We start from the raw sequence: 268,350 nt of genomic DNA, 5'->3' as shown, positions 1-268,350 counted from the left end.
AGGCCGCCGGAGAGTGCTAGGAGCATGTGTGGCGGCGTCGCCATCTTTGTTAGGGGCAGGAGCTGCCCACGAGCTTTCAGAAGTGCAGTGAAAGTTGCTCTCGCCGAGTGCAGTGGCCGCGCCGGTAATCCCAACACTTTGGGAGGTCGAGGCAGGAGGATCGCTTGAGCCGGGGAGGTCATGGCTGCAGTGAACTATGATTGCGCCACTGCATTCCAGCTTGGGCGACGGAGCGAGCCCGTCTCAAAAAAAAGGAAAAAAAAAAAAAAAAAAAAAAGAGAAAGCAAGCTACTCTTCTCATTTCATCCGCAGACGGTGATTTAATTGGTGCCAGGGGTTGGGGTGGAGCGATCCTTCTGCTGTTTTTCTGTCGATAACAGGATCGTCTAGTAGAACTTTATGTGATGGATTTTTTTTTTTTTTTTTTTTTTTTTTTTTTTTGAGACGGAGTCTCGCTCTGTCACCCAGGCTGGAGTGCTGTGGCCGGATCTCAGCTCACTGCAAGCTCCGCCTCCCGGGTTTACGCCATTCTCCTGCCTCAGCCTCCCGAGTAGCTGGGACTACAGGCGCCGCCACCTCGCCCGGCTAGTTTTTTGTAGTTTTTTTAGTAGAGACGGGGTTTCACCATGTTAGTCAGGATGGTCTCGATCTCCTGACCTCGTGATCCGCCCGTCTCGGCCTCCGAAAGTGCTGGGATTACAGGGTTGAGCCACCGCGCCCGGCCTGTGATGGAAATTTTCTGTATCTGCGCTGGTGGATACGGTAGTGACTGGGCACTCGAAACGTGACTTTTGTGACTGAGGACCTAATTTTTTTTTTTTTTTTTTTTTTTTTTTTTTTGAGATGGAGTCGTGCCCTGTTACCCAGGATGGAGTGCAGTGGCGCGATATGAGCTCACTGTAACCTCTGCCTCCTGGATTCAAGCGATTCTCCTGCCTCAGCTTCCTGAGTAGCTGGGATTACAGGCACGCGCCACCACGCCAGGCTAATTTTTGTGTTTTTAGTAGAGATGGGGTTTTGCTATGTTGGCCAGGCTGGTCTCGAACTCATGGCTTCAGGTGATCCACCCACCTCGGCCTCGGAAAGTGCTGGGATTACAGGCATGAGCCACCGCACCCAGCCGAGGACCTAAAATTTTAAATTTGACTGTGTTATATCTAAATAGACACATGGGACTAAAGGCTACTGTGTTGAACAGCGCAAGTCTATAGCTGAATAATGACAGTATTTTATGTATTTTTAGAGACTCCCTAGGGTCTCTCTCTGTCGCCCAGGTTAGAGTGCAGTGGCTCAATCATAGCTAACTGCAACCTCGACCTCCCCAGCCTCAGGTAGTCCTCCCACTTCAGCCTCCCAAGTAGCTGGGACTACATGCGTGTGTCACCATGCCCAGCTGATTTATTTTATTTTTAGTAGAGACAAGGTCTCCCATATTACCCAGACTGGTCTCGAACAAAGTTCTGGGAACACGTGTGAGAGGTCACCCAGCCTCACTCTATTCATATTTAAGTGCTCAGTAGCCACAGGTGGGGTTAGTGGCTTGTGTATTGTCTATCAATTAGTGCAGCTATAGAACATTTTAATAAAAAAAAAAAAAAAAAAAAAAAAGGCCGGGCTTGCTGGCTTATGCCTGTAATCCCAGCACTTTGGGAGGCCTAGGCGGGCGGATCACGAGGTCAGGAGATCTAGACCATCCTGACTAACACAGTGAAACCCCGTCTCTACTAAAAATACAAAAAAATTAGCCGGGCGTGGTGGCGGGCTCCTGTAGTCCCAGCTACACAGGAGGCTGAGGCAGGAGAATGGCGTGAACCTGCGGGGTGGAGCTTGTAGTGAGCCAAGATCGCACCACTGCACTCCAGCCTGGGCGACTGAGTGAGACTGTCAAAAAAAAAAAAATCGAGGCCAGGCGTGGTGGCTTTGGGAGGCCGAAGTGGGCGGATCACGAGGTCAGGAGTTCGAGACCAGTCTGGCCAACATGGTGAAACCCTGTCTCTACTAAAAATATAAAAATTAGCCAGGCATGGTGGCATGAACCTGTAGTCCCAGCTACTCGGGAGGCTGAGGTAGGAGAATCATTTGAATCCGGGAGGCAGAGGTTGCAGTGAGCTGAGATCGTGCCACTGCCGTCCAGCCTGGGTGACAGAGTGAGACTCCATCTCCTCCCCCCAAAAAAATACCAAGTTCTGCTGGACAGTGCTGTTATAGACAGAGGTTTTCTCTCTCTCTCTTTTTTTTTTTTTTTGAGACGGAGTCTCGCTCTGCCGCCCAGGCTGGCATGCAGTGGCCAGATCTCAGCTCACTGCAAGCTCTGCCTCCCGGGTTCACGCCATTGCCTCAGCCTCCCGAGTAGCTGGTGCTCTTTTATTTTTATTTTATTTTTGAGATGGAGTCTCGCTCTGTTGCCCAGGCTGGAGTGCAGTGGCACAATCTCGACTCACTGCAACTTCCGCCTCCTGGGTTCAAGTGATTCTCCTGCTTCGGCCTCCAGAATAGTTGGGATTACAGGCGTGTGCCACCATGCCTAATATTTTGTATTTTTAATAGAGATGGGATTTCACCATGTTGGGCAGGCTTGTCTGCAACTCCTGACCTCAAGTGATCCTCCTGCCTTGGCCTCCCAAAATGCTGGGATTACAGGCGTGAGCCACCGCTCCTGGCCAAGAGTTCTTTATAGCAGGATACAAGACCTTCAAATAGAGATGACTTATAAATATTTTCTCCCAGTCTGTGACTTGTCTTTCCTGATGGTGTCTTCTCGAAATCTTGAAAATTTTTAGCTGGGTGCGGTGGCTCACGCCTATAATCCCAGCACTTTGGGACTCTGAGGTGGGTGGATCACGAGGTCAAGAGATGGAGACCATCCTGGCCCAAATGGTGAAACCCCCATCTCTACTAAAAATACAAGAATTAGCTGGGTGTGTTGGTACGTGCCTGCGGTCTCAGCTACTAGAGAGGCTGAGGCAGGAGGATCACTTGTATTCAGAAGGCAGAGGTTGCAGCAAGCCAAGATCATGTGTGACTCCATCTCAAAAAAAAAAAATCTTTAAAAAAGTTTTTTAAAGCCCACTTTCCCATTTGCTAATGGATCATGCTTTTGGAGGGTAACTGTACTATTTCACATGGAGTTTGTGAAGTTTAAGATTATGCTTTAAAGCTGGGGGCGGTGGCTCATGCCTGTAATCCCAGCACTTTGGGAGGCCGAGGCGGGCGGATCACAAGGTCAGCTGATCGAGACCATCCTGGTGAACACGGTGAAAGTGAGAGACACGGTGAAACTGTCTCTAGCCGGGCGTGGTGGCGGGCGCCTGTAGTCCCAGCTTCTAGGGAGGCTGAGGCAGGAGAATGGCGTTAACCCGGGAGGTGGCGGAGCTTGCAGTGAGCGGAGATCGCGCCACTGCACTCCAGCCTGGGCGACAGAGCGAGACTCGTCTCAAAAAAAAAAAGAAAGAAAAAGATTATGTTTTAAGTCTGATTATTCCTGGAGTAGGCTTCGCTGGTGAACGGGAACCCATGTGGGGACTCTGGCAGGGGTAGGCACCACCCATGTTCACTGATTCTCAGGGAAAACACAAGCCACTGTGGTTCCACAGACTTTTCTGGAAAGGTTAATAAGCTCATGATGGAATGGTGTGGCAAGTTAGAGTCTGTCAACACAATGCATAGCACTGTCCACTCATCTCTCTCTGGGGTAATGTCGTACACGTAGTATACAACTACCTAAGGGTTATCCGAGTCTTGGCATCGAATTGCCAAGGACAGCATGAATCCAGATTCTTTTGCTTCACAGCATGTTTACCTTTAGTGTTGAGGCTGAGTGTGGTGAAGCCCTGGGTATGATGTATTACGTGACATGACTGCTGGACATCAGTAAAATGGGAATGGGGCTCACCCCAGCAAGCTTTGACCTGGGACATTTTATTAAATTGCTACCAAGTACTAAATGCTCCCTATCAATGCCCTTTCCAGGTTTCAGAGCGGCAGACCTAATGGGTTTCGTGCATAAAGCCTAGCATTATGTTATTCCGATGCTTATCATTTGCAAAATGCTTCTTTCTACAGACTGCTGGGACTACAGCAGCCTGGCAGTGGGGGATGGGTCCATACTTTGCAGCTGAATTAGAATGAGAGTTTTACATTAACTGGAAAGCGCCAGGTACTGCCAACCACAATTATTTGGTTTGTAAATGGTGTATATAAAGGATAATTCAATTTAGGGCAAGTTACAATTATTTTTCTGTGTATTAGCACAGCCTGTTCTACTCTCTTCAACTCACCCCATTTGCCAGGAGCCTACCTCCACAGCAGACACAGTGCAAAGATGCCAGATTTCTTTAAAAGCAATTTATTTCTCATTACAAAATACAGGTGAGGAGCACAGGCGATGCCTGTAACCCCTTGGTTGCGCATCTTCCCGGTCTATTTCTGCTTCTAGAAATATCCTGTGCACAACAGCAAGCTCATGCTGTTCCCAAGTGCTTGCACATTCTAACAGCTGCAGAGTATATGACCAGGAGGAAAGTCCAACAGATGCCCCACTCACAAGGTAGGGCCCTCCAGCCCATCTTCTGGCTCCCTTTTGCTAACAGTAACTGGTTGCTCTTCCTATTGATCATAGATAAATGGCAGCTGCACAATTCTCTGCTTTCAAGCAACCTCGGGAGGCAGTGACTAAGACCCTTTCCTTGCTCCCAGCTTCCTATGTCCCCGGCCGCCTGTGGCACCTGGACTACTGCTGCCCCTGGGTCCCGCACATTCCAGGGCGACGATGTAGGAAGGGCAGGCCACGCATGAGGAGTTAACAGTCTTTATTGGGCTCAGACCAGGAGTCCGTGGGTCTTGAGGACCTGTGTGTATTTGTCAATCTTCTTCTCCACGTTCTTCTCAGCCTGTTTCCGTAGCCTCTGCCAAGAGTAAGTGCAGGTGGTGGTGGTCAGGAGGGGTTCGATTACCCTCATTACACGGACTCCATCCCACCCCAACCCTGGCTAGCCCTTTGCCAGTTAAGAGTCCTCTGTGGGCAAGACAGCACCTGTCAGGCCCATCCAAGAGTGAGATGTCCCCTCAGCACCAGCCCCTGTCCTCACCATGAGCTGTTTCTTCTTCCGGTAGTGGATCTTGGCTTTCTCTTTCCTCTTCTCCTCCAGGGTGGCTGTCACTGCCTGGTACTTCCAGCCAACCTCGTGAGCCAGGCGCCCCAGATAGGCAAACTGGGGGTTGAAGATACGAAGTTGTAAGGACATCTAAGCTCCCACACCCTGAGGAGCCAGAGCTGGTGAGAGCTGGGAGGTGACTGACAGCTGGGAATATAACGCAGCTGTTCCTGCAGGCCTGTTAGAAAAGCACCCACCCGACCCTCCTGGCATCAGCTAAGCCGTTGGCATTGTCGCCATTCCCGCAGGGACATCCGCAGACCATCGTGAGATAAGGACATCATCTGCCAGGCTCCGGGCCCCAGGGTTCCTCAGCAGGCCTAAAATCCCCAAGCTAGATGGTGCAGCATAAGCTGGGACTCACCTTTCTTGTAGGCTTCAGACGCACGACCTTGAGGGCAGCAGGAACCACCATCCGCTTTTTCTGTTAAAGAAAGAGAGGGGCTTAGAGCCCTGGAGGGACAGAGTGGGAAGGAGGTTGGCTGGGCAGGCGTCTCAGCCAGTGCTGCTTTCATGAGGATCAAACAATGTAGGTAATTGTGGAACATCACGGACGCCACGGGCAAGGCTGCTGCCTTGTGGGGGGAGTTGGCACAGCTCACCTTGTCGTAGGGCGGTGGGATGCCGTCAAACACCTTGAGGCGGTCCAGGGCAGCCTGGCCTCGCTTGGTCTTGTGAGGCAGCATGCCTGTTGGGTGACGGATAGCAGGCCCGGTCAGAGGGGCTCATAAGGACGCCCACCCTCCCCACGGAGGTGGGCCCACGGGTGGCCTCAGATGGTAGTGCATGTGGAGTCATCTCATGGTCGAGAAACTCGAATGTGAGTGGGAGAAGTTCTCATCACCGGCCGCCTGCCTGTCACCACCTGCAGTCCCCACGCCCCGCTCACCTCGCACAGTCCGCCAGAAGATGCGGCTGGGGGCCCGGAAGTGGTAGGGGCCTCGGGAAGGGTTGGTGTTCATCCGCTTGCGGAGGAAAGCCAGGTACTTCACTAGGGAGAGGGGAGACTGTGAGGCCCGCCCGGTCTACCAGCACCCCCAAAACCCCACTTCCAAGGGCCTTCTTAGGAACCCCAAGTAGTCTCTCCCAACACGCCTGGAATTGCTTTCAGAGTCTCAACACCCCATTGGGAGACCCTCTCCAGTGCTCCTCCCAGGCCGTAACTTACACTTGTTTCTGTAGAAATTGCCAGAAATGTTGATGCCTTCGCAGCGTACGACCACCACCTTCCGGCCTAGGAGGGAGGGAAAGGGTTAGGAAGGGCTGAGCCACCTGAGGGTTCTCCCACCGCCTGTGCAGCTACCCTCCAGACACAGCGCAGTACTTGCCAGAGCTAAGTTCACGTTTAAATGAAAAGCTAGCCTAATAGAAATCCACTTCTTGAGCCTGGAGTCCCCAACCCTGGGGAAGAGTGGCTGGCAGGTCTCAGAGCGGTGCATGGGGTTGATCTCATGGCCGTGAGACTCAAACGAAAGATGGTGAATGTTGCTCATCACCGACCGCCAGCGGGGGCCCATGACGGGGACCGCGAGCGGCGACTTACCCAGCAGTACCTGTTTAGCCACGATGGCCGCCAGGCGGCCCAGGAGATGGCCTCGACCATCAAGCACCAGGACCTGTGGGAGACAAGGGCAAGAGGGCTCAGAGACAAGGACAACCTTTCTGTGATTGTCCTCACAAGCGAGCATTCCCTTCTTTTGCCCTGCCAACAAGGTGCCTTGCACCCAGCCATCTGAGCTGGGAACTATGCACTAGAGCCCCACTCTACAGATGAGGGAACGGGCTGAGAAAGCAAGGCTGCCTCAGGATCAGTGAGTGAGCAGTGTAAGGGGCCCGAGCCCCCTCATATCTCACTTCTTCTATGAGTATGATTTTATACTCAGATTGTATTTTGCAAAGCAACAGGATTTGAATGAAGACCAGCAAGGCTCTACCCACTGACTATCCAGTTACAAGACCTCGAAGCTAATAAACTGTAGGATTTGTTTTTGAGACAGGGTCTCGCTGTTGCACAGGCTGTCCACCTCTCAGGAGCAAGCCATCCTCCCACCTCGGCCTCATGAGTAGCTGGGACTACAGGCACACACCACCACACGCAGCAAATTTTTGTACTTTTGTTGAGTCAGGGTTTTGTTATGTTGCCTAGGCTGCTCTTGTACTCCTGGCTCAAGTGATCGGCCTGCCTCAGCCTTCCAAAATGCTGGGATTACAGGCCTGAGCCACCGTGGCCAATCAATTGTAGGATAACACAATCTAAATATCTTCTAAGGTATAGGCTCTTCCTACCATGAATTTAGTTTGGAAGAAAACCGAATTTCAGGTGGGATGAGATTAGGTAGTCAAAAGTCCATGCTAGCTCTGCTATAGAGTCACTCTGCTTTCCGGGGTAAACTGCTCAGACACCGAACCTCAGCTTCCTCCAGAGCAGAAATCCTGGCCAGGCGCGGGGGGTCAAGCCTGTAATCCCAGCATTTTGAGAGGCCTAGGCAGGCAGATCACTTCAGGTCAGGAGTTCGAGACCATCCTGGTGAATAGGGTGACACCCTGTCTCTACTAAAAACACAAAAATAAGCTGAGTGTCGTGACGGGCCCCTGCACTCCCAGCTACTCGGGAAGCTGAGGCAGGAGAATTACTTGAACCCAGGAAGTAGAGGTTGCAATGATCCAAGATCGCCCCATTCCACTCCAGCCTGGGCGTCACAGCGAGACCCCGTCTCAAAAAATAACTAAAAAAGTAGAAATCCTCATTGTTTTAACGCAAAAGCATGAAACACACACTTGTTATTACACATGCTTTGTAAGCGTTGGTACAAAGAATCTAAATCCAAACAGACTTCCTGAAGTCGTGACCTTGGCCAAAAATCACCAATCACCAAGCTTTAATTTCCTCCTCTGTAAAAGGAGGACACCCTATCTACCTCGAGAATATCGTTTAGCGAACTTCGCAAAACACTGCAAACTGTGCTGGGCACAAAGACACATGGTTGGTGAACACAACTTGCCTAGATTGGCCTGGCTCTGAAATGTCCGCCCCCGCCCCAACCACGAAGAAACCTTTACAGGGCCAACCCCTTCTTTATACTTAAGTAGCCACACCAGGAGCCAGGGAAAGGGCGCCCAGGTGTCTGCAGGCCCAAAAGATGTTCCGACCTTGTGGAACCATTCATCACAGCTCTCGAGTTCCAGTAATACGCCTCACGACACTCGCCAATCCCCAAAACCAGGGAAAACGAGTTCATTCCTGAGTACCCGGCAGCCAACAGCTCTCTCGACACCCCGCAGAAAGGCACTGGGAAGTAAAACAACCGGAGCTGCAGGGGACCCCGATTAACACCTCCATGTGAGATCAAAGCAGCCCGCGCACTGGGCGGGATGAAAATACCTTCCATTTTGGCCAAAACTCATTGCCCCGACACGGCCTGGTCACACTTCCGCGCGTTCCTCATCGCTGAGGGCACACAAAGATCCAATTCGGCCAAGACTCGACCCCAGGGCCCCCAGCCACTACCCGAGTTCAAGGTAAGCGAAGTCTAGTAGTAAAATACCTGTTCTGTGCTGGAAGCTCCGTCACCCTCGCCTCGAAAAGGAAATGCCGCATTGTAGCCAACCCTAGGCCTAAAGAGAGCCGCGGCATTTCCTAAAGATGCCCCTTATCCCAAAAGACTTCCATTTTGCTTAATTGTGGACGTTAAGCTCCACGAAACATGTAGGACAGAGAGGGTGCGACCCCATTCCGGCCTGTATCCCACCCGGCCCCGTGCCGCCCCGGCCCGCGCGGAGCCCCCACCTGCACCTCTGCCATCTTCGGCAGCCGCCCGGGAAAGGAAGCTGTTTTGTCGCAGGGTTTCTTATCCCTTGAAACAGGGGCGGCAGAAGTGACGCAACGCGGACTGCGCGAACAGCTTTCTGTGTTTTCATTGGTCAAAGCTTTCTGCGCGTGCGCAGAGATTCCCTACGGGAAGGCGGGTCCTCTTCCGAATGTCCAATCCGGACATTCTTCCGGTTGGACCCCCGCAGTCAGCGCTGTTCCCTGCGAGAGATCATGTGGGGCGTGGAGGCGGTGCTGCTGGAGCGCGGCCGTCCAGCCTCGGCGGCCATGTTTTTGAGAGGCTGTTCATCTCGTTCAGATGCCCTGTCCGCCATGTTTGTGAGGGGAAGCGGCATTACCCCTTCAAGCGACTGAAGCCTGCAGGGCTTCTGGTGGCCCGCAGGGGGAGTCTAGACCCGTCAGGCCCTCCCTTCCGCGCTCAGTTCAGGCTTACTTTATTTTCTGAGACAAGATGTCGCTCTGTCTCCCAGGCCGGAGTGCAGTGGGGCGATCCTGGCTCACCGCAGCCTCGACTTCCCGGGCTCAAGGGATCCTCCTGGCCTCAGCCTCTCGAGTAACTTGGACTACAGGAGCACGCCACCATGCCAGGCTAATTAATATATATATGTATATATATATTTATTTTTGTTGTTGTTGTTGTGGCCCGGGCATGGGGGGAGTCTTGACATGTTGGCCAAGCTGATCTCGAACTCCTGGGCTCAAGCGATCCTCCCGTTTCAGCCTCCTAAAGTGCTGGGATTACCGGCGTGAGCCCCGGCGTCCTGCCCATTCTAGGCTTGGAGATTTGGATTCTTGTGTCTGGTCGACTTCACTCTGACCTGGACAAACCCCTGGCCTTATCCGGGCCTCAGTTTCTCCATCTGTAAAACAGGTGGAGGTGGTCTTCTCCAGGGGCTCTAAGAGTGGATGAAGGAATGGCTTCTAGATGCTTGGCTGCATCAATCCGCTGAGCGTTCCTCAGAGGACCTTCTCACTTTCTGGACTGTCGGCCTTTGCTTCAGTTGGGTCCCTTGCCCAGGATGCCCTCCCCAACCCCTCCAAATCTAGCTTGTCACCATCGCAATGCCCTGTGTCTCTGGAAAGCCTCTTTGATCTTCCAGCCTGGGTGAGTTGCCCTCTGCGGGCTCTCACACTGCCTCTGTGCTATCTCTATAGGAGCCTATGGCATCCTGCACCCAGGCTCGCTGAGTCTCTTGTCTTCTCATCGATAGCCTAGGAGACCTGGGGCGACTGGGCTGATTCTGACTCAAATCCGGGCTCTGGCATTGCCCTGTGCTGGCCCAGGGCTCCAGGGGACCTCAGAAAACACGAATTGAGGCCGGGCGCGGTGGCTCAAGACTGTAATCCCAGCACTTTGGGAGGCCGAGACGGGCGGATCACGAGGTCAGGAGATGGAGACCATGCTGGCTAACACGGTGAAACCCCGTCTCTACTAAAAAATACAAAAAAAAAAAAAACAAAAAAACAAAAAACTAGCCGGGCAAGGTGGCGGGCGCCTGTAGTCCCAGCTACTCAGAGGCTGAGGCAGGAGAATGGCATAAGCCCGGGAGGCGGAGCTTGCAGTGAGCTGAGAACTGGCCACTGCACTCCAGCCCGGGCGACAGAGCGAGACTCCGTCTCAAAAAAAAAAAAAAAAAAAAGAAAAGAAAACACGAATTGAATGAAACATTGCATTGCAACTGAAAAACCAAGATTCTGAAATCAAAACGACCCCATTCACACCCATCCACAGACAGACCTGGCCAGAGCTGGTAGAAAAGGATGATTTATATACAATTTCATGGGGACAAGGGCTTTGTACAGAGTTGGGTTAAGTGGGGCCGGTGCTGGGTTCTGGCGTTGCCTCCATCCTGGGGACAGAATGAGAGGGGTATTGGGCCCAAGGAAGGGACCGGCCTCTAGCCCACTTCCTCTGTGTGCCGGCTATGCATCCTCTGGCTGGTGACTCCCCTCTGTGTGCCTCAGTGTCCTCCCCTGTAAAATGGGATGATAGACGTGTCTGTCTCACTGGGTTGTTTAGGATCCGCTGACAGAGGAGAGGGAAAGAAACTTAGCTCAGGGCGGGGCACAAATTCATTCCCAAAACACCACCATTCCCAGCAAGCGCTTACTGTGTGCTAGGGCATTGCTGTCCAAGAGAACGTGGCCATGACAGAAATGTTCTCGGATGGGCGCGGTGGCTCACGCCTGTAATCCCAGCACTTTGGGAGGCCAAGGCAGGCAGATCAAGAGGTCAAGAGATCAAGATCATCCTGGCTAACACGGTGAAACCCCAAACCCTGTCTCTACTAAAAAAAATTAGCCAGGCGTGGTGGCAGGCGCCTGTCGTCCCAGCTACTTGGGAAGCTGAGTCAGGAGAATCACTTGAACCTGGGAGGCGGAGGTTGCAGTGAACCGAGATCGTGCCACCGTACTCCAGCCTGGGTGACAGAGACTCCGTCTCAAAAAAAGAAGAAATGTTCTCTATTTTTGCCTGGGCACGGTGGCTCACACATATAATCCCAGCACTTTGAGAGGCTGAGGTGGGTGGATCACCTGAGGTTGGGAGTTTGAGACTAGCCTGACCAACATGGAGAAACCTCATCTCTACTAAAAATACAAAATTAGGGCCAGGCGTAGTGGCTCACACCTGTAATCCCAGCACTTGGGGAGGTTGAGGCGGGTGGATCACCCGAGGTCGGGAGTTTGAGACCAGCCTGACCAACATGGAGAAACCCCATTTCTACTAAAACTACAAAATTAGCTGAGGCAGGAGAATCGCTTGAACCCGGGAGGTGAAGGTTGCAGTTAGTCGAGATCGCGCCATTGCACTCCAGCCTGGGCAACAAAAGTGAAACTCCCATCTCAAAAAAAAAAAAGAAAGAAAGAAAAAGAAATGTTCTCTATTTTTGCTCTTTAATATGGGAATAACCAGCCACATGTGAATACTGAACACTTGAGATGGGGCTGGTACACTACTCAGGAGGTTGAGGCAGGAGGATCACTTGAGTCCAGGAGTTCGAGGCTGGACTTAAACTTCTTTTGAGACAGTCTTGCTCCGTCACCCAGGCTGGAGTGCAGTGGCACGATCTCAGCTCACTGCAGCCTCTGCCTCCCAGGTTCAAGCGATTCTTCCTGTCTCAGCCTCCTAAGTTAGCTGGGATTACTGGTGGTGCTACCACACCCAGCTAATTTTTATATTTTTAGTAGAGATGGGGTTTCACCATGTTGCCCAAGCTGGTCTTGAACTCTTTAGGCTCAAGTGATCTGCCAAGGAGTTACAGGTGTGAGCCACCATGCTGGGTGAGACACAATCAAATTAATATCAGGTACTAGTCGGGCAGGGCGGCTCACGCCTGTAATCCCAGCACTTTGGGAGGCTGAGGCGGGCAGATCACGGTCAGGAGTTGGAGACCCAGCCTGGCCAATATGGTGAAACCCCGTCTCTACTAAAAATACAAAAACCAGCGGGGCATGGTGGTGGGCGCCTGTAATCCCAGCTACTCAGGAGGCTGAGGCAGAAGAATCGCTTGAACCCAGGAGGCAGAGGTTGCAGTGAGCTGAGATCGTGCCATTGTACTCCAGCCTGGGCAATAGAGTGAGACTCCATCTCAAAAAAAAAAAAAAAAAGAAAAGAAAAGAAAGAAAGAAAGAAATCCCATCTCTACTAAAAATACAAAAAATTAGCTGGGTGTGGTGGCAGTCACCTGTAATCCCAGCTACTCGGGAGGCTGAGGCAGGAGAATAGCTTGAACCCAGGAGGTGGAGGTTGCCATGAGCCAAGATAGCACCACTGCACTCCAGCCTGGGTAACGAGCAAAAGTTTGTCTCAAAAAAAAAAAATTATAATAAAAAATAAATTTAAGACAGGAAACAGATTGGACAGGCACCAGGTTGGGAGGAAAACTGCTCAATGTATTACCTTTTCTTAAAAAAAAAAAAAAAAGCGTGGGCGTGGTGGCTCACGCCTATAATCCCAGCACTTGGGGAGGCTGAGGCGGGCAGATCACGAGGTCAAGAGATTGAGACCATCGTGGCAAACATGGTGAAACCCCACTACTAAAAATACAAAAATTAGCTGGGCGTGGTGGCACGTGCCTGTAGTCCCAGCTGCTCCAGAGGCTGAGGCAGGAGAATCACTTGAACCCGGGAGGTGGAGGTTGTAGTGAGCTGAGATCATGCCACTGCACTCCAGCCTAGGTGACAGGGTGATTTAGATACTGGTCCTTGATCTGTTAACAGTTATTGGAAAACTTACGTATGTTTCTTTTTTTTCTTTCTTTCTCTCTGTCTTTTTTTGTGACAGGGTCTCTCCCTCTATTGCCCAGGCTGGAGTGCACTCATTTTTTTTTTTTTTTTTGGTGGATAGATATGGGTCTTAGCAATCATGGCGATTCCCAGAGACAGCAACTGAGATTCTAAACTCTTCTGTGTGTTTTTTTTTTTTTTTTTTTTGAGACGGAGTCTCGCTCTGTCGCCCAGGCTGGAGTGCAGTGGCCGGATCTCAGCTCACTACAAGCTCCGCCTCCCGGGTTCACGCCATTCTCCTGCCTCAGCCTCCCCAGTACCTGGGACTACAGGCGCCGCCACCTCGCCCGGCTAATTGTTTGTATTTTTAGTAGAGACGGGGTTTCACCGTGTTAGCCAGGATGGTCTCGATCTCCTGACCTCGTGATCCTCCCGTCTCGGCCTCCCAAAGTGCTGGGATTACAGGCTTGAGCCACCACGCCCGGCCTGTTTTTTGTTTTGTTTTTTGTTTTTTGTTTTTTTGTTTTTTTTTGAGACGGAGTCTCACTCTGTCCACCAGGCTGGAGTGCAGTGGCGTGATCTCGGCTCACTGCAAGCTCCGCCTCCTGGGTTCACGCCATTCTCCTGCCTCAGCCTCCCTAGTAGCTGGGACTATAGGCGCCCGCCACCGCGCCTGGCTAATTTTTTGTATTTTTAGTAGAGACGGGGTTTCATCGTGGTCTCGATCTCCTCACCTTCTGATCCGCCCGCCTCGGCCTCCCAAAGTGCTGGGATTACAGGCGTGAGCCACCGCGCCCGGCCTGTTTTTTGTTTTTGAGACAGGGTCTTGCTCTATCACTCAGACTGGGGTGCAGTGGCACAATCATGCTTACTGCAGCGTCGACCTCCTGGGCTCAAGCGATCCTCCTACCTTGCCTCCTGAGTAGCTGGGACTACAGGCATGTGCCACCACAGCCAGCTATTTTTAAAAATTTTTTTGTAGAGATGGGGTTTCGCCATGTTGCCCAGGCTGGTTTAATGTATGTTTTGAACAACTTGACTATGTGAATCTACTTTTGGCAACTGTAAATTTCATGAAATTTAAATATAGATGAAGTGTTTCTGATAAAAAGTTATTGTCTGAGCCTGGCACGGTGGCTCACACTTGTAATCCCAGCACTTTGAGGCGGGCGGAACGCAAGGTCAGGAGATGGAGACCGTCCTGGACAACGTGGTGAAACCCTGTCTCTACTAAAAGTACAAAAATTAGCCGGGTGTGGTGGCATGTGCCTGTAATCCCAGGTAATTGGGAGGCTGAGGCAGGAGAATCGCCTGAACCAGGGAGTCGGAGGTTGCAGTGAGCTGAGATCGCACCACTGCACTCCAGCCTGAGTGACAGAGCGAGAATCCATCTCAAAAGAAAAAAAAAAAAGTATACATTGGATGCTGAAGGCTTAGTATGACAAAAGAATGTAAAATATTCAAAATGATGAATGATTCAAAATGATTAATGTCTAATCAATCATTGAAAAATATTGATTACATGTTGAAATGACAATATTTTGGATATACTGCATAAAATAAAGTTACTTGCTTCTTTTTCCTTTCTTTAAAAAACTGTTGGCCGGGCGCAGTGGCTCAAGCCTGTAATCCCAGCACTTTGGGAGGCCGAGACGGGCGGATCACGAGGTCAGGAGATCGAGACTATCCTGGCTAACACGGTGAAACCCCGTCTCTACTAAAAATACAAAAAACTAGCCGGGCGAGGTGGCGGGCGCCTGTAGTCCCAGCTACTCAGGAGGCTGAGGCAGGAGAATGGCGTGAACCCGGGAGGCGGAGCTTGCAGTGAGCTGAGATCCGGCCACTGCACTCCAGCCCGGGCGACAGAGCGAGACTCTGTCTCAAAAAAAAAAAAAAAAAAAAAAAAACAAACTGTGAGGCTGGACGCGGTGGCTCACGCCTGTAATCCCAGCACTTTGGGAGGCTGAGGCAGGTGGATCACGATGTCAGGAGTTCGAGACCAGCCTGGCCAACATGGTGAAGCCCTGTCTCTATTAAAAATACAGAAAAGTAGCCAGGTGTGATGGCGGGTGCCTGTAATCCCAGCTACTCGGGAGGCTGAAGCAGGAGAATCACTTGAACCCAGGAGGTGGAGGTTGCAGTGAATTGAGATTGCACCACTGCACTCCAGCCTGGCGACAGAGTGAGACTCCGTCTCAGAAAAACAATATATATATATGGCTACTAGGAAAGTGAAAATCACACAGGTGGCTCACATGCCGTTTCCACTGCGTTGCTCTAAAAGCCTTGCCTGTGTCACTTCATTTAACCTCATGACAACCCTATGGTGGAAGGACAATTATTGGAGCCTTTTGTACAGATCAGGAAACTGAGGCAGCAGAGTGAAGGGCACAGATGCTGGATCAAGATAACCTGGAGGCCGAGTGTGGTGGCTCATGCCTGTAATCCCAGAACTTTGGGAGGCTGAGGCGGGTGGATCAGCTGAGATCAGGCGTTTGAGACCAGCCTGGCCAACATGGTGAAACCCCGTCTCTACTACAAACACAAAAATTAGCCAGGCGTGGTTGTGGGTACCTGTAATCCCAGCTACTCCAGAGGTTGAGGCAGGAGAATCGCTTGAACCCGGGAGGCGGGGGCTGCAGTGAGCTGAGATCGCGCCACTGCACTCTAGCCTGGGCGACAGAGTGAGAGTCTGTCTCAAAAAAATAAAAAAGAAAAAAAGAAAGGAAGAAAACCCCACATGAGGCCTGCATTACCAAGGCAGTATATGTGTGAGCAATTACTACAAAATGTTAGATTTGAAATGTTAGGGGACCCGCTGAGGCCTCCCCTCCTTCTTCCCTCCTGGCCCACCTGCCTGCACCCTCCACACCTGTTCCCAGCTCCTTTCCTCCCTCTCACACCTCCCATGGCTCCTTGCTGCCCCACATTGGCCCAAGTTACTGGAACACCCTGAGCTTTCTCCTACCAACGGGCTTCACAAAGGCAGTTCCCTCTTTCTGGAATGCCATCTCCTTCCTGCCCCCAGGAGGCCTGCAAACTCCTGCATCCACAGATCCCCCCAGGGCCCCTTGCTCCTGCAGGTCCCCAGTGAGCTCCATGTCTTTCCCTAATCTCACTCCTCCCCCAGGTTCTCCCCTGTCCACCCCATCGCTGGACCAGGGCTATCTGTGCCAACTCAAGCCTGTCAGGCCCCAAGTCTGTCCCTCCTGATCTCTGACCCCTGACTCTCTGCCCATCCACTCCACTCCATCCCATGGTCCCAGCCCTGGCTCAGTCATGGTCGTTGCCCTGGGTCCTCCCACAGCCTCCAGCTTGGTCTCCAGTCTGTGTCCGTGGCCCCATAGGGCTTCGCATCTCTTCTCTTCTCTTCACTTCTTGAAATGGAGTCTAGTTCTGTCACCCAGGCTGGAGTCCAGTGGAGCAATTTCAGCTCACTGAAACCTCCGCCTCCTGGGTTCAAGCAATTCTCCTGCCTCAGCCTCCCTAGTAGCTGGGATTACAGGCGCACACCACTACGCTCAGCTAATTTTTGTATTTTTAGTAGAGACTGGGTTTTGCCATGTTGGCCAGGCCGGTCTTGAACTCCTGACCTCAAGTGATCCACCTGCCTCAGCCTCCCAAAGTGCTGGGATTACAGGCATGAGCCACCATGCCTGGTCCCAGAGGGGTCTTTCTGTACCCAGAGCTGCCCCTGCCCCTCTGCTACTCACCACCCTTCCATGGCCTCCTAGTGCCCCTCCCCACCTGCAGACACAAAGTCCAGGCCCCATAGCCCGTGAAGGACTCACCAGGATGAGGCCCCAGCCAGGTCAGTGCTCCACAAGCAGCAGGTCCTGGGGACTGGGGACAGGGGGCACCTGTGGGCCCCAAAGTGTCAGCCACAAGTGGACCACCCTGTCGGCCCCCTCACCCCCTCTGCCCACCCTGCTCACCTGCTCCCCAGAGCGGGGTGTCCTCCGCCGCGTCCTCTGCCAGTGCAGGCACCAGGCAGCGGCCAGCAGCAGGAGGCCCACGGGCAGCAGCAGCAGGAGGAGGAGCAGAGGGGGCTGCGGGGCTGTCAGGGCTGTGGCCTCCAGGGCCCCAGGACTCCGTGGGGGTGGCAGGGTTGAGAAGTCTGGGGAGAAAGAGGAGGCTGGGTGACCAAGGAGAAGGGCTGGGGTAAGGAAGGTAAGAGAGGCCTGGCTGCCACTGACTGTGTGACCTTGGATGGGCTGCTTGGCCTCTCTGTGCCTCAGTTTGCTCATCTGTAAAACTACGATAATCATTGTACCTACCTCATCAGATTGTCACAAATTAGATGAGCGAATAGGCTAAGCGCAGTGGCTCATGCCTGTAATCGCAGCACTTTGGGAGGCCAAGGTGGGCAGATCTCTTGAGGTCAGGGGTTCGAAACCAGCCTGGCCAACATGTTGAAAACCCATCTCTACTAAAAACACAAAAATTAGCCAGGCATGGTATGCGCACCTATAATCCCAGGTACTCGGAAGGCTGAGGCAGAAGATTCGCTTGAACCCTGGAGATAGAGGTTGCAGTGAGCCGAGATTGCGCCACTGCACACCAGCCTGGGCTACAGAGCAAGACGGCTCAGAGAAAAAAAAAAAAAAAAGGTAAACTGAGGAATAAACTTGCCCTTGTCACAACCAATATGAGCAGGGTGGGGTCTGGGATGCACTATGCAGAGAGGAGCAGTGGCCGTGAGGACAGGAGGGGAAGGAGTGGGAGTGGCTGGAAGCCTTTACCAGGCTGACACTGCAGCTCCAGGCACCGGGAGAAGTTCTGGCGAGTGATCCAGGGCTTCAGAGCCACCAGCTGCTCGGAGGTCTCCTGCAGGAGGCGGGAGATGTTGGTCTGGACGAAGCGAAGACAGCTGGGGGGGGGCTGGGAGCAGGGGAGGGAGACGTCACCACCGCGTCATTCCCCTCACCACCCCTCCGCAGGCCAAAGGCCCTTCCCTGCTGGCGATGCCCAGCAACAGGGCAGGGCCCAGTGAGCTCTGGCTCTCAGAGAGAGTTTATTTATTTTATTTTATTCATTTTTTATTTTTTTGAGATAGAGTCTCGCTGTGTTGCCCAGGTTGGAGTGGTGAAATGCAACCTCTGCCTCCCGGGTTCAAGCGATTATCCTGCCTCAACCTCCCCAGTGCTTGGGACTATAGGTGCCCACCACCATGTCCGGCTACTTTTTGTATTTTTAGTAGAGACCGGGTTTTTCCATGTTAGCCAGGCTGGTCTCGAACTCCTGACCTCAGGTGATCTGCCCACCTTGGGCTCCCAAAGTGCTGGCATTATAGGTGTGAGCCACCGCGCCTGGCCATATTTATTTATTTATATTTTTTAGTAGAAATGGGATTTTTCTATGTTCGTCAGGCTGGTCTTGAACTCCTGACCTCAGGTGATCCACCCGCCTTGGCCTCCCAAAGTTATTTTAGTTTATTATTTTATTTTTTGTTTTGAGATGGAGTCTCGCTCTGTCACCCAGGCTGATGTGCAGTGGCACGATCTTGGCTCACTGCAACCTCCGCCTCCCGGGTTCAAGGAATTCTTCTGCCTCAGCCTGCCAAGTAGCTGGGACTATAGGCGCACACCACCATGCCAGACTAATTTTTGTATTTTTAGTAGAGACGGGGTTCCACCATGTTGGCCAGGCTGGGCTCAAACTCCTGACCTCATGATCTGCCTGCCTCGGGCTCCCAAAGTGCTGGGATTACAGGTGTGAGCCATCATGCCTGGTCTTTTATTTTATTTTTAATTTTTTTGGAGACTTGCTCTGTCGCCCAGGCTGGAGTGCAGTGGTGTGATCTTGGCTCACTGCAACCTCCACTTCCCAGGTTCAAGGAATTCTTCTGCCTCAGCCTCCCAAGTAGCTGGGATTACAGGCGCACGCCACCACGCCTGGCTAACTTTTGTATTTTTAGTAGAGATGAGGTTTCACCACATTGACCAGGCTGGTCTCAAACTCCTGACCTCGTGATCTGCCCACCTTGGGCTCCCAAAGTGCTGGGATTACAGGTGTGAGGCACTGCGCCCGGCCTTTTATTTTATTTTTAATTTTTTTTGGAGACGGAGTCTTGCTCTGTCGCCCAGGCTGGAGTGCAGTGGTGTGATCTCGGCTCGCTGCAACCTCCGCCTCCTGGGTTCAAGCAATTCTCCTGCCTCAATCTCCCGAGTAGCTGGGACTACAGGTGCCTGCCACCATGCCCAGCTAATTTTTTTTTTTTTTTTTTTTTGTATTTTAGTAGAGACGGAGTTTCATCGTGTTGCCCAGGCTGGTCTCAAACTCCTGAGCTCAGGCAATCCGCCCGTCTCAGCCTCCCAAAGTGCTGGGATTACAGCTGTGAGCCACTGCACCCGGCCTATTTTATGTTTTGAGACAGGGTCTTGCTCTGTCACCCAAGCTGGAGTGCAGTGGCCCAGTCATAGCTCACCAAAGCTTTGAAATCCAGGGCTCAAGTGATCCTCCCACTTCGGCCTTCTGAGTAGCTGGGACCACAGGTGGGCACCACCATGCCTGGCTAATTTACTTTTATTTTTGTGCAGAGATGAGGTTTCACTGTGTTACCTGGGCTGGTCTTGAACACCTGGGCTCAAGCAGCCCTCCTACCTTGGCCTCTGAAAGTGCTGGGATTCCAGGTGTGAGCCACTGCACCCAGCCCTCAGATAGAGGTTTTTGTTTGCTTGTTTCGTTTTTGAGACAGTCTCACTCAGTCTCCCAGGCTGGAGTGCAGTGGCATGATCTCGGCTCACTGCAGCCTTTGGCTCCCGGGTTCAAGCGATTCCCAAGCCACCATGACCGGCTAACTTTTGTATTTTTAGTACAGCTGGGGTTTCATCATGTTGGCCAGGCTAGTCTCAAACTCCTGACCTAAAGTGATCCGCCCACCTCCGCCTCCTAAAGCTCTGGGATTACAGGAGTGAGCCACCGCGCGCGGCCTCCTCACTTTGGGGACCTCTTCTCCCCCTGTTTTTTTCAGGGGAAGAACCCCTCAGTGGCACCCTTCATCATGGCCTAGGAAACCGGGGCCCCAGAATGGGACCAGATTGCTCCCCATCACCGGTGCCTGGGGACGCGTTGTTCTGCAGGAACAGAGCTCCGCCGGGTAGAGCTTCTTGCTCTACCTTCCTTGGGTGGCTGTGGTCCAAATAAATCGCCAATAAGGCCTAGCGGACCTTTACTTCTAATGCATAGGAAGGCATCTCCCTCCCCTCACTTGTCCCCTAAGTTGAGGGCTGACCTGAAAGGCACATTTGGTGACAAAGTGTATCTCCGTGTTCACGCGCTCCAGCAAGCCTTGCATCTTGGACCCAGCCACAGTCTTGAGCCGCTCCATCCAGCGCTGTGCCAGGACCAGCCGCCAGAGGGCCCCGCAGAGCGCCTCCTAGTGGGGAGAACCCCCGGGTCTGAGGGAGGAGGGGCTAGGCCGGGGCTGCTGGGTCTGAGGGAGGAGGGGCTGGGCCGGAGGGAGGAGGGGCTGGGCCGGGGCTCCTGGGTCTGAGGGAGGAGGGGCTGGGGACTCTGATTCTTGGGTTTGGGGAGGGGAAGGCCAGGTTATCCACTCGCCTCGGTGGGGCATCTTGAGTCTGTGGTCCCCACCTCCATCCCAGGTCCCTCCCAACATGACTCACGTCCTGCAGGTTGGAGGCCACGGTAACCGGGTAATCTTGAAGCAGGTAGTCAGACTGCGGGAGAAAACAGGGTCAGGCCTGGCTGAAAACAGCGGGAAACAGAACTAGGGAGACCCAGAGGAGGCAGCAGAGATCCGGAGAGAGAGGGAAAAGACCCAGAGAGGGGGAACCCAGAAGAAGTCACAGAACTTTGACTTCACAGAGGGACGATACCCCTAAGCACAGTGGCTCACGCCTGTAATTCCAGCACTTTGGGAGGCCAAGGTGGGAGGATCGCTTGAGCCCAGGAGTTCAAGACCACCCTGGGCAACACAGGGAGAGAGAGACCCCGTCTCTACTTAAAAAAAAAAAAAAAAAAAGGGAGGGGGATCACGTGAGGGGGTCCGGGGTAGCGCCTCTCACCAGCTCGCGGATTTTGACAGCGAAGTCGGAGGAGATGGGGCTGTGTTGGAAGGAGCAGTCCTGGGTCTCACTGAGTCCCGAACTCAGCAGCAGCAGCAGGAGATAGGTCTGCAGGGGAGGGGGCGCTAGGGGAGCCCTCCGCTGTTCCACACACAGCCCCCTCCTCCGGGCTTCCCACCTGCACTGTTCTGTCTTCCCCGCCCCTCCTTCCCCGGGTGTCCTTCCGCCTCTTCCACACTTTCTGGAGACGTGACCCCATCTCTGCTCGTCTTTCCCCGTTTCTCTCTGCCTCTGGTCCAACGCCGTCCAGTTTGCATCCTCCTCTGCACCACCCCTCTCTCTCCCCATCTCCCCCACTCTGCCCGTCTCTCTCCAACCACCTCATCCTCACGTCTGCTTTCCTTGCCCGGGTTCCTCCAGTCCTGTTCCTCCCTCTGCCTTCTACACCCCTGTTGCCTGCTTCTCTCTTGATCTTGGTCCATGTCCTCTTCATTCGTTCTTGGCTCTGTCCACCTCCCCTCTCCTCTGTCCATCTCCCCTCTTCTCTGTCCATCTGCCTCCTCCTCTGTCCATCTCCCCCTCCTCTGTCCCTCTCCCTCCTCCTGTCCACCTCCCCCTCCTTTTCATCTCCCTCTCCTCTGTCCATCTCCCCTCTCCTCTGTCCATACCCCCTCTTGTCCATCTCCTCTCCTGTCCATCTTCCCCTCCTGTCCATCTTCCCTCTCCTCTGTCCATACCCCCTCCTGTCCATCTCCCCTCTCCTCTGTCCATACGCCCTCCTGTCCATCTCCCCTCTCCTCTGTCCATACCCCCTCCTGTCCATCTCCCCTCTCCTCTGTCCATACCCCCTCCTGTCCATCTCCCCTCTCCTCTGTCCATACCCCCTCCTGTCCATCTCCCCTCTCCTCTGCCCATATTCCATCCTGTCCATCTCCTCCTGTCCATCTCCCCCTCCTCTGTCCATCTCCCCATCCTCTGTCCATCTCCCCCTCCTGTCCAGCTCCCTCTCCTATTTCCCCCTCCTCTGTCCATCTCCCGTTCCTGTCTATCTCCTCCTCCTCTGTTCATCTCCCCCTCCTCTCCATCTCCCTCTCCTGTCCATCTCCCCCTCCTCTGTCCATCTCCCCCTCCTCTCCATCTCCCTCTCCTGTCCATCTCCCCCTCCTCTGTCCATCACCCCTCCTCTATCCATCTCCTCTCCTATCCCTCCCCTCACATCTGTCCATCTCCCCTCGTATTTCCCCCTCCTCTGTCCATCTATCTTCCCCTCCATCTCCCCCCACATCTGCCCCATCCTGACATTGTGCCTCCCCTCTCCCCTGACCTTGTCCCTGGGGTTTACGCACTGTTGGGCTCCAGGCTGGCGCCAGCACTGTCATCTCGGCCGGGGGCCCCTCATGCCTCCTGTGGCCGGGTCTTGGAAGGGACAGAAGAACAAATCTCGGACCCCCATGCCCCAGCCCCTGTCCCGCCCGCCCCTTTGCCTCCCCGCCCCTCCTGCATCCCTTTGATGTGGCTGAGTTTCCGCCCCTTCCTCCCCCAGGCTTCCTGCGTCGGCCCCAGTTACGGCCCCAGTTACGGTGAAAACTCTTCATCTCCACTTCCAAGAACCCCGATGTCTGGTCCCCAGAACCCTCCCCAGGTTAGGGACCCGGGAACCCAGCCCCCCACCCTCTGCTCCCCCTGTCCCAGGAGTGGGGACCCTGGCTCCACCCCTTGGGGACCTAGAGTCCAAGTCTCCTCACACACCAGGCTTGCCCCAGCTGGGTGTGGAAGGGGCCAAGCCGGGTGACAGCCAGAGACCGAAAGTGAAAGGAAAATTTTGGGGGGAGACAGTCAAGGGGTGGAATCTGAGCCCAGGCGGAGCGTGCTCCCTGGTGGTGAGAGGCAGCCGCTTACGCCGCAGATGGTGGGTTCCCTGGACGCCCCGCGGCGGGGGCTGCAGTGGGGTTGACTCCCTGAGTGGCACGCCCAGTGCATGGTGAGCTGGGGCTGGAACCCGGATCTGTCTCTGGGAACTAGGAGTTGCTGTGTCTTACCGTCCTCTGGGCCCCAACTTTGCCCCGCCAAGGCTTGGCACACAGGACTCAGGATGCATCTTGTCACATTGGGCCTGGCAGGTGTCGCCCTAGCCCTAGCTTTATCATTGTGGGAGCTTAGCCAGCCCGTTGACCTCTCTAAGCCTCGGTTTCTCCAACTCCAAACTGAGGGGTGAGGTGTAAATGAGACAAAATAGAAGCTCTCTTCCACATCTGTGGACCTCTGAATCTCTGAAGTTTTTTTTTTTTTTTTTTGAGATGGGGTCTCACTCTGTTGCCCAGGCTGGAGTGCAGTGGCACAATCTCATCTCACTGCTACGTCCACCTCCCGGGTTCAAGCAATTCTTATGCCTCAGCCTCCTGAGTAGCTGGAATTACAGGTGCGCGCCATCACGCCCAGCTAATTTTTGTATTTTTAGTAGAGACGAGGTTTCACCATATTGGCCAGGCTGATCTTGAACTCCTGACCTCAGGTGATCTGCCTGCCTCGGCCTCCCAATGTGCTGGGATTACAGGTGTGACCCACCACACCTGGCCTGAATCTTTTGCTTACCCATCCGATCCGTGGCAGACTGTCCTCAAACATCTGCTGGCCCCTCTTCCCTGCAGGAGGATTTGAGGCCCCATCCTGGGGAACTCGGACATGGCCACACTCACTTTGGCCAATCACATGAGGGTTGAGGTGACAGGTGTCACTTCTAAATGGAAGTCTAAGGGTCTGGGGAATGGATGGTGGAGGATGCGTGGAGAGAGTGCCTCTATCAGCCAAGTTTCCTGTGCCACTCAGAGGAGTACAGGGATCCTGCCAGCTCTGGATGAGCACAGGGAGTGTAAGCAACAAACTAAAGTTGTGGTTGTGGCCCACGCAGATTCGGGGGTTGTGTGTTACTGCAGCAAAGCCTCGCCTATCGTGGCCTTCACCATCCATTTCCCTTCCCTGATCCCTCTGCCTGCCTCACTTCCTGTTCAGCCTGGGTTAGCTGCCTTGTCGCACCGAATGGTCAGACATTCCATCTGGCTAGAGAGGCAGAGATACAAGCCCCAACAGCTCATGTGGCCCATGGACAAAGAACCTGCTCTAGGTCCTTCCTGACCAAGTCCTGGGGCCCCTCAATGTGTGTCCTGCCCTGCTGCCCTACCGCCTCCAGGGAATCTCTGTGGCCTTCCCGAAGACTCCTCTCTCTCTCTTCCTTTTTTTTTCCTTCTTTTGAGACCGAGTCTCGCTGTGTTGTCCAGGCTGGAGTGCAGTGGCATGATCTTGGCTCACTGCAAGCTCCGCCTTTGCCACCTGGGTTCAAGAGATTCTCCTGTCTCCACCTCCCAAATAGCTGGGATTTCAGGTGCTGCCACCATGCCTGGCTAATTTTATAATTTTAGTAGAGATGGGATTTCTTTTTTTTTTTTTTTTTTTTTTTTTTTGAGACGGAGTCTCGCTCTGTCACCCAGGCTGGAGTGCTGTGGCCGGATCTCAGCTCACTGCAAGCTCCGGCTCCCGGTTTCACGCCATTCTCCTGCCTCAGCCTCCCGAGTAGCTGGGACTACAGGCGCCGCCACGTCGCCCGGCTAGTTTTTTGTAGTTTTTAGTAGAGACGGGGTTTCACCGTGTTAGCCAGGATGGTCTCAATCTCCTGACCTCGTGATCCGCCCGTCTCGGCCTCCCAAAGTGCTGGGATTACAGGCTTGAGCCACCGCGCTCGGCCAGAGATGGGATTTCACCATGTTGCCCAGGCTGGTCTCGAACTTCTGACCTCAAGTGATCCACCTGCCTCGGCCTCCCAAAGTGCTGGGATTACAGGTGTGAACTGCCACGCCCAGTTCGGAAAACCCCTTTTTTTTTTTTTTTTTTGAGATGGAGTCTGGCTCTGTTGCCCAGACTAGAGTGAAGTGGTGTGATCTCAGCTCACTGCAACTTCTGCCTCCTGGTTCGAGTGATTCTCCTGCCTCAGTCTCCTGAGTAACTGGGATTACAGGTGTCCGCCACCACACCCAGCTAATTTTTGTATTTTTTATACAGACAGGGTTTCACTATGTTGGCCAGGCTGCTCTCAAACTCCTGACCTCAGGTGATCCACCCACTTCGGCCTCCCAAAGTGTTGGGATTTCAGGCTTGAGTCACCAAGCCTGGCCTCTGAAAACTCCCCTTTTATCTTAAACTAGTAAGAGTGGGTTTCTTACATCAAAAAGAGTTCTACTTCAGGTGTGGTGGCTGACGCCTGTAGTCCCACACTTTGAAAGACTGAGGTGAGAGGATCGCTTGAGGCCAGGAATTCAAGACCAGCCTGGGCAACATAGGTAGACCCTGCCTATTTAAAAAAAAAAAAAAAATTAGCCAGGCATGGTGGTGCGTGTCTGTGGTCTGAGCTACTCAGGAGGCTGAGGTGGGAGGATTGAGCCCAAGTCAAGCTGTGACTGCCCCACTGTACTACAGCCTGAAAAACAGAGCAAGACGCTTTATTTAAAAAATCAACAGGCATGTGCGGTGGCTTAAGCCTGTAATCCTAGCACTTTGGGAGACTGAGACAGGCGGACCGCTTGAGGTCAGGAGTTTGAAAACAGCCTGGCCAACATGGTGAAACCCTGTTTCTACTAAAAATACAAAAAATTAGCTGGGTGTGGTGGGCAAGCCTGTAACTCTAGCTACTCTGGAGGATGAAGCAGGAGAATCGCTTGAACCCGGGAGGTGGAGGTTGCAGTGAGCCAAGATGGTGCCGCTGCACTCCAGCCTAGGTGACAGAGAGAGACTCTTGTCTCAAAAACAAAACACAAACCAAAAAAACCCACCCATAACCAGAATCCTAAGGCAGTGGTGTGCTGAAGCGGCTCATATTGGCTCAAGGGAGCTGACCTGTTAACAATTTAGGATCTCGGCTGGGCGCGGTGGCTCACGCTTGTAATCCCAGCACTTTGGGAGGCCGAGGCGGGCGGATCACAAGGTCAGATCAAGACCATCCTGGCTAACACGGTGAAACCCCATCTCTACTAAAAATACAAAAAACTAGCCGGGTGTGGTGGCAGACGCCTGTAGTCCCAGCTACTCGGGAGGCTGAGGCAGGCGAATGGCGTGAACCCGGGAGGCGGAGCTTGCAGTGAGCTGAGATGGCGCCATTGCACTCCGGCCTGGGCAACAGAGTGAGACTCCGTCTCAAAAAAAAAAAAAAAAAAAAAAAAAAAAAAAAAAAACCCAACAACAACAAAAAAATTCAGGATCTCTCAGCCAGTTGTTTAATCACCTGTACCTTGAAATCCGGCACAGTGGGAGCATTTATACCATGGAAATTGACAAAAGTCATATAGGAGGACTTTAATTTTATTCCAGAGAGCTCCTTTACTGCGTATGGATTCTGGGGACATGAAAAGGCAGAGAAAACCAGAGAGCAAGAGCTGCCAGATGGAGAAGACAAGAAGATATGAGAGTCCTAAGGCCCCGTCAGGGGTCCTCGGGGGTCCCCTTTCTCTGTTTCACAAACACAGCATTGTGCTGGAGCCAGCTCCTGAGCTGCTCAACCTCAGAACTAAAATGGCCTTGAGCCAGGTGTGGTGGCGCATGTCTGTTGCCCCAGCTACATGTGAGACTGAGGCATGAGGATCCCTTGAGCCCCAGAGGTTGAGGCTGCAGTGGACTGAGATTGTGCCACTGCACTCCAGCCTGGGTGACAGAGCCAGAACTTGTCTCAAAAAAAAAAAAAAAAAAAAAAGGGAGGCTGAGACAGGTGGATCACAAGGTCAGGAGATCGAGACCATCCTGGTTAACCCGGTGAAACCCCGTCTCTACTAAAAAATACAAAAAACTAGCTGGGCGAGGTGGCGGGAGCCTGTAGTCCCAGCTACTTGGGAGGCTGAGGCAGGAGAATGGCGTGAACCCGAAAGGCTGAGCTTGCAGTGAGCTGAGATCCGGCCACTGCACTCCAGTTTGGGCGACAGAGCGAGACTCCGTCTCAAAAAAAAAAAAAAAGCCTCGTATCTGCCAGAAGTTGTTACACCCTTTCTTCTTACAGAAGCATAGCTAGGGTTTGTCAGAGACTTTATTGGAAGACTTTATGCTTCTCACAGAAGCATAGCTAGGGTTTGTCAGAGACTTTATTTATTCCCCACAGAAGGGGAAAGTCCCAGGTGTTTGCGGGGGTGCATTTCCCCTTGGTCTGAGGTGTCCAAAATGCAGCAGGTGGCGCTCAGGCATTAGTCCCCCATAGGCAGCCACAGGGCCTTGGTCCGCGCTGATCGCAGCCCTAGCTCCGGGCCTGCCCCCTCGGTCTCCTGGTCCCAGGCCCGCAGGCAGCCCCTGTTCGCCCACACCGGTTTGAGGTTTCCTGCTGAGGCCCACTCCACAAACTGGGAACCCTGAGATGAGGAGAGAGGGGGGTCAGCACATCTGCGGGCTTGTTGCTAAGCACCTGCTTCCTCCGTGATGAGGACTGTTACTGATCAGGGGCTTCAGGCTGGACCTATGCTCTGTAGCTACAATGCTCGGTTCCTTCCAAGCAAAACTTCCAGATGGTAGGGAAAGGCATTTGATCCAGGGGTTAGGGAATTTCCTCTCCCTTAACAGCCCAAGTTGAGAGGAATGAGGCCCAAGGCTCTTGTCAACAAGTTCACATCTGTTACCAACAGGTGATTTAAGAGAGTGGACAGTGGGGCGCGGTGACTCACTCCTGTAATCCCACCACTTGGGGTGGCTGAGGCAGGCAGATCACACGAAGTCAGGAGTTTGAGACCAGCCTGGCCAATATGGGGAAACCCCATCTCTACTAAAAAAAAAAAAAAAAACCCAGCAATTAGCCAGGCATAGTGGCGAGTGCCTGTAGTCTCAGCTACTTGGGAGGCGGGAGAATCACTTGAACCCGGGAGGCAGAGGTTGCAGTGAGCCGAGATCGTGCCACTGTATTCCAGCCCGGGCGACAGAGTGAGACTCTGTCTCAAAAAATAAATAAATAGCAGTGGCTCACGCCTGTAATCCCAGCACTTTGGGAGGCTGAGGCGGGCGGATCACGAGGTCAGGAGATCAAGACCATCCTGACTAATACGGTGAAACCCCTTCTCTACTAAAAATACAAAAATAAATTAGCCAGGCGTGGTGGCGGCGCCTGTAATCCCAGCTACTCGGGAGGCTGAAGCAGGAGAATGGTGTGAACCTGGGAGGCAGAGCTTGCAGTGAGCCGAGATCACCCCACTGCACTCCAGCCTGGATGACAGAGCGAGACTCCGTCTCAAAAAAACAAAATAAAATAAAAATAAATAAATAAATAAATAAATAAATAAATAAATAAATAAATAAATAAAAAAGCAGACTCAACCAGTCTGCTCCAGATCACTTGAACCCAGGAGTTTAAGATCAGCCTGGCCAACACAGAGAAACCCCTGTCTCTGCAAAAGAAAAAAATTAGCTGGGCTTAGCTGGGCATGGTGGTGCATGCCTGTGGTCCCAGCTACTCAGGAAGCTGAGGTGGGACAGTGACTTGAGCCTGGGAGGTTGAAGCTGAAGTGAGGTATGATTGCATCTGGGTGACAGGGTGAGGCTCTGTCTTAAAAAAAAAAAAAAAAACACTGTAGACTGTGGGCCTCCAAATCTAGGGTGTGGTCCTTAGCAACGGGCTGTCCACTGAGATGAGGTCTTCGGGCTGGGCAGCTCTCAGGCCTTTGTTGCTAAGGACAGCCTCTTCGTTAGTAACTGGAGTACTAAGGGCGGGGCCTCAGAACCTTGTTGTCAAGGAGTTTCTCCCCTTAGCAACAGGAGTTCTAGGAGGGCGGGGCTGTTTCCGGAAAAGGAGGAGCCTGTTTGAAGTTTCAGATGTTGAAAATGGCAAAACAGAACAAAGAGCACCTGGGCGGATCCGAAATACCACATGGCCTGGACGTCCTGGTGCAAGGCCAGGCAGCGGGTCAGATGGTCCCGGTCTCCTGTCACCACGTTGGCCAGGCCTGCTGGGAACAGGGTGGCCATGTCCTAGGGGACGCAGAGAGTGGGTGGGTTGGGAGGGCCGTGGGGGCAGGGCAAGGAGTGGGCATCCAGGGGGTGGCCATGGGAAGGAATGGGACAGGGGTGGGGGGTCGGGCTTGGACGAGAAAGCCCCAGGTCTGGGCTGAAGAATGGGCACTGGGTCGCCAAGGAGTGAAGGTTTGGATGCTGAGGCTGGGGGCAGCATGCGTACCACGGAGGGTGCGGTAAGAGCCAAGCTCCTGCCGAGTTTGGGCGTTTTTCTGCTGCCCTGAGGCTACCGGGAGAAGAGGCAGGAAAGCAAGGGGCTATACCTGGCAGACCTCCAGGGCCAGCAGGGGACAGGCCGCGCTGGGCACCATGACCACAGTGTTGCCGTAGGCCAGGGCAGGAGCGAGCAGGGACACGAAGGCAAGCAGGGGCCACTCGTCCGGACACACCACAGCCAGCACACCCAGCGGCTCCCGCAGGCGCAGCACAGGGCCTCTCAGCCCCGCTACCTGCAGGGACAGGCGGGTCACGCATGGGGCAGGGGAGCCCCGCCCACAGTGAATGAGAGACCGAGTTGCTCCGCGTCCTTCCCAACACCTGGTGTTGGCCCAAACCGCACCCTTGTGGAAGCCCCCGCCATTTCGCAGACGCAGGTCAAAGTGAATCATTCCACAGGGGTTCCGGCGGTGAGAAACATCCTGCACAACCAACCTACCTTCCTTCCTTCCTTCCTTTCCTTTCCTTTCCTTCCTTTCCTTTCCTTCCTTCCCTTCCTTCCTTCTTTCATTTCCTTCCTTCCTCCCTCCCTCCCTCCTTCCCTCCTGTTTTTTTTTGAGACAGAGTCTTGCTCTGTTGCCCAGGCTGGAGTGCAGTGGCACGATCTCAGCTCATTGCAACCTCCGCCTCCCAGGTTCAAGCGATTCTTCTGCCTCAGCCTCCCGAGTAGCTGGGATTATAGGCGCCTGCTACCATGCCCAGCTAATTTTGTATTTTTAGCAGAGATGGGTCTTTACCATATTGGCCAGACTGGTCTCGAACACCTGATCTCAAGTGATCCAGCCTGCCTCGGCCTCCCAAAGTACTCGGATCACAGGCGTGAGCCACTGCGCCTGGCCCACTCTGTTTTTTCTCCTCTTTTCCTTTTTTTTTTTCCTTGAGACAGGGTCTTACTGGGTAGCCCAGGCTGGAGTGCAGTGGCATGATCACAGCTCACCGTTGCCTTGACCTCCCAGGCTAAAGCAATTGTCCCACCTCAGCCCCCTGAGTAGCTGAGAATACAGGTGCGTACCACCAGGCCCAGCTAATTTGTTGTTTTTTGTAGACATGAGACATGTGTTGTCCAGGCTGGTCATGAACTCATGGGCTCAAGTGATCCGCCTACCTCAGCCTCCCAAAGCGCTGGGATTATTTTCTTTTGTTAAGAAGAAATACGGTGCTAGGGGTAGGAGGCAAGGGGAGGGAACGTAAGAGGACTAGTCAGTAGGTGCAGCAAACCACCACGGCACGCGTATCCCTATGTAACAAGGCTGCACGTTCTGCACACGTATCCCAGAACTAAAGTAAAATAAAAATAAAAAAGAAGGCCGGGCGCAGTGGCTCACACCTGTAATCCCAGCACTTTGGGAGGCCGAGGTGGGCGGATCACGAGGTCAAGAGATCGAGACCATCCTGTCTAACACGGTGAAATCCCATCTCTACTAAAAGTACAAAAAAAAAAAAAAAAAAATTAGCTGGGCATGGTGACAGGTGCCTGTAGTCCCAGCTACTCGGAAGTCTGGGGCAGGAGAATGGCATGAACCTGGGAGGCGGAGCTTGCAGTGAGCCAAGATCGCGCCACTGCACTCCAGCCTCGGCGACAGAGCGAGACTCCGTCTCAAGAAAAGAAAGAAAGAAATATGGTTTGGCCCATGATAGAGTTTGGATGTCTCACCCAAATCTCATGTTGAAATGTAATCCCCGGCCAGGTGTGGTGGCTCATGCCTGTAATCCCAGCAATTTGGGAGGTCAAGGCAGGCAGATCACCTGAGGTCAGGAGTTCGAGACCAGTCTGACCAACAGGGAGAAACCCTGTCTCTACTAAAAATACAAAATTAGCTGGGCGCGGTGGCGCATGCCTGTAATCCCAGCTACTCGGGAGGCTTAGGCAGGAGAATTGCTTGAATCCGGGAGGCGGACCCGTGAACTCAGATCGCACCATTGCACTCCAGCCTGGGCAACAAGAGCGAAACTCCGTCTCGGAAAAAAAAGAAAAAAAAAGAAATGTAATCCCCAATGTTGAAAGCGGGGCCTGGTGGCAAGTGATGGTATCATGGAGGTGGATTCCTCATGAATGGTTTAGCACTATCCCACTTGCTACTGTCCGCGAAATAGTGAGTTCTCCTGAGATCCAGTTATTTAAAAGTATAGCACTGGAGGCTGGGCGTGGTGGCTCATGCCTGTAATCCCAGCACTTTGGGAGGCCGAGGTGGGCGGATTACCCGAGATCGGGAGTTCGAGATCAGCCTCAACATGGAGAAACCCCGTCTCTATTAAAAATACAAAATTAGCAGGGTGTGGTGGCACATGCCTGTAATCCCAGCTACTTGGGAGGCTGAGGCAGGAGAATTGCTTGAACCTGGGAAGCAGAGGTTGCAGTGAGCCAAGATTGCACTGTTGCACTCCAGCCTGGGCAACAAGAGCGAAACTCTGTCTAAAAATAAAAATAAAAAAAAAAGCGTACCACTGGCTGGGTGCAGTGGCTCACGCCTATAATCCCAGCACTTTGGGACGTCAAGATAGGCAGATCACTTGAAGCTAGGAGTTCGAGATCAGCCTGGGCAACATGGCGAGTCTCTTGTCTCTATAAAAATACAAAACTACCCAGTCATGTGTGCTGGTGTGTGCCTGTGATCCCAGATACTCAGGAGGGTGAAGTGGGAGGCTTGCTTGGACCTCGGAGGTTGAGGCTGCAGTGAGCCATGATTGTGGCACTGCATTCCAGCCGGTTGACAGAGGGAGACTGGTGCCAACAGGCCCAGCTAATTTTTCTATTTTTTGTGGAGACATGGTTTCATTGTGTTGCCCAGGCTTGTTTCAAACTCCTGGCCTCAAGCAATCCACCCACTTTTGCCTCCCAAATTGCTGGGATTACAGGCGTGAGCCACCATCCCTGGCCAGGTGTTTTTTTTTTTTTTTTTTTTTTTTGTGACACAGGATCTCGCTCTGTCGCCCAGGCTGGAGTGCAGTGGCGGGATCTTGGCTCACTGCAACCACCGCCTCCTGGGTTCAAGCAATTCTCTTGACTCAGCCTCCCGAGTAGCTGGGACTACAGGCGCCCACCACCGTACCCAGCTAATTTTTTGTATTTTTAGTCGAGACCGGGTTTCACTATGTTAGCCGGGAGGGTCTCGATTTCCTGACCTGGTGATCCACCCACCTCGGTCTCCCAAAGTGCTGGGATTACAGGTGTGAGCCACTGCACCCCCAGGTGTTTCTTTTTGCTTTTCTTTTTTTTTTTGAGACGGAGTCTTGCTCTATCTCCCAGGCTGGAGTGCAGTGGCATGACTTGGCTTACTGCGAGCTCCGTCTCCCGGGTTCACGCCATTCTCCTGCCTCAGCCTCCCGAGTAGCTGGGACTATAGGCGCCCGCCATCACACCCAGCTAATTTTTGTGTTTTTAGTAGAGACAGGGTTTCACTATGTTGGTCAGGCTATTCTTGAACTCCTGACCTCTTGATCCGCCCACCTTGGCCTCCCAAAGTGCTGGAATTATAGGTGTGAGCCACTGCGCCCCCAGGTGTTTCTTTATAGCAATGCAAAAACCGCCTAACAGCCCACTAAATTGATTTTATGGTCCAGGAATGGGTCGCTATCCATCATCTGGCGAACGCCGCTCTACGAGGCAGGTTGTGTGTCCACTCACTGTACAGATGAGGAAACTGAGGCAGGGAGGGGTGAAGCCATTTGCTGATGATCCTGCCGTGGAAGGCAGTGGGGCTGGGCCTGGATCCCAAGCCTGGCTCATCTCACAGCCTCTGGTCTGAGCCCCACCCCACCTGCCCAGCTCGCCCACGTGCCCACAGATCCTTCACCTGCAGGGTGTGGCCTTGGGCCTGCGCCCGGGCCCCCCATGCCCGAAGTCGCCTTGCACTCAGCTCCACCTCCGCCTCCGCAGCCTTGAGCTCCACTCCCTGCCTCTCCAGCCTCGAGGCCAGGGTAGATTTCCGGCGCTCCAGTGCAGCCGCCAGGGCCCATAGCAGGGCCGCCCGGGCCCCTGGGAACTGCCCCGCCCAGCTGTGGGCAGACAGTGCACAGTGGGGGTCAGCATCCTGGTCTTGGCTTTCCCGACAGCCCACCTCTGTCCACAGCCCCTACCCTGGGGGCCCAGCCTCCCAGTCCACCAACTGCTGGGGGCCCAGGTTCCCCTCTCTACCACGCCATGACCCCTGGGCTTTCCCGTGTGACCCCTCTTACCCAGGGAAAGCCTGGTGAGCGGCCTCCACGGCACCTCGGATGTCCTTGGCTCCACCCTCAGCCACGTAGCCATGGAGGTTGCCAGACGAATCCTGGATAGGCCTGGAGCTTCGGGCCCCAGGAGCCTGGAAACGGCCCCCAACGAAGAGCCCATAGGGGGGTGCTGGGCTGGAGTAGGGTGGGACATGAGGAGGAGTCCTGAGCCCTCAGTCTGCTCAGACCTTATGCTCTACCCCACTGGGAAGACCGCCTCGGCTCCCGTGAGCCTCTGGGGTACCCCAAACCCCTGTTCCCATGAGCCTCTGGGGGACCCTGAATTCCAGCTCCCACGATTCACTGGGGGACCCTAAACTCCTGCTCCCATGAGCCTCTGGGGAACCCCAAATTCCTGCTTGCATGAGCCTCTGGGGGACTCAAAGTTTCTGCTCCTATGAGCCTCTCGGGGACCCCAAACCCCTGTTCCCACGAGCTTCTGGGCACCCTAAACTCCTGCTCCCATGAACCTCTGGCAGACCCTAAACTGCTCCCGTGAGCCTGTGGGGCACCTCAAATTCCTGTTCCATGAGCCTCTGGGGGACCCTAAGCTCCTGCTCCCATGAACCTCTGTGCTCCCATGAGCCTCTGGTAGACCCTAAACTCCCGCTCCCTTGAGTCTTTGGAGGTACCTTAAACTCCTGCTCCCATGAGCCTCTGGGGGACCCCAAACTTCTGCTCCCATAAGCCTCTGGGAGATTCCAGGCTTCTGCTCCCATGAGCCTCTGGGGACCCTAAAATCTGGCTCCCTTGAGCCTCTGGGGACCCCAAAATCCTGTTCCCATGAACCTCTGGGGGACCCTAAACTGCTCCCATGAGCCTCTGGGTGACCCTAAGCTCCTACTCTTTCTGCTCCCATTAGCCTGTGGGGGGCCCCAAGCTTCTGCTCCAGTGAACCTCTTGGGGACCCCAAGCTCCTAGACTCATGAGTTTCTGGGAGAGCACAGACATTCATGGGGCAGAGCTGAGTCTCAGCAGGCCTGGGGTGGGGAAAGTGTGAGGCCACAATGTGGTACTCAGCAGGACCATGAGACAGCTTGGACGGACCTCGCACCAGCCCTCCAGTCCATGGGGAAATGGGCATCAATTCCCCTCTCCCTGTTCACACCCCCAGACCACTGGCCTCTAACGACTCACCTGGGCCCTATTTCAGGCCCAGCCGGCAGGGTTGAGGGAACAGCAAGGCCAAAGGTGTCATAGTTCAGGTTCTTGGAGAGGCAGGACAGCCGGGCAGGGGTCCCTGAGGGCCGCAGATACTCATACAGCCCCTGTGAGAGAGACAGTGTCAAGAGGATGCAAGGGGCACGTGAGGCTGGATGCAAGTGTCAAGGGCACAGCAGGGAGTGGGGCTGGTGACTGGTGACGGGGAGGGGATGTGCTCACGTCTGGGCCCCCATGCCAGGAACACCCACTCTCCTTACAGCCGCCTGTGGGCACTGAAGGGTCTCTGAGGCCGTGGGCATTGATCCAGACGGTGCCCACCTGGAGCCTGTGGGGAAGATGGAGACGTCCGACAGAGGAAAACAGACAGTGGCTGGCTGGGAGAGGGGTGAGTTAAAGGCACAGGGAGCGACCCAGGGAGAAGGGAGATGAAGACAAGAAGAATGAGGAGAGGAGTGAGTGCCTGGGCCATGCAGACTGACCCGTAGCCCAGCTCCAGCGCCTGCCCCAGCCTCTCGCTCCACACGCTGGCACTGCCCCCGCGGGGCGTCCCGTTGGCCAATGCCAGTGCCTCCTTGGCTGTGCGGAAGGGGGAGGCCACAACCACAGGCCACGGCACCTGCAAGGGGTGATGGGGCGGCTCAGGCCTCTGGGGCCCACCCACCAGGGAAGGAGCCCAGAGCAGGTAGCAGCCCCCTGCCTGGGTCACACGGTCACCCCAGGGGCTTCCGCAGGCACGGAGCTGCTGCCCTTGGCTGGCAGTGGGTAGGAGTTCTACAGACCTAAGGGGCTCACCTCTGCCTGGGCACATGGGGAGGCTGGGGGCAGGTTGGAGACCAAGGTTGGAGGATAGAATGGGTGTTCTGAAGGCACATCGCCAGCCTGGAACACCTAGGGAGAGAAATGATCTAGAAGTCGACCTCCAGTCCCTTCCTGCTGAGACCCAGGAGTCCAGGCCCCCAGCCCTTCCTCCCTCAGACCCAGTAGTCCAGGCCCAGCCCCTCTTTCCTTAGACCCAGTTGTCCACGCCCTGCTCCCTCCTCCCTCAGACTCAGGAGCTGGGTCTCCAGGTCCCTCCTCCTCTGACACCCTCAGTCTGTGCCCCTTGCCTCACCTGTGCACCCTGGCTCTGTGCCTCACGCACAAAGCGCTGGACCAGGTCACATGCAGCAGCCCCCCGGGCCCCCATGTCCACGGCCCCATCCAGCCCTCGGCCACTCCGAAGCCGCCCCATCCGCTCCTGCAGTCTTCTCATGGCTTCGTCCCACACAGACTCCTGGATAAGGAGCCTGAGGCCACCCTGTGAGGAAAAAGGGCGTCAGGAGATCACGCCACTGCACTCTAGCAAGTTGGTGATCTGAAGAGTGAAGACAGAGGCTGGAAAACTAGGGACATGGACACTCAGATAAATCAATAGTCCTGAAGAACAGAGAGACCGGGTGCAGTGGCTCACGCCTGCAATCCCAGCACTTTGGGAGGCCGAGGCGGCTGGATCAACAGAGGTCAGGAGTTTGAGACCAGCCTGGCCAACATGGTGAAACCTCGTCTCCACTAAAAATACAAAAATTAGCCAGGTGTGGTAGTGGGCGCCTGTAATTCCAGCTACTCGGGAGGCTGAGGCAGGAGAATCACTGGAACCCAGGAGGTAGAGGTTGCAGTGAGCCGAGATCGCACCATTGTACTCCAGCCTGGGCGACAAGAGCAAAACTCCGTCTCTCAATAAATAAATAAATAGATAAATAAAATAAAATGAACACATATAGAAAAACAAAACAAAACATAACAAAAAACCCAACAAATAAAATGAACAGAGACTCAGGACCCCAAGGCCTGGAGACAGACACCTACAGCCTCCAGGGTGTGAGGGGACAGGAGTGCACGGGTCTCACCGGGCCGCGGTCGGACCAGGCGGCGTCCACAACACCCTCCACGGCCGAGTCTACGTCCGCTGTGTCTGTCAGCAGCAGCAGCGACTCCGTCCCCAGCGCTAGGCCCAGCTCCGCACACTCACCCGCCAGGGTCCGTCGAAGGGCACGGCCTTCCTAGGGACCCCCCACCAATTCAGCCACGGGAGGAGCTTTGCAGCCCCCAGACACGTTCCACCACAACCCCTGTCCTGAAGGTACCTCCAGGGCTCCGCAGAAGGCCACCTTCTGGATTCCAGGCTGGGAGGCCAGGACAGGCACCAGGGAGGCAGGGCCACTGATGACATTCAGGATTCCTGGGAACGGGCCCAGCTCCCCCGACAGCTGGGCCAGGAGGAGGGGCGTCGGGGAGGCCGGGGGCACGAGGGCCACCACAGTGCAGCCTGGAGAAGCGGAGCAGCTCAAAAATTCAGGAGTCCAAGTTCCAGCCCCTGCTCCCTCAGACTCAGGAGTCCAGACCCCGGCCCCTCCTCCTTCAGACCCAGGAGTCCAGGTCCCAGCCCTTCCTCTGACAGACCCAGGAGTCCAGACCTCAGTCCCTCCTCCCTCAGACCCAGGAGTCCAGGCCCCCAGCCCCTCCTCCCTCAGACCCAGGCCCCCAGCCCCTCCTCCCTCAGACCCAGGAGTCCAGGCCCCCAGCCCCTCCTCCCTCAGACCCAGAAGTCCAGACCTCAGTCCCTCCTCCCTCAGACCCAGGAGTCCAGGTCCCCAGCCCTTCCTCCTTCAGACCCAGGAGTCCAGGTCCCCAGCCCCTCCTCCTTCAGACCCAGGAGTCCAGGTCCCAGCCCTTCCTCTGACAGACCCAGGAGTCCAGACCTCAGTCCCTCCTCCTTCAGACCCAGGAGTCCAGGCCCCCAGCCCCTCCTCCCTCAGACCCAGGAGTCCAGGCTCAGCCCCTCCTCTCTCAGACCCAGGAGTCCAGACCTCAGTCCCTCCTCCCTCAGACCCAGGAGTCCAGATCCCCAGCCCTTCCTCCTTCAGACCCAGGAGTCCAGGTCCCCAGCCCCTCCTCCTTCAGACCCAGGAGTCCAGGTCCCAGCCCTTCCTCTGACAGACCCAGGAGTCCAGACCTCAGTCCCTCCTCCTTCAGACCCAGGAGTCCAGGCCCCCAGCCCCTCCTCCCTCAGACCCAGGAGTCCAGGCTCAGCCCCTCCTCTCTCAGACCCAGGAGTCCAGGCCCCCAGCCCCTCTTCCCTCAGACCCAGGAGTCCAGGCCCCCAGCCCCTCTTCCCTCAGACCCAGGAGTCCAGACCCCCAGCCCCTCTTCCCTCAGACCCAGGAGTCCAGACCCCAGCCCCTCCTCCCTCCGATCTGGTAGTCCAATCCCCCAGCCCCTTTTTCCTCAGACCCAGGAGTCCAGGCCCCTGGCCCCTCCTCCCTCAGACCCAGGAGTCCAGACCCCGAACCCCTCCTCCCTCAGACCCAGGAGTCCAGACCCGTAGCCCCTCCTGCCAGACTCAGGAGTCCAGGCCCCAGCCCCCTTGTCTCTCAGACTCAAGTTTGGGCCCGACAATCCCCTCCTTTCTCAGACCCAAGAGTCAGGATCCCCCAGGCCATCATTTACCCACAGCCAGGGCAGGGCAAATCCTCCACATCATCTCAAGGAAGGAGAATGTGGGTGGCAGGATGAGGCCAATTACTCCTGCAAGAAGAAAATGAGGCGAGAGGCAAAAACAAAACAAAACAAAACAAAACAAAAAAAACCAGTCAGGCGTGGTGGTGCATGGTTGTAGTCCCAGTTACTTGGGAGGCTGAGGTGGGAGGATTTTGACCCCAGGAGGTCAAGGCTCACAATTATAGTGAGCTATAAGTGCACCACTGTACTCCAGCCAGGGTGACAGAGAAAGACCCTGTCTGAAAAAGAAAAAGAATGAGGAGACTGGACGCGGTGGCTCATGCCTGTAATCCCAGGCACTTTGGGACGCCGAGGTGCGTGAATCATCTGAGATCAGGAGTTGGAGAGCAGCCTGACCGACATGGTGAGACCCCCTTCTCTATTAAAACACAAAAATTAGCTGGGTGTGGTGGTGGGTGCCTGTAATCCCAGCTACTCAACAGGCTGAGGCAGGAGAATCACTTGAACCCGGGAGGCGGAGGTTACAGTGAGCCGAGATTGCGCCACTGTACTCCGGCCTGGGTGACAAGAGCGAAACTCTGTCTAAAAGAAAAGGAATGAGGGGATTGGAGCTGGCACTGCTAGGTCATGTGAGAGGAGAGGGCTAGGGACTCCAGGGTCTCACCCATGGGCTCCCAGCCTGCCAGTGCCTCCTCCTGGGTGGATGCCTGGATTGCATGGTAGTGGAGAAGCTGCTGAGCCAGCTGGACGTCCCCGTCTCGAACCTCTCGAACAGCCCGCCCAGTCACCAGGGATTCCAGGGTCCACAGCAGCCGCTGGTGCTTCTGGATCACCTTGGCCAGCCTGTGGAGAAAGCAAGAGGGTGCTCATTTTCCAACAGGCCTCAGCCTCACAGAGTCCTGGGCTGCTCCTATATACCTGGACTACAATTCCCATGAGCCCGAGGCATCCCCACCATTTACCTGGGGCAAAGGGCAGTGAAGATCTATGGGAATTGTAGCCGTGGAAACACAAACCCTGAGGATGCTGTGTAAAGGTCTTGGCCGTTGGAAATCCCTGAAGCTTCTGGGAAATTGAGTCTTAGCTTCTAACCCCAATTGCATTTTGGGAAATGGAATCTTTGCCTCTAGCTGCCCCCAAAGCAGCTAGGAAATGGATTTAGGGGCTTCACCAGCCCCAGTGAACTGCTGAGAAATGGAGCCCCAATGAGCTTCAAGAATGTCCTGTGAAATACAGGCTTTGCGGCTTCTAGTCCCAGTGAATAGTGGACAACGGATGCATGTTTCGGCCACTACTGCCCACAGCACATACTGGGAATCTGAGCCTTAGCTGCAGATTAATTCAGTGGGATCTTGGGAAATAGCCTTTATTCCCATGGTCTCGAGTGGATGCTGGGGGTCCCCGCCTCCCAGGGTCCACACCTCAGCTGCATCACCTGGCCAGGTGCTGGCCCCGGACGATACCAGGGTGGGCACTCCAGCTCTTAAATGCCGTCCTGGCTGCCTCCACGGCTGTGGCCACATCCTCGGCCTGTGCCTGCAGGCAACTGGCCAAGTTCTCTCCTGGGGAGAAAAGTGGAGGGACTCAGATGGGAGGAGAGATGGCGGGGAGCCCATGTCAGGTCTGGAGGGGGCTGAGATTTTCGAAGCCTGGATCAGCCCAAGGGTGTAAAGCTTGTCCCCATTCTCTGCTGGGTCACGGCTATGATCACCTCCAGTGCAAGGAAGGGATTTTTATTTTTATTTATTTATTTTTTTTTTTGAGACGGAGTCTGGCTCTGTCACCCAGGCTGGAGTGCTGTGGCCGGATCTCAGCTCACTGCAAGCTCCGCCTCCCGGGTTCACGCCATTCTCCTGCCTCAGCCTCCCAAGTAGCTGGGACTACAGGCGCCGCCACGTCGCCCGGCTAGTTTTTTGTAGTTTTTAGTAGAGACGGGGTTTCACCGTGTTAGCCAGGATGGTCTCGATCTCCCGACCTCGTGATCCGCCCGTCTCGGCCTCCCAAAGTGCTGGGATTACAGGCTTGAGCCACCGTGCCCGGCCTAGGAAGGGATTTTCCCAGACAGCAGTTTCACAAAGCCTCCACAGAGAGCCGGAACCATAATTAGGGTGACTGGTTGCAGAAGGAACCAGACATCGCAGTCCCTCTCTCACCACCAGCTACTTCCTGCCCTCAGGGCCCTAGCAAGGGGAATGGGTGTTGGTGGGTAGGGCTAGAGGGCACAGATACCTCTCTTCCACTAATGACTGGGGGACATCTCGTACCTGTGATGGGATCCTGGCAAGGCACTGAATTCCTGTGTTCAGGCTTTAACCACTTTCCATTCACATAGTGGCCCAAGCACCGGTCCTGGGTGTCCAGCCAGGCCTGAGGGAGGTAGAGACAGTTTGGAAAGGGGTTCGGGAGGAGCTGGGGCAGTTCAACCCCTACCCAGAATCCTCTAGGAGGGGACATCTGTCTCCCTCTGCTCCATCAGCTAATTCTTTTCCTCCTATTGCTTTAAAAAAAAAAAAGTTTGTGGTAAAATAGAGCATTTCAAAGTATACACTTCAGCAGTTTAGAGGCATTCTGTGCATTTACAGTGTTGTGTAACCATCACCACCCTCTAGTTCTAGAACATTTTTCCCTTTTTTTTTTTTGAGACGGAGTCTCGCTCTGTCGCCCAGGCTGGAGTGCAGTGGCGTGATCTCGGCTCACTGCAAGCTCCAGCTCCCGGGTTCACGTCATTCTCCTGCCTCAGTCTCCCGAGTAGCTGGGACTACAGGCGCCCACCACCACGCCCAGCTAGGTTTTTTGTGTTTTTTAGTAGAGACGGGGTTTCACCGTGTTAGCCAGGATGGTCTCGATCTCCTGACTTCGTGATCTGCCCGCCTCGGCCTCCCAAAGTGCTGGGATTACAGGCGTGAGCCACTGCGCCCGGCCCCCCCATTTTTTTTTTTTTTTTTTTTTTTTTTGAGACGGAGTCTTGCTCTGTCGCCCAGGCTGGAGTGCAGTGGCCGGCTCTCAGCTCACTGCAAGCTCTGCCTCCCGGGTTCACGCCATTCTCCTGTCTCAGCCTCCCGAGTAGCTGGGACTACAGGCGCCCGCCTTGTCGCCCGGCTAGTTTTTTGTATTTTTTAGTAGAGACGGGGTTTCACCGTATTAGCCAGGATGGTCTCGATCTCCTGACCTCATGATCCGCCCGTCTCGGCCTCCCAAAGTGCTGGGATTACAGGCTTGAGCCACTGCGCCCGGCCTCATTTTTTTTTTTTTTTTTTTTTTGAGACGGAGTCTCGCTCTGTCACCCAGGCTGGAGTGCAGTGGCGCGATCTCGGCTCACTGCAAGCTCTGCCTCCCGGGTTCAAGCCATTCTCCTGCCTCAGCCTCCTGAGTAGCTGGGACTACAGGCAGCCGCCATCACACCCGGCTAATTTCGCTTTTTATATTTTTAGTAGAGATGGGGTTTCACCATGTTGGCCAGGCTGGTCTTGAACTCCTGCCCCAAGTGATCTGCCCACCTTGGCCTTCCAAAGTGCTGGGATTACAGACGTGTTAACATCTTTAATTCATTCAATTAGGGTCTCAACTGAGTCCTTGGGCTAGTGCCACAAGAGTGGCGCCTATTTGGAGTCTACTTTGGGAGGCTGAGGTGGGCTGAGCCTAGGAGTTCAAGACCAGCCTGGGCAACATGGTGAAAGCTCATCTCTTCAAAAAATACAAAAAGTTAGCCGGGTGTGGTGGTGAGTGCCTGTAGTCCCAGCTACCTGGGAGGCTGAAGTGGGAGGATCACTTGAGCCCAGGAGGTGCAGGCTGCAATAAGCTAAGATCACACCGCTGCACTGCAGCCTGAGTAACAGAGCAAGGCTCTGTCTCAAAAAAAAAAAAAAAATTTTTTTTTTTTACCACATCTCACTCACCACATCTCCTCCATATTTCTTTCTTTTCTTTTTTTTTTCCTTTGAGACGGAGTCTCACTCTGTCGCCCAGGCTGGAGTGCAGTGGCGCAGTGTCTGCTCATTGCAAGCTCCGCCTCCCAAGTTCACGCCATTCTCCTACCTCAGTCTCCCAAGTAGCTGGGACTACAGGCACCTGCCACCACGCCCGGCTAGTTTTTTTTTTTTTTTTGTATTTTTAGTAGAGATGGGGTTTCACCATGTTAGCCAGGATGGTCTCGATCTCCTGACCTTGTGATCCACCCGCCTCGGCTTCCCAAAGTGCTGGGATTACAGGCGTGAGCCACTGCGCCCGGCCTTCTCCTCCATATTTCTTTCTCATCCTGGTCAGATCTTCTCTGCTGCTAAATCCAAAACACACTGCTCACTTTCTCCTCCTACAGATTCTCCTAGCATCTCTGATGTCACATATTCCTGATTTTTCTCGTACTGGCCCTTCTCCTTTTCTATTTTTTTTTTTTGAGACAGAGTCTCACTCTTGTCGCCCAAGCTGGAGTGCAATGGTGCGATCTTGGCTCACTGCAACTTCTGCCTCCTGGGTTCAAGTGATTTTCCTGCCTCAGCCTCCTGAGTAGCTGGGATTACAGGCAGCCGCCACCATGCCCAGCTAATTTTTATATTTTTAGTAGAGATGTATTTTCACCATGTTGGCCAGGCTGCTCTCAAACTCCTGGCCTCAGGTGATCCACTCGCCTCAGCCTCCCAAAGTGCTGGGATGACAATCATGAGCCACCATGCTTGACTTCTGTTTTCTCTTTAAAGCAAAAAAAGTTACTTAGAAGTTCCAAACTCAAACGCCCACAGGGAAAAGAGACATCTGTAAGATAGTCAGGGATATTTGATCATGAACTGGCCATTAGATGACATTAAAGGATGATTGTTGGCTGGGCATGGTAGCTGACATCTGTAATCCCTGCACTTTCCCACACTGAGATGGGAGGATTGCTTGAGCCGAGGAGTTTGAGACTAGTCTGGACAGACACAGCAAGACCCCATCTCTACAAATAAAAATAAAAAATTTGCCAGTCATAGTAGTACACACCTGTAGTCTCAGCTACTCAGGAGGCTGGAGTGGGAGGATTGCTTGAACCCAGGAGTTCCAGGCTGCAGTGAGCTGTGATTGCGCTACTGAACGCTAGCCTGGGCAACAGGGTAAGACCCTGTCTCAAACAAACAAACAAAAAACAAAAAGAATGAGTTAATGTTGTTAAGTGTGGTAACAGACCATGGTAGTTTTGTAACAAAATGAACCCTTATCTGTTAGAAGAAAGGATTCAAATATTTATAGGAAAATACTGTGACATCTGGGATTTGTTTAAATTACTCCAAAGAAAATACAGAAGAAAACAGCGCTGATAAATGTTGATGATGGTCAAAGCAGAGTGATGGGTAAATAGGAGTTCAAAATAAATGCTAATTATTCGGTGGAAGTTTGAAAATTTTCCCCCAAAAGAAAAACAAAATTCCAAAAGAATGTCCAGAGGGTTCCAGGAGGCCTGAGAAGAGGGCCTGGATGAGAAGAGGAGCTTACGATTCATTGAAAGGACAGGAGCTATTGGTTCCAGATGATTTTTGTCAGGGAAGTTGAGCCAAAGTTTGACACATTTTGGAATTTTATTTTCAAGAGGACCTCCCGGATGTTTACATGGAATCAATTATCCAGCATTTCACATTTTCAAAAATAAAGTTCAGGCCAAAGAAAACATGTTTGTTGGTTGAGTCTGGCCCAGAGAACATGGGTCTGAAATGCAAGGGCTCAAGTCCAAGTCTCAGCTTCACTTTTTATGTTTTATTTTTATATTAAAAAAGATGAGGCCTAACCATGTTGCCTCACCATGTTGCCCAGGCTGGTCTCGAACTCTTAGGCTCAAGAGATCCTCCTGCCTCAGTCTCCCAAACTGCTGGGATTACAGGTGTAAGCCACTTGCCTGGCCTCAACTTCTTATTTTTTTGGGGGGACACGGTCTCATTCTGTCACCCAGGCTGGAGTTCAGTGGTATGATTACTGCACCTCCCAGGCTCAGGTGATCCTCCCACCTCAGCCTCCCGAGTAGCTGGGACTACAGGTGTGCGCCACCACCGCTGGCTAATTTTTTGTTTTCTGTTTCTTTTTTTTTTGAGACAGAGTCTTGCTCTGTTGCACAGGCTGGAGTGCAGTGGTGCGGTCTCGGCTCATTGCAACCTCCGCCTCCCAGGTTCAAGCGATTCTTCTGCCTCAGCCTCCAGAGTAGCTGGGATTACAGGTGCCTGCTACCATGCCTGGCTGATTTTGTATTTTTAGTAGAGATGGGGTTTTACCATGTTGGCCAGGCTGGTCTCGAACTCCTGACCTCAAGTGATCCGCCCACCTGGGCCTCCCAAAGTGTTGGGATTACAGGTGTGAGCCACCACGTCTGGCTGCCTTTTTTAACATACCCACCAGGCAAAATTCCAACGGAAGGACTATCTCTGTCATATCCTGCTGAGCAAAGTTCCCAGGAACAACCTATCACATCCCAGCAGAAAAAGGGCCAAACTGCCTGATCATAGGAATACCTTGTCAATATCCTGCCAGGCAGCAAGCCATACTGCCCAGACCCCTCCCGCCCATACCTAGAAGTACCCTAGCCTGTAAGCAGCGGTGGGCTCCAGCATTAAGCTGGTACCCCCATCTCCGCAGGTTTTTGCAATATACCTGTGTTGCCGTAGGCCTCCTGGGTCCCTGTCTTTCTTTCACCCTCGCCTTCCCTTTAAAAAACCTAACACTTGGTATGGCTAGTTTTTTACATTTTAGCCATTTAGGTGCATAGTGATAGCTCATTGTGGGTTTAATTTACATTTCTCTCTCTCTCTCTCTTTTTTTTTTTTGAGACAGAGTCCTCACTCTGTTGCCCGGGCTGGAGTGCAGTGGCGCGATCTCGGCTCACTGCAACCTCTGCCTCCCAGGTTTAGGCAATTCTGCCTCAGCCTCCCGAGTAGCTGGGACTACAGGTATCTGCCACCATGCCCAGCTAATTTTTTTGTATTTTTAGTACAGAAGGGGTTTCACCGACTTGGCCAGGCTGGTCTCGAACTTCTGACCTCATGATCCGCCCGCCTTAGCCTCCCAAAGCTCTGGGATTACAGGTGTGAGCTACCGCGCCCGGCCATTTTTTGTTTGTTTGTTTTTGGAGACAGAGTCTTGCTCTGTTGCCCAGGATGGAGTGCAGTAGTGCGATCTGTGCTCACTGCAACCTTCGCCTCCCAGATTCAAGCAATTCTCCCACCTCAGCTTCCCGAGTAGCTAGGATTACAGGCAAACACCACCACGCTGAGGTAATTTTTGTATTTTAGTAGAGCCGGGGTTTTACCATGTTGGCCAGGCTGGTCTCGAATTCCTGACCTCAGGTGATCCGCCCGCCTCAGACTCCCAAAGTGCTGGGATGACAAGTCTGAGCCACCACGCCTGGCCCAATGTTTTGTATTTTAGTAGAGACCAGGTTTCACTATGTTGCCCAGGCTGGTCTCGAATTCCTGAGCTCAAGCAATCTGCCTGTCTCGGCCTCCCCAAGTGCTAGGCTGTGCCAGGGTTCTGATCCAGTCCCTTCCACCTGGGCCATTGCTCTGGCCTCCTGCCCTCCCCCTCAAAGAAGCCTAAGCTTCTCCCACCTGGGTACTGGGGGACCCTAGGGGATCATGAGAGCCCCGTGAGGGAATTCTGAGAGTGCCTGGGGAAATGACAGAAAGTTCGAGGCGTCCTACTTATTTGCAGGAACCCCACGAAGGTTCTGGGGGCCTCCAAGGGATCATAGGAATCCTAGGGAGGTTCTGAGGACCCCCAGGGGATCATGGGACCCTCATGAGGACTTCAGGGGTTCCTGAACAATCATGGGAACTCTATGGGACATTCCGAGAGCTAGAGAGATCGTAGGAGCCCCGTGAGGGTTTTGTGAGGGGCCGTAAGTAATTACAGGAAGTCCTGATGTGGCTGCGTGCAGTGGCTCACGCCTGTAACCCCAGCACTTTGGGAAGACGAGGTGGGTGGATCACTTGAGGCCAGGAGTTCGAGACCAAACTGGCCAACATGCTGAAACCTTGTCTCTACAAAAAGTACAAATATTAGCTGGGAGTGGTGGCACACGTCTATGGTCCCAGTTACTTGGGAGGCTGAAGTGAGAGGACAGCTTGAGCCCAGGGGGTTGAGGCTGCAGTGAGGTGCGATCACGCCACTGCACTTCAGTTTGGGCGACAGAGTGAGACCCTGGCTCAAAAACAAAAACAAACAAACAAAAAACCCAAACCGGAAGTCCTGATGTATTCTAGGCTCCTGAGAGTTCCCGTGAGGGCACATGAACCCCACGAGTATTGAGGGGCCCTATGGGATCACGGGGTCGCCATGGAAGTTCTGAAGGTCTCCGGGTAATCAAGGGGATCAACGGAGTCCCTCAGGAGGTCTGGGGTGCTCCGGGGGCCCATGAAAGCCATAGGATGTTTTAAAGAGTCGTGGAAAGACAATGGAGGTTGTGGATCGCCGGAGCCCCACAGGAATCTTAAGGGGTCTGGTGGTGCGCGTCAGGTTCTGAGGGGACCCTGAGGAATCACGAGAGCGTCTAGAGGAGTTCGGGAAAACCGCGGAAGCACCACGAGAAGTTCAGGATCAAGGGGCAAGAGGACAGCTAGGGAAGATGGGAACAGACTAAAAGGCCGAAGCCGCCACCGCCAAGGCTCAAGGGAACGTCCTACAGGGCGCGATCCTATTGGGCGGCGGGAATCAAGGGGACTGAGAGAGGCGGAGTTGCTGAGCTGCCGCAGTGGATGACGGGACTCCGCGCGAAAAACCGGGAGCCCAGGCCTGGGTAACGCAGCGGGCAGCGCCAGCCGGGCAGGCTCTCACCAGTGCGCATGCGTGGCTCTCCGGCACCGGTCCGTACTCCAGCGAGGTGAAGATCTCGCGGGCGCGGGGCCCTGCACGCGTCGCAGCCATCGCCTACCCGGAACGCTTTCCGCGAAGACTGGGGCGCTCTGTGTTAAGGGGAACCTTGAGGTCCGAAGGGCCACACCTACCGTTCCAGCCCAAAGGGGCAGGACTAATGGGAATGGGGTGGGGCTACGAGATACAGAGAGCAGCCTCGCCCACACTTTTTGCCTTAGGCCTCGTTGGACCAGCCTACGGGGAAGCGTATTTAGGAGCATGCGCACTGCTTAAAACGGGGAGAAAGGCTAGCCAGGGATGTGGGTACTTTGCGATTAGTTAGGAGGGCTCCGTTAGAAGGATCGGCGTGGCCGGGCACGATGGCTCACGGCTGTAATCCCAGCACTTTGGGAGGCCGAGGCGGGTGGAACACCTGAGGTCAGGATTTCGAGACCAGCCTTACCAATGTGGTGAAACCCCCGTCTCTACTAAAAACGTGAGCCGAGCTGTGGTGGCACGCACCTGTAATCTCAGCTACTCAAGAGGCTGAGCCAGGAGAATCACTTGAACCCGGGAGGCGTACATTGCAGTGAACCGAGATGGCGCCACTGCACTATGGCCTGGGTGACAAAGGGAGACCCTGTCTCAAAATAAAAAAAAAAAAAAAAGTAAAAAAAAAAAAAAGGGGCCGGGCGCGGTGGCTCAAGCCTGTAATCTCAGCACTTTGGGAGGCCGAGACGGGTGGATGGCGAGGTCAGGAGATCGAGACCAACCTAGCTAACACGGCGAAACCCCGTCTCTACTAAAAAATACAAGAAACTAGCCGGGCGAGTTGGCGGGTGCCTGTAGTCCCAGCTACTCGGGAGGCTGAGGCAGGAGAATGGCGTAAACCCAGGAGGCGGAGCTTGCAGTGAGCTGAGATCCGGCCACTGCACTCCAGCCTGGGCGACAGAGCGAGACTCCGTCTCAAAAAAAAAAAAAAAAAAAGCGTCGTCGTATTGATGCATCTTCCCAGTGCCTTGTTTTATAGTAGCAGGAAGTGCAGGTTTTATTTGTTTTACCTTTTATTTTCTTGAGATAGGGTCTCCCTTTGTCGCCCAGGCTGGAGTGCAGTGATCACAGCTGACTGTCGCCTCGACTTTTCCGGTTTAAACGTTTCCCCTGCATCAGCCTGCACAGTAGCTGGGACTACAGGCGCATGCCATCAAGTCTGGCTATTTTTTTTCCTTTTTTTTTTTTTTTTTTTTGTAGAGACAGGATTTTGCTATGTTGCTCCGACTGGTCTCGAACTCCTGGACTAAAGCGATCCTCCTGCCTCAGCCTCCCAGCCTGAAAGTGCAGCTTTTAGTTCTAATTATATTTACTAGGGGTCGGAGCTAGATCTGGCAGGAAGTGATAATTCAAAGATAAAAAGGGTACGTTTTAGGATGGACATTGAGATTAAGGTTTTGAAAATGCAACCTTCACTGCAAAGTAATGAGGCCAGTTTTGGTTGTGGAAAGAGTGGAATTGTGGCGCTTTTTTTTTGTTTTTAAACAGATGGGATGTGGGACGTTATCTCATTGTATTGCCAAAGCTGGTCTCGAACTCCTGGTCTCAAGTGATTCTCTTGCCCTGGCCTCCCAAAGTGCTGGGACTACAGGCATGAGCCACAGCGCCTGGCCGGAAGTGTGGCTTTCACAGATACAGGAAGTGTGGCATTTAGGGATTCGCCTTGGTGTTTATTTTTGATTGATGCGAAGGGCGTGGCCTGTCGATAACGCGATACCAGCTTGTGAGTGAGCATGGGGTACTCGGAAGTGTAGCGTACTCCTGTCTTGTGTTTACGGATAGACCGGAAGTGTGGCTTCGTTTACAATTCGGCAAGTAGGACGGAGAGCGCATCCAGAGATACAGATTCCCAACGGATTTGACGACGGTGTTCGGTCTTGAATGGAATTGTAGTCTTAGGCCACTCTTAGCTTTCTGAACAGGATAATAGGTATCTGGAGTCGATTGAGGGCCAGAGCAAGCACTGGGGTCGGATCCTGAGCAAAGTTCCCCACGTTGAGGGTCTTGAGGACGCCTAGATCTCTTTTCCAGGGCCATGGCGAACCCGAAGCTGCTGGGACTCGAGCTAAGCGAGGCGGAGACGATGGGTGCTGATTCGGCGCGATTTGAGGAGCTGCTGCTGCAGGTGCACAGTGACCGGAGCCCTGGATCCTTGAGTATTCGGGGATTTTGGCGGGGTGCTCAAAGATGGGACTACAGTTGCCAGAATGCACTAGGGTGGGAACCGGGCCTCGGGGAATTCAGGTTGATGGGCTTCAAGTTTGCTAGGTGGGGTTGCGGTTGTTCCTCTAGTTCCCAAAGGAGAAAGGGGACCTAAACGGTTCAATTTCTCGCGTTATCCACAGCTCTCATAGATAAGAATTGCTCCATTTGAGTAACAAATGAGGGGTCTGATGGCACAGACTCCAAGCCTGGAGGTAGTTTTACTTTATACAGGCCTCGAAGGAGCTCCAGCAAGCCCAGACAACCAGACCAGAATCGACACAAATCCAGCCTCAGCCTGGTGAGAAAGGACACCGGAGAGAGAGGGACAGGAGACCCAGGGAGGCCAGGGGCAGGGGACAGAGAGGAGGAAGGAAAGAGACATGAAAATAAAGGCCTGGGATGGGGGTGAGGTGAGCAGACACCCACAGAGATCACCCTAGGACAGAAAGGAGTTGGAGGACAGAGTAGGAGTAGGTAGGGGGCCAGAGAATCAGAGATAGGAAGAGGCCGGGTGCGGTGGCATGCACCTATATTCCCAGCTACTTGGGAGCCTAACACAGGAGAATTGCTGAAACCCAGGAGGCAGAGGTTGCAGTGAGTGGAGATCGCACCACTGTACTCCAGCCTGGGTGACAGAGCGAGACTCTGTCTCAAAAACAAAACAAAACAAACAACAAAAACAAAGATAGGAAGAGAGGCTGGGCACAGCGACTCACAACTGTGATCCCAGCACTTTGGGAGGCTGAGGCGGGAGGATCACCTGAGGTCAGGAATTTGAGATCAGCCTGGCCAATATGGTAAAACTCCATCTCTACTAAAAATACGAAAACTAGCCGGGCGTGGTGGTGGGCGCCTATAATCCTAGCTACTTGGGAGGCTGAGGCATGAGAATTGCTTGAACCTGGGAGGTGGAGGTTGCAGTGAGCCGAGATCACGCTACTGCACTCCAGCCTGGGTGACAGAGTGAGACTCAGTTTCAAAAAAAAAAGGAGGGGGGGTGGGGAGTGGAACAGACCCAGAGAAAGGGGGACTGGGCAAAAGAAAAAGAGCCTGGAGAGAAAGGATGGGTACTGGGACTTGTGCAGAAAAGGATTGTCATGACTAACCCACTCCCACCAGGTTTCTGCATAAAGACCAACTCCTCAGAAGGGAAGGTTTTCATCAACATCTGCCACTCCCTCTCCATCCCTCCTCCCGCCGACGTGACCGAGGAGGAGCTGCTTCAGATGCTAGAGGAGGACCAAGCTGGGTTTCGCATCCCCATGAGTCTGGGAGAGCCTCATGCAGAACTGGATGCAAGTCAGTGCCCTCAGAGGGACCAGGAATCTGGCCTGCTAGGCCCCTTCTTCCCTAGAACCCAAGAATCCTGGGCCCAGGACCCTCCTCCCTCAGCTCCTGGAGATCTGGCTCTCCAATCTGATGATTTTCCCTATGGTAGATCTCTAGTGCCCTGGGCATCCCAAACCCGGGCGGTCCTGGTTCTGCCACCTGGCCAGGCTGGCACTTTTCCATGCCCCACTCTGGGGCCAGGAGGCCTGGGCAGAGTCCTCCTCGTGCATTAGTGGATCTCCTGGCTTTAGTCCTGAGCCCACTCTTACTTTTTTCTTTTTTTTTTTTTGAGATGGAGTTTTGCTCTTGTTGCCCAGGTTCAGACGATTCTCCTGCCTCAGCCTCCCAACTAGCTGGGATTACAGGCGTGCGCCACCATGCCCAGCTAATTTTTGTATTTTTAACAGAGTGGGGGTTTTGCTATGTTGGCCAGGCTGGTCTCAGACCCCTGACCTCAGGTAATCCGCCACCTCAGCCCCCCAAAGTGCTGGGATTACAGGTGTGAGCCACTGCACCTAGCCGGCGGCTCTCTCTTTCATTCCGTTTTCTCCTCTGCCCGTCTCCCCTGTCTCCATCTCTGTCTTGCCTCACCTCTGCCCCTGTTTCTGCTTCTATGTCCTTTTTTCCATATGTCTCTTGAAGCTTTCTGGGACCAAGCTCTAGGCAGTGCCCTGGGGAATAAGGACCTATCAAATTCACATTCCACATTCCAGAAACACCCTGTCATGGGCAGGGCTCAAGGAGGTGGATGCAGTGTCAAAAGGGTGCTTTGGAGGGGGGCACCCAGCACAGCCTTGCGATTGCTTGCCACCCACATGAAGGGGTCAGGGAAGGCTTCCTGGAGGAGGAGGTGTGGGATAAGATTTGAAGGAACAGGAAGAGTTCAGCAGTCAAAGACAGAAGAAAGTTCTAGGTAGAGCGGCCTGGAAATGGGAGAGAATGATTAGATTGGATCAGCCAGTAATGGAGAGTAACTGAAAGAAATTCAGTGGGCCGAGGTTGCTAGAAGAATGAGGTTTTCTCCAGAGGTGGGAGGGGCAGACCACACAGGGACTCTTAACGCCAAGCTTGCGGGGCGCAGACCTTCACTTGGGAGCACTGAGGAGCCAGAGGAGAGCTGTGAGCAGGGGAGGGGTAGGGTCAGCTTAAGTGACATTACACTGATGGACAGGAGATACGAGGCCGGGGAGGAGGCTGGACGGACAGTCCGGAGCGGACAGTGAGTGCTCAGCTGTCACTTCCTGATGTCTCTGTCTCTGCTTCTTGCAGCCGCTGTCCCTGAATGTTTCTTCCCTGTCTGGGTCTGGGCTGTGGGCTTCCTGCAGAGGGCTGGGGGGCCCTCACCTCCTTTTTCTCCCCGCAGGAGGCCAGGGCTGTACTGCCTACGACGTAGCTGTCAACAGCAACTTCTACCAGAGGATGCAGGTTGGGGGCGGGGCTGCGGGTGAGGCCTGGGCAGGGGTCTCCCCCTCTACCCCCCCCCACCGCCTGTCTTTTTCGTCTGTCTGTCACCCCAGAACAGCGATTTCTTGCGGGAGCTCGTGATCACCATCGCCAGGGAGGGCCTTGAGGACAAATATAACTTGCAGCTAAATCCGGGTGAGGGGCAAGGCCTGGGCCATCGGAAAAGAGTGGAGCCAGGAGCGGTTTGGGGGACACCCCTGGGAGAGGAGGGGCTGGCTTGGGCAGGGTGTCCTGGAGTCTGTGCTACTGGGAGGGGGTGGAGTCTGGATGCCCTGAAGGGGCGGGGCCAGGAACATCTCCAGGGCTGGGTTTTATTGGGGCTTATTATGGGAGGGGGCGTGACTAAGGTGGGCGGGCTTCCTGGAGCCAAGCCTGGGAGTGTGGTCAGATCCCAAGAGTCCCGGTGAGCCGGTGGAGCTGATCCCAGGAGGCTCTTGGCTGTGCAAGGCCTCCTGAGAGAGCAAAGGGAACCCTGACCTGTACAATGTTTGACGGCGCTCCTGACCCTCAGAATGGCGCATGATGAAGAACCGGCCATTCATGGGCTCCATCTCGCAGCAGAATATCCGCTCACAGCAGCGTCCTCGGATCCAGGAGCTGGGGGACCTGTACACGCCCGCCCCTGGGAGAGCTGAGTCAGGGTGCGCTTTCGGTAGATCCCCGGTCTGATGTTTCCTCAACGCTCTTGGGAATCCCTCCCTCCATCCTCCCACACTGGGTGATGCCCTGGGGCCCTGGGCACTGAGAGAGGGAAGAGAGAGAACTCCTGACTGGGAAGGCGTTCTGAGGCACTAGGGCTGGTTGGAGGGAGAAAGGGAACGCCAGGCAAAGACCCGGCAGCTGTGCTCAGCCCTGGGACCTTGTTCCTCCTCAGCCCTGAAAAGCCTCACCTGAATCTGTGGCTGGAAGCCCCCGACCTCCTCTTGGCCGAAATTGACCTCCCCAAACTGGTGAGTTTTGCCCGCTGGGCCAGAGGAGTGGAATGAGGTCTGGAAAGGTCAGGGACTGTCTCTGAGCGAGAGTGACAAGGGGCTGTTACTGGACTTGTCAGCTGCATACTCTCTCCCAGGAGGCCCACAGGCCACCTTTGGGTGCTGTCCTGAGTGTGTCCGAGGGATTGTAAGTGCTCGGTTGTTGAGACTTATAATTGATGTCTTCTGCCTCTTCCCTGGGAGATTAGACCCTTCAAATATAGTTTCCCAGCGTGTGAGGCTCCCATGCCTGGTCCAGGTGACCATCCTGTTGCTGAGGAGGGTGACCTGATTCCACCACCTCTCCAGGATGGAGCCCTGGGGCTGTCGCTGGAGATCGGGGAGAACCGCCTGGTGGTGGGGGGCCCCCAGCAGCTGTATCATCTCGACGCTTATATCCCACTGCAGATCAACTCTGATGAGAGCAAGGCAGCCTTCCACCGGAAGAGAAAGGTGCCTGGGGGAGGGGTTCGGGGAAGCCGGGACGTTGGGGAGCCTGGACTCTGGCTCCGAGGGAGGGGGACCGGAGGCTGGACTTCTGGGTCCTGGATCCTCATTCTCTTTGCTCTGTCTCCTCAGCAATTAATGGTAGCCATGCCGCTTCTGCTGGCGCCTTCCTGATCAGGCTGTTTCCCTGTGCTTCCGAGATGTGAAGAAACTGCTGGCTTCCCTAAAGCTGAAATAAAAGATTTTTGTCTTTGTTCTGTCTCTGACTGGGGATATGTGGGTGTTGGGAGGGAAGAGGGACATTGGGCTGTGCCCCTCCAGTCCCACAGAGGTCACTGCCCCAGCTCAGGCCTCATCCTTCCCCCTGGATCCTCTCTGAAGCCTCCTGGCCTCCAGTCTCCCCTTGTTAGTCCTCCCCAGGCCCCAGAGCTGGCCCTGCAGTTTCCCTGTTCACAGCCCTCCTGTAGCTCCCCAGCTGCCCTGGGAGAAGGTCCAAGCCCCTCAGCCAAGCACTCAAGGCTCTGTGTGATCTGAGCCTCGAGTCATGGCTTACTTTTTTGCTTAAGAGGCGGGGTCGCTGGGTGCGGTGGCTCATGCCTGTAATCCTAGCACTTTGGGAGGCCGAGGCGTGTGGATCACCTGAGGTCAGGAGTTTGAGACTATCCTGGCCAACATGGTGAAACTCCGTCGCTACTAAAAATACAAAAATCAGCCAGGCATGGTGGTGGAAGCTTGTAATCCCAGCTACTTGGGAGGCTGAGGCAGGAGAATTACTTGAACACGAGAGGCAGAGGTTGCAGTGAGCTGAGATCATGCCATTGCACTCCAGCCTGGGCTACAAGAGCGAAACACTGTCTCAAAAAGAAAAAAAAAGAGAGAGGTAGGGTCTTACTCTGTCATGGAGTGCAGTGGTGCAATCATATAGCTCACTGCAGCCTGGAACTCCTGGGTTCAAGTGATCCTCCCACGTCAGCCTCTGAGTAGCTAGGATGGCAGGCATGCACCACTGTGCCCAGCTAATTTTATTTTTTGCATTTTTTTTTCTTTTAGAGATGGGGTCTTGCTATGTTGCCCAGGTTGGTCTTGAGTTCTTGGCCTCAAGTGATCCTCCTGCCTTGGCCTCCCCAAATGCTGGGATTACAGGTGTGAGCCACTGAGCCCTGCCTAGTTTTGACCTTTTCGTCTAACTGGAGTCCAGTCATACTGAACAGTGTCCTGACCATACCCATTTTCCCCCATCTCTTACTTTCTGCTGTTCCTGCTACTTTCCCAGTACATCTGCGGAAGTTACTTACTTTCTCTTTCTTTCTTTCTTTCTTCCTTCCTTTCTTTCTTTTTCTCTTTTCTTTCTTCTTTATCCTTCCTTCCTCCTTCTTTTTTTTTTTTTTTTTTGAGATGGAGTCTCGCTCTGTCGCCCGGGCTGGAGTGCAATGGCCGGATCTCAGCTCACTGCAAGCTCTGCCTCCCAGGTTTACGCCATTCTCCTGCCTCAGCCTCCTGAGTAGCTGGGACTACAGGCGCCCGCCACCTCGCCCAGCTAGTTTTTTGTATTTTTTTAGTAGAGACAGGGTTTCACCGTATTAGCCAGGATGGTCTCGATCTCCTGACCTCGTGATCCGCCCATCTCGGCCTCCCAAAGTGCTGGGATTACAGGCTTGAGCCACCGCGCGCGGCCTCCTTCCTTCCTCTTTCTTTCTTTTCTTTCTTTCTTCTTTCTTTCTCTCTTTTTTCTTTCTTCCTCCTTCATTCCCTCCCTCCCTCCCTCCCTTCCTTCCTTCTCTCTCTCTCTTTTTTTCTTTCTCTTGTTTTTTTTTTCGTTTTTCTTTTTTTGACAGAGTCTGGCTCTTAGGCCCATGCTGGAGTGCAGTGGTGCAATCTTGACTCACTCGGCAACCTCCCGAGTTCAAGTGATTGTTGTGCCTCAACCTCCCAAGTAGCTGGGACTACAGGCGCCACCATGCCCAGCTAATTTTAAAATATTTTTTATAGAGGTGGGATCTCCCTCTGTTGCCTGGACTGGTCTCAGACTCTTGAGCTCAAGTGATCGGGCCTCTTCAGCCTCTCTAAGTGCTGGGATTACAGGAGTGCCCCACCTTGATAAATATTTCTTGAGTTAATAAGTGATTGTTGAGGCTGGGCTCAGTGGCTCACACCTGTAGTCCCAGCACTGTCTGAGGCCGAGGCGGGCGGATCACCTGAGGTCGGGAGTTTGAGACCAGCCTGAGCAACATGGAGAATCCCCCTCTCTACTAAAAATACATAATTAGCCGGGTGTGGTGGCAGGCACCTATAATCCCAGGTACTCGGGAGGCTGAGGCAGGAGAATTGCTTGAACCCGGGAGGCAGAGGTTGCTGTGAGCTGAGATAGCGCCATTGCACTCCAGCCTGGACAACAAGAATAACACTCCATCTCAAAAAAAAAAAAAAAAAAAAAAAGTGATTGTCTAGACCCTCCTCTTCTTTAGTGAATCCTAGGATCATAAGTAGATGGAGGAACTTCAGTGGTAAATGCTCAAAGCACAATGTGAGTTAGTGGGGCATGGTGGTGCACACCTGTGCTCCCCCAGCTACTCGGGAGGCTGAGGTGGGAGCCCAGGGAGGTTGAGACTGCAGTGAGCTGCCCCTGGGTGACAGAGTGAGATCCTGTCTCAAAAAGGAAGGAAGGGAGGAAGGAAGGAAGGAAAGGAGGAAGAAAGAATGAAAGAAAAAAAGAAAAGGAAGGAAGGAAGGAAAGAAAGAAAGAAAAGGCAGGGAGGCAAGCACAATGTGTCTGCAATGGGGTGAATTGGGAGAGAGGGGGAGAAAAGATGGGGAAGAGGTCAGGGTGGGAGTGACTTCAGGCAGGGTCTTGCCGGCCGCGGGAACGGAGGAGCGAACGTGAGCGCCGTGTCCACCAGAGGGCGCAACGTATCCCTGCCCATCGTCTCCGAGAACTACAGCTCCCAGCGGCCCTCGGAGTGCACGGCCGTTCTCAAGCGAGCGCTGAGGCTCAGAGGCCGCTGGGACTTGTAGTTGGGACAGTGAGCCGCTGGAGGAGGCCAAGTAACTCATTCCCAGGTCTTGAAAAAGTGTGGGGCTGGGTCCTTGCCTCCTTCCTTGGTTTCCATGGCGATGGTTTCGGCAAAGGCCCAGGTTTTGGCAGCGGCGGGGCCCGCTTCCCACTCCCTCCTCTTCACCATCTGCTCCACCCTCACACCTGGCCCCAAGCCGCAACCACCGCCTCCGCACCCCGGCCGAGGACTCTGCAGCCACTGGGTGGCGCGTGTGAGCGGCTCCCGCGCTGGTACTTCAGCCCCACGAGTCCCGGTTCCTACCTCCCTTCTGCCTCAGAGACCCGCAGCGTCCTCCGTTCTGGGGTCCCAGAGGCTTCTCAAAACTGTGAGACCAGAGATCCAGCCAGTCAAGGCTGGAAGCGAGAGGCTGCGGCGGTCAGTGGCTTCCCTGCGCCCGCCCGCCGCGCCATCTGCTCCTCCCACCCCACCGCGGGCCGCATCATGAAAATTTAATTCCAAATGCATTTGCGGCCCGACGCGGGGAGGTAGTAGGGAAAGGATCACCCTCCTGGGGCCTGGATCTGGAGGTGGACTCAGCGCCGGGAGATGGGCTGGTCTGAGGACAGGAGCGGGGCGGGACCCTATCTGCGGGCCCAGGACAGGGAAGGGCGGGGCTCTACCCACCGGGGCGGGGCTGGAATTCAGGGGTGGAGACAGAGTTCGGTGGGCGGGGACAGATTCCGGGGGGTATGGGCAGGACTGGGAGGGCAGGGACGGATCTCAGGGTCAGAAGTCAGAGGGCGGGGACCGATCCCATGGGGCGGGGGCAGGACTGGTAGGGCGGGGACAGATCCCAGGGGCGGAGGCCAGAGCTTGGTGGGCGGGGTCAGATTCCGGGGGCGGGGACAGGACTGGTCGAGGACAGATCTCAGTGGCGAGGGTCAGCAGTCGGAGGGCGGGGACAGATCCCATGGGACGAGGGCAGGACTGGGAGGGTAGGGACAGATCCAGGGGGCGGGGAGAACTGGGAGGGCGGGGACAGATCCTAGGGACCGAGTCCAGAACTCCGTGGGTGCGCAGATTCCAGGGGTCAGAGAGAGATCCTATGGGAAAGGGGTAGAACTCAGATAGCACGAACAGATTCCAGGGGGTAAGGACAGGACTGAGAGGTAGGGGACAGATCCCAGGGACAGATCCTAGGAGGAAGGGACACAACTCCAAGGATGGGGAGAGAACTCAGAGGGTGGGGGCAGAGCTCAGGTCAGCGACAGATCCTAGGGGAGGAGACAAATTCAGAGGGCGGGTGAGGATGCCAGGGGGCGCGGATCACAATTTAGGGGGCGAGGACAGATCTCCAGTGGGTGGAGACAGAACTCAAATAGCGGAATGGATCCCTCGGAGCTAGGGAAGAACTCAGAGCGCGGATAGATCCCAGAGGAGCGGGGAAATAACACAATGGGGAGACTATAGGGTCGCAGCTGGCACTGGTGGGGTGTGTGAAATATAACTGTGGGGGACGGAAGCCAGAGGGAAGCAAATCGGGGTTAGGGAATGAAACTCATCGAGAGAAGCAACAGGGAGGAGAGAGGCGCCAGAGGGAGAATAGAGTTGGAGGAGTATGGGATTCAAAGGGGAAAGATGGAAACTCAGGAGGAGATGGAGCTCAAGGGTGAAGCACCCAGGTGGCGAAAGGAACTAGAAGGGGACGACGGGTGGATCGAAGTAGGCGTTGGACTTGAGGGGAAAGAATTTACCTTGAATGAGAAAAGAAAGAACTCCCTGGATGAGACTATTGGAACTGGGGACGAGGTGGGATGGGGATGGAATTGGGGGGTGGGGGCGGGGAGGGAGTCCAGGGATGAAGGAACTGGAGGATGAACGCAGAGGGAAAGTCAGAGAAGACAGGATTGTAAGGGACGAAATTAGGGGGAACAGAAGTGGGGGAGAGAAATGATGGGGATGAGAACTCAGGAGAGGAGAGAAAATCTGGGTAGGAGCCAGGGGGATGGAACGGGGATAGGGGGAGTAGCTTGGGGAAGGAACAGAATTGGGGGGCGTGAACTCGGAGGCGTGAGTTCAGAACCCAGAGGCGTGGTCTTGGAAGGCTCAGGCGGAGACAGGACGAGGATGAAAAGGCTGCGAGAGGGGGCGGGTCTGGCAGACGAGGGGAGGGGCCTGGTGGGGCTGGGGCGGGGCCTCCCGCGCCCCGCCCCCGGCGCTGAGTCCTGTGACAGCCCCCGGGCCGCCTGCACTCGCAGCCTCCTTCCCCCCGAGCGGAGCTGCGGGGCCGGCCGGGCCGGGGCGGACCCCGGGAACCCGGACGCGGCCGCCCGGGCCCGCGGGCGGGGGGATCGGCGGGGGGGAACCGGCGGGGTGACCCGCGGCAGGAGCCGCCACCATGGAGTTCCGCCAGGAGGAGTTTCGGAAGCTAGCGGGTCGTGCTCTCGGGAAGCTGCACCGGTGAGCCTGGCAGGGGTCCCGGGAGAAGAAGAGTGGGAGGATCCGAGGAGGATGCTAATTCCCACCTGGGCGCAGACTGACAGATGAACGGGCGATACCCCGGCATGGGGGTCCACCCATCTGTCCAGTTTTCTCCCGTGGGCTCCGACGGCGCCGTTCTCCCTGGTCGAGCCTTGTCCATTATCCTGTTCATTTTTCTGCACTCCACCCCACCCTGCTCCACTCTTTCTCTGGTGCTGTAAATCCCTCTCTCCCGGGTCTCTGGCTCCCTCCCCCACCACTTCTGCGTCTCTGTCCCCGTCTCTTTCTGGATGTCTCTGCCTCCTTTCTCTCTGGGTCTCCGTCTCCCTCTTTTTCTAGATCTCCACTCCCTTCTCTCTGGGCCCCTCCTTCTCCCTAGATCTCTGCCTCCGCTTCTTTGCGCCTCTGTGCCTCTCTCTCTGGTTCTCTGGCCATTACTCTCACTGGATCTCTATCAACCCCTGACTCGGAGTCTCTGTTCCCCTCTCTCTGGGTCTCTCCTCTTCCCTGAATCTCTGGTCCCCACTTCTCTGGATCCCTGTCCCCGTCTCGGGGTTTTAATTCTCCCACCATGGGTCTCTCCGTCTGTGTCTCTTCCCGTTTCTGTCTGGCATGGAGTTTAATCTGCAGCTAAAGCGGATTGGGGCTCATAGCTCGTTGTCCTTGAGGGGGTTAAGCTGGATAGAAGAAGTCAGAGCACCCTGGGTCCCTGGGAGAGAAAGGAGTTAGAGGCCGAAAATTTCGGCTCCTGGGGTAGAACAGCCTTCCCAAAGGATATAGGCTGGAGTTGAGAGGGACTCCCTCCCAACCAGGTTGATGACCCCAGTGACCCGAGTGTCCCTCAGGATAACCTGGACACCTCCCCACAAGCTCTCACCCCCAACTCCAGCTTTGGCTCTAAGTCAGATAAATTACTCAGCTGCGGAAAAGCCTAAAAATATATCTGGCCACAGTGCACGAAGGAGATGGCCTCATCAGCACCATGCCCCTGCCGCCATGCCCTCAGGCCCTGTCCCCTTGGGCCACAGCCCTGACCCTGTCTTTCACTGAGCTTCAGTCCACCTCACTAGGCCATGGGGTGCTTTGCTAAGTCTAACATCAGTCTTGCTTGCTGCAGATCACCTCTTAGCTCCAAAGTTACCCCACCCTCTAGTAACATAAGAGACAAGAATAAGGCTGGACAGAAATGGGGGGGGGCAGGAGGATGGCGCAGTGACGGAGGTTGGCGGTGGAGGGGAAGCTGAGATAACCTCACCCCTTCTTTTTCCAATTTTCCAGCCCCTCCCCACCCTTTTTCTCGCCTCCTTTCACGAGTTTCTCAAAATACATCAGTGTGAAGTCAGGAGAGTGAGAGAGAGAGAGAAAGAGACGTGCTGGTGGAGGGGGCTGGGGGGTGGCAGCGGGAGGGATGTGTACCTCAGGCCCCCTCCCTCAGTCTCTGCCTGTTTCTCAACTGTGCTTGGGTTTCTCACAGTCAATCTCTCCTGACTCTTACCTCTCTGAGTTACCTCTTGGGTCCCCAGAGACCCCCGGGCTCTGGCCAGGACCATCAGCAGGGAGTTTGTGCAGAGAAGAGCATTTGCTTCCAATGCCTGGGGTTTGCTCTGATGGTTGGAGGGAGAGGGGTATACCCCATATTAGAGAGAACACGTTGATCACATTTAATCCTCTAGACAAAGATGGGGAAACTGAGGCTCCTTTCTGGGGCTGGGGGGATCAGTGAATGAGTACAAGCTCTATGATTTGAACCCAGGTCGGTCTCCTCCCAAGCCTAGAACAGAGATCTTCCTTGAGATGAGTGATGCCACAGCTGGTGGGGAGCTTCCTTGCACCCAGGGCAACTTGGGACAAGGACATGGGGGAACGGATGCTGGAAAGAAGAGAACCCAAGGTGCCTCCTTTCTGAGAGCCGGGTCTTGGGCAGGGGGATGCCGAGGGCCATTAGGGGATCAGGTCCCATTGCTGTTCTTGTGAAGTCTGTGATCTTGGAGTGCTACTTCAGCTCCCCGAGCCTCAGTTGCCTTAGTTGTACAATGGGAAGAGAAGAGAGAGCAGGGACATAAGGAGACACAGACGTAGGGGAGTGGACAGAGATCCTGAGAGAAGCACAGAGAGAGAGAAGTTGAGACATCTCGATTTGGGGTAATGGCCTCCTAAGTGTTGCTTTTCCTCATTGCCAAGTCCCCAGGCCTGAGTTGGCTTCCAGGGAAGGGAGGGGGTTTTCATCCAGGGTCTCCCCTCTCTGTCCTTGTCCCCTGCAAAGCATCAGGGACACCTTCATCTCTGCATCCTTGGTCCTCTTGCTCTAAAATGATTGATATCACCTTGAAGTTCCCTCTTGCATTCTCTTGCATTTTTGCCCTTGCCCTCATTTTATAGATGTGGGATACTGAGACCCCCTGTTTAGACAGCCTTGATTAGAGATCTGACATCTCCTCATATTAACAAGGAATCTCACATTTCAGGGGCTGCAATCACATCTTGAGTTTCAGGGTCAAATATCATCTGATGTCAACCTGGGTCAAAGTCTAATCTCATTGGGTGACGTGTTCTGATGGGTAGGGGGAGTTCCTACCATCCTGTACTATTTATCCTAGTGGCTTCAATCCCTCCTATCTCTGGCTGTCTGTCGTCTTCCTCTTGTGGTCTCATTCCTACTCCTTCTGGGTTCTGTCCACTCCCCGGCTTCTCCCACCCCTGTTTCTTAACTGCCCCTCCCCACCTCCTTAAGTTCTAGGATGGGGAGGGGTTGCTGTGTTCTCGCAGCTCTTCCACCTCCCTCCCCCTGGACCGTCTGGCTGTTCCTTCCTCCCCCGTCCCAGTCTCCCTCGCCTCCATCTGTTCCAGCCCCTTCCTGGGATCCAGCCCGATCCCCTGGCTGCCTACCCACCTCAGAGAAGGGCCGCACCTCACAAATCACGTCCCCAGCCTGCCTATCCTCTGTCTCCCAGACTCTCCATCTTTCTCTTGCATTCTGGATCTCTGTTCTCTTCTCTCTGCATCTATGTCCTATCTCCTGGGTTTCTATCCCTGCCTCTCTTTGGGACTCTGTCTGCTTCCCTCTCTAGGTTTCCACCTCCTCCCTCTCTGGGTCTCTGTCCCCCTATTTCTGGGTCTCTCTCTCCCTCTCTCTGGGTCTTTGTCTCCCTCTCTCTCTGGGTCTCTGTTCCCCTTTCTTTCTGGGTCTCTGTCCCTCTCTCTCTCTGGATCTCTGTCCTCCTCTGTCTCTGGGTCTCTGTCCCCCTCTCTCTCTGGGTCTCTGTCCCCCTCTCTCTCTGGGTCTCTGTCCCCCTTTCTCTGGGTCTCTGTTCCCCTCTCTCTCTGGGTCTCTGTCCCCCTATGTCTCTGGGTCTCTCTCCCCCTATGTCTGTGGGTCTCTGCTCCCCTGTTACTCTCTCCGTCTCTCCAGGTTTCTGTCTCCTCATCTCTAGATCTCTGTTACCCTTTCTCCCGATCTCTCTCCCTTCTTCTGTCTGTGACCCCCTCTCTCTGGGCCTCTGTACAGCTCCCCTCATCTCTGTCACCCTCTTTTTGGGTCTTTCTCCACCTGTCTGAAGGCACCTCTCTCTTTCTGCAGCCTCTCCCTGGGTTTGAGGCAGACCTCCAAATACCCTCTTCGTCATCACAGACTTGATTCTGGATCCAGAACGGGCGGGGGCGAGAGTCACGCTGGGGAATGAGCCAATCCCCCTACCAGGGCCATCTGTCCCCTGCCAGGACACCACCCGCCACTCCCTTCCCTACCCCCTAGGCTGACAGCCTGGGCTCAGGGTTCCCTAGGGATGCCCAGGAGGGGCTGCTGGATTCCCAGGGTCCTGGACATCTCCCCACCCCCTAGCAGACGTGGTTGAGAAGCATCTGTTCTTTTGACACCTTTGCTGAAGCATCTCCTTAGCACCTTTTGCTTCCTCGAATAGACTCTTATCCGGGAGAGGGGGCTGGAGAGTCTTTGGGCCTTGGAGTGGGGGCACGGGCTCTTGAATCCCAAAGAGTTGTCTGGGGTCTAAATCTCCTGAGTTGAATGATTTGACACAGCTGGCAGAGGGGACTGAAGACCCTCAGTGTGAAGAAAGAGGGGGTTGGGAGCCTGAATTCCCGGTCTGAGATGGAGGATTTCTGGATCCCGGGGGGCCAAGGGAGTCAGGGACCTGGACTGTTGGTGAAGGAGGAGGTGCAGGCTTAGAATTCTAGATCTTGAAAAGCAGATTTTGCCCTGGATCCTGTGTCTTGGGGCTGAGGGGGCTGGGGGCCTGGACTTCCGAGTCTCTGGCTCTTGCTGTCCCGCAGTCTTCTGGAGAAGCGGCAGGAAGGCGCGGAGACGCTGGAGCTGAGTGCGGATGGGCGCCCGGTGACCACGCAGACCCGGGACCCGCCGGTGGTGGACTGCACCTGCTTCGGCCTCCCTCGCCGCTATATTATCGCCATCATGAGTGGTCTGGGCTTCTGTATCAGCTTTGGCATCCGCTGCAACCTGGGCGTGGCCATCGTCTCCATGGTCAATAACAGCACGACCCACCGCGGGGGCCACGTGGTGGTGCAGGTAGCTCAAGGCCTGAGTCCTTGCAGAGCCCCGCCCCGCTCACCGACCTCCGCCTACGCCCCCATGACGTCACATTCACCCACCAGACGTCCAGGCCACTCCCCTTCCGAAACGCTGCCGGAATAGCTCCGCCCGATCCGTGTGCCCCTTGGTTCTGACCTCGCCTTAGGGGCAACCTCCGTTTCCTAAGCCCCGTCCTGATCTAAATGAAGTCCCGCCCTTATTTCCAGGGGCTTGACTGAAAAACGTAGAGTCCGCCCCAACATCAGGTTCCCTAGGGGTTGCCTCTGCCCCATTTTGGACCTACTAGCAATTTTGCTCACACCCGTACCCCAAACTCATGTTCCCGGGTCACATCTATTTAATCTCAGTCCCATCCTAGGTTCCTCCCTTAATTTGATCCTTTTTTGAAGCCACTGCCTACGTCCCACTCCATGTGTTCTGTCCCTTATCTGAAGACCCACAGGGTCTCCCAGGCTACGGTGCAGTGGCGCCATTGCTCTGTCGCCCAAGCTGGAGTGCAGTGGCACCATCACTGCAGCCTCGAACTCCTGGGCTCAAGAGACTCTCCTGCCTCAGCCTTCTGAGCAGTAAGCGCGCCAGCATACCCAGCTAACATTTTTATTTTTATCTTTGTAGAGACAAGGTGTCACTATGTTGCCCAGGCTGGTCTCAAACTCCTGGGCTCAAGCGATCCTCCTACCTCGGCCTCCCACTCCTGGGAGTACAGGCGTGAGCCACCGCGCCCTGTCCTTTGTCTTATTTTAATTTCAGCATACGCCTTGCCTCTGCATCAGAAAAGAGTCCTGATTTGGGGCCTTTGTCCTACCCGAAGCTCCTCCCCTTGCTCCCTTCCAATCTGGTCCGCCCCCTTGGCTGCTTCGAGTCCCTGCCTGGACCCTGTGCAGGTCACTCCGCAAACGCTCATAAGTTGGATAGAAGTAGAGAGAGTCATCATCATACATGGGCCCCTAGGCTTTCACGGAGGCAAGGAAGCAGGCAAAGCAAGGCTTCTAGGTGGTGATGGACCCCGTTGTTAAGGCAGCATAGGCCCTAGCAACGTGGAAGAGCGGAGTTCATAGACTTTAACTGACAGAAAGATAGTGTGAGCTTTGATTGGCAGAAGTTTGGAGGTGGGAGGGGTTCCTTGTTGCTGATAGGTCGAGGCTCTAAGTCTGTGGGTGCTGATTGGTGGAGCGGCAGAGCTTGGGGCAGGGCGGCTGATTTAATGTACGTTTTGGCCCCCAGAAAGCCCAGTTCAGCTGGGATCCAGAGACTGTCGGCCTCATACACGGCTCCTTTTTCTGGGGCTATATTGTCACTCAGATTCCGGGAGGATTTATCTGCCAAAAATTTGCAGCCAACAGGTACAGTGGTGGGGTCTCAAAGTGGGCGGTAACTATAGTTGTGTGCGTGGAGTTAGAGGGCGTGGTCTTGAATTTGGGGGCTGCCTCTGGGAAGTGGGCGGGGCCTGGATTTGAGGGTGGGTCTTAGAGAAAGGTGGGGCTTGCGATTGAGGAAGGTGGAAGTCAGAGAGGTGGTGGGACCTGGGGTCCTGGGGACCACTGGGACTAGCTTGCTGTGGACGGGAAAGGCAGAATCCCGGGCATGGCTGGATAGCTTGGATCCTTTTCTCTGACCCTTCCCATCAGGGTTTTCGGCTTTGCTATTGTGGCAACATCCACTCTAAACATGCTGATACCCTCGGCTGCCCGCGTCCACTATGGCTGTGTCATCTTCGTGAGGATCCTGCAGGGGTTGGTAGAGGTAAATCCCCGCCTGATACGACCCTGCCCTCGCTCGGACCCCACCTTTTCTCAGTGACCTTGGTTTTCTCCTCTTTAGGGCGTCACATACCCCGCCTGCCATGGGATCTGGAGCAAATGGGCCCCACCCTTAGAACGGAGTCGCCTGGCGACGACAGCCTTTTGCGGTGAGATGACGGGGGATCCTCACTCCTGCATCTGAGGGAGGAGGGGTTGGGGCCTGGACTGTTGGGTCTGAGTGGGGAGGGGCTGGGCCTGGACCCCTGGGCCTGAGGGAGGAGGGGGTAGGCGGGGCTGAACTCCTGTGTCTGAGGGAGGAGGAGACTCTGGACCTTGACTCCCAGGTCTGAGGGAGGAGGGGCTGGGGGCCTAGACTCCTGGGTCTGAGGGAGGAGGAACTGGTGGCCTGGACTCCTGGATCTGAGGGAGGAGGGGCTGGGGGCGTGAACTCTTGTGTCCAAGGGAGGAGGGGCTAGGCCTGGATTCCTGGGTCTGAGGGAGGAGGGGCTGTGGCCTGTAATTCTGTGTCTGGAAAGGTGGGAGTGGTGGGGGGTCCGCACTCCTTGATCTGAGGGAAGATGGGCCTGTTCTCTCCCCCTCATCCTCCCCTTTAGGTTCCTATGCTGGGGCGGTGGTCGCGATGCCCCTCGCCGGGGTCCTTGTGCAGTACTCAGGATGGAGCTCTGTTTTCTACGTCTACGGTGAGGGACCCGGATGCCTAGTTTCGGGTGGCGCTGGGGCTGAGCGGGGCCTGTCCTCACCCCGTTCCCATCCCCCTCCTGACCCCCCCAGGCAGCTTCGGGATCTTCTGGTACCTGTTCTGGCTGCTCGTGTCCTACGAGTCCCCCGCGCTGCATCCCAGCATCTCGGAGGAGGAGCGCAAGTACATCGAGGACGCCATCGGAGAGAGCGCGAAACTCATGAACCCCCTCACGGTCCGGGCCCAAGTCTTCGCGGAAGGGGCGGGGAGAGATAGTAGGCCACGAACCTGCACAGCGTGTAGATCAGGAAGGGTTCCTGCACACTCTAGAGGAGACGGGACTGGAACGCAAAGAGAGGGGCTAGATCCTTGGAGGCGGGTTGCAACCCGCGGAGGACGGGATTCGCAGGTGCTGGGGGCAGGGTTAGATCGGGAGTTGAGCGGGATTAGAACCACTGACGGGGCATGGTTAAAGCCAGCAGAGAAGAGATTAGAATGTGGGGGTTTTGCGGCCGGGCGAGGTGGCTCACGCCTGTAATCCCAGCACTTTGGGAGCCCGAGGCGGGCGGATCACGAGGTCAGGAGATCAAGACCATCCTGGCTAACATGGTGAAACCCCTTCTCTACTAAAAATACAAAAAATTAGCCGGGCGTGGTGGCGGGCGCCTGTATTCCCAGCTACTCGGGAGACTGAGGCAGGAGAATGGCGTGAAACCGGGAGGCGGAACTTGCAGTGAGCCGAGATCGCGCCACCGCACTCCAGCCCGGGCGGCAGAGCGAGACTCCATCTCAAAAAAAAAAAAAAAAAAAAAAAAAAAAGAGAGAATGTGGGGGTTTTGCCTAGACCTTGGGTTGAGGCTGTATTTTGGGGGCATTTTTGCATAAAAAGAGACTCCTAGGGCAGGCTCAGTGGCTTCCGCCTGCAATCCCAACACTTGGGGGGTGGAGGCTGCAGGATCGCTTGAGCCCGGGAGTTCCGGACCAGCCTGTACAACATGGCGAGAACCCGTCTCTACGCAAAATACAAAATACAAAAAGTAAAAATAAAAATAAAAAAAGGAAAAAGACAGGTCCCTGAGGGGCCCGGACACCTGAGGATCTGAGAGGCTACCATATGGCCAGGACCCCTTCATCACTCAAGGGTCGCCTTCAGGCTAGGATCCCTGGGTCCTTACGGCAACATGGTGTAGCTCGCGCCTTTGGGTCCATAGAAGTTTCAGTGCGGTCGGGATCCTTTGGTCTTCGCAGAACTATACTGGGGTCCCTGAAGAGACGCGGAGAAGCCCTCAGCCCCGCTCTCTGTCTTAGCGGCCCTCCCCTCGCCCCCACAGAAGTTTAGCACTCCCTGGCGGCGCTTCTTCACGTCTATGCCAGTCTACGCCATCATCGTGGCCAACTTCTGCCGCAGCTGGACGTTCTACCTGCTGCTCATCTCCCAGCCCGCCTACTTCGAAGAAGTGTTCGGCTTCGAGATCAGCAAGGTAGAGCCCTGGAGGAGAGGGCGGGGGGCGCGGAGGGGTCGGCGGGAGGGAACTGACTGGGATCCCGAGGCAGGGAGGAGCTGGTGGTGCACCGACTGGGCAGAGACGCCGAGCCGGTGCCCACGAACCCTTGTCTCCCCCATACACCTGTTCTCGCAGGTAGGCCTGGTGTCCGCTCTGCCCCATCTGGTCATGACCATCATCGTGCCCATCGGCGGCCAGATCGCGGACTTCCTGAGGAGCCGCCGTATCATGTCCACCACCAACGTGCGCAAGTTGATGAACTGCGGGGGTGAGTGGGGCGGGGCCTGGGCCGGCTCTAGGACAGCCTGCCTGGGTGGAGCAGAGCGGGATTGAGAGGTGATGGGGCGTGGTTACAGGCGGAAACCATCTAGCCTGCCCCAGGAGTCCCTTTCTATGCAAAGGGTTGTGGCCAACAGGGCGGAGCCGGGGCAGAGCAGGCCTGAATGAAAGGGGCTGTCACGCGGCCGTCCAAGGGCCACCGCGTGGAAGGGCAAGGTGGGCGAGACTTCCTGGGTAGAGCAGAGGCGAGATCAAGTTGGGCCTGGAAGGACAAGGCCTGCGCGAAGTTGGGTGTGGTAGGACATGAACTAGGTGATGAGGAGGCGCTATGAGTAGGGCACCAGGAGAAACAGGGTCTAGGGGGCCTGCTGTCTAACGAGTGGGATTTGCTAGGCGTGATGGCGCGCGCCTGTGGTCCCACTTACTTGGGAGGCTGAGAAGGGAGGATCGCTGGAGCCCAGAAATGCGAGGCTACAGTGAGTTATGATCGCGCCACAGCACTCCAACCTGGGCGACAGAGCAAGACTTTGTTTCTAGAAAAATTAAAATTACAATTAAAAATTTAAAAACAGGCAGGGCATGGTGGCTCACGCCTGTAATCCCAGCACTTTGGGCGGCAGAGGCAGGTGGATCACTTGAGCTCAGGAGTTTGAGACCAGCCTGGGCAACATCGTGAGACTTCGTCTCTTAAAACAAAAATTAAAAATTAAAACCAAAATTAAAACCAAAAATTAAAACCAAAACCAAAAAAACTCATGAGTGGGGATTGAGGGAAAGGTGTGAAGGTGCACAGCAGGGATCCTACGTGTTCGGTGCGTGGCCTAGTCAAGGGGTGGAGCTACGGGAGGGGCGATGGAGCTGGTGGGCGTGGTCAGGGCTGGGTCTTGGAGAAGTAGGTGCCTGGTTAGGGTGGGCGCGGGTGGCGTGGAGGGCGCGAGGAGGCCTGGGTGTGGAGGTGGCCAGACTGGGGCGGAGAGAGGCGGTTTGGGGCTGGAGCAGGTCTGGAAGGGTGGTGTGGGGCATCCTGCGCCCCGCTCCGGCCGACACTTAGGAGACGCGGTCCCCCTCCTCCGCAGGCTTCGGCATGGAAGCCACGCTGCTGTTGGTGGTCGGCTACTCGCACTCCAAGGGCGTGGCCATCTCCTTCCTGGTCCTAGCCGTGGGCTTCAGCGGCTTCGCCATCTCTGGTGAGAACCGCGGATCCGCAGCTTGGGGGGACTCTGGTCAGCTCTGTAGGGAACTTCCTGGCTCAGGAACGGGGCCTCTCAGCCTCACAAAAGGTGGAACATGAGTGGCCAGGAGGCGAGAGGGTTGAGAACGTCCCAGTGGGAATCAGTGGAGTGAGATTCCGGTGCGACGTCTTCCGACTTGTCTCTCCGCCAGGGTTTAACGTGAACCACCTGGACATAGCCCCGCGCTACGCCAGCATCCTCATGGGCATCTCCAACGGCGTGGGCACACTGTCGGGGATGGTGTGCCCCATCATCGTGGGGGCCATGACTAAGCATAAGGTCGGTACCGCAGTCCTGACTCACTCGCCCTCCAAGTATGTGCTTGGTACCTAACTGACCACGTGGTGGCGCTGTCTCTGGGGTGCCATTCCTGCCCTTTCAGCCTCTCTGGGTCTCTGCCTCCCTTCCTCTAGGCCGCCCCCTCTCTCCGCCTCTGTTTCTCTGTCCTCCCATTTGACCTCAGCCTTGTTGTCCCCTGCAGACTCGGGAGGAGTGGCAGTACGTGTTCCTAATTGCCTCCCTGGTGCACTATGGAGGTGTCATCTTCTACGGGGTCTTTGCTTCTGGAGAGAAGCAGCCGTGGGCAGAGCCTGAGGAGATGAGCGAGGAGAAGTGTGGATTTGTTGGCCATGACCAGCTGGCTGGCAGTGACGACAGCGAAATGGAGGATGAGGCTGAGCCCCCGGGGGCACCCCCTGCACCACCTCCCTCCTATGGGGCCACACACAGCACATTTCAGCCCCCCAGGCCCCCACCCCCTGTCCGGGACTACTGACCATGTGCCTCCCACTGAATGGCAGTTTCCAGGACCTCCACTCCACTCATCTCTGGCCTGAGTGACAGTGTCAACGAACCCCGCTCCTCTCTGTCCTGCCTCAGGCCTAAGAAGCACTCTCCCTTGTTCCCAGTGCTGTCAAATCCTCTTTCCTTCCCAATTGCCTCTCAGGGGTAGTGAAGCTGCAGACTGACAGTTTCAAGGATACCCAAATTCCCCTAAAGGTTCCCTCTCCACCCGTTCTGCCTCAGTGGTTTCAAATCTCTCCTTTCAGGGCTTTATTTGAATGGACAGTTCAACCTCTTACTCTCTCTTGTGGTTTTGAGGCACCCCCCACCCCCCACTTTCCTTTATCTCCAGGGACTCTCAGGATAACCCTTGAGATCACTCAGCTCCCCTCTCCTTTCAGAAAAATTCAAGGTCCTCCTCTAGAAGTTTCAAATCTGTCCCAACTCGGTTCTGCATCTTCCAGATTGGCTTAACCAATCACTCGTCCCCGCCATTCCAGGGATTGATTCTCACCAGCGTTTCTGAGGGAAAATGGCAGTTTCAAGTCCCCCCTTCCTCACCCACTTCACATCTCCCCTACCAGCAGATTCTGCGAAAGCACCAAATTTCCCAAGACCCTCTTCTCCCTAGCTTAGCATAATGTCTGGGGAAACAGCCAAAATCGCAATTTTAACAATATGCCTCTCCACCCCCATGCACTTTTTCTGACATGGTTTTCAGGTCTAAATAGTGGCTGCTCAAGTCCATGAACTCGAAGGTTTGAAGCCACCACCACTGAACTCCCGCGTGGTGGTTTCATGATGCCCCTTCCCCGATTCCTCGCACTTTATTCTCCTGGGTGGTTTCGAACTACCCTCAGTTTCTCAGTGGCCATTTGTCGTGTCCCTCAGGGGCTTAATGACTCAAAATCTGGGATCCTTCCCCTCTTAGACACCCCTCTTTCAGCTTAGAATTTGGGGAACCTATAGAGAAGTCACAGAATCCCATGAAAGGGAATGGGGCAGGGGACAGGGGTGTTTCTTCCCGGTGCAGGGTTGTGTCTTTGTGTCTCTGTCTCTGTGACTGTAAATCCTGCCCTGCCCCACTCCCAATAAAAGCTTTGGTGTACAGGCTCAGTTGTTCTTGGCTGTGGAGGTCACAGGCATCCTGGTCCCCAGTCCCCTACTCCCTCAGACTGAGGAGTTCAAGCCCCCAGCTCCTCCTTCCTCAGTTCCAGGGATCCAGACCTCAGCCCCTCCTACCCCAGACCCAGGGGTCCAGGCCCCCTGCCCCTCCTCCCTCAGACCCAGGAGTCCAGATCCCCAGCCCCTCCTCCCTCAGACCCAGGAGTCCAGACCCCAGCCCCTCCTCCCTCAGACCCAGGAGTCCAGACCCCAGCCCCTCCTCCCTCAGACCCAGGGGTCCAGGCCCCCTGCCCCTCCTCCCTCAGACCCAGGAGTCCAGACCCCAGCCCCTCCTCCCTCAGACCCAGGAGTCCAGACCCCAGCCCCTCCTCCCTCAGACCCAGGAGTCCAGACCCCAGCCCCTCCTCCCTCAGACCCAGGGGTCCAGATCCCCAGCCCCTCCTCCCTCAGACCCAGGAGTCCAGACCCCAGCCCCTCCTCCCTCAGACCCAGGAGTCCAGACCCCAGCCCCTCCTCCCTCAGACCCAGGAGTCCAGACCCCAGCCCCTCCTCCCTCAGACCCAGGGGTCCAGGCCCCCTGCCCCTCCTCCCTCAGACCCAGGAGTCCAGACCCCAGCCCCTCCTCCCTCAGACCCAGGAGTCCAGACCCCAGCCCCTCCTCCCTCAGACCCAGGAGTCCAGACCCCAGCCCCTCCTCCCTCAGACCCAGGGGTCCAAACCCAAGCCCCTCCTCGCTAAGTTTCAGCGGTCTCAGATTCCAGCCCCCTCGCACCCCAGGGCTCAGGCCAGAGGAGGGGTCTAGCCATGGGAACATGATATTTATTCGGTCTCAGACCTTGTTCTCTGACCACAGCGCAAGCATCTCTGTATATTAGACCCTTTAGCCAGAGGACAACTCGGTAGCTAAGCATGCCAGGAGAGCAGGGTTTTCCCTCACTGCGGGGATGTGCAGGTCCGGCAGGACTCGGTGGGGCTTACACGAAGTTGTTGGGGAGCGTGGTTGGGGACAGGGCCTCCAGACGCTGCGGGCGACCGACGCGGGGCGGCGGGGGCAGCTTTGGTGGCAGCGGAGGTGTGGGCGGGGGCTGCTTGGTGGCGATGTGGGAAGGGACCCAGGTATCCGGCGCATGAAAGTAGAGGTCGTAGGGGTCTTTCGGGGCGTCCAAATGCAGAACTGTGGGAGCAAAGGGGCGTGATCATATCTGGGCTGACCCTCCAGGCACCCTTGCAGATCATCTCCAGGGCCCCTTTTGTGCGGCTGACCAATCAGGAGGCCGGAGAGAGGATTCCGAATCTGCATTTGAACTGAGTTTTCAATAAAAAGGATCGGGGCCGCTGCGGAAACCAGGAGGCGTGGCGTCCGAGCAGCAGCGGCGGGGCCTGCAGGGGAGGGCGGGGAGTGCAGGGCTTCGGGCCGCGTACCTGGAGGGGCAGCGGCGGGGCTGGCAGGGACCACCGGCTCTGGGCCTGAAGCCGTTTCCAACCACATTGGGAGCGGCACTGGACACTTGTGTGAAATTGCAGACATTTAGGGGGCTGGACGTGGCCATGGAAGAGCCAGGGCTTTCATTGACCTTGGATGGGGGACCTGTGCTTTTTTGGCTGGGCGCCCTAAAGTGCCGGGAGAGACCAGGTTATGGAAAAGTGCAGGCATTCAAGGGGCAGGGCGCTCACCCGGTTCATCTCCGTCGTCCGGAAGCCGGTGATGTGCGAAGGGCCGGTGTCGAGCTGCCCGGCGGTGGAGACACCACAGCAGCACAAAGATGCCTATCAGCAGCGCGGTTCCCGCGAAGAACAGGCAGAGGGCCCCGCCTGCTGCTCCATGTGGTCGCCCCACCAGGGTCACGCCTGAAACAGGAGACCAGCAATCTAAGCTCCTAACCCCCTCCTCTCTCAGACCCAGGGGTCCAGGCTCCTAGCCCCTCCTCCCTCAGATCCAGGAATTCCTATTCCCAAACCCTTCTCCCCCAGACCCAGGAGTCCAGACCCCCAGCCCCTCCTCCCTGGGACCCAGGAGTCCAGGGCCCCAATCTGTCCTCCCTCAGACCCAGGAGTCCAGACCCCCAGCCCCTCCTCCCTCAGACCCAGGAGTCCAGCTCCCGCCCCTCACCGGTCTCCTTCACTCTCTCCACCACGATGATAGTGTTGACTCCTTCACTGGGGCTGTGCCTCTGGGGTGCCCGCAGAGTGGCAGGGGCCAACTGATTGGGGGGCCCTGGAAGAGCAGGGGGACCTACAATCTGGGCTGAGGGAGGAGGGGTGTTGGACTCCTTAGGGCCAGAGTTCTGGGGGGCCTTCAGTTCAACAGTTCCTGGAGAATCTGAAGTGGGCAATTTTGGGGAGTCGGGCTGGATGGCTGCAGGGGTTTCTGGTTTGGGATTTAGGGACAGCTCATTTAGAGCAGTGGCTTCATCCTTGAAGGGCACAGGTGTTTCTGGGTAGAGACTAGTGGAGATTTGAGGGTCGGAGGTCCTGGGGACATCCGTTGCATTTTGGTAGTAGGTTGTGGGGAATTCTGTTTGGGAAATTTCGGTGGGGCTGGGAATGTGGGTTACATGGGATTCTGGGTGGGGGCTTTTAGAAGGGTCAGGATGGAGAGCTTGGAGAAATTCAGAGTTTGGGGTCTCAGTGGAGTTGAGGTCATGGGTTTCTGGAGATTTGGGGTCAGGGGTCTTGGTAGGGCCAGTGTTTGAGGTCTCAGGGATTTCTGCCTGTGAGATTTCAGTTGCATTAAGTTGGGGAATCTCTGGGGATTCTTGGGGTACAGTTTGCATAAGGTCAGTGTTTGGGGTCTCAGGAAATTCTGGGCGTGAAGGTTTGGAGAAGTTAGGTTTGGGGGTCTCAGGGGACCCTGGATGTGGCATTTCCGTTGGGCCAGGTGTGGGGGTCTCAGAAGAATCTAGGTGTGTCATTTTGGAGAGGTTGGTTTTGGGGATGTCCAGGGATTCTGATATTGAGGCTGTGAGTGAGTCAGCTTTGGGCGTCTCAGGAGACTGTGGGTGCGGGGTTTCCCGGAGGTCAGGGTTGGGGGTCTCAGTGAAGCCAAGTGGGAAGGTTTCCAGGGAAACTGTATGAGGTGGCTTGAAAGGTTCAGGGTAAGGAGTCTCAGGAAATTCTGGGTTAAGGCGACCTCGTGTGGAATTTTCAGAAGGACCCTTCGGAGGGGAGGTCTCAGAGGGGTGGGCCACGTCCAGAAAGCCAGAGCGCAAAGGCGGAGGGGCTGAGGGAGCGGCCTTGGACCTCAGGCCGGCGAGGAGGAAGACGAGGAAGAGGATCCGGCTGAACGATTTCATAGCTCTGGGAGATACCTATAGCTGCGAGGGGGAGCGGGAAGGAAGGGGTTAAGGCCGAAGGCTCCCAGGAGCCCCGCCCACTCCCGAGGCCACGCCCACTGGCCCGCAGGTGGACCGCGTTCTTTCGGGGCCCAGCTTGGCGCCAGGGATGGGAGGAGAACCCAATCGCAAGTCCCTTGGAGGCTGTGGGGCGATGGCCGCGGTAGCCAAGGGAGACTGAGGCGCGGGGCTTCTTGGGAGTCGTAGTTAATTTCCTTATCTGTTTCACCGAGGGGTCCTAGAAAAATTGCGAAAGAACGATACCTCTCCAGGCCCCCAGATCTCCTCGACTTCGACTTTGGAGGGTGTCAGGCCTTCGAGGGGACATGGGATCTCCTTCCTCTCTGAGGTCCCCCGGGACACTTCGACTCAGCAGTTGTTTACACTACAGGAGGCTCCTAACGGCTGAGGGCTGGACTCATGGATTTGAGGGAGGAGGGAGACATTTGGGTTCTGGGTTAAGAAAGTTACTGGGGGTTCAGATTCCTGGGTCTTCCAGGGTGAGGGGGCTGAGGTTCCTGGCTCCTGGTTCTGTAGGGAGGAGAAGGCTGGAAGTTCAGATGCCTAGAATTTTGAGGGAGCAAGGTCTAGGGGCTGGATAACAGGGGTGAAAGGAGATAAGAGGCCTTGAGCTGTTGGTTCCTGAGTTAGAAAGGAATTGGGACCTCTGAGTCCTCAGGGTCTGGGGGTCTGGGCTCTGCAGAGTGGAGGGGTTAGGACTTGAAGATGAGAGCTTTGGGGCAGGACTCTCAAGTCTGTTATTGAGGATGGAGCTAGGATTTCAGCATTGCTGGGGCTACTATGGGCAGAGAAGCATAGGTCTGTGGTCAGGTGGAGGTGGAGGCGGCCTACACATAGATGGGACAGGCTTACTTGAGGTCCTGGGGTCTATTACCTGCTCTGGTGTCCAAGATAACAGCAGATGAGCAGAGCTGGATGCAGAGAACAGTGAATGTTACAGAATGGCTCTGGGCAGGGTGGTGAGAGGTAGGGTCTCAGGGGCACACAGGTGACACAACTGAACCCCTCCCAGGGGATCCTGAGAGCCTAGCGACAGACTTAGACTCTTAAAGGGACAGAAGTAAAGGACATTGTCTCTGGGGTGGGGAAGGGAGTTAGAAACTGGAATGATCTACTGGAGATGTGGCCCAGTCAAACTATCTTTTTGAAACCAGCGGTCCTGGCCCTCTACCCTCTCCTACCTGGAAACCCAGGGGTCTAGCTCTCTGGTACCTTCCTATTTCAAGTCCCCTAAGTTGTATCCCACAGCTCCCTCCCCCTAGACTCAGAACTCCAGTCCTCTAGCTCCTTCCTTCCTCAGATCCAGGAATCCAAGTCCCTAGCCTCATCCTCTCCCAGAACATAGGAATCTGGGTCCCTGTCCCATCCACTCTTAGACTCAGGAGCCCAAGCTTCTGCCACCACCTTCCTAGGAAACTAGGAGCCCAAGTTTCCACATCTCAAATTGCTACTGCTCTGTAGGACTTCCAAGTTTTGTCCATCTTCTCCTCACTGTGTATAGACGCTCCTCTTTTTTACATTATTATTTTTTGAGACAGTCTCTCTCTGTTGCCCAGGTTGGAGCGCAGTGGTGCAATCTCGGCTCACTGCAACCTCCAACTCCCGGGTTCAAGCGATTTTCCTGCCTCAGCCTCCCAAGCAGCTGGGATTATACCACACCTAATTTATGTATTTTTGTAAAGAAGGAGTTTTGCCACGTTGGCCAGGCTAGTCTTGAACTCCTGATCTCAAGTGATCCACCCACCTCGGCCTTCCAAAGAGCTGGGATTACAGGTGTGAGCCACTGCACCCGGCTGAGGCCCCTCTAAAGAGTCAGCATGGGCTCGGCGCGCTGGCTTATGCCTGTAATCCCAACACTCTGGGAGGCCAAGGCGGGCGGATCACAAGGTCAGGAGCTCAAGACCAGCCTGGCCAACAGCTTGGCGAAACACCCATCTCTACTCAAAATACAAAAATTAGTCAGGAGTGATGGTGGATGCCTGTAATCCCAGCTACTCGGGAGGCTGAGGCAGAATGGCTTGAACCTGGGAGGTAGAGGTTGCAGTTAGCCGACATGGTGCCATTGCACTCCAGCCTGGGCAACAAGAGCAAGACTCCGTCTCAAACAAACAAACACAAAAAAAGAGTCAGCATGAGGAGGACTGGGCTTTAATCTTTTTTTTTTTTTTTGAGACGGAGTCCCGCTCTGTCGCCCAGGCTGGAGTGCAGTGGCTGGATCTCAGCTCACTGCAAGCTCCGCCTCCCGGGTTTACGCCATTCTCCTGCCTCAGCCTCCCGAGTAGCTGGGACTACAGGTGCCAGCCACCTCACCCGGCTAGCTTTTTGTATTTTTCAGTAGAGACGGGGTTTCACCGTGTTAGCCAGGATGGTCTCAAACTCCTGACCTCGTGATCCGCCCATCTCGGCCTCCCAAAGTGCTGGGATTACAGGCTTGAGCCACCGCGCCCGGCCTGGGCTTTAATCTTAACAGCACCCCTAAACTCCGCCCAGATAAGGACTTAGACACATCCTCAGGGCAGCTCAGTAGCCCTGTCTGTTTTCCCCTCTTCACTCTCTCTCTGAGGCTTTTCTGATGTCTGTCACTTTTCCTGTCCTCACACCCCTGCCACACGTACCCTTTGCCATTTCTTGCCTTTTCCCCCCTCACCATCTCGCCTTCGGTCTTTCTGGGCCTCTCCCTGCTGGATTTGTCTCTGGGCAGCTCCGTCCAGGCCAGGACGTCCTTCCATTGCCGTCTGTCTTTCTGAGAGCCTTTTTTTTCTCTCCTCCACCTCCGTCTGACTGTTCGTTTCCATCTCCTTTGCTCTCTTTTCTTGTTTTCTTCCTTTTCCTTTCTTTTTCCGTCGTTCCCTTTCTTTCTATTTCTTCCTCGGCCACTCTGTCTTTGTCCTTCTCTTTGTGTCTCTGTTCCTCTGACGGTCCTTCCGCCAGTCTCTATTTTTAGCCCTCTGACACACCCCCTGTGTCCACCTCTCTGTCTGTCTGTCTCTCCCCCTCCCTCGTCTCAGGTCCAGCTTCTGGTCCCAATTAGTTGGTGGCGGCCAAGGCAGCGGCAGGTCCCCCACCCCCGGCTCCTCATTACCGCTGGCGGCTCCTAATGAGCCTGGGGAGGGGGTGACCCCGCGCCCCCGGCCCCCCGGCCTGCGTCACTGCCCGGTGCGGGGGCTGCGGAGGCGATATAAGGGGGCTGCCAGCATCGCTGCCCGAGCCCACTGCGCGGTAGGGGACCGTGCGGGAAGCTGGGGGTGGGTGCATGGTAGGGCCGGGGTTTCTGGGCCAGGATGCAGCCCCACTGAGCCCCTTTCTGGTTCATAGGTGATGGAGACCCGCCAGGTGTCCAGGAGCCCTCGGGTTCGGCTGCTGCTGCTGCTGCTGTTGCTGGTGGTGCCCTGGGGCGTCCGCACTGCCTCGGGAGTCGCCCTGCCCCCGGTCGGGGTCCTCAGGTAGGTGCCAGGCCCAGAACTCCCAGGGAGGGGTGGGGACCTGGAGAAATAGGAAGAGAACCAAAGAGAAAGGGGACAGAAGACCCAGAAAGCGGGACAGAAGCCCAAAGAGAGGGCGACCGAGACCCAGCGAGAAGACAGAGACTAGGGGTGGTGGAAGGCGGGAGGAGGGTTTGGTGGTGGTGGTGGTGCGAGAATGGACAGAGAATCAGCAAGGGAAAGAGACACAGAAAGATAGATCCCGAGAAAGGCGTGGAGAAGGCTCGAAAGGAGCCGATGCAGAAACGGATTCGTTCTTTGAGCAACCTTTAGTGGGTTCTTGGTGTGCGCCTGGCCATGTGCTGAGCGCTGTGGGCGGACAAGTGCATCAGACTCGGTCTCAGTACCCCGGGAGTTTCGAACCTGATGAGCAGAGAGACAGAGACCCACACAGAGAACGAGACAGAGGGAGCCGGACCGACCCACTCCACCGACGGGGCAGTAACAGGGCTTCAAGTTAGACCGCGGGGAGGACAGGCGGCGGCGAGCGCGGATCTGGACGCGCGGCCACCGCGTCTCTCCACAGCCTCCGCCCCCCAGGACCGGCCTGGGCGGATCCCGCCACCCCCCGGCCGCGGAGGAGCCTGGCGCTGGCGGACGACGCGGCCTTCCGGGAGCGCGCGCGGTTGCTGGCCGCCCTCGAGCGCCGCCACTGGCTGAACTCGTACATGCACAAGCTGTTGGTGTTGGACGCGCGCTGAGCGCGCCGCCAGTCCCCATCTCAATAAAGACCCTGCCGTGAGCTCCGGACTGCGCCTCGTTCCTGTGCGACCTGCGTGTGCGTTGGGTTGGGGGCGCGGGGCTGGAAAGGTTGGGGTAGAAAAGAGACAGGACTTTGCGTCGGCCACTCTGGCATCTCTCCCCTCAGTCCCCACTCTATTTTCTTTCCTCAATTCCGTTTCTCTGCCTCTGTCTTTGTCCAGGAAGCTGGCTTCTTTACTATTTCTGGATCTCTGCTTCCCTACCGCCCCCCACCTCCGCTCTGTCCCCTCCTTTCATTCTGGGTCCCTGTCCCTCCCTACCCCCGTCTCTGTCCCCTTCTCTCTGTTTCTCTGTAATCTCCAAGGTCTCTGTCATCCTCTGTCTCTGTCCCCTTCTCTGGGTCTCTTTCCTCTGTGGGTATGTGTCCCCGTCTCCCTGCGTCCTTGTGGGTATCTCCCCTTTTACCCTCTTGGCTTTCTGGTCTTCTGAGAATCTCTGCCTCCTCTCTCTATTCTCCTTCTGCCTCTGAAACTCTTCCTTTCCTTCTCCTTCACTTTCTTTTTTCCTTTTTCCTCTACCTGACTCCTTCATATCTTCCTTTTTTTCCCCCTCCGTTAGGTTTCTATCTGTCTCTCCACCAGCTCCCACCTTTGAATTTCGCTGTTCCTCCTCCCCATCACTTCCAGACTTCTCCCCAGGCACAGTGGAAAGATCGTAGACCCTGGTGTGAGGCAGCCCTAGCATCCAAACCCAGGGTCCTCCAAATCTAGCTGCGTAGTATTGAGAAAGCCTTCTTGACGTCAGTCTCCGTGCCTCCTTTTCTTCATCTGTTATGAGGATCCAATAAGCTATCCTTCATAAGACTTCAGCGCAGCGCCTGTCACGTAGCAAAATGCTTTTTTTGGAAAAGGGTTTCCTCCTTTCACAGCAGCCTCCAGCGATTTTTTTCAGGGTTTTCCGACTTCAGGTCTCCCTCTCGGGAGACCACCGGGGCGCCAGGCTGGGGCAGGAGAAGAGGAGAGAGGAGCAGGCGTCAGGCTCCAAAAAGGACAGGGAAAGGGCGGGGAGATACCTGGGCTGCAGGTGAAGTGAGAAAAGAGCCAATCAAAATCTGTCTCTTTCCCGGGAGGTCCAGCCTGCCCTTCAGCTCCGCCCTCAGGGATAACCATGGCAACCCGGTGGTCCACAGAGGGCCAGATCAGCACGTTTGGGGCGCCGTTCGTGCGGACCGCGCTCTCATTGGTTTAAAGAAGAGGGTGGAGCTGGCCGCGTCTGCTGCGCGGGAAGCGGGGCCGCCGCATGCGGTTGGCAAGGTCTCCCAGAGTTTGCATTTTCGGGAGACGGACCGAGCCCTAATTGGCCCTTGGACTGTGGGGGCGGGACTGTTTCTCTGTCGTTCCTAATAACAAAGGAAAGACTGTATTCTTCAAAACTATCTGGAGTTGGCCTAATTTTACAAATAAGACTGAAAGTCAGGAGGAATTTTCCTAAGTTGTTAGAGCTACTAAGCGACAAAAGGATAACTGGAATCCAGGTATGTGCAATTTCAAAAGTCTCGACTTTTCCACTACTTTCATGGAGAAATGGAATTAAAATGTTAATGAGCAGTTGCTATATAGCAGGCACTCTTCTAAGTGCTGTGCTTGTATTAGCTCTTTTAACCTCACAACGACCCTATGAAGAGCCTCCTCCTGTTTCCCCGAGGGCCTGGTAGCTGGGTACTGGCCTGGTCTCTTCCCACACTCTATTTTCTCCCTGATCCGTTTCCGAACATTTGAGGTTTTTGACCAAAATGGTGTCTGGAACCTCCTCCCTCCCCACTCTACTCTCAAGCAAATTCAGCAGTCCCCACAGCTTCCGCCACCACCCACAGCTGACAACACCCAGACCCCCTTCTCCAGCCTGGGAGCTCAGAGCTCAGGACTCCAGCCCCTAAATGAACTGAGTCTTTCCCTGAACTCACTCTTTATCATGGGTTCCCTATCTTGGGAATGGCTGCACTGTCTCCTAGTCACTGGACCAGGTCCCAAGGGTTGTCCTTGTCCTGCCCCTTTCACCATCCTTTACAGCTTGTCAGTCTCCAGCCTGGTCCCTCCCGCCCTGCCATGGCTTTGCTCTTCCCTCCTCTCCACCCGCATGCCCTGCCTCAGGCCTTATTCTCTCCTACCTGGACCACAGCCCCAGACTCCTCCCCACCTGCTGGCCTTCATTCTTATCCCCTTCATTCATTGATCTCCTCCACAGGCCCCAAACACTCTTCTTCCCACCCAGAGTTCTGCCTTCCCTTGCTCACAGCCCTTTCACAGGCACTGGGGAATAAAGTTCAAGCTGGTGTTCAAATTCCTTCACGGGCTCTTGCCTACCTCTCTTATTTCCCACCACTCTGTAGCCTTCAATCCCTTCCCGACTCCAAATCTTTTTAATTTTTAATTTTTTTTTTTTTAAATCCAGCAACAGGATGCTGCCCATGGCTCTCCACACACACTGGTCTCTTTCCCACCTCTATGACACCCTCCCTGGGCCCCTGCTGACTGTAACCCAAACCTTACCCATCTTTCAAGACTAAACACAAATGTCACTTGTCTGGAAAGAATTCTGTAACCTCCCAGCCGAATCAGTTGCCTTTTCTGGGCTCTCACAGAACTTGCAGCTACCTCCATCAGTTTTTTTTTTTTTTTTTTTTTTTTTTTTTTTTTTTTTTTTTTTTTTTTTGAGACGGAGTCTCACTCTGCTCACTCTGTCGCCCAGACTGGAGTGCAGTGGCCGGATCTCAGCTCACTGCAAGCTCCGCCTCCCGGGTTTACGCCATTCTCCTGCCTCAGCCTCCCGAGTAGCTGTGACTACAGGTGCCCGCCACCTCGCCCGGCTAGTTGTTTTTTGTATTTTTTAGTAGAGACGGGGTTTCACAGTGTTAGCCAGGATGGTCTCGATCTCCTGACCTCGTGATCCGCCCATCTCGGCCTCCCAAAGTGCTGGGATTACAGGCTTGAGCCACCGCGCCCGGCCATCAGTCTTTAAATAGGTTCGATTCTGTCCCTCCCTCGCTCAAAACTCTCCAAGGAAGCATCTGGGGTGATGAAACTGTCTACTATTTTGACCTGGGCTGTGATTTTCATGGGTATATACGTACACAAAAGTTTATCCGGCTGATACTTAAGGTTTGTCTGCTATCCGTATGTAAGCTGCGCCTCAATTAAAATGTCAAAAACCAAAGACAAACAAGCAATAAAACCTCCCAAAGCCGCATCATTCTCAGGAGAAAATCTGAGCTCCTCAGCTTGATGTTGGAGGTCCTGCTTTCCCCTACAGCTTCATTTTCTAAGGTCTAGCTGTTGCAAAGAAATGATGAACAAATATTTGTTGAATCAGTAAATGGCACCCCGGTGCATTTCCTGTTTGCCATTTGCACTCTAGCGGACGTCTCTGGTGTATGCCTGGTCCACATCCCTGTCCCCCTTTTTCTGTAGAGAGTTGTTGCTGCCTTTGATGGTTGTGACTGGAGAGTCTGGTGGGGCTGCCAATCTCGTGATCCTTCTCCTTGGCCACAGGGATGGGCATGGGCCACACACGTTGCCTGTCATAGCAGCCCAATCCCCTGAGAGCTGGGGAAGGGGAACCTCCTTTGACTCTCCTGGTTGAAGGTGGGGTCCTGTCTCCTTCCTATCTTGGGATTTTCCCAGATAAGGAAGGATGTTCAACTGATAGGCTGCTATAAACAGCAGACAGCCACCATGTGAGTTCATTCGCTGAACTGGACTGAGACTGAGTTTGGGTCCCAACTCTCACAATTTTTAGCTGTGACATCTAGGCCAAGTCATTTAACTTCTCTGTGCTTCAGTGTCTTCATTTGTAAAGCAATAATAGCACCATCTACTTCTTAGTATTGAGGTGAAGATTAAATACATATCTCAAAGTGCCTAGCTCAGCGCCCTCCCACCCTGGGGCCAGCCATCCTGGGTGTCCACTCTTGTTATTTACAGGGAGTGCTGCAGCCATGGTGTAAGGATCCTGCTGGCGGTGCTATGAGGCAGGCAAAGCTTGGGGCATTCCCTGCACAACTCCAATACCATGGGCCACGTGCCCCACACAGTGGGTGCCCAATTGTGTATTTTTGGGGAGTAGGGTAGGCTTCTCAGACTCCATGTGCTTCCCTCTTGTGTCCTCAGCTTTACTCCAGTGGGGAAGGGGCTTACAGCGTAATGATGCACCAGAGCTGCACCATGCAGACGGTCCCTGTGAATAACAGGGAGGGGCTGGGGTCTCACATGTGTGTTTTTCTTAATTTTTTTTTTGTTTTTTTGAGACAGAGTCTCACTCTGTTGCCCAGGCTGGAGTGCAGTGGCACGATCTCCACTCACTATACAACCTCTGCCTCCCAGGTTCAAGTGATTCTCCTGCCTCAGCTTCCTGAGTAGCTGGGATTAACAGGCAGCTCCACCACGCCAGGTGGCTAATTTTTGTTATTTTAGTAGAGACAGGGTTTCACCATGTTGGCCAGGCTGGTCTTGAACTCTTGATCTCAGGTGATCCACCTGCCTTGGCCTCCCAAAGTGCTGGGATTACAGGCATGAGCCACTGCGCCTGGTCCAGGAAGATTGTCCTTTATTGAGTTAGGATGCAGTTAGGACTGGGCCAACCTAGGCTCCTACCCACGGTGGGGTGGCAGGACAGAGTCAGGATCCTTTTGCAGGAGGGCAAGGCAGAGGTGTAGAGAAGGTAGGAGGGAGAGAGATCAGGGAGAGGAGGTATCCTGGAGCCCTTCAAAGCAGCCTGGCGATGCGTGCCAAGGCCACTCAGCAGCTGCACACTGTGGTGGTGTGTAGGTGACTCCCAAAGTGTTTTGTTGGGTCCATGCCCTGCAGTGGTTTTCAGTGTGAAGGAGGTGTGTGGCAAGGCACTTTCAAGGTACCCAGTCTCCACAGAGGTACTTGACCTCCCAGGCCCCCCAGGCTCCCTTACAGTTAAGGGTGGTCACACCAAACAGTCTGGCTAGCGAAACAAACACAAGTCTGCTGGTGGCTCTGGGCAGGCAACTGCTTCTCTTTTATTACGAGTATGATTTGAATCTACCCACTGCACACTGAGGCTACTGCCTCTCTTTATAGAAAGGAAGGGAAAAGTTTCCGTCTCCCGCAGATGTGATATAGGAAGCTGCAGTCGCCAACTCCTGAGCATGAGGGAGGGGACAGGAGAATCACCGAGGCCCCGACCCCGAGGCAACCGAGACTTAGCTGTGTGCCCACAGCTGCCCTCGCCAGGCTTGTTTTGTGAGGGAATAATCCTTAGTGCTTAATCCATTACTGGGGAGTTTTGCTATTATTAAGAAATGTCAACATTAAAAAACTAGCAGACTTCACATAAAAACCCAACACAGGGATGTGGATCCCCTGTACTCCATCTGGGGTACGCTGGCGCAACACTGGGCTAACAATGGGGATCCGAGTGGAGAGAGGCCCGCGGGATTTACTGAGCTAGACACTGCTCTGAGGGGCAAGTGGAGCCTCTCACACTGGAGGGGGCTGGAGGTAGCAGAGCTGGAGGTGGGGCCAGGTGGGAGGTGGGGACGGGCCCAGCAGCAGGACAGAGAGCAGCAGCAGCAGCAGCAGGCCCAGGACTGGAGCTGGGATCAGTGGATGTGGAGTGACCCTGGTGGGGAGGTGGGACAGCGTTTAGGGTAGGGTCCGGGCAGCCTCTGCTCTTCCCAAGGTCAGACCACCTCCTTCCTTCTGGAGAGGACTGGGGGCACACCTTAGCCGCTGTGGGGGCAGGCAGAGCTGGCCCCAGGGCTTCCTCCTGACTGGGACCAGCTCCTTCATCACAGGCACCAAGGCTTGCTGGAGTTCCTGCTGCGCAGGCCTGCTGGGGGAAAGGAGGGAATCACCACTGGGTTTTTCCTTGTCCCCAATTTCCCTCCCGGACCCCATGGGTCCTATTACCTCTCTGGAGGGCTTTCTAGGATGTCTCCAGGGCAAGAGTCTCCTAGAGGCATAGGGAGATCCGCCTGGGAGGACAAAAGAGGTGCATTTGAGGCACTGGGTTCTGGACTGAGAGGTCCTCAGGTCAGCCCACTGGACATAAGTGACCACACAGAAGGTGGTGGAGCTCAGGAGCTAACTGAGTGCACTTCTCTGAGATGCGCTGCCAGGTTGGGTTCCCAGTTCTGCCAGCCTCTGGCTGAGGGTCCTTGGCATGTCACCACACCTCTCCGTGCCTCTCTTTCCGCATCTGCTGGCCAGGGAAGTCCCCACCTCATAGGGTTAACATGGTGACTAAATGAGTGAATGTGGGGGGAAAAAAGGTGGGGGCAGTAGCTTGGACAGTGCCTGGTACCTAGTGAGTGCTCAGTGTCTGTGTAAGCTATTCAATATCATCACCTCCATTTTCCATCGGCTTCTGGAAGTATCTAAGCTCTCTGAGGGCAGAGACCACATCTTCCACAGGTGCCCACCCCTGTGCTGGGCCTCATGCAGAATCCTGTCTTCCTGCCTATGCCAGAATCAGATGCTTTACTAATTAAAAACACGCCATTATAGGACAGGCACGGTGGCTCACGCCTGTAATCCCAGCACTTTGGGAGGCTGAGGCAGGCGGATCACAAGGTCAGGATATGGAGACCATCCTGGCCAACATGGCAAAACCACGTTTCTACTAAAAATACAAAAATTAGCTGGGTGTGGTGGTGCATGCCTGTAATCCCAGCTACTCAGGAGGCTGAGGCACGAGAATCGCTTGAACCCGGGAGGCGGAGGTTGCAGTGAGCTGAGATCACGTCCCTGCACTTCAGCCTGGCGACAGAGCGAGACTCCGTCTCAAAAACAAAAACAAAACAAAAACACCATGCCATTATAAATGGCATAATTACAAACGTATTTTTCTCATTGTTCATGGTTGCTATACTGAAATATGATTGATTTATTTTGACCTTTCACCCAGCAACCATGCTAAATTCACTGATTAATTCCAACACTTCATCTGAAGATTCAAAGATCAAAGCCCCAGCTGTCCCTCCAGGGTTAGGCCCCACTCACTGTGCTGCCTCATCCCCCATGTCTCCCTGGAAGGGCCTCACCTCTATGGGTCTCTGGCCTTCCTACCCCCACACCTTTTTGACTCAGATGAGGATGATGAATGACAATAATAATGGCAGTAAATAAAAACAGAACACCAATCACAATCAATATGTTCACTCTACCACCTGCTGTGCCAGGCACGGACCCAGGCCCTTTATGACGTGGTCCTTAACCCTCCTCCCCACCCTGGGAGCTAGGAAGAGATCATCCCCGTGTGAGCTGTGAGGAAGCTGAGGTGGAGCCCCAGTCTCTGCAAGGCAGTGTGTGGTATGTGGAGAGGAGGTGGGCTTCGGGGCCAGGGCGCTGGGGGCTGAGTGTCATGGAGGCAGCTATCTCGGCCAGTTTGGACCCTGAAGAGCCCCAAGGGCCCTGACAGTGCCTGACGCACAACAGGCAGACTCCAACCCAGCTCCTGCCTTCCTCAGCTCAAAACCCAGGGCTCCTCACCTCTCCTTACTGAGATTCTTTCCCCGTCCTTGCCTGAGAGCAGAAATCCTAACCTCCACTGGGCACTGGGCTCTGAGGAGCAGAGGAGCTGGCCTGTGTGGCTGCAGGCTGGGGGGCTGTGGGCACTGTGCCCCCAGGGAGTTCTGAGGCTGGCTGGGGCGGGCCAGCCCAACCTCTCCCGAGTGTGGGCGCATGTGCGTGTGCATTTATGCAATCCGGGGGTGCAGCCACGTCTATGAGGCCTGCGGTGTGGTGGCTGCCGCCCTGTGTGTGTGGCTGGGGAGCTCCCCTGGGAGCAGCCTGGCCGCCCACCAACCTCCAGGCCTCCCCCCACCTCACCATCGCTCTCATTAGCTACAGCAAGGGCCTTGTTATCTCTTGGCCAAATGATTTTTCTCTCTGCTCCTGAGGAGTTGAGGTGTGAGGTTGGGGCTTGGGAAGAGTTGAAATGAACGACTCAGCCTCTGCGGGCTTGGAGCGGATGGGGCTGGGGAGAGCGCTGGGGCTGCCCACCGTGGCCTGGCTCTCTGCGTCCTCCTCTTCCTCTCTTCCGGTCAACCTGAGGGCCAACAAAGTCACTGCTGGCATCGTCCTCTCCTCCCTGGTTCCCTTTGCCTACTATGGGCTGGGAGGGAAGCCTTGGAGCAGGGTCTTAGCACAGGCCCGGGAGCATGGACAGGCCTGGGGGAGGCCAGGGAGCATGGACGGGCCTGGGGGAGGCCAGGGAGCATGGACGGGCCTGGGGGAGGCCAGGGAGCATGGACGGGCCTGGGGGAGGCCAGGGAGCATGGACGGGCCTGGGGGAGGCCAGGGAGCATGGACGGGCCTGGGGGAGGCCAGGGAGCATGGATGGGCCTGGGGGGCGTCCTGCATATGTATTTTTCACAGGAATTTAAAAAAAATTATCCAAAGGGTCTGTGACCACTAAAGAATAAGGGGGCCTCTTCATCTCAGAGTGGTTTTCTCAGCCACTACTTCCCCAGTGGGTCCCCCAGCTGGGAACTGAGGCTTCCAGCTCTCTCACCCTCCAAAGTACCAGAGATTCAGGCCTCTGTAAGACCCCAGAGCACGTGTCGAAACGCCCTTCCTGTCTAGTGGGTTGAGCCATTTTTCAATGGCTGTCACTGGGTACTGTCTGAGGACTGGCACTCCAACTCAGACCTCCCAGCCCACAGAACCCAACTGTTGGAGCTCTTCCCCATGCCAAATCCTCTTAGGTGTGCAAGCCCCTCTTCCAGGAGGACTGGAAGAGCCCTGAGGGGTCAGCATGCCACTCACTCACTCATTTACTCACATCTTCCAAGGAGCAGACCCTGGGCCTATGGGCTGGGAGATGAGACCTGGCCCTGCCCTCAGCGAGTCTCAGAGTCTTGGTCTAGGAGGACATCTGGCTCCCACCCCTGCCTTGGGGGAAGGCTCCTAGGGAGGCCCCTCCTAGGGTCATGGCCATCTGAGTCCCTGAAATGCTGCTTTGGGGTCTCAGGCCTCAAGCTGCCCAGGCTGAATGTCCCTTAGAGACCCAGCCATCCACACCACCAGCCACTGCCTTCACTGGGAGCAGAGATTCAGCCCTGCAGTTGCCACTACCACCAGCTTCAGACCCAAAACCCTCAGAGATACCCTCAGGAATACAGCTGTGCTCCCACGCAATAAGGGATCCAGGCTTTTAGGCCCCAGTCAGACATACACTGTCTGATCCCCTGAAACTTCTACTTGGGACCCAACCCGTCTCAAGGTCCAAGTCCTAACCGCTGGCTACCTTTAGGGGCCATGGTATTCACCAGCTTCCTCACTCCCAGCTTTCCAACCTGCGGATCAAACAGCCCCTGCCCTCTGGAAACTCGGAAACTCGCATGGCACCTGCCTCCCCGACTTCCACTACTGCTCAGCCCCTTCTCCCCTCCTTTCTCTGGTGACGCAAAGGGAGGTCATAGCTCCAGAGCTCCCATCCCGCCCAATCTCAGCTCTTCCCAGACAAGTCCAATTAGAGGCCTTGGCAGGCAGCCTCATTAGTAGCCACAGCTGGGAGCCTGAAAGAGGGGAGGGGGAGAGGGAAGCAACACAGGAAACCAGAGGCCCCAAGGCCAGGGCCCTGGAGGAGGGTGGGCCCAGTCATCTAGTGCTTTCTCCATCGTCAGAGGCCTGGACACAGCCTCCTAACAATCACATCCCAATCACAGGGCTGGAACTTCATAGCATAAGACCAAATGCTCACAACAGCCTGACTGCAAAGTACCTGAGCTGGAATCTGAAACCACGCTGATTCCAGAGGCCCCCCTCACCCCCAAGATCTCCCAGCTGACTGGGAGCTCTCCAGGGAGGTTCCCTGGAGCCTCGGGAAAGGTGTGTTCAGTGAGAGAACGACCATGTGACTGAGCTGTCCCTTCTGCCTGACAATTGTGTCTTCTTGTCTAAGAGTTTCCTATACTAACACCACTCCCACAGGGCTCCATTCAGGCATGGTGGCCTGCCTCGGCCTCTCTGAGAGCCTTCCCCCGAGGCAGAGTCGGGAACCAGATCTCCTCCTAGACTTGAGGGCAGGGCCAGGTCTCATTTCCTGGCCTACAGGTCCAGGGTCTGCTCTGGGAAGATGTGAAGAATGAGTGAATGAGTGACATGCCGACCTCCTCAGGGCTCATCCAGTCCTCCTACTCTAAGCATCTGTGAATGGGGTGTCACCCTGAGGCAGATGGATGGCTCAGCTCCTTACCACATGGATGGCTCCTTCCTTCCTTCTCCATGGTGCGCTGGCTCTCCCTGGAAGTTTCTCTGTGGAAACAAAAAGGTTAGTTCTTCTCTGATTCTTCTCACTCAAAGCTCCACCCCTAACAGTGCCCACTGTCTCCCCGCTGGTCCCAGACCCCATATGCAAAAGGTCTTCCAGGCTGCAACCTGCACATGAATTCACCACCGTCTACAACATACCCTCCTCTTGTGCTCCCCTACATGAGGATGGCCCTATTATCCCCCTGAGGGCAGAAGCCAAAAACCAAAGGGTTGTTCTCGATGCCACCAAGCCCCCTTCCCTCACAGGACCCAGGAGTCCCAGTCGCCTAAACTTCCTGGATGTTCCACAGACCTCGTACACTTATCTGGGTCCCACAGGAGATCAGCACTTCCCTGTCCAACCGCCTTCTCATCCCAGGTTCCCAGACTTGGGCTGGGTCCATCTGCTCCTCCTCAGGACCCAAGTACCTCTTGGTTTCTCCAGAGACATATCAGCATTGCCCTTGACCTCAACAACCAACTTGACATTGTTTTTTAAATGCAATCCTTGAGCTCCAGGCTGGTGCACCCAACTGCTTCCAGGCAGCCCCCAGACATCCCTCAAGATTTCACCTCATGAGGTCACAAGTTCCAAGTCTTTCCTCCTCTCCTCCCTCCCTATCACCCACATCCCATCTGATCCCCGCTCTGTCCTTCCACCCCAATTATGTCTGTCTGTCCCTTTTCCTCCATCCCTAGGGCCCTGGCCTGGCTCAGGCTTCATCACCATTGCTCCAGCCTCCTCCCTGCCTCCAGTAGGTCCCTCACATGGTCCCAGAGGGATCTTTTCATGCCCAGAGCTGACCCCACCCTTCCTGTGGCTTTCCGAAGAAAAGTACAATCTGTTAGCTTGTCAGAGATTTCCTTTCATGATCTGGCCCTGGCCTCATCTCTCACTAGTCACCCCCAGCTACCCTCTACTCCTCAAGGATATCATGATTTTATGCCAAGGCCTTGCACAGGCTGTGCTAGTGCCTAGAAGGCCTCTCTTTCCTCCAACCACTTAATCTCCTTCCCCCTCCCCTCCCCCTCCTCCCCTCCCCTCTCCCTTCCTCCCCTCCCTCCCCTCCCCTCTCCCTTCCTCCCCTCCCCTCCCTCCCCTCCCTTTCCTTTCCTTTCTTCCTTCCTTCCACTTGAGTATCAGTTTCTCTTCAATATCTCCCCCAGTCTCTGACCTGACAGATACCCCTTCTCTGGGCTGCCACAGGCCCATCCCCCACCTCTAGCACAATGATCATTCTGCACTGGGCCAACCCATTTGCAGGGTCTCTCCTATCAGGCCTTGAGCACTGAGAGGCCTGGCCCCAAGGGACTCAGCTCTGTATCCCTGGGCCCATCGCAGGTTGCACCCTGAGGCCTGGCTCAGTCTTCCCCTTGACAAGCCTGTCTCTCAGGGGCATCTGAGAGCTCAAAGCAGAAGCGCAATCTGATGGACACTTCTGGGGATGAGGCTCTGTCCCCGGCAAGCTGTGTGACCATGGACATGTGATTTCTCCCTGAGCCTCAGTTTCCCATGAGTAACAAGATGAGGATGCCTGCCTTACAGAGACACCGGGAGAGTTCAGTGAGAACCCAAACAAGCTCTGCTGTCAACGAGAAACACAGAAGCTTTTCTCAAACCAGGGAAAAAGTGATCAGAGAAATGAGTCTCTCCTGAAGGATGGCAAAGAGCTTTGAAGACAATACAAGACAATACAGCATCGTTTACAGAGCTGTTTACAACATTTTCTTTAAAAGAAAAAAAAAGAGAGAGAGAGAGCCCAGAGCAGTGACTCATGCCTGTAATCCCAGCACTCTTTGAGCCACTGGCACAGCCTGTGCAAGGCCTTGGCATAAAATCATGAGGCTGAGGTAGGAGGATCACTTGAGCCCAGGAGTTCAGCCAGCCTGGGCAACATAGGGAGACCTCATTTCTACAAAAAATAGAAAAATCAGCTACGCATGGTGGCACACGCCTGTGGTTCCAGCTACTTGGGAAGCTGAGGTGGGAGGATCACCTGAGTCCAGGGAGATTGAGGCTGCAGTGAACTGTGATAATGCCACTGCACCCCAGCCTGGGCAACAGAGAAGAGAGTGAGATTCTGTCTCAAAATAAATAAATAAAAAAAAAAGCCAGGTGCAGTGGCTCATGCCTGTAATCCAGCATTTTGGGAGGCTGAGGCAGGCAGATCACCTGAGACCAGGAGTTCAACACCAGCCTGGCCAACATGGTGAAACCCTGTCTCTACTGAAAAACACAAAAATTAGCCAGGTGTGGTGGCAGGTGCCTGTAGTCCCAGCGGCTCGGGAGGCTGAGGTGGGAGGATTGCCTATGTCCAGGAGGTTGAGGCTGCAGTGAGTCAAGTTCACTCCACTCTAGGCAACAGAATAAGACAAGATCCTGTCTCTAAAAACAAAAAACAAACAAAAAAACCCAATGGTTATTGCTGAGTTAAAGATGTCATAGTGAGCTTGCTGGCTTTTCTTCAAGGTACTTATATTTGAAACATAAATGCTTAATATATCCTTAAAATGTTAGCATAAACAACTTACTTATTCCCTTCCTACAGTAGTACAATTTTAAATAATGTAATTCCTGAGAGTGTTTCCTAAAAAAACAAAACAACAATAAAAGCCACAGTGCAATTTGTGTGTTTGCTTTGTTCACCTTTGTCTCCAACGCTGGCAGGTCAGTCCCTGGGGCAGGGGTGGTATCTGGTCTGGCTTGTGGCTGGGTGTCCAGCACACAGTGTGCTCTCAATTAACATTTTCTCATCAAATGGGGAACAAGCAAAGGTGTGAGTGAATGGGCTGGCCAGGGCGGCACCTGGAGCTCCGGGCCCCTTTCCAGCTCCTGGACTTTAGAGCTTTTCCTGTGCTCACCTGTCCCCCAGCTGGGGCTTCAGATGGAAACTCAGCTTCCTCACTGGTATCACGGGTGACTTCCTCCCACTGCCACACCCCACACAGAGGGTTGGAGAGATCAGCAATTGCCACTTCCTGTTTCTGGGACAGAAGTTGTTTCCGAGGTCAGGGAGAGCCATATTAAGGTAGAAGACAAGGTCAGAGATAGAAACAGGTTTAGGTGTGTGGCTGAAAATAGGATGAGAGGTAGAAAAGAGCTGGTGTGGGGCTGGGGTTGGGGAGTGGGCAGAAGCAGGAACAGGGGAGGGTTTGCTGCCAGGACCAAGGTCTGGGTTCGAGATGAAGTTAAGGAGTGAGATGGTCATGGAGGGAGACGAGATAGGGGTGAGTCACAGCTGGATCGGACTGGGGTCTGGCATAGGCCTGAGGCTGGCAGTGGGTTTGGGGTTAGGATCCCAGATAGAGTTAGAGAAAAGCTAAGGTTGCGATGGGAGCCTCTGGCCGCAATGTGGGTTAGGGCTAGGCTGGTGTGAGGATCAGAGTGGGGAGATGTTTGGAGATTCTGCCTTGGTGGCCTGCAGCTTATTCCAGGTGTGTTAGGCCCACCTGTCGAATGGCCTCGATCTCCAAGCCCAGCGATGGGGGCAGCAGCTGGGTCCAGCCCACTCTTCTCAGCTGGGCCCCTTCAGGTAGCCTGGCCACACAGGGAGGAGGGAGAAGGCGGCCTTTGTGCCTGGTGGCCACTCAGTCGGCTCATGCTGGCCTCCCTTCCCTGCCCACCTTGGGGCTGGAGGCCAGGGTGTCCTTGCCCTTAGGCTACCCTCCTGCCTCCTCCTACCCCATGAAGTTCCACTCACTCATCAGGCCCCTCATAGGTCTGACTCAGCTGCTCCTCCAGGCGTGAAATCTCCAGCCTCAGTTCCTGCAAAGGAGGAAGTGGGGGGCACATCTGGCTCTCCATTTTTCCCACCCCTGGGCTCCTCTTCCAGGGTTCTTTCCACTTTCCTGACCACTTTGGGCTCCCCAGACACATACTGCCTAGGGACAAAGGGCAGAAAGCCATGACAGAATGTTAGGAAGCCAAAGAGACAGAGAGCAAGAGGAATCCAGAAGCTAAAGCACAGGCCAAGAGGCCGGGAGTGGTGGCTCACGCCTGTAATCCCAGCACTTCAGGAGGCCGAGGTGGGCAGATCACGAGGTTAGGAGATCGAGACCATCCTGGCTGACAGGGTAAAACCCCGTCTGTACTAAAAATACAAAAAATTAGCCGGGCATGGTGGCACGCGCTTGTAGTCACAGCTACTTGGGAGGCTGAGGCAGAAGAATCACTTGAACCCAGGAAGAGGAGCTTGCAGTGAGCCAAGATTGTGCCACTGCACTCCAGCCTGGGCGACGCAACCAGACTCCGTCTCAAAAAAGAAAAACAAAACAAAACAAAAGCACAGCCAAGAAAATGAAGAGAAGGAAGGCAGAGGCAGTGATGCATGAAAAAATGAAAGACATAGATGGAAACAGACTCACAGACAGGCAAGAGAAACACTAGGGCTCAGAGACTGGTAAAGACCAGAGCCAAACAGAGAAGACTTGCCTAGGGAGACAGACAGCCTAGACCTAGAGGCAGAGACAGGAACCCACAGGAGCCTGGCAGAGACACATAAAAATGAGGAGGGGAGGCTGGGCGTGGTGGCTCATGCCTGTAATCCCAGCACTTTGGGAGGCCGAGGTGGGCGGATCACGAGGTCAAGAGATCAAGACCATCGTGGCCAACATGGTGAAACCCCGTCTCTACTAAAAATACAAAAATCAGCTGGGCATGATGGTGTGCGCCTGTAGTCCCAGCTATTTGGGAGGCTGAGGCAGGAGAATCGCTTGAACTTGGGAGGCAGAGGTTGCAGTGAGCCGAGATTGCGTCACTGCACTCCCGTCTGGTGACAGAGCGAGACTCTGTCTCAAAAAAAAAAAAAAAAAAAGATAAGGAGGGGTGTGTGAGAAGACACCCACAGAGAACGAAAGTGAATGGAAGGAAGGAACAGAGAAAAAGTGAAAAGGCAGATACAGAAACAGAGGGTGGGACACACAGTAAGTCATACAGTCAGACATTAAGGATGGAAGAAGCAAGATGTGGCCACCGACAGAGAAAGAGGGACGAGGAGGAGAGGCAGCAAGTCCCAGAGATGGCAAAAGAGAAGTGGCGAGGGCCGCTGAGTTACCTGCGTCGTCACTCTGTATTCTTGCAAGGTCTGGGCCAGGCTCTCCACATGGCGAGTGCGCTGGGAAAGCCAAAAGCCAAATGAGACTGGGACCAGTTCCCCAAAGACAGTGGGGTTGGTGGTGGCGGGGGGACTGGCTGGGGGGTTAAGGGACAAGGGTGAGCTTGAGGGAGGAGCTGGGGCCCAAGAGAGAGCACCGGGCAGAAGGGCTTCTAGATCCCTGAGGGGTCACATTGGGACCTGGGGAATCCCTCCAATCTCTCCGGCTGCACATCCAAGGATCAGACCCAAGTAGGACTTCCCTTTCTAGACCAGGGGCAGGAAGTGGCTGGCACACATGGAAGGCAAATCTCTTTCCCTCTCCAGGCCCCTCACCTCAGAGAGGATGGTGTCTCGTTGGCAAATGAGGTGTTCACACTCAAAGAGCTGCCGCTGCCAAGAAAGGAGGCGGTCCATCCATCCAACCTCCCAGGACACCCCTTGGTCCTGCCCTCCGTCTGGCCTGCCTTGCTCTCCCACACCCCACCGATTCAACCTCCTGAGATGTTCTGGGACTTCAGGGATTTTAGGGATGCCTGGGTGGTCCTGGGAGTCTGACAGTTTGATGGAAGACCCTGCTCTCATCAGGCTGCAGTCACTAAAACCGGAAATGGGATAAATGGTCCTGGGGTGGTGGAAAGTTGTCAGGCACTAGGAAGGAGTGGCACCTTCAAAGTGTCCTTCTCCATGGCCAGTTCCTGACTTCTCTTCTTCACTCCATCCCGCTCCGCCAGCAGTTTCCCGTTCTAGAAGAAGGAATGGCTGGTTATATTCACTTCAGCAAATGGTGATGTTAAAATTAACAGCAGATACTTGCTAAACACTTGACTGATATACATCAGGTCTCATGCTAAGCACTTCAGGTTTTAACCCATTTAATTCCTCCCACCATTCTGGTGGGATCTCAGCTTTAATTTCTCTGAGTGTGGCTCCCCCATCTATAAAAATGGAGCTAGGCCAGATCACGTCTATAATCCCAGCACTTTGGGAGGCTGAGGTGGGTGGATCACGAGGTCAGGAGTTCCAGACAAGTCTGGCCAACATGGTGAAACCCCGTCTCTACTAAAAATACAAAAATCAGCCAGGCATGGTAGCGCATGCCTGTAATCCCAGCTACTCAGGAGGCTGAAGCAGGGGAACTGCTTGAACCGGGGAGGCAGAGGTTGCAGTGAGCCAAGATCGCACCACTGCACTCCAGCCTGGGCAACAGAGCGAGACTCTGTCTCAGGAAACAACAACAACAACAACAACAACAACAACAACAACAACAAACGGAGTTAAACTGGGAACTACTTTATGGGATTGCTGTGAGGATTAGATAGGTTAATAATTGCTGACACTTACTGAGCATTTTGCATATGTTGACTCATTTCTTATCCCCAATTTTAAAATCAAAAGAACAACATAAGCAGCCTGTTATCCACATTATCTATCACCCAGCTTCAATAATTATATGCATTTTCTCAGCTTTGTTTACTAAGATGTTTGTTAACTGAGATTTTTTTTTTTTTTTTTTGAGCCGGAGTTTTGCTCTTGTTGACCAGGCTGGCGTGCAATGGTGCGATCTCGGCTCACTGCAATCTTCGCCTCCCGGGTTCAAGTGATTCTCCTGCCTCAGCCTCCCTAGTAGCTGGGATTATAGCCACCTGCCACCACACCCAGCTAATTTATTTATTTATTTTTTTTTGAGATGGAGTTTTGCTCTTTTTGCCCAGGCTAGAGTGCAATGGCACGATATTGGCTCATTGCAACCTCTGCCTCCCGGCTTCAAGTGATTCTCCTGCCTCTTCCTCCTGAGTAGCTGGGATTACAGGCATGTGCCACCACGCCCAGCTAATTTTGTATTTTTAGTAGAGACGGGGGTTTCACTATGTTGGCCAGGCTGGTCTCGAACTCCTGACCTCAGGCGATCCACCCACCTCCGCCTCCGAAAGTGCTGGGATTACAGGTGTGAGCCACCGCACCTGGCTCTCCTCCAGGTGTCTTAAGTAGATTACTTTAAAGCAAATCGCAGGCATATTAGTTCACCTGTAGTTACTCCAGCATTTATTCCCCTACTTGAGGACTTATTTCCTTTAGCAAAACCACAATACCATGATCATTACTTAACAAAATTAACAATAACTCAGTATCATCTCATACTAGAAAGTTTGTGCCCCCTTTTTCTTTCTTTCTTTTTTTTTTTTTTTTTTCAGACAGAGTTTCACTCTTGTTGCCCAGGCTGGAGTGTAATGGCATGATCACTGCAACCTCCGCCTCCCAGGTTCAAGTGATTCTCCTGCCTCAGTCTCCTGAGTAGCTGGGATTACAGGTGCGCGCCATCACACCTGGCTAATTTTTGTATTTTTAGTAGAGACGGGGTTTCACCACGCTGGCCAGGCTGGTCTTGAACTTCTGACCTCAGGTAATCTGCCCTTCTTGGTCTCCCAAAGTGCTGGGATGACAGGGGCGAGCCACTGCACCCAGCCTGTGCTCCTTGTTCATTTTGGCTGTCTTACAGAGATTTCTTTACATTAATTTGATTGAGGATCCAAACAAGGTCCACCATTGCTTTTGGTTGAAATGTCTTACTTCTTCTAATCTGACAGTAATTTCTCCCCCCTCCACCCCGACCCTGGTACGCTTCAGGGCCTCATTCTGTGGAAGAAAGCAGGTCCCTTGTCCCGTAGGATTGGTGGGTTCAGATTAGGCTGATTGAGCTCTTGTTCCCTGTGGTCATGTTCACCACTTTCCTCTATCATTATTTCTTATAAACTGGTAGGTAGGTCCAGGGCCTTGTCCAGACTCTTGTTCAATTTTCTGGCAAGATCGGGTGGTGCTATACATATGAAATTCTGCCATTCAGGAGGAATGCCATGTCTGGTTGCCCTAACTATTAATAGTATAATCATTTCCAATTTTAAAGAGGAGTAGAGAGGCTGAGACTTGGCAACGTCACATGGTAAGTGGACTCAAACCTAAATCTGTGTGATTCCAAATCCTGTGTTTATAATCTTCAGACTCTCATCTGAGCCAGACACAGCCCTGGGTGAGAATGGGACACAAAGGGAATTAGGTTCTAGAGGTGGAGATGGATGCAGAAGCAGGTAACAACGCACGAGGTGGGCCCTGATGAAGCCTAGGGCCTGGGTACCATGGGAGCACTAACAGGCTTCCTGAGGAGGCGCTGCTGAGTCTTCAAGGCTGAGGACAGTTAGCTGGGAAAACAACAGGTGGGAGAGGGCAACCCATGCCAGTCATAAAACGGGACCTGTGCATAAAATGGCCCAGATTCCAGTCCAAAGTTTAGGGGCACCAAAAACCTATCAAGTTGCACAGGGTTTCAAGGCGAGGGGGTCACTGGGGAAATGCACTTTGGGGCATGGAGGCAGTCCAGAGTTCCCTTTCACCACACCCCTCCTCTTGGCACACCAGGGGATATACCAAGGCCAGCCTCTCCCTCTCTCCAGCAAGCTCCAAGTCCTCCATCAGGTGCTTTGCCTCTCAGTCTCAGCGGGCCTGGGCTGCCAGGTGAAGGGCAGAGGAAGGACAGGAAAGGAGTGCTGTGTCAACATCTGTCCACCTGGTAGGGATTTGCAGGCCAGATCCTGGGCCACTCGGCAGGGAACCTGGTTACTCAGCTGTTCCTGCCTCCTTCTGCAGTAACCTGAGCCAGCTCTGTAGGTTCTCCATAGGAAGGCTGCCTGGATCTTCAGTGTCTGAGTGTCCTGTTACTCCAGCATTATTCTACTGTAACTTGAGAACTCAATCTATAGATGCTCTGTAGGCAGCTGTGTGGAGGGGGAAGGTAGAGGGGAGGGAACCAAGAATAGCTCCAGTTTATCAAGGGCCGAGGGTGTCCCAGACGCTGCTCAAGGCACTCGACCTGGCAGCAGGCCTTCCTGGTGGGGAGGAGGCAGAGATGAGACTGCTGGTTGCTATTTACCCTGCTTACTCCTTCTGCTTTTGTCGAGGGATCTACTCTCTCTGTCTGAGGGCAGATGGGTCCCAGCCCCAGCCATGGGAGTGAGTCAAGGTGGAAATCTTGGCAGATGCAGGAAGCTCAGCTGGTGAGCTAACCCAGTAGCCATTCTCACCCCTTCTCACTTGTTCACCTGCCACTCTAGAGGCTGAAAAAGGTCAGATATCCTCCTGGGCTCCCTTGCAGCTGGGGGTGTTATGTGATCCAGTTCTGGCCAGTGAGATGTAAGAGCTGCTGGGGGTGTGGTGAGAGGCTTCTGATGAAAAGAGCCACGAGAGGGGCATTTCCTGGCTCCCCTTTGCACCACGTTTTCCTACTTTGAATGAGAACATGAGATTGGAGCTGCTGCAGTCATCTGCAATCATGAGGCCACAGGCAGCCAGGGAGCCACCAAACCACCCAGAGACCACCTTCTTCCCAGAGAACACCTTCTTCTAAACCTCTGGTTAAGGAAATGAGTGTCCTGCAGATTGAAGCCATCATTTCTTTGTTCCCTGGAGCCAAAAATGTTCTGGACCTGTCAGTAGCCATATTGCCCATGTAGTCTGGTTATCATGGTTGAAGGGCAATGAACTGTAATAAAGGAAGTTCTGCCAGGGGGCTTCCGGGAAAGGTTTTCATTCTTTTTTTTGAGACAGAATCTCACTCTGTCACCCAGGCTACAGTACAGTGAGGCACCATCTCAGCTCACTGCAACCTCTGCCTCCCAGGTTCAAGTGATTTCCCTGCCTCAGCCTCTCAAGTAGCTGGGACTATAGATGCCCGCCCCCATGCCTGGCTATTTTTTTTTTTTTTTTTTGAGGCGGAGTCTCGCTCTGTCGCCCGGACTGGAGTGCAGTGGCCAGATCTCAGCTCACTGCAAGCTCCGCCTCCCGAGTTTACGCCATTCTCCTGCCTCAGCCTCCCGAGTAGCTGGGACTACAAGCGCCCGCCACCTCGCCTGGCTAGTTTTTTGTATTTTTTAGTAGAGACGGGGTTTCACCGTGTTAGCCAGGATGGTCTGGATCTCCTGACCTCGTGATCCGCCCGTCTCGGCCTCCCAAAGTGCTGGGATTACAAGCTTGAGCCACCATGCCTGGCCTTTCATTCTTTTATTTACTTTTTTTGTTTTTTTTTATTTTGTAGAGACAGACTCTTACTATGTTGCCTAGGTTGGTCTCAAACTTCTGGCCTAAGCAGTCTTGCTTTGGCCTCCCAAAGTGTTGGGATTACAGGTGTGAGCCACCATGCTGAGCCAGAATTTTTTTTTTTTTTTGAGATGGAGTCTTGCTCTGTCACCCAGGCTGGAGTGCACTGGTGCCATCTTGGCTCACTGCAACCTCTGCCTCCCGGGTTCAAACGGTTCTCCTGCCTCAGCCTCCCGAGTAGCTGGGATTACAGGTGTGCGCCACCACACCTGGCTGATTTTTGTATTTTTAGTAGAGATGGGGTTTCACCATATTGGCCAGGCTGGTCTCGAACTCCTGATCTCAGGTGATCCACCCACCTCGGCCTCCCAAAGTGCTGGGATTACAGGTGTGAGCCACCGTGCCTGGCAAGGTTTTCATTCTTAAAAAGGGATGTTCTGAAAGAAACTGTCAAAGGCCGGGCGCGGTGGCTCAAGCCTGTAATCCCAGCACTTTGGGAGGCCGAGACGGGCGGATCACGAGGTCAGGAGATCCAGACCATCCTGGCTAACACGGTGAAACCCCGTCTCTACTAAAAAATACAAAAAACTAGCCAGGCGAGGTGGCGGGCGCTTGTAGTCCCAGCTACTCGGGAGGCTGAGGCAGGAGAATGGCGTAAACCCAGCAGGCAGAGCTTGCAGTGAGCTGAGATCCGGCCACTGCACTCCGGCCCAGGCCACAGAGCAAGACTCCATCTCAAAAAAAAAAAAAAAAGAAACTGTCACATCCTGCCTGCACTCCATGTCTCACATGGTACAGTCATCCTGCTGTGAGATTCCCATTGCCTCAAGGGGGTGAGTTTTCATGGAAGAGCCAGAAAATAGCAAAAACTGTTTGGATTTCAGTGTAAAAAACACCGTAAATGTAGGACAAATTTTTTGGGGGGAATACATGATCTACCTGGACTAGGCAGAGATCCTTAGAGCTGGGGGTGGCATGCAAGACAGAGAAGAGGCTGAAAACAAGCCCGGAGTTTTCCCCTCACCCAGGGCTAGCTATGAGGGGTGGAGGGAATGGATGGAGAACCACAGAGCCCTGGAAGTCTTAGGATCTGACAGGCCTTGCGTGCACTTCCCAGAGCGCTCTCAGAATCATCACGGTGTGAGAATAGAGATGCTACTTTCTTGTAAAAGCAAAGAGGCCTCACTGGTGGGTCCTCTCCAGACCTCTGCCCACCCCAGCCCTGTGCTCTCCGGTCTGTCAAGGCCTGGGTGGGGTTTGGGATCCTTCAGGGAAATGAGCGAGGGACAGGGACTTTGCTAACAGCTCAGGGACACCAGAGGAGTCTCTCTTCTGTTTCTCTTGCCCCAGAGAAGCCACATCTCCCCACCATGAGCACCCACCCCGACCTGGGGAAATGAGGCAAAGGCTTTGGACAGTGACCCCAGCCTCTTCCCTTTCACAGGAAAGCAACCAAACCACCTCCGTGGCTCTGGAAGGGTGTGGAAGTGGTGGAGTGAGAGTCCCAGCCCGGATGAGGGATCACCACCAGAAGATGAAGAGGATGGTATGCCCAGAGATCCAAAGGTAATGTGGGCCTCGCACTGGATGCCAGCACACAGTGGTGACAAACGTTTCTACAAAAACCACCAATCTCAAGAAGAGCAGAGAGAAGAAACATTGAGGACCAGCAGCTTCCTAGAGCACTAGGCTCCTCTGTCAGTCTCCTGCAACTTAGATACCACCTTGAGGTGGAAGGTGGTGACAGGTTTCTTTGTCAATTGATGAGTTTGTTTCAATCTAAAAATGTTAGGTGGGCCCAGAATGAACTAAGAGGATGTTTTTCTGTCTCAGATGGAATGGGGCTTGAATTAAATGTGAAGCTTAACTGGGTCTCTTCATATTGTTTGCTAGTCCCTCAGTGAAATGCTGTCAATCCCCAAAACAAGCCTACTGAACAGATACCCTTCTTCCTGTTCTTAGAAAATAAAAGTAGGCCGGGTACAGTGGCTCACGTCTGTAATCCCAGCATTTTGGGAGGCTGAGGTGGGCAGATCACCTGAGGTCGAGAGCTCGAGACCAGCCTGACCAACATGGAAAAACCCCATCTCGACTGAAAAAACAACAACAATAAAAAAACAAAATTAGCCGGACGTGGCGGCGCGCGCCTGTCATCCCAGCTACGCGGGATCAGCCGGGCGAGGCGGCGCGCGCCTGTCATCCCAGCTACGCGGGATCAGCCGGGCGAGGCGGCGCGCGCCTGTCATCCCAGCTACGCGGGATCAGCCGGGCGTGGCGGCGCGCGCCTGTCATCCCAGCTACGCGGGATCAGCCGGGCGAGGCGGCGCGCGCCTGTCAGCTACGCGGGATCAGCCGGGCGTGGCGGCGCGCGCCTGTCATCCCAGCTACGCGGGATCAGCCGGGCGAGGCGGCGCGCGCCTGTCATCCCAGCTACGCGGGATCAGCCGGGCGTGGGGGCGCGCGCCTGTCATCCCAGCTACGCGGGATCAGCCGGGCGAGGCGGCGCGCGCCTGTCAGCTACGCGGGATCAGCCGGGCGTGGCGGCGCGCGCCTGTCATCCCAGCTACGCGGGATCAGCCGGGCGAGGCGGCGCGCGCCTGTCATCCCAGCTACGCGGGATCAGCCGGACGTGGCGGCGCGCGCCTGTCATCCCAGCTACGCGGGATCAGCCGGACGTGGCGGCGCGCGCCTGTCATCCCAGCTACGCGGGATCAGCCGGGCGAGGCGGCGCGCGCCTGTCATCCCAGCTACGCGGGATCAGCCGGGCGAGGCGGCGCGCGCCTGTCAGCTACGCGGGATCAGCCGGGCGTGGCGGCGCGCGCCTGTCATCCCAGCTACGCGGGATCAGCCGGGCGAGGCGGCGCGCGCCTGTCATCCCAGCTACGCGGGATCAGCCGGACGTGGCGGCGCGCGCCTGTCATCCCAGCTACGCGGGATCAGCCGGACCTGGCGGCGGGCGCCTGTCATCCCAGCTACGCGGGATCAGCCGGACGTGGCGGCGCGCGCCTGTCATCCCAGCTACGCGGGATCAGCCGGGCGGGGCGGCGCGCGCCTGTCATCCCAGCTACGCGGGATCAGCCGGGCGAGGCGGCGCGCGCCTGTCATCCCAGCTACGCGGGATCAGCCGGGCGAGGCGGCGCGCGCCTGTCATCCCAGCTACGCGGGATCAGCCGGGCGAGGCGGCGCGCGCCTGTCAGCTACGCGGGATCAGCCGGGCGGGGCGGCGCGCGCCTGTCATCCCAGCTACGCGGGATCAGCCGGGCGGGGCGGCGCGCGCCTGTCATCCCAGCTACGCGGGATCAGCCGGGCGAGGCGGCGCGCGCCTGTCAGCTACGCGGGATCAGCCGGGCGAGGCGGCTCGCGCCTGTCATCCCAGCTACGCGGGATCAGCCGGACGTGGCGGCGCGCGCCTGTCATCCCAGCTACGCGGGATCAGCCGGGCGAGGCGGCGCGCGCCTGTCATCCCAGCTACGCGGGATCAGCCGGGCGAGGCGGCGCGCGCCTGTCATCCCAGCTACGCGGGATCAGCCGGGCGAGGCGGCGCGCGCCTGTCATCCCAGCTACGCGGGATCAGCCGGGCGAGGCGGCGCGCGCCTGTCATCCCAGCTACGCGGGATCAGCCGGGCGTGGCGGCGCGCGCCTGTCATCCCAGCTACGCGGGATCAGCCGGGCGAGGCGGCGCGCGCCTGTCATCCCAGCTACGCGGGATCAGCCGGACGTGGCGGCGCGCGCCTGTCATCCCAGCTACGCGGGATCAGCCGGGCGAGGCGGCGCGCGCCTGTCATCCCAGCTACGCGGGATCAGCCGGGCGAGGCGGCGCGCGCCTGTCATCCCAGCTACGCGGGATCAGCCGGGCGTGGCGGCGCGCGCCTGTCATCCCAGCTACGCGGGATCAGCCGGGCGAGGCGGCGCGCGCCTGTCATCCCAGCTACGCGGGATCAGCCGGACGTGGCGGCGCGCGCCTGTCATCCCAGCTACGCGGGATCAGCCGGGCGAGGCGGCGCGCGCCTGTCATCCCAGCTACGCGGGATCAGCCGGGCGAGGCGGCGCGCGCCTGTCATCCCAGCTACGCGGGATCAGCCGGGCGAGGCGGCGCGCGCCTGTCATCCCAGCTACGCGGGATCAGCCGGGCGAGGCGGCGCGCGCCTGTCATCCCAGCTACGCGGGATCAGCCGGGCGAGGCGGCGCGCGCCTGTCATCCCAGCTACGCGGGATCAGCCGGGCGAGGCGGCGCGCGCCTGTCATCCCAGCTACGCGGGATCAGCCGGGCGAGGCGGCGCGCGCCTGTCATCCCAGCTACGCGGGATCAGCCGGGCGAGGCGGCGCGCGCCTGTCATCCCAGCTACGCGGGATTAGCCGGGCGTGGTGGCGCGCGCCTGTAATCCCAGCTACGCGGGAGGCTGGGGCAGGAGAGTCACTTGAACCGGGAGGCGGAGGTTGCGATGAGCTGAGATCATGCCACTGTACTTCAGCCTGGGCAACAAGAATGAAACTCTGTCTCAAAAAAGAAAAGAAAGTAAAAGTAAAGGCTTGAGAAGGAGAAGTCACATGCTTAAAGGTTGCCTATTATGCAAATGGCAAAGATGAGATTTGAACTCAAGGTTGACTTCAAATCAATTTTTTTTTTTTTTTTTTTTTGAGAGGCTCTTGCTCTGTTACCCAGGCTGGAATGCAGCGATGCAATCTTGGCTCACCGCAACCTGTCTGTCTCCCGGGCTCGTGCAGTCTTCCCACCTCAGCCTCCTGAGTGGCTGGACTACAGGTGCACACTACCATGCCTGGCTTATTTTTCTATTTTTTGTAGAGACGAGGTTTTGCCATGTTGCCTGGGATGGTCTTGAACTCCTAGGCTAAAGGGGTCCACCCACCTAGTCCTTCCAAAGTGCTGGGATTCCAGGCATCAGTCACTGTGCCTGGCTGTTTTATTCACTGTAAAAAAATACGAATATAGAAACAATGTGAGCTAACTGTTAGTGAGCACATCCTATGTGTCCTACCTCATGTCCAAGACTTTACAAGTATCCTCTAGTTGAAGTCTCACACAACCCAGTGAGACAGATGGCACTGTTTTGTTCATCTTTACAGGCGAGGCAGCCGAGGCACAGAGAAGGGAGGGACTGGTCCACGCTTATGTAGGTGGCCTCAGCCTGAACCCATGTAGGCTGACCCCATGCCCCACACTCTCGTCAAGCATGGTAGTTCTCACAGTGTGGTGTAACCTCAGGGACATTCCCACACACACTACTGACATTCTGAGGTCTCCCCAAGCAGGCTGAAGGTTGTTTGGTGGCAGGCTGCTGGGGTGTTGGGGGCAGAAGGGAGCGGTGTCAAGAAGACCCTAAGGACTGGGGAAGGGGTGGGGGTGGGTGCTGGGCCTCCACTCACCTCCTCCTGCAGAGTCTCCATCTCAGCCACCAGATGCTGCTGCTCCTTTTCCTGACCAACCCCAGAGAGAGGACAAAGGCTTCATTTCCAGCCTCCTTACCCCCATGTTGCCCTTCTCTCACCCCTGGGAACACAACCAGGGCCTGGGTCATTGAAGGACAGGGTTGGGGGAATGGGTCTGGGAAGCCCTAACGGCTCCTGCTATCTCCCTTGTCATGAGAAGGATGGCAGGTAAGATTGAAAAAGTCTAGGGTGAGCAGGGCCTGGACAGAGGGAGAAAGCCAGGTGACCTCTGCCCCTTCCTACTCCATAGTCACACTCTGCCACTCTGATTCCAGGAAACAAAGAAGAGAGAGGGCACCTTCCTTCCCCTGGGTCAGACCCACCGCCTGCCGGGCTTGGGCTAGAAGGCTGCGATTCTGTTCCTCCAGGCTCCTGGCCAGAGTCTTTAGGTCCTCCAGCTCCTCATCCACAGCCTTGGCAAACTGCAGGGCCTGCTGGGTGCTGAATGGGGTTGGGGGCGGATGAACCATATGAGAGAGAGGAAGGCAGAGAAGCACAGAGACAGATCCATTCTGAGAGACACTAATAACAGAGAGATCCCAGATGGTGGGCAGGGACAGAGACCCAGAGAGAGGGGAGGACAGAAACCCAGAGAGAAAATAGGAGAAAGAGATCTGGTGTGGGCACAGAGACCCAGTTTTAACCTAAAAGAGGAGGAGGTGGGAAAGAGACCTAGAGAGAGTGGGGGACTAGAACACGGAGACCATGATAAACATGAAGAATGACAAAGCACAGAGAGACGAAAGGGCAAATGACATGAAGAATCAGAGAGAGGAAAAGAATAAAGAGAGAAATCTAGCCTGGGTGCAGTGGCTCAGGCCTGTACTCCCAGCACTTTGGGATGATAAGGAGGGAGGATGGCTTGAGCCCAGGAGTTTGAGACCAGCATGGGCAACACAGTGAGACCTCATTTCTATAAAAAATAAAACAAAATTAGCCAGGCAGTGTGGTGGGCCTGTGGCTACTTGGGAGGCTGAGGTGGGAGGATCGCTTGAGCCCAGAGGCAGAGGTTACAGTGAGCTGTGATCACGCCCACTGCACTCCAGCCTGGGTGACAGAGACTCTGTCTCAAATTAATTAATTAATTAATTAATTAAAAGAGAGAGAGATTGAAGTCTGAACCCTCCAGGGAAAGATAAAAAGACCAAAACAGGCTGAGAGATAAGAACCAGAGAGACACAAAAGATAAAAAACAGAAAAGGGAAAAGAAAGGACAAGTACAGAGTCAAAGACAGAGCAGGACGCAGACAGCGAGCATGCGAGATAGAAGCCAGGTGCTGCAGGCAGGATGGAGGCAGGGGCGCTGGGGAGGGTGGACGTGGGGTCAAGCCCACCTGCGAAGCTGCTTGCGCAGAGCCAAGATCTCCTCCCCAAGGCGTGCCGACCCCTCCTCGGCTGCCTCCACGCTCCGCTGGAGTTTGGCATTCTCCCCAGCCAGACGTTGGTTGCTGAGCTCTAGGTCCTCCAGGCTGCTCAGCAGGTCAGCTGTGGCTTGCCTAGGGGCAAGGAAGGGGTTCAGGTCACTGTCCACAGCCCCTGCCTCATTTCCCCAGGTTGAGGTAGGTGCTGGTGGTGGGGAGATGTGGCTTCTCTGGGGCAAGAGAAACAGAAGAGAGACTCCTCTGGTGTCCCTGAGCTGTTAGCAAAGTCCCTGTCCCTCGCTCATTTCCCTGAAGGATCCCAAGCCCTACCCAGGCTGGAGGGGACAGGGCATAGGCAGGAGGGTCAGGGAGGGGTGTGAGGATAGGTACAGCTCGGGTCTGGGGTCTTCGTCTCCGAAGCTCTCCAAGTTGGCTGGCTCCTCAGCTTCTGGGCATCCTGGAGGGAGACAGACAAGACGGTGTTGGCCTCCCTGTTACCCTTAAATGTAAGGTGCCCCAGGGCTATGAGGTTGGTCTCTGTCTGGCTCCACCCTCGTCTGTGCTCTGGAGGATCTCATGGGCTTTTGGGGCTGCAGTTATACCCACTGTAAAGCCCTCTTGCTTGTCTTCTACCTTGAGCTCAGGCTGGATCTCCCAGATAACCCCAACCCCCCAACATGCTTTACACCCAACACTGGTCAGCACTTCACCTTCCCCTTCCCAGATCCCCCACCAACCACCCAGCCACTGGGCGGACCTGGCTCCCTCGCTCCGTCACCCCCAGTCCAGCAGAGCGCAGACTTCTTCCTCCTGCCCCTGACTCTCTGCTCCACCCCTCCCCTCTGTCTCCACACCCCGGCCCTTGCTTTCTCCTCTTGGACCCTCACCACAGCCTCTGTTCTCCTGGCCTCTAGTCCCTCCTCTGCTCGCAGCCCTCCCTGGGCCCCCAAGCCTGTAGAAGGAGGTTGAAAAGAACTTCCTTCCCTCCCCACCTTTTTTTGTATGGCTAGAGAAATGGAACATGACCACCTTTTTTTTTAAAGACAGGATCCTGCTCTATTGCCCAGGCTGGAGTGCAGTGGTGTAATCATGGCTCACTGCAGCTTTAACCTCTCAGGCTCAAGCGATCCTCCTGTCTCAGTGTCCTGGCTGGGACCACAAGTACATGCCACCACACTCAGCTAATTTTTTATTTTTAGTAGAGATGGTGTCTCACTATGTTGCCCAGGCTGGTCTCAAACTACTGGGCTCAAATGTTCTTCCCACCTTGGACTTCCAAAATGCTGGGATTACAGGCTCACGGCTGTAATCATGACTTTTTTTTTTTTTTTTTGAGATGCAGTCTTGCTCTGTCGCCCAGGCTGGAGTGCGGTGGCGTGATCTTGGCTCACTGTGAGCTCCGCCTCCTGGGTTCATGCCAGTCTCCTGCCTCAGCCTCCCGAGAAGCTGGGACTACAGGCCCCGCCACGTCGCCCGGCTAATTTTTTGTATTTTTAGTAGAGACGGGGTTTCACCGTGTTAGCCAGGATGGTCTCGATCTCCTGACCTCGTGATCCGCCCGCCTCGGCCTCCTAAAGTGCTGGGATTACAGGAGTGAGCCACCGCGCCCGGTCCATGACCACTTTTTTATGGAGCACCTCCTATGTGTGAGGTCCTGGGGATATAATGGTGAGCAAACCAGCCAACTAAACCCAGGCGCCGGTAGCTAACTCGATAATCAGATTTCCTTTGCAGGTAGATGTTCCAATGGAAAGACCTACAAGCCTAGGAGTGAGCATGGGAAGCAGGGAACTCTAGCCAGGGGCATACCAGGGCTTCCCCTTTGCCAGAGGTGTGAAGGATAACGGCCTGGAGCGGTGACTCACGCCTGTAATCCCAGCACTTTGGGAGGCTGAGGCAGGTTGGGAGTTCGAGACCAGCCTGACCAACACGGAGAAACCTCGTCTCTACGAAAAATACAAAATTAGCTGGGCGTGGTGGTGCACGCCTGTCATCCCAGCTACTCGGAAGGCTGAGGCAGGAGAATCGCTTGAACCCAGGAGGCGGAGATGGTGGTGAGCCGAGATCGCGTTATTGCACTCCAGCCTGGCCAACAAGAGCGAAACTCTATCTCAAACAAACAAACAAACAACAAACAAAAGGCTAGGGGGTTGGGGAGTGAGGAGTGGAGGGGAAGAGCCTGAGCAAGGGCCTGTGCTGGGCAGAAGTGGGGCACATTCGAGGAAGGGCAGCAAGACCAGTGGGCCTGCGAATGCCTGGACTAGAGTGAGGAGGAGGTGATGTTAATGATGACGGAGCAGAGGTAGGCGGGGCCTTGTAGGCCTCTCTAATAGGGCTGGTGTGAGGAGGAAGAGTTAGAAACCATCCTCTGAAGAAGAAAACCCCAAAGCTCAGGGAAGGAAGGGACGGCGGACCTAGAAAGTCACACTCACAGCTCTAGGCTACAGTAAAGGTCCCTGGTTCCCACCCTATCCCTTGCTCTGCCCTGGGTGGTAAGTTCCCACACTGTCTGACCCAGGGCCTGCCTGCTTCATTCTATATATAGCAATCTCACCAGATGGCAGTTGTTGGGAGGTCAGAGCTCCCTCGAAGGCGGTCTCCTCTTCCAGCTCTAATCCCCTGTATCAAAGGGATGAGGCTTAGAGCCCCACTGTAGTGGCCCCTCAGTCCTCACCAGCCACAGGCAGGGGGATTGCAGGTGGGAGGAGGGGACCGGGTCAGGTGAGAGCTGGCACCACAGGGCAGGAGGGTGAGGCCAGATGGCAAGTGCCTGCGGCCAGATGGAAAAGCAGCAGAGGCAAGGAGTGGGTTGGGTGAAGGGATGGCGAGGGACCTCTGTCAGCCCCAAGCTCCTCCCTTCTCCAGCCCCATTTTATTTCTGTCTCCCAGACCCCCTCTGCCTCCTCATCCAAATTATTTTGTCCTCAGATTCCCTATCTACCCCTCTGAATCCCATCTCTTCATTTTTCTCTCCACAACCTCGTTCCAAACACAGTAGGTCCTTGGGCCTAAAGGATGCTGGCTCCAGTAAGCAGGTATGAGGTTAGATCTTAGGAAGGACTTCCCAGAGGAGGATGAAGGTGTGGGGACTCACCCATGTAGTTGACAGGCAGCAATCCAGTCACGCATGACAACCAGGAAAGTGTCCAAGTCCACAGTGGCGTTAGGGCCCTCCCCATTGGGGTCCAGGCTGTTGGCCAATGTTTGGAGGCGTGCATCCTGGAGGCCCTGGCCTGTCACAGCCTCCAGGTAGGCCAGCACCTGGGTCACAGCCACAGTGCCTGAGACAGAGCATGCAGTAAGGGGGTCTGGGGCAAGTGGGGAGTGGTGGGTATGGACTGGCAGCAGCTTGGGAGCAGGATGTCACTGGCTAGGCTGGTGGCACTCCTGCTCCATAGCCCAGTGGAGACACACTGGGCAAGCCCTTTCCCCTCCTCTGAGGCTACTTTTTCACCTGGAAATGGGGTCCAGTCATCCCCCCATCACAAGGTGAACCAAAGGGGATGGACATGGGGACAGCACCAGCCATGCCCCACTCCACCATGGTGGCTGCCTCCCTCCCCCATCCTATGACCCCAAAACTCTACCCTCTTCCATCAATGTCCCCCAAGTTTTCCTCATTCTTTTTTTTATTTTTTATTTTTTATTTGAGACAAAGTCTCGCTCTGTCACCCAGGCTGGGGTGCTGTGGCCAGATCTCAGCTCATTGCAAGCTCCGCCTCCCGGGTTCATGCCATTCTCCTGCCTCAGCCTCCCGAGTAGCTGGGACTACAGGCGGCTGCCACCTCGCCCGGCTAGTTTTTTGGAGCTTTTAGTAGAGACGGGGTTTCACCGTGTTAGCCAGGATGGTCTCGATCTCCTGACCTCTTGATCCGCCCGTCTCGGCCTCCCAAAGTGCTGGGATTACAGGCTTGAGCCACCGCGCCCGGCCTAAGTTTTCCTCATTCTAAAAGGCCTTCACCCCATCATCCACTTTCTTCTTCCTGAAGCTTCCCACAATCTCCTACTTTGTTCCTGCAAAACCCCCAAGAGGGGCCCTAGCCCAGTCTTCTCCCTGAGCCCCAGTTCCCAGCCTCCACCCCTCTCCTGCCTACGCTGGTCCCCAGCACCCCTCCTGCCCCACCACCTGTCCTCTGAGGGTCACAAGCTTCGAATGTGGAGTTGAGTATTTGCTCCTCCAAGCTGACCGGCATCCCCAGCCTTGCCTCCTCAGGCTGCTCGCAGAGGTACACTGGGGAGACAAGAGGGCTCAGCTCACCAGTGAGAAGAATGAGGAAGGAAGAGGGATGACCCCAGGTCCTCAGCCTCCTGGGCTCTGCAGAGGGGAGGGAATTCACTCAGAGCACCTAGAGTTAGGGCCAGCGGGGAACAGCAGGAAGCTTCAGGAGGGGGCAACAATGTGAGGGTCTCTGAGTTACTTCCCCCCATCTTTCAGACCAGGAAGTCCCCCTGGCTGTCTTTTTGTGTCCAACTGGCTTAGGAGCCCAGAGAAGGACACTCTGAGATCACCCTTTCCTCCTCTCCTCTCCAGCCTCCCAGGCCGGACTCAGAAAGGGACAGGGCGGGGGAGGGCAAAGAAGAGAGGATTCTGGGAGGAGCTGAGAGTGAAGGGGGGCCCAGGAGCCAGGAACAATCCAATAATGTGTGGGCAGCCCAGATCGATCCCGCCTGCTGCATCTCCGGTCTCCCAGCCCACCCTGGGGACCAGGTCTCTCTCCTCCCTGCATCCCTAAGGCGAGGCTGGCATCATTGGAGCCCATGGCCGGGGGCTGAGACATGAAGGGATGGGGTAAACCAGGCAGGGTGGGCAGTGAGGGAATGGCTATGAGCTGGATCAAACCATATGAGTGTGTCACATAAACCTGGGTGCAGAGTCCAGCTGCACATCTGTGGGCAAGTCTGTTCTCTCAGGGCCTCAGTTTCCCTACTGGTAAAATGGGGGGTGGGTGGGTAGAGTGATCCTCCTTACCAGGGCTGAGTTAGCTCTGTGTATGTGAAGCACACATGTGTACACACACACACACACACACACACACACATGTCCTGGGGTTTGTCTACTGTTGTAGCCACAACACTTGCACATAGTAGGTGCTCAACAAATGCTCCATGACATAGGAAGAGATCCTCAACTGCAGGAGCCACTGAGCTGGCCCAGCCTCTCTCCCAGGGCTGGAAGTGACCTTCTAGGTTCCCTGCCCTGGCCTTGAACAGCTGGGTGCAGCAGCTCATTGAGCACAGGCTGCAGGACTGGGTAGATCCAGGGGGTAACTGAGGCTTGGCCTCAGAGAAGTGGCGGCACTTGGGGCAATGGACTCAACTTCTCTTGGGCCTCGGTTTCTTCCTCTGGAAAATGGGGTTGGTGTTACCTCTTTCCTAGAGAGAAAATGAGATAAAATCTAGAAAGGCTTTGGCAGAGGGCCTGGCACATGGTGGGGACTCAAGAATAGAACTGAACACTTACTGAGCATTTAGTAGGTGCCTGGCCTTTTCTGAGCACTTTACATGAACTGTCTAGTAGCATAATAATAATCGATGCTATTATAATCCCTACTTTACAAATGAGGGGACGAAGGCATAGAGAAACTAAGAACTCACCAAAGGTCACCCTGTTTAACATATGAGTCAACTTTCTCATCCCTCTAACTCTTCCAGGGTTCTTTGCAGTGTGTGAAATTTACATTCCCTCTGGCTTGAACCCATGCTCCTAGGTTTGGCCCTAGGGAAGGGGCGTGTGAACTCACAGTTAGGGAAGACCAGGGCTTTAGCCCCAGTCTGTTTTCCTCCTCTCGCTGTCTTTTTTTTGAGACGGAGTCTTGCTGTGGTACCCAGGCTGGAGTGCAATAGCGAAATCTCTGCTCACTGAAACTTCTGCCTCTGAGGTTCAAGCAATTCTCCTGCCTCAGCCTCCCGAGTAGCTGGGATTACAGGAGCCTGCCACCAGGCCCAGCTAATTTTTGTATTTTTAGTAGAGATGGCGTTTTACCCTGTTGGCAAGGCTGGTCTTGAACTCCTGACCTCAGTGATCCACCCACCTTGGCCTCCCAAAGTGCTGGGATTACAGGCGTGAGCCACCCCACCCAGCCCCCTCACTGTCGTTCTCATGTTACATGAACAAGGATCATGAGGCCCAATGAGATCGTTCACCCAGGGGGGCTTGCCAGAGAGAGCGAAGCTGGGAATACAGGACAGGCATCAGGTCGCGCTGGCTCTGAGGATCAGCATGTGTCTGAAGTCGCATCCCAGGATCCCCCCAGGGAGATGCCATTCCTGTTCCTAAGATCTCCTTCCTCTGTGTCTCTCTCTCCTCTATGTCTCTGTCCTTGTCTCTTCTTTACATTTCTCTTTGGCTCTTTCTCTTTCTCCCAGTCTCTCTTCCCCATGTCCTGTCTCTCTGCCTTCATGTCCCTTGTCCCTGTTTTCTTTCCTGTATCTCAGTCTCTGTGCTTCCCTCCCCATATCTCAGCGACTCTCCATTCCCTAAGCCTTCTATTTCCTTCCTCTGCTATTTCTTTTTCCCTCTGCCTTCCTCTGTCTCCACCTCTCCTTCTGGGTGTGTTCCTACCTTTCCTTCCCAAGACTGGAAGCTGGCTCAGCCCTTGCCACCCAGATCCCGGTGGCTGCACGCCCTCTGCTGGTGCAGGTGAAGTTTAGATGGCCTGTCCTCTGGTTCCCACACCCTGGTGTCTGCCTCTGACCCTCCTATCTGGAAAGCCTCCTGAGGCCTGGGGCTTCGTAGAAAAAGACGCAGGCTGTGCCGTGGATGCCTGGGAGCCTCTAAGAAAGGGGCCCTGCCATCCCCATCAGACTGGGCTCTCTCACTTGGCAGATGAGTTTCAGAGAGGCAACGCCAGTGCCTCTTCCCCACCCCCTGAAGCCGCCTTTCACACCCATTCAGCCTGCATCCATCCGTTCACTCAACAATAACTGAGCTCCTACGATGAGTCAGGAGTTGCTCTGGGGTCCCAACCAATAGGGCAGTCTCTCCTTCTGGAGCACCTCAACTGAGGTGAGTGTGGATTGAAATGCTCTGTTAGTGTAAAGTACACGCTAGATCTTGAGGACTTAGTATGAAAAAAAAGAGAATATCTGAATACATGTTTATATTGGCTATATACTGGATATATTTTATATATATAATATACCTGTATATATATTATAATATATACATATATATATATATATAATATAGAGGGTATTACTCTGGGTATATAAGGAAAATCTATTATTACCATTCACTTTACCTGTTCCTTTTTTCTTTTAAAAACTATTAAATTACATATGTGGTTCATATTGTACTTCCACAGGACAGCCCTGCTCTAGGGACTGGGAATACCAGAGAGAATAAAACAGACGCTGCCTTGTGGAGCTCATGCTGTAGTGGCGGAGACAGAGACAAAACATGACAGATGTGAGCACTATGAGGAGAAGTGAAGCAGGGCAGGGGAGAGAGTGTCACAGGGCAACTGCTTTACAGAAAGTAAGAAGTACCATCCGAGCAGCATCTGAAAGGAGTAAGGGGTGCGGCTCTCACACAGTCCAGCCTCCCCACAGGAGATAAGGGGTACAGACAGGTGGGCAGGCATACAGTAGGCACTTAATCCACCAGAGTCCCTTCCCTCCCTTCCACCCTGCACTCATGCAAAGGCTCAGCTACCCTCAGTCACCTCTCCCAAGTCCCCGAGTCACAGCCTGGTGCCCATCCACCCATGGCTCCCTCCTCACCCTCCCCGGGGCAAACAGGGTCCCAGTCACTTACTTTCCGCAGTGGGACCACCCACCGGGCCCTCAGGCAGGTCCATGGGCCACCCCTGCTGCTGCGCAGCTGCTGGCAAAGCTACCAGCCTCCCTCCTTCACGGGGAGGGACAGAAAAGGACCAGCTGCCCTGCGCACTCCTGGAAGGAGAAGCAGGGGAATGGTGTCCTCAGAGCAGCCACCAAGGGTCGGGGCCTGCCTGGCCCCACCTGTGCTCCAGGACCTCTGGATCCTCACAACCTGTTTGCCACCCCCGCTGGGACCTGAGCAGCTCCGCTCTGACCTGTTTTATGGATTGGAGGTGTGGGCTGGGGAACGAGGTGGCTGACATCAAAGGAGCTAGTGGGTGGGTCGGGGGGTGTCAATGCCTCCCTTCCTTCACATGGCTCATCGCTGGCCCAGGCTGCCTGGTTCTCTTCCCTGGCCTTTGTCCCAGCCTCCTATCCCCAGGCTTGCCCTCCAGTCTGTCCCCACAGGGCCCCAGAGCCAACCTGCCCCTCCCCTGCTCAGTACCCCTCCATGGCTCCCCGAACCCTGGGGACGGGCTAGACCCTGGCCCTGACACCAAGGCCCTGCATGGCTGACCGCCCACCTCAGCACCCCAAATCGCACATGATGCTCCAGGCACTCTGAGCTGCAGACCACTCCCACGCCCAGGACTCTGCCTGGCACGCCCTCCTGCATCCTGCCTCGGCTTCGCGTGGTCTTTTCGGGGAAGCGAGGGGCTGTGTCTGACTCCCACACGGCCCTGGACAGCTGCCGTTCTTGCCACATCAGCCTGGATTTGGCCGGCTGGCTTCTCACGGGAGTTTGATCTTGCCTCGCCCCCTGCTCCCAACCCTCCCATGGTTCCCTAGTGCCCCAGGACTAAGTCCCAGTCCCTCAGGCTAGAGTGGCATGGAGTAGTCTCTGAAGCTCCTGCCCCTTCCTGTCCCTTTTCTCTCCATCGGGCAACCTGTAGGTCTCTCCTCATCGCAGCCCCAAATGTGCTGCTCCCCTGGGTTCCAACTCAGAATGTACACGGTCCCCCAAGCCCAGGCCACCTCCTCCTCATCCCTGCCAGCCCCACTTGCAGCTGCTCTGGGCAGTCACTGAAGCAGTGACAGGAGTTTGGGGGGCCCCATCCTGCCTCCATTCCACCCAGGCCGACCCAATGCCTTAGTGGCCACACTCTGGCCACTAAGAGACCTGAGTGCTGCTATCATCACAGCGGGCATGGGCGCCCCTTGGGGCCACCAGTCGAGCCTGGGCTCGCCTGTCCTCACCCAGCTCCCCAGCACCTGCTCTCCCTGAGCCACGTGGGCCCGCTGCCACTGTGCGCTTCTGGAACGTTCTGGAAACACAGGTCTTTGAAGAGAGGCCCTTCCAGGGTCTGGAACACTCTGCAGGGTGCAAAGGGGGGCGATGGCCTTGGCCGGGCCCTGGTGCATGGGCTGGGTTTGGGACGAAGTCCTGAGGGACCCTGAGGGTGTTGGTTGATCTCGGGGGTCTGATGGGACTGGGACGGGGACACTGAAGCAGGATGGGGCCCTGGCAGGAGCTCTGGGTGGTGTGAGCCTTGGAGGGCTTTCAAGGGCTCTGACAAAATTTTGGGGGGGGTCTCTGGCTGAATTTCTGGGGAGTGTCTGGCTGGATTTTGGGGATTTCGATTTCTGTGGGGGTCTCCGACTGGATTTCAGGGGTCTCTGGCTGGATTTCAGGGGTGATTTCTGTGGGGGTCTGACTGGATTTCTGGGGGCTCTCTGGATTCTGGGGGCTTTGATTTCTGGGGTCTCTGGATTTTGGGGGTCTTGATTTCTGCAGGTGTCTCTGACTGGATTTCTGGGGTCTCTGGCTGGATTTTGGGGGTCTTGATTTATGCAGGGCTCTCTGACTGCATTTCGGGGTCTCTATTCTGGGGTGTCTTTGATGGACTTCTGGGCTCTCTGAGGGAATCTGAGGTCTGACTGGGTTTGTGAGGGACCTGCCAGGATTTCTGGGGATCTCTGACAGAAGTCCAGGCATCTCTGCTGATTTGGGGAGAGTAACAGGATCTTGGGGAAAGTCCCTGGCAGGCTCTGAGGGACAAGTCTGACAGAACTTCTAGACGATTCAGACAGGATTTCAGGGTCACCTATAAGATTTTCTGGTGGACTCCTTTCAGTATTTCTGAGGGAATGTCAGGATTCTTTTTTTGAGACGCAGTCTCACTCTTGTCACCCAGGCTGGAGTGCAATGGCACGATCTCAGCTCACTGCAACCTCTGCCTCCCACGTTCAAGCAATTCTCCTGCCTCAGCCTCCCGAGTAGCTGGGATTATAGGTGCACGCCACTACACCTGACTAATTTTTTGTATTTTTAATAGAGACATGGTTTCACTTCCCCGGGATGGTCTCTATCTTCTGACCTAGTGATCCACCCACCTCGGCCTCCCAAGTGGTCAGGATTTTTTTTTTTTTTAAAGATGGAGTTTTGCTCTTGTTGCCCAGGCTGGAGTGCAATGGCATGATCTCGGCTAACCGCAACCTCCGCCTCCCAGGTTCAAGCGATTCTCCTGCCTCGGCCTCCCTAGTAGCTGGGATTACAGGCGACTACCACCACGCCCAGCTAATTTTTTGTACTTTTAGTAGAGATGGGGTTTCTCCATGTTGGTCAGGCTGGTCTCGAACTCCCGACCTCAGGAGATCCGCCCGCCTCAGCCTCCCAAAGTGCTGGGATTATAGGCATGAGCCACCGCGCCCGGCTTGGTCCGGATTTTAATAGGATTTGGGGGGCCCTGACGCAGGGGAATCTCTCCCACCATATGGGGGGCTTCACTAGGATTTCGGTAGGGGCTGGGAAAGGCCACTCTGGGGAACCTCGCCACGGGGCAGGGCGCACCTGGAGCCACGTCCTAGTCTCGGGACACAATCGACGGCCACGAACGACGAACGGCAGTTGAGTTGGGGGAGGAGTGCGTGAGCTTTTCCCGCCAGAAAGAGCAAAAAGGAGGCGAGGGGTCGCGAGTGCGCGTGCGCAGCCCCTGAGCCCCGCCCCCTCCCCGCCCGGGCTCCTCCTAAGACGCAGGTGGACACCGGAGGCCGTCGTGTGCCACGCATGCGCGCTGGCGGAGCGGGCGGTAAGCCCAGAGTTTGTCTGGTGGTGGAAGGCGGGATGTCTGCGCCCGCCATGCTGTGGCTCGTGTTCTCTTCGGCTTCAGGCTTCGGTGAAATGGGCCGAGGAAGGGGGAATTGAACTGGGAGACTCCTTGTCCGGCCCCCATTTCTTTCTTTTTTTTTTTTTTTTGTGATGGAGTCTCGCTCTGTCGCCCAGGCTGGAGTGCAGTGGGGCAGTCTCAGCTCACTGCAACCTCCCCCTCCCGGGTTCAAGCAATTCTCCTGCCTCAGCCTCCCGAGTAGCTGGGATTATAGGCGCCCGCCAGCATACCGGGCTAATTTTTGTATTTTTAGTAGAGATGGGGTTTCACCATGTTGGCCGGGCTGGTACCGAACTCCCAACCTCAGGTGATCCACCCGCATCGGCCTCCCAAAGTACTGGGATTACGGGCGTGAGCCACGGTGTCCGGTCTGTCCTTTCTATATATTGCCAGATTTTCTTTTATTTTCTGTAAGATCCCTGTTGGGTTTTGTTAACAAGGCTATGCTGATATCATATAATGTGTGGAGAAGTGTTCTCTCTTTTTCTGTTCTTTGGAAGTGCTAGTGTAGGATTGATGTTATTTATTTTTTGTATGTTTGGAAGAAGTCACCAGCCATCTGGACCTAGAGTTTTCTTTGTGGAAAGACTTTAAATTACAAATTCTATTTCTTTTATAAAAATACAATTATTCAGATGCTCTATTTTATTTTTGATAAGTTGTGGTTTTCAAGGAATTTTTCCATTTTATCTAAAATTTCAAATAATTTGCATAAAGTTCGTAATATTGTCTTTTTTTGGAGGGGGAGAAATGCAGTCTTACTATGTTAGACTAGTCTCGAACTCCTGGCCTCAAATGATCCTCCTACCTTGGCCTCCCAAAGTGCTGGTGTTACTAGCATGAGCCACCATGCCCAGCCAATCTTTTTAATATCTGCAAGATATGTAGTGATGGATATTAATAATTTGTGCCATCTCTCTTTTCTCCTCCCCCTCCCCTCCCCTCCCCTTCTCTCCCCTCCCTCTTCTCCCCTCCCCTTTCTCCCCTCCCCCTACTTCCCTCTCCTTTCCCCCTCCTTTCCCCCTCTCCCTCCCCCTCCCCTCCCTTCCCCCCCTCCCTCTCCCCCTCCCTTCTCTCCCTCCCTTCTCCCCCTCCCTTCTCCCCCTTCCCTTCCCCCTCCTCTCTTCTCCCCTTCCACCTCCCCTCCTCTCCCCTCCCCTGTACCTTCCCCTACCTTCCGCCCTCTCCTCCTCTCCCCTCCCATTCCCCCACTCCCTTCCTTTCCCCTCCCCCTCCCCTTCCTTCCCTCCCCGCTCCTCTCTTTTTGAGACAGGGTTTCACGCAGGCTAGAATGCAGTAATGTGACCCTAGCTCACTGCGGCCTCCACCTTCTGGGCTCAAGTAATCTTGCCACCTCAGCCTCCTGAGTAGGTAGGACTTCAGCCATGTGCCCTCAAGCTCCTGATCTGCTGTTCTTTTTCCAGCTTTTCCCCCCCAACTTCTTGAGGTGAATGCTTAGGTCACTGATATTTTTAGGTCATTAGGTCATTGATTTTTTTTTTTTTGAGACTCGAGTTTCACTCTGTCACTCAGTCTGGAGTGCAGTGGTGCCGTCTTGGCTCACTGCAACCTCTGTCTCCCGAGTTCAAGCGATTCTCCTGCCTCAACCTACTGAGTAGCTGGGATTGCAGGTGTGCCCCGCCATGCCTGGCTAATTTTTTGTATTTTTAGTAGAGTCGGGGTTTCACCATGTTGGCCAGACTGGTCTTGAACTCCTGACCTCAGGTGAGCCACCTGCCTTGGCCTCCTAAAGTGCTGGGATTAGAGGCGTGAGCCACTGTGCCCAGCCAGGTCATTTGATTTTTAATAATCTCTTCTAATACATGCATTGAGAGCCACCGTTTGCCTTCTAAAAACTTCTGTAGCTACACTTGACACATTCGTTATGTCACATTTCTATTATTATTTTTTGAGACAGAGTCTGGATCTGTCACCCAGACTGGAGTGCAATGGCACGATCTTGGCTGACTGCAATGTCTGCCTCCTGGGTTCAAACGATTCTCCTGCCTCAGCCTCCTAAGTAGCTGGGATTACAGGCATGCACCACCACACCCAGCTAATTTTTGTATCTTTTGTAGAGATGGGGGTTTCTCCATGTTGGCTAGGCTGGTCTTGATCTCCTGACCTCAAGTGATCTGCCTGCCTCTACCTCCCAGGGTGCTGGGATGATTGGCATGAGCCACCATGCCTGGCCACGTTTCCATTATTATCAATTCAAAATATTTTCTAATTTGACCTGAGTGATAATTTTAGAGATATATTGCTTACTTTCCAAATATTTTATGACTTCCCTGCTATATTTTTGTTATTTATTTGTTTATTTATTTATTTATTTTTGAGATGGAGTCTTGCTCTGTTGCCAGGTTGGAGTGCAGTGGCACGATCTTGGCTCACTCCAACCTCCGCCTCCTGGATTCAAGCGATTCTCTTGCCTCAGCCTCCTGAGTAGCTGGGACTACAGGCACACACCACCACGGTCAGCTTTTTTTTTGTATTTTCAGTAGAGACAGGGTTTCACCATGTTGGCCAGGATGGTCTTGATCTCTTGACCTCGTGATTCATCCGCCTCAGCCTCCCAGAGTGCTGAGATTACAGGCGTGAGCCACTGCGTCTGGCCTAGTGCTATCTTTTTATTATTGCTTCCTATTTAATTCACTGTGGTCAGAGAATATGCAAACATACTCTATATGATTTCACTTCTTTGACGTTTGTTGAGATTTGCTTTATAGTCCAGGATTTGGTCTATTTTAGCAAATGCTTCATGTATATTTGAAAAGAGTGGCCGGGCACGATGGCTCATACCTGTAATCCCAGCACTTTGGGAGACCAAGTTGGGTGGATCACCTGAAGTCAGGAGTTCAAACCCAGCCTGGCCAACATGGCGAAACCCTTTCTCTACTAAAAATACAAAATTAGCCAGATGTGGTGGCATGTGCCTGTAATCCCAGCTACTCAGGAGGCTGAGGCAGGAGAATTGCTTGAACCCGGGAGATGGAGGCTGCAGTGAACTGAGATCGCGCTACTGCACTATAGCCTGGGCAAGACAGAGTGAGACTCCATCTCAAAAAAAAGAAAAAAAAAAAAAAAGGCCAGGCATGGTGGCTCATGCCTGTAGTCCCAGCACTTTGGGAGGCTGAGGCAGGTGGATCACCTGAGGTCAGGAGTTCGAGACCAGCCTGACCAACATGGTGAAACCTCATCTCTACTAAAAATAAAAAAAAAAAAATTAGCCAGGTATGGTGGTACACGCCTGTCTTCCCAGTTACTCGGGAGGCTGAGGCAGGAGAATTGCTTGAACCTGGGAGGCAGAGGTTGCTATGAGCCGTTATTGTACCATTAGACTCTAGCATGGGCAACAAGAGTGAAACTCTGTCTCAAACAAACAGACAAACAAACAAAAGAACAGAGTGCATATCCTGCAGTTCAGCTATGTCAGGTCAAGTTTGTCAATCATGCTATTCAAATCTTTAATATCTTTACTGTTTGCTTCTTGTACTGAATGACTGTGGATTTTTCCATTTCTCCTTTCAGTTCTATCATTTTTGCTTTATATATGTTGAAGCTATATTATTAAATGCATACAGATTTAGAACGGTTGTATCCTTCTGATGACTTGACCCCCTTTATTACCTTGAAATGTTGTTTTTTACTTCTAGCAATGCTTTTTGCCTTAATGGCTACTTTGATGTAGAGATTACTCCAGCTTTCTTTGGTTAGTGTTTATATAGTGTATCTTTTTCATCCTGTAACTTTCCACCTTTTTGTGTGCTTACAGTCTCTTGTAACAGCATATAGTTGGGTTTTGTTTTTATGCTGACTGCTGATTTTTGACTTTACCAAAACTCTCAGTGAAGTGTAATATCTATATAGAACAGTCCACAGATCATAAGTGATAAGCTTTATGAATTTTCAGATATTGAACCCATCTGTGTTATCTAAACCCAGATCAATATACAACATACTGCCTGCCTCCGAGACTCTTCCTCATGGCTCCTTCCAGTCCCTACTCTCCTAAGGGTAACTTTTACCCTAGTTTCTTTTCTTTTTCTTTTTTTGTTTTGAGACAGAGTCTCCTTCTGTGGCCCAGGCTGGCATGCAGCAGCACAATCTCGTCTCGCTCTAACCACCGCCTCCCGGGTTCAAGCAATTCTCGTGTCTCAGCCTCCCAAGTAGCTAGGATTACAGGCACATGCTACTGTGTCTGGCTAATTTTTGTATTTTTAGTAGAGATGGGGTTTCACCATGTTGGCCAGGCTGGTCTCGAACTCCTGACCTCAGGTGATCCACTCACCTTAGCCTCCCAAAGTGCTGGGATTACATACGTGAGCCACTGTGCCTGGCCTACCCCAATTTCTAATGACATAGATAAGCTTTATTTGTTTTCTTATTCAGAATAAATAAAACCATACAGAAACTTTTTTGTTTCTGGTTCTTTTTTTAAACGTCATATAAGATTCAACCATGTTGTTGATGTAGTTGTAGATCAGAAAATATGTGCCTTTTATTTGGAGTATTTAGTGTCAGTTACTTAAAAATATCTTTATACAGTATTTTTAAAATTTCAAACATATATAAAGTAAACATAATGAACCCATATATACCTAACACGTAGCTTTAGCAATTATCAACATTCTGCCCTTTTTTTTTTTTTTTTTTTTTGGAAACAGGGTCTCTCTCTGTTACCCAGGCTGGAGTACAGTGGCGCATTCTTGACTGACTGCAACCTCCATCACCCAGGCTCAAGCGATCCTCTCACCTTGGGTCTGTGAGTTGATGTCTTTCATCAATTTTGTAAAATTCTTGCCCAGTAGTTCTTTAGTATTGCTTCCTCCTCGTTGTTTTTTTTCCTCTCTTCTAGGACTCTAATATGTATTTCTTTTTTTTTTTTTTTTTTTTTTTGAGACGGAGTCTTGCTCTGTCACCCAGGCTGGAGTGCAGTGGCCGGATCTCAGCTCACTGCAAGCTCCGCCTCCCGGGTTCACGCCATTCTCCTGCCTCAGCCTCCCGGGTAGCTGGGATTACAGGTGCCGCCACCTCGCCCGGCTAGTTTTTTTTGTAGTTTTTTTTTTTTTTTTTTTTTTTTGAGGCGGAGTCTCGCTCTGTCACCCGGACTGGAGTGCAGTGGCCGGATCTCAGCTCACTGCAAGCTCCGCCTCCCGGGTTTACGCCATTCTCCTGCCTCAGCCTCCCGAGTAGCTGGGACTACAGGCGCCCGCCACCTCGCCCGGCTAGTTTTTGTATTTTTAGTAGAGACGGGGTTTCACCGTGTTAGCCAGGATGGTCTTGATCTCCTGACCTTGTGATCCGCCCGTCTCGGCCTCCCAAAGTGCTGGGATTACAGGCTTGAGCCACCGCGCCCGGCCTCTAATATGTATTTCTTAGACCTTTTAACCATGACCTGTATGTCTCATATGTTTTTAATGTATTTTCTACCCTATTTCTGTGTAATTTAATCTAGATATTTTCTATTGATCTGTTTTCCAGTGTGTCTAACCTGCTGTGGGACTGATCTACTGAATTTTAATTTTAATTAATTTATTTTTAAGTTCTAGAATTTATATTGGATTCTTCCCCCCTCCTTAGATTCCAGTTCTCTGATGAAATTATCCATCTTTTCATCTGTTTTTGGGGAACATATTATAGTTACTTGAAAGCCTATATCTGAGAACTCTAATATCTGGATCACCTTTGGGTACATACTTCTAGTGTATATTTTTTCTCTTGGTTTTCTGTCATGTGGTCTTGTTTCCTGGAAAGACTGGTCATTTTTAAATTAAAATATAAAAATTAGATGGTATTATCTTCCCTTGGAAATAATTTAATTTTCTTGGCTGGGCGTGATGGTTCATACCTGTAATCCCAGCACTTTGGGAGGCTGAGACGGGTTGATCACAAAGTCAGGAGTTCAAGGCCAGCCTTGTTAATATGGGGAAACCCCATCTCCCAGGTTCAAGCGACTCTCATGCCTTAGCCTCCTGACTAGCTGGGATTACAGGTGCCCGCCACCGTGCCCGACTAATTTTTGTATTTTTAGTAGAGACGGGGTTTCACCATGTTGGCCAGACTGGTCTTGAACTCCTGACCTCAGGTGATCCGCCTGCCTCAGCCTCCCAAAGTGTTGGAATTACAGGTGTGAACCATCACACCCGGCTTGTATTCAGCTTTTATAGTTTTTAGTGGGGAGTTAGTCAGCTACTAGCTACTCCATCCATAGTGGCAAGCAAAAGTTTGGGATAATCTTTTTGATGAGTAAATACATATATGTTACTTCCTTAACTGTAACACTTAGCTCACTTCCCATTTTAAATAGAGTAACATAAAAACTCCTCACTATGCCCCAAAGACCCTGCATGGTCTGCTCTCTTGTACCCTGCGTCTACTTTTGTGATCTTGTTCCCTATTTATCTCCATCAATAACTGCTCTGTCCACCTTGGCCTCTTTGTTTTTGATCAAGCCAAGCCATTTCCAACCTCAGGACCTTTGCACTTACTATTCCCTCAGCCTGAAAGTCTCTTTCTCCAGATTTACCATGGACAGAATTTGCTCCATTACCCCAGTTCAGTCTCTGTATATATCAGAGAGACTACCCTATCTAAGATGAGCTCAGTCCCCTTGGAGTTTCCTTTCTGCCTTATGTTGCTTTATTCTTCACAGCATTTACCATTGGTTGATAGATATTTACTGTTTCTCTCCCTCACCAAATCCCATGAGGCTGGGGCATTGTTTTATTCACTGCTTAATCCCCATTGCTTAGAATAGTGTCAGGGGTCTGGGCACATTGGTTCATGCCTGTAATCCCAGGACTTTGGGAAGCTGAGGCAGGCAGATCGCTTGAGCCCAGGAGCTTGAGACCAGTCTGGGCAACATGGAGAAACCCCATTTCTACAAAAAAAAAAAAAAAATTACAAAAATTAGCCGGGCATGGTGGCATATGCCTGTGGTCCCAGCTACTCAGGAGGCTGGGGTGGGAGGATCACCTGAGCCCAGGAGGCAGAGGTTGCAGTGAGCTGAGATCACGCCACTGCACTCCAGCCTGGGCGACAAAGTGAGACTCCGTCCCCCGCCCCCCCCCCCAAAAAAATAAACCCCAAAGTCTTATGAATTAACACCTTTTTTCCAGTCAAAAATTCAGGATAATATCAGGGAATACCAGACCTAGTAACTGAGTAGATGCTGGGGGTCTCACCCAGGTGTGTGAAGCCACTGGGAGGAAGACGCTGAAATAGTCTGAGATGTAGTGGTTGTGGGTGGGTTCATGGGATTTTCTTGGGGGAAGCAAGGCCCAGGAGAGAGTGGCCTGTCCCCATCCTCTATTGCTTTCTTTCTCTCTCATTGAGCTAATGCCCAGTTAAGTCTTCAAAGATCTTGAGCACTGAGAGGCTTTCAGGCCCCCTCCTTCTCTATAACATAATAATGTAAAGTGGAGACCAGCTGCTAGTAAAGCACTAAATGCAAAAGGTAAAACTATAAAGTTAATAAAAGAAAACTTAGGAAAGTATAAATGACTTCTTTTAGGGATCTCAGAAGGATGAATCATAAGTCAAAAAAATGAATTTGATTATACCAGTATTAAAGGTTTCTATTCATCAAAGATCCCAAGGGCCAAGATCATGAGAGATGAGATGATGGACCAGCAGAAGTTCTTGCAGTGTCTAAAATTGAGCAGGGGCTGGGCATGGTGGCCCACACCTGTAATCCCAGCACTTTGGGAGGCCAAGGCAGACAGATCATTTGATGTCGGGAGTTTGATACCAGCCTGGCCAACATGGTGAAACCACATCTCTACTAAAAATATAAAAAAAATTAGCCAGGTGTGGCTGGGCGCAGTGGCTCACACCTGTAACCCCAGCTCTTTGGGAGACTGAGGTGGGAGGATCACCTGAGGTCAGGAGTTCGAGGACAGCCTGGCCAACATGATGAAACCTCATCTCTACTAAAAATATAATAATTGGCCAGGCGTGGTGGCGGGCACCTGTAATCCCAGCTACTTGGGAGGCTGAGGCAGGAGAATTGCTTGGACCAGGGAGGCGGAGGTTGCAGTGAGCTAAGATTGTGCCATTGCGCTCCAGCCTGGGTGACAGAGCAAGAGTCTGTCGCAAACAAACAAACAAAAAGTTAGTGTATCAAAACTTATGTATACAAACACAGACTATACATGGCACCTTTAAAAGTCGAGAGAAATGCAAACAAACGTAAAGATGCAGTATTAAGTCATAACTGCATAAAATTCACTGCAGTAAGACTGTACTGTGGTAGTATTTTTGCAGCCACTTTCCATTGCTATTGCAGTGGGCTCAAGTGCTGTGGGTATCTGCTCAAAATGCTGTGTGATGCTAATCATCTTCCAGTGAGCAGTTGGTCTCTTTCCTAAATCGTATATTGCAGTAAAGTGATCTCTTGAGATTATCACATATTTTTCACGGTGTTTAGTGCAATATGGTAAACCTTGAGGAACACCATGGGACCCACATGAAGTGCCACGAATGATGCTGGAAGTGCTCCCAAGAAGCAGAGAAAAGTTATGACACACCAGAAAAAGCTGACTTGCTGGATGTACAGATTGTAGTCTGTAGCTGTAGTTGCCCACCATTTCAGACACACAATTCATTTTATCAACAGAAGACATAAACTTAGGGTTACCCTTGGTACAGTACACTAGTGGAAATGCAATTTATCTTCCTTACAATTTTTTGTTTTGTTTTGTTTTGTTTTGTTTGTTGCCCAGGCTGGAGTGCAGTGGCATGATTTCGGCTCACTGCATCCCCCACCTCCCGGGTTCAAATGATTCTCCTACCTCAGCCTCCCACATGGCTGGGGTTACAGGCATGTGCCACCACGCCCAGCTAACTTTTGTATTTTTAGTAGAGATGGGGTTTCACTATGTTGGTCAGGCTGATCTCAAAAGTCCCAACCTCAGGTGGTCCTTCCGCCTCGGCCTCCAGAGGTGCTGGGGTTACAGGCGTGAGCCACCGTGCCTGGTGATTTTATTTTTTTTTAACCCTCTCCTAACTTCCTCTGATTTCCTTAGTAACATTTTCTTTTCTGTAGCTCACTTTATTGTTCGAATATAGTATATAATACATATAACACAGCGAGGCAAGGTGGCTCATGCCTGTAATCCCAGAACTTTGGGAGGCCAAGGTGGGCTGATTGCTTGAGCCTAGGAATTGGAGACACCCCTGGGCAACATGGTGAAACCCTTATCTCTACTAAAAATGCAAACATTAGCCAGGTGTGGTTGTGAGAGCCTTACCTGTGGTCCTGGCTACCTGGGAGGCTGAGGAGGGGGGATTGCTACCCGGGAGGCTGAGGCAGAAGAATTGCTGGGCAACAGAGCAAGACTCCGTCTCAAAAAACAAGCAAACAAACAAATAGCTGGAGTGAACTATGATCATGCCACTGCACTCCACCCTGGGTGACAGGGCAAGATCCTGTATCAAAAAAAGAAAAAAAAAAAATCCCAGAAAACATATATCATAAAAAGTATATGTTCATCTGCTGTTTATGTAAAGCTTCTGGTCAATAGCATACTATTGGTCATTAAGTTTTTGGGGAGTCAAAATTGATCTTCAGATTTTTTCCTTCGCAGGGGGTTAGTCCCCTAAACCCTGAGTTGTTCAGGGTAATAGAATTGTTAATTAACTAATTGCTTTAACAGCTTTATTGAGTCATCATTCACACACCACATAGTTTACCCATTTAAAGTGTATAATTCAGTGGTTTTTTTTTTTTTTTTTTTTTGAGACAGAGTCTCGCTCTGTCGCCCAGGCTGGAGTGCAGTGGCCGGTTCTCAGCTCACTGCAAGCTCCGCCTCCCGGGTTTACGCCATTCTCCTGCCTCAGCCTCCTGAGTAGCTGGGACTACAGGGGCCCGCCACCTCGCCCGGCTAGTTTTTTGTATTTTTTAGTAGAGACGGGGTTTCACTGTGTTAGCCAGGATGGTCTTGATCTCCTGACCTTGTGATCCGCCCGTCTCGGCCTCCCAAAGTGCTGGGATTACAGGCTTGAGCCACCGCGCCTGGCCAATTCAGTGGTTTTCAGTATACTCACAGAGTTCTACAATCATCACAATTAATTTTAGAACATTTTCATCACTCCGAAACAAAGCCCCACATCTCTTAGCCATTATCCCTAACTCAACCTTTCTTTCCCTGAAACCCCACGTAACCGTGAATCTGCTTTCTGTCTCTGTAGATTTGCCTTGTTAAATAAACTTTATAGGAAGCCATTGGTTTGGACTGAGCTCCTGCACTAGGCCCGAGAGACCAGCGGAGTCACTCATGCTACAGTTCCATGTCAGGAAGCTGAAACTAAATTATCTGACCTCTGAGAATTTAGAGGAGACAGGAGAGAGAGAAATAATAGCCACATCTTCTAGCTAGCATGATAAGGAAGTCCCCTCTGTTTTAACCTTTACAAATAAAGTAACTTTGTTTGTTTGTTTGTTTGTTTTTTGAGACGGAGTCTTGCTCTGTTGCCCAGGCTGGAGTGTAATGGCGTGATCTCGGCTCACTGCAACCTCCGCCTCCGGGGTTCAAGCAATTCTTCTGCCTCAGCCTCCCGGGTAGCTGGGATTACAGGCACCCACCGCCATGCCCGGCTAATTTTTTGTATTTTTAGTAGAGACGTGGTTTCACTTTGTTGGCCAGGCTGGTCTGGAACACCTGACCTCAGGTGATCCACCCGCCTCAGCCTTGTAAAGTGCTGGGGTACAGGCATGAGCCTCCACACCTGGCCACAAGTAAAATAACTTTGAAATGATCAGTTGGGGCCGAGCACGGTGTTTCACACCTGTAATCCCAGCACTTTGGGAGGCTGAGGCGGGCGGATCACGAGGTCAGGAGATGGAGACCATCCTGGCTAACATGGTGAAACTCTGTCTCTACTAAAAATACAAAAAATTAGCCAGGCATGGTGGTGGGCGCCTATAGTCCCAGCTGCTCAGGAGGCTGAGGCAGGAGAATCGCTTGAACCCGGGAGGCAGAGGTTGCAGTGAGCTGAGATCGTGCCACTACACTCCAGCCTGGGCGACAGAGCGAGACTCCATCTCAAAGAAAAAAAATAAAAAGAAAGAAAGGAGATAATTCAAAGCGAATCTGAAAGGATAGTTTGATGACAGATAATTGTTCTGTAATAAAAAAGAAAAAAAAAAAAAAACGAAAAACGTAATCCCTGGCTGGGCACAGTAGTTCATACCTGTAATCCCAGGACTTTGGGAGGCCGAGGTGGGTGGATCACTTGAGGTCAGGAGTTCGAGACCAGCCTGGCCAACATGGTGAAACCCTGTCTCTACTAAAAATACAAAAATTAGCTGGGTGCGGTGACTCACGCCTGTAATCCCAGCACTTTGGAAGGCTGAGGTGGATGGATCACTTGAAGTCATAGTTCGAGACCAGCCTGGCTAACATGGTGAAACCCCGTCTCTACTAAAAATACAAAAATTAGCTGGGTGTGGCAGCAGGAGCCTTTAATCCCAGCTACTCAGGAGGCTGAGGCAGGATAATCACTTGAACCCGGGAGGTATAGATTGCAGTGAGCCAAGATCGTAAACCACCTTTCTCTGCTCGGCTCATGGGAACACTCATTCTACTTTTTAGAATGAGGTACTGCCCTGTTCTAGAATTGCAAATAAAAGCCAATGTGGGCCGGGTGCAGTGGCTCAGGCCTGTCATCCCAGCACTTTGGGAGGCCGAGGTGGGCAGATCATGAGGTTAGAAGTTTGAGAACAGCCTGGCCAATATGGTGAAACCCTGTCTCTACTAAAAAATACAAAAATTAGCCGGGCATGATAGTGTGTGCCTGTAGTCCCAGCTACTTGGGAGGCTGAGACAGAAGAGTCTCTTGAGCCTGAAAGGCGATCGCGCCACTGCGCTTCATCTAGCCTGGGTGACAGAGCGAGACTCTGTCTCAAAAACAAAACAAAACAAAAAAACACAATGTGAGGATACAGTGAGAAAGCAGCCATCCTCAAGCCAAGGAGAGAGGTCTTAGAAGCAGCCAAACTTGGCCGGGCGTGGTGAGTCATGCCTGTAATCCCAGCACGTTGAGAGGATGAGGCAGGCAGATCACCTGAGGTTGGGAGTTTGAGACTAGCCTGGCCAACATGGTAAAACCTCATCTCTACTAAAAATACAAAAATTAGCTGGGTGTGGTGGTGAGCACCTGTAGTCCGAGCTACTTGGGAGGCTGAGGCATGAGAATCACTTGAACTTGGGTGGCGGCGGTGATCGTAGTGAGTTGAGATCATGTCACTGCACTCCAGCCTGGGCGACAGAGCGAGACTCTGTCTCAAAAAAAAAAAAAAAAAAAAGTTGACTTGCATTCATTGTACTCACTGTTGGATTCCTGAGTGTGTGAGTCTATGGGGTGATCCAGCGCTCAGCTTGGGCCTCAAGGGAGAGAGTATATGCCATGTCCGGGTCCTAGATGGGACTCAGCTCTGGGGAGGATCAGATCAGCCTTCTCCTTGATGGGTCATGACGGAGGATTCTCAGAGGGGACAGAAAATGCCCTGGGGAAGGGCAAAGTGGACAGACCACCAAAGGCAAGCTCTGTGAGCTTGCAAGTTTGGACGAGGCATCAGGCCTGGAAGTGAGGGAGTTTGGGGTGGTGAGCAGGGAGGGTCAGATAGAGGGACAAAGAGAGAAATAGCAAGTTGGAGATAGAGTCCTTCCATCGGGGTGAGTCAGAGAATGAGAAGATGAAGACGAGGATAGGCGGGTGTGGACACAACAGAGTCGAGGGTGGAGATGACACGGGAAGGACCTGAGTGGGGCTGGATAGTGGTCCCCCAAAGATGGTCACCCTCTAATTCCTGGAACCTGTAAGTATGTTGTCCAGGAAGATCCAGTCCAGTCACATGAGCCCTTCAAAGCAGAGGACCGTCTCTGCCAGAAGAGGAAGATATACCAGAGATGGGACACAAGGGGAAGTCAGAGTCCTGCCATGAGACTGGGCTGTGGCTCTGGGATGTCAGGTCCACCTGCAGTAACCGGAGAGAGGCCTCTTGGAGCTAAGGGTTGGTGGCCCCCAGCTGACAGCCAGTGAGAACATGGGGACCTCAGTCCCACGAGCCCAGAATTCGATTCTGCTGAAAATCTGTATGAGCTTGAAAGCAGCTTCTTCCCAGAGCCTCCCAGTGAGAGCTCGGGTGGCTGACACCCTGTGAAACCCAGAGCTGAGGGCCGGTGGAGCCATCCTGGATTTCTGACCAGGATGATACGTGAAATAATGCATTTGTGTTGTTTTAAGTTTCCAAGTTTGTGCCCATTTGTTATGGCAGTAACAGTACAGGGGCCACGTAAACAGACAGGGCTGGAGTGAAAGAGTTGGGGGCCAGGCACAGTGGCTCAAGCCTGTAATCCCAGCACTTTGAGAGGCCGAGGTGAAGGGATCACTTGAGCCCAGGAGTTCAAGACGAGCCTGAGCAACATAGGGAGATCCCTGTGTTAAGTAATACAACAATTAGCTGGGCATGGTGGCGCACGCCTGTGGTCCCAGCTACTGAGAGAGGCTGAGGTGGGAGGATCGCCTGAGCCTGGGAGGTCGAGGCTGCAGTGAGCTGTGATTGCGCCACTGCACTCCAGCCTGGGTAACAGAGTGAGACCATTTCCAAAAAAAAAAAAAAAAGCTAAGAGTTGGGAGTGCAGACAGGGCTGGAGGTGACAGGGTTGGGTGCTGAGTGGACAGATGGAGCTACAGCATAGACAATGCCTGAATGAGAAAATCAAGCCTGGTAGACTTAGGCAAGAGCTAGCACAGCCAGCTGTCATGCTCAGAGCTGGGACTGGGGGCCCTTGCCATGGTCTGGTTGGCAGGGGCTTGGGGATAAATGCCGAAAGGAGATGGTGTTGTTAGATGTAAGAAAGAAATTTATTTCCATATGGTGCTTGGGGTGGGGTCTGATGGGGGCTACAGGCAGGTGCTCCCCAGTCCCCACCCCTACACCTGCCTGGAGGGCCTGAGGATGTACAGTAAGTGGGTCTTTCGGGGGGACAGCCTAGAGTGGGAGGAGCTCTCAGTCCCCTCTTCTAAGACAACCTTATGGGTCCCCTTGCGGAGTCCATCCCGGATGGCCTGCAGGCGGTGTCGCTTCTCGCTGAGCCAGTGGCCGTCCTCCAGGGCATCCTGGTGGGACCTCCGCCGTGGCAGCTTCATGATCCAGAAGGCCACCCGGGGATGGAGTTCTGCATGGAAGCTGTCCATGGCCTTCTGGATGGGTACCAGGGCCTCCTTCTCCTCCATCCTGGGTACCTGGGGAGGAAGAACAAGGAGACCCTCTCATACTCCAAATAGCACCCCAGGATGGTCAGTCCGCACTGACCTATTCAGCCCACTTTGCAGATGACAGAATGCTTTGCGGGTTCAAAAGCCCTGTTTGAGGTTTACAAAGCACTTGGGTTTACACTTAAGGATTACAAATACTCTGAGGTTTGTAGAATGCTTTGGGATTGGAAAATTTGTTTGAGGGCTTTCAAAAGGGAGGTAATAGAGCACTTCAGGGATTATAATGCCTGTTGGGATTATAGAGCACTTTAGGATTAAATCCTCTCTGAGGTTTAGAGGGTAGCAGTTTGAAATGTACAAAGCACTTTGGGACTAAAAGCTCTTGGGTTTACTGAAGACTCATGACCATAAATGCAATGTGTGATCCTTCATTGATCATGAATCAAAAGCTTTCAAGGACAGCTTTGAGTCGAGGGAGAAAGTTTGAATATGGACTGAGTGTCTATTTGGTCCTTGAAATTCAAAGGGTGGGCTGCTGTTGTTAGGTATACAAATTAATAGGTCCCACCCCACCCAGACCTGCTGAGTCAGTCTGCCTTTTAGTAAGATGAGGTCTGAGAAGCCCTGCAGGAGATTGTTAGGTGTTAAATTGTTTCCTTCTGGCCAGATGCAGTGGCTGGTGGCTCATGCCTGTAATCCCAGCACTTCTCCAGGCTGAGGTGGGCAGATCACTTGAGGTCAGGAGTTTGAGACCATCCTGGCCAACATGATGAAATCCCGTCTCTACCAAAAATATGAAAATTAGTTGGGTGTGGTGGCGCGCTCCTGTAATCCCAGCTACTCGGGAGGCTAAGGCAGGAGAATCACTTGAACCTGGGAGGCGAAGGCTGCAGTGAGTCAAGATCGTGCCATTGCACTCCAGCCTGGGCAACAGAGCAAGATCCAGAAACCATATTCTTTCCTCCCCAGATTCATATTTTGAAATCCTAACCTCTAATACATCAGAATGTGGCCTTATTTAGAACTAGGTTCATTGCAGATATAATTGGTGAAGATGAGGTCATTAGGTTGGACCCTAATCCAACATGACTGGTGTTCTTTTTTTCTTTTTTTTTTTTTTGAGATGGAGTCTCTCTCTGTAGCCCAGGCTGGAGTGCAGTGGCACAATCTTGGCTCACTGCAGCCTCTGCCTCCTGGGTTCAAGTGATTCTCCCACCACAGCCTCCAGAATAGCTGGGATTACAGGGGCATGCCACCATGCCAGCTAATTTTTGCATTTTTAGTAGAGACGGGGTTTCACCATGTTGGCCAGGTTGGTCTCATCCTCCTGACCTCAGGTAATCCGCCCGCCAAGCCTCCCAAAGTGCTGGGATTACAGGTGTGAGCCATTGTGCCTGGCCTGTGACTGGTGGTGTTATGCTAAGGAAAAATTCGGACACAAATGCACACGGAGTACAGAAGATGGAGACAAAGGCAGAGATCAGGATGATGCTTTCATAACCAAAGAACACCAAAGGTGGCCAGCAAAGCACCAGATTGTCCCTCACAGCCTCAGAAGGAACCAACCTTGCTGACATCCTGATCTGGAATATCCAGCCTCCAGAATTGTGAGACCATCAATTTCTGTTTGAGCCACCCAGTTTGTGGTACTTTGTTACAGTAGCCCTAGCAAAGTAATACCACAGTAACAGTTTGAAAGGCCAGACATGGTGGCTTATGCCTGTAATCACAGCACTTTGGGAGGCTGAGGCGGGTGGATCACTTGAGATCAGGAGTTTGACACCAGCGTAGGCAATATGGTGAAACCCCATCTCTACTAAAAATACAAAAATTAGCCAGGTTTGGTGGTGTGTGCCTGTAATCCCAACTATTCGGAGGCTGAGGTGGGAGAATCTCTTGAATTTGGGAGGTGGAGGTTGCAGTGACCTGAGATTGTACCACTGCACTCCAGTCTGGGTGACAGAGTGAGACTCCACCTCCAAACAAACAAACACCCAAAACAGTTTGATAGCCACATTTTCTTGGGTGTGAACATGGTACTGTGGGCCAGGTGCGTTGGCTCATGCCTGTAATCCCAGCACTTTGGGATGCCGAGATGGGTGGATCATCTGAGGTCGAGAGTTTGAGAACAGCCTGGCCAACATGGCAAAATCCCGTCTCTACTAAAAATACAAAAATTAGCCAGGAGCGGTAGCACGCATTTTTTTTTTTTTATTTTTTTTATTTTTTTTTTTTTTGAGATGGAGTCCCGCTCTGTCGCCCAGGCTGGAGTGCAGTGCAAGCTCCGCCTCCCAGGTTTACGCCATTCTCCTGCCTCAGCCTCCTGAGCAGCTGGGACCACAGGCGCCTGCCACCTCGCCCGGCTAGTTTTTTGTATGTTTTAGTAGAGACGGGGTTTCACTGTGTTAGCCAGGATGGTCTCGATCTCCTGACCTCGCGATCCGCCCGTCTCAGCCTCCCAAAGTGCTGGGATTACAGGCTTGAGCCACCGCGCCCGGCCGGTAGCACGTATCTTTAATCCCAGGTACTCAGGAGGCTAAGGCAGGAGAATCGCTTGACCCCAGGAGATGGAGGTTGTGGTGAGCTGAGATTGTGCCTGGGCAACAGAGTGAGACTTGGTCTCAAAAAAAAAAAAAAGAAAAAAAAGAAACAAAATGGTAGTGTGGTCTTGTGGGAGAATATATCAGTCTCGAGTGTCTGCTGAAGTATTTATGGGTGAAGTGTCGTGATGTCAGCCGTTTACTGTCATATGGTTCAGAAATAAAAAAAAATAAAAATAGATAAAATGTTAAGAAGCCACAATCTAGGCCGGGGGTTCTCAACCGAAGTTTGGAGAGATTTTTGGGTGTTACAACCGGTGCAGGTCAGGAGGCTACTTCTCTTTTTTTTTTGGAGACAGAGCCTCGCACTGTCACCTGGCTGGAGTGTAATGGTACAATCTCAGCTTACTGCAACCTCTGCCTCCCCGGTTCAAGCAATTCTTCTGCCTCAGCCTCTCGAGTAGCTGGGATTACAGGCGCCTACCACCACGCCCAGCTAACTTTTTGTATTTGTATTTTTTATTTTTTTTTGAGACAGCGTTTCACTCTTGTCACCCAGGCTGGAGTGCAATGGCACAATCCCCTCTCCCTGCAACCTCTGCCTCCCAGGTTCAAGCATTTCTCCTACCTCAGCCTCCCAAGTAGCTGGGGTTAGAGTTGCCTGCTACCACGCCCTGCTAATTGTTTGTATTTTTGTAGAGACAGGGTTTCACCATGTTGGCCAGGCTGGTCTCGACCTCCTGACCTCAGGTGATCCACCTGCCTTGGCCTGCCAAAGTGCTGGGATTACAGGTGTGAGCCACCATACCCAGCCTATTTATTTACTTATTTTTTGAGACAGAGTTTCGCTCTTGTTGCCCAGGTTGGAGTGCAATGGTGCTATCTTCACTCACTGTGACCTCCACCTCCTGGGTTCAAATGATTCTCCTGTTTCATCCTTCCGAGTAGCTGGGATTACAGGCATGCGCCACCATACCTGGCTAATTTTGTATTTTTAATAGAGACAGGGTTTCTCCATGTTGGTCAGGCTCGTCGCAAACTCCTGACCTCAGGTGATCCACCCGCCTCGGCCTCCCAAAGTGCTGGAATTATAGGCATGAGCCACTGCTCCCGGCCATATTTGTATTTATTTATTTATTTATTTATTTATTTATTTATTTATTTGAGATGGAGTCTCGCTTTGTCGCCCAGGCTGGAGTGCAGTAGCGTGATCTCGGCTCACTGCAAGCTCTGCCTCCCAGGTTCACGCCATTCTCCTGCCTCAGCCTCCCGAGTAGCTGGGACTACAGGTGCCCACCACCAAGCCTGGCTAATTTTTTTGTATTTTTAGTAGAGACGGAGTTTCACTGTGTTAGCCAGGATGGTCTCGAACTCCTGACCTCATGATCTGCCTGCCTCAGCCAAACTGCTGGGATTACAGGTATGAGCCACCGCGCCTGGCCCCATATTTTGTATTTTTAGTAGAGACGGGGCTTCACTGTGTTAGCCAGGCTGGTCTTGAACTCCTGACCTCATGATCCCCCTGTCTCTGCCTCCCAAAGTGCTGGGACTACGGGTGTGAGCCACCGTGCCCAGCAGGAGGCAACTTCTCTCTAGTGGGTATAGAGCCCAGGGATATTACCAAACATCCTACAATGCACAGGGCAGCTCCTACAACAAAGATTATCCAGCTTCACATGCCAATGATGCCAACCTTGAGAAATTTTGGTTTATGGAAAAGAGACTATAGGGATATTTATTGTACTTTTTTTTTTTTTTAAAGACACATGCACATGTATGTTTATTGCAGCACTATTCACAATAGCAAAGACTTGGAACCAACCTAAATCTCCATCAATGATAGACTGGATAAAGAAAATGTGGCACATATATACCATGGAATACTACTTGGCCACAGAAAAGAATGAGTTCATGTCCTTTGCAGGGACATGGATGAAACTGGAAACCATCATTCTCAACAAACCAACACAAGAGTAGAAAACCAAGCACTGCATGTTCTCACACACAAGTGGGAACTGAACAATAAGAACACATGGACACAGGAAGGGGAACATCACACACCAGGGCCTGTTGTGGGTAGGGGACCAGGGGAGGGATAGCATCAGGAGAAACACCCAATGCAGGTGACAGGCTGATGGGTGCAGCAAAACACCATGGCACATGCACCTGTGCAACAAATCTGCACGTTCTGCACATGCACCCTAGAACCTAAAGTATAATAATTAAAAAAAGAAACCATAAAAATACTATGTCTTAATATAACTTACTGTACCACGGATTTGTTAGAAACTAAGGTAAGTCATTAAGAAAACGATACAGGCTGGGCACGGTGGCTCACTCCTGTAATCCCAGCACTCTGGGAGGCTGAGGCGGGTGGATCATGAGGTCAGGAGATTGAGACCATCCTGGCTAATGCAGTGAAACCCCATCTGTACTAAAAAAGACAAAAAAATTAGCTGGGTGTGATGGTGGGTGCCTGTAGTCCCAGCTACTTGGGAGGCTGAGGCAAGAGAATGGCATGAACCCAGGAGGCAGAGCTTGCGGTGAGCTGAGATCGCATCACTGCACTCCAGCCTGGGCAACAGAGCGAGACTCCGTCTCAATAAAAAAAAAAATTCTCTTGCCTGTAATTCCAGCACTTTGGAAGGCCAAGGTGGGCGGATCACCCAAGGTCAGGAGTTCAAGACCAGCCCGGCCAACATGACAAAACCTCTTCTCTACTAAAAATACAAAAAAGAAACAAAAGACACATTAGTGGGATGTTGTAGTGCGTGCCTGTTATCCTTGCTCCTTGGGAGGTTGGGGCAGGAGAATTGCTTGAATCTGTGTTAGAATTAAAATGCTTATTTCTTGGTGTCGCAAGGAAAAATCAGCATTCAGACAAAAAGTTTTCTCAGCAAGGCAATTTTACTTTTTGCAGAAAGGGTGCTGCCCATCAGCAATCCTGCCGCAAGAGCACAATGAACAAAGAAAGGCAGGAATATTGGTCCCTTATGTGTTGGGTCCTTACTGCTATGTCGTGTCTCCATTGGTTGGAGCTGGATCTCACAGTCTAAGCTAAACCCAATTGGCTAACAACTTAAAAAACTTTCTTAAATAAGGCAACGGAGAACAAAGGAAAAGAGGAAGTTGCTGCGAAAAGACTTAGAGAAGTAATAACATTTCCTAATGAGGAAGCGGCATAAGCTGTGAGCCGGGACATGCTTGAGCATGTTGAGACCAAATATCTTGGTTAAAGTACAAGGACACAGGCCGGGTGCAGTGGCTCACACCTGTAATCCCAGCACTCTGGGAGGCCACGAGGTCAGGAGATCGAGACCATCCTGGCTAACAAGGTGAAACCCCGTCTCTACTAAAAATACAAACAAAAAAAATTAGCGGGGCATGGTGGCGGACGTCTGTAGTCCCAGCTACTAGGGAGACTGAGGCAGAATGGTGTGAACCTGGGAGGCGGAGCTTGCAGTGAGCCGACATGGCGCCACTGCACTCCAGCCTGGGGACAGAGCAAGACTCTGTCTCAAAAAAAAAAAAAAAAAAATTACAAGGACACAGAATGTACTTATTTCCTTATATCTAGCAACTACATAAGATACAGTTTAAGAAAGAGTTATTAACACAAAGCAAAGAGGCTTTAAAAAGTTAGTTTTAAAAAAACTATTATCTCTAACACTTATGATTTATTATTTAATAAAAAAAAAACTTTACAGAGAAACTTTTTTACTTTCCACAACCTGGAAGGTGGAGGTTGCTGTGAGCCAAGATGGCACCACTACATTCCAGCCTGGGTGACACAGGGTGACTTGTTTCCAAAATAATAAAATATGTTTAAAAAAAAAAATACTTTTCTGCCAGGCGCGGTGGCTCAAGCCTGTAATCCCAGCACTTTGGGAGGCCGAGACGGGCGGATCACGAGGTCAGGAGATCGAGACCATCCTGGCGAACACGGTGAAACCCCGTCTCTACTAAAAATACAAAAAACTAGCTGGGCGAGGTGGCGGGCGCCTGTAGTCCCAGCTACTCAGGAGGCTGAGGCAGAAGAATGGCGTAAAACCCGGGAGGCGGAGCTTGCAGTGAACTGAGATCCGGCCACTGCACTCCAGACCGGGCGACAGAGCAAGACTCTGTCTCAAAAAAAAAAAAAAATACTTTTCTGTAGGCTTGAAATTTTGATTGATTGATTGATTGATTGATTGAGACAGAGTCTCACTCTGTTGTCCAGGCTAGAGTGCAGTGGCATGATCTGGGTCCACTTTAGCCTCAACCTCCTGGTCTCAAGTAATCCTCCCACCTCAGGCTCCTGGGTAGCTGGAACCATAGCATGCACCACCACAACTGGCTGCTTTCTTGATTTTTTTTTTTTTTTTTTTTTTTTTTTTTTGGAGACAGAGTCTTATTCTGTCCCCCAGGCTGCAGTGGCATGATCTTGGCTCACTGCAACCTCTTCCTCCCGGGTCCAAGAAATTCTTCTGCTTCAGCCTTCAGAGTAGCTGGGACTACAGGTGCAGGCCGCCATGCCCAGCTAATTTTTCGTATTTTAGTAGAGACAGGGTTTCACTGTGTTGCCCAGGCTGTTCTCGAACTCCTGAGTTCAGGCAATCTGCCTGCCTCAGCTTCCCAAAGTGCTAGGATTACAGGCATGAGTCAGAGTGCCTGGCCTACTTTTTAAATTTTTTTTTTAGAGATGAGGACTTGCTGTATTGCCCAGGGTGATCTCAAACTCCTGGGCTCATCATCCTTCTGCCTCAGCCTTCCAAAGTTCTGGGATTACAGGTGTAAGCCACTGCGCCTGGCCTGAAATTTTTAAAATAAAATTTTAAATAAACATTTTAAAAATGAAGATATTGCATGGGTGTACATGGGTATCATATGGATTTATCAAACTCTTTGGGTTTCTTAAAACTTTTCAGGATTAAAAATGCCCTGATTTTGCAAAGCACTTCATGATTACAATCACTTGTAGAAGTTTACCAAAGGTGGCCGGGCATGGTGGCTCACACTTGTAATCCCAGCACCTTGGGAGGCCGACGCAGTTGGATCACCTGAGGTCAGGAGTTTGAGACTAGCCTGGCCCACATGATGAAACCCTGTCTCTCTAAAAACAGAAAAATTAGGCGTGGTGGCAGGTGCCTGTAATCCTAGCTACACAGGAGGCTAAGGCAGGAGAATCCTTGAACCCGGGAGGTGGAGGTTGTAGTGAGCCAAGATCGCGTCATTGCACTCCAGCCTGGGGGACAAGAGCGAGACTTCGTCTCCAAAAAAGAAAAAAAGAAAAGTTTACCAAAGGCAAAATACACAAAGCGTTTAGCATTCATAAAGCTCTTCAGTATTAAAAATGACATATTGGGCCAGGCGCAGTGACTCATGCCTATAATCACAGAACTTTGGGAGGCCAAGGCAGAAAGATCACCTGAGGTCAGGAGTTCAAGACCAGCCTGGTCAACACGGTAAAACCCCATCTGCACTAAAAATACAAAAATTAGCCAAAAGCGGTGGTGTGTACCTGTAGTCCTAGCTACTTGGGAGGCTAAGTCTGGAGAATCACTTGAACCTCAGTGGCAGAGGTTGCAGTGAGCTGAGATTGTGCCATTGCACTCTAGCCTGGGTGACAGGGTGAAACTCCATCTCAAAAAAAAAAAAATCACATTTTGGGCTGGCTGTGGTTGCTCATGCCTGTAATCGTAGCACTTTGGGAGGCAGAGGTGGGCGGATTGCTTGAGCTCAGGAGTTTGAGACCAGCCTGGGAAACATGGTGAAACCCCGTCTCTACTAAAAATACAAAAATTAGCTGGGTGTGGTGGTCCGTGCCTGTAGTCCCAGCTATTTGGGAGGCTGAGGTGGGAGGATCATTTTAATCTGGGAGGTGGAGGTTGCAGTGAGCTGAGATTGTGCCATTGGACTCCGGCATGGGTGACACAGCAAGACTCCATTCTCAAAAAAACAAAAAACAAAACAAAACAAACAACAAAAAACATTTTGGAGTTTATAACGGAGACGTTTACCAACCACTTTGGGATAGATTGAAAAATACTCTGGGGGCCGGGCGCGGTGGCTCAAGCCTGTAATTCCCAGCACTTTGGGAGGCCGAGACGGGCGGATCACGAGGTCAGGAGATCGAGACCATCCTGGCTAATACAGTGAAACCCTGTCTCTACTTAAAAATACAAAAAACTAGCCGGGCGACAAGGCGGGCGCCTGTAGTCCCAGCTACTCGGGAGGCTGAGGCAGGAGAATGGCGTAAACCCAGGAGGCGGAGCTTGCAGTGAGCTGAGATCCGGCCACTGCACTCCAGCCTGGGTGGCAGAGCAAGACTCCGTCTCAAAAAAAAAAAAAAAAAAAAAAAAAAAAAAAAAAAAAGAAAATGTTTGGGCCTGACACTTTGACGGCGGGGCATGTCCTAACCTTCAAGTCACCCTTGAAGCTCCCCTCTGCTGGTTGGATGGATGCCACCATATTCTCGGAGATCAGCACCTCTCCTGTCTTGTTGTCGGTCATCTGTGAGGATCCGATGAGAGAGTGAGAGCAAACCTGCTTTCCTCCTCTGCCCTCCTTCCCTCCCAACAGATACTGCAGCACGAGGGATGGAGGGATGGAGGGATCCCAAGGGGACTCCAGTAAGGGCTTCCCTGCAAAGGCACCTTGTCGATCTGAAGGTGGCTGGAGAGGGTGTTGTTCCCCAGCGGGTGCTCCTGGTTCTCCTCTTTGTGGTAGTTCCTAGGGAGGCCCCAGAAGTCCATGGGGGCAGAGAAGAAACTGTCTATGCCCCGAAGCAGGTTACCCTGGGGCCGGAGGAAGGACTGGTGAGCTGCTGGGCCTCATCCCCCTAGTACAGCCCCTTCTGTAGCCCCGCTAGGATGCTCCCAAGGCCTGGCCCCAAGTCCCTCCCATCCCCTTTACTTTCTGCCCTCTGATACTTAGGGCCTAACCTGCGGCCTCCATCTGCCATCAATTCTGTCTTCTCAGTCCCGTTGCCTTACTATCCCTGTCTGTCCCCATCCCCCTCTCCTCATGTCTCTTTCCCCAGTCTCTTGTCTCTGTCCCATCTCCCTCTCTCTTTGCCTGTTATCTTTCCTCTCTTATTTATGTACGTATATCTTTATTTATTTAGAGACAGGGTCTCCCTGTTATGTCAACCAGGCTGGAGTGCAGTGGTGCGATCATGGCTTACTGCAGCCTCAACCTCCTGGGCTCAAGGGATCCTTCTGCCTCAGCCTTCCAAGCAACTGGGATTACAGGTGCATGCACCTGCAACTATTTTTCATATTTTTTTGTACAGATGAGGGTCTCACTATGTTGCCCAGACTGGTCTCCAACTACTGGGCTCAAATGATCCTTCTGCCTCAGCCTCCCAAAGTGCTGCGATTATAGCCTGGGACCAGCCCCTTCCCTCTTCCTATCTCTTGGTCTCCCTGTTGCCCTCTCTCTCTGTCCCTTTGACTCTCATCCTGCCTGTCCCCCTGCCTGGCCCCCAACCATCTCCCACTCTGTGTCCCTGAACCTCTTCTCAGTACTTCTTTCCCCATCCCTCCGCTATCACTTACTTTCAGGAAAAGTCGGCTGAAGCCTTGGAGTAGGCTCTGGAGGCCTGTAAGATCCAAGGAGCTCTCTTGAGCATCAGCATCGTGGATAGGGGCTGCAGTGGAGGGGGTCACCAGGGCAGAGAGGAGCAGCAGCAGGACCAGCCGATGCCGCATTGTGGGGGCAGGCGGGGAGGCTGTGGCAAGGGTCGGGGTCAGAGCCCCTCACAGTGGCCACGCCCCCACCCAAGACGCCCCTCTCCAGCACCTTGCCCAGGCCGCCTCTCCAGTTCAGGCAACTCTCACACCGCGCTCATTTCCCGCACTGCTTCTTTATTCTACTCCCACACCCTCCACCCTGCCAAGCCCCCTCTTCTCCCAGGTCCGGCCCTTCTGGGTTCTGTCTCATGTACTTTTTTTTTTTTTTTTTTTTTTCGAGACCAAGACTCTGTCGTCCAGGCTGGAGTACAGTGGCACAATCACGGCTCACTGCAGCCTCGACCTCCCCGGGCTCAGGTGATTCTCCCACCTCAGCCCCCCGAAGTAGCTGGGACCACAGGCGCGCACCATCACGCCCGGCTAATTTTTGTATTTTTTGTAGAGACGGGGTTTCAACACATTGCCCAGGCTGGTCTCGAATTCCTTAAGTGATCCGCCCACCTGGGCCTCCCAAAGTGTTGGGATTACAGGCGTAAGCCACAGCACGCGGCCTCATCCAATGGTCTTTCCCTCACTTTCGCCCACATTCACGACCAGATCTCAATCCTCACCTTCTCCCATACCCCGCCCCTTCTTCTGGGCTCCGTCTTTATGCTAGACCACAGCCCGGTCACTGGACTCCCGGATTCCGGCCGCCCACGGACTGTTAAACCCGAACAGTTATGGTCTCGAGCCCAGGTCTGGTCTAGAGAGTTGGTCGCGCTCCGCGAGCCGTAGCCACGCCCCTATTGTCTGACCACGCTCCAAACTTGACGGCCTCACCCAGGAGCCCCGGCCTCTATTCTATGACCACGCCCTCGGTGGCAGAGCCCCGCCCCATCCTTCGTTCACCACACCCCTTAAGCCAGAGCCGTGAGTTCGGTCCCTGGCCACGCCCACGCCGTCAGACCACGCCCCTGTCAGTTGACCTCAGTCCTGGAGACCAAGTCCTGGAGGTGTTCTCTGCGGCCCTCGTTTCGGAGTCCCGCCCTACCTCAGATGGCCACGCCCCTTGGCTGAAAGCCACGCCCCTGCACTGGACCCCTACCCCTGCGTCCCACAGCTTGCCCTCGGCACCCCGAGTTCCAGTCCTAGGCTCCTCTTACTGGAGACACCGGAGTACGAGCAGCCGTTTTAGTTCTCACTCTAATTTTGTATCTGTCTCGGAACCTTTTCTCCGTGTCCCTTCTGATTTTCCCGCTCCGGTTCCACTAAAAAGTCCCGTTCTCTCCGGAAACCCTAAATCCAGCCGTATATTTCATCTTCCAAGGAACCCGGAATCAGACTTCCCTTTTCCTTGAGGACCTCAGGTCCGGACTCCAGCCCCCTCTAGTCCCTTAATTTTGAACACCCAGCCCTTCACCCTTAAGGGACCGGGCCCTAAGTCATCTTCTCTCAGGCACCAAAGCACTCTTCCCCGTCCTGGGACAGCCGCCAGCCGTCTCCAGTCCACTAGCGCCTGTAGATGAAGAATCTGCACTTACGTGGGCCTCCAATAAACTCCCGGTGGTCCTGCCCACGACTCTTAACTGGGGTGAGGTCACAAGGAAACCATGTTGTCATAGGAATCAGTCAAAACCCATCCCCAGACTCCAATCCTCAAAAACAACAACAACAACACACACACACACACACACAAAACCCTTAGGGCTGAACAGTAAAGATTCTTTATATTCGTATCACTTCCACACCCCCAATACGCAAACACTAGAGGGTAGCCGGGATTCCAGGTGCCCAGCCCCGTCCCCTCTCAGACCTAGGAGCCCATATCTCCAGCCCTTTCCTCTCCCAGATCCAGGAGTCCCAGCCCCTAGCCTCTCCTCCCTCAGACCAGGGGTTCCTGGCTCCTATCAGTCTTTTCCCTCAGACTTGGAGTCCGAATCCCCAATTCTCCTCCTTTCCCAAGCATCCAAATCCTGAGTTCCTACCGGCCCCAAGATAGACTAATCTCTCCCAAAGCAAAAATCCTCCTCCAAACTGTCACCTTCGGATCCCCCTTCCCGCTGTCCGCCGGCCGGGCCCGCCCCCCCTCCGGTCCCTCCCACTTTTCCCAAACAAAGCTCCCGGCAACTTTCTCCCTCGCAGCGCCCCGCCCGCCCGCGGCTCCCCAGCCCCAGGCCGGGAGGTAGGAAGGCGCCGGCGGGAGTCGGGGATCCTGCTTTGGGGTGTGTGAGTTGGGGTGGGGAGTTGCTGGTTAGGAGGTGAGGCGTGCGTTTGCGGGACCGTCTCTGAATGATTCACAGTCCTCTTTTTGCCCGGGCCCCGAATTTGCGCCCGTGACCGAGCCTCAGTGAGGAGTGGGAACTCTGGCCGGAGTTAGGGTGACTGCGGCTGGGTCTGAGTTTGGGCGTGCGCGCAGTAGAGGGTGCGGGCCAAGGGCGCTGGCGGGGTGTGGGGTGTGCGAGTGTCTGCGGCGGTGTCACTTTGGAGCGAGAAGGACCCCGTGTGTAATCTAGGGGGCATTTGGTCCTTCTTACGGAGAAGGGAGGGCCTCTGGGGTGGCCGAGGTGAGGTTACGGGGCTTTCTGGATCTTAAGCCTTGCCTCTTTGGAGGTTTAGGGTCTGCGGCGGGAAATTAGGGGGACCTTTCTTACCCGGCTCCACCGTCCCTTTGTCTGGCCACATGGGGGAGGGCTGGGCTGGGATTTTGGCCTACGGGGGTCCTGAACGCCGCAGCGCCACTGGGCTTGGCCCGGGGTCTTTGTCTGCTAGGGTCCGCGGGAGGAGGGGAATAGGGACCTGGACTCTGGGGTCCTGGGAAAGCTGTGGAGGATATGGAGCCTCCGGGGAGGCGGGATCTGACTGTATTGGAAAAAGTTTTCCCTGTTCCTGGCCTCCGGAAAGTCGCTGGGAACTTGAGTTGGGTCAGAGCCCACGGCGCACGGGGGAGGGGAGGGGCGGGGCCCGGTGCCGGAGGGGAGTCGCCCTGGCCGGCAAGCCCCTCCCCTGATGGGGGTTGTGGGAAGCTGGGGGAGGGGACGCCTGGGCCCTTTGTTCTGGCTCTCTTGATGGCAGGGCGCCCCAGTCCCCCAGCCTGTGGTTCTGTGTGTCTCTCCTGGTCTCGGCCTCAGCTGCTGCCCTGAGTCTCTGTCCCTATCTTCTCTAGGTCTCCGTCTCCCTCTTTCTGGGTTTCTGTTGCCCTCTCTCTGAGTCTCTGTCCCCCTCTCTCTGGGTCTCTGTCCCTCTCTCTCTGTGTCTCTGTTCCCCTCTCTCTCTGGGTCTCTGTCCCTCTCTCTCTGGATCTCTGTCTCTCTCTCTCTGTGTCTCTGGCCCTCTCTCTCTGGGTCTCTGCCCCCTCTCTCTCTGGGTCTCTGTCCCCCCCTCGCTGGTCTCTGTCCCCTGCCTCATTGGGTCTCTGTCCCCCTCTCTCTCTGGTCTCTGTCCCCCTCTCTCTCTGGGTCTCTGTCCCCACCCCCTCTCTGGGTCTCTGTCCCCTTCTCTCTCTGGGTCTCTCTTCCCCTCTCTCTCTGGGGCTCTGTCTCCCTCTCTCTCTGTGTCCCTGGTCCCCTCCCTCTGGCCCCTGTCCCCCCCTCCCTGGTCTCTGTCCCTCTCTTTCTAGTCTCTGTCTCTCCCTCTCCCTGGGTCTCTGTCTCCCTCTCTCTCTGAGTCTCTGTGCCTCTCTCTGGGTCTCTGTTCCCCCCTCTGGTCTCTGTCCCCCCCCTCACTGGGCCTCTGTCCCCCTCTCTCTCTGGTCTCTGTCCCCTCTCTCTCTGGGTCTCTGTCCCCCCCTCGCTGGTCTCTGTCCCCTGCCTCATTGGGTCTCTGTCCCCCTCTCTCTCTGGTCTCTGTCCCCCTCTCTCTCTCTGGGTCTCTGTCCCCACCCCCTCTCTGGGTCTCTGTCCCCTTCTCTCTCTGAGTCTCTGTCTCCGTCTCTCTAGACCTTCCCTCAGTCTTATTTGGCCCCTCTTCTTTGCTGGCAGCTGCTGCTCACATCCTAGCACCTGTTCTTGGGGTGGGACTGGGAAAGTTTCACCCACACCTTCCTTCCCCACCATTAGCTTTTGCCTCCTGTCTTATTTAAAACCCATAATTCATACCCGAACCTTTAGCCCTCATGGCCCTCGGCATTACTCTGGGGTAATCACTCTGGGGTAATCATTGTGACTTCATCACAATTGAGTTCCTCTGGAAACCCTGAGAACACTCCCATCCTCCTCAACTTTCCCAGAAACCCAGCTCCTTCTCCTCCCTCACACCCAGGAGTCCAGGCCTCCAGCCCCCACTCCCTCAGACCCAGAAGTCCAGGCCCCAGTCCCTCCTCCCTCAGACCCAGGAGTCCAGGCCCCAGATCCTCTTCCCTCAGACCCAGGAGTACCCCCCAGCTCCTCCTCCCTCAGGCCCAGGAGTCCAGGTCCCCAGCCCCCTCCTCCCTCAGACCCAGGAGACCAGGCCCAGAGCCCCTCCTCCCTCAGACCCAGTGGTCCAGAGTCCCAGACCTCTCAGCTTCAGGTCCCTTGAGGGTGGGGTTTGGGGGAAGCTTGCTGAGTTCTGTGTTCCTCCAGGCCCAGATGGGGGAACCCCGGGCTGGGGCCGCCCTGGACGATGGCAGCGGCTGGACGGGCAGTGAGGAAGGCAGTGAGGAGGGTACCGGCGGCAGTGAGGGGGCTGGGGGTGACGGGGGCCCGGATGCAGAGGGGGTGTGGAGCCCAGACATTGAGCAGAGCTTCCAGGAGGCCCTGGCCATCTATCCACCCTGCGGCCGCCGGAAAATTATTTTGTCCGATGAAGGCAAGATGTATGGTGAGTCTACTTCTGTCTTTTGCCCTGGCCCCAATGATGAATAATGACAGTAACCAAGGTTTATGGAGCACTCAGAAGTAGGAGCTAGCATCACTATTTGCACAGATGAGGAAACTGAGGCACAGCTAGGTTAAATGATTTGCTACGGTTGCACAGAGCTGGTTCAGATGGAGCTGAGATTTGAACCCAAGCAGTCTGGTTTCCATGTAGCTGAGGGGACCGGCAGCCCAGTTGCTGCAGACCTTTGGGGACTCTTGCTGCTTTCTTCTTTCCTGGTGTCCCTGCCGTGGGGAAGTTCTGCTGAAAGTCTAACTAACTCTATTCCGTCTTTGAATCTTTAGGTCGGAATGAACTGATCGCCCGCTATATCAAGCTGAGAACAGGGAAGACCCGAACTCGAAAACAGGTCTCAGAACGGACTTGTGGGCTTCTGGCTGGGATGGGCCGGTCTTCTCAGGGTCATCCTCGTATGGGCAGGTTCAGGTTCAAGGAAGAAGCTGCTTCCTGTGTGTTCATCTGTCTTCTCGGCGTGTGTGTTAGTCCGTTTGTGTTGCTATAAAGAATTACCCGAGGCTGGGTTATTTATTTATTTGTTTATTTTTTGAAATGGAGTCTAGCTCTGTTGCCCAGGCTGGAGTGCAGTGGCCTGATCTTGGCTCACTGCAACCTCTGCCTCCTGGGTTCAAGCAATTCTCCTGCCTCAGCCTCCTGAGTAGCAGGGATTACAGGCATGCACTACCATGCCCTGGTAATTTTGTGTTTTTAGTAGAGATGAAGTTTCACCATGTTGTCCAGGCTGGTCTCGAACTCCTGGCCTCAGGTGATCCACTCACCTTGGCCTCCCAAAGTGCTGGGATTGCTGGGATTACAGGCGTGAGCTACCGCACCTGGCAAGACTGGATAGTTGATAAAAGAGCTTTAGGCTGGGCGAGTGGCTCATGCCTGTAATCCCACCACTTTAGGTGAGCGGATCAGGAGGTCAGGAGATCGAGACCATCCTGACCAACATGGTGAAACCCCGTCTCTACTAAAAATACAAAAATTAACTGGGAGTGGCAGTGCATGCCTGTAGTCCCAGCTACTCGGGAGACTGAGGCAGGAGAATCGCTTGAACCTGGGAGGTGGAGGTTGCAGTAAGCTGAGATCGTGCCACTGCACTCCAGCCTGGCGACAGAGCGAGACTCCGCCTCACAAAAAAAAAAAAAAAAAAAAAAAAAAAAGAAGAAAGAAAGAAAAGAGCTTTATTTTGGCTCAAAGTTATGCAGGCTGTCCAGGAAGCACGGAGCTGGCATCTGCTCCTGGTGAGGCCTCAGGAAGCCTCCAATCATGGAGGCAGGGGTAGTGGGGTAGTGGGAGCAGGCCTGGCACATGGAGAGCAGAAGCAAGAGAAGAAAGACAAAGGTCCCAGACTCATTTTTTGTTTATTTATTTATTTTTATTTATTTATTTATTTATTTTTTGAGGCAGAGTCTCACTCTGTCGCCGGGGCTGGGGGCTGGAGTGCAGTGGCCGGATCTCAGCTCACTGCAAGCTCCGCCTCCCGGGTTTACGCCATTCTCCTGCCTCAGCCTCCCGAGGAGCTGGGACTACAGGCGCCCGCCACTTCGCCCGGCTAGTTTTCGTATTTTTAGTAGAGACGGGGTTTCACCGTGTTAGCCAGGATGGTCTTGATCTCCTGACCTCGTGATCCGCCCGTCTCGGCCTCCCAAAGTGCTGGGATTACAGGCTTGAGCCACTGCGCCCGGCCCCAGACTCTTTTTAAACACCCAGATCTTTTTGTTGTTGCTTTCTCTGGAGATGGGGTCTTGCTCTGTCGCCCAGGCTGGAGTGCAGTGACACGATCTTGGCTCACTGCAACCTCCCCTTCCCGGGATCAAGCGAATCTTCTGCCTCAGCCTCCTGAATAGCTGGGATTACAGGCCTGCGCCACCACGCCCAGCTAATTTTTGTATTTTTAGTAGAGATGGGGTTTCACCGTGTTGGTCAGGCTGGTTTCGAACTCCTGACTTCAGGTGATCCACCTGCCTTGGCCTCCCAAAGTGCTGGGATTACAGTCGTGGGCCACTGCGTCTGGCCAGTTTTTGTTGTTTTTGAGACAAAAGTCTCACTGTCTCCCAAGTTGGAGTGCAGTGCCGTGATCTCAGCTCACTGCAGCCTCCACCTTCTGGGTTCAAGTGATTCTCCTGCCTCAGCCTCCCAAGTATCTGGGATTACAAGCACGCGCCTCTACATCTGGCAAATTTTTATTTTTTTTTGTTTTTGTTTGAGACAGAGTTTTACTGTTGTCGCCCAGGCTGGAGTGCAGTGGCGAGATCTTGGCTCACTGAAAGCTCCTCCTCCCGGGTTCAAGCGATTCTCTTGCTTTAGCCTCCCAAGTACGTGGGATTACAGGCGCACCTCACCACGCCTGGCTAATTTTTTGTATGTTTAGTTTAGTAGAGGTAGGGTATTGCCATGTTGGGCAGGCCGGTCTCAAACTCCTGACCTCAGGTGATCCACCTGCCTTGGCCTCTCAAAGTGCTGGGATTACAGGCGTGAGCCACTGTGCCTGGCCCTAATTTTTGTATTTTTAGCAGAGACAGGGTTTCACCATGTTGGCCAGGCTGGTCTTGAACTCCTGACGTCCAGTAATCCGCCCATCTAGGCCTCCCAAAATGTTGTGATTACAGGTGTGAGCCACCGCGCCTGCTCTAAACAACCAGATCTTGCATGAACTGAGTGAGAAGTCACTCGTTATCAAGGAGATGGTGCAAAGCCATTCATGAGGGGTTTGCCTCCATGATCCAATACCTCCCACCAGGCCTCACCTCCAACACTGGAGATGGCATTTCAGCATGAGATTTGGAAGGGACAGATGTCTGAACTGTATCAGCACGTCTGTTCGTGTGCTCTCGCTGTGCCTATTTGGGGATAGTTTTTCTAGCGGTTGTGTTAGACCCAGGGGAGCCACAGAGAACATGATGGAGGGGAAGGAGGCCTGGATGGGATGGGTCCCGGGAGGATCTGTGGTGTTCGAGAGCTTCTTTATGGACATTTGTGTTTGGGTGCTCCTGAGACGGCTCTCATCTTCAGTGTGTTTGTCACCTTTCATGTTCCAGCAGCTCAGTGAGGCACCTGGAGGGAGAGAAGGGGTAGTGAACACAGGGGCGGTAGCTGTGGCCTGAATCTGCTTCTCCGTTGATACTTCCAGGTTTCTAGTCACATCCAGGTTTTGGCCCGAAGGAAATCGAGGGAAATCCAGTCCAAGTTGAAGGTAGGGACCAAAGCAGACATCCTGAGAGGGGGACAGAGACTGGGGGTGGGGGACCAAGACCCAGAAAGAGAGGGACAGAGACCCAGGGACAGGGGGACAGAGACTTAGAGGGGGGAGGACCGAGAGTCAGAGAGAAAGGGACAGAGACCCAGGGAGAGGGGGACAGAGACTTGGGGGAGGGGACCGAGACCCAGAGACAGAGGGGGACAGACCTCAGGTGAGGGAACTCTGTGGACAGGGCGGGGGGTGCAGTCATCCAGGTGGGGAGTCAGTGGCCCATAAAGGGAGATGCCTAGGGATGGTGGTGTGGTTGCTGAGACCCTGGGCAGGGAGCGATAGCATGGAGAGAGCTGAAGGTTTTTGCTCAGGACAGTGGGAAGGATGAGCCATCGGTCCCCTCCCTTGACCACTGTTCCTGTCCCCCTCCCTTCCCTCTGCTCCTGTCCCTCCTTTCCCTCTTCCTGGCGGTCTCATTTCTTCCCCAGTCTTGTGCTGTGAAAGCCTCCTCTTTGTCTCCACTGGGTGGTTTTCCTATTTCCTGGCCTTCGTGTGATCTGCCTACTCTTTGTGCCCAGAAATCTTCATTCTCTGGTGGAGAGTCCTCATTCATTTCCTTTTCCTCATGCTTTGGATTTCCTGGTTCCTCTTGGCCAGAGACCCTCATTTTCTCCTCCTTCTGGGTGTGCGGGGTTTTTCTGTCGCTTTTTCTGGACTTGGGGACAGTCGCTTCCTGTTTTTGTTATTTTTTTTTTTTGTATCCAGCAGCTTTCCCTTTCTTTCTCTCTAGGTCTGAAACCCTTCCCTTCCGGTCTGTTCTCGACCTTCTCTGTTCCCTGTCTGTTCTGTCTGGATTGGGAAACATTCACCGCATCTTCCTGCTGGCTCTGAAATTCTCATTTCCTGTCTCCTGGACATCTGGGAACCTTCTGGCTTTCCTTGTTCTAGAAACCCTCATCACTGTCTTTCTGGGCAGGGAGCCCCTTTTCCCCTCCAGGGCTGGCCAACTCCACTTCCTGTTCTGCATCCATCCCTTGGCACTGCTCAGCTCAGGGTGGCGGGGCTGTGCGGGCGGATAGGGCAGGGAGGTGGGGGAGTCCGGGCCACACTTCCTAAGTCATGTTTTCTTTCCTCCTTTGGCACCCTCCCCCACCCCCACGGGCAGGCCCTGAATGTGGTAAGTCCCCTTGCCCATCCTCCCACCCACGCTCACTCCAGACTAGTGCCCTGTCCCTGAGGAGGGGCAGAGGGCTGTGGTGAGAGGTTCAAACCTCCCCCAACCCAACCCTTTGCCATTATTTTTTCCTTTTTTTTTTTTTTTGGAGACAGGGTCTTGCTCTGTCGTCCAAGCTGGAATGCAGGGGCGTGATCTCCACTCACTGCAACCTCTGCCTCCTGGGTTCCAGAGATTCTTGGGCCCCAGCTTCCCTAGAAGCTGGGATTATGGGTGTGCGCCACCACACCTGGCTAATTTTTGTATTTTTAGTAGAGACAGGGTTTCACCATGTTGGCCAGGCTGATATTGAACTCCTGACCTCAAGTGATCGGGCTACCAGAGTGCTGGGATTACAGGCGTGAGCCACCATGCCCGGCCACCAACCCTTTACCTTGACTCCCCACCTCTGCACCTCCCCATCTTTGCCCCACCCTGGCACCACCTCCCTCTTGCCATGTTGACTGGGATGCCACTCTCACATGAACTTCCACCTCCTCCTCCAGGACCAGGTTTCCAAAGACAAGGCTTTCCAGACAATGGCGACCATGTCCTCTGCCCAGCTCATCTCCGCGCCTTCCCTGCAGGCCAAACTGGGTCCCACCGGTCCTCAGGTGGTCCAGATTGGGGATTGTGGGACTTGGGGGCAAAGGGGGATGGATGAGGCTGCAACTGTCCACAGGGGACTGACCAGCCATTTTTCTTTGTGTCCTATCCAGGCCTCTGAGCTTTTCCAGTTTTGGTCTGGGGGATCTGGGCCCCCCTGGAATGTTCCAGAGTGAGTACTATGTATCCTGGTTCAGCACTTGCCCCCCACCCTCACACCTCCACAGAGACCTTTCTCACTCCGCCATCTAGCTCCAATCTCCCCTCTTTTGTTTATTTATTTATTTATTGACATGGAGTCTTGCTCTGTCGCCCAGGCTGGAGTACAGTGGTATGATCTCGGCTCACTGCAACCTCCGCCTCCTGGGTTCAAGCAGTTCTTCTGCCTCAGCCTCCCGAGTAGCTGGGACTACAGGTGCCTGCCTCCATGCATGGCTAATTTTTGTATTTTTAGTAGAGATGGGGTTTCACCATGTTGGCCAGGCTGGTCTTGAACTCCTGACCTCGTGATCCACCCACCTCAGCCTCCCAAAGTGCTAGGATTACAGGCGTGAGCCACCGTGCCCAACCTCTATTAGGTGGTTCTTAGACCTGAGGGTAGAACAGAGGTTATAATTAATCTTCTCTTAGATTCAGAAGGAAGAAAATGTTTCCCAGAGGTAAGTGGGAGTGTCCTTTTCAGTTCTGAGAGAGCCTTGAGGTGACAGGATATGTTTCTAGCCTACAAGAATAGAAATGGGCCCCAGAAGATGATGAAAAGTGCTTTTTTTTTTCTTTTTTATACAGGATATTCCTCTGTTGCCCAGGCTGGGGTGTGGTGGCACAATCATGACTCACTGCAGCCTCAGCCTCCTAGGTTCAAGCAATCCTCCTGCCTCAGCCTTCTGAGTAGCTGAGACTACAGGCGTGTGCCACCACGCCTGGCTAATTTTTTTGATTTTTTGTAGAGACAGTGGTCTTGTTGTGTTGCCTAGGCTGGTCTCGAGCTCCTGGGCTCAAGTGATCCCACTCCCTGGACCTCCCAAAGTTCTGGGATTACAGGCGTGAGCCACTGTGGTGGGCTGGGGGTGTATTTTTCAGCCCAGAGAAGAACTGATGGATCCAGGCTAGGCATTGATTGGCTAGTGTAGCTGCAGGATGGTGAGGCAGGAGTGTTGACAGCATTGCCAGAGAAAGAGTGCAGTGAGGACTGGGTGCGGTGGCTCACGCCTGTAATCCCAGCACTTTGGGAGGCTGAGGCGGGTGGATCACGAGGTCAGGAGATCGAGACCATTCTGGCCAACATGGTGAAACTCCATTTCTACTGAAAACACCAAAAAAAAAAAACTACACAAAAAAAATTAGCTGGGTGTGGTGGCAGGCACCTGTAGTCCCAGGTACTCAAGAGGGTGAGGCAGGAGAATCGCTTGAACCCAGGAGGCAGAGGTTGCAGTGAGCCGAGATTGTGCCACTGCACTCCAGCCTGGGCAACAGAGTGAGACTCCATCTCAAAAAATAAACAAACAAATAAATAAATAAATAGAGTGCAATGACAGGCTGTGGGATCTAGACTGGAAGAGAAGGAAGGTCACTAGGGAACCGCTGCTGAATGGGGACATGGGAAGCATCAGATCAAGTACCTGGGGGCTGAGGGTTTTGCAGGGGAGGGTGCTGAGCTGGAAGGTGGGGGGTTGGGCAGGCACTGCACTGACGCTGGGGTTTCCACTTTTATGGAGCTGTTAGTCAAATGGGGGAAATGAGTGTTAATCAAATAATCACCTGCATAAACAGAAAATTGAAGAATGTGTGAGGTGCTGTGAAGAACCACAGCAGGTTCTAGGGTGGAGGAGAAAATTCTAGGAGTTTCTCTGAGAAGGTAACATTGAAGCCTAGGTAGGACTTAAGTGAAGAATGGGAGTGGGAGGCCTGGCACGGTGGCCCACGTCTGTAATCCCAGCACTTTGGGAGGCCAAGGAGGGCGGATCACTTGAGGTCAGGAGTTTGAGACCAGCTTGGCCAACGTGGTAAAACCCCATCTCTACTAAAAATGCAAACAATAGCCAGGCATGGTGATGCGCTCCTGTAGTCCCAGCTACTCTGGAGGCTGAGGCAGGAGAATCGCTTAAACCTGGGAGGCAGAGGTTGCAGTGAGCTGAGATTGTGCCACTGCACTCCAGCCTGGGCAACAGAGTGAGACTCTATCTCAAAAAAAAAAAAAAAAAAAAAAAAAAAAGAATGGGAGTGGGAATATATTAGGCAGAGACAATAGCACATGACAAGGTCCCGAGGTAGGAGATCTTGCTGGGTTCCAGGAATCTAGAGGAGGCCAGTCTAGTATTTGTTGAGTGCCTACTAAGTGCCTGATACTGTGCTTGGTTTGGGGGCACAGCAGTAAGACAGGTGAAATCCCTGCCTTCACAGAGCTTCATATATTTGGGGCTGGGAAGAGACCGACAATAAACATATCAACAGTGGATTAATCAGAAAAGGAGGCCGGGCACGGTGGCTCATGCCTGTAATCCAGCACTTTGGGAGGCTGAGGCGGGTGGATCACTTGAGGTCAGGAGTTTGAGACCAGCCTGACCAACATAGTGAAACCCCGTCTCTACTAAAAAAATACAAAACTAGCTGGGTGTGGTGGCACAGCCTGTAATCTCAGCTACTTGGGAGGCTGAGGCAGGAGAATCGCTTGAATGCAGGAGGCAGAGGTTGAGGTGAACCGAGATCACTTCATTGCACTCCAGCCTGGGCAACAAGAGCAAAACTCTGTCTCAAAAAAAAAAAAAAGAAAGAAAAGAAAAGGAATAAATATGAAAAATAGAGCAGGGGCCGGGTACGGTGGCTCAAGCTTGTAATCCCAGCACTTTGGGAGGCCGAGACGGGCGGATCACGAGGTCAGGAGATCGAGACCATCCTGGCTAACACGGTGAAACCCCATCTCTACTAAAGAATACAAAAAACTAGCTAGGCGAGGTGGCAGGCGCTTGTAGTCCCAGCTACTCGGGAGGCAGAGGCAGGAGAATGGCATAAACCCAGGAGGCGGAGCTTGCAGTGAGCTGAGATCGCGCCACTGCACTCCAGCCTGGGCGACAGAGCGAGACTCAGTCTCAGAAAAAAAAAAAAAAGAAAAATAGAGCAGAGTGTATTAGCTCTATTTTAGACAAGGGACAGAAAAGGCCTATCTGAAGAGGTGGCTTTGACGATTAGAGATTATGTCAATGGGCAAAGTATTGAAGTTTAGATTTTAGAATTGGGATGACAAGGTCTAGGGCAGAACCCATGGGAGTCAGGGTCTGGAGGTCCCTGGAGTTTGTCATCTGATCTTGGTCTGTTGACCCTTGACATCTTTTCTGACCTTTGACCCCCATATCCTATCTCTCTGACCTCTGACTTATTTTTTGAGGCAGAGTCTCACTCTGTGACCCAGGCTGGAGAGTGCAGTAGTGAGATCTCGGCTCACTAACTTCCGCCTCTTAGAGTAGAATCAAGTGAGTCTCCTGCCTCAGCCTCCTGAGTAGCTGGGATTACTACCACCACACCTGGCTAATTTTTGTGTTTTTAGTAGAGACGGGGTTTCGCCATGTTAACCAGGCTGGTCTCAAACTCCTGACCTCAGGTGATCTGCCCACCTCAGCCTCCCATGACCTCTGACTTTTCTTCTCTTTCTTCATCTTCCCTTTCTTCTCCTTCCTCCTCCTCCTTCTCCTCCTTCTCTTCTTCCTTTTCTTTCTCTCTTTCTTTCCCTCCCTCCCTCTCTCTCTCTTTCTTCCTTTCTTTCCCTCCTCCTCCTCCTTCTTCTTTCTTCCTCCTCCTCCTTCTTTCTTCTCCTCCTTCTCCCCCTCCTCCTCCTCCCTCCCCCTCCCCCCTTCCCCTCCCTCCCCCTCCCCCTTTCTCTCTCCTTCTCCCTTTCCTTCCTTCTTTTTCTTTATAAAATAGAGATGGGAGGCCAGGCGTAGTGGCTCACGCCTATAATGCCAGCACTTTGGGAGGCCGAGATGGGTGGATCATCTGAGGTTGGGAGTTCAAGACCAGCCTGACCAACATGGAGAAACCCTGTCTCTACTAAAAATACAAAATTAGCCAGGCGTGGTGGTGCATGCCTGTAATCCCAGCTACTCGGGAGGCTGAGGCAGGAGAATAGCTTGAACCCAGGAGGTGGAGGTTGTGGTGAGCCGAGATCATGCCATTGCACTCCAGCCTGGGCAACAACAGCAAAACTCCATCTTAAAAAAAAAAAAAAAAAATCAGAGATAGGGTCTTGCTGTGTTGCCCAGGCTGGTCTCAAACTCCTGGGCTCAAGCGATCCTCCTGCCTTGGCCTCCCAAAGTGCTGGGAATACAGTGCGCCTGGTCTGACCTCTGACATCTAAGTCTCTTCACCACTATCTCTTGGGCTACTGGGGCTGTGACTGATACTATAACCAGTAGCCCATGCAGCTATTTAAATTAAAATTAAATAAAATTAAAGATTCTGTTTCTCAGGTACGTGAGCCACACTAGTGCTCAGTGGCCACAAGGTGTGTGGTCAGTAGCCACATGTGGGCACTGGGTACCATATCGGATGGCGCAGATTTCCATCGAATAGAACATTTCCATCACTGGAAAGTTCTACTGGCCAGTGCTGCCTCCCCACCCTGAGTTTGGCCTCATGTCCCATCTCCTGACTGTTGGTGATTTTCTTCCCACCCTCCCAACCCCTCAGCCTCTTCTTCCTCCAAATTCCTCGTCTTCTGTGTCTTCTCCCCACTTTCCAAGACTTGGTTTCTCTTCTCTCCTCTTTCTTTTTTTTGACATGGAGTCCTGCTCTGTCACCCAGGAGTATCATGGCACTATCTCAGCTCACTGCAACCCCTGCCTCCCGGGTTCAAGCAATTCTTCTGGCCCAGTCCCCTAAGTAAGCTGGGATTACAGGTATTGGCCACCACACCCGGCTAATTTTTGTATTTTTAGTAGAGATGGGGTTTCACCGTGTTGGCCAGGCTGGTCTCGAACTCCTGACCTCAAGTAATCTGCCCGCCTCAACCTTCTGAAGTTCTGGGATTACAGGTGTGAGCCACCACGCCGGGCCGGTTTCTCTTCTCTTTCTGACATTTTGTGAGAGATACCAAAATGTCATCATCAAGAGCCTGAGATACTGGGCTGAGACTGACCTGGGTTCAAGTCCTAGCTCTGCTGCATCTCAGCTGTGTGACTTTGGGCAGGTCAGTTGACCCCTCGATACCTGTTTCCTCATTTGTGTAATGAATAGAGCAGTCTTTCTACCTACCTCACGCACTGTGAGGCTTCAATGAGATTGTGCACAAAATGCACAGGGTCTGGCTTGTTGTGGCCTCTCAGTAAACATTTGCTGGTGACATTAGCATCTTTCTACCTGGCTAACCCCTGGCTTCCTTTTTCCCTCAGTGTGAAGCCATTCTCACAGACACCGTTCTCCTTGTCACTGACTCCCCCATCTACTGACCTCCCAGGTAAGAGCCTGCGCTCCACCCTCCCTCGTCTCCCCTCTCTCTCTTCGACCCCTGCTGCCTTTCCTTCAACCTTCCATCAATTGAGGGATACATTGTGGTTTTTGTTTGTTTGTTTGTTTTTTGAGATGAAGTCTCGCTCTGTCGCCAGGCTGAGTGCAATGGCACAATCTCAGCTCACTGCAACCTCCGCCTCCTGGGTTCAAGTGATACTCCTACCTCAGCCTCCTGAGTGGCTGGAATTACAGGCGCCCACCATCACACCCGGCTAATTTTTGTAGTTTTGGTAGAGATCAGGTTTCACTGTGTTGGCCAGGATGGTCTCAATCTCTTGATGTCGTGATCCACCCGCCTCAGCCTTCCAAAGTGCTGGGATTACAGGCATGAGCCACCGCGCCAGGCCAGTTGGAGGATACATTCTTACCGAAGCCCAGCTTTGAGGCAGGGTGTGTGTGTTGGAGGCGGGGGAGCAGGGAGGGGCTGGAGAGCTGAGTGGTGGAACTGGTGATGGTTAGGAAATTTTGGTCTTTGTAGCCACACACACTGGGTTTGTGTTCTGCCACTTACTAGCTTATGAGACATTGGGGAGGTGTGTTAGTCAAGATTCCTTCAGCTGCAAGTGATAGAAATCCAAATCAAGCCAGCTGAAGCAATATTTTAAAAAAGAAGAGGCCAGTGCAGTGGCTCATGCCTGTAATCCCAGCACTTTGGGAGGCCAAGGCAGGTGGATCACCTGAGGTCAGGAGTTCAAGACCAGCCTGGCCAACATGGTGAAACCCCCACCTCTACTAAAAAATACAAAAATTATCCAGGCGTGGTAGCATGCACCTGTAATCCCAGCTACTCGGTAAGCTGAGGCAGGAGAATCACTTGAACCCGGGAGGTGGAGGTTGCAGTGAGCCGAGATGGCACCATTGCACTCCAGACTGGGCGACAGAGCAAGACTCTGTCTCAAAAAAAAAAAAATATATATATATATATATATATAATATATATATATAATATATATATTATATATATATTATATATATATTATATATATATAAAATAATAAGAAAACTTTATTGATTTATTGGTTCCAGTAACTGATAGTTCAGAATTATGGCTTCAGGCATGGCTGGATCCAGCGGCTCAAGTGATGGCATCAGGCATTACTTTGATCTGCTTTCCACTGTGGTGGCTTCATTCCCAGGCAGGCTCAGCTACTTGGCAGCAAAGATGGCTTCTGGAAGTCCATACTGATATGGCCCTGAGAACTCACATCAGTGAAAGAGGGAGTCCCTTAGTTTCCATAAATTGATCCATTAGGAATACTTTTGGCTGCAAGTAACAGAAGACCCAAATTAAAAATGCCTTAAATAATAAAAGCATTCATGTTATGAATCCACACAACAAAAAGCCTAGAGGTGGGCTGTTGCCGTGTGGGCTTAGTAATATGAGGACTGGCATCTTGGTAGTTCCTCTCACGTCTGTCTTATTGTCCCAAGATGGCTGTTGCAATTCCAGGGATCATGTCTGTGTTAGTCCATTTGCATTGCTGGAAAGGAATGCCTGAGACTGGGTGATTTATAAAGAAAAGAGGTTTTTTTGGTTCACAATTCTGCAGGCTGTACAGGAAGCATGTTGCCAGCCTATGCTTCTGGTGAGGGCCTCAGGAAGTTTAGGATCATGGTGGAAGGGGAAGGGGAGCCACCATGTCACATGGTGAGAGGGAGCAAGCGAGTGAAGCCAGACTTCTTTTAACAGCCAGCTCACATCAACTCAAAGAGTGAGAACTCACTTGTTACTATGGGAAAGGCACCAAGACATTCATGAGGGATCCACCCCCATGACCCAGGCACTTCCCATCAGGCCCCACCTCCAACCTTGGGGATTACACTTTTTTTTGAGATGGAGTCTCAACTCTGTCCCCCAGTCTGGAGTGCAGTGGCACAATCTCGGCTCACTGCAACCCCTGCTTCCTGGATTCAAGTGATTCTCCTGCCTCAGCCTCCTGAGTAGCTAGGATTACAAGCACGTGCCACCACGCCCAGCTAATACTTTGTATTTTTAGTAGAGATAGGGTTTCACCGTGTTAGCCAGGATGGTCTCGATCTCCTGACCTTGTGATCCGCCCGCCTTGGCCTCCCAAAGGGCTGGGATTACAGGCATGAGTCACCACACCCAGCTGGGGATCACATTTCAACATGAGATTTGGAGAGGACAAATATCCAAACCATATCAATGTCCCAAGCAGGACTTGGCCAGGGCCAAAACTTTCTCCTCCCAAAGTTCTGTCTTTTTCATTCAGGAAGAAACTCCTTCCCAGAAGCCCCCCAGCAGATTTCCCCTAACGTCTCATTGGCTAGGACTGTGTCATATGGCCACTTCTAACTGCAAGGGAGGCTGGGAAAGTGAGTATTTAGCTTTTTCAGTTTCTAAGTGGAGGCAGGCAAGAGACAACAGTACCTGATATATTCAATAAATGTTAGCAATTTGTGTTGTTCTTTCTTCTCTCTCTCTAGGGTACGAGCCCCCCCAAGCCCTCTCACCCCTGCCCCCACCTGCCCCATCGCCCCCAGCCTGGCAGGCTCGGGCCCTGGGCACTGCCCGGTTGCAGCTGGTAGAGTTCTCAGCATTTGTGGAACCGCCGGATGCAGTTGATTCTGTGAGTGAAATTTTGGTATAGTCACTGAGGGATTTTGAAATATCGAGGGTGATAGGGAGGGAAGGTATAAAGTCATGGTTTTCAAACTTTAGCATGTAGGGCTTCTTAAAACAGAGATTGCTGGACCCCATCCCCAGAATTTCTGATTTGCTAGATGTGATGCGGGGCTTGAGAATTTGCGTTTCTAATAAGCTACCAGGTGCGCTGATGCAGCTGGTCTGGGGACCGTACTTTGAGAACTGCTAGCATAAAGGAACTGGAAGGTCACGGGGTGACAGGTTGGGAAGGTCAGAAAAACTCCTCAGGACATCATTCATTCATTCATCAAATGTGTTTGAGTTTCTACTGTTCACTAGGCTTTGTGATGCATATTAGGAACTTGGAAAAGATCTTATTTCTGTGCTTGAGCCTCTCCTGGGTGAGGATGGAGTGGGCCGACTGTTAGAAGAAACAGCTCCTAACTCTTAGGGACTGAATGCCAGATAAGTTGCATGTAACATTTCAATGTAGGTTCACCAGGAGCCTTGGACTCAAGTGATTTGGGGATCCAGGCTCCTTCCATTTTGTGGCTCTGCCATTTTCTAAGGCTTCAGAATCTGCTGATGGAGTCTCTGCATCTGGCCAGCAGATGGAGGAAGGGAGAGAGTCAAGATTGTGCAGGAGGTTTTAGGAATCTGGCTTGGATGTGTCAAGTGTCAGGCCTGGTCACATCCCATTGGCCAGAACTTAGTCACGTGGACACACCTAACTGCCAAGCAGCCTGGGAAATGTAGTTTCACACTGTGTAAAGGAACCAGGATTTGTGAACATGTAGCAGTCTCTGCCACACCATGTAAACATCAATCAAAACACCAACCAATCCAGACCTCTGGATTCACATTAATTCAGTCTTCCATCCATTGAACATTTATGAGCACCTGCTTTATATAGGACCAGGCCTAGGGGGTGTGAGCTTTGCTCTGGGGGTGCTGGGAAGCTATGGGAGGGCTATGACCAGGGGAGGGGCAGGAGCAGGTCTGGAGCCACGTAAGGGATGAACTGGAGAGGCGAGGTTGGAGGCTGGGGTGAGGGCGGGAGGCCTGTGCTGAGGCTGAGGCAGTGAGGATGGAGTTGGGTGTGGCAGGGAGCTGGGGACTGTAGGACTGCAGGGGCTGCAGGAGACAGGAGTGGGGACGATGGGTGGGAGTCAGGCCCAGTGCTGGGTGGACAGTGTGGAACAGCTGACCTGAGCTGTGGGGATGGTGATGGCATTTGGTGGGCTCAGGCAGCACGGGCTGGAGATCCACCCCACCTCCGACTTCTCACCCACGGCCAACCCTCCTCAGTACCAGAGACACCTGTTTGTGCACATCAGCCAGCACTGCCCCAGCCCTGGAGCGCCGCCGCTCGAGAGCGTGGATGTCCGGCAGATCTACGACAAATTCCCCGAGAAAAAGGGTGGCCTCCGAGAGCTGTATGATCGTGGCCCCCCCCACGCCTTCTTCCTGGTCAAGTTCTGGGTGAGTTGTCGCAGCAAAACCAAAAGTGCTTACAAATCCTGTGGTGTCCCAGCAAAGGCCTCTGGCCCTAAGAGAGATGGTCGCAGGCCCTGCCAGGTCAGCCTGGGACGTACTGGTCAGTCCTCATGGCTTGGAGTGTCAGTCCCCTTTGCGACAAGGAACACCGAGGAGGCCAGCCCCCGGGGTGGGTGGGGGTGCCTAGGCCTCCCTGGATATTGCCGCATGTAACTAATATGGCGAGTTACCTGGCTGTGTAACTAATGGGGTCCTGGGTATGGGCTTGCCATGTTCCAGGCTTCCCTGTGCCCCACCTGACTGCACCAAGCCTTGCTGCTAAGGAACAGCCCCCTCCCCTTAGCCAGTGGACTTGTGGAGGCTCTGTTCTCTAAAAAGGGGAATGATGCTTTGCATCACGTTCACCAGACCTTGTTGCTAGAGAAAGTCTAGCTTTGATGAAGTGATGGAAGGAGCCACGGAGTGGCTTTGTCAAATTCTATATTCATTTATTTGTTTATTTATTTTTGAGACAGTCTCACTATCACCCAGGCTGGAGTGCAGTGAGTGGATCTTGGCTCACTGCAACCTCTGCCTCCTGGATTCAAGCGATTCTCCTGCCTCAGCCTCCCCAGTAGCTTGGACTACAGGCACCCACCACCACATCCGGCTAATTTTTGTATATTTAGTAGAGACGGGGTTTCGCCATGTTGGCCAGGCTGGTCTTGAACTCCTGGCCTCAAATGATCTGCCCACCTTGGCCTCCCAAAGTGCTGGGATTACAGGTGTGAGCCACCGCGCCCGGCCAAGTCCTGTATTTATGTAGCAATCATTTACTGAGCACTTCCTGTGTAGAGGCCTGGTGTCAGGTGCTATTTATATAACTGTGACTAAGAGGGCCCATCTTGCATGTTTCTTAGGGCTACTTGGTCTAGTGTCCAGTACGATGACTAACACTACAGGGGTTCAATAAATGTGTTTTATTTTATTTTATTGTTTTTATTTATTTATTTTTTTGAGATGGAGTTTTGCTCCTGTGGCCCACACTGGAGTGTAACGGTGTGATCTTGGCTCACTGCAACCTCTGCCTCCTGGGTTCAAGTGATTGTCCAGCCTCAGCCTCCCAAGTAGCTGGGATTACAGGCATGCGCCACCATGCCCAGCTAATTTTTGTTTTTTTTTTTTTTTTTTTGAGACGGAGTCTCGCTCTGTCACCCAGGCTGGAGTGCAGTGGCCGGATCTCAGCTCACTGCAAGCTCCGCCTCCCGGGTTTGCGCCATTCTCCTGCCTCAGCCTCCCGAGTAGCTGGGACTACAGGCGCCCGCCACCTCGCGCAGCTAGTTTTTTGCATTTTTTAGTAGAGACGGGGTTTCACCGTGTTAGCCAGGACGGTCTCGATATCCTGACCTCGTGATCCGCCCGTCTCGGCCTCCCAAAGTGCTGGGATTACAGGCTTGAGCCACCACGCCCGGCCTAATTTTTGTATTTTTAGTAGAGATGGGGTTTCGTCATGTTGGCCTGGCTGGTCTTGAACTCCTGACCTCAAGTGATCCGCTCAGCCCGGCCTCCCCAAGTGCTGGGATTATAGGCATGAGCCACTGCACCTGGCCTTATTTTTGTATTTTTAGTAGAGACAGGGTTTTACCATGTTGGCCAGTCTGGTCTCAAACTCCTGACCTCAAGTGATCCACCCGCCTTGGCCTCCCAAAGTGCTGGGATTACAGGTGTGAGCCACAGCGCCTGGCCTGGGCTCAATAAATGTTACCTGGATGTTTAGGGGGTGCTAGCTCTTTTTTTTTTTTTTTTTTTTTTTGAGGCGGAGTCTCACTCTGTCACCCAGGCTGGAGTGCAGTGGCCAGATCTCAGCTCACTGCAAGCTCCGCCTCCCGGGTTTACGCCATTCTCCTGCCTCAGCCTCCCGAGTAGCTGGAACTACAGGCGCCCGCCACCTCGCCCGGCTAGTTTTTTGTATTTTTTAGTAGAGACGGGGTTTCACCGTGTTAGCCAGGATGGTCTTGATCTCCTGACCTCGTGATCCGCCCGTCTCGGCCTCCCAAAGTGCTGGGATTACAGGCTTGAGCCACCGCGCCCAGCCGGTGCTAGCTCTTATAATAACAAAGCTGGTAGAGGGATCTAGTCTCTGAGAAGAAAGCCTGGCTAGGTGTGGTGGTTCACTCCTATCTTCCCAGCACTTTGCGAGGCTGAGGCGAGAGGATCGCCTGTGTTCAGTAGTTTGAGACTAGCTTGGGCAACACAGCGAGACCTCAACTCTACAAAAAATGAAAAAATTAGCTGGGTGTGGTGGTGCGCACCTGTGGTCCCAGCTTCTCTGGAGGCTGAGGCAGGAGGATCACTTAAGCCCGGGAGGTGGAGGCTGCAGTGAGCCAAGAGTGCGCCACTGCACTCCAGCCTGGGTGACAGAATGAGACCCTGTCTCAAAAAAAAAAAAAAAAGAAAGAGAAAGGAAAGGAAAGGAAGGGAAAGGAAAGGGGAAAGGAAAAAAGAAAGAAAGAAGGAAGGAAGAAAGAAAAGAAAGAAAAGAAAGAAAAAGAAAGAAAGAAAGCCTGCTGAGGACCTGAACTTTATTGGCCTTGCTGGGAATGTTGCTGTTCTGGAGCTTGCTGTTCACAGTTCTGGAGCTTTCTGCTGTGTGAAGCAGGGGCCTGAAACTGCTCTGGGGATGTGCAGCTGAGGGCTTAGACACTGCTGGGGCTTAAGACAGGCCTCATCAGGTCCCAGGACTGGAGAGCCACCCGCTTAGGAAGCCCAGCTGCTGAAGGGGTTCAGAGGAGCAGCTGGTAAGGTCTTTGGTTTTGCCACAGTGAGGGATGGAGCTGAGCCCCTGAGAAGACTGACCTGGCACAGTGTTAGCAACTAAAGTTAGGAAGAGGAAGAGGTGCACCTCTCAAGGAGGTGACTCAGACCAAAGCTGTGATGAACTCTTAGGCTTCCTTAGGCCCCACTTGGCCTAGTGACACTTGGCCAGCTGTCTACACACTTGGCCACTGGGGTTATGGAGGGAGTCTGACCTCTCAGATTTGGCCGAGGGGGAAGCGCTCTGAAGAGGAGTCAGGGCTCCGCGGGCTCCGTGAAGTCCCATTGCTAGGGAATAGCAACTTGCCTTAGCAACCAGGGTAGAGGGGCTTAGAGGGAGGTGTTCATCTTGAATTGGTTGCTAAGCAGTAACTGCCTCCTTAGTAACCAGGCCCTTGGAAGGGGCTAAACTCTTGAGTTGCGGGCTTCAAGAGAAAAAGGTTGAATTGGCCGGGCATGGTGGCTCATGCCTGTAATCCCAGCACTTTGGGAGGCCGAGGCGGGTGGATCACCTGAGTTCCAGAGTTCGAGATCAACCTGGCCAACATGACAAAACCCCGTCTCTACTAAAAATACAAAAATTAGCCAGACATGGTGGCATGTGCCTGTAATCCCAGCTACTTGGGAGGCTGAGGCAGGAGACTCACTTGAATCCGGGAGGCGGAGTTTGCAGTGAGCCGAGATCATGGCATTGCACTCCAGCCTGGGCAACAAGAGCGAGACTTCGTCTCAAAAAACCAAAAAGAAAAGAAAAAAGGTTGAATTTGAATTCCAGGGTTCCTTTGGTTACTGGGGAGAGAGGGCCAAGACTGTTTTGGGGACCCAGACTTCTTCAACACGGATGGACAGTGGATCTTCTCCAGAAACCAGCCCTTGGAGAATTTTGAAAGCCTGACGTGGTGGCTCACGCCTGTAATCCCAGCACTTTGGGAGGCCAGGGTGGGAGGACTGATTGAGCCCAGGAGTTGGAGACCAGCCTGGGCAACATGGTGAAACCCTGTTTCTACAAAAAATACAAAATATTAGCTGTGTGTCGTGGCATGCACCTGTGGTCCTGACTACTCAGGAGGCTGAGGTGGGAGGATCACTTGAGCTCAGGAGGTCGAGGTTGCAGTGAGCTGTGATTGTACCACCACACTCCAGCCTGGGTGACAGAGCAAGATCTTGTCTCCAAAAAAAACAACAACAACAAAAAAACAAAAAAGCACTGAGGAATCAAGCCGGGAACTGCAGCGTTAGTGGGAAAACTAGGCTATGGGGCAGAGTCCTCGCTGTAGTTTTGTTTCGAGATGAAGTTTCACTCTTGTTGCCCAGGCTGGAGTGCAATGGCCCGATCTCTGCTCACCGCAACCTCCGCCTCCCAGGTTCAAGTGATTCTCCTGCGTCCTGCGTCAGTGTCCCAGTGGCTGGGATTACAAGCATGCGCCACCACGCCCGGCTAATTTTGTATTTTTAGTAGAGACGGGGTTTCTCCATGTTGGTCAGGCTGGTCTCGAACTCCTGACCTCAGGTGATCCACCCACCTCAGCCTCCCAAAGTGCTGCGATTACAGGCATGAGCCACTGCGCCCCGTAGTCTCCACTGTTTATAAGGGACGTCCCCTCTGACTCATCTGTGCCTTCCCATCTCCCAGGCGGACCTGAACTGGGGCCCAAGTGGCGAGGAGGCGGGGGCCGGTGGCAGCATCAGCAGTGGTGGCTTCTACGGAGTGAGCAGCCAGTATGAGAGCCTGGAACACATGACCCTCACCTGTTCCTCCAAGGTCTGCTCCTTTGGCAAGCAGGTGGTGGAGAAGGTGGAGGTGAGGCTGGAGGGGTGGAGCTCTGGGCGGGTGAGTGCCCAGCCACCCAGCACTTGGGGGTGCAGAATGGACCAGAAGCCATGATGGCTCAGGCATTTGGGGGTGTGCGTGGAGGGAGTGGGTCCCAGCCTCTTTTGAGGGTTTAATGCACGTGTTGGGAGCTAATGTGGAGTCCGAAGTCACAGGTAGGGATCATTCTGAGGGCTGACAGGTCATGTGTAGTATAGAGATTTAGAGTCACTGAGATTGAGAAGGGTCTTGTGGATATGGAGAGATTCCTAGGGCAAGAAGTTTCAGCAGTCAGACTTAGGGGTTGCTGGAGACTTGGGGAAGTCTCAAGTTTAGAGGTTAGATAGAGTTTGAAAATGTCATGGAGGTGTCTTTGTAGGGTATCTGAGGGCTGGGAGGTTAGAGGAGTTCAGAAGTCTTTGGGGGTTCAGAGCATCACTTTGAGGGGCTTTTGATTTGCAGGCTCAGAGATCCTGAGCTGGATCCCTGAGGGTTCAGGCCCAGTCTCCGGTCACTGTGGGTGGGGTCATGAAAGGAAGGTGGCAGTGAGAGTGAGTGTGATGGCATCTTAGAGGCACAGGGTGGAGCTCAGTTCCTGGGGTGACCCATGTGTCTCTCAGCCACCATTCTCCCCACTCCCTGCCCCTTGGTTCAGACGGAACGGGCCCAGCTGGAGGATGGCAGATTTGTGTACCGCCTGCTACGCTCGCCCATGTGCGAGTACCTGGTGAATTTCTTGCACAAGTTGCGGCAGCTGCCTGAGCGATACATGATGAACAGCGTCCTGGAAAACTTCACCATCCTCCAGGTGATGCCTGGGGCTGGGCTGGAGTGGGGGCCCCCAGGGGCCCCCAGTGTGAAGGGACAGTACCTATAACAGACCTTCAGTCTAGGGGAACTCCTCACCCAGGGACTGACACAGCAGGGACTCCGAAGTGAGCCCTCAGCCTGAGGCTCTTTTAACCAGGAAACTGATGCAGTGGGGACCCCACCATTGACCCTTAGTTTAGGGGACCCCTTCACTTAGGGAACTGATGTGGTGGGGATGTCACAGCCCTCTCTCTCTCTCTTTTTTTTTTTTTTTTTGAGATGGAGTCTCGCTCTGTCGCCCAGGCTGGAGTGCAGTGGCAAGATCTCGGCTCACTGCAACCTCTGCCTCCCGGGTTCAAGCGATTCTCCTGCCTCAGCCGCCTGAGTAGCTGAGATTACAGGCATGCCCCACCATGCCTGGCTAATTTTTGCATTTTTAGTAGAGACGGGGGTTTCACCATGTTGGCCAGGTTGGTCTCGAACTCCTTACCTCAAGTGATCCACCCGCCTAGGCCTCCCAAAGTGCTGGGATTACAGGCGTGAGCCACCGCGCCCAGCCCCATAGCACTCGCACGTAAGGTGGGGCCCTCCTTCCCTGGGGAAGCTGACTGGAGGTCACTTCAAGGCAGATCCTCAGCTTCTCAAGAAACATGATACGGTGGGAGCCCCTTTAACTTTTTGGACTGGTGAGGCAGAGACCCCTTGACTGCGGAACCTGCAGGGAGGGTTCTCTCTTTACCTGTGACATGATGGGGATCCCTTTTACCTGGGGAATGTGATATGATGGGAACCTGATTGACCCTGAGATGTGATACACCATCACTGCCAACACTCAGCTGAGGGAACTGACTTTTGGGCATCCCTTTCTCCTGGGGAACATGATATGGTGGCCGCCTGTTTCCTGGAGATAGAAAAGAGCCTGCTGGGTATTCCACGATAACTTGGCGGGGGTGCATAGGGGTCCCTGCCCTCCCTTCTAAGCATAAGTCCCTTGTCCTGGCCTCCCTGGCAGGTGGTGACAAACAGAGACACCCAGGAACTGCTGCTCTGCACCGCCTATGTCTTCGAGGTCTCCACCAGCGAGCGTGGGGCCCAGCATCACATTTACCGCCTGGTCAGGGACTGAAGGGGGACCCCAAAACTGGCTCACCCCCAGAACACCCTCCTCCCAAGGAGGGTCCTCCAGCTCACCTCATGCTTCTTATTTGGGGAGAGGGCTGTGATGTAAAGGGGTTGACCTCAGAGGCCTAAGCAACTGGGGCCATCCCCCCCCATTAGAGGGGCCCCCAAAACTTGGTTGGAGAGCTGAACAGGCTGGGACTGAGGAAAGGATAAACCCCAATATTGGAACCTCACAGTGGGTGTCTGAAAGGACAGATCACTCTGGAGTATCAGGGATTGTGGGGACAGGAGTGAGACAACCCCCAGGTACAGCACTGACTTCTCAGCCCCTGGCAGGGCCCCCCCACTCCTCTGCATGTCTTGGAGGGCCCTAGTTACACATTGGCTTGTCCCCTTTACTTTTTCCCAGCCACCCCTCCCCCTGAAATTTCTGCCTCTCTCTACCACCCTCACTCCATGACCTGTGAGATCACAAAGTGAAGATTAACCCTTTCTGTACAGGAGCAGAGCCAGGTGGGCCCTGGAAATTTTTTTTTTTTTTAATATAACGAGATATTTATAAGTGGGTGCTAGGGTCTTGACTTTATCTCAGCTGCACAAGTAGTGGGTTGAAGCTTTCTAATCTCATCCCCCCCACAAGTGAGCTGTGAGCTAGACTGTTTCCTCCCTCCCCTCTCAAAGTTTGTTGGTTTGTGTTCTGACAGAGGATAAAGCTATTTTACCAAAAACGCAGGGCATTTATTTGAGGTTTGGGTGAAAAATAATCTTGTGGGAAGTGGTTGCCACAGATGGGGGCAGGAAACTGTGGACGAAAGCCCCAGGTCCCGTGGGAGAGGTGACAGCAGCGGGGACAGGCAGCCACCTGGGTCCCCAGGGGAATGTGAAGGAGGAGGGCTCTAGGCGAACTGGGGATTAAACAAATATTTACAGGCAGCAGGGAAGTGCCCAGCGCACGTGACGGGGCAGGGCGGGACTTTGGGGAGGGCGGGGCCTAGCGGTATCCAGCTAGCCGGTTGTAGACGTGGTCCAGGTTTCTGCACAGGAATATCGAGAGCGTCATGAACCCGAGCTATAGAGAAAGGAGATGAGGTCAGAGAAGTCGAAGGGGTGCTGGCGAGACGGGGGTGATGCCCACCTGGGCGAGAAAGGTCAGGGGTGGGGCCGTGAATTGGTAGAAATTCACGGGATTTCTACGGGATAGGTAGAAATGGGCGGGACTCGAGGGAAACTGCCGCAGGGCTGGCTGGTGAGGCGGGAACAGCTGCAACAGGTGAGGGTAGGGGAAGCGCTGCTGCTATAGGTGGGGAGGCGGGGTCGGGGTAGAGGCTGAGAAGGAGTAAGGTCGGAAGCAAGCCCAGGGTCCTTTATTCTGGAGGCTCATCTGTCTCCCCCTGTGCCTCAGCCTCTGACTCTGCCTCGGCCTCTAATTCTGCGCCCGCACTCCCAGTATCAGGCTGGTCCTCGTCTTGAACCCACAGCGGCCAGAACCCCAAGGCCATGGGCAGCTTGCCCTGCGGGGCCTTGTCCCCCCAGTTGGGGCAGGCACCCGCCATGCCCCAACCACCCCACAGACTGCCGCTGCGCCCGCCGCCGCCGTCAGCGATCAGACTGGGCCCGGGGCTCGAACCCCTAGCGCCCGGCAAGTGCGGCTCGCATTTCCGGCGGAGTGCCCTGCGCTGTAGCTGCACGCTCAGCATCATGACAGTCATCTGCGGGGAAAGGGGAGGGAGATCGCAGCCAATAGCAGGAGGTTTTCCCTGCGTGCAGCCAATCAGGGCTCCCTGAAGCTAGGCCGCCCCCCACCCCTGGTGCTGGGTGGAGCCGCGGGAGGGTTGGGGTGGGCTGCGCTCCGCCCCGAGCGCGTCCTTCCCAGGCAACCGGAGGACGCGAAATGAAGGGCAGGGCCATCTAGGGTAAATCCCGGCAGATCGCGGGTGGGGGCGGGGCCAGATCACCTCGAGTAGGCCGACGCCCAGGCAAATGCCCACTATGGAAATAAGGTTGTTGTGCAGCCACTTCTGGAGGCTCCGCGCGCAGCCCTGCGGGTGTAGGGAAAAGTTAAAGGGATTCTTTCTGGGACTCTCAAGCCCAGGGCCAGCGTTCTTTTCAGCCCGACTCTCACCGCCTTCAGGCATCTACCCGCTCCCATAGTCACCAGGCCTCTCTCGTCTCCTTACTAGTGCACCTTCGCTTAGCCTTTTCCAAGCCTGGCCCCTCCCTAGATGTCTGTATTCCAGAGCTAGCCCCGCCTCTTCTTTAGGCCCTGTCCTTCCTAAGGACCCCGCTCCCTTCAGAGGGCCCCGCCCCGCCTACCGTACCTTTCTTTTCTTGTAGCCCCGCCCTTTCTCAGGCCCCGCCCCTCACCGGCACCCCTGCCCCTCCCGCAGGCCCCGCCCTATTCGACAGGTTTCAGCTCCGAACCCCTGCCCACCTCGCGGTAGATGTGGGTGTTTGCAGGGACCGCGCAGATGTCTGTACTGTGTCTGGACCGCGCCAGCTGTCCAGACCTGCTGAGCTGGGGCAAGATCACCTTATCTAGTATTGTGGAGTCGTTGGTCGCCGACAAGTTGTAGCAGGAGCAGGGCACGCGGTGCGCCTCCGACCCGTTACCTCTCAGGATGAGAACCCGGAACCAGTCCTGCGGGGAGTGCCAGCCGCAGCAGCGCAGCTGGGAGAGGGATACGAGTCAGAGGGACCGAGACTGGAGACATATGATGTTGCGGATCAGGGGACAAGGTGATGGGTATGAGGTCAGGTCGGGGAGCAGGGGACTAAGTGGTGGGTGTGGAGTGGGGGCCAGTGGGCTGGTGTCGCGATGGGGCCGGGGCCAGGGAACATTACGGGAACATGGGGCTGGGAGACACGGGTCACGGGGTGATCTGGGGCAGGGGAAGTAGCTGCAGCGTCGCGCTCTGGACCAGAGATTGGGTGGGCGGTGCGATTGAGCCTCTGATACCCGACAGGTGAATGGGAGTGCGAGACCATGTGAGTCTCATCGGGGGCGGGGTCCGATGAAAGCCAGAGTTACTGCGGGGTAGGAAACCTCGCTAGGGTCTTGGGACTAGGGGCCTGACTACCTCCGGTCGGGGCGGGGGCGGAGTCTCTCAAGGTAGATTGCGAAGCCATGCCAGGGTCTGGGTACTGGGAGACTGGGCCATGCCGGGGCCAGTTGTGTCATCTGGGGAGTGGGGGGCGTTGGGCCTGGGAGGGGTTGGGGTACGTTCGGGTCGTAGAGCTGGGGGTGGGGGCCACATTGGGGTGGAGTCTCCTCGAAGCACAGGGCTGAGGCGGGTCAGTCCGTGAGGGAGCTGGAGGAGAGGGCTCACCTGGAACTGCACGTAGTCCCAGCTCTCCTCGGCCGCGGTCTCCTCGGGGTTGCTGCGGTACTTTTGGATGGTTTTCTCTACGATGTCCTGCAAGCTTCGCTCCAGCTGAGAGGCCACCAGTAAGGCTGGACCTCATGTGCCCCGCCCCATCCCACCCCCTCTCGGGCTGTGCCAGCCTCAGGCGGTCCCTGTGCATCTCTGGGTCAGTCTCAGATCCTCACTGAATGGCTAGCTCTGTGTACTTCAGGTCTGTCTGTTTCTCCCACTATTTCTATGGCTCATTAAGTCTCTGTCTCTTCTTTCAGGGCATCTTTTTCTTTCTCTTGTTCTTTTTCCTGTGTGTTTCCCTTTGGAGCTGTTTATCCCTCTCTCCCTTGGTCCGGGTCCGTGTGTCTATTTATTTTTTGAGACAGGGTCTCACTCTGTCACCCAGGATGAGTACATGGCTCACTGTAGCCTCAAACTCCATGGCTCAAGTGATCCTCCCACCTCAACCTCCCAAGTAGCTGGGACCCCTGGTGCGCACCCTCACACCCGGATTTATTTTTTAATATAGATGGGGTCTCACTGTGTTGCCCAGGCTGGTCTCAAACTTCTGGACTCAGTCCTCCAGCCTCAGCCTCCCAAAGTGCTGGGATTATGGGATTACAGGCATGAGCCACCAGGCCCAGCCTCTTATTTCTCTTTATTTAGGTCAGTCCCTGTCTGCCTTTGTTTCTCCGTCTCTCTCCACCCCCTCCCACTACTCTGTTCCCCCTCCTCTCTGCTGGGGGTGGGTGGTGGCCACTGCAGGAAGCTCACCTGGGCCCGCTGAGTGGAGATGAGGATTCCCAGGGTTATCTGCGTGGCAAACAGGAGCAGCAGCATCCCAAAATACTGGGGAGCAGAGTGGAGAGATCAGGCTGACCACCCTCGCAACCTTGGCCCAGGCCATTTTTGAGGGTGGGGATACGAGTGTTCCTAGGGATGGAGAGGGATGAGGCACTCACCAGGCCCAGGAGGCAGCGGAGCTCCTTGAGGGCCCCCACACAACCCAGGAGGGCGAGGCCCATGGTGAAGACTCCAGAGATGGCCAGGACTTTGGACCAGATCTGCAGGGGCACGAAGGCCAAGCCTGGGAGAGGTGAGGGGAGCAATGATGAGCCGGGTGGTACAATTCCAGGCAGCCCCATTTCCCGCCTAGGCAGCCGCCCAAGTGGGGAGCAGTATCCTGGTGCCCTTCTCTCTGGGACTCTGTCCCTGCCCCACCCTGAGTCCCTGTCTCCTTCTGAAACTTTCTCTTCTTTCTGGGCCTCTTTTTCCTATCCTTGGATCTCTCTCTTCCTCTCACCCTCTCCTTCCTCCTTCAGCTCCTCCTCATCCCCAGTAGTTTCAGCCCTATCACTTGTTCTGTGACCTTGGCTTGGCTCTTGAAACCTCCCTGAGGCCTAGGGGATGGTATCTATTTCTCAGAGGTTTTTTGGTTTGTTTGTTGTGTTTTTTTTGTTTTTGTTTTTTTTTTTTTTTTGAGATGGAGTCTCGCTCTGTCACCTGGGCTGGAGTGCAGTGGTGTGATGTCGACTCACAGCAACCTCCGCCTCCCAGGGTCGAGTGATTCTCCTGCCTCAGCCTCTCTAGTACCTGGGATTACAGGCACGTGCCACCATGCCTGGCTAATGTTTTGTATTTTTTAGTAGAGACAGGGTTTCACCATGTTGGCCAGGCTATTCTCGAGCTCCTGTCCTCAAGTGATCCACCTGCCTCAGCCTCCCAAAGTGCTGGAATTACAGGCGTGAGCCACCACACCCGGCCCCTAGGGTCATTTTGAGGGACACACGGGAATATGTGTTCAACCCAGTCCTCAACGCAGGGCAAAGACTTCTTAAATATGAACATTTAGGGTCATATTTCATTATTATTTAGGGTCATACTTCATTATTTTTTTCCTATTACTATTAATGTTATTTCGGCTATTTTACTTCCTTGCTATATGACATCCATCAAGGGACTTCCCCTCTCTGAACTTCAAGAGAGGGGAAGGTTTGTGGGGGCATCTGACCAGCCACAAGGCCCGACAGATAGGAAGTGCTTGAGAAATGGCTCTCATGGTCATTGTATGCACAACCCCATTTGCCGGAAGACGCAGGCTCCGAGAAGCGAAGCAGCGGTGAGCAGTGGATGGGAGCCTGTGGCCTGCCTGCAGAGTAGGGCACCATGGGTCTCCTTGACACAAGGGAGACCACAGGAAGTCACTTGGGTTGGGGGAGGCCCTCCCACCTGCCCCAGCCCCCCTCACCCACAAAGGACACGAAGCTGGTCTTGTCGATGAGGATCCAGATGCCGAAGCAGAAGATCAGGCTGCCCAGGACCTGAGGAGTGGCAGATATGGTGGTGGGCCACGGGGGAAGATGAGGGCAGGGTTAGCGGCAGGGGCTGGGCCCGGGCTGGGGAGCCATGAGGCAACTCACGAAGAAGAAGAGGTTGAAAACGAAGAGGAAGTATTTGATGAGGCTGAGGCAGCTCTCCTGGGCCGACATCTTCACCTAGAGGGGTGAGCGGTCCACTCACCACACAGAAGAGGTACTGACAGTAGGGGAGACAGGGAGAAAGACAGAGGCTGAGAGAGAAAGAGAGACGGAGAGCTGAGACAGAAAGGAAGAACCCCGAAAGAGGAAGTTCCAGGGGTGGGGCTCCACCCCCTCCTGCTTCATGCAAGGTGGCTTTCTGGCTCTCTCTCTGTCCCTGTCTCCCTCACCTGCCCCACTGGGACACACACTGTGGTACCTGAGGGGCCTTGGAATTTGTGGGCACCAAGGACTCACGGGGCAGCCCCTCCCAGGTCTCCATGTCTCAGGCGCTGGGGGATCTAAAGGGACACCTGATCTACTGTACCCACCTCTGGGTGTGGGGACCCCAGGGCTGACCCTGGACAGCAGCTGACCTCACAGACACTCTGACCTCATGGCCTGCTAAGCTCTCCCATCTCTGCATCCAGCTGTGTCTCCCCTTCCCCGCCCTGGGTCTCTTGTTCCTCCTCTCTGGGTCTTTGTCCCCACCTTCTTGCCACTCCCCATCTCTGTCCCCTTCTCTCAGCAAAGTCTCTCCCTCCTCTGGGTCTCTCTCCTCCTGTCCCCTGGGGTCTCTATTCTCCCTCTCTCTGTGTTTCTTTATTTTATTTATGTATTTGTTTCTTTTTGAGACAGGGTCTCACTTTTGACCCAGGCTGGACTACAGTGCGGCAAATAACTCACTGTAGCCTGGGCTCAAGCAATCCTCCCACCTGAGCCTTCCGAGTAGCTGGGATTACAGTGTACACTACCACGCCTGGCTCATTTTTGTATGTTTTGTAGAAATGGCGTCTTGCTATGGAATGGGAGTGCTTTTTCTTTTTATTTTTAATTTGAAAAAACAGAGACGGGGTCTCGCTAGGTTGCCCAGGCTGGTCTGGAACTCCTGGACTCAAGCGATCCTCCTGCCTTGGCCTCCCAAAGTGCTGGAATTCCAGGCGTGAGCCACTGTGCCTGGCCTTTCTCTGTGTTTCTGGTCCCTTCTTTGGGTCCCTTCCTCCTTTCTCTCTTCATCTCTCTTTTGTTTTTGTTTTTGAGACAGTTACCCAGGCTGGAATGCAGTAGTGCAATCATAGCTCACTGCAGCCCGGATCTTCCCAGGCTCAATCAGTCCTTGCACTTCAGCCTCCCAAGTGGCTGGGACTACAGGTGCACACCACCAAGCCTGGCTGATTTTCTTCATTTTTTGTAGAGATGGGAGTCTCACTGTGTTGCCAGGCTGGTCTCAAATTTCTGGGCTCAAGTGATCCTCCTGCCTTGGCCTCCTAAGGTGCTGGGAGTATGGGTGTGAGCCACTGTGCCCAGCCTGTCTTCCTTTCTCTGTCTCCCCCTTCCCTACTTGTCTTTGCACCTCTCAGAGTCTGCAGCCTGTTCTGGACCAGGGAGCACCCAGATGCTGGGGGCAGGGGCTGGGTACCTGGGAAAGTGAAAGTGCTACAGGCTCGAGGTGGGAAGGTCCCTGGGAGTGGAGAGGGCGCTGGGCCGTGCCAACACCCCCAGCGGAAGCTGAGCATCAGGCGGTACTTCCTGCCTCTGCAGTGGGGCCCGAGGAGCAGAGGCCCCAGAGGAGGAGGCAGTGAGCCTGGGATCCTGACAGTCAGATCTGGGTCTGCAGTGCCTGGTTGCAGGTGCACACCCAGTGTCCTCTGCAGTTTTCCCCTGATGTCCCCAAATTCTCTCACCTGGTTTCCTCATCTGAGGCAGCCCCACCATCTGTCTAGTCATGGGGTCAAAGCCCCATCTTGTCCCCTCTCCCCCAACAGCGCATCAGTCTCTAAACCAGACCCCTCCTGCCTCCTGAGTCTCCACTCCACCCCTCTTCTCTGTCCTGAGGGCTCAGGTAGGCTCCGGGCTCCTGCTCTCCTACCTGGACCCTGACTCTAGGCTTCTCCCTGGCTTCTAGTCTCTCCCTCCAGTCTATGCCCCACAGAGCCCCAGAGGGGTCTTTTTGAAACCCAGACCTGAGCCACACAGGACACCAAACACTGAGTCACCACCCCGCTCATCCCTCAGATTTTATTTTTTCAGTTGTTGTTGAGACAGAGTCTTGCTCTTCGCCCAGGCTGGAGTACAGTGGTGCAGTCGGCTCACTGCAACCTCCTCCTCCTGGGTTCAAGTGATTCTTCTGCCTCAGACTCCTGAGGCTGACCTCGAACTCCTGACCTCAAGTGATCTGCTCACCTCGGCCTCCCCAAGTGCTGGGATTACAGGCATGAGTCACCACACCCGGGTTTTTTTTGTTGTTGTTGTTTGTTTTGAGATGGAGTCTCACTCTGTTGCCCAGGCTGGAGTGCAGTGGTGCGATTATGGCTCACTGCAACCTCTGCCTCCCGGGTTCAAGCGATTCTCCCGTCTCAAGCCTCCTGAGTAGCTGGGATTACAGGCGTTGCACCACCACACCTGACCAATTTTTGTATTTTTAGTAGAGACAGTGTTTTGCCATGTTGGCCAGGCTGGTCTTGAACTCCTGACCTCAAGTGATCCACCTGCCTCGGCCTCCCAAAGTGCTGACATTACAGGTGTGAGCCACCGCGCCCAGCCCCTCAGCTTCTGTTTCTAACCACCACCAACGCCTCTGCTCTACCACTGACATACATTGCAAACCCACCCACTTCTCTCCAAGGCCACCATCCTAAGTCAGTTCCCATCGTTTTCTACAAAAATAATTATAGCTGATTGTAATGGGTTGCATGTCGTTCTCCAAAAAGATAGTCTATGTCCTAATCCTCAGAACTTGTGGTGACCTTATTTGGAAAAAAGGGGTTTTGCGGGTGTAATTACATTCAGGATCCCAAGATCCTGAATTATCTGTGTGGCCCCTAAATCTGATGACAAGTGTCCTTTTTTTTTTTTTTTTTGAGACAAGTCTGTCACCCAGGCTGGAATGCTGTGGCACAGTCTCAGCTCACTGCAACCTCCGCCTCCCAGGTTCAAGCAGTTCTCTGCCTCAGTCTCCTGAGTAGCTGGGAGTGCACACCCAGCTAGTTTGTGTTTTTAGTAGAGGTGGGGTTTCACCATCTTGGCCAGGCTGGTCTTGAACTCCTGACCTCGTGATCCACCCACTTCGGCTTCCCAAAGTTCTGGGATTACAGGTATGAGCCACCGCACCCGGCTGACAAGTGTCTTAAGAAACACACAGCGGAGAAGACACAGAAGAGGAGAGCACCATGTGATGGTAGACACAGAGACTGGAGTTCTGCAGCTACAAGAGGAACTCCTGGAGTCACCAGGAGCTGGAAGATGCAAAGAACTGATTTTCTCTCAGAGCCTCTGGAAGGAGCGGGGCCCTGGTGACACCTTGATTTTGGACTCTGGCCTACAGAACTATGCAAGAATAAATTTCTGTTGTTCTAAGTAGTAAGTCTGTGGTAATTTGCTATTCAGCCATAGGACACTAATACACCAATCCCTTCTTCCCACCCACTGATCCTTCTTCACAGGTGAGTTCATGAGTAACCAGAAGTCAAAGGGTAGGTGGCAGAGTGCAGTGGTGCAATCATGGCTCACTGCAGCTTCCATGGTCACCAACTTGGTTTCTTTTTTCCTAGGCACACAGGAGGACTTCATTTCCCAGGTCTCCTTGCAGTGAAGTTGAGGTCATGTGACTGGTCTTGGGCCAATGGAATGAGTGCAGAAGGGACGTAGCCCATTTCCAGACTCAGTCTAGAATGTCCTCCATAATCCTTACTCTTTCTGCCTTCACTCACTGGCTGCAGGAAGCTGAGAATTATCCTTGGACTTACATAAAGCATTTTGGACTTTATGTAAGTAAGAACCTATTGTATTAAGCTACTAAGATTTTAGGGTTGTTTGTTAAAGCAGGTAACCTTAAACATCCTAACAACTACAAATAGAATACCTGTTACTGCATACACTATATATATCAAAACATTATTATGGGCCAGGTGAGGTGGCTGTAATCCCAGCACTTTGGGACACCGAGGCAGGAGGATCACATGAGCCCAGGAGTTCGAGACCAGCCTGGGCAACATAGTGAGACCCTGTCTACAATAACAAAAAAATTATCTGGGCTTTGGTATGTGCCTACAGTCCCAGCTACTCAGGAGGCTGAGGGAGGATTGCTTGAGCCTGGGAGATCGAAGTTGCAGTGAGCTGTGATTGCACCACTGCACTCCAGCCTGGATGACAGAGCAAGACCCTACGGGGTGGGTGGGAGGGGAGGAACACCAGGAGCTACCAGAAACTGAAGAGTCAAGGAAGGATTCTCCTCTGAGCCTTTGAAGGAAATGGCGTGCTTACACCTTAATTTCGGACTTTTGGCATCCAGAACTGTGAGATTATATATATATATATATACACACATATATATATGTATATATTTGTTGCTTTAAGCCACTAAGTTTGTAGTAATTTTTTTTTTTTTTTTGAGGCGGAGTCTCGCTCTGTCGCCCAGGCTAGAGTACAGTGGCCGGATCTCAGCTCACTGCAAGCTCCACCTCCCGGGTTTACGCCATTCTCCTGCCTCAGCCTCCCGAGTAGCTGGGACTACAGGCGCCCGCCACCTCACCCGGCTAGATTTTTGTATTTTTTAGTAGAGACGGGGTTTCACCGTGTTAGCCAGGATGGTCTCGATCTCCTGACCTCGTGATCCACCCGTCTCGGCCTCCCAAAGTGCTGGGATTACAGGCTTGAGCCACCGCGCCCGGCCAGTTTGTAGTAATTTATACAGCAGTCTCAGGAAGCGAATACACCTGCTCAATCAGACACTCTGGGGGCGGGGCCTAGCAATCTGTGTGTGGGGTTTTTTTTTTTTTTTTTGAGTCTCACTTTGTCAGCCAGGCTGGAGTGCAATGGCACAATCTCGGCTCACTGCAACCTCCGCCTCCCGGGTTCAAGCAATTCTCCCGCCTCAGCCTCCTGAGTAACTAGGATTACAGGCGCCCACCATCATGCTCAGCTAATTTTTGTATTTTTAGTAGAGAGGGTTTCACCAATTTGGCCAGGCTGGTCTTGAACTCCTGACCTCAGGTGATCCACCCACCTTGGCCTCCCAAAGTCCTGGGATTACAGGCAAGCCACTGCACCTGGCCTGGCGATCTGTGTTTTAACAAGCCTTCCTGGTGACTCTGATGTGCACTAACATTTGAGAACAGCAAGTCTACCCATTTAATTCACCTGATCCCCTCCTCCTTTATTGGCAAATTCCCTCTTGCTTTTCCTCCTTCCTTTTTCACTGGCTGGTTCTCCTCAATCCTCAGTGGATCTTCCTTTTTCTAGCTTCTAAAATTTGGGGAGTCCCAACCCTTTCCAGCTACACTCACTCACGAGATGATACCATGCAGTCCCATAGTGTTCATGGCAATCTTCAATACTGTTGACTTATCAATTTATATGCCTAGCCTCAAACTTTCCTCTGAACTGCAGACTCGGGGGGATTCATTTCCCAGGTCTCCTTGCAGTGAAGGACAAGTTAACCTCTCCCTTTGGCTGTGTAATCGACATCTCAAACTTAACACGCCCAAAACGAGACTATTGATTCCCTCCCACCTCGTGCACACTCCAGTGCTTTCCTTTTCAGTAAATTGTTACTTCATCTTTCAATTCTGCAGGCCCAAAGTTTTGGAATTTTTTTTTTTTTTTAGGTCTCGCTGTGTCATGCAGGCTGGAGTGCAGTGGCATGATCATGACTCACTGCAGCCTCAATCTCCTGGGCTCAAGTGATCCTCCCACTCAGCCTCCTGAGTAGCTGGGACAACAGATGCGTGCCACCACACCTGGCTAATAAAAAAACAATTTTCTTTTCTTTTCTTTCCTTTAAGTGACAAGGCCTTGCTATGTTGGCCAGGCTAGTATCCTACTATCCTAGCCTCAAGCAATCCTCCCACCTTGCCCTCGCAAAGTGCTGGAATTACAGGTGCAAGCCACTGCTCCCGCCTGAGTCATTCTTGATTCCTCTCTCTCACCCCCAAACCTAATCACCGTTAGTTTTCTAATGGTCTGTAACAAAGTACCCCAAACTTAGCAGTTGAAAACAATAAACATTTCTTAGGCCAGCAGCAGTGGCTCACGCCTATAATCCCAGCACTTTGGGAGGCTGAGGCAGGCGGATTACGAGGTCAGGAGTTCGAGACCAGCCTGGCCAACATAGTGAAATCCTGTCTCTGTTAAAAATACAAAAATTAGCCGGACATGGTGACACATGCCTGTAGTCCCAGCTACTCAGGAGGCTGAGGCAGGAGAATCACTTGAATCCGGGACGTGGAGGTTGTGGTGGGCTGAGATCGCACCACTGCACTTCAGCCTGGGCAACAGTGAGACTCTGTCTCAGAAAAGAAAAAACAATAAATATTTCTTATCTACTGTAGTTTTTGTGGATCAGGAATCAGGGAGCAGCTTATTTGGATGATTTCTGCTCAGTGTTTTATGAGGTTGCAGTCAAGATGTTGGCTGGGGCTGCAGTCATCTGGAGATTTAACTGCGGCTGGAGGATCCACTTCATCATGGTTCACTCACCTGGTGCTGGTTGCTGGCAGGAAATTTCAGCTCTTCTCTTATATGGATCTCTTCACGGATTGCTTGAGTGTCCTTGCCGTATGGTGGCTGGCTTCCTTTAATAAATCAGTTGAAGGGAATGGGCAAGTGAGAAACAGGAATGCTTTTTATGACCTAGTCCCGAAGTTCCCCACCATTACTTCTGTTCATTGGAAGCCAGTCGTTAAGGAGAGACTACACTCAAAGGTTGGGGAAATAGACTTTATTTTTCAAAGTGTCAAAGAATTTGCAGACGTATTTTAAAACCACCGCACAATCCGTCAACAAATCATGTCGGCTCTATTCTTGAAGTAGATCCAGAATTTGACCACTTTTCACCATCTCCATGGCTATTACCGGGATCTAATCACCACCATCTCTTGCCTGGACTAGAGATTTCCTCCTTACTGGGCTCTCTGCTTCTATCCTTAGCCCACTGATACGATTCGGCTGTGTCCCCACCCAAACTCTCATCTTGAATTGTAATGTCCATAATCCTGATGGGTCAAAGGAGAGAGCAGGTGGAGATAATTGAATCATGGGCGTGGTTTCCCTAGGCTGTTCTTGTGATAGGGAGTGAGTTCTCACGAGATCTGATGGTTTTATAAGGGGCTCTGAGGGTTTTATGAGGGGGCTCTTCCCCACTTCGCTTGTGAAGAAGGTATTTTTCCCCCCTTTGCCTTCTGCCGTGGTTGTAAGTTTCCTGAGGCCTCCCCAGCCAAGCTGAACTCTGAGTCAATTAAACCTCTTTTCTTTGTAAATTATCCAGTCTTAAGCAGTTCTTTATAGCAGTGGGAAAACAGAGGAATACACCCATACACCCTATTCTCTGCCCAGAAGCCAGGGGGGTCCTGCTGTTAAAATGAAAGTCACTCCTTGACTCACAACCCTCAAATAGCTTTCATCTCACCCAGAAAAAAAAAAAAAAAATTCCGACCATGGCCCATAAGGGCCTCCAAATGATAGTCTGGCCCCTGCCACTTCTCTGATCTGATCTGATCTGTTGCAACCCTTTCCTCAATCACTGGGATCCATTCATATCAGACTCCTTGCCATTTCCAAGTGTACTTCTGCCTCAAGGCCTTTGCTGTTGCCATTTTCTTTGCCTGGAATGTTCTCCCGCATGCTGTTCACAAGGCTCCCTTCCTCATCTCCTTCAGCTCTCTGCTGAAATATCACTTCCCCCAAGGGTCCTTCTTGACTACCCTGTCTAAAGTAACTCCCTGTCAGCACTCTTACTCTCTGAAATTCTTTCTGTTTAGGCATGTACTCTCTTTGTGCAACTGGAATGTAAAATCTTTTTCATAACTGTATCCCAGGGGTCTAGGATAGTGTGGGGCACATAATTCAATAAATATTTATTGACCGACTGAGACTTTTCCTGGTGCCTTGAACTCACAGTTTGCCCTGCCTCAGGGCCTGTGGACAGCCTCGAGGCTTGAGATGTTCACACACAGTTTTCACCTGGTAAATCATCCTTTAAGCCTCAGCTCTAGTGTTATTTCCTTAGAGAAATCCTTCTTCTAAATTAGGTCTATGGGCCAGGTGCTGTGGCTCATGCCTATAATCCCAGCACTTTGGGAGGCTGAGAAGGGCAGATCATCTGAGGTCAGGGGTTCGAGACCAGCCTGGCCAACATGGCGAAACCCTGTCTCTACTAAAAATATGAAAATTAGCCAAGTGTAATGGCAGGCACCTGCAACCCCAGCTACTCGGAAGGCTGGGGCAGAAAGAATTGCTTGAACCCGGGAGACGGAGGTTGCAGTGAGCTGAGATTGTGCTGCTGCACTTCAGTCTGGGTGACAGTGAGACTCTGTCTCAAAAAAAAAAAAGTAGATAAAAATAAATAGGTCTATGGCCTTTTTCTGTCATAACTTTTTTTTTTTTTTTCTTGAGACAGGTTCTTACCCTATCACCCAGGCTGGAGTGCAATAGTGTGATCTTGGCTCACTGCAACTTCTGCCTCACGGTTTTAAGTGATTCTTGTGCCTCAGCCACCTGAGTAGCTGGGATTACAGGTGTGCACCACCACGCCAGGCTCATTTTTGTATTTTTAGTAGAGATGGGGTTTCACCATATTGGTCAGGCTGGTCTTGAATTCCTGGTCTCATGTGATCCGCCCACCTTGGCCTTCCAAAGTGCTGGGATTACAGGCGTTGAGCCACCATGCCTGTTCTGTCATAGCACTTAATACAATTTATAATCATGTAATTATTTGTGATATTATCATATATCTGTTTTCTTGTTGTGTGAAGCAAAATGAGGGCAGGAATGGGGTCTGTTTTGTTCTCTACACTATTCCCAGTTCCTAGCATTTAGTAGACTCTCGATAAATACGTGTTGAAGGATTGAATGATTCCCAAGAATTGTGATGAACTCTTATAGCACCCCCAAAATTTCCTCTTCATCTCTTTGTTCAATCATAACAATTTAAGCCTGTGATTCTCAAAGTGTGGCCCAGGGACTCCTGGGGGCTCGTGAAACACTTTTGAGGTTCCATGAGGTGAACATTATTTTCTTTTTTTTTTTTCTTTTTTTTTTCTTTTTTTTTTTTTTGAGACGGAGTCTCGCTCTGTCACCCAGGCTGGAGTGCAGTGGCCGGTTCTCAGCTCACTGCAAGCTCCGCCTCCCGGGTTCACGCCATTCTCCTGCCTCAGCCTCCCTAGTAGCTGGGACTACAGGCGCCCGCCGGGTCGCCCGGCTAGTTTTTTGTATTTTTAGTAGAGACGGGGTTTCACCATGTTAGCCAGGGTGGTCTTGATCTCCTGACCTCGTGATCCGCCCGTCTCGGCCTCCCAAAGTGCTGGGATTACAGGCTTGAGCCACCGCGCCCGGCCAAACATTATTTTCATAATACTACTAGGTTGTTATTTGCCTTTCACTCTCATTTCCTCTTTGAATATAGTAATGTTTGCCAGAAGGTACAAGACATGAACTATTTTGACACACTTGGTGCAGAAGCAGATATGAGAATCCAGCTATCTTCTATGAAGCCAGACATTAAAGAGATTTGCAAAAATGTAAAATGCCATTCTTCTCCCCAAAATTTCTTGAGACGGAGTCTTGCTCTGTCGCCTAGGCTGGAGTGCAGTGGCAAAATCTTGGCTCACTGCAACCTCCACCTCCTGGGTTCCAACGAGTCTCCTGCCTCAGGGTCCTCAGTAGCTGGCATTACAGGCCTGTGCCAACACGCCCGGCTAATTTTTTTTTTTTTACTTTTAGTAGAGACGGGGTTTCACAATGTTGGCCAAGCTAGTCTCGAACTCCTGATCTCGTGATCCATCTGCCTTGGCCTCCCAAAGTGTTGGGATTACAGGCGTGAGCCACTGCACCCGGCCCCAAAGTTTCTTTTGGTGTAGAAATTATAGTTATTTTAAATAAAAATGTTATTTTGACACATAATTTTTAAACAATGATTATTTTAGAAATTTATTTTAATATTGATAGATACAACTTACATAAACATACAACCCATATAAATATAACTCATAAATTATTGGAGTCCTTAATAATTCTTAAGAGACCACAAAGTATGAGAACGGATGACCTAAGTAAATCTTTGAGTTTTTTATTCTTGTCTGCAACCTAGTAGGCTTCTGACAACGTCCCTCTCTGCCTTGTTGGACGCATATTTAAGGTTTGCTTTCTAGGAGGCGATCTTTAAGTGTGAAAGGTTTGAAGGCTAGAAGGAATGAATGAGACGATTCTCCCACTTCATCACCTCTTCTTCCTTACGTGGAAGTGGAAGCAAAGCGCATGCATCAGAGAAGGGACTTGTCTTAGAACCCTGCCTGAAGTGTGGCGTCGTGGGTGTCTGGGATGGGATGGGATATGGGGTGTGGGGTGTGGTGCAGCGCAGCGCGTGAGCAGTCAGAGGATGTGCGCACGTGCGTGCAGGGAGAGACCAGCGAGTTGGGGAGGGTGCAGTGGCGAAAGCATTCGCTATGGTACTAGGGAAGGACTGAGGGGCCGTGGCGGCGGCGGCGGCGGCGGCGGCGGCGGCGCATGCGCAGAGAATCCGCGGGAAAGGCGGCGAGCCACGCAGATCGAAGGGTGTTGCCCGAACCGATCCGTCGATGCCTGAAGGGGCCTGAAGAGGTTGCTAGGCTTCTCAGCTGGGGCTTCTTCCCCCTCATTTTTGTCTGACTGGCTGGACTGAAGAACCTGGCAGAAGCCTCGGGGCTAGGATGAGGGTCACTTGGCCCAGGGAGCCCTGAAACGTTCCCAGATCTGGGGTGTGTGGGGCTGGGCGCCATTTTCCAGGCCTGGGCTCACTGGGCTTCGCTGACGGGTGACAGTTGGCTGGGAGCCTCCTGGTTGCCCTGGGCTCTGTGGAGCTGAGGAGGCAAAGGGGTCCCTCCTTTACCCCCTACGTAGGACACAAGAAACTGTCTTCCGCTTTTCTCACTCATCCAGTCTGAGTTTGAGCCAATTCCTTGACAGGATTCAGCCATCAGTCCCTGCCTTTGGGGAAAGCCATCAGTGTCAACTGCCTGGGTGGCAGAAACCCGGGTCCAGCCCCTTCACTGGTCTGTTAGGGCAGTTATTTTCTGCTTTTTGAAGAAATGGGACACCAGCTCCCTATTTTCCTTTTTTGGAGGTTATAGTTCCAGGGAAGGAGGTAATGAGGGGAATGGGCATTTCTGGGGGATCCTGAGCACTCCCCACAGGGCATGAGCTCAGGAGTTGCTTGGGATGACAGTGCAGGGGCGCCATGGAGGGTTGCACCCATATGGGAGGAGGAGTCTGCCTGGGGCTCAAGGGGCTTTCTGGGTGTTGAAAGTGGCCAGTTGGCCAAAACTCAGTTCTCTCACTTCCGTAAAGCTTGTTTTTAAGGACAACTATTCTAGAATGTGTTTAAGAAACATGAATCTATTATTTTTTATTTATTTATTTTGTTGAGATGGAGTCTCACTCTGTCACCCAGGCTGGAGTGCAGTGGTGTGATCTCAGCTCACTGCAACCTCTGCCTCCCAGGTTCAAGCGATTCTCCTGCCTCAGCCTCCCGAACAGCTGGGACTACAGGCGCACGCCAGGCTGATCTCAAACTCCTGACCCCAGGTGATCCACCGGCTCCAGCCTCCCAAAGTGCTGAGATTACAGGCGTGAACCCCCGCACCCAGCCTATTATTATTATTTTTATGAGACAGGGTCTCTCTCTGTCTCCCAGGCTGGAGTCCAGTGGCACGATCACTGCTCACTACAGCCTCGAACCTCTGGGTTCAAGCAATCTTTCCACCTCAGCCTTTCAAAGAGCTGGGATTACAGGCTGAGCCACTACAGGCCTGGTTTTCAGTTATTTTGGGTGTATACCCAGAAGTGGAATTGCTGGATCATATGGTAATTCTATTTTTAAGTTTTTGAGGAACCACCATAGTGTTTTCCATGGTGGTTGCACCATTTTACATTCTGACGAGCAAGGCATAAGGATTCCAATTTCTCCACATTCTCACCAACAGTTCTTATTTTCTGCCTTTTTATGTTAGCCATCCTAATGGATGTGAGGTGTTATCTCATTGTAGTTTTCATTTGTATTTCCTTAATGATTAGTGATGTCAAACATCTTTTCATGTGCTTTTTGGAGACTGGTATGTCTTCCTTGGAGAAATGTCTATTTAAAAGTCTTTTGCCCATTTTTGAATTGTGTTGTTTGTTTCTTTGTTGTTGAGTTTTAGGAGTTCTCTATATATTCTGAATATTAATCTCTTATTAGACATATGATTTGCAAATATTTCCTCCCATTCTGTGGGTTGTCTTTTCACCCCTTCGATAGTGTCTCTTGATGCACAAATTTAAAACATTTTAATGAAGTCCTGTTTGTCTGTTTCTTCTTTTGTTGCTTTTGCCTTTGGTGTCATATCCAATAATTCATTGCAGATGCACTATCATGAAGCTTTTGTCATATGTTTTCTTCTAAGAATTTTCTAATTTTAAGTGTTACATTTAGGTCTTTGGTTTATTTTGCGTATTTGTATGTGGTGTCAGGTAAGAGTCCATCTTTACTCTTTTGCATGTACATCATCCAGTTTTCCCAGCATCATTTGTTGAAAAGACTGTCCTTTACTCACTGAGTGGTCTTGGCACCCTTGTAAAAAGTCATTTTTCCATATATTGTTTCTGGGCCCTCTATTCTGTTCCCTTAGTCTGTATCTTTATGCGAGTAACACACTATTTTGATTACTATAGCTTTGTAATATTTTTTGAAATCAGGAAATGTGAGTACCCCAGCATTTTTCTTCTTTCTCAAGATTATTTTGGCTATTCAGGGTCCCTTGAGATTTCATGTTAGTTTTAGGACGTGTTTTTCTGTTTCTGCAAAAAAATAATAAAATAGGCCGGGCGCGGTGGCTCAAGCCTGTAATCCCAGCACTTTGGGAGGCCAAGACGGGCGGATCACGAGGTCAGGAGATCGAGACCATCCTGGCTAACACGGTGAAACCCCGTCTCTCCTAAAAAAAAAATACAAAAAACTAGCCGGGCGAGGTGGCAGGCGCCTGTAGTCCCAGCTACTCGGGAGGCTGAGGCAGGAGAATGGCGTAAACCCAGGAGGTGGAGCTTGCAGTGAGCTGAGATCCGGCCACTGCACTCCAGCCTGGGCGACAGAGCAAGACTCTGTCTCAACAACAACAACAACAACAACAACAACAACAAAATAATAATAATAATAATAATAATAAAATAATAATAAAAAAATAAAAAAGCTACTAAATCTGTAGATTGCTTTGGGTAACACTGACATCTTAACAGTATTAAGTCTTCCAGCCTGTGAACATGGGATATTTTTCCATTTATTTATGTCTCCTTTAATCTTTTTCAGCAATGCTTTGTAGTTTTCTTTGTACATGTCTTTCACCTTCTTGTTTTTTTTTTTTTTTTTTTTTCTTTTGAGATGGAGTTTCGCTCTTGTTGCCCAGGTTAGAGCGCAATGGCACAATCTTGACTCACTGCAACCTCTGCCTCCTGGGTTCAAGCGATTCTCCTGCCTTAGCCTCCTGGGTAGCTGGGATTACAGGCATGTGCCACCATGCCCGGGTAACTCAGTAATGGAGTCGGGGTTTCTCCATGTTGTTCAGACTGGTCTCGAACTCCCGACCTCAGGTGACCCCTGCCTTGGCCTCCCAAAGTGCTGGGATTACTGGTGTGAGCCATCGTGCCTGACCAAGTTAATTCTTAAGTATTTTTTTCTTTCTGATGCTATTACAAATTGAATTGTTTTCATAATTTTCTTTTCAGATTGTTAGTGTATAAAAATGCAACTGAGTTTTGATTGTTGACTTTGTATCCTGCTACTTTGCTGAATTCATTTATTAGCTCAAAAATTTTTTTGATGAAATTTTTAGGATTTTCTACGTATAAGATCATATCATCTTTCTAGTTTGGTTTCCTTTTATTTATTTATATTTTTGCCTAATTTCTCTGGCTAGGACTTCCAGTACTATGTTGAATAAAAGTGGCAAAAGCAGGCATTCTACACTTGTTTCTAATCTTAGAGGGAAAGCTTTCAGTCTTTCATCATTAAGTATGACATTTGCTGTGAATTTTTCGTATATGGCTATTATGTTGGGATATTTTCCTTTTTTTTTTTTTTTTTTTTTCTGAGACATGGTCTCACTCTGTCACCCAGGCTGGAGTGTAATGGTGTCATCATGGCTCACTGTAGCCTTGACCTCCTGGGCTGAAGTGATTCTCCCACCTCAGCCTCTTGAGTAGCTAAAAAAATTTTTTTGTTGAAATGAGGTCTCATTATGTTGCCCAGGCTGTTTTTTTTGTTTGTTTGTTTGTTTGTTTTTGTTTTGTTTGTTTGTTTTTTGAGATGGAGTCTTGCTCTGTCACCCAGGCTGGAGTGTAGTGGTATGATCTTTGCTCACTGCAACCTCTGCCTCTGGGGTTCAAGCGATTCTCCAGCCTTAGCCTCCCAAGTAGCTGGGACTACAGGTGCATGCCACCACATCTGGGTAATTTTTGTATTTTTAGTAGAGAGCAGGTTTCACCATGTTGGCCAGGCTGGTCTTGAACTCCTGACCTCAGGTGATCCACCTGTCTCGGCCTCCCAAAGTGCTGGGATTACAGATGTGAGCCACTGCACCTGGCCCCAGGCTGGTCTTGAACTCCTGGATTCAACTGGTCATCAGGCCTCCCAAAGTGGGGATTACAGGCATGAGTCACCATGCCCAGCCATATTTTCCTTTAACTCCTAGATTGTTGAGTTTTTTTTTTTTAAATCATGAAAGGGTATTGAGTTTTGTCAAATGTTTTTTCTGCATCAATTGAGATGATCATGTTTTTCTTTCATTCTGTTAATGTGGTGTATTATATTGATTGATTTTTGTATGCAGAACCATTCTTGCATTCCAGGAATAAATCCCACTTGGCATGGGGTATAATCCTTTTAATATGCTGCTGAATGAGGTTTGGTAGTATTTTGTTGAGGATTTTTGCATCAAAGTTCATAATGAATATTGGTCTGTAGTGTTCTTTTCTTGTAGTGTCTTTGTATGGCTCTGGTATTAGTACAATGTTGGCCTCATAGGATGAATGAGGAAGTGTTCCCTCTCCAAGTTTTTGGAGAAGTTTGAGAAGGATTGATATTAATTCATTGAAGGCTTAGTAGAATTCACCCATGAAGCTATCAGGTCCAGAGCTTTTCTTGTTGGGAGATTTTGATCGCCAATGAGATCTCCTTACTAGTTATTGATCCATTCAGATTTTCTGTTTCTTTGTGAGTTAGTCTTAGTGGATTTTGTATTTCTAGCAATTTGTCCATTTAATCTAGGTTGTCCAGTTTATTGGAGTACAGTTGTTCATAGGTTCATAGTACTCTCTTATAATCCTTCCTATTTTTGTAGAATTGGTGATAATGTCCCCATTTTCATTTCTGATTTTAATAATTTTAGTCTTCTCTTTTTTGCTTAGTACATCTAGTTAAAGGTTTGTCAATTCTGTCGATATTTTTAAAGAACCAACTTTTGAATTCTCTATTGTTTTTCTATTCTCTATTCGTCTCTGCTTTGGATTTAGTTTGCTTTTCTAGTTTCTTAAGTTTTAGAGTTAGGTTATTGATTCAAGGTCTGTTTTTTATTTATTTATTTATTTATTTATTTATTTATTTATTTATTTATTTTTGAGAGGGAGTCTTGCTCTGTTGCCCAGGCTGGAGTGCAGTGGTGTGATCTCGGCTTACTGCAACCTCTGCCTCCTGGGTTGGGTTCAAATGATTCTCGTGCCTCAGCCTCCTGAGTAGCTGGGATTACAGGTACCCACCACCACGCCCAGCTGATTTTTGTATTTTAGTAGAGATGGGGTTTCAGTATGTAGGTCAAGCTGGTCTTGAACTCCTGACCTCAGGTGATCCACGCACCTCAGCCTCCCAAAGTGCTGGGATTACAGGCGTGAATCACCACGCCTGGCCATATTTTTCTTGATTATTAAAGTAATACAGGTGAGTGGGGAATGGTGGCTTGTGCCTGTAATGCCACCTACTCTGGAGGCTGAGGCAGGAGACTCACTTGAGCACAGGAGTTCGAGGCCAGTCTGAGCAACATAGTGAGACTCCCATCTTGAAAAAAACTTTTAAAAATTAGCTAAGTATGGTGGCACATGCCTATAGTCCTAAGTACTTTGGAGGATAAGGTGAGAGGATCATTTGAACCCAGGAGTTCAAGGCTGCAGTGAACTATGGATCATGCCACTGCATTCCAGCCTGGGTGACAGAGTGAGAACCTGTGTCTGAAAAAAAAGTAATACAAGATTTTAAAAAATGTAATGTAAAATCAGGGATAAGGATATAAACATACTTGTAGCCATCATCACTTTTTTTTTTTTTTTGAGACAGGATTCCCCAGGCTGGAGTGCAGTGGCGCGATCTCGGCTCATTGCAACCTCTGCCTCCCGTGTTCAAACGATCCTCCGGCCTCAGCCTCCTGAGTAGCTTGGATTACAGGCGTGAGCCACTGCGCCCGGCCTGATCATCTTCTCTATATTGATGTATTTCCTTTCAACCTTTCATTGCATTTTTAAATGTAGTAGAGATAGAACTAAAGATAGAAATTTGTATCTTAGTTTTATATTTTTAACCTGTAATTGAATTATAAGCATTTTCTTGAGTAACAAAGAGCTCTTTGGAAGCTGTGTCTCAGAAGCAATTATCCATGTCACCCAAATGTGCCAGTGCTGCCTGGAAGCCCACCTACTGCCTCTGCTTTTGGAAAGCATGCTCCTTCCCCCACTGAAAGAAAACTCCAGTTTCCCCTCTCTCTTCCTCTCTTTCATGTAACTTTTTTCTTTTTCAGCACACTCCGTGCCCGTTTTCTTGTATTTGAAGAGCCAACAGAAGTTCAGAGTGGCAGGAACTTGGAGACCAAGGAGAATAGCCCCAGATGCGAGGTAGAACACCATCCTTTTGCTGGAGAGAGAGCAGTAGGTGGAGATGGAGAATGAATAAATTAACAATCAATAGATAATAAAATCAGGAGATGAGAAATGCCATGAAGTAGAGAGAGTAGCGGGTAGGTAGCTGCTATTTTAGATAGGTGGACAGGGAAGACATCTCTGGTGAGGCTATATTTGAGTAGAGATCTGAGGGTTTTACGGATTAGAAAGCTCAGAAACGTAAAGTAACTTTTCTAAGGTTACAAGGCAGATTTAGTATTAAATTAGTTTAGTTTTGTTTCATTTTTAAATTCAGAAGCCCTCTATAAATAGTACTTCAGTGTTCTTAGAAATCCTTTGATTTCAGGCTGGCTGCAGTGGCTCACACCTGTAATTCCAGCACTTTGGGAGGCTGAGGTGGGCGGATCACTTGAGGTCAGGAGTTCAAGACCAACCTGGCCAACATGGCAAAACCCCATCTCTACTAAAAATACAAAAATTAGTCAGGTGTGGCAGTGGGCGCCTGTAATCCCAGCTACTTGGGAAGCTGATGCAGGAAAATCTCTTGAACCCGGTAGGTGGGAAAAAAAAAATCCTTTGATTACAAGGTTTCCTGACTTTTGGGTGTGTCTGTCTCTATCCCTATGCCATGCAAGAAAACTTTTCTGTTTTTTTTTTTTGTTTTTTTTTTTTTTTTTTTTTTTTTTTTTGGGATGGAGTCTCACTTTATCTCCCAGGCTGGAGTGCAGTGGCCTGATCTCGGCTCACTGCAACCTCTGCCTCCCGAGTTCAAGCGATTATCCTGCCTCAGCCTCCGAGAAGCTGGGATTACAGGTGCCGACCACCACACCCAGCTAATTTTTGTATTTTTAGTAGAGACGGGGGTTTCGCCATGTTGGCCAGACTGGTTTCGAACTCCTAACCTCAGGTGATCCACCTGCCTTGGCCTCCCAAAGTGCTGGGATTACAGGCGTGAGCCACCGCATGAAAACATTTCTAAGAAGTGAAACTTATGCAGGAGACTTTTTTGTGCTTTGAATGTCAGTGGTGGTTGGGATACAAATCAAGTTTGCTTTGAGGAGATGTTGAGGATTGTTTTGTAACTCAGTAGTTACTTGACTCTAAAATCTAAAATCTATAGTTTTTGGTGTCCTGCAGGTCTGTTCAGGAAGATGAACCCTCCCTTGCAGAAGCTGGAGCTGCCCCAGGGAGTCTGTCAGGGATGAAGACAGAGGCCCAGCCTTCGACATCCTCGCTGGCAAACACCTCATGGACTGGCATAGTGATTTCTGACACTGTCCCAGGAAGTCAAACATGGGAAGACAAGGGTCCATTGACCTGGTCTGCAACATCTGGGACCTCAGAGGCCCAAGTTTCAGCAGCCCGGGTTGCAGAGGCTGAGGCCTGGGAGGCTCATGTTTTCGAGGCTCAGGCCAGGACCAGTCAGCCAAAAAAAAATTCTGTATTGGAGGCGGCAACTGCCTCAGTCCTGAAACAGAAATCAATGTACGAGAAGGTGCAGGTGACAGAGAAGAAACAGAGTGAGGTCCTCCTTGCCCGTCCATTCTGGTCCAGCAAAGCTGAGTACATTCTGGCTCAGGTGGGCTTCTCTATGAAGCCATCTTGTCTCTGGCGCTTTGCCCACCTGTGGCTTAACAGTGGAGGCTGTAAGTCTGGGGACCAGGAAACCTGAGTCCACAAGGGGCAAACAGGACAGAGTCCTGTCCAGGCTTTAACCATGAATGTTTCTGAGATATGTAGAGACCAAAGACCTGGTGCTCTGCGCAGGATAGGAGCCAGGTCCCTGGACACCTACAATCATGAGAGGTGTAGAGGTTCAGGGTATCTGAACATGGGGATAGCAAAGCTTGAGGCCTGGGTCCAAGGTGGGCTGGAAACTAGGTACTTGGGAATTGGGGGCCAGAGGACTAGACACTTGGGACCGTGAGGGATGTAGACATGGGTGAACCCTGAAGCCTGTGACCCTGGGGGAGGTCGCTGGTAGGGAGAATGTTTTCCTGGGCCCCTGGAGTCCAGGCACTGAAAGGACATGGTTCTCAGAGTCCCCCTGAATCCTCTTCACAGGCAGTTTCGCCGCCATCTACATCTTCATGCTGTTCCTGGTCGGGGTTCCTCTTGTCTTCCTGGAGATGGCAGCCGGTCAGAGCATGCGTCAGGGTGGCATGGGTGTATGGAAGATCATTGCCCCCTGGATTGGTGGTGTGGGGTATTCTAGCTTCATGGTGAGGAGCCCATGGCTGCCCAGGCCTGACTTTTACACCCCACCCGCATCCCAACCCTCCTCCTGAAATGCGCCCCATGAATACCTCCATGGGTCAGATCCCTTTGGTTCCCCAATCCTCTGTCAAATCCCCTCCCTTTTCCTGTCCCTGCTCTTCCTCCCCAGCCATGTCCTCCTTGGCCCCCAGGTGTGTTTCATCCTCGGCCTGTACTTCAATGTGGTCAATTCCTGGATCATCTTTTACATGAGCCAGTCCTTCCAGTTTCCCGTTCCATGGGAGAAATGTCCCTTAACGATGAACTCTAGTGGCTTTGGTGAGGAGGAAGTGAAAGAAGAGGAGAAGGGAAAAATGGAGAAGTAGAAGTAGAAGAGAATTTGGAAGAGTAGAGAGTGGGGAGGGACAAGGAAGAAGAAGAAGAAGGAAAAAGAAATGGGAGAGGGAAAGAGAAAAGGGAGGTGGGAGAGGGGATAAGGAAGAAGAAGGGGTACCTTGTCTAGCAGGCATGTCTAAAGCCAGGTCCCCCCCAGATCCTGAATGTGAACAGACAACACCCTCCATATACTTCTGGTACCGGCAGACCTTGAAGGCCTCAGACAGAATCGAGGATGGTGGGTCACCAGTCTACAGTCTGGTCCTGCCCTTCTTTGTTTGCTGGTGTCTTGTTGGTGCTTTCATGATCAATGGGCTTAAGTCCACGGGGAAGGTGAGCCACCAGTATTGGATTCCTTGAAATTCTCAGATGCTTTAGCCCTTACCTCACTTTGTTACTTGTTGATCTCCTAATCTCTTGCTCCTCTGGCCTCTTATTGCCACTAGCCCCCGACTCTTGCTGAAGGCTTTCTTCTAACTCCTACTCATTTCTGACTCGGAACTTTCGATCCCTCCTGTTGGTTGACCCCTACTGGTACACGGGTGCTGATATGTCCCACTCTCAATTCAGGTGATCTGCATCTTGGTACTGCTGCCTTATTTCATCATCATTGGTTTCTTCATCCGGAGTCTACTGCTGGAAGGGGCAAAATTTGGCCTTCAACAGTTGGTGGTTGCCAAGGTGAAATCTGTCTCCTCAATCCTCCATCAGGCCTTGTAGGGCACCACAGCTGCCTGTTCTTGGAGCTTCCTTTCCCCATTCTTTCCTTCTGCATCTCCCTCTCTCCTCCCTGCAACATTTCTATTATAGTTGTCCTCTGCTTCTTCTTTTACAACCCCCTTATACTTATCTTCTCTCTTTTAGATATCGGATGTGTACAATGTGAGTGTGTGGTCTGTAGCAGGGGGTCAAGTTTTGTTTAACACAGGCATAGGCCTTGGCTCTGTTGCCTCCTTAGCCTCCTACATGCCCCAGTCCAACAACTGTCTCAGTGATGCCTTTCTCGTGTCTGTGATAAACCTGCTCACTTTGTTGATTGTCACATCTTTCAACTTCTCTATCCTGGGCTTCTGGGCGACAGTCATCACACATCGCTGCTGTGAGAGGTAAGGCCGGCCCCCTTGTGGAGGGTCCCAGCCCCAGGGAACTTTCAAACCCAGAGACCCTAACCTTAAAGGCGCTGCAAAGACCCACGTTCACACATTTCGACCTTGGGTGCACTTGCATACCTTCCCCATAGCTAAAAATGGAGACAATAGAATCTCCTATCATGTATTATCCTTCTCAGAGCCTTTTGTCACCCTAGAAAGAAATCTTCAAACTGAGAGATTGCCAGCTCTGCACCTCAGAGTGGATATGCTAACGGGGATGTACTAAAAATGGCAAACATTGAAGGCTACTCTAATCCCAGATACACAACAAAATAGCATCCAAGACCACACCACCCAGAGACCCTTCCGAGGCTATCCTTGGAGAAATGGAGAGGTAGAACGCCCCATTCTTAACTGTCAACTCCTGAATTGGGGATTTCTGTCAATCTATCAGAAACTCCAAAAGGATTCTCTGTACTAGAACCTTAATTGTCTGATCACCCCTGTTTCCTATTTTTCTTATTTTTAGGCATTAATTTCAAAAACATCCATCAGACATTTAGGAAGTATTCTTTCTATACCACAGAGACTTGGACAGGTGAATCAGACCACAGTCCTTGTTTCATTAAGTTTTCAATTTTGGAGGGAGAAGGAAAGGAGAGAATGAGACAGCCAAAAACTTATGCTAACTGGTAACTGAAGTGATAGGTGAGGACAGGAGACAGCCATTAATTCTGTCTGGGCTACTCAGATGGGGCCTTCCAGAGGAGGCAACCCTGAGTTGAATTTCTCCCAGTAGTCTTTTTTTTTTCTTCCTCCTCCTCTTCCTGTCTCTCCCAGAGTAGGTTTTTTTGTTTGTTTGTTTTTTGTTTTTTTAATTTAAATTTTTGAGAACGGGGTCCCGCTACATTGCTCAGGCGGGTCTTGAACTCCTGGGCTCAAGTTATCCTCCTGCCTCTGCCTTCCAAAGAGCTGGGATTACAGGCGTGAGCCACTGCTTCCGGCCTCTCCTAGTAATCTTAACCCTCACAAATAACCACCATTTTCTTCTAGAAGATGCCTGGGAATATACACGTGTGCGTGTGCAAGAGTTCTTGACAGCATATAGTTAGGAAAGGAATTGCTGAGTAGGGTGTGCTGACCTTCAATTTTATCATATATTGTCTGGTTTTCAAAGTGGTGTAATGCATTACCCTCCCATCAGGGATGTATGAGACTTCCATTTGTTCTACTTTTTGCACAACACTTGATTAAACTTGGTTGGACTTTTAAATTGTTTCCAGTCTGGTGGGAGTGTAATGGTAACTTTTTGGGTATTTTCAAAAGAAACTTTTTACTATGAGCTATTACATACATATGTAAAAATGCATAAAACAAGGCTAGGAGCAGTGGCTCACGCCTGTAATGCCAGCTCTTAGGAAGGCCGAGGTGGGAGGATTGCTTGAACCCAGGAGTTTGAAGCCAGCTGGCTGAGACCCTGCCTCTAACAAAAAAAAAGAAAAAAATGTATAAAACAATGTACAGTGTAACGAACTATGAAGTAAGCATCACCTGTATTAAGAACTAGAATAACCCTAGCCGCTCTCCATGTATCTTTTTCTAATCATAATCCCTTTACTGCCTCCCAGAGGTTAACCATCATAAAAGTCAGGATAGTGGTTACTATATTGCTTAGTAGATATGCATACATACATGATCAAATACAAAGAAAAACAAGCCCGGGTGCACTGGCTCACGCCTATAATCCCAGCACTTTGGGAAGCTGAGGAGGGTGGATCACAAGGTCAGGAATTTGAGACCAGTCTGGCCAATATGGTGAAACCCCATCTCTACTAACAAATACAAAAATTAGCTGGGTATGGTGGCACACACCTGTAGTCCCAGCTACTCAGGAGGCCAAAGCAGGAGAATCACTTGAACCTGGGAGGTAGAGGTTGCAGTGAGTGGAGATCGCACCAATGCACTCCAGCCTGGGCGACAGAACGAGTCTCCATCTCAAAAAAGAAAAAGAAAAAGCCTGCTGTGGTGTTCATTGGGATTGCATCAAATCTGTAAATCATCTCTGAACCAGCTTTCCTTGCATTCCCGGTTGTGGAGAAGGGCCGGGGCAAAGCTTCTGCTTCATTTTTATTGTGAAGGTATAGCCCTTTGAAGTTGTCAGATTTAAGTGGGGGAACTTCTATTCTGATCTTTATTTTGGGCAGGCTCTGGTGCTTTATATCTGGCCTCCATGGCCCCCTTTTGTATCTGAAAAGTCATAAAATTGGAAACTGCAGGTCTAGTTTGTTGCATTTTGCATACATCTTTGGGACAAAGTATATTTGGAAGTCCCCTTTCTCCACTGCTTTGCCTGTACTTCAGTTTTTACCTGATGATTTCTTATTATCTTGTCAACATTTTTATTTCCTTAGAAGATTTAAAAATATCTTCCAGGCTGGGCACGGTGGCTCACGCCTGTAATCCCAGCACTTTGAGAGGCCAAGGCGGGCGGATCACCTGAGGTCGGGAGTTCAAGACCAGCCTGACCAACACAGAGAAACCGTGTCTCTACTAAAAATACAAAAAAATTAGCCGGGCATGGTGGCGCATGCCTGTAATCTCAGCTACTCGGGAGGCTGAGGCAGAAGAATTGCTTGAAGCCAGGAGTCGGAGGTTGCAGTGAGCCAAGATTGTGCCATCGCACTCCAGCCTGGATAACAAGAGCAAAACTCGGTCTCAAAAAAAAAAAAATCCTCCAGCCTTTTAAATTATTTCCAATGAGAAAATTGGTTCAAATCTCTAGCTTATTACTGGAATAGCATATAGTATTTTATTTTCTAAAATGTGATCAAACTCTACTTGCTTGCCTTTTGCTTTTATCAGTGAATCTTGGCAAGCTGTCCATTGCAGTTCTTACAGAGCAATGAGCTGAAGTTTTAAGGATTTGTAGGAGTTAGCCAAGTGAAGAATGGTGGTGGGGGTGGAGTTGGTATTGTGTGTGAGAGAGTATGATGGGCCTTGAAACTGTAAGTAGTTAAATCTGGCCAGAACATGGAATGTGAAGAGAGCCATAGGGACATATGAGGCCAAAATGGTCAGCAGGGCTCACATCAAAAAGTCGAACCAGCAGTTGCTCTCACACAGCACAACTCCATGGGAACATTATCATCATAGTCTCTGTGCTCCCGGACATGCCGTAACAGGAAGTTTAGAAAGTTGGCTTTTACCCGTTAGTCTCAGCGAAGCGGGAAGGTAGACAGTGAATAAGAAACCCCATCACTAGAGCAGAGACCACTGAGTCCCCAAGAAGTCCCTGAGGCTCTCCCATGGTCATAAATTATCCAGGATTACACAAACGAATTCACATCCCTGAAGGCAGGTGCTTTCTAGGTTTCATCCCAGGCTCTGTCTCACCCAGATCACTAATGCTAAGCCAGTGGTAGCCGTTTTTATCTTGAAGATAAAGGAAAAGGAGACCATCTCCTACTGGGCCAAGTGGTTCAATTTGATTCAACCCCCTATCCCCAGGAATGCTGAAATACTTTTAAAGCTGATAAACCTAGGGAAACTGCCTCCTGATGCCAAGCCCCCTCTTGACCTGCTTGACAACCCGACCTCCATCTACAACACCTGGTTCAATGGCCTTCCCCAGCACATCAAAAGCATGGTTCTCCGCGAGGTGACTGAATGCAACATAGAGACTCAGTTTCTTAAGGTCAGTAAAAATAACTCAGTGGGGGCCTAGAGTTCTGAAAGCCCTTGGCACAACAGAAATTTTAGCTTTTATTAGCATGAGAAAAAATCCCGGAAGCACCAGGATAATCTGTGGCGCATAGTAATACAAAGTACTATAGTTGGCAGAATGGCCCTCCAAGGTTAATGCTAACTGGATTGATTTTTCCATGTCAGAAAAATCAGTGACTCCCTCCTTCCTATCATTCAGGAGTCTGTTCACATGTCACCTTATCGGAAAGGCCCTCCCTGAAGTCGTATCTGGATTGGTGCCCACACACACTCCCACTTTGGGCTGGCTTGGCGATCTGATTTTCTCAGTGATCCAGGGATTTTCAGGAGTTTTCCAGGGAAGATAGAATGTATACTTGTCTATATTTTTTTGTTATTGTTAAATGACACATCAACACCTGTTTGTTCTCTCTTCGCAGGCTAGCGAGGGCCCAAAGTTTGTATTCCTGTCCTTTGTTGAAGCCATGTCCTTCCTTCCTCTGTCTGTCTTCTGGTCTTTTATCTTCTTCCTGATGTTGCTGACCATGGGGCTGAGCAGCGCAATAGGGATTGTGCAGGGCATCATTACTCCACTCCAGGACAACTTCTCTTTCTTCAGGAAACATACAAAGCTGCTCATAGGTACTCTGACCTAGGCCCTACTCCTAACAATGACCCTGACCCCTGAACCACTGGGATTTTTTGGGGGGGACAGGGTCCCTGTAGTCCAGGCTGGTGTGCAGTGGTGTGATCTTGGCTTACTGCAACTTCTGCCTCCTGGGTTCAAGTGATCCTCCCACCTCAGCCTCCCCAGTAGTTGGGACCATAGGCATGCGCCACCACGCCCGGCTAAGTTTTGTACTTTTGGTAGAGACGGGCTTTCGCCATGTTGCCCAGGCTGGTCTCAGACTCCTGGGCTTAAGCAATCTGCCCACTTCAGCTTCCCAAAATGCTTGCATTACAGATGTAAGCCACCGTGCCTGGCCACCACTGGGTCTGCCACCAGTCCTGCTCTATGACCTCGACTTAGCCCTTGTCACCCAGCCCTGACTTCTAACCTTGATCCAGATCTCATGTTTTCTCCAGTGGGACTCTTTCTGCTCATGTTCGCGTGCGGCCTCTTCTTCACTCAACCTTCAGGCAGCCACTTCATCAAACTGCTGAGTAACCACTGGATAGTCTTCCCCATCATCGTCATTGCCATATTTGAAACCATGGCTGTATCCTGGGCCTATGGGGCCAGGAGGTGAAGTCCTAAGCCCAGGTTCTCACAAAGCATGGGACTGTCGGGAAGGTTGACCCCTTTCTTGTTGCCTCTACTGTCACCCAACTAGTGGGGCATAGGGACTCTAATTTCAGAGCCTTCTGGGCAACCTTTTATTCATTCATCCATTTTCACATGTATTTGGGTGCTGCATGTGTGCCAGGCACTGCTTTAGTCATCAAGGATAGGAGCATTGAATAAAAGAAGTATTCCTATTCTCAGAAAGCTTACATTTTAGTGGTCTGGAGAGACAATAACCAAATTAGCAAATAAAGAATAAAAACATTGAGAATAAATATAAGTGATAGGAAGAATCAAAGGGTGAGATCAGATGGCCCATAGTGGGAGTGTGTGTGGGCACCCATCCAGATAAGACTTCACGGAGGGCCTTTCTGATAAGGTGACATGTGAGCAGACTCCTGAATAATAGGGAGGGAGTCATGACAAGACTTTGAGGAAAGTGCTCCCTGCAGGGAAACAGAAATTACCAAGGCCAGAGGAGGCATAATGTCTAGAGTTTTTGAGAAACAAGGAAGTCAGAGAGGCTGAAATAGAAGATATTAGGAGATGGTGCTAGAGAAATGATGGGGGCCAAATCATGTAGGGTTTTGTAAGCCACTATAGGAGTCAGCTTTGTATGCAGAATGAGAGATGAAGCATTGGAGGGTTTTGAGTAGGAGAATGACATTTTCAGGTGGGAGTTGCCATTATTAGATTTGTTTTTTAAAAAGGTATCTATGGCTGCTGTGTGGAAAATGGATCAGGAAGGGTCCAGAGTGAAGCCAGGATAAGAGTTGGAGGCTATGTAATATTTCTTTTTTTTTTTTTTTTTTCTTTTTGAGATGGAGTCTTGCTCTGTTGCCCAGGCTGGAGTGCAGTGGTGTGATCTCAGCTCACTGCAAACTCTGCCTCCCGGGTTCAAGCAATTCTCCTCCCTCAGCCTTCTGAGTAGCTGGGATTACAGGCATGTGCCACCACGCCCAGCTAATTTTTGTATTCTTAGTAGAGATGGGTTACACCATGTTGGCCAGGCTGGTCTCGAACTCTTGACCTCGTGATCACCTGCCTCAGCCTCCCAAAGTGCTGGGATTACAAGCATGAGCCACCCCGCCTCGTGAAGGCTATGTAATATTTCAAATGAGAGCTAAGAATGGCTTGGTCAAAAGTAGAAGAATTGTGGACTAAGAGAAGTGGTCTGATTCTGGAAGGTAGAGCTACCTGGGAAAGAGAACAAGATAATCTGGGAGTGAGACCTGGAAGACGAAACTGTGGAATGTAAGTCTATAGTAGAGGTAGCCAGGGAAGCTCTGGGGGCACAGATGATTAGTTAAGGAAGACTGGAGAGTTAGGGAAAGTGGCCTAGAGAAGCGGATGCTTGAGCAGAGCCTGGACAGATGAATAGGTGGAGATAGGGTGATGGGCACCCTAGATCAAAAGACCCCACTTGTATATTTATTGAAATTGAGAATATGTACTAAAGGAGACTGGATAGGTGGCTGAAATAAACTAGATACGTTCCCCAAGGGCCAAATGCCACTTTCTTTTATCCGTGTTGTTCGCTGCTCGATATCCAGCACTTAGAAGAGTTCCTGGCACATCATAGACATTCTGACATTTATGGGATGAATGAAAGAGACTTGACCTTTCTTCTGAGGCCATTGGATACCCATGGAAAGTTCTTGAGCAGGAGAGGGGTGTTTGGAAAATTTTCTTGGGTTGGGATAGACGACAGACTGACTAGGGAGAAGATGAGAGAGGACAAGACTTGAGATGAAACAGGAGATTAGAGATACAATAGAATGTTTGAAAAATGCCAAGGTTGGGCTGGCCCTGCCTCCAAGGTGGTGAGGCCTAACTGGGCATCCCACACTCTGGTGGCCCTTCCCCAGGTTCCTTGCAGACCTGACGATCCTGTTGGGCCACCCCATCTCTCCCATCTATGGTTGGCTGTGGCCTTGTGTGTGTCCAGTTGTGCTGCTTATCCTGTTTGTGACCGTGATGGTTCGTCTTTGTATGAAGCCGATCACCTACATGTCCTGGGACTCAAGCACTGTGAGCCTCCCCCAGGACCCAGAACCCCGAACCCCTTTGGGAGTGGGGGCCAGACCTTTCAATTCACTCTGGGTGAAAGAACCCAGTCATCTCATTCTCTTATGCCAGAAGACTCATGGGTTTTCTGCTTTAGTTCCCCACCCGCCCTTCCCCTCCACAACTCTTCCTCTTCTCTTGGAGATTTTGATATTCTGAACCTTTTTCCCATCTCTCCACAGTCAAAAGAGGTGCTTCGACCATACCCACCATGGGCACTGCTCTTGATGATCACCCTTTTTGCCATTGTCATCCTCCCCATCCCTGCATACTTTGTATACCGCCTCATACATAGGATTCCCTTCAGGCCCAAGAGCAGAGACAGGCCTATGACAGCCTCCACATCCCTACCCCTAAGTCACCAGCTAACACCCAGTAAAGAGGTTCAAAAGGAAGAAATTCTACAAGGTGATGAAACAAAGTACCCATCAACCTGTCATGTGACTTCTTAACTTCATTCATTTGGCTTCACATCACATATCCCTTAGAACAGATCCAATAGGCAACTCTTAATATCAGCTTGCAACCGTTGATGTCCCTGGATCCAGAACCACTTCTATTTCCAAGAGGAGGGGCGTTCTTTGGAGGGGGATCATAGGGCCTGGCCTTGCAATCCCCTCCTCGGTCCCATCTTACCTGGTGACCACCATAATTGTTTTCCCCATCCTCTTCCTCAACACACATACATGTACAACTTATATACAATACTAGTGATGTCTACCAGTCCTGCTACTTCTGGGGTGCCTGTCTCCTGGAATGGAGCTGGAGGAGTAATGCTGTTGGTCAATAAATCAGTCTACATTAACTCCAGGATGTAAGCAGATCTTTTTTTTTCTATAGATGTCTCAGATGTTCAGTTTTCCTGTCACAAGGCTTCCAGTCTGTATTAGTTCATTTTCACACTGCTAATAAAGACATACCTGAAACTGGGAACAAAAAGGTTTAATTGGACTTACAGTTCCACATGGTTGAGGAGGCCTCAATCATGGTGGAAGGCGAAAGGCACTTCTTACACGACGGCAGCAAGAGAAAAAATGAGGAAGAAGCAAAAGCGGAAACCCCCGATAAACCATCAGATCTCGTGAGACTTTTTCACTATCACGAGATTAGGATGGAAAAGACCAGCCCCCATGATTCGATTACCTCCCCCTGGGTCTCTCCCATAACACATGGGAATTCTGGGAGATATAATTGAAGTTGGTGTTTAAATGGGGACACAGCCAAACCATATCATTCTGCCCCTGGCCCCTCCAAATCTCATGTCCTCACATTTCAAAAGCAATCATGCCTTCCCAACAGACCCCCAAAGTCTCAACTCATTTCAGCATTAACCCCAAAGTCCAAAGTCTCGTCTGAGGCAAGGCAAGTCCCTTCCACCTATAAGCCTGTAAAATCAAAAACAAGCTAGTTACTTCCTAGATACAATGGGGGTACTGGCATTGGTTAAATACAGCCATTCCAAATGGGAGAAATTGGCCAAAGCAAAGGGGTTACAGGGCCGATGCAAGTCCAAAATCTAGAAGGGGAGTCAATTTTTTTTTTTTTGAGATGGAGTCTTGCTCTGTTGCCCAGGCTGGAGTGCAGTGGCTGGATCCCGGGTTTACGCCATTCAGGGCAGTCAAATTTTAAAACTCCGTAATCTCCTCTGACTCCAGATCTCACATCCAGGTCATGCTGATGCAAAAGGTGGGTTCCCATGGTCTTAGCTCCACCTCTGTGGCTTTGCAGGGTACAGCCCCCCTTCCAGCTGCTTTCACAGGCTGGTGTTGAGTGTGGCTTTTCCAGGCTCATGGTGCAAGCTGTCAGTGGATCTACCATTCTGGGGTCTGAAGGACAGCAGACCTCTTCTCACAGCTCCACTAGGCAGTGCCCCAGTAGGGACTCTGACTCCACATTTCCCTACTGCATTTCCCTCCCTAGCAGAGGTTCTCCATGAGGGCTCTGCCCCTACAGAAAACTTTTTCCTGGGCATCCAGGCATTTGCATGCATCGTCTGAAATCTAGGCGGAGGTTCCCAAACCTCACTTCTTGACTTCTGTGCACCCGCAGGCTCAACACTATGTGGAAGTTGTCAAGACTTGAGGTTTCTACTATCTGAAGCCACAGCCCGAGCTGTACATTGGCCCCTTTCAGCCATGGCTGGAGTGGCTGGGACACAGGGCACCAAGTCCCTAGGCTGCACACAGCACAGGGACCCTGGGCCTGGCCCACAAAACCACTTTTTCCTCCTGGGCCTCTGGGCCTGTGATGGGAGGGGCTGCCATGAATGTCTCTGATGTGGCCTGGAGACATTTTCCCCACGGTCTTAGGGATTACCATTAGGCTCCTTGCCACTCATGCAAATTTCTGCAGCTGGCTTGAATTTCTCCTCAAAAATGGGTTTTTCTTTTCTACTGCATCATCAGGCTGCAAATTTTCTGAACTTTTATGCTGTTTCCCTTTTAAAACTGAATGCTTTTAACAGCACCCAAGTCACCTTCTGAATACTTTGCTGCTTAGAAATTTCTTGGCCGGGCGCGGTGGCTCAAGCCTGTAATCCCAGCACTTTGGGAGGCCAAGACGGGCGGATCACAAGGTCAGGAGATCGAGACCATCCTGGCTAACATGGTGAAACCCCGTCTCTACTAAAAAATACAAAAAACTAGCTGGGCGAGGTGGCAGGCGCCTGTAGTCCCAGCTACTCAGGAGGCTGAGGCAGGAGAATGGCGTGAACCCGGGAGGCAGAGTTTGCAGTGAGCTGAGATCCGGCCACTGCACTCCAGCCTGGGCGACAGAGCGAGACTCCATCTCAAAAAAAAAAAAAAAAAAAAAAAAAAAAAAAAAAAAAAATTTCTTCTGCCAGATACTCTAAATCACCTCTCTCAAGTTCAAAGTTCCACAAATCTCTAGGACAGGGGCAAGATGCCACTAGTCTCTTTGCTGAAACATAACAAAGAGTCATCTTTGCTCCACTACCCAACAAGTCCCTCATCTCCATCTGAGACCACCTCAGCCTGGACCTTATTGTTCATATCAGCATTTTTGTCAAAACCATTCAATAGGTCTTTAGGCGGTTCCAAACTTTCCCACATTTTCCTATCTTCTTCTGAACCCTCCAAACTGTTCCAATGTCTGCCTGTTACCCAGTTCCAAAGTTGCTTCCACATTTTTGGGAATCTTTTCAGCAATGCCTGACTCTACTGGTACCAGTTTACTGTACTAGTTTGTTTTCATGCTGCTGATAAAGACATACCTGAAACCTAAAGCAAAAAAGTTTAATTGGATTTACAGTTCCACATGGCTGGAGAGGTCTCGGAATCATGGCAGGAGGTGAAAGGCACTTCTTACATGGTGGTGGCAAAAGAGAAAATGAAGCAAAAGTGGAAACCCATGATAAACCCATCAGATCTCATGAGACTTCTTCACTATCATGAGAATAGCATGGAAAACACCAGCCCCCATGATTCAATTACCTCCCCCTGGGTTCCTCCCACAACACATGGGAATTCTGGGAGATACAACTGAAGTTGAGATTTAAATGGGGACACAGCCAAACCATATCACAGTCTTTCTAAAGCCAAATGTCCAGCCCTGAGTTCCTGCCCTCCCCTTGCTCTGGCAAACTCAGATGCTAGATCACTAGGCTTGCCTTATCCAGGGGCTGGCCTTTAGCCAAGGGAAACCTGGGAAATGGTGACTTCAACAAAGATGGGAAAGATACTAATGCACTTGCTACTGATACCTGATAATCCTATTATAGATCTAAAGTTATTTCTAAAAAGTTGCACTCGAGGTTTTAACAGTGTATTGTGGACTGAGAACATCTGTAAATCAGTGCCACAACCAGTTACTAACAAGGTGTTTTGCTGGGCCCACCAAGGGTCCCATTGCTGCTCAGTACCGGGCACCACCGGTTTTTATCCCAGGGTCAAATCAACTGAACTTGCCCAGTGGATGATCACTGAGTGGGTCTCTAAGAACTTGTGGGAGGGTAGTGCCGTGAGGGTGCTGAAGTACTCCCCACAAAGAGAATGGGGCCTGTCAGTTACCTGCTGGGGATGGGGCCTGTGGGCAGAGGTGACTGGGATTCCCAAAGATCCAGGAAATGGGTTTCCCGTAAATGCTCAGCGATCTAAGGCTTTTAGATTGCTTAGAGCCCACGGGTAAGTTTCAGTGATAAAGGAAAAGGAGACACCCCCAACCACTGGCAGGCAGGACTCAAGAGGTGGGTCTGCAGAAAGGAAAGAGCAGAGGCACCAGGAGTTTCCAGACCTCTGAAGTCTGGCTCTTCAAGCTTGAAGACAGGAGGGCTGGAGGGGGCGTGCCGCTCCGTGTCATCACCCATTGGCTTCTGTGCTCTATTAGCCCAGCCCCTCCATCCCCCAGTCCAAATGCTTTATCTGCCTGAAGACTCATGCTATTGAATCGGGTCATGTGGGGATGGGAGAGAGAAGGCGGTGGGCTCCTCCTTCTCATCAAATAGTCTGGGTCTTCAACCTCCTCCCTTTTGGGAACCCAGGCACTCATCCTCCTCTCTGCCTCAAGGCCCCTCCCACCCACCTCCCCACCATCCTGGTCCAGTTTTGGAGGTGGAACTTGGGAGAGGGGGATTGAAAAGTACGGGCTTACAATCTCAAAAAAAAAAAAAAAAAAAAGAAAAAATATTTTATTTCCTTCTTAGTATCTGTTTGTTTCTTTCTCTCTCTCTCTCTTTCTTTCTTTTTTTTTGACGAGCCTTGCCCTGTTGCCCAGGCTGGAGTACGGTGGCTCAGTCTTGGCTCACTGCAAACTCCGCCTCCCAGGTTCAAGCAATTATCCTGCCTCAGCCTTCTGAGTACCTGGGATTACATGGATGCACCACCATGCCCAGCCAATTTTTGTACTTTTAGTAGAGATGGGGTTTCACCATGTTGCCCAGGCTGGTCTTGAACTCCTGACCTCATGATCCACCCATCTTGGCCTCCCAAAGTGTTAGGATTACAGGCGTGAGTCATTGCACCTGGCCTTTTTTTTTTTTTTTTTTTTTTTTTTTGAGTCAGCCTCTCTCTGTTGCCCAAGCTGGAGTGCAGTGGCACGATCTCAGCTCACTGCAACCTCCACCTCCCAGGCTCAAGCGATTCTTACGTCTCAGCCTCCCAAGTAGCTGGGATTACAGGTGCACACCATTGTGCCCAGCTAATTTTTGTATTTCTAGTAGAGGTGGGGTTTTGCCATGTTGGCCAGGATGGTCTCGAACTCCTGGCCTCAAGGGATCCGCCCGCCTCAGCCTCCCAAAGTGCGTGAGTCACTGCACCTGGCCTAATTCTGCTTTCTAATTTGCCTCCCTGACATGGGGGACGCTTCAATAGGGTTGGTGCCAGGTTCAAGAGGCTGAAGAAGAGACCCAGGGCTAGCAAATGAGACATAGGGTTTATTTGAGGGAACTTACAGGGTGATCCGGTGGTGGTGAGCTGGATAGGAGAACCACAACCACCTGCAAAGCGCATGCAGTTTATATAACGTTTTCACTTAGCACCCTCCCCCAGCAACCTCCATGCAGCAGCCCTCATCCTCAGGGTGTGCTTAAGTTACTGCTGTTAGGCGTGTCTACCATATACACTCCACTCCAGCATACCCACCTTGTTGTGTTTTGTTGTTGTTGTTGTTGTTTTTTGTTTTTTTTTGAGATGGAGTCTCACTCTGTCGCCAAGGCTAGAGTGCAGTGGTGTGATCTCGGCTCACTGCAACCTCTGCCTCCCGGGTTCAACTGATTCTGGTGCCTCAGCCTCCCGAGCAGCTAGGATGACAGGCCCTCGCCACCACACCCGGCTAATTTTTGTATTTTTAGTAGAGATGGGGTTTCACCATGTTGGCCAGGCTGGTCTTGAACTCCTGACCTCAAGTGATCCGCCTGCCTTGGCCTCCCAAAGTGCTGGGTTTACAGGCGTGAGCCACTGCGACCCGGCCACTCTAGCATACCTTTGAATGGCCCTCACATTCTTGTACCATTCTTCCACCGTTTCCCTGGGGCCAGGTATGCAGAGGAGCATTGCAGCCTGAACTACAGCAGCAACACAAACTACAACAGAAAAGAGTAATGAATGTAAAAGTGGCTTCAGGTACTCAGATTAGCTGCTGGGATGCACCATGGCAGGCCCGCAGTGGAGGAGAGGGGCAGCTCTCTGCAGATCCAACAGTCTGTTTTGTTCTGGAGAGAGGCCACCATCTGTGGCCAGCTGGTAAGAGGTTTGCTGCATACAATCTATGGGTGAAAAGTGAGATGTTTAGTGAGTACAAGAAGGAGCAAGTCATGGTCGTTTTTTCCTTTTTGAGACAGAGTTTCACTCTTGTTGCCTAGGCTGGAGTGCAGTAGCTGGCTCTCGACTCACTGCAACCTCAAACTCTTCGGTTCAAGCGATTCTCCTGCCTCAGCCTCCCGAGTAGCTGGGATTATAGGCGCCTGCCATCATGCCTGGCTAATTTTTTGTATTTTTAGTAGAGGCAGCGTTTTGCCAGGCTGCTTTCGAACTGCTGACCTCGGGTGATCCACCCGCCTCGGCCTTCCAGAGTGCTGGGATTACAGGCATGTACCACTGCACCCAGCCTTATGGTCATTTTACAAGAAATAGGCAGTCGTGTCCTTCTCAGAGAGCACCACCCCAGCAGTGGCCTGGTGCTTGGTTTGCAATACCAAATAGGTTGGCCCCATCTCTACAAAGTGTCATGTGAGACTGGAGTGAGACAATAGGGATATTATGCAGTGTGGGCATCCAGATGCTAGACTGTTACATGCATCCCCCAGGTGCGGTGAAGAATGTTCTTCCATATCAGCCCCCCAAAGGGGGCTGCCTGCTACCATCCAGTCCTGTGTTTCTCCTTGTAGTAGGCGCATGGTAGTCCCCTTAAAGACGGTGCCCAGATGTCAGTGCACAGGACTACTGGGTCTGGCTCCTAGAAGAAACCATCCAGGCAGCTTGCAGCTCAGCCCATTGGTTACTATGTCCTTTGCCTGTATTGAGCCAGACACTCTCAGTGGACAGCTGGATACAGGTGCAAGGATTGCCTCTTGACAAGCCATCTGTGTACTAGGCCTGGTCAGGAATTGGGCCCTGTCCCTCTTATACAAAGGAGGGAATCTTTGGAGGCTCAGTGCCTCTGTCAAAGACTGTCCTTCAGCTGTCACATAGGTGACAGGGCCAAGCAGTAAACAGAGCCCTGTGCTAGTTTGGGTACTTCTGTGGCAGGCATGCATGCCATTTAGCCACAGTCTGTTTCTGGGAAACCAAAATTCGTGCCTCAGCCTCCTGAGTAGCTGGGATTATAGGCACGTGCCACCACACCTGGCTAATTTTTGTATTTTTAGTAGAGATGGGGTTTCACCATATTGGCCAGGCTTGTCTTGAACTCCTGACCTCAAGTGATCCGCCTGCCTTGGCCTCCCAAAGTGCTACTCGGGAGGCTGAGACTAGGATAAAAGGTACATCTTGGTAAAGGTGTCCTACTTTAGACTAGGATAAAGGCTAAAGTCCCAGGATCCCGATAAAAGCAATGGTGGCTGGGTGTCTGGAGACTGCCAGCCACATCTAGAGGTAGCTAACTATATATTGGTCACCTAAGAACGCACAGTCGGGCTGGGCATGGGGCTCACGTCTGTAATCCCAGCACTTAGGGAGGCCGGTGGGAGGAGGTGGGTGGATCACCTGAAGTCAGGAGTTCGAGACCAGCCTGGCAAACATGGCAAAACCCTGTCTCTACTAAAAATACAAACATTAGCTGGGCGTGGTGGCAGGCACCTGTAATCCCAGCTAACCTACTATGGGGTACTGGGTATGTACTAGCATGGGATCCCCTTTGGATCATCTTCCACTTGCTGTAAGGCATAACACGTAGTGCAGAATTGTAGCTCCATGACACTATAATCTAACTTCAGTCCCCTTCCATAGCTGGAACCAGAATCCTAAAGGCACAAGTTTGTGTCCTTGCCTTTGCCACCGGTCCCAGTTGGCCCCCTTCTTGACTAAGTGGTACAGTGGCCTAAGGAGTTGAGCCAAATGGGAAATAAAAGGACACCACGGCCTTAGAAGAAGAACTAAGGTTTGCAGTCACTTTGGTGGTGCAGGATGTGGGTAGGCCTGCACGGTATCTAGAATGGCAAATTGAACACCGTTAGTCTTAGCCATCCAGATGACACCAAGTATTTGACTGATAAGCCTGGACCCTGCCTTTGTCTGCATTGAGGGCCCATCCTGTTAACCAAGTGAGACAGGAAGGTGAGGGCTATAGAGACTCGGAAGTTAGCTGGAAAAAGATTCAGAAGTTAGCATGATATCATCAATGTAATGGAAAACACGTACCCTCTCCAGGGTAGTCCATCTACTGAGGTCTGTGGCCACTAGGCGTTGACAGATAGTGAGGCTATGGAAATATTCCCAAGGCAAGAGAGTAAAGGTATAATTGTTCTCCTTCCCAGGTGATAAGGTTAGGCTTTTTTTTTTTTCTCTTTTGAGACGGAGTCTCGTTCTGTTGCCCAGGCTGGAGTGCAATGGCGCAGTCTCTGCTCACTGCAACCTCCACCTCCCAGGTTCACACCATTCTCCTGCCTCAGCCTCCCGAGTAGCTGGGACTACAGGCGCTGGCCACCACACCTGGCTAGTGTTTGGCTTTGTGTCCCCACCCAAATCTCATCTTGAGTTGTAATCTCTGTAATCCCCACGCGTCAGAGAGACCAGGTGGAGGTAATTCAATCATCGGGAGGGCTTCCCCCATGCTGTTCTCCTGGTAGTGAGTGAGATCTCGCGAGATCTGATGGTTTTATAAGGGGCTCTTCCTCCTTCGCTCAGCTTCGTGAAGAAGGTGCGTTTCCTCCCCTTTGTCTTCTGCCATGATCGTAAGCTTCCTGAGGCCTCCCCAGCTCTGCTGAACTGTAAGTCAATTAAACCTCTTTCTTTTATAAATCACCCAGTTTTGGGCAATTCTCTATAGCAGCGTGAAAACGGACTAATATATCAGGTGAATGCAATGACAAAACGAGGTGCGTCCAGTCCCTCTCCTATCCTCATCAGAAAGGAGGCAATATGAGAACAGCTGCATACACTGGGGGGGCACTTTATTGAACTCCCAGTAATCTGTCATTCTCCGTGTCCCATCAGGCATCCACATGGGCCATGCAGGGCTATTGTATGGGCTGTTCACTGGTCTTATAATGTCTACCCAGACTTCTTTCCTTTTCAGTCCCTACGATCTCATCACGACCTCCTGGCAGGTGTTGTCGTTTCAATGCTGCTATTCACAGAGGGGCTGGCAGCTGTGCTGGTGTCCATTTCGCATTCCCCTTGATCACACGCTTCACCATCCTAACTCAGTCGGAATTCAGAGGGTCAAGCCTGATGAGACAGCCATTCCCAAGATGTACTCTGGAACAGGAGCTCTGTACACTAAATAGGGTTTGGGTGGCAGTCTCCTAACTTGTAATACTAGCTCAACCTGTCTGACTTTCACAACCCCCCACCCCCCCAACCATCTATTGTTCTAGGCCACTGGAACCACAGATGTCACCACATACGAGAGTGCATTCAGCTACAGGATCCGCTGGGGACAGCCTGTGCATTCTTGTTTTTTTGTTTTGTTTTGTTTTTGAGACGGAGTCTCACTCTGTCACCCAGGCTGGAGAGCAGTGGCATGATCTCGGCTCACTGCAACCTCTGCCTCCCGGGTTCAAGCGATTCTCCTGCCTCAGCCTCCAGAGTCACTGGGATTACAGGCGCCCAGCTAATTTTTGGTGTTTTTAGTAGAGACTGGGTTTCACCGTGCTGGTCAGGCTGGTCTCGAACTCCTCACCTTGTGATCTGCCAGCCTTAGCCTCCCAAAGTGCTGGGATTACAGTCGTGAGCCACCGCGCCTGGATGCATTGTTTTTTTGCCTTTTTTTTTTTTTGAGACAGAGTCTCACTCTGTGGCCCAGGCTGGAGTGCAGTGGCATGATCTTGGCTCACTGCAACCTCCGCCTCCCAGGTTCAAGTGATTCTCCTGCCTCAGCCTCCTGAGTAGGTGGGATTACAGGTGCACACCACCACGCCCAGCTAATTTTTGTATTTTTAGTAGAGATGAGGTTTCACCATGTTGGCCAGGCTGACCTCAAACTCCTGACCTCAGGTGATCCGCCCACCTCAGCCTCCCAAAGTGCTGGGATTACAGGCGTGAGCCACTGCGCCCAGCCAGCCTGTGCATTCTTTGGTGACCAATATATAGTTAGCTAGTCCTACATGTGGCCGGCAGTCTCCAGACACCCAGCTGCCATTGCTCTTAGCAATGGGGCCTTAGCCTTTATCCTGGTCTAAAGGGGTTGGTGCCTGTATCCCTCTGTGGCAGGGGCAGTAGGCTGAGGCTGAGGCTTCTTCATGAAGCGCTGTTTGGCTTGAGCTTCTGCCACAGTCTGACCAGAACAGCAGTAGGCTGTTCATTTTCACAGTAGGCATCCCTGCCACTACCTGGTCACATCACATTTGCTGGGGGTCCCCTGACAGCCCCCTGGCTGTTTTTCCTTTGGCTCCCTTGTTTTTATCCCAGCAGCGTGCACCCCTCACCTATGCAGTTTCTGTTTTCCTGAGTGGTGGCCCTTTGGGCCGCCTGAGACACTGGCTGTCCTATGAAGGGACTCAAAATAGACACTAGCGTGCCACACCATTGGTTGTGTGCCTACTGTAAGATGGCATTTCTCATGCCAGCAGTGAAAAGCTCACTGTCAGGGCCTCAGTAATGCTCAGCATAGATAGCAAGCACCACCCCTAATTCCCAGAGGATGTCCCTCAATTCCTCCATAATCTGTCATCACAAAGGAGATGTGGGCACATTCCTCTTCTTCCTTTCTTCCTTTCCTTTCCTTTCTCTTTCTCTTTCTTTTTCTTTCTTTCTTTCCTTTCTTTCCTTTCTTTCTTTCTTTCTTTCTTTCTTTCTTTTCTTTCTTTCTTTCTTTCTTTCTTTCTTTCTTTCTTTCTTTCTTTCTTTCTTTCTTTCTTTCTTTCTTGCTTTCTTTCTTTCTCTCTCTCTCTCTCTCTTTCTCTCTCTCTCTCTCTTTTCTTTTCTTTTCTTTTCTTTCTCTTTTTCTCTCTCTCTCTCTTTCTTTCTCTCTCTTTTCTCTCTTTGATGGAGTCTTACCCTGTCACCCAGGCTGGAGTGCAATGGCTCCATCTCAGCTCACTGCAACCTCCACCTCCCGGGTTCAAATGATTCTTCTGCCTCAGCTTCCGGAGTAGCTGGGATTACAGGCGCCTGCCACCACACCCGACTAATTTTTGTATTTTTAGTAGAGATGAGGTTTCACCATATTGGCCAGGCTGGTCTCGAACTCCTGACCTCATGATCCACCTGCCTCGGCCTCCCAAAGTGCTGGGATTACAGGTGTGAGCCGCTGTGCCCAGTTGCCCCCCTAGTGATTTTTATGTGGTGAATCTGGATTCGAGATCATTAATTTGCATTTATCACATTCCCAGGTGATGCTTATGATTCGTGGGCCACACTTTGAGCAGCCTGGTGTAATTGACATTAGAACCATCTGCTTTTTAAAGGTTAAATCAAACTATCTCTGAACCCATCTGGTCCCAGAGCCCATTTCTGCGGTAGATCTCTACTCATCTCTCCAACCCTTTCCATTAATTCTGCCCACAATTCTTGGATTATTTTTAGTAATTTACATTTGCTAGACACTTTGAGTTTCCTCTAAGCTTTCAGATTTGTTGACCTAGAATTTCATATAGCTTTTGTCCTTAAAATTCTAAATTTGATGGCTATATCTCTTTTCTCCTTTTTTTTTTTTTTTTTTTTTTTTTTTTTTGAGACGGAGTCTTGCTCTGCCACCCAGGCTGGAGTGCAGTGGCCGGCTCTCAGCTCACTGCAAGCTCCGCCTCCCGGGTTTACGCCATTCTCCTGCCTCAGCCTCCCGAGTAGCTGGGACTACAGGCGCCCGCCTCGTCGCCCGGCTAGTTTTTTGTATTTTTAGTAGAGACGGGGTTTCACCGTGTTAGCCAGGATGGTCTCGATCTCCTGACCTCGTGATCCGCCCGTCTCGGCCTCCCAAAGTGCTGGGATTACAGGCTTGAGCCACCGCGCCCGGCTCTTTTCTCCTTTTTTACGTTTTGTTATTTTTATTTATCTTTTTCTCAATCACATTCACAAGTGGGATTTGGATTTACTTAGCATTTTTACTTTATTTTCTATCTCATTAATGTCAACTTTTAAATTACAGTTTCTCTCTAGTTTGTTTTGTCTTTATTCTTCTGATTTCTCAAACTCCTGACCTCAAGTGATCCACCCACCTCAGCCTCCCGAAGTGCTAGGATTACAGGTATGATGAGCCACTGCACCCAGACTGTTCTTCTGATTTCTTAAGGGGAGCGTTAAATTCCTTTATTCATCATCTTTAGTCTTCAGTAAAGTGTAATTTTTGCGTTATGTCAAAGGTTTTGATATGAAATAGTCTCCCTTTTATGCTACCTAGAAACTTTATAATTTTCTACTTAGCTGCTTTTTAATCCAAGGATTATCTGGAAGTGTGTGTGTATGTATGTGTATATGTGTGTGTGTATCTACATATATAGATATATGTATATGAGATGGGGGTCTTGCTGTGTTGCCTAGGCTGGTCTTGAATGCCTGAGCTCAAATAACCCTCTCACCACAGAAGCATATTTCTTAATTTCCAAGTCATGAAGGTTATTTTCTCTTTTAAAATTGTTCATTTCTTTTTTTTTTATGATTTTTACACATACTGTTTATTTTAATGAAGCTGGTACAGACAATGTCCATTTAAAACCCATATCCTGGGCCAAAAAGTACAAATAGAGCAGTGCCCTGTTGTATTCATTTCTGCATGTATCGCTTTATTGCTAATGAAAATTAGAACTTTTCTGGGATCTTGTGACAAGAATTTTTTTTGTTTTGTTTTGTTTTGTTTTTTTGAGACGGAGTCTCGCTCTGTCGCCCAGGCTGGAGTGCAGTGGCGCAATCTCAGCTCACTGCAAGCTCCGCCTCCCGGGTTTACGCCATTCTCCTGCCTCAGCCTCCCGAGTAGCTGGGACTACAGGCGCCCGCCACCTCGCCCGGCTAGTTTTTTTTGTTTTTGTTTTAGTAGAGACAGGGTTTCACTGTGTTAGCCAGGATGGTCTCGATCTCCTGACCTCGTGATCCGCCCATCTCAGCCTCCCAAAGTGCTGGGATTACAGGCTTGAGCCATCGTGCCCGGCCAACAAGATTTTTTTAAAAATCATAAAATGCCTTTTCTTCAGTGAAGCCATCTTTGGAGTTAGGCATTACTCTCACCTTATCTGTCATCTTGACTTTAACCTGATATTCCTCTTCTTTTGGTCCAGACCCTCAAATTTTAAAAGTACCTTCAAGTTAAGGAAAGGTCATTTTTCCACAGTTCAGTTCCCTGAAAAACTCCCATCTCCCACTGAAAGTCACAGTCCAGGAGTGAAGCAGTCACATGCTAGAGCATCAGGGCCACTTGGAAAGTCATTATGAACGCTTGCGTTGGACAATCTTATTTATCACCACAAGCCTGAAAATGCAATGTCCTGAAAAAGGTGGCCTCTCTGTGCACATTTAATTTTTAAAAAGGAGAGGGTAGGCCGGGCGTGGTGGCTCACACCTGTAATCCCAGCACTTTGGGAGGCCGAGGTGGGCGGATCACAAGGTCAGGAGATCAAGACCATCCTGGCTAACACGGTGAAACCCCGTCTCTACTAAACATACAAAAAATTAGCCGGGCGTGGTGGCGGGCGTCTGTAGTCCCAGCTACTCGGGAGGCTGAGGCAGGAGAATGGCCTGAACCCGGGAGGCGGAGCTTGCAGTGAGCCGAGATCGCGCCACTGCACTCCAGCCTGGGTGACAGAGCAAGACTTCATCTCAAAAAAAAAAAAAAAAAAAATAGGGTAATATGAAGGAGACTGAGGCTTGATCACCAAAAATCAGCACAATGAAAACAAACAAAATGAATAATGAGCACAAGAATTCAAATCACCAGATGTTTCAAAGAGCTGGGGTATCAGTTTTCAGTTCCGTTTTGAACACATTACAAAGGAACTATTTTTAAAAGTAAAGGATAGAGGGAAAAGAAAAAAAAAGAATAAGCTGTTGAATGACCCCTCCCCCTATTTGTTCCTAATAAACGTCAATCTCATCTTCTTCCTCCATTCCCAGTTCTTTTGGAGTATGATTATCAGCAGTTTTCTGACCCTCAAAGAGAAACCAGAGTGAATTCATTGCAACGCACTGTCTTTGACAGCATGATTCTTGGAGTTTCTTGAGATGTGTTGTCATTTTCACTTTGAAGTGACTCTCACTGCTGTGGTGTCCAGTGACTGAGTTTAATATACTCACCTTCCTTCTTATCCCGCAAGTCCTCAGCTGAAGGTTTAGCTTCCTGGTCAGACATGATGACGGCGTCTTCACCTGGGGGTCTCCGCACAGCAGCGGCCTTGGGGAGGCAGAAACTCGCTCCGGGGTTTACAAATCCATCTCCCTTCCCTAAAATTGTTCATTTCTAATATTACTATGCATCTATTAAATCATATTTGTTTGCATTATTCAATTTCTCTATGTCATTTTTTTCTCAGATCTGCGAGTTCTGAAAAAGTTGCATGATAATTGCCATTGTAGTTATATTTCCATCAATTTCTTTTTGGTTTTATACGTGTTTTGCCTTAAATATTTAGCTCTCCAGTTGTTTGGTACATATAGGTTTGTGGCTGTTATTTTTTCTTTGCGTGTTGAGCATGTATTATACAATGTCTCTAATGTGCCCAGTACTTTTAATCTTAAATACTCAATTTCCTGATACTCAGATTTCAATCTTGACTAGGATGGTTGGGGTATTTGCTTTATAATATATCATTCAGGTGAACATTTCAGTTTTGTACACTTTTTGGAATATGTGTATTTTATAATAAAATGGAGGTAGGTTAGTATGCAAGAACAAAGCAAAACTCTCTCAAAAAAAGAAAAAAATCTATAAATACATTACTGGGATTAATGAGTGAGTTTAGCAAGGTTGCCGGATACAGGGTTAATAGAACAATATTAACAGCATTTCTACATACCAGCAAGAAATAAATAGGTAATGAAAAAAATTAAAGGTAACATTTGTAATAACACGAAGCTATTTTAAGTGCCAAGGAATAGGTCTAACAAAAAAGTACAAAACTTCTATGCCAAAACCTGTAACCATTATTATTATTATTATTATTGACAGGGTCTCTCTGTTGCCCAGGCTGGAGTGCAGTGGCACGATCTCGGCTCACTGCAACCTCTGCCTCCCAGCTACAAGAGATTCTTGTGCCTCAGCCTCCTGAATAGCTGGAACTAAAGGCATGTACTACCACACCGGCTAATTTTTTGTATTTTTGGTAGAGATGAGGTTTCACCATCGTGCTCAGGCTGCTCTCGAACTCCTGACCTCAGGTGATCCGCCCACCTTGGCCTCTCAAAGTGCTGGGATTACAGGGGTCAGCCACTATGCCCAGCCTATAATCATTATTATTATCAAGAAAATTGAAAGTTGTCATTAAATGGAGAGATACTTTATGTCAACCAAGACAAGCGTGGAAATGACAGTATTAAATAATGATGAGAAAATGTGTATTTTCTCATGGAAAAAATGAAATTTGATCCTTATTTTACATTAGACATTAAATCTGTTAATCCTCATGGATTAACAGATGTAAACATGGAAGGCAAATTTATAAGGCATTTAGAAGTTATGTGGAAGAATAGCTTCATGATCTGGGGGTTAAGAAAGACGTATTAGGGCTGGGCATGGTGGCTCATGCCTATAATCCCAGCACTTTGGGAGGCTGAGGCGGGCAGATCACCTGAGGTCGGGAGTTCGAGACCAGCCTGACCAACATGAAGAAACCCCATCTCTGGCCGGGCGCGGTGGCTCAAGCCTGTAATCCCAGCACTTTGGGAGGCCGAGACGGGCGGATCACGAGGTCAGGAGATCGAGACCATCCTGGCTAACACGGTGAAACCCCGTCTCTACTAAAAATACAAAAAAAAACAAAACTAGCCGGGCGAGGTGGCGGGCGCCTGTAGTCCCAGCTACTCGGGAGGCTGAGGCAGGAGAATGGCATAAACCCGGGAGGCGGAGCTTGCAGGGAGCTGAGATCTGGCCACTGCACTCCAGCCTGGGTGACAGAGCGAGACTCCATCTCAACAAAAAAAAAAAAAAAAAAAAAAAGAAACCCCATCTCTATTAAAAATACAAAATTGGCCGGGCGCGGTGGCTCATGCCTGTAATCCCAGCACTTTGGGAGGCCGAGACGGGCGGATCGCAAGGTCAGGAGATCGAGACCATCCTGGTTAACACGGTGAAACCCTGTCTCTACTAAAAATACAAAAAATTAGCCGGGCCTGGTGGTGGGTGCCTGTAGTCCCAGCTACTTAGGAGGCTGAGGCAGGAGAATGGCGTGAACCCGGGAGGCGGAGCTTTCAGTGAGCTAAGATCGCACCACTGCACTCCAGCCTGGGCGACAGAGCGAGACTCCGTCTCAAAAAAAAAAAAAAAAAAAAAAAAAAAAAAAAAAAAAAAAAAAAAAGCCAGTGTGGTGGTGCATGCCTGTAATCCCAGCTACTCAGGAGGCTGAGGCAGGAGAATCGCTTGAACCTGGGAGGCAGAGGTTGCAGTGAGCTGAGATTGCTCCATTGCACTCCAGCCTGGGCAACAAGAGTGAAACTCCATCTCAAAAAAAAAAAAAATGTATTAAATAGCTTTTAGAAAATATTAACCATGAGAGAACAGATCAATTTGAGTTCATTAAAATTTAGAACATCTTTTCATCAAAAGACACCAACATAATAATAATAATGGTAATAGGTTTTGGCATAGAAGTTTTGGTTAGATCTATTCCTAGGCACATAAAATATCTTGTTATTATAAATGTTATCTTTATTTTTTATCACCTATTTATTTCCTCCTGGTACGTAGAAATGCTGTTAATATTGTTCTATTAACCCTGTATCCAGCAACCTTGCTAAACTCACTCATTAATCCTAGTAATGTATTTTATTTATAGATTTTTTTCTTTTTTTTTTTTTTCTTTTTTTGAGACAGAGTTTTGCTCTTATTGCCTAGGCTGGAGTACTATGGTGTGATCTTGCAGAATGCAACCTCCACCTCTCAGGTTCAGTGATTCTCTTGTCTCAGCCTCTTGAGTAGCTGTGATTACAGGTGTACGCCACCATGCCTGGCTCGTTTTGTATTTTTAGTAGAGATGGGGTTTCGCCATGTTGGCCAGGCTGGTCTCCAACTCCTGACCTCAGGTGATCCACCCACCTTGGCCTCCCAAAGTGCTGGGATTACAGCTGTGAGCCACTGTACCCTGCGATTTTTTTTCCTTTTTATATACAGAATCATATCCATAAATAATAGTTTTATTTCTTCTTTCCTAAACCATGTTTTTTCATTTTTATTGTACCTTGTATCAATGACTCATAACACTGCATAATAAACCACCTCAAACTTCAGTGACTTAAAACAAGAATTCATTATTACAGCTTATGAGTCATTATGTTGGGCTCAGCTAAAATAAAAGGGAATGGGTTGCCTCTTGGCTAATCTAGACTAGCTTGAGCTAGGACCACTGGAGTGATTCAGCTCTAATAAATGTTTCAGTTTCCAGCAGATTAGCCCAGACGTGTCCTCATAGATTAGCCCATTCTGCCTCATAGTGATGGCAGAAGAGTAAGAGAATAAGCAGTAACAAGTAAGGTCCCTTGCAGCATAGGTGCTGAATCAGCACACAAGCCCAAGTTCAAGGAGCAGGAGAGTAGATATGGTCTTAGACAAACTGCAGAATCACATTGCAAAGGGGGTGGATATAGGAAACATTGAAGACTTGGTACCATGAACGCCATCAATCTACACAAACTTTAAATTCAGTTTGACTAGAAGGGATGGTGGCAGGCATCCTTGTCTTATTCCTGACTTTGAAGGAAAACCCTTCAACATTTTATCAAGTATGTTTACTGTATGCTTTTTTTATAAATACGTCCTATGAAATTAAAGATGTTCTTTTCTACTGCAATTGCTAAGAGGTTGGCTTTTTTATTTTGTGGAGAAGGGATCTCGCTGTGTTGCAAGGGCTTATCTCAAACTCTTGACCTCAAGCAATCCTCCTGCCTCATCCTCCCAAAGTCCTGGGATCACAGGCATAAGCCACCATGCCCAGCTTTTTGTTAATAAATAAATGGTTATTGGGTTTCATTAAATATTCTATAAATTGAGATGGTCATATGATCTGTATCCTTTATTATGTTATCAGGAATTTTCTTCTAAGCAAAATCAACTCATTTGTGATACATTGCTTTCAGGTATTGATGGATTTCATTTGCTGGTTATTTTTTGGGATCTTTGCATCAAGGTTTATGAATGACATTGGTGTATGATTTTATTTATCATAATTCCCTTGCCAGACTAGGTACTGCGGTTATACTCATCTTGCCACTTTTTATATTCTACAAGATTTTATATCCTATTGACAGCGACAGCGTTTACTTCTTAAATGTCTGGTAAGATTCACCAGTGAGGCCGGGCGCGGTGGCTCAAGCCTGTAATCCCAGCACTTTGGGAGGCTGAGATGGGCGGATCATGAGGTCAGGAGATCGAGACCATCCTGGCTAACATGGTGAAACCCTGTATCTACTAAAAATACAAAAAAAAAAAAAAAAAAAACTAGCCGGGCGACGTGGCGGGCGCCTGTAGTCCCAGCTACTCGGGAGGCTGAGGCAGGAGAATGGCATAAACCCGGGAGGCGGAGCTTGCAGTGAGCTGAGATCCGGCCACTGCACTCCAGCCTGGGTGGCAGAGCGAAACTCCATCTCAAAAAAAAAAAAAAAGATTCACCAGTGAAGTCATCTTGTCCAGAAGTTTGCTTTGGAGCAAAGTTACTAATTACAGAAGCAATTTATTTAGTGGTCCCCAACCTTTTCGGCACCAGTGTGGGGGGTGGTTTCAGGATGAAACTCTTCCACCTCAGATCATCACACATTCCATTCTCATAAGGAGTGTGCAACCTAGATCCCTCACATGCACAGTTCACAATAGGGTTCTAGCTCCTATGAGAATCTAATGCCGCCATTGATCTCACAGGAGACAGAGTTCAGGCAGTAATGCCCACTTGCCCTCCCCTCGACTCCTGCTGTTTGGCTGGTTCCTAACAGGCCACAGACTGGTGGCCTGTTAACCAGGGATTGGGGACCCCTGATTTAAATGTTAAAGGACAATTCAGAGTTTCTATTTCTTCCTGTGTGAATTTTATTAAATATTTTTCTGAAAATTTTCACTGAAAATTTTATTGGCATAAATTATGTTTTTATTATATTTTAAATAAGTATATGATTTATAATGCCTCCTTTTTAATTTCAACTTTTTGTGCTTTAATTTTTTATTTCTTGGCAAGTGTTGCTAGAGATTTTTATCCATTTTATTTGTCTTTTAAAGTACCAACTTTTGATTTTGTTGATCTTCCCTCTTCTATTTCCTGATGTTACTATTTCCTGCCTCTCACCGTTTTGGCTTCATTTTGCTGGTTTTCAGTTTCTAGGGATGGAGTCTAAGCTTACTGATTTTCAGCCATTTTAAAATTTCTAATATTTGACTTTAGTTGCATCCCCTGTTTTCACATGAAGTATTTTCATTATTCTGTTCAAAACATTTTCCAATATCCATTTTGATAAATTCCTTAACCCATGGTTATTTCAAAATGTAGTCTTAAAAATTCAAACATAAGGATTTGAGGATTAATTTCTAGGTTTATTGCATGTGGTCAGAAGTAAACTCAGTATGACTTTGATCCTTTGAGATTTGTTGAGATTTATTTTGTGGAAAATATTGTCCACTTTTGTAATTGTTTAGTATGTTCTTGAAAAGAATGTGTATTCTGTAGTTGGATATGTTGTTAGACATATGAGTATATAGATACATGTATAAAGTCAGGTTTGCTAATTTGAATATTTTTTGATATAGGCATTTATTGCCATAAGCTTCCCTCGGTATTGCTTTTGCTGTATTTGTGGGTTTTATTTTACTATTTTTATTTATTCACTTATTTTTGAGATGGAGTCTGCTCTGTCACCCAGGCTGGAGTGCAGTGGCGCAATCTCAGCTCACTGCAACCTCTGCCTCCTGGATTCAAGTGATTCTCCTGCCTCAGCCCCCTGAATAGCTGGGACTACAGGCACCCATCACCACACCTGGCTAATTTTTGTATTTTTTTTTTTTTTTTTTTTTTTTTTTTTTTTTTTTTTTTTTTTTGAGACGGAGTCTCACTCTGTCGCTCGGGCTGGAGTGCAGTGGCCGGATCTCAGCTCACTGCAAGCTCCGCCTCCCGGGTTTATGCCATTCTCCTGCCTCAGCCTCCGCAGTAGCTGGGACTACAGGCGCCCGCCACCTCGCCCGGCTAGATTTTTGTATTTTTTTAGTAGAGACAGGGGTTCACCATGTTAGCCAGGATGGTCTCGATCTCCTGACCTCGTGATCCGCCCGTCTCGGCCTCCCAAAGTGCTGGGATTACAGGCTTGAGCCACCGCGCCCGGCCAATTTTTGTCTTTTTAATAGAAGCAGGGTTTCACCATATTGGCCAGGCTGGTCTCAAACTCCTCAAGTGATCCTCAGCCTCTGAAAGTGCTCAGATTACAGGCATGAGCCACCATGCCCGGCCTCCACAGGTTTTAGTATGCTGTATTCCCATTTTCATTTGTGTCAATTTCCTTTTTGATTTCTTCATCGACCCCATTGGTGGTTTAGGAGCATGTTGCTTAATTTCCAAATACTGTGCAGTTTCCAATGTTCTGCCTATTATTCTAGATTTACTCTGTTGTCAAAAAAGATACTTGATGTGATTTAGTTTTTTTTTAATTTGTTAAGACTCGTATTGTGGCCTAACATATAATCTATACTAGATAATGTTCCATGTGCTTTTGAGGAGAATGTGTATTCTATGGCTGTTGGATGGAAGGTTCCATAAGTGTCTTGTTAGGTCCGTTTGGTCTAGAGTGTACTTTAACTCTGATATTCTTTGTTGATTTTTGTCTGGATGATCTGCCACTGCTGAAAGTGGAGTGTTGAAATCCTCTAGTATCACTGTATCGCAGTCTATCTCTCCCTTTAGGTCTGTTTAAGATTTGCTTTATAAATTTAGATGTTCCAATATTGGGTGCATATATATTTATTATTGTTATATCCTCTTGTTGTATTGACCATTTTACCATTCTATGATGGCCTCTTTGTCTCTTTTTACAGTTTTAGGCTTAAGATCTATTTTATCTGATGTAACAACTTGTTCTTTTTTGCTTTCCATGTGCAGGAGATATCTTCCCATCCCTTCACTTTCAGTCTGTGTCCTTTCAGGTGAAGGGAGTCTTTTGCAGACAACATATACAGTTGACCCTTGAACATTGTGGGGTTAGGGGCACCAACCCCAGGTAGTTGAAAATCTGTGAATAACTTTTGACTCCCCTAAAACTTAACTACTAATAGCCTAATGTTGACCCAAAGCCTTACCAACAACATAAGTCGATTAACACATATTTTATATGTTGATTCTATTATATACTATAGTCTTACAATAAAGTAACCTAGAGAAAAAATGTTACCAAGAAAATCATAAGGAAGAAAAAATATATTTAATGTTTGTCAAGTAGAAGTGATCATTACACAAAGGTCTTCATCCTTGTGATCTTCACATTGAGTAGTTGAGGGAAAGGAGGGGGAGGAACTGGTTTTCCTGTGAAGACCAGATTGGCAGAGGCGGAAGAAAATCTGCATGTCATTGGACTCATGGAGCTCAAACTCATTGTTCAAGGGCCAACTTTAGTTGGGCTATGTTTTTTAATTATTTCAGCCAGTCTGCCTTTTAATTGGATAATTTAATCCATTTACATTCATGGTAATTATGGATAGGTAAGGGCTTACTATTGCCATTTTGTTACTTTTTTCTAGTTGTTTTGTAGATCTTTTCTCTTAGTCTTCCTTTCTGATTAAGTGATTTTCTCAAAAAATCTAGAAAAATTAGAACAAATGAAACCCCAAATTAGTAAAGGAAAAAAATAATAAAGATCAGAGCAGAAATAAACTAGAGAATTAAATACAAAAGATCAACAAAACAAAGAGTTGGTTTCTGAAAAGATAAAATCAACAAACCTTTAGTTAGACTAAGTATGAAAGATGATTTAAATAGATCAAAGGCCGGGTGTAGTGGCTCACGCCTGTAATCTCAGCACTTTGGGAGACTGAGGTGGGTGGATCACCTGAGGTCAGGAGTTCAAGACAAGCCTGGCCAATAGGGTGAAACCCCATCTCTACTAATACAAATATTGGCCAGGCATGGTGGCGGGCACCTGTAATCCCAGCTACTCCAGAGGCTGAGGCAGGAGAATCACTTGAACCGGGAGGCAGAGGTTGCAGTGAGCTGAGATCGCACCATTGCACTTCAGCCTGGGCAACAAGAGTAAGACTGTCTCAAAAGAAAAAAAAAAAGAAAAGATGATGACAAAGGAGACATCACAATTGGTATCACAAAAATACAAAGGATCATTAGAGACTAATGAACAACTATATGGAAAACTTAGAAGAAATGGATAAATTCCTGGACACACATAACCTGCCAATATTGAATTATGAAGAATTAGAAAACCTGAACAGACCAATAATGAGCAACAAGCTTGAATTAATAATAAAAAGTTTTCCATTAAAAAAAGCTCTGGATCTAATGGATTCACTTACAAATTCTACCAAACATTTAAATAACTGTAGCTGGGCATGGTGACATGTGCCTGTACTCTCAGCTACTTGGGAGGCTGAGGTGGAAGCATCAGTTGAGTCCAGGAGTTCAACTCCAGCCTGGGCAACACCGATCCCATTTTTTTTTTTTTTTTTTTTTTGAGACGGAGTCTTGCTCTGTCACCCAGGCTAGAGTGCAGTGGCATGATCTTAGCTCATTGCAACCTCCACCTCACTGGTTCAAGTGATTCGTGATTCTCTTGCCTCAGCCTCCTGAGTAGCTGGGACTACAGGCACACACCACCACGCCTGGCTAATTTTTTGTATTTTAGTAGAGATGGGGTTTCACCATGTTGCCCAGGCTGGTCTCAAACTCCTGAGCTCAGACAATCCTCCCCCCTTGGCTTCCTAAAATGCTGGGATTACAGGTGTGAGCCACTGCGCCCGGCCAATGCCATTTCTTTAAAATAACACATCAAGAAAGTCATTTGCCATGATTAAGTGGGATTCATCCCAGGGCTGCAAGGATGGTTCCAACCTATGCAAATCAATAAATGTGACATATCACATTAATAGAATGAAGGACAAAAACTATATGATTATCTCAAATTCAACATCCCTTCATGATGAAAACCCTAAACAAATTAGGTATAGGGAGGGGGGAGGGATTGCATTGGGGAGTTATACATGATATAAATGATGAATTGATGGGTGCTGACGAGTTGATGGGTGCAGCACACCAACATGGCACAAATATACATATGTAACAAACCTGCACGTTATGCACATGTACCCTAGAACTTAAAGTATAATAAAAAATAAAAATAAAAAATAAAAAAAAAACAAATTAGGTATAGCAGGAACATAGTTGATTGCAATAAAGGCCATATATAACAAACCCACAGTTAGCATCATACTCAATGGGGAAAAGTTGAAAGCTCTGCCTCTAAAATATGGAAAAATACAAGGTTGTACCACTTCTATTCAACGTAATACTGAGAGTCCTGGCCAGGGAAAGAAAGGGCATCTGGGCATGGGGGCGCATGCCTGTAATCCCAGCTACTCGGGAGGCTGAGGCAAGAGAATCACTGGAACCCAGGAGGCAGAGGTTGCGATGAGCCAAGATTGCACCATTGCACTCCAGCCTGGGCAACAAGAGCGAAACTCCATCGCAAGGAAAAAAAAGTATCTGACTGAAAAGGAGGAAGTCAAATTGTCCTTGTTTGCAGAAGACATGATCTTATATATAGAAAACCCTACAGCCTCCCCCAAAACCTGTTAGGTTAAACAAGTTCAGTGAAGTTATGGGATACAAAATTAACATACAAAAATCACTAGTGTTTCTATACATCAACACCAAACTATCTGAAAAAGAAATCAAGAAAGCACTCCTGTTTTCAATAATACCAAAAATAAAATAGGAACAAATTTAACCAAGGAGGTGAAAGAGCTCTACAATGAAAACTAGGAAAAACTGGTGGAAGAAATTGAAGAGATTACTAATAAATGGAAAGACATCCAATGCTCATGGATTGGGAGAATATTGCTAAAGTGTCCATACTACTCAAAGTAATGTACAGATTCAATGCAATTCCTACAAAAATACCAATGACATTTTTCACCAAAAAAAAAACCCCCTAAAATTTGTATGGAATCACAAAAGACCCTGAAGAGCCAAAGCAATTTTTTTTTTGAGATGGAGTCTCACTCTGTTGCCCAGGAGGCTGAAGTGCAGTGGCATGACCTCAGCTCACTGTGACCTCCTCCTCCGGGATTCAAGTGATTCTCTTGCCTCAGCCTCCTGAGTAGCTGGGGCTAACGGTGTGTGCCATCACGCCCATCTAATTTTGTTGTATTTTTATTGGAGATGGGGTTTCACCGTGTTGGCCAGGCTGGTCTCCAACTCCTGACCTCAGGTGATCTGCCTGCCTCAGCCTCCCAAAGTGCTGAGCCACTGCACCTGGCTGATGTTGAGCACTTATATACTTGTTGGCCATTTGTATGTCTTCTTTGGAGAAACATCTACTCAGGTCCTTTGTCTACTTTTTAATTAGGTTGTTTGGTTTGTTTGCTGTTGAGTTGTGTGAGTTCCATACATATTTCGGATGTAGCTTGCAACTATTTTGATTCCATAGATTGCCTTTTCTTTTTCTTTTTCCTGCTGTGCAGGTTTGGCAGATGCTAGGGCTTCTGGGGAATGGGGAGATGTTGGGCAAAGGGTACAAACTTGGAGTTATACGATTATTAAGTTCTGGGGATCTAATATATACATGGTGGCTACAGTTAATAATACTGTATTATTTACCCGAATTTGATGAGAACAGATTTTTTTTTTTTTTTTCAGAAAGAGTCTCGTACCTGAGACGTGTCCTTTAAATTCTGCTCTTGGTGACCCCAAGATTTCCTCAGGATATACTAGGCCTGAAAGCAGAAAGCCATAGAGTCCTTTGAGGAATTATCTGACAGAGAAAGAGTCTTCCAAGAAATTCCAGACCCCCAACTCCCCATCCTGAAGGCTCAAGAGCAAGGAGATCCGGGCCACCAAGACCCCAAACCACTTCATTCAACAAACTGAGAGCATCTTGATCCAGATTGCCTTCTCTGTTGGGTTGGGCAGTGTGTGGCGTTTTCCTTACCTGTGTCAACAGAATGGAGAAGGTAAGGCCAGGGGCCGGGGTCCTCAGCTTAAGGAAGGAGTTTCTAGGCTGGGAGCCTCGAGTCCTGGGCCCTGAAGGAGGAGAAAACTGGGGTTGGACACATGGGCTCCTAGGGGAAAATGGGGACAGGGCCAGGACTCCTGGCTGCCTGAGCACAGCCCCTGGCAGCTTCATCCTGATGTACTTCTTCATGCTCCTCTTATTCGGGATCCCACTCTTGTACATGGAGATGATCAGGGGGCAGTGGCTGCATGTGGACAACATCCGGGTCTGGAAGCAGCTTGTCCCCTGGCTGTGCAGCGTGAGCTATGCTGGCATTCTGGTAAATGAGGGATCCAGCTCCACGCCATCCCAGATCTCCCTCTGTGGTCCCCGCCCACCGTGTCCACCCCCAGATGTGCGCCTTGGTGAGCTTGTACAACAGCAGCACCATCTCCTGGAATTTCTTCTCCCTGAGCAACTCCTTGGCTCACTCCCTGCCCCGGGACCACTGCCCACTGAAGAACATCAGTGTCACCGGTGAGGAGAGAGGGGCCAGCAGGGCCACCAAGGGGAGGAAGTGAACAGAAGCAGGCACTGAACAAGTTGGTACCCGAGTCCCCCCAGACTTCTCTTGCCTTCAGACTGTGCCCACCAGTACTTCTTGTACCATGCCACCCTCCATGCCTCGGACCACAGTGAAGAAGTGGCTGAAGCCCTCGTCCTGAACCGCAGCCTGGGTCGTCTTCTCAGTTGTGATCACAGGGATTCGGTTTTCAACGCCGGTAAGCTCCCCTGACCGCCAGCGCCACTCCCATGTCACCTTTGCAAATCCGAAGACTTCCACACACTCCACCCTGACACAACCCAACTCCTTCCTGGTGACTGCTCTTCTGCAATCCCTGTGACTCACCCACCCCGAGGACAAGCCCAGATATGCCCCAGCCTCCCGAGTAGCTGCGATTACAGGCACCTGCCACCACACCCGGCTAATTTTTGTATTTTTAGTAGTTTTGCCATGTTGGCCAGGCTAGTCTTGAACTCTTGACCTCAGGCTGAGGCAGGAAAATCCCTTGAATGCAGGGAGGTGGAGGTTGCAGTGAGCTGAGATCGCGCCACTGCACTCTAGCCTGCACGATGGAACGAGACTCAGATGTGGTCACCCAGCATCTCCATGCAGGGGTCCGAGGAAGATTCTGTACTCTCAGGCAAGCGCTGTCAGCCCGGTCTCTACAGAGAACTGCCGCTCCAGTGACAGCTCAAAGAAATTCCTCACTATCAACCAGATCCCCACATCAGGGCATGCAGAGGCCTGTGGGCAACCTTTCAGCTCAGACCAGTCTCCCCAGCTGAGCCCGGCAACCTCCACCTCCCTGCGTTTTGATAGCATGTTAACCCCTAAGGGAGCTGACTGGCATTTGGAGCTTTTGTTGTTTGTTTTTTTGAGACTGAGTTTTGCTCTGGTTGCCCAAGCTGGAGTGCAATGGCGCTATCTCAACTCACTGCAACCTCTGCCTCCCAGGCTCAAGTGATTCTCCTGCCTCAGCCTCCTGAGTAGCTGGGAGTACAGGCACCTGCCACCACGCCCGGCTAATTTTTGTATTTTTAGTAGAGATGGGGTTTCACCGTGTTGGCCAGGATGGTGTCGATCTCTTGACTTTGTGATCACCTGTCTCAGCCTCCCAAAGTGCTGGGATTACAGGCATGAGTCACCACGTCCGGCTTTTTTTTTTCTTTTTTTTTTTTAAGATGGAGTCTTGCTCAGGGTGGAGTGCAATGGCATGATCTCAGCTCACTGCAACCTCTGCCTCCCAGGTTCAAGCGATTCTCCTGCCTCAGCCTCCTGAGTAGCTGCGACTACAGATGCCCATGACCACACCCAACTAACTTTTAAATTTTTTAGTAGGGATGGGGTTTCACCATGTGGGCCAGGCTGGTCTTGAACTCCTGACCTCAGGTGATCTGCCCACCCTGCAAAGTGCCTGGATTATAGGTGTGAGCCGCTTCACCCAGCCTGGGAGTATTTTCTTTCAAACCATCTCCTTGGCATCTGGATCATACTCCCTTTACATTGAAAATGTATTTCAGGCCGGGTACAGTGGCTCACGCCTGTAATCCCAGTACACTGGGAGACGGAGGCGGGAGGATCACTTGAGCCCAGGAGATCGAGACCATCCTGGCCAATATGGTGAAACCCCATCTCTACTAAAAATACAAAAATTAGCCATGTGTGGTGGTGAACGCCTGTAGTCCCAGCTACTCGAGAGGCTGAGGCAGGAGAACCGCTTGAACCCCAGAGGCGGAGCTTACAGTGAGCTGAGATTGTGCCACTGCACACCAGCCTGGGCGACAGAGTAAGGCCCCGTCTTAAACACACTGAAATACATTTTTTTTTTTTTTTTTTTGAGACGGAGTCTCGCTCTGTCACCCAGGCTGGAGTGCTGTGGCCGGATCTCAGCTCACTGCAAGCTCCGCCTCCCGGGTTCACGCCATTCTCCTGTCTCAGCCTCCCGGGTAGCTGGGACTACAGGCGCCGCCACGTCGCCCGGCTAGTTTTTTTTTTTGTAATTTTTAGTAGAGACGGGGTTTCACCGTGTTAGCCAGGATGGTCTCGATCTCCTGACCTCATGATCCGCCCGTCTCAGCCTCCCAAAGTGCTGGGATTACAGGCTTGAGCCACCATGCCCGGCCATTTTCTTTTTTATTAGATCATTTTGGTAAACTCTACCTGTGCCTCCTGGTCCCTGCATTCATGCAGGTGGTCACCTTTCACGTCATCCATCTCCATCCTGGAAGACTCAGCTCACCACCTCTTCACAGCCTCCAAAAATAAACCACTCCTACAAAAGTAGACTTTCCTACAGGTTTGATAAGGATATGCAGAGAGGGGCCCACTCCTAATCACTTCTCAGTCACCCACAGCTTTCTCACCTTGTCCTCCCTGGACCTGTGGCATCAACTACCTCCGGGGCAAATCATTAAAATTCCTCTTAGTTCTGTTATTCTCTCTCAAAGTCTCTTCTCAGTTTCTTTTCCTCTCCTTTCACTTATAAAGTTCTTCCACACAGTCTTTAGCCTCGCTGGCTCCTGTCCCTAAACTCACACATAAGCCGTAAAACCAAGGCCTGGGAATTAAGTGTCCAGCTACCCACCCTTTCAAAGCCATCTTTACTTGCAGTCTCACCCCGACTCCTGGGAAGCTTATTGTCTGCTGCAAACTATCGTCTCCTTAGAATCGTCCTCCCGTAATTCCATCGTGGTACCTCTGGGCCACCTTGACATGGCTCATATTTCTACTCCTGACCGGGAGGCCCCTGCTGATGCTAACTTCTGTCTTCCTCTCCTCCCCTCCGTCATCCTCCTCTGCCTCTTCATCCGAGGTCCTTTCCTGGAAGGTGCGGTCACCAGCCTCAGACGTATGATCACCACAGAGGTGAGGCCCCGGACTCCAAACCTTCTCCCTCCCTCGACTCTCAAGACCTCCGAGTCTCCTTCCCCCACATCTCCTTTCCTTCTGCCCCCAGCCTCCCCTTTATCCCTTTGCTCTCTACCTTAGCTGACCCCTTAGCCTACTTATTTACTGGTAGTCCTACCCTTGCAAGCCCACTCCTAAACACTTCTCAGTTACCCACAGCTCCCTGCCTTGCCCTCCCTGAACCGGTGGCATCAAGCAGGGAGCATGTACTCTATTCCCTGAGCCTGGGCGTGGGTACCATCATCGCCTTCACTTCCTACAAGGCTGGAGGTGATGATTATGTCAAGGTGGCCATTGCAGCCCTGGTCAACCTGATAACCTCGATGCGGACCACATCCATCATCTTTCTAGTGCAGGGATTCTGGACCACCACCAGTGGCCACACCTGGGTTGAGAAGTGAGTAGAGCCTCGCAGGTACAAGGAAAGGCCCCTCCCTTTACCTTAGCAATCCGCCAGCTTCACAACCCTTCAGACTCAAGACCTTTCCATTCATAACATCCTTTCTTCTCACAGAAAGCCATTAAAAAAAAGGAATACGGCCAGACGCAGTGGCTCACGCCTCCAACCCAGCACTTTGGGAGGCCAAGGTGGGCGGATCACCTTAGGTCAGGAGTTTGAACCCAGCCTGGGTAACATGGTGAAACCCCATCCCCATTAAAAAATACAAAAATTAGCCAGGCATGGTGGTGCACACCTGTGGTCCCAGCTACTCTAGAGGCTGAGGCAGGAGAATCGCTTGAACCCGGGAGGCAGAGGTGGAGACTGCAGTGAGCCGAGATCATGCCACTGTACTCCAGCCCGCATGGTAGAGCGAGAGTCCGACTCAAAGGAATGCTCTAATATAATATCCACCACTTTATAGATAAGAAACTAGTCTCAGAGATGCAACTGTTCTAAGCTTTCCATAAATCACAAATGGAGGGAGGAAGATTCTCAGATCAGTTCTAGAACTCACAAAAGGCTGCTGCAGCTCTTGGGGCCACAGTCAGTGGTTATAGACCCAGGCTGTATATTGGAATCATTTGGGGAAGATTAGAAAACACTCCTGTCTGAGCTCCTTCTCCAGAGATTCTGACTTACTTGGTCTTGAGTACGTCCAGGCATTGGGATTCATAAATGCTTCCCAGAATTTTTCTTCTAGTCAGAATGTTGAAGCATACAAACATCCCTGCTTTGACAGTGGTAGCAGCTTTTTAAATGAATAAAATAAAAACCACACTTTCTTATAAAGTTACTGAAGAGCAGTGGGCACAGCGTTTTTTGTTGTTTTTTGTTTTTTTTTTTTTTTTTTGAGACGGAGTCTTGCTCTTCGCCCAAGCTGGAGTGCAGTGGCGCGATCTCGGCTCACTGCAAGCTCTGCCTCCCCGGTTCACGCCATTCTCCTGCCTCAGCCTCCCAAGTAGCTAGGACTACAGGCGCCTGCCACCACACCCGGCTAATTTTTTTGTATTTTTTAGTAGAGACGGGGTTTCACTGTGTTAGCCAGGATGGTCTCGATCTCCTGACCTCGCAATCTGCCCGCTTTGGCCTCCCAAAATGCTGGGGTTACAGGCATGAGCCACAGTGCCTGGCCATGAATGTTTTTATATCTGTGGGTAAGTGCTTAATCTGGGTAATATGAGTGGAAGAGTTTTCATAGGTGGACAGACTGTTTGCACAGCTAAGCAGAAACCATCCAAGCATTTAATAACAGCATGGGCTGCCAATAGGTAGTGTAGTCTTGAAGAATCCCCAGCACAGAAGTCAATTGCTTGATCCAACAGTTATCCTCACATTATTCCCAGGAATTCTGCTGAGGAAGTGTGTATAAGTCTTATGATGCTCAGATTCCTGGGCCCCACTGGAGTTGAATACAAACAAAAACATCTAAAGCCACAACCCAACTCACTCAAACTCAATGACAACATCCAAGGAACTAGTCTGATGGCAGGTGCAGAAAGTTGGGGCATCGAAGGTGAAGTGAGCTCTCTTAATTGCATGTGAAGGTGGAGAAAAATTTAAGACTGTTACCCAGCCCCAGCTCAACTCAACTCTTAGAAGAATCTAAATAGCCCTCATCCTAGCTGACTTTTGGGATAAGAGGCATGAACTCATTGAAACTAAATAACATGCCTTTTTTCTACATATAATATCCAGCATAAAATTTAAACCAAAAAAATGTAACCCATGACCAAGAGAAAAATGACCCACAGATCATCCAGACATTAAGATCATCCAGACATCAGAATTAGCAGACAGCTTTAAAACAACTTACAAATATGTTAGAGGGTTTAATAGAAAACAATGGTATAGGCTGGGCGCGGTGGCTCAAGCCTGTAATCCCAGCACTTCGGGAGGCCAAGATGGGCGGATCACGAGGTCAGGAGATCGAGACCATCCTGGCTAACACGGTGAAACCCTGTCTCTACTAAAAATACAAAAAACTAGCCAGGCGAGGTGGCGGGCGCCTGTAGTCCCAGCTACTGGGGAGGCTGAGGCAGGAGAATGGCGTAAACCCGGCAGACGGAGCTTGCAGTGAGCTGAGATCTGTCCACTGCACTCCAGCCTGGGTGACAGAGTGAGACTCCGTCTCAAAAAAAAAAAAAAAAAGAAAACAATGGTATATTAGGAGACACTAAAACTCTAAAGAGCCCCAGGGGAATTCTAAAAAAGATGAAAGTTTCACTGGATGGGTTTAATATGGACTGGAACCAGTGGAAGAGAGGATCGGTTAGCTTGAAGATAGCTACATAGAAATTACAGAAAGTAAAGCAGAAAGAAGAATTATTGAGAAAAGCTAAACATCAGCGACCTGTGAGACTAATATATGTATAATTGGAGTTTCAGAGGGAGAGGGGAGAGAATCGGGGCAACCATTATCAACCTAAATAATGTAGGACTCAATCATATGCTGTTTGCAAGAGATGCCCTTTATAAAGACACAGGTTTAAAGTAAGAGTGGGGCCAGGCTCGGTGGCTCATGCCTGTAATCCCAGCACTTTGGGGGCTAAGGCAGATGGAGCACTTGAGGTCAGGAGTTCGAGACCAGCCTGGTTAACATGGTGAAACCTCGTCTCTACTAAAAATACAAAAAATTAGCCAGGTGTGGTGGTGCGTACCTGTAATCCCAGCTACTTGGGAGTCTGAGGTTGCAGTGAGCCGAGATTGTGCCATTGCACTCCAGCCTAGGCAACAAGAGCGAAACTCCATCTCAAAAAAAAAAAAAGGGAATGGAAAAACATACCATGCAAACCAATGAGAAAGCTACTGTGGTAACATCAATATCAAAGTCAAGCAAGTAACACGAGATTAGGAAGAGGATTTCATAATGATAAATGGGCCAATTCAGCAGGAAGCCTGAATCATAGTAATGTTTATGTAGCTCATAACAGTTTCAAAATAGATAAAAATTTTCAGAACTCCAGCAAGAAATACATAAATTCATAATCATAGTTGGATAACACTACTCTCTCAGTAGCTGGTGGAAAAGATAGAAAAAAAAAAACACCACATTTAAAATACAGGGAATTAGCCAGGCACAGTGGCTCATACCTGTAATCCCAGCATTTTGGGAGACCAAGGCAGGTGGATCACCTGAGGTCAGGAGTTCAAGACCAGCCTGGCCAACATGGCAAAATTTCATCTCTACTAAAAATACAAAAATTAGCCAGGTGTGGTGGCATGTGCCTGTAATCCCAGCTACTCAGGAGGCTGAGGCAAGAGAATTGCTTGAACCAGGGAGGCGGGAGTGAACCAGCCTGCATGACAGAGTGAGACTCTAAAACAAAAGCATCATTATAGAGCCTGATGACATCAAAATAATAATGAAATATGATCAAAATTATACCAGTAAGTTCAACTTAAACACCTTGCAAGGTCCAAATTACAAAGACTGATGCAAGTAGAAAATCTAAATAGCCCCATTTCTGAGTTTAAAAGTTAAATTTGGCCCGGCGCAGTGGCTTGCGCCTGTAATCACAGCACCTTGAGAGGCGGGCAGATCACTTGAGGTCAGGAGTTTGAGACCAACCTGGTCAACAAGGTGAAACCCCGTCTCTACTAAAAATACAAAAATTAGCCGGGCGTGGTGGCAGGCGCCTGTAATCCCAGCTACTCAGGAGGCTGAGGCAGGGGAATCGCTTGAACCTGGGAGGCAGAGGTTGCAGTGATCGGAGATCGTGCCACCGCATTCCAGCCTGGGTGACAGAATGAGAGACTGTCTCAATAAAAGTATATTATCAAATTTAATCCACAAATGTACAAAGTGGATACAGTATAAGCAAGTGGTTTTATCCCAGAAATTAATATAACTTATTAAGAGATTAAAGGGAAGAACCATTTGACAAAATTCAACAGCTATTAATGGGGAAAAAACCCTGCAACAAACTAGAAATACAACAGAACTTCCTCCAGCTGCTAGGCAGAGATTCTCTACCTGAACGTTCTTGGGATTTTTGTCCAGAAAATTCTTTGTTGGGGTGGGGAGAGGTTGTGCATCATAAAATGTTTGGCAGTATGCCTAGCCTTCACCCTCAAAATGCCAGCATCAACGCTCCCCACTCAGCTGCGACAATGAAAAATGTCACGTGGCATTGCCAAATGTCCCTGGAAGAGGTGGGAAATCACCCTTGGTTGAGAACCATTCATTGTGTTAAGGATATTAACAACAACGACAAAAAAACTACAGCTAACATCATACTATATGGTGAAATACTGAACACTTTCCCCTAATATTGAAAACAGGGAAGGGAAATCCTTTTGCACCACTTCTGTTCAACACTATAGTGAAGTTCCTAGCCAGTGAAAAGAGGCAAGAAAAAGATATAAAAAGCATAGAAACTGGCTAGGAAGAAGTAAAACTGTCTTTATTCACAGATGTCATAAGCATGTAATTAGAAAAATCCTAAGGAATCTACAAAAATAAAAAGCTACTAGAATAAGTGTACTTAGGAAAGTCATAAAAATAAAAGCTGATATACAAAAATATTTCTGCATACTAACAAACCATAGTTACATGAAATTTTAAAAACAAAACCATTTACAATAGCCTCAAAAATCAAATGCTAAGACTATATTTAACAAAAGATGTTCAAAATCTCTATACTGAAAACTACAAGGTATGTTTGAGAGAAAAACCTAAATAAATGGAAATATTTGTTTATGAATTCAAAGAATCATTAGTGTAGGCCGGGTGTGGTGGCTCACACCTGTAATCCCAGCACTTCAGGAGGCCGAGTTGGGTGGATTACTTGAGCTCAGCAGTTTGAGACCAGCCTGGCCAACATGGTGAAACACTGTCTCTATTAAAAATACAAAAAAATTAGCTGGGCATGGTGGTGCACACCTGTAATCCCAGCTACTCGGGAGGCTGAGGTAGGAGAATCGCTTGAGCCTACGAGGCAGAGGCTGTAGTGAGCAGAGATTGTACCACTGCACTCCTGAATGGGTAACAGAGTAAGACTGTCTCAAAAAACAAGATATCAGTTCCCCCCGAATTGATCTACAGATCCAACACAATGGCAGTTGAAATGCCAGCCAGCTTTGGTGAGGAATTGACAAGCTGATTCTAAAATGTATATGAAAATGCAAAGGACCGCTGGGTGTGGTGGTTCATACCTGTCATCCCAGCACTTTGGGAGGCCAAGGCAGGAGGATCATCTGAGGTCAGGAGTTTGAGACCAGCCCGGCCAACATGGCAAAACCCCATCTCTACTAAAAAATAATTAGCCAGACCTGGTATCGGGTGCTTGTAATTTCACCTACTCAGGAGGTTGAGGCAGGAGAATTGCTTGAACTAGGCAGGGAGGTTGCAATGACCTGAGATCACACCACTGCGCTCCAGCCTGGGTGATGGAGCCAGTTGGTGACATGGGTCATTTGTCAAAACTCATTACAGTATACATTTAGCATCTGTGCTTTTTGTCTGTAAATTATAGCTCAATAAAAACTGAGTTCTGGCCAGATGTGGTGACTCAGGCCTGTAATCCCAACACATTGGAGGCCAAGACAGGAAGATCCCTTGAGCTCAGGGGTTTGAGACTAGCCTGGGCAACATAGGGAGACCCTGTCTCTACAAAAAAAAAAAAAATTTAAATTAGTTGGTCATGGGGGCACATGCCTGTGGTTCCAGCTACTCAAGATGCTGGGCGTGAGGATCGCTTGGGCCGGGGAGGCCAAGGCTGCAGTGAGCTGTCATCACGCCTCTGCACTCCAGCCTGGGGTGACAGAGCAAGACTGTCTCAAAAAAAAAAAAAAAAAATAGCCGCATGCGCCTAATAGCTATCATACTGGACACTGCAGACCTAGAAGAGCAGCCCCGTGAGCACTCTGCCCTTTATTATACAGAGCCTGTCAAACTGCAGTGGGGTCTGGGCGCAGTGGCTCACACCTGTAATCCCAGCACTTTGGGAGGGCCGAGGCGGGCGGATCACCTGAGGTCAGGAGTTTAAGGCCGGCCTGACCTACATAGTGAAACCTCATCTCTACTAAAAATACAAAATGAGCCAGGATATTTTTTAATGTTTAGTAGAGATGGGGTTTTGCCATGTTTTGATTGAGACGGCTTCCAATCAGAGCAAAAGACAGCTGAAAAATCTGCAGCATTTAATTAAGGGAAGTTGGCTGGGCACAGTGGTTCACGCCCGCAATCCCAGCACTTTAGGAGGCTGAGGCAGGCGGATCATGAGGTCAGGAGTTCGTGACCAGCCTGGCCAACATGGTAAAACCCTGTCTCTACAAAAAACACAAAAAAATTAGGTGGGTGTGGTGACAGGCACCCGTAATCCCAGCTACTCAGGAGGCTGGGGCAGGAGAATTGCTTGAACCCAGGAGACGGAGGTTGCAGTGAGCTGAGACCATGCCACTGCACTCCAGTCTGGGCAACAGAGAGAGACTCTGACTCAAAAAAAAAAAAAAAATTAAGCAGATTTATGGGCCAGTGACACCATGGAAAACTTCTCACACCCCTAGAAACAGATGGTTCATCGTGATCATGTTTGCAATTACAAGGAGCTGTCTCATTATTTAGGGAATCAAATATAAAATGTGGATTTTAAATGCAGACTATGGAGGACGGCGCAGCAGTCAAGGACAACAAACCAAGTCTAACTGGGTAACTCATGGCCCCACTAGACCACCAACAACTCTCACTGCCGCTACCAAGAGGGTGGCGTGAGCCCGGCACCGTGCACGCATGGAGTCCCAGCTACTCAGGCTGAGGTTCGTTTGAGTCTGAGGCTATATAGCACACAAGGACCATGCCTATGAATAGCCACTGCTCTGCAGCCTGGGCAACATAGTGAGACCTCATCTCCCTACATATAAAACAAGGCCAGGCACAGTATCATCCCAGCACTTTGGGAGACCGAGGCAGGCGGCTCACCTGAGGTCAGGAGTTCAAGACCAATCTGGCCAATATGGCGAAACCCCATCTTTACTAAAAATTTAAAAATTTGCCAGATGTGGTGGTGCGTGCCTGTAATCCCAGCTACTCGGGAGGCTGAGGCAGGAGAATTGCTTGAACCTGGGAGGTGGAGGTTGTGGTGAGCCAAGATCACCCCACTGTACTCCAGCCTGGGCAACAGAGTGAGACTCTATCTCTAAATAAATAAAAATAAGTAACAGAAGGTAATGGGCCCAGAACAGAGCCTGGCATGTAGGTCCTCTCTAGCTCACCATCGTGCTTGGTTCTTGCTCGGGGTAGGGTTACTTGCCCACTCGGGCACTGGGAGGTGGGCCACCTGCTTTCCCTGGGCCACGGCCCAAGAAGCCTCACAGAACTTGGACCTCACTGTGTTGTCAGTGACATTCAAAGACTTGAATGTCAAACGGAGTTACGGCAGCTCAGGGGCGTGGAGGCATCTTCTAGAAGCCATACTCCTTAGTGACTTCCTGGGCAAAGAGCCCTTCCTCTCCACAAAGTTCATGGCCTTGGAAAACCCAAATCAATGCCAGCTCCCTGGTTCCCCACCAATTCCCGAATCTTCACCTGCCCCTCACATCTTTCTATTTACCTTAGAAGTCCCTAAACATTTATCACACTCCCCATCAGTAACAACGTTCTGAAAAAACATTGCAAACATAGAAAATGTACGTGTGATCTACTGTCATTCTACACACAATATCAGTGAAGCTTGTTTTGCTTATTTTCGTTTAAAAAAATAGAGGCAGAAGTCGTCAATTTTTCTTCCTGCCTCCCCAATGTAACCACTTCTACAACCCATTTTAGAGAGCCCTGAGAGCTTACAGGCAAAGGCCCCCAGTCCCCTTCCCGCCTCCTCCCTCCTCCCTCGCTCTCCAGGGACTCTGGGTCTGGGATGTCCCAGCCTGGGGAATGGCTGGGTAGAGTGGGGATGGGGCCAAACTCTAGCAGGGAGAGAAGAGGCTGGGACCCCCTCTCCACCCTCACCTCCACCCCTTTTTTCCCCTCTCAGAGCCAGGACAGACCACCAGCCACCAGGAACTGTGAATTACCTGGACTGTGGTGGAGGGTAAAACCCAACGTGGGAGATGCTTCCAAAGTCACTTGGAGCTCCAGCTGCAGGGTCCTTTTTGTGTGAGATGAGGGTGGTGACACGTATAGGCACTGAGAACACTGTTCCAAGTGCTACAGGAAGCCCCAGTGCCTTTCTTAATACTTCACATGGGGCCGGGCGCAGTGGCTCACGCCTGTAATGCCACCACTTTGGGAGGCCGAGGTGGGTGGATCATCCGAGGTCAGGAGTTTGAGACCAGCCTGGCCAACATGGTGAAACCCTGTCTCTGCTAAAAATACAAAAATTAGCCGGGTGTGGTGGTGGGTGCCAGTAATCCCAGCTACTCAGGAGGCTGAGGCAGGAGAATCACTTGAACTCAGGAGGCAGAGGTTGCAGTGAGCCGAGATCACTGTCTTGCTCTGTCGCCCAGGCTGCAGTACAATGGCACGATCTCGGCTCACTGCAGCTTCCACCTCCCAGCATCACATGATCTCCTGCCTCAGCATCACGAGTAGCTAGGAATACAGGTGCATACAACTGCAGCCGGCTTTTTGTACTTTTCGTAGAGACGAGGTTTCACCATGTTGGCCAGGCTGGTCTTGAACTCCTAATCTCAGGTGATCTGCCCACCTCAGTCTCCCAAAGTGCCGGATTACAGGTGTGAGCCACCATGCCTGGCCAGGAGATTACAATGTATATGGGTGTTTTGAGATCCCCAAGCTGAATTGAGGTTCCAATGCCAGAGTGGCTGGCAACCCTTCCCTAACAGGACAGGAGGGCAGCTGGGCGTGATGTCTACATTTATCCATACCTGGATGTGCATTTCTCAGAATGCTCCTACCTGGCGGATGACCTAATGCCTAGTTGTCTGACATGAGCAGGGATCCCTCACACAGAACATTGTTCTGCCCCAGACACCCGTATGGCTCTCATGTGACCTGTGTCCAGTTTCTGCCTAACTATTACTGTGGCACTGGGATCCCGCCCGTGTTCTCCCTGGCTTCCTGGGAAAAACCCAGCCTGGGATAGCCCTTACAGCTTCAGATGAGGGACGTAAATTTGATACATCACCACAATAGAAAATAAGGTCAAAGCAAAGCAAACGAAAACATAAAGTGGGGAAGGATCACCCTATTCAACAAATGGTGCTGAGATAATTGGCTAGCTACATGCAGGAGAATCCGACTGGATCCTCCTCTATTACCTTATACAAAAATCAACTAAGATGGATCAAGGACTTAAATCTAAGCCCCGAAACCATAAAAAAATCTAAAAGATAACACTGGGGAAACCCTGTTAGAGACTGACTTAGGCAAGGATTTCCTGACCAAGAGCCCAAAAGCAAATGCAATAAAACCAAAAATAAACAGCTGGGTTTTCATTAAACTAAAGAGCTTTTGCATGGCAGAAGGAGCAGTCACCAGGGCAAACTGACAACCCCCAGAGCGGGAGAAAATCTTCACAATCTACACCTCTGACAAAGGACTAATATCAATATCCAAAAACTACAACAAACTCAAATTAGCAAGAACAAAAACAATCCCATCAAAAAGTGGGCTAAGGAAGTGAATAGACGATTCTCAAAAGAAGATACACAAATGGCCAGCAAACGTATGAAAAAAATGCGCAACACTAATCATCTGGGAAATGCAAATCAGAGCCACCATGCCGTACCGCCTTACTCCTGCAAGAATGGCAATAAAAAAAAAAAATCAGGCCGGGCGCGGTGGCTCATGCCTGTAATCCCAGCACTTTGGGAGGCCGAGGCGGGTGCATCACGAGGTCAGGAGATCGAGACCATCCTGGCTAACAAGGTGAAATCCCGTCTCTACTAAAAATACAAAAAATTAGCCGGGCGTGGTGGCAGGCGCCTGTAGTCCCAGCTACTCAGGAGGCTGAGGCAGGAGAATGGCGTGAACCCGGGAGGCGGAGCTTGCAGTGAGCTGAGATCATGCCACTGCACTCCAGCCTGGGAGACACAGGGAGACTCCGTCTCAAAAAAAAAAAAAAAAAAAAAAAAATCAAGAAATAATAGATGTTGGTGTGAATGCAGTGAAAAGGGAACACTTCTACAGTTGGTTGGAATGGAAACTAGTACAACCACTATGGAAAACAGTGTGGAGACTCCTTAAAGGACTGAAAGTAGAACTACCATTCGATCCAGCAAAAACATTCTTGGATGCTGGGCACAGTGACTCACGTCTGTAATCCCAGCACTTGGGGAGGCCAAGGTGAGCAGATCACGAGGTCAAGAGATCGAGACCAGCCTGGCATGGTGGCGGGCGCCTGTAGTCCCAGCTACTCAGGAGGCTGAAGCAGGAGAATTGCTTGAACCCGGGAGGCCAACGTTGCAGTGAGCCGAGATCACGCCACTGCCCTCCAGCCTGGCAACAAAGCGAGACTTCAAAAAAAAAAAAAAAAAAAACACTCCTGGGTATGTACCCAGAGGAAAAGAAGTTATATGAAAAAGATACTTGCACATACATTTATAGCAGCACAATTTGCAATTGCAAAAATGTGGAACCAACACAAATACCATCAATCAATGAATGGATAAACTGTGATATATATATGTATATGTGTATATGTATATATGTATGTATATGTATATATGTAGGAATATATATACATAATATATATGACGAAATACTACTTAGCCATAAAAGGAATGAATTAATGGCATTCGCAGCAACCTAGATGGGATTAGAGACTATTATTCTAAGTGAAGTAACTCAGGAATGGAAAACCAAACATCGTATGTTCTTACTTATAAGTGGGAGCTAAGCTATGAGGCTGCAAAGACATAAGAATGACACAGTAGGCTGGGCGCGGTGGCTCACGCCTGTAATCCCAGCACTTTGGGAGGCCGAGGCGGGTGGATCACGAGGTCAGGAGATCGAGACCATCCTGGCTAACACGGTGAAACCCCGTCTCTACTAAAAACTACAAAAAATTAGCCGGGCGAGGTGGCAGGCGCCTGTAGTCCCAGCTACTTGGGAGGCTGAGGTAGGAGAATGGCGTGAACCCGGGAGGCGGAGCTTGCAGTGAGCCGAGATTGCGCCACTGCACTCCAGCCCGGGCGACAGAGCGAGACTCCATCTCAAAAAAAAAAAAAAAAAAAAAAAAGAATGACACAATGGACTTTGGGGACTCAGGGTGGGAAGGGTGGGAAGCGGGTAAGGAATAAAAGACTACAAATTAGGCTCAGTGTTTGCTGCTCAGGAGACGGTCACACTAAAATCTCACAAATCACCACTAAAGAACTTACTCATGTAACCGAACACTACCTATTTCCCAATAACCGATGGAGACCAAATTCAAATAAATAAATAAGGTCAAAGATGTATCACTTACAGATCCTGGGCAGGGTGGGTACGATGAGTGAGGACCCAATGAGAGAGTGAGAGAGAGAGAGAGAGAGAGAGAGAGAGAGAGAGAGAGAGAGAGAGAGAGAGAGAACATATCACAGCTAGCGGAGTAGGTATACAGGGGAAAAGGGTGTGGGTCACTTTAAATTCACAGGCAAATGTCTGAATGGCCCATTTAAAGGAAGCGGAAGCAAAGCAGAGAGCCCAGTCTGCCGGGTGACAAAGATGCCCCTGGGGGCTCATCTCTGACCACCAGCTTGGACCACTCAGGTGAGGTGTTCTCATGGCTAGGCAGCAACCTTTGGTGTGGCATTCCTGCTACAGTGGTATACTCCTACTTTTGCAAAAATATCTGTGTAAAGTGTCTAGGAGGATATAGAACCAAACTTTAACATCAGCTGCATGAGAATTGCAATGATGAATGACATTTACGTTGTTTTATGAGATGGAGTTCTTGCTCTGTTGCCCAGGCTGGAGTGCAGTGGCACAATCGTAGCGCACTGCAGCCTCGGACTGCAGGGTTCAAGCGATCCTCCTGCCCGAGCCTCTCCAGTAACTGGAACCTCAGGCACACATCACCATACCTAGCTAACTTTTTCTATTTTATTTTTTGTAGAGAGAGGATTTTGCCGTGTTGCCCAGGCTGGTCTCAAAGTCCTGGGCTCAAGCAATCCTCCTGCCTCAGCCTCCCAAAGTACTGAGATTACAGGTATAAGCCACTGCGCCCAACCCATTTATGCTTTTTTTTTTGTATTTTCAGCACAGTATCAATTCTTGAGAGAACATGATACCATTACTGCAGCCAAAAAAAATCATTTCCATTTTTAAGAAGCACCAGATGTGCTATTAACTACTGCAGCAAAATATAATTAAGTGTGGATGGAATCGTAAACAAAAGAGGAAAGGCAAAAATATTTCACGCTGAAGCTGAATGAGGAGTACGTGGGTTTCGTTATATGATTCTACTTTTCTGTAGGTTTTCACTTTTTCCATAATCAAATGTTTTGTTGTTTGGGGATATTTTTTGTTTTGTTTTGTCATCCAGGCTGGAGTACAGTGACGCAGATCTCAGCTCACTGCAACCTCCGCCTCCCGGGTTCAAGTAATTCTCCTGCCTTGGTCTCCCAAGTAGCTGGGATTATAGGCATCTGCCACCACGCCTGGCTAATTTTTGTATTTGTAGTAGAGACGGGGTTTCTCCATGTTGCCCAGGCTGGTCTTGAACTCCCTACCTCAAGCGATCTGCCTGCCTCAGCCTCCCAAAGTCTGGGATTACAGGCGTGAGCCATCGCTCCTGGCCTCATCATAAAATGTTATGTGCAGAATTTTTAAATTAAATTGAAAAGCCTCTTGGCCCACCTCCTCTCCCCAGTCTCTCACACTCAGCATCTGCCTCCCAGACCCCATTCTCCCAGATTCTGGACCTCTGAGGAGTGGAGCCACTTTCTACCCAATCGCCAGGCCACGCCCCAGGCACCTTCCTCTCTCCTTCCCTCCCCTTCACCTTCGCACAGCCCAACAGCCCCCAGCCCCATCCCTGCTGCCCCCTGACTTTCTCTGCCCAATGCTATCTTCTTCATCTCCACTTCTTCAGCTCTGTCGCCCAGGCTGGAGTGCAGTGGCGCGATCTCAGCTCACTGCTGGAGATGAAGAAGGACCCCAGCTCATTCATATCTCACCCTCTCCTGCCTGGACCATCGACCCAGCCTCCCTCCTGGCCTCCCAGCCTTCACTCTTTTCCCTCCAGCCCACTCCCCAAATGGCCGGGGAGAGAGGAGCCTGCTCCCTCTTTGCTCATAGCCCTCCCATGGCTCCCCAGTGTACCAGGAAAAATTCCCAGCTTCTCTACTTTGATGACCTCATCAAGTCTGTCCAGCTTCATCTTGAGTTACTTGCCAATCATGCTCTTACAAGCCAGGCTCCACCTGCAGCTCCCTGCCTCAGTCCTCCACACACACGCAGTTCCCTCTGCCTGGGATAATCTTCCCACCTTTCTCCATCTGCTCAATTCCCAACTCATCCTTAGGGGTAGATAAAAAGTAAAAAGTCCTCCCTCCTAGGGTCTGCCAGAAGACAGTTAACCTCTTCCTTCCCAAGGCTGCCTTTTTTTTTTTTTTTTTTTTTTAAGATGGAGTCTTGCTGTCACCCAGGCTGGAGTATTGTGGCGCGATCTCAGCTCACTGCAACCTCTGCCTCCCAGGTTCAAGCGATTCTCCTGTTTCAGCCTCCTGACGAGTTGGGATTACAGGTGCCCGCCACCATGCCCGGCTAAATTTTGTATTTTTAGTAGAGACAGGGTTTCACCATGTTGGGCAGGCTGGTCTCGAACTCCTGACCTCAAGTGATCTGCCCAACTCAGCCTCCCAAAGTGCTGGGATAACAGGCATGAGCCATGGCACCCGGCCCCAAACACCATTTCATTCATTCATTCATTGATCTAATTTTTAAATATTTTTTATTTCTTTTAGAGACAGGGTCTCCTTCTGTTGCCTAACCTGAAGTACAGTGGTGCAATGATGTCTCACTGCAGCCTCCAACTCCTGGGCTCAAACGATTCTCCTCCCTCAGCCTCCCAAGTAGCTGGGATGACAGGGGGACACCACCATGCACAGCTATTTTGCTATTTGTTATTTTGTAGAGCCAGCATCTCCTATGTTGCTCAGACGGGTCTTAAATTCCTGGGGTCAAGCAATCCTCCCTCCTTGGCCTCCCAAAGGGCTGGGACTACAGGCGTGAACCACCATGCTCAGCCTAAAAATATTTATGGAGTGCATACTCTGTATCAAGAACGCTCATCTGTTCTAGGTGTCAGGGATACAACCAGAAACAGGACAGATAATCCCGGTTCTCATCGAGCTTGCGTTTCTAGATGTGTGTGTCGGGGACTGGGAACAGAAAGCAGTGGAGGCCGGGTGCGGTGGCTCACGCCTGTAATCCCAGCACTTTGGGAGGGTGAGGCAGACAGATCACCCGAGCCCAGGAGTTCGAGACCAGCCTGCCCAGCATGGCGAAACCCCTTTTCTACTAAAAATACAAAAGTTAGCCAGGCGTGGTGGCACGTGCCTGTAATCCCAGCTACTCAGGAGACTGAGGCAGGAGAATCACTTGAATCTGCAAGGCGGAGGCTGCAGTGAGCTGAGATCGCACCATTGCACTTCAGCCTGGGCAACAAGAGTGGAATCTCCATCTCAAAAAAAAAAAAAAGAAAAAAGAAAAAAAAGAAAAAAGAAAAGAAAAGCAATGGAGAAACTGAAGGAGAAGGGGCAGAGGCCTGATTCCTGGATCTGTAACCTTTTCTCCTTTGCCAATAGCTTTGTTCTTCTCACCCCAGTTCCTCCTGCTCTCAAAGGCAGAAAGGCCACACCAAAGCAGCCTCAGCAACATTCAGCAAACCCCTGGTGAGTGGCAGTCCCAGGGAGTCTTCCCTTCTATGGAGGGCCCAGAAATTTTCCAGCCTCTTCTTCCCCCTTCACCTGCCCACAGCCCACTGTTCCCAGCCTTGGGTCCTTCCAGCTATGGGCTCAGCCCAATGCCCCGAGCTATCCAAGTCCAGATGCGTTGATGTAGAAGAGGCAGAGGAGGTAGGGTTGTGCAGAGAAGCAGGAGGAAGGGAAACATTAATAAGAGCTTCTGAATGTCCAAATAGGGCTCTTGAGCAAAGAAAGGACTATTTGCTGCTATTCCACTTCGAAAACAATACTCAATCGTTTACAATTGTTCATTGTAAAAAACATTTTCAGGGCCAGGCATGGTGGCTCACATCTGTAATCCCAGCTCTTTGGGAGGCCAAGATGGGAGGATCGCTTGAGCCCAGGAATTGAAGACCAGCCTGGGCAATATAGCAAGATCCCTCATCTCTGGAAAAAAAAAATTAAAATTATCCCAGTGTGGTGGCATGCCTGGGGTCCCAGCTACTTGAGAGGCTGAGGGGGGAGTGGTGCCTGAGCCTGGGAGGTCAAGGCTGCAGTGAGCTATGATCACATCACTGCACTCCAGCCTGGGCAACAGAGCAAGATTGTAAGACTCTAAAAAAATGTCCTAAGGCCTTATGTTCAATGAATATATTATCATATTTATTATAATAAGGGCCAGCTGGGCATGGTTGCTCACGCCTGTAATCCCAGCACTTTGGGAGGCCGAGGTGAGTGGATCACTTGAGGTCAGGAGTTTAAGAGCAGCCTGGCCAACATGGTGAAACCCCGTCTCTACCAAAAAATACAAAAATTAGGCAGGCATGGTGGTGGGTGCCTGTGATCCCAGCTACTCAGGAGGCTGAGGTGGGAGAATCACTTGAACCTGGGAGGTGGAGGTTGCAGTGAGCCAAGATTGCACCACTGCACTCCAGCCTGAGCGACAGAGCGAGACTCCGTCTCAAATAAATAAGTGAATGAATGAATGATGAAAGCCGTTTAATGATTAGAGGGTGGGGGAAACCCTCATTTCCCCTCTTTCTGATTCTTTCTCTGTTCTCTCCTCCCTGATCAAGGCTCTGTGGTTCCCTGGGGGCAGCACCCATCCCCATCGCTTTCTTTCCCCCTGCATCCTCCTGCCCACTTCGCCCTAGATGCAAGTTCAGTTGCAGGAAGTATGAGGCAAGTGGGGTAGCTAAGGCCCCAACTTTCTGACTGGAGGACCAACAAAGGGGAGAGAAACCAGACAGTATCGCGGAGAGGGAGGAGATCGGGAAAGTTGTTTTTATGAATTTCTGTGTTTGCCCCCAAGATGCACATGGATCTGAGCCTAAACAGCATTCCAAAGATGTTGAAGACACAGTGAAGGGATTCGACCCCCTCCGGTTCCAGTCTGGCCAGTGGGTGGTCCATGGGGAAGACAGATTAGAAAGTCATTATAATGACTTTGAAGTCAGAACTCACCTGAAACCACAACCCACAGCAGGCTGCTCAGAAGCCCTGCGCTAAACCAAACTAGGTCAATGACCTGTCAAAACAAAAGTATTACCGGGTGTGGTGGCTCACGCCTATAATCACAGCACTTTGGGAGGCCGAGGCAGGAGGACCACTTGCGGTCAGGAGTTCAAGACCAGCCTGGCCAATATGGTGAAACCCCATCTATACCAAAAAATACCAAAAATTAGCTGGGCATGGTGGCACATGCCTGTAATACCAGGTACTCGGGAGGCTGAGGTAAAAGGATCACTTGAGCCTGGGAGGTGGAGGTCACGCCACTGCACTCCAGCCTGAGCAACAGAGCAAGACCTGTCTCAACAAAACAAAAACAGGCCGGGTGTGGTGGCTCATGCCTGTAATCCCAGCACTTTGGCAGGCCGAGGCGGGTGGATCACCTGAGGTCAGAAGTTCAAGACCAGCTTGAGCAATATGATGAAACCCCACCTCTAATAAAAATACAAAAATTAGCTGGGCTGTGGTGGCACATGCCTGTAATCTCAGCTACTCAGGAAGCTGAGGTGGGAGAATCTCTTGAACCCAGGAGACGGAGGTTACAGTGAGCCAAGATCACACTACTGCACTCCAGCCTGGGAGACAGAGGGAGAACTTGTCTCAAAAACGAAACAAACTCCCCCACAAAAAGTATCCACAATCTACACAGAATTTAAACAAGCCCCGGCCGGGCACGGCGGCTCCAGCCTGTAATCCCAGCACTTTGGGAGGCCGAGACGGGCGGATCACGAGGTCAGGAGATCGAGACCATCCTGGCTAATACGGTGAAACCCTGTCTCTACTTAAAAATACAAAAAACTAGCCGGGCGACGAGGCGGGCGCCTGTAGTCCCAGCTACTCGGGAGGCTGAGGCAGGAGAATGGCGTAAACCCGGGAGGCGGAGCTTGCAGTGAGCTGAGATTCGGCCACTGCACTCCAGCCTGGGTGGCAGAGCAAGACTCCGTCTCAAAAAATAAAAAATAAAAAATAAACAAGACCCAGTACCTTATTATGTAATATTTAAGATGTCCAGAATACAACCCAGAATTGCTCAGCATGCAAAGAATAAAAATTGCAACTCACACGATGACATAAGTGCTGGAATTGAGTGCAAGAGGTTAGGACTGTGTGTAAAGCATTTAAAGCAGCAGAAAGCAACATGCCTCACTGACCGAATACCACAAGAGTCTGGGGAATATGTTTTGCAGGCTTCCTAGCCTGGCCATTGATAGAAAAGAGAAGAAAGAAGAATATGGAACTGAGAGGCAACAGCGCCCAACACAGGCCACCATTTTGGCTATTCGGTATCTGTTCACACCAATCTACCCTTATTCAAACCTTCATACAACAAGAAAACATCATGCTTCCATCTAATAGGCTGCAAGTATCCCTTGTACAAATGCAGGCGTGAGCAACCTCTTCCCAAGAAAGCACTTAACAGTGGCATCTGGCCGGGCACGGCAGCACATGCCTGTAATCCCAGCACTTTGAGAGGCCGAGGTGGGAGGATCACCTGAAGTCAGGAGTTCGAGACCAGCCTGGGCAACATGGTGAAACCCTGTCTCTACTAAAAATACAAAAATTAGCTGGGCCTGGTGGCGGGCACCTGTAATCCCAGCTGCTCGGGAGGCTGAGGCAGGAGAATCACCTGAACCGAGGAGGCAGAGGTTGCAGTAAGCCAAGAACAAGCCACTACCTTCCAACCTGGGTGACAGAGCAAGACTCAGTCTCAATAAATAAATGAATCTATCTATGTATGTATCTCTCTATGTATGTATCTATGTATCTATCTATCTATATCTAATGTATCTATCTATGTATATTGGCAGAAGACATGAAACTCCCGGGTCAGAGACAAAGGACCATATTCCTTCCAGTACAGCCAGCAGCATAAACACAGCATATTTTCATGGTTCCCCTTTCTCTCCAAACTCTGTAAGGGCAATGCCAGGGCCCAGGTGGATGCCTGCACGTACAGAGGGTTGTATTACAGGAGAGGAGCACTGAGCTTAGGGAACCCCCTCTGCTTTATAGCAATCAACAAGCCTCTCTTTGTGTGAGGGGAGGGGTTGCCTCATTACTTAAGGTTGCCAGCTGCATCAACAACCCTGAAGCAACAGTGACCAGGGCCTTGCAGCCATGCACACCCCACACAACATGCAGGAACACAAGACAACTATGGAGGACAGTCTCCCAGCAGCAATAGCCACCCCCAGACCCACATCATCTTAGCTTCTGGCAGGTTTTCACATGACTCTGCCACCCATCAGCCACTCTGATTCATCTGACTAACAGGCTGGAATAAAATCACTTCAGGCCAGGGGTGGTGGCTCACACCTGTAATCCCAGCATTTTGGGAGGCTGAGAGCACTTGAGGTCAGGAGTTCGAAACCAGCCTGGCCAACATGGGGAAACCTGTCTACTAAAAATAAAAAAAATAGCCGGGCATCATGGTGGGCGCCTGTAATCTCAGCTATTTGGGAGGCTGAGGCAGAAGCATTGTTTAAACCTGGGAGGTAGAGGTTGCAGTGAGCCAAGATCGTGCCACTGCACTCCAGCCTGGGCCAGAAACTCCTTCTCAAAAAAAAAAAAAAAAAATCACTTTAATTTGTCTCACTCGGCCTTTAATTAAGGCTACTTTCAATGTGACTCCCATCAGCAGGATCAGGCCAACCTTGAGTATTGACCTCAACTCTCAACTATGCCCCCCAGGGTCCTAGACTCAGCCAACTGTGAACAAGTCTCAAGGTGACTCATGCCTATAATCCCTGCACTTTGGGAGGCTGAGACTGGCATATCATTTAATCTCAGGGGTTCAAGATCAGCCTGGGCAACATGGTGAAGGCTCATCTCTACAAAAAATACAAAAACAATATTATCCAGAAGTGGTGGCGCACCTGTAATCCTAGCTACTTGGGAGGCTGAGGCAGGAGGATCCCCTGAACCTGGAAGGTTGAGGTTGCGGTGAGCCAAGATCACACCAATGTACTCCAGCCTAGGTGACAGAGCAAGATCCTGTCTCTAATACAATAAAAAAATTAACATAAAAAAATTTTAAAAGACCGGGCACGGTGACTCACATCTACAATCCCAGCACTTTGGGAGGCTGAGGAGGGTGGATCACCTCAGGTCGGGAGTTCGAGACTAGCCTGATCAACATGGAGAAACCACATCTCTACTAAAAATACAAAATTAGCTGGGCGTGGTGGTAGATGCCTGTAGTCCCAGCTACTCGGGAGGCTTAGGCAGGAGAATCGCTTGAACCCGGGAGGCAGAGGTTGCAATGAGCCAAGATCGTGCCATTGCACTCCAGCCTGGGCAACAAGAGTGAAATTCCATCTCAAAAAAAAAAAAAGTAAAAACTGGTCCCAGAGGACCAGTACATCTTATTTTGGACAACCAGCAAAAAGTCTAAGGCTACTCTGTTATCCATTATAAGCAGAGCAGAGAACTTTAGACTGATCTGCTAAAATACCAAAAAAAGAAATTTAAAAATAAAAAGATAAACTGATCTGATCTTTGATGTCTTTACAGATAATTACAGGGTGACAAGAGATGGGCCTAAAACCAACCCCCGTCCACAATGAGCATGCCACAGCTTACCTCCCCAACCTGAGAAGATGCAGTCATTGGGTTTTGTTGTTAAGCTTGACTGGAATTACCGTTACATTGTCTCAGTTAAGCCTCATGAGTAATATTAGCAGGTTGGTTCAGCTAACACAGGAGTCAGTCAGCTTTTTCTGTAAAGAACCAGGTAATCACATTTTGGGTTCTGTAGGGCATTTGTTTTCTGTGGCATAGTCATCTTTTATTTTTTCTTTTTGAAACAAGATCTTGCTCTGTCACCCAGGCTGAAGTGCAGTGGTACAATAATAGCTCGCTGTAGTCACAACCTCCCAGGCTCAAGTGATCCTCCCACCTTAGTCTCCTGAGTAGCTGGGACTACAGGCATGCACCAGCACACCCAGCCATATTTTTAATTTTTTGTAGAGACAGGCTTTCACCATGTAGCCCAGGCTAGTTTTGAACTCCTGGGCTCAAGTGATCCTTCTGCTTTAGCCTCCCCAAGTGCTAGGATTACAGGGGTGAACCATCACACCTGGCGTTTTTTTGGGCCTGGCGGTGGCTCCTGCCTATAATTCTAGCACTTTGGGGGGCTGAGGCAGGTGGATCACTAGAGGTCAGGAGTTCGAGACCAGAATGTCCAACATGGAGAAACCGTGCCGCTACTAAAAATACAAAAATTAGTTGGGCGTGGTGGCAGTCGCCTTTAATGCCAGCTACTTGGGAAGCTGAGGCAGGAGAATCTCTTGAACCCAGGAGGCGGAGGTTGCAGTGAGCTAAGATCACACCACTGCACTCCAGTCTGGGCAACAAAGCGAGACTCTGTCTCAAAAAAAAAAAAAAAAACAACAACAACAACCACATTTTAAAAAATATATAAAAACCTTTGTTGGCTTATAGACCATACAGACACAGGTCATGGGCCAGATGTATCCCACAGGCTGTAGTGTGTCAACTCCTGATCTAGCACCATCTCGGTCCAACAAGGGGAATCTGGTGCGTAAACCAGCATTAGTTTGAATCCCCTACTTGGCCCCCTCAGGGCTAAACTGCCATCTGGAGGGTGTGACCACCAGGCTGTCCAGCGGAAAGAAAGATGCATCATTCTGACGATGGTCAGTGGGCAGAATCGTACATTTTCAGAATAGGTCTCTGTAACTCCTCCAATACTTCCGTCTCAGTGACTATCCAAGATGCAGCCAAGAAGAGATGAAGCCTCTTCTGGGACTGCCACATTCAGTGACCAAACAGCCTGAGTAAAGTGTGTGCGGCTAGGTGTGGTGGCTCACGCCTGTAATCCCAGCACTTTGGGAAGCTGAGGCAGGCGGATCAGTTGAGGTCAGGGGTTCGAGACCAGCCTGGCCAACATGGTGAAACCCCGTCTCTACTAAAAATACAAAAATCAGCTGGGCGTGATGGCGCACACCTGTAATCCCAGCGACTTGGGAGGCTGAGGCAGAAGAATCGCTTGAACCCAGGAGGCGGAGGTTGCAGTGAACCGAGATGGCACCACTGCACTCCAACCTGGGCGACAGTATCTGTTTCAAAAAATAAATAAATAAAAATAAAGTGTGTGGATCAGGAAGAGGTGGGAAGGGGAAACCAGAAATCTTTTTGAGCTGATTCTTGAGGAAGATGATCCAGCAATCAATACCACCAGACACCCGCTGATAGTGAAGAAGTTACAAAGTCTCATTGAATACCTTAAATATCAACTAAACTGCAATCAATGTCTTCCGGAGTTAGTGTTGGGGTTAGGTGGTTGCTGCCCCCTAGTGGACATCTTTAGGTTTAACATAGTGGAACGCGCCCCGCCCTTTAAGGGAACCCTTGTGAATCCAGGGCCCCATGAGCCAGAGGAATTGCCACAGGCAGGGGAGTGGAGGAGAGTTTTCTCCAAGTGGGGTAGCTGCTGCTGGGTGCAGTGGCTCACACTTGTAATTCCAGCACTTTGGGAGGCCGAGGCAGGAGGATCGCTTGAGCCCAGGAGTTCAAGACCAGCCTCGGCAACACAGCGAGACTCCCTCTCTGAAAAAAAAATTAAAAAATTAACCAGGTGTGCTGGTGCACGCCTAGAGTCCCAGCTACTCAGGAGGTTGAGGTGGGAGGATCACTTGAGCCCAGGAGTTCCAGGCTGCTGTGAGCCACGATCATGCCACTAAACTCCAGCCTGGGCAACACAGCAAGACCGTCTCAAAACAGAAAATGAAAGAAACAGGGGTAGCTGTGACTTGTATGTAAAACTCAGATGACCTGAGGACCAGACTGGCTGTATTACTAGTGAAGTTCCAGTTAACCTACCTGAGAATGACGGTGTGAGGCTGGGGAGTTAAAGGCCTCCACAGGCCAGGCGTTTGCTTTCAATGAGAGCTTAATAGCGATTCATAGTGGGTTTTTTTTTATTGTTATTATTAAAAGAGAGACAGGACCGGGCACAGTGGCTCACGCCTGGAATCCCAGCACTTTGGGAGGCTGAGGTGGGTGGATCCCGAGGTCAAGAAATTGAGACCATCCTAGCCAACATGGTGAAACCCCATCTCTACTAAAAATACAAAAGTTAGCTGGGGGTGGTGGCAGGCGCCTGTAATCCCAGCTACTCGGGAGGCTGAGGCAGGAGACTCACTTGAACCCAGGAGGTGGAGGTTGCAGTGAGCCGAGATGGCACCACTGCACTCCAGCCTGGTGAGAGAGAGACTCCGTCTAAAAATAAATAAATAAAAATTAAATTAAATGTAAAAAAATAGAGATGGGGTTTCACTATGTCGCCCAGGCTGGTCTTGAACTCCTGGACTCAAGCGGTCCGCCCACCTCCCAGTGTGAGCCACAGCACTCAGCCTAGCTGCCTTTTCTTTTTAAAAGGGGTGTACTTGGTGGCCGTGTCAGGCAGGTGGCGCTGTGGCACTGGGAAACGGCTTCCCGGAGCACTCCAGCAGCCATTTAGTCATTAAAGCTGTGTTTCCTTTTCTACTGGGATCCCACACATCGTTCCTGGTAGAGGTGAAGAGGGCAGCACATGCCACAGCCCCTGACCGGTAGAATCCCCTGATAACGGGGCGTTCGTTGTTCCAGCATGTAAGACATCAGTACCAATTATACCCGCTCAGTCGTGGAAACCACACAGCAGGACGTTGAATTGGCCCAAAGCGCCACACCCAACTACAGCACTTCAGCTTGCCTTCCCACTGCGAGCCTGATTCGTTGAATTCAGGCACTTGAACCAAGAAGTCTGTGGGTCAGGGACTACAGCCTCAGCCCTGGAGCAACTTGGGGCTGGGGAGTAGCCTAGGGGGACAGCAAAGGCAGGGGGAAAAAACTCACTGTTGGTCCAGCGTGGTGACTCACACCTGTAGCCCCAGCACTTTGGGAGGCCAAGGCCGGCGGATCACTTGAGGTCAGGAGTTCAAGACCAGACTGACCAACATGGAGAAACTCCGTCTCTACCAAAAATACAAAATTAGCCAGGCGTGGTGGTGCACACCTGTAGTCCCAGCTACTCGGGAGACTGAGGCAGGAGAATTGCTTGCACCTGGGAGGCGGAGGTTGCAGTAAGCTGAGATCGTGCCTTTGCTCTCCAGCCTGAGCAACAAGAGTGAAACTCCATCTCAAAAAAACAAACAAGCAAACAAAAGGCCAGGTGCGGTGGCTCATGCCTGTAATCCCAGCACTTTGGGAGGCTGAAGTAGGTGGATCACCTGAGGTCGGGAGTTCGAGACCAGCCTGGCCAACAAGGAGACACCCCGTCTCTACTAAAAATACAAAATTAGTCAGGCATGGTGGCACATGCCTGTAATCCCAGCTACTTGGGCGGCTGAGGCAGGAGAATTGCTTGAACCCAGGAGGTAGAGGTTGCAGTGAGCCGAGATCTCACCATTGTACTCCAGCTTAGGGGACAAGAGCAAAACTCCATCTCAAAAAAAAAAAAGTAGGACAGTGGGGACCCCTATTGCTGGCCATCCCCTTCTACTTGGATGAGAGAATTCCCTACTGGATCCTAGGGATTCTTCTCATATTTTTGAACCAGGCCCATGGAGGCCCTGTCCTTCCAATTCCAGAAAGCCACACCTTTGTCAACATCCCATCCTCTTCAACACTACCAGGTCCAGACTTTCATTTTGTCCTACTTATAAGCCAGTCTGGGCCGGGTGCGGTGGCCTCATGCCTGTAATCCCAGCACTGTGAGAGGCTGAAGCAGGAGAATCTCTTGAGCCCAGGAGATCGAGACCAGCCTGGGCAATGTAGCCATACCCTGTCTCTACAAAAAATAAAAAATTAGCTGGGCACAGTGGCATGCACCTGTAGTCCCAGCTACTCAGGAGGCTGAGGTGGGAGAATCACTTGAGCCCAGGTTGGAGTGCACCATTGCACTCTAGCCTGGGTGACAGAGTGAGACCCTGTCCCTAATTCAATCAATCAATCAATAAAATAAAAAATAAAAATAGAACAAGCTACCCCATTACTGTTTCACAAGTGTTGCCAGAAGACACAAGACTCCTGGGCCAGAGACAAAGGACTTTATTACTCACCAGCCAGCAGGCAGCACGAGCATCAGCACCTTCGTATTCGTTCTCCTGGACTCCGAGGTCCCACGGAGGTTGGTGCAGACGTCTGTAATTCCGTGGGTTCTAAAGAAGATAAAGAGCTCCTGGGTGGAGCTTGATTTTAAAAAGCTCTTGCTAAAGGGGCTCCCACTCAAATGCGGCCATCTGTCTGGTCACTTGCTACAGCCGCATTAGTGAAATTTCCACACGTGAGATGTGGTGTCTTCAAGATCCAAAAAAGCTTATCAGTTGCGACACTTTTGTAGTTGGAGGTGGCAGGGCCAACAGTTTGTCTTTTTTAAGCTATGAAATGTCTCTTTAAGCTGCGGCCCAGCTAGTCCTCGTGATGATGATTGGAATAACAGGGTCTTTGTTATCACAGTCACAGCTAACTAAGAGCAGGTGAACATTGTCCTCACTCAACACCCACCTGCCCTTAGTTAGCTTCGACTGGACGGCAGCTGATACAACACAACAATGCAAGCCATTACCCAAAAGCCATTTCTTCCAAAGAATACGTAAGGCCGGGCGCAGTGGCTCACACCTGTAATCCCAGCACTTTGGGAGGCCAAGGCAGGAGAATCACTTGAGCCCAGGATTTCCAGACCAGCCTGAGCAACATAATGAAACCCCATCTCTATAAGACAAACAAACAAAAAATTAAAACTTAGCCGAGTATAGTGGTGTGTACCTGTAATCCCAGCTACTCAGGAGGCCAAGGCAGGAGGATCATTTGAGCTCAGGAGTTTGAGACCAGCCTGGGCAACATAGTGAAATTTCATCTCTACTAAAAAAATTTTTTTATATTGGCCAGGTGCAGTGGCTCACACCTGTAATCCCAGCACCCTGGGAGGCCGAGGTGGGCGGATCACGAAGTCAGGAGATTGAGACCATCCTGGCTAACACGGTGAAACCCCGTCTCTATTAAAAATACAAAAAATTAGCCAGGCGTGGTGGCGGGCGCCTGTATTCCCAGCTACTTGGGAGGCTGAGGCAGGAGAATGGCATGAACCCGGGAGGCGGAGCTTGCAGTGAGCCAAGATCACGCCACTGCATTCCAACCTGGGTGACAGAGTGAGATGCCATCTCAAAAAAAAAAAAAAATTTATAAATTAACCGGGCATGGTGGCTGGCATGCAACTGTAGTCCCAGCTACTCAGGAGGCTGAGGTGGGAGAATCGCTTGAGCCCAGGAGTTCCGGATACAGTGAGCTATGATCATGCCACTGCACTCCAGCCTGGGTGACAGAGCGAGACCCCGTCTCAAAAAAAAAAAAAAAAAAAAAGCATGTAAGACTGGTAAAAACACATGAAAAGATGCTCAGCATAACTAGTCCTTAAAGAAATGCAAACCAAACCACAATGGAGCACCACTCCACACCCACTAGGATGGCTACAGTCAAGAAAACAAACTGGGCAGGGCGCGGTGGCTCACGCCTGTAATGCCAGCACTTTGAGAGGCCGCGGTGGGAGGATCACCTGAGGTCAGGAGTTCAAGACCAGCCTGACCAACATGGTGAAACCCCCGTCTCTACTAAAAATACAAAAATTAGCCAGGTGTGGTGGCGGGTGCCTGTAATTCCAGCTACTCAGGAGGCTGAGGCAGGAGAATCGCTTGGACCCAGGAGGCAGAGGTTGCAGTGAGCCAAGATTGTGCCACTGCACTCCAGCCTGGGCAACAAGAGCAAAACTCCGTCTCAAAAAAAAAGGAAAGAGAAGAAACTGCAAATAGCGTGTGTTTGGCGTGGATGTGAAGAAATTGGAACCCTCGTACATGGCTGGTGAGAATGTACAATGGTCCAGCCACTGTGACAGTTTGGCAGTTTCTTAAAAAGTTAAGCACGGAATTAGCCTTTATATGACCCAGTCATTTCACCCCTAGGTACCTGATACTTCTTCAAACAAAAACTTGTACACATTACCTGATACTTGCTTGTGGGGAGGGGGACAGAGGCTTGCTCTGTCACCTAGGCTGGAGTGCAGTGGTGCAATCATAGTTCACTGCAGCCTCAAACTCCCGGGCTCAAGTGATCCTTCTACCTCAGCCCCCTGTGTAGCTGGGATTACAGGTGCACACACCACCCCACCCAGCTAATTTTTAAAAATTTTTTGTAGGCATGAGGTCCCACTATGTTGCCCAAGCCTGGTCTTGAACTCCTGGCCGCAAGTGATCCTCCCACCTCGGCCTCCCAAAGTGCTGGGATTACATGTATGAGCCACTGTGCCCAGTCAATACTTTGTGCTGGAAAAAAAAACTTGCTAGGAGTGGTGGCTCACTCCTGTAATGCCAGCACTTTGGGAGGGCAAGGCAGGTGGATCATTTGGGGTCAGGAGTTTGAGACCAGCTTGACCAACATGGTGAAACCCTGTCTCTACTAAAAATACAAAAAATTAGCTGGGTGTGGTGGTGTGTACCTGTAATCTTGGCTACTCAGGAGGCTGAAGCAGGAGAATTGCTTGAATCCGGTAGGTGAAGGTTGCAGTGAGCCGAGATCACGCCAGTACCCTCCAGCCTGGGTGCCAGAGCAAGACTCTGTCTCAAAAAGGAGAAAAAATTATAAGCGCTGATAATAGCAGGTCCTGGTAAGGATCAGGGCCACTAGAACGCCCTCACGCATTGCTGGTGGTAATTCAAAATTCAAACGGTGCAACTACTTAGGAAAAGATTTTGGCAATTTCTCATAAAGTCATACATACACTTCCTATACCATCCAGCCATCCCAATCCTAGATGTTCAAGAGAAGCAAAAACGTGTGTCCAACACCCACAGTTTTTCCAAACCTAGTCTGAGTTTGTGTATCAGCCCCTTGGCTTGCCTACGTCTTTCTTCTAAAAAGGTAAATCTGGCCGGGTGCGGTGGCTCATACCTGTAATCCCAGCACTTTGGGAGGCTGAGGAGGGTGGATCACGGGGTCAGGAGATTGAGACCATCCTGGCTAACACGGTGAAATCCCGTCTCTACTAAAAATACAAAAAAAAAAAAATTAGCTGGGTGTGGTGGGGGGCACCTGTAGTCCCAGTTACTTGGGAGGCTGAGGCAGGAGAATCGCTTGAACCTGGGAGGTGGAGTTTGCAGTGAGCCAAGATTGCACCACTGCACTCCAGCCTGGGCGACAAAGCGAGACTCTGTCTCAAAAAAAAAATAAAAATAAAAATAAAAAAATAAAAAGGCAAACCCATCCCAGTTTTGGCAGCAGTCCATTTGCTTGGGTGCAGTTTTGACCCAACCTTACCACTCTGTTCCCTCTAGCCACACTCGTCATCCTTTTGATATTACCAGTTCCTTGGCCCCAGTCTTTTTCTTTTCTGAAACAGGGTCTCCGTCTGTCACCCAGGCTGGAGTACAGTGGCGCGATGATGGCTCCCCATAGTCTCGACCTCCCAGGTTCTATTGATCTCCCCACCTCAGCCTCCTGAGTAGCTGGGACCACAAGCGTCAGCCCCCACACCTAGCTCATTTTGTAATTGGCATCTGCATTCTTGAGTCCTCATCCCAGCCTCCTGCCTCCTTTCCTCTGGCAACCTGCAGCCTCGCTACCTAGAGATTTTTTTGTAGACAATGAACCCTTTTTTTCAAATGACCTGCTTGTCTGGGGGCCTTTAGTGTCTTACACATTCTGTTTCCAGTCACCTGTCTTTCCCTGCAGCTGAGACCTGGAACAGACAGCATCTTAGGGGGCCTCACCGGGTCCCAGGTGAGGGGACACCACAGCCATCCCACCCCCTCAGCTGCTTCTCCAGAGGACACTGCACTCGCTGACCACAGCTATGCTGCCCACTCTTGCTTCATAGACATCCAGTTTATTCACTGGCCTTACAGGTGACCGGCCATCACCATTTGGAGTGAATGTCTTCCACTTCCATAGAGGGCCAGACAAACTCCATGTTGCCAAACAGCACCAGGCCGGGTGCGGTGGCTCCCATGTGTAATCCCAGCATTTTCCGAGGCTGAGGTGGGCAGACCACTTGAGGCCAGGAGTTCGAGGACCAGCCTGGCCAACATGGTGAAACCCTATCTCTACTAAAAATACAAAAATTAGCCAGGTGTGGTGGCAGGTGCCTGTAGTCCCAGCTATTCGGGAGGCTGAGGTAGGAGAATGGCTTTAACCGGGGAGGCAGAAGTTGCAGTGAGCCAAGATCATGCCACTGCACTCCAGCCTGGGTGACAGACCAAGATTCAGTCTCAGAAAAAAAAAAAAAAAATATATATATATATATATATATATAATGAAAATATTATATATATATATATAAACCCTATCTCTACTAAAAATACAAAAATTAGCGAGGCATGGCGGCCGGCACCTGTAATCCTAGCTACTCAGGAGGCTGAGGCAGGAGAATCGCTTGAACTGGGGAGGTGGAGGTTGCAGTGAGCCGAGATCACGCCACTGCACTCCAGCCTGGGCAATAGAGCAAGACTTTGTCTAAAATCAAACAAAAAGAACATGGCAGCAGGACAGATGGAGAAGTTTCCTTTGTGGTTACCAACTGTCATACACACCACTAGGCCTGTGTGATAGAGACGTCAAATAGATTCTTGGAGGGAAGACGCGCAGGTAGAGGAGGGAGCGTCCCTCCATCCCATGACTCCGGCTGGACAAGAACGGTCTGCCTGCACCATGGCCAGCAGCATCCCAGTAAAGAGGGACTGTGTCCTTGTATTTATAGAATCAGGGAAGAGGAAACATCTATGTGGCAATGACAGCTTCCTGGTCAGGAAAAATGTTCTGGCTAGAAAGGGGCAGCCTCTGGGACATAGCAGCTGGTATCAGCCTGTTCTTCTGTATCTGTGGTGTCAGCGCAGGCTTGTTGAGCCAATTCTGCTATGTTACCAAAGAGAGGATCAGATGAACCTCAGGGCTCTTGAGATTGGTTGCTCAGGATTGCTGCCCAGCTCAGAAGTGGGCATTGCTGAGCTGGGGCTCAGATTTCTGGGCAAGGAGACTGCCAGGCTAGTGCTGGTTCCTCTGAGGGCTGCAATGCGGCTGATTCTGAGAACCCTAGTATATCGTGCTGAGCCATCTAAAAATCAGCCCAAAGTCGTATCCTCCCCAGTTCAATTAATCACGAGGAGCGGCCTGGCGCTCACACCTGTAATCCCAGCACTTTGGGAAGCCGAGAAGGGCAGATCACCTGAGGTCAGGAGTTTGAGACCAGCCTGGCCAGCATGGGGAAACCCCGTCTCTACTAAAAATACAAAAATCAGCTGGGCGCGATGGTACACACCTGTGGTCCCAGCTACTCAGGTGGCTCTGGCAGGAGAATTGCTTGAACCTGGGAGGCAGAGGTTGCAGTGAGCCGAGATTGCACCACTGCACTCCAGCCTGAGGAACAAAGCAAGACTCCATCTCAAGAAAAAAAAGAAAAGAAAAGAAAAGAAGTCATGAGGAGTTGTCCATGAAGCCATGCATATAGATGGAGAGAAGACAAAACAGTGGGTATAGATGGCAGAACGGTTTGTGCTGTCCACTCAAGCGATTTGCTTGTTTTGCTTGTGTCATTGCTTATGGCAACACCTTAGTTCTTTTTTTTTTTTTTTTTTTTTTTGAGACAAAATTTCGCCCTTGTTGCCCAGGCTGGAGTGCAATGGTGCCATCTCGGCTCACCACAACCTCCGCCTCCTGGGTTCAAGCAATTCTCCTGCCTCAGCCTTCCGAGTAGCTGGGATTACAGGAATGCGCCACCACGCCTGGCTAATTTTGTATTTTTAGTAGCAATGGGGTTTCTCCATTTTGGTCAGGCTGGTCTCGAACTCCTGACCTCAGGTGATCCACATGCCTCGGCCTCACAAAGTGCTGGAATTACAGGTGTGAGCCACCGCGCCCAGCCAACACTTTATTTCTTATTTCCACCTGATGCACTGCCATTGTCTACGCTCAATCTTCTGGATTTGTGAGTCAGATTACACTGAGTTCCTGAGGGTCAGGTCAGGTTTTATCATTGCTCTGTGCACCATGGCCAGGCATCTATCTTTAACAGAGAGAAGAAACTGTTTCTTCACAGAGATGAGCTGTGTGCAGAAGATGGCATGGCTTTGGGCCAAAACCCTACGAGTTTATGCCAGAAAATGCTCCTATTGGCACTTTCCGGAGATCATACAGCATCTCGATTTGCCACATTCTTTTCTGAGTATCATGTGATCTGCTGAGTCATAAGACTGAGCTTAAGCTCAGCATAGGCCGGATGCGGAGCCTTCTCAAGGACTTGGACCACACTCCAAGTTGGCATTTTTATAGGCTACTCACTAAATGGGTTGGAAAATACCTCAAATGTAGTATATTTTTCCTTTTTTATTTTATTTGTATTTTTAAACTTTATTAGCCTGGCCAACATGGTGAAACCACGTCTCTACTAAAAATACAAAAATTAGTCAGGCGTGGTGGTGCACGCCTGTAATCCCAGCTACTCAGGAGGCTGAGGCAGGAGAATTGCTTGAACCTGGGAGGTGGAGGTTGCATTAAGCTGAGGTTGCGCCACTGCACTCCAGCCTGGGTGACAGAGCAAGACTCTGTCTCAAAAAAAAAAAAAATTATTAAAGACCAATTGTTTGGTTTGTTTTGAGACAGAGTCTCGCTCTGTTGCCCAGGCTGCAGTGCAGCATGATCTCTGCTCACTGCAACCTCCGCCTCCCAGGTTCAAGCGATCCTCCTTCCTCAACCCCCTAGTAGCTGGGATAACAGGCACACACCACCATGCCTGGTTAATTTTTGTATTTTTAGTAGAGACAGGGTTTCGCCATGTTGGCCAGTGTGGTCTCGAACTCCTGACCTCAGGTGATCCACCTGCCTTGACCTCCCAAAGTGCTGTGATTACAGGCATGAGCCACCGCACTGACCTAAAAAAAATTTTTTTAATTATATAGGCATGGTGGCATGCACCTGTGATTCCAGCTACTTGGGAGGCCGAAGCAGGAGGATCACTTGAGCCAGGCTGCAGTCAGCTGTGATCACGCCACTGCACTTGAGCCTGGGCGAGAGAGTGAGACTGCATCTCAAAAATGAATAAATAGGCCGGGCCAGTGTCTGCTAATCCCTAAAAGGTCTGAGTATTTTCCTTTCCCCAATACACAGTTACTGCATAAATGGAGACAAGTCCCATTTGAATGGAAGATGCAAAATATAAGCTTGCAGCAGTTATTTTAGGGTAATTCCTCAAGAGTACCAGCCTCCTCTTCAATTAAGGAACTTTTGGTCTCCAAATCGGTTTACATGTGGAATTCGTGCAAATTCTCCATCTTGATGACTCATGTTGGATTTCTACACACACGACCTGGAGTCTTCCTGTTTTTTAGATATTTCAACAGAGATGAATTAATACACAGGTCTTAGATAAATTAAACAGGTCTCAGGAAACCTTGAAAGGAATGAGAAGAAACAGCGTAGAAATAGTAACTGCACCATATAAAAATAGTAACTGCAGGCTACACCTATCACTCCAGGACTGAGCTAGAATTATCAGGATCTAAAATGTTGAGGCAGCAGCCCTGCAGAACTGAAACCCAGACTAGAGCCAGGGCCTACCGGGGTGGCGCTGGTGTGACAGAAGGCTGACAATGACACTGCTTATGGCGTCGGGCGCGGTGGCTCACGCCTGTAATCACAGCACTTTGGGAGGCTGAGGTGGGAGGACCCCTTGATCCCACGAGTTTGAGACCAACCTCGGCAACATGGCGAGACCCCTATCTCTACAAAACAATTTGAAAACAAAAAATTTAGCTGGGTGTGGTGGCGTGTACCTGTGGTCCCAGCTATTCTGGAGGCTGAGGTGGGAGGATGGCTTGAGTCTGGGAGGTCGAGGCTACAGTGAGCCTTGACCACTGCACTCCATCCTGGGCAACAGAAATAGAAAAAGAAATAGAAAAAGAAACAGGTTATGGAGATGCCAAAAAATAAAACTTAAAACCTGGAAGAGGGCCGGGCGCGGTGACTCACACCTGTAATCCCAGCACTTTCAGAGGCTAAGGCAGGTGGATCACCTGAAGTGAGGAGTTCAAGGCCAGCTTGACCAACATGGTGAAATCCCGTCTCTACTAAAAATACAAAACTTAGCTGGGCGCGGTGGCAGATGCCTGTCATCCGAGCTACTCAGAAGGCTGAAGCAGGAGAATTGCTTAAACCCAGGAGGCGGAGGTTGCAGTGAGCTGAGATAGGGCCACTGCACTCCAGCCTGGGCGACACAGCAAGACTCCCTCAAAAACAAAAAACAAAAAACCTGGAAGCAACTGCTGCTGTCAGAGGGAGCATTGTTCTAGGACGATGCTTGCTTGAAAGCCTGGAGCAAATAGATGGAACAAATCCCTGCTTCCTCCTCCAATCGCTGGTCTCCGTCTAGCGCCCTCATTAGGCCAGGGCTTATAGCAACCGACTGGGAAAGCAAAAACAAGGCTTGCAGAGGCCCCGCCCCAGCATCACAGAGCTGAGACAAGGGTGGATTTGCAGCTGAGACAAAAGCTCAAACTCGCACATGGACCGAGTGAGTTCCTGTGGCTTCACAGCAGTTGACATTTCCAAATATAAAATCGTGCATTACAGATGCTCTCCGGATTGCCCACATTTCTGTTCCAACTCAGCCACTTTCACTTTTTATTTTATTATTATTTTTTTTGAAACAGTCTTGCTCTGTCACCCAGGCTGGAGTGCAGTGGCGCAATTTCGGTTCACTGCAACCTCCGCCTCCTGGATTCAAGCAATTCTTCTGCCTCAGCCTCCTGAGTAGCTGGGACTACAGGTGTTCACTACCACACCCAGCTAAATTTTGTATTTTTAGTAGTGATGGGGTTTTGCTATATTGGCCAGGCTGGTCTCGAACTCCTGGCCTCAAGTGATCCACCTGCTTGACCTCCCAAAGTGCTGTTTTACAGGCATGAGCCACCACGCGCAGCATCCAACTCAGCCACTTTCTGTGTGACTTTATTAGAGCCACTTTTCTGTGCCTCACTTTTCTCATCTGCAAAATGGAGAAAATAATAGTAGCTACCTTATATGGTTATCATCGGATTCACTGATTTAGTGCACATGAAGCACTTAAAACAATGCTGGACAGATATATATAGAAAGTACTGGAGGCCAGGCATGGAGGCTCACACCTGTAATCCCAGCACTTTGAGAGGCCTAGGTGAGTGGATCGCTTGACCCCAGGAGTTTGAGACCAACCAGAGAAATATGGTGAGACCCCATCTCTATCAAAAATCCAAAAAATTAGCCGGGCATGGTGGTGCAAGCCTGTGGTCCCAGCTACTTAGGAGACTGAGAGAATTGCTTGAGCCCAGCAGGTGAGGTTGCAGTGAGCTGTGATTGAGTCACTGCATTTCTGCCTGGGTGACAGAGTGAGATCTTGTTGAAAGAAAAGAAGAAAAAGTGGCCAGGTGCGGTGGCTCACACCTGTAATTCCAACACTTTGGGAGGCTGAGGCAGGCAGATCACCTGAGGTGAGAAGTTTGAGACCAGCCTGGCCAACATGGTGAAACCCCGTCTCTACCAAAAGTACAAAAATTAGCCGGGCATGGTGGCGGGCACCTGTAATCCCAGCTACTCCAGAGGCTGAGAATAGAATTGCTTGAACCCAGGAGGCGGAGCTTGCAGTGACCTGAGATGGTGCCACTGCACTCCAGCCTGGGTGACAGAGTCAGACTTTGTCTCAAAGAAAAAAAAAAGGAGAAGAAAAAGAAAAGGAAGGAAGGAAGGAAGGAAGGAAGGAAGGAAGAAGGAAGGAAGGAAGGAAGGAAGGAAGGAAGGAAGGAAGGAAGGAAGGAATAAAGGAAGGAAGGAAGGAAGGAAGGAGGGGAGGGGAGGGAAGGAGGGAAGAAGGGAGGAAAGAAGGAAGAGAGGGAGGGAGGGAGGAAGGGAGGGAGGGAGGAAGGAAGGAAGGAAGTTACATTACAGTGATTATTACTACTTGGGTTGGTGAAAACTAACTCAGCATCTTCCAGAGAAGTCGCGGTTGCCACACAACACTTGGCCATGTTTCAACGCTACTCTGCACCCACAGTGACAGATACTTGGATCTCCTCCAATTTGGAGGAAGGATGTTTTGGTTTTGATTTTTGGACGTGTGGGTTGTTGGTGGCTTTCGTGCTATTTAACTAATAATTGCTGTCAGTTCAACCTTGTCATTACCAGTTTAGCTTGTTACGCGTTATTTAGTTAAACTGCATGTATAATCATGCATATTTGCCTCAACCCTGTGTGCGCCTGGCCTGCAATTTCCCACTAATTAGACTTTTTAAAGACACGTATGCATTTATCTACTCAAATTTGCATCATCCGTTTCCCTATTGCCAAAGCAGATGTACACAACACCCACCCACCCCCACTCCAGGAAATACTTTGCTTATTATCATTGAGTTATTTTTCCACTGGAAAGTTGAAACTGGGTAGGAGGGGGTACAGATGGGGTCTTGTCCTACTGAAGTGAGAGCCATCAGAACACTGCAGACAGAAGGTGCTGGGTCTCAGGCAAGAACAATGGGGATGAGGGGAGGAAACAGACTCCGAAATATCTGAATTACAGCAGCAAATCCACCAAGAACCCCAAACCCAACACCCCAGCTCCAGCCACCATCCTGGAAGGATCTAGACACCCACCAGTTCCCCCAAGAATCAAGCCTCTGGACACAATTCCTCTCAAATGGCTTTATTTCCCCAGTGTGAGGAATCTGTGAGTGGTGAGGGGTCTGTGGTCCCTGTTACCCCAAGGACCCTCCAGCCTCCCCTGCTGTGGCAGAGTCCCCAGAGGGATAACGGCCTGGGCTCCAGGACTTGATCCTCCCAGGCTGGGGTTGGTTCTGGGAGGAGCCGGGCATGCTGTGGTTTGTACGGATGACACTCCCAAAGGTGGTCCCGACAGTGGCCCAGATGGGCACGGGGCTCATCTCAAGGACAAGGCCACCAGGTGCGGGGGCCGAGGCCCAGATGAGCCTTACTCTGGGAGCAAAATCCCCGGTGGGGGCTTCTCCTTGAAGTCTGCCAGCAGAGCTCAGTCTGGGGGAGGAGAGAAAAGAGAGAGCTGGTGATTGGCAGGGAAGGGGAGAGACAGAAAATCTGGCAGACTGGCATAAAAGAAGGAACATGAAGACCACAGTACAAAATGCTCAAAGGAGACCAAGAGAGTGACTCAGGGACCCTGGAAAGGCGCCAAGAGAGAAAAACACGCAAACATACAGGAACAGAGGCTGGAGATGCGCAGGCTGATGCTACACACTGACCTTTGGGCCCAGGCAGGTCAGGGGGTGGCGGCCCACCTGGGGGCAGCAAGGCAGAGCGGCTCAGGGACTCGGCCACCCACCCAAGGACGCGGCTACAGTGCTGGATCTGGGGAACGGGAGAAATGTAAGAGCAGGAGATGGAAACCCCTGCCCGACCCCTGCCACAGTTCCCAGCCAAACTCCAAGCCCTCACCTCCCGCTCCAGCACTTTCAGGCGCTGTTCGTACTCGCGGATGTGTCCCAGCTGTTTCAGTGCCATGTCCACCCTGAGAAGGGAGGACCTCTTACCGGGGTCACCCGCAGCCCACCCACCCCCCCGGGGCTCCGCCTACTTCCCGGGCCTCCTCCCTCCCTCCCAGGACCCTGACTTCAACCGAAGTCAGAATCCGCCCCAGGCCAGAAGCCCCATCCCCAACCAGGCCCCGCTCTCACTTCTGGGACGTGCGCTTCAGACGCTCGGAGTCGCTCTCCCGCTTGTCCCTAGCGCGTGCCAGCAGGAAGTTCTCCTTCTGTACCGATTCCCACGTTAGCAGCTTCCGCTCCGCTTCTTTAGAAAGGCAGACCCCTGCAGGGGCGGGCGGAGTCAAAGGGCTAAGGCCACGCCCCTTCCCAAGCCCAGCTGCCCCTTCTGACATCCTCAGAACACGCTATCTCAGACCCGGCCCCTGGTGATTCGAGAACATGCCCCGCCCCTCACCCCTAAGCCCTGCCCCTCAGTACTTAAGCCCCGCCCCTTGTTTAAACCCCCGCCCCTCGCTGCGTAAGCCACTCCCATTAGTCATTTGGGGCATGTCCCTTCCCCTCGCCTTCCAGGCTGCCGGTCCCCTATACTTCTCCTTTTCAAGCCAAGCTCTGTTCTCACGGAAATGCTCGAGGGTCGGGGAGGACGGCTGGGGGCTCCGGGGGCGCCTGCACAATTGCCTGAGCAGGAGGCGCAAGTGGGAGATGATGATAAAGGGCGGGGCCAGCGCGGGCCGAGAGTGGAATTCCCGGATGAGGCGGTAGCGCTGCGCCTTCCAGTAGAGATCGCTGTTGCCCTGTACTTTGCCGAACGTGTAGCTGCAGAGGCCAGAGGTCAAAGGTCACTTGAGGTCAGGGCCCAGCCAGAAGCAAGGACAAAGGTTAGATGTCAGGCAATAATTGTTCAAAGTCTACGGCACCAGACAGAAGTCAAGATCACTAAAGTAAGAGGTTACAGGATGCGATTAGAAGTCAGGTTAGGGCTGGGCCCATTTGCTCACGCCTGTACTCCCGGCACTTTGGGAGGCCGAGGTGGACGGATCACCTGAGGTCAGGAGTTCGAGACCAGCCTGGCTAACATGGTGAAGCCCCATCTCTACTAAAAATACGAAAATTAGCTAGGCATGGTGGCGGGTGCCTGTAATCCCAGCTACTGGGGAGGCTGAGGCTGAGGCTGAGGCAGAAGAATCGCTTGAACCCAGGAGGTGGAGGTTGCAGTGAGCTGAGATCGTGCCACTGCACTCCAGCCTGGGAGACAGAGTGAGACTCCGTCTCCAAAAAAAGTCAGGTTAGAAGGGCCAAGGGTCAGATGTCAGAGGTCAAGTTGGACATGGTATCATGGCTTAAGGTAGAGGTTGAAGTCAGGTTAAAATTGGGCTCAAAAATTAGCCAGGACACAAATAACTGACATCAGAAATGAAAATGGAGACATTACTACCGACCTTACCGAAATAAAAAGGATTGTAAGAGAATACTATCAACAATTACATGTCAACAAACTAGATAAGTGAAATGGACAAATTCCTAGGAACACACAAATTACCTAAGCTGACTCAAGAAAAAATAGAAAATCTCAATAGACTTATCAAAAGAGATTTAATCAAAAACCTTTCAATAAAGAAAAGCCCAAAACCAGATGGCTGTGCTGGTGAATTCTATCAAACATTTAAAGAAGAATCATAATAACAAGGATGTTTCTCAAATTTGTCCAAAAGATTGAAAAGGAGAGAACATTTGCTAACTCATTCCATGAGGCCAGCATTACCATAATACCAAAGCCAGATAAAGATATCACAAGAAAATTACAGACCAGTGGCCCCTATGAATATACATATAAACATCCTGAAAAAATACTGGCAAATCTAATTCAGCAGCATATTAAGTGGATTTTACACCATAACTAAATGGGAATTTATCCTAGGAAAGTAAAGGTAGTTAAACATACAAAAACCAGTGCAAACACCACATTAATAGAACAAGGTGTGGGGGAAACCACATGATCTCAACCAACACAGAAAAGGCATTTGACAAAATTCAACAACACTTCATGATTTTTTATTTTTTTGAGATGGAGTCTTGCTCTGTCACCCAGGCTGGAGTGCAGTGGTGCAATCTTGGCTCACTGCAAGCTTCCCCTCCCGGGTTCACACCATTCTCTTGCCTCAGCCTCCCGAGTAGCTGGGACTACAGGCACCCACCACCACGCCCGGCTAATTTTTTGTACTTTTAGTAGAGACGGGGTTTCACCGTGTGTGGGTGGCAAGTCACTCAGGTGCCGAGGCAAGAGACCGAGGGCACGAGCTGTTCCAGTGTAATAAAATATATAAAATAACAAGAGTTATACTAGATATAGATCATAGATATGATTACATATGAATATCATTAATCATTAGTTTGTAGCAATTACTCTTTATTCCAATATTATAATAATCCTTGCTCTACAATTATAACCTAGGAAAAACCAGGCCATATGGAGATAGGAGCTGAAGGGACATAGTGAGAAGTGACCAGAAGACAAGTGTGAGCCCTTTGTCATGCCCAGACAGGGCCACTAGAGGGCTCCTTGGTC

General features: G+C 51.4%; 13 protein-coding genes, 4 non-coding genes and 1 pseudogene across 61 annotated transcripts in view; 5 read left to right on the top strand and 13 right to left on the bottom strand.

The window, feature by feature from the left end:
* Positions 1–4,329: 4,329 nt before the first annotated feature.
* RPL13A (ribosomal protein L13a) lies at positions 4,330–9,026 on the bottom strand. Of its 4 annotated transcripts, none has more exons than XM_010369473.2 (8): positions 8,941–8,974; positions 6,707–6,769; positions 6,322–6,387; positions 6,043–6,144; positions 5,756–5,841; positions 5,518–5,577; positions 5,088–5,210; positions 4,330–4,904 (listed from the first exon to the last, which is right to left on the bottom strand). In XM_010369473.2, exons 4-8 carry the CDS (start codon positions 6,113–6,115, stop codon positions 4,818–4,820), a joined length of 429 nt encoding a protein of 142 aa, XP_010367775.1. In that variant the 5' UTR covers positions 6,116–6,144; positions 6,322–6,387; positions 6,707–6,769; positions 8,941–8,974; the 3' UTR covers positions 4,330–4,817. The 4 variants fall into 4 exon arrangements, with proteins under 4 accessions (XP_010367775.1, XP_030797642.1, XP_030797643.1 ...); XM_030941782.1 differs by having other exon boundaries at positions 4,790–4,904; positions 6,697–6,769; positions 8,947–8,976; XM_030941783.1 differs by lacking the exon at positions 8,941–8,974 and adding an exon at positions 8,304–8,322 and having other exon boundaries at positions 4,790–4,904; positions 6,697–6,769.
* LOC115892546 lies at positions 5,357–5,442 on the bottom strand. The gene has a single exon (XR_004052416.1). It is a non-coding gene; the product is annotated as a small nucleolar RNA SNORD35 (small nucleolar RNA).
* On the bottom strand, positions 5,642–5,712 carry LOC115892539. Its single transcript, XR_004052410.1, has one exon. It is a non-coding gene; the product is annotated as a small nucleolar RNA SNORD34 (small nucleolar RNA).
* Positions 5,920–6,004, bottom strand: LOC115892537. Its single transcript, XR_004052408.1, has one exon. It is a non-coding gene; the product is annotated as a small nucleolar RNA Z195/SNORD33/SNORD32 family (small nucleolar RNA).
* On the bottom strand, positions 6,573–6,656 carry LOC115892538. The gene has a single exon (XR_004052409.1). It is a non-coding gene; the product is annotated as a small nucleolar RNA Z195/SNORD33/SNORD32 family (small nucleolar RNA).
* A 566-nt stretch (positions 9,027–9,592) lies between the features above and the next one.
* On the bottom strand, positions 9,593–23,047 carry FLT3LG (fms related tyrosine kinase 3 ligand). 22 transcript variants are annotated; one of them, XM_030941775.1, is made up of 10 exons: positions 22,986–23,039; positions 22,583–22,652; positions 21,237–21,344; positions 20,835–20,888; positions 20,444–20,587; positions 17,952–18,036; positions 17,677–17,725; positions 17,145–17,326; positions 17,001–17,069; positions 10,732–10,956 (listed from the first exon to the last, which is right to left on the bottom strand). In XM_030941775.1, the coding sequence occupies exons 2-10, from the start codon at positions 22,613–22,615 to the stop codon at positions 10,793–10,795; spliced, it is 888 nt and encodes a 295-aa protein (XP_030797635.1). In that variant the 5' UTR covers positions 22,616–22,652; positions 22,986–23,039; the 3' UTR covers positions 10,732–10,792. The 22 variants fall into 22 exon arrangements, 20 of the variants coding, with proteins under 20 accessions (XP_030797625.1, XP_030797634.1, XP_030797635.1 ...); XM_030941769.1 differs by having other exon boundaries at positions 17,952–18,090; positions 22,986–23,031; XR_004060330.1 differs by lacking the exon at positions 22,986–23,039 and adding an exon at positions 11,094–11,183 and having other exon boundaries at positions 10,816–10,956; positions 17,952–18,090; positions 22,583–22,739.
* Positions 23,048–27,279: 4,232 nt separating this feature from the next.
* On the bottom strand, positions 27,280–47,374 carry ALDH16A1 (aldehyde dehydrogenase 16 family member A1). Of its 2 annotated transcripts, none has more exons than XR_748649.2 (17): positions 47,130–47,374; positions 40,610–40,712; positions 39,781–39,907; positions 39,010–39,188; positions 38,334–38,411; positions 36,971–37,152; positions 36,734–36,886; positions 35,959–36,144; positions 35,640–35,735; positions 35,327–35,463; positions 35,067–35,172; positions 34,821–34,951; positions 33,651–33,818; positions 33,269–33,470; positions 29,522–29,707; positions 29,094–29,191; positions 27,280–27,613 (listed from the first exon to the last, which is right to left on the bottom strand). XR_748649.2 is itself a non-coding variant. In XM_010369464.2 (17 exons), exons 1-17 carry the CDS (start codon positions 47,217–47,219, stop codon positions 27,452–27,454), a joined length of 2,409 nt encoding a protein of 802 aa, XP_010367766.1. In that variant the 5' UTR covers positions 47,220–47,374; the 3' UTR covers positions 27,280–27,451. The 2 variants fall into 2 exon arrangements, 1 of the variants encoding a protein (XP_010367766.1); XM_010369464.2 differs by having other exon boundaries at positions 29,094–29,216.
* Positions 47,375–47,530: 156 nt separating this feature from the next.
* PIH1D1 (PIH1 domain containing 1) lies at positions 47,531–53,868 on the top strand. 4 transcript variants are annotated; one of them, XM_030942727.1, is made up of 10 exons: positions 47,531–47,585; positions 49,230–49,323; positions 49,635–49,701; positions 50,523–50,702; positions 52,096–52,157; positions 52,250–52,331; positions 52,708–52,837; positions 53,071–53,146; positions 53,477–53,620; positions 53,747–53,868. In XM_030942727.1, exons 2-10 carry the CDS (start codon positions 49,234–49,236, stop codon positions 53,786–53,788), a joined length of 873 nt encoding a protein of 290 aa, XP_030798587.1. In that variant the 5' UTR covers positions 47,531–47,585; positions 49,230–49,233; the 3' UTR covers positions 53,789–53,868. The 4 variants fall into 4 exon arrangements, with proteins under 4 accessions (XP_030798587.1, XP_010367768.1, XP_010367767.1 ...); XM_010369466.2 differs by lacking the exon at positions 47,531–47,585 and adding an exon at positions 48,893–49,128 and having other exon boundaries at positions 49,217–49,323; XM_010369465.2 differs by lacking the exon at positions 47,531–47,585 and adding an exon at positions 48,894–49,128.
* A 4,965-nt stretch (positions 53,869–58,833) lies between these two features.
* On the top strand, positions 58,834–71,006 carry SLC17A7 (solute carrier family 17 member 7). Its single transcript, XM_010369461.2, has 12 exons — positions 58,834–59,067; positions 63,376–63,628; positions 64,877–64,995; positions 65,281–65,395; positions 65,474–65,561; positions 66,009–66,095; positions 66,187–66,329; positions 67,426–67,575; positions 67,735–67,867; positions 68,955–69,065; positions 69,262–69,389; positions 69,592–71,006. Exons 1-12 carry the CDS (start codon positions 59,006–59,008, stop codon positions 69,883–69,885), a joined length of 1,683 nt encoding a protein of 560 aa, XP_010367763.1. The 5' UTR covers positions 58,834–59,005; the 3' UTR covers positions 69,886–71,006.
* A 927-nt stretch (positions 71,007–71,933) lies between these two features.
* GFY (golgi associated olfactory signaling regulator) lies at positions 71,934–77,192 on the bottom strand. 2 transcript variants are annotated; one of them, XM_010369460.2, is made up of 4 exons: positions 77,019–77,192; positions 73,129–74,332; positions 72,693–72,866; positions 71,934–72,192 (listed from the first exon to the last, which is right to left on the bottom strand). In XM_010369460.2, exons 2-4 carry the CDS (start codon positions 74,309–74,311, stop codon positions 71,993–71,995), a joined length of 1,557 nt encoding a protein of 518 aa, XP_010367762.1. In that variant the 5' UTR covers positions 74,312–74,332; positions 77,019–77,192; the 3' UTR covers positions 71,934–71,992. The 2 variants fall into 2 exon arrangements, with proteins under 2 accessions (XP_010367762.1, XP_030769453.1); XM_030913593.1 differs by lacking the exon at positions 77,019–77,192 and adding an exon at positions 75,246–75,351.
* A 301-nt stretch (positions 77,193–77,493) lies between these two features.
* Positions 77,494–78,608, top strand: PTH2 (parathyroid hormone 2). The gene is made up of 3 exons (XM_010369459.2): positions 77,494–77,590; positions 77,687–77,814; positions 78,380–78,608. The coding sequence occupies exons 2-3, from the start codon at positions 77,690–77,692 to the stop codon at positions 78,552–78,554; spliced, it is 300 nt and encodes a 99-aa protein (XP_010367761.1). The 5' UTR covers positions 77,494–77,590; positions 77,687–77,689; the 3' UTR covers positions 78,555–78,608.
* A 4,963-nt stretch (positions 78,609–83,571) lies between these two features.
* On the bottom strand, positions 83,572–116,513 carry CCDC155 (coiled-coil domain containing 155). The gene is made up of 20 exons (XM_010369458.2): positions 116,441–116,513; positions 113,585–113,721; positions 109,955–110,059; positions 108,923–109,109; positions 108,383–108,447; positions 106,219–106,285; positions 105,802–105,963; positions 104,791–104,908; positions 104,405–104,455; positions 94,600–94,677; positions 94,268–94,324; positions 93,893–93,952; positions 92,540–92,604; positions 92,289–92,376; positions 91,701–91,823; positions 88,783–88,841; positions 86,586–86,631; positions 84,492–84,556; positions 84,304–84,411; positions 83,572–84,201 (listed from the first exon to the last, which is right to left on the bottom strand). Exons 2-20 carry the CDS (start codon positions 113,625–113,627, stop codon positions 84,060–84,062), a joined length of 1,689 nt encoding a protein of 562 aa, XP_010367760.2. The 5' UTR covers positions 113,628–113,721; positions 116,441–116,513; the 3' UTR covers positions 83,572–84,059.
* A 14,096-nt stretch (positions 116,514–130,609) lies between these two features.
* DKKL1 (dickkopf like acrosomal protein 1) lies at positions 130,610–142,027 on the bottom strand. Of its 3 annotated transcripts, none has more exons than XM_010369455.1 (5): positions 141,807–142,027; positions 141,061–141,233; positions 140,158–140,298; positions 139,922–140,014; positions 130,610–131,009 (listed from the first exon to the last, which is right to left on the bottom strand). In XM_010369455.1, the coding sequence occupies exons 1-5, from the start codon at positions 141,814–141,816 to the stop codon at positions 130,698–130,700; spliced, it is 729 nt and encodes a 242-aa protein (XP_010367757.1). In that variant the 5' UTR covers positions 141,817–142,027; the 3' UTR covers positions 130,610–130,697. The 3 variants fall into 3 exon arrangements, with proteins under 3 accessions (XP_010367757.1, XP_010367758.1, XP_010367759.1); XM_010369456.2 differs by having other exon boundaries at positions 141,900–141,937; XM_010369457.2 differs by lacking the exon at positions 139,922–140,014 and having other exon boundaries at positions 141,807–141,937.
* A 1,253-nt stretch (positions 142,028–143,280) lies between these two features.
* On the top strand, positions 143,281–167,910 carry TEAD2 (TEA domain transcription factor 2). 7 transcript variants are annotated; one of them, XM_030942605.1, is made up of 13 exons: positions 143,316–143,399; positions 145,737–145,974; positions 146,316–146,380; positions 149,165–149,227; positions 150,390–150,401; positions 150,944–151,051; positions 151,157–151,215; positions 156,425–156,489; positions 158,991–159,133; positions 160,459–160,632; positions 165,074–165,241; positions 165,906–166,058; positions 167,073–167,910. In XM_030942605.1, the coding sequence occupies exons 2-13, from the start codon at positions 145,743–145,745 to the stop codon at positions 167,184–167,186; spliced, it is 1,356 nt and encodes a 451-aa protein (XP_030798465.1). In that variant the 5' UTR covers positions 143,316–143,399; positions 145,737–145,742; the 3' UTR covers positions 167,187–167,910. The 7 variants fall into 7 exon arrangements, with proteins under 7 accessions (XP_030798468.1, XP_010367752.1, XP_030798465.1 ...); XM_030942607.1 differs by having other exon boundaries at positions 143,323–143,359; positions 165,074–165,202; XM_010369449.2 differs by having other exon boundaries at positions 143,323–143,359.
* Positions 167,899–173,165, bottom strand: CD37 (CD37 molecule). 2 transcript variants are annotated; one of them, XM_010369452.1, is made up of 8 exons: positions 172,956–173,165; positions 172,784–172,856; positions 171,498–171,622; positions 171,310–171,384; positions 170,509–170,613; positions 169,614–169,850; positions 169,138–169,221; positions 167,899–168,251 (listed from the first exon to the last, which is right to left on the bottom strand). In XM_010369452.1, exons 1-8 carry the CDS (start codon positions 173,022–173,024, stop codon positions 168,174–168,176), a joined length of 846 nt encoding a protein of 281 aa, XP_010367754.1. In that variant the 5' UTR covers positions 173,025–173,165; the 3' UTR covers positions 167,899–168,173. The 2 variants fall into 2 exon arrangements, with proteins under 2 accessions (XP_010367754.1, XP_010367755.1); XM_010369453.1 differs by having other exon boundaries at positions 172,788–172,856; positions 172,956–173,159.
* A 3,456-nt stretch (positions 173,166–176,621) lies between these two features.
* Positions 176,622–201,475, top strand: SLC6A16 (solute carrier family 6 member 16). The gene is made up of 13 exons (XM_010369448.2): positions 176,622–176,818; positions 189,836–189,929; positions 191,073–191,581; positions 192,000–192,157; positions 192,344–192,470; positions 192,685–192,860; positions 193,098–193,208; positions 193,392–193,633; positions 197,126–197,312; positions 197,761–197,962; positions 198,407–198,566; positions 200,474–200,636; positions 200,855–201,475. Exons 3-13 carry the CDS (start codon positions 191,137–191,139, stop codon positions 201,122–201,124), a joined length of 2,241 nt encoding a protein of 746 aa, XP_010367750.2. The 5' UTR covers positions 176,622–176,818; positions 189,836–189,929; positions 191,073–191,136; the 3' UTR covers positions 201,125–201,475.
* A 3,326-nt stretch (positions 201,476–204,801) lies between these two features.
* LOC115900750 lies at positions 204,802–215,060 on the bottom strand (annotated as a pseudogene).
* A 49,889-nt stretch (positions 215,061–264,949) lies between these two features.
* TRPM4 (transient receptor potential cation channel subfamily M member 4) overlaps positions 264,950–268,350 on the bottom strand; it is a 46,417-nt gene continuing 43,016 nt past the window's right edge. For 6 of the 7 annotated variants that reach the window (XM_010369445.2, XM_030913422.1, XM_030913425.1 and 3 more), the window contains 5 exons: positions 266,404–266,600; positions 265,974–266,106; positions 265,735–265,807; positions 265,542–265,647; positions 264,950–265,317 (listed from right to left, as the gene is read on the bottom strand). In XM_010369445.2, coding sequence (XP_010367747.1) covers positions 265,313–265,317; positions 265,542–265,647; positions 265,735–265,807; positions 265,974–266,106; positions 266,404–266,600 — 514 coding nt within the window. In that variant the 3' untranslated portion in view covers positions 264,950–265,312. The remainder of the gene's footprint in view (positions 265,318–265,541; positions 265,648–265,734; positions 265,808–265,973; positions 266,107–266,403; positions 266,601–268,350) is intronic. The other variant, XR_748648.2, reaches the window with a different exon arrangement.

The sequence above is a fragment of the Rhinopithecus roxellana genome, chromosome 12 (assembly GCF_007565055.1).
Source record: "Rhinopithecus roxellana isolate Shanxi Qingling chromosome 12, ASM756505v1, whole genome shotgun sequence".
Lineage (NCBI taxonomy): Eukaryota > Metazoa > Chordata > Mammalia > Primates > Cercopithecidae > Rhinopithecus > Rhinopithecus roxellana.
The sequence above is the reverse complement of the archived record's forward strand: the minus strand, read 5'-3'. Positions and strand labels throughout refer to the sequence as shown.

What these genes read in the sequence shown, in the direction of transcription:
- TEAD2 (XM_030942605.1), top strand. Translation starts at nt 145,743, where the DNA reads ATGGGGGAACCCCGGGCTGGGGCCGCCCTGGACGATGGCAGCGGCTGG. An exon ending in CCCCCCTGGAATGTTCCAGA is followed by an intron (nt 151,216 to 156,424) that starts GTGAGTACTATG and finishes TTTTTCCCTCAG; the next exon opens with TGTGAAGCCATTCTCACAGA. An exon ending in AGGTGGTGGAGAAGGTGGAG is followed by an intron (nt 165,242 to 165,905) that starts GTGAGGCTGGAG and finishes CCCTTGGTTCAG; the next exon opens with ACGGAACGGGCCCAGCTGGA.
- CCDC155 (XM_010369458.2), bottom strand. Translation starts at nt 113,627, where the DNA reads ATGGACCTGCCTGAGGGCCCGGTGGGTGGTCCCACTGCGGAAA. An exon ending in TAGCCCAAGCCCGGCAGGCG is followed by an intron (nt 104,456 to 104,790) that starts GTGGGTCTGACC and finishes GGGGTTGGTCAG; the next exon opens with GAAAAGGAGCAGCAGCATCT. An exon ending in AAGCCCCAGCTGGGGGACAG is followed by an intron (nt 88,842 to 91,700) that starts GTGAGCACAGGA and finishes TTGTTTCCACAG; the next exon opens with AGAAACTTCCAGGGAGAGCC.
- GFY (XM_010369460.2), bottom strand. Translation starts at nt 74,311, where the DNA reads ATGAAATCGTTCAGCCGGATCCTCTTCCTCGTCTTCCTCCTCGCCGGC. An exon ending in GGAGAGAGTGAAGGAGACCG is followed by an intron (nt 72,867 to 73,128) that starts GTGAGGGGCGGG and finishes CTCCTGTTTCAG; the next exon opens with GCGTGACCCTGGTGGGGCGA. An exon ending in GGACGACGGAGATGAACCGG is followed by an intron (nt 72,193 to 72,692) that starts GTGAGCGCCCTG and finishes TTGCTCCCACAG; the next exon opens with TTCTGCATTTGGACGCCCCG.
- SLC17A7 (XM_010369461.2), top strand. Translation starts at nt 59,006, where the DNA reads ATGGAGTTCCGCCAGGAGGAGTTTCGGAAGCTAGCGGGTCGTGCTCTC. An exon ending in AACTCATGAACCCCCTCACG is followed by an intron (nt 66,330 to 67,425) that starts GTCCGGGCCCAA and finishes TCGCCCCCACAG; the next exon opens with AAGTTTAGCACTCCCTGGCG. An exon ending in CAAGTTGATGAACTGCGGGG is followed by an intron (nt 67,868 to 68,954) that starts GTGAGTGGGGCG and finishes CCTCCTCCGCAG; the next exon opens with GCTTCGGCATGGAAGCCACG.
- PIH1D1 (XM_030942727.1), top strand. Translation starts at nt 49,234, where the DNA reads ATGGCGAACCCGAAGCTGCTGGGACTCGAGCTAAGCGAGGCGGAGACG. An exon ending in ACAAATCCAGCCTCAGCCTG is followed by an intron (nt 49,702 to 50,522) that starts GTGAGAAAGGAC and finishes CACTCCCACCAG; the next exon opens with GTTTCTGCATAAAGACCAAC. An exon ending in CCTGGGAGAGCTGAGTCAGG is followed by an intron (nt 52,838 to 53,070) that starts GTGCGCTTTCGG and finishes GTTCCTCCTCAG; the next exon opens with CCCTGAAAAGCCTCACCTGA.
- ALDH16A1 (XM_010369464.2), bottom strand. Translation starts at nt 47,219, where the DNA reads ATGGCTGCGACGCGTGCAGGGCCCCGCGCCCGCGAGATCTTCACCTCG. An exon ending in TTGCCCTGCCCTGGCTGTGG is followed by an intron (nt 37,153 to 38,333) that starts GTAAATGATGGC and finishes CCGCTTCTCCAG; the next exon opens with GCTGCACTGTGGTGGCCCTC. An exon ending in GGTATTTCGGATCCGCCCAG is followed by an intron (nt 27,614 to 29,093) that starts GTGCTCTTTGTT and finishes TCCTCATCTCAG; the next exon opens with GGTTCCCAGTTTGTGGAGTG.
- FLT3LG (XM_030941769.1), bottom strand. Translation starts at nt 22,615, where the DNA reads ATGACAGTGCTGGCGCCAGCCTGGAGCCCAACA. An exon ending in TCACCAAATGTGCCTTTCAG is followed by an intron (nt 18,091 to 20,443) that starts GTCAGCCCTCAA and finishes CCCTGCTCCCAG; the next exon opens with CCCCCCCCCAGCTGTCTTCG. An exon ending in GGAGCTGCAGTGTCAGCCTG is followed by an intron (nt 17,726 to 17,951) that starts GTAAAGGCTTCC and finishes CTCTATCTCCAG; the next exon opens with GGTTCAAGCGAATCTTCTGC.
- RPL13A (XM_010369471.1), bottom strand. An exon ending in GGCTAAACAGGTACTGCTGG is followed by an intron (nt 6,388 to 6,696) that starts GTAAGTCGCCGC and finishes CCTCCCTCCTAG; the next exon opens with GCCGGAAGGTGGTGGTCGTA. An exon ending in CAATTTCTACAGAAACAAGT is followed by an intron (nt 6,145 to 6,321) that starts GTAAGTTACGGC and finishes CCCTCTCCCTAG; the next exon opens with TGAAGTACCTGGCTTTCCTC.
- CD37 (XM_010369452.1), bottom strand. Translation starts at nt 173,024, where the DNA reads ATGTCGGCCCAGGAGAGCTGCCTCAGCCTCATCAAATACTTCCTCTTC. An exon ending in TCCGCTGCCTCCTGGGCCTG is followed by an intron (nt 171,385 to 171,497) that starts GTGAGTGCCTCA and finishes TCTGCTCCCCAG; the next exon opens with TATTTTGGGATGCTGCTGCT. An exon ending in GGGACTACGTGCAGTTCCAG is followed by an intron (nt 169,851 to 170,508) that starts GTGAGCCCTCTC and finishes TCCCTCTCCCAG; the next exon opens with CTGCGCTGCTGCGGCTGGCA.
- PTH2 (XM_010369459.2), top strand. Translation starts at nt 77,690, where the DNA reads ATGGAGACCCGCCAGGTGTCCAGGAGCCCTCGGGTTCGGCTGCTGCTG. An exon ending in CCCCCGGTCGGGGTCCTCAG is followed by an intron (nt 77,815 to 78,379) that starts GTAGGTGCCAGG and finishes GTCTCTCCACAG; the next exon opens with CCTCCGCCCCCCAGGACCGG.
- DKKL1 (XM_010369455.1), bottom strand. An exon ending in TCAGCCGACTTTTCCTGAAA is followed by an intron (nt 140,299 to 141,060) that starts GTAAGTGATAGC and finishes CTCCGGCCCCAG; the next exon opens with GGTAACCTGCTTCGGGGCAT. An exon ending in GCCACCTTCAGATCGACAAG is followed by an intron (nt 140,015 to 140,157) that starts GTGCCTTTGCAG and finishes GGATCCTCACAG; the next exon opens with ATGACCGACAACAAGACAGG.
- SLC6A16 (XM_010369448.2), top strand. Translation starts at nt 191,137, where the DNA reads ATGAAGACAGAGGCCCAGCCTTCGACATCCTCGCTGGCAAACACCTCA. An exon ending in ACACATCGCTGCTGTGAGAG is followed by an intron (nt 193,634 to 197,125) that starts GTAAGGCCGGCC and finishes CCCTATCCCCAG; the next exon opens with GAATGCTGAAATACTTTTAA. An exon ending in ACATACAAAGCTGCTCATAG is followed by an intron (nt 197,963 to 198,406) that starts GTACTCTGACCT and finishes TGTTTTCTCCAG; the next exon opens with TGGGACTCTTTCTGCTCATG.